At 53.1% G+C, this 279,765-nt stretch overlaps 11 protein-coding genes and 1 long non-coding RNA gene across 29 annotated transcripts in view; 5 read left to right on the top strand and 7 right to left on the bottom strand.

The window, feature by feature from the left end:
* Positions 1 to 31,997, bottom strand: part of LOC131095353 (uncharacterized) — a 32,162-nt gene extending 165 nt beyond the window's left edge. Inside the window, exons 1-8 of one of the 8 annotated variants that reach the window (XR_009115859.1) lie at positions 31,905 to 31,997; positions 31,603 to 31,792; positions 29,253 to 29,299; positions 15,499 to 15,547; positions 9,646 to 9,732; positions 8,924 to 9,252; positions 2,223 to 3,426; positions 1 to 229 (exon numbers count right to left, since the gene is read on the bottom strand). The exon at positions 1 to 229 is cut by the window's left edge and continues 165 nt beyond it. This is a non-coding gene — a long non-coding RNA (uncharacterized LOC131095353). The other 7 variants (XR_009115857.1, XR_009115863.1, XR_009115858.1 and 4 more) reach the window with 7 other exon arrangements.
* Positions 31,998 to 50,085: 18,088 nt separating this feature from the next.
* Positions 50,086 to 56,388, bottom strand: LOC131095110 (uncharacterized). 8 transcript variants are annotated; one of them, XM_058042685.1, is made up of 3 exons: positions 55,048 to 56,388; positions 52,955 to 54,957; positions 50,086 to 52,871 (listed from the first exon to the last, which is right to left on the bottom strand). In XM_058042685.1, the coding sequence occupies exons 2-3, from the start codon at positions 53,221 to 53,223 to the stop codon at positions 52,061 to 52,063; spliced, it is 1,080 nt and encodes a 359-aa protein (XP_057898668.1). In that variant the 5' UTR covers positions 53,224 to 54,957; positions 55,048 to 56,388; the 3' UTR covers positions 50,086 to 52,060. The 8 variants fall into 8 exon arrangements, with proteins under 8 accessions (XP_057898668.1, XP_057898663.1, XP_057898665.1 ...); XM_058042680.1 differs by having other exon boundaries at positions 52,955 to 55,370; positions 55,407 to 56,388; XM_058042682.1 differs by having other exon boundaries at positions 52,955 to 55,351; positions 55,407 to 56,388.
* A 5,265-nt stretch (positions 56,389 to 61,653) lies between these two features.
* On the bottom strand, positions 61,654 to 166,584 carry MEF2D (myocyte enhancer factor 2D). 3 transcript variants are annotated; one of them, XM_058042722.1, is made up of 12 exons: positions 166,505 to 166,584; positions 136,648 to 136,716; positions 113,763 to 114,062; positions 105,348 to 105,551; positions 93,345 to 93,482; positions 87,852 to 88,062; positions 82,173 to 82,229; positions 75,944 to 76,137; positions 73,080 to 73,100; positions 68,748 to 68,877; positions 63,302 to 63,527; positions 61,654 to 62,023 (listed from the first exon to the last, which is right to left on the bottom strand). In XM_058042722.1, exons 3-12 carry the CDS (start codon positions 113,814 to 113,816, stop codon positions 61,693 to 61,695), a joined length of 1,566 nt encoding a protein of 521 aa, XP_057898705.1. In that variant the 5' UTR covers positions 113,817 to 114,062; positions 136,648 to 136,716; positions 166,505 to 166,584; the 3' UTR covers positions 61,654 to 61,692. The 3 variants fall into 3 exon arrangements, with proteins under 3 accessions (XP_057898705.1, XP_057898704.1, XP_057898706.1); XM_058042721.1 differs by lacking the exon at positions 166,505 to 166,584 and adding an exon at positions 166,021 to 166,177; XM_058042723.1 differs by lacking the exons at positions 136,648 to 136,716; positions 166,505 to 166,584 and adding an exon at positions 166,021 to 166,177.
* A 28,104-nt stretch (positions 166,585 to 194,688) lies between these two features.
* Positions 194,689 to 205,814, bottom strand: LOC131095038 (ras GTPase-activating-like protein IQGAP3). Its single transcript, XM_058042631.1, has 21 exons — positions 205,803 to 205,814; positions 205,586 to 205,756; positions 205,022 to 205,105; positions 204,504 to 204,575; positions 203,824 to 203,893; positions 203,290 to 203,498; positions 202,063 to 202,215; positions 201,376 to 201,539; positions 200,362 to 200,586; positions 200,138 to 200,278; positions 199,555 to 199,639; positions 198,518 to 198,750; positions 198,306 to 198,438; positions 197,921 to 198,023; positions 197,634 to 197,775; positions 197,410 to 197,497; positions 196,603 to 196,815; positions 196,336 to 196,502; positions 196,079 to 196,180; positions 195,636 to 195,744; positions 194,689 to 194,802 (listed from the first exon to the last, which is right to left on the bottom strand). Exons 1-21 carry the CDS (start codon positions 205,812 to 205,814, stop codon positions 194,689 to 194,691), a joined length of 2,790 nt encoding a protein of 929 aa, XP_057898614.1.
* A 3,312-nt stretch (positions 205,815 to 209,126) lies between these two features.
* IQGAP3 (IQ motif containing GTPase activating protein 3) lies at positions 209,127 to 231,026 on the bottom strand. The gene is made up of 38 exons (XM_058042720.1): positions 231,002 to 231,026; positions 229,633 to 229,720; positions 229,142 to 229,298; positions 228,404 to 228,481; positions 228,148 to 228,224; positions 227,952 to 228,019; positions 227,593 to 227,706; positions 226,504 to 226,682; positions 225,791 to 225,869; positions 225,367 to 225,530; positions 224,648 to 224,735; positions 224,363 to 224,526; positions 223,411 to 223,571; positions 223,068 to 223,192; positions 222,586 to 222,746; positions 221,723 to 221,813; positions 221,476 to 221,643; positions 221,236 to 221,378; positions 220,049 to 220,219; positions 219,285 to 219,368; positions 218,767 to 218,838; positions 218,096 to 218,165; positions 217,563 to 217,771; positions 216,336 to 216,488; positions 215,672 to 215,835; positions 214,788 to 215,012; positions 214,564 to 214,704; positions 213,983 to 214,067; positions 212,946 to 213,178; positions 212,734 to 212,866; positions 212,349 to 212,451; positions 212,062 to 212,203; positions 211,838 to 211,925; positions 211,042 to 211,254; positions 210,775 to 210,941; positions 210,518 to 210,619; positions 210,075 to 210,183; positions 209,127 to 209,240 (listed from the first exon to the last, which is right to left on the bottom strand). The coding sequence occupies exons 1-38, from the start codon at positions 231,024 to 231,026 to the stop codon at positions 209,127 to 209,129; spliced, it is 4,908 nt and encodes a 1,635-aa protein (XP_057898703.1).
* Positions 231,027 to 231,388: 362 nt separating this feature from the next.
* TTC24 (tetratricopeptide repeat domain 24) lies at positions 231,389 to 236,858 on the top strand. The gene is made up of 12 exons (XM_058042630.1): positions 231,389 to 231,395; positions 232,844 to 233,536; positions 233,609 to 233,821; positions 234,637 to 234,765; positions 234,874 to 234,995; positions 235,077 to 235,178; positions 235,276 to 235,346; positions 235,446 to 235,510; positions 235,617 to 235,749; positions 235,975 to 236,033; positions 236,109 to 236,151; positions 236,768 to 236,858. Exons 1-12 carry the CDS (start codon positions 231,389 to 231,391, stop codon positions 236,856 to 236,858), a joined length of 1,728 nt encoding a protein of 575 aa, XP_057898613.1.
* A 618-nt stretch (positions 236,859 to 237,476) lies between these two features.
* NAXE (NAD(P)HX epimerase) lies at positions 237,477 to 239,533 on the top strand. The gene is made up of 6 exons (XM_058042719.1): positions 237,477 to 237,664; positions 237,885 to 237,993; positions 238,354 to 238,464; positions 238,598 to 238,711; positions 238,797 to 238,944; positions 239,024 to 239,533. Exons 1-6 carry the CDS (start codon positions 237,477 to 237,479, stop codon positions 239,224 to 239,226), a joined length of 873 nt encoding a protein of 290 aa, XP_057898702.1. The 3' UTR covers positions 239,227 to 239,533.
* LOC131095127 (G patch domain-containing protein 4) lies at positions 239,480 to 242,123 on the bottom strand. The gene is made up of 7 exons (XM_058042718.1): positions 241,937 to 242,123; positions 241,389 to 241,462; positions 241,217 to 241,309; positions 240,929 to 241,036; positions 240,734 to 240,834; positions 240,590 to 240,640; positions 239,480 to 240,493 (listed from the first exon to the last, which is right to left on the bottom strand). Exons 1-7 carry the CDS (start codon positions 242,010 to 242,012, stop codon positions 239,815 to 239,817), a joined length of 1,182 nt encoding a protein of 393 aa, XP_057898701.1. The 5' UTR covers positions 242,013 to 242,123; the 3' UTR covers positions 239,480 to 239,814.
* A 3,138-nt stretch (positions 242,124 to 245,261) lies between these two features.
* Positions 245,262 to 258,893, bottom strand: UBQLN4 (ubiquilin 4). Of its 2 annotated transcripts, XM_058042714.1 has the most exons (11): positions 258,735 to 258,893; positions 256,699 to 256,850; positions 254,393 to 254,598; positions 253,234 to 253,496; positions 251,974 to 252,132; positions 251,099 to 251,324; positions 250,613 to 250,752; positions 250,083 to 250,166; positions 249,393 to 249,508; positions 248,648 to 248,825; positions 245,262 to 246,475 (listed from the first exon to the last, which is right to left on the bottom strand). In XM_058042714.1, the coding sequence occupies exons 1-11, from the start codon at positions 258,885 to 258,887 to the stop codon at positions 246,323 to 246,325; spliced, it is 1,830 nt and encodes a 609-aa protein (XP_057898697.1). In that variant the 5' UTR covers positions 258,888 to 258,893; the 3' UTR covers positions 245,262 to 246,322. The 2 variants fall into 2 exon arrangements, with proteins under 2 accessions (XP_057898697.1, XP_057898698.1); XM_058042715.1 differs by lacking the exon at positions 250,083 to 250,166.
* Positions 258,894 to 259,283: 390 nt separating this feature from the next.
* Positions 259,284 to 261,244, top strand: LAMTOR2 (late endosomal/lysosomal adaptor, MAPK and MTOR activator 2). Its single transcript, XM_058042717.1, has 4 exons — positions 259,284 to 259,382; positions 260,410 to 260,572; positions 260,688 to 260,777; positions 261,036 to 261,244. Exons 1-4 carry the CDS (start codon positions 259,315 to 259,317, stop codon positions 261,090 to 261,092), a joined length of 378 nt encoding a protein of 125 aa, XP_057898700.1. The 5' UTR covers positions 259,284 to 259,314; the 3' UTR covers positions 261,093 to 261,244.
* Positions 261,245 to 263,568: 2,324 nt separating this feature from the next.
* On the top strand, positions 263,569 to 267,240 carry RAB25 (RAB25, member RAS oncogene family). Its single transcript, XM_058042716.1, has 5 exons — positions 263,569 to 263,608; positions 264,691 to 264,886; positions 264,997 to 265,190; positions 266,015 to 266,095; positions 267,110 to 267,240. The coding sequence occupies exons 1-5, from the start codon at positions 263,569 to 263,571 to the stop codon at positions 267,238 to 267,240; spliced, it is 642 nt and encodes a 213-aa protein (XP_057898699.1).
* A 1,499-nt stretch (positions 267,241 to 268,739) lies between these two features.
* Positions 268,740 to 279,293, top strand: LOC131095036 (ras-related protein Rab-11A-like). The gene is made up of 6 exons (XM_058042629.1): positions 268,740 to 268,779; positions 275,433 to 275,554; positions 276,675 to 276,748; positions 277,606 to 277,799; positions 278,462 to 278,542; positions 279,154 to 279,293. Exons 1-6 carry the CDS (start codon positions 268,740 to 268,742, stop codon positions 279,291 to 279,293), a joined length of 651 nt encoding a protein of 216 aa, XP_057898612.1.
* Positions 279,294 to 279,765: the final 472 nt, after the last annotated feature.

The following is a 279,765-nucleotide window of genomic DNA, read 5'->3' as shown; positions in this document are numbered from 1 at the left end:
TTAAATTTGCCTAGTAATTAGATTTCGGTGCATGAATATTTTAAAAAAATGTAACAGACAGGCTGTCAAAAAAAAGCACGACAACATCAATTCGATAATTTTTTAGACAGAGACATTCATAAGCAATTAACACAGATTTCCTGGGGTTGGAGACTCTTTTTCTTTCTTTTCTTCTTTTTTTTTTTTTTTTTTTTAATTTTTCCTATTCTTCCAGCCTTATGCTCTTCACCTGAAATTCAAATAAAAATAAAATTACTGTAAACATCAGCTCTTTCTGCCCTTTTTCCCTGTTTGCTAACACGATTTCAGTGCCATTTCCCCCTCGCTTAGCATGCTCCAGCACTCCTCCCCCCGCCTCCCACCCCAGCCTTGCTAAACACGGGCAGGCACAAGGTTGGGTCATCCATCAGACCTCCCCACTCCTGCAGGACCAGATTAAATTAAGGTTGCATGAAGCTTCTGTCTTGATCTTCAGGCATTTCTGCTGAAAACAGTGATTTTGATCACTATTTGCATAATGTACAGTTACGTATTCACCGGCTCCCTAATTATACGATCTGTGTTCGACACCGCTCCCGACGCGGGGAGGCTTGTGCAGGGCATACCAACCACTGCTCCAGCGTTCCTGCTCCTGCTCCAGCTCCAGGTGAGCCCAGGAGGATCCATCCCCTCCCCACAGCTCCTCCCTGCAGGTTGGTGCCACCTGCCAGGGCTGGCACAGCCCTGTTTGCCCTTCCCGCCTTGTTTGTGGTGCCAGTCCCTGCTCTGCAGCTGCCAAAGCTGAGCCATTGTCCTCTCATTCTCACCCTCTGGGGTGCACACGAGGCCCACCAGCCTCTCTTGCTCATCCTGCATGTTTCCAACAGCATCAAAAGGTGGATGGAAAGCAGCACAGTCCCAATTTTCCCCCTTTTTTATGTCCTAAGAACCTCACATGGCAGAAGAAAACGCAGCCAGGGGCTGTTTGCTGAGATGATTCAAGGGCTGAGCTGCTTTGGAGGTGGGAGAAGGACATGGGAGGTTTAGCCCATGCCTGGAACCAGCACAGACCCCAGCCCACACTTCCCACATGGCTGATGCAGCACCCCTGACCCCATGGAGATGCCCAGGAAGGAGCTGGTTGCTCACATCAGCTTCTTGCACTTGCAGAGGGCAAGTTCTCACTTTTTCCTGATATCTTCATTTGGAAACCAGCAACAATTGCAGGGATTTCCATAGAATTGAGGAATGGTTTGGATTGGAAGGGACCTTAAATCTCATCTCATTTATCCCCTGCCATGAGCCCTGTCCAACCTGGCCTTGGACACTCCCAGGGATGGGGCAGCCACAAACTGTTTAATTTCAGACAGAGCTTCCCAAGTTCCTGTGTTTAGCTCTAAATCAGGTCCAACCCCTGAAATATCCAAGACACTGTGCACAGGTCCAGCCCTAATTTCAGTGGAGCCTTTGGGATTCCAGCAGACCTGGTGTTAGGGGTGTGCTCTTACAAGAGCAACATTATTCAGTGAGCCCAACCTGCAGACAGGAAGCCAAAATTACATTTTCAGGTGCTAAAAATCATGATCCAGAGCTAAGAGGTGTGCTGAGTAGACAATAAACAAAACCCCAAACCACAATTATTTGACCTAAACATAGGTGGATGTTTAAAAGCCACGTCTGTGTTATCTTTTTATTCTTGTTATCATCATGATCATCATCTCTGGCAAATTAGGAATTCACAAAACAGCCACACACAAAGAAAATCCTGGACCTCAACTCAGGTCATGCCTTCCTAAAATCTCCTTTGCAAGGTTTTATCGGCAAGAGCAGGGAGTAGAAGCAGTTGGTACAAGCAGCTGAAAGACCAAATCAAAAGCATGTGAGCAGATTAAAGAATCAATCTCTCCGTTTGATGCAGAGGAAATCCCACTAATTATAAAGAAGGGGCTTATTTCCTGGAGTCACTCTGTTTGAAGTCATCAAAACTAGTAATACTTAATTACTCTACTTTATGGAATATATAACATGGAGGCCCTTTGCCACTCGCCAGCCCACTGCTGCCATGGCTGGCGCTGGGTTTCCAGGGGCTGTGGTGATGTTCCTCCTCTACCTGTGCCCTTATTTATTCAAATGAAGCCCTTAACAGCCCTCACGTGAGCCTGCACGGAAGCATTTAAATGTGCTTTAAAGGGAGGTTATAATGAAAAAAAAAAAACCCAGAGTGATTTAGCCCTGTGAGTTACCTGGCTATTACTGAGATGTGTGTGTGCTGCGTGTGTGCCTCCTGCAGAATCAGGTATTGAGGATTAAAGCAGACTGGAGGTATTTGCCTCATCCTAATCCTTGGAAAGGAAAGGGAGCTGACAGGGGTGTGGCTGGAACAGGGCCCTTTGGACCTTGCTGAGGCAGCTTTGAAGGTCCAAGAGCGAGCTGGTTCATGGGCACATCCAGGTGACATCCGTGGATGGGTGGGAAAGCACAGTCAGGTGTCCCGAGGAAATGAAAGGAGGCACAGGATCTTCTCAGAGCTGCTATGAAGAGATCTAAAATGGAGCATTCCCTGATTGTCCTCATCTCTCCAGGGCAAATCTGGTTGGATGTGCTTTGCCCAAGAGCCAACAACCCCCAGTCTCCTCAAACACCATGGCAGAGTTTGAGTTTCTGGGTGATTCACATGGAGGGGAATCACAGATTCCCTTAAAAAGTAGTGATAATCTTATTTTTAAAGGTTGAGAGAAACCTTGGAAAATGTGACCAAGAGGTTCAGGCAGGGAAAGGCAAGTTAAGTTCCTTTTTGCCATTCCTGGTGTGGTCTCAAGCAGATCTGAGTATTCCCAATTGCATCCCTGGCCCTGATGCTGCTCCCAGCACCTGACCCTGCTAGCAAAGACTTTCCTGTAGGGAACAAAACCCCAAAACTCTCTCCCAGGTTACCATGAGGTTCCCTAAGCACAAAACTCTTCTAAAGGCAAACTCCAGGGAGCAAGTGTGGTGAAGAGCTGCCCAATTTCCATGGCTGGAGAGCACCAGAACAACCCAGTATGGATTTGATTTGCTCAGGTCTGGCTGGTCATGAGACTTTTTTCAAATTGCTCTTTTTCCAGCTAAGCTGGTAAATATTGCTGAGGAGGGACAGAGGCACAGCTCTTCCTTCATCAGCACCTGCACACACCCACCTGGGGCCATAGGAGCTGCACAGACACCACCATGAGCAATACCAATACCAATTATTAAATTATTACCAATGGTAATCATGAATCCCCTGCTCCATCCTGGACCTTCTCCCAAATAACAGAGTCCAGCAGGCAGAGCACATGGAGATGTGGAGCCATGAGGCTCTGTTGGAAATTCTGCACATACCATGGCACCAGGAATGTCCCAGGAATGCTGCTTTGGAGTCATGGGGCCTCACAGCCAGGAATTGTGGGTGAAAAGGGTTTGTTTCCCCTAGGACAGAAGGGAAAGAAATCTGCTAAGCCTTGGTTTGACCCGACTGGGAAATGCAACTGGGCTCCAGACTAGCTCAGCTGGCCTGAAAAAAATCCCTTTTAAGATGTCTGAGCCTTGTAGAAGCATAACAAGTCTCTAAAAAACCCTCTGCACAGTCCTACCAGGACCTTCCCTGCTCAGTGGAGAGCAAGAATCCACTTGGAGGGACACAGCTCAGAGCTGTCTTTTCTCTTTTACAGGCTTGGAGGGCATGAATCAAAATATTTTCCTCAGAATTCCAGCATTTCACCCAGTGAGGGTGGTGGGAATAGTTCGAGCAGGACCTGAAATAAAACTCTCACATTTCAGTCCCTCTGCAACTGAGAAACACCCACAACCAGCCTGTAGCTGGTGGTTTTGCCTCATTTCTTCAGCTCTAAGATATCAAAGGAGAAAAAGGATCTGCTGCAAGGCAAATACCCCTATCTTTGCTGGCTGGATAGAGACCAGCCAGGAAGGGACTGTGTTTTATCCAAAGAGGTTTTCTAGGGCTGGACACATCCTCCCCTGTGATCTATCATGGCCCAGGCTGCTCAGACCTGGGATTCAGCCCTGCATCTCCAGCAGTGATGCCCTGCTGCAGGTGGGATCCCTCAGGGCTGCATCCCTCAGGGCTTTGGGAAGGATGGGTTTAACCCCCTGGTCCTGCCCTGTCCTAGGTCAGAGCTTTGAGCTGTTCTAACAGCAGAGCACAAACTAAACTTTGGGAGCTGCTCTGAGACCACAAGCAATGGACTTTTTTCTCGAAAACCTCAAAATGTGAGCTCAGGCAGAGGTGGGTTCTGTGCCTGAAAAATAAAAACACCCACAAGAGCTAAACCTTCCTGTAAGAGAAGGACGAGGGCTGAAATGCTCTGCTCAGAGGGGCGTGTGAGGGGGCCCAGCTCTGCTGCTGGCTGTCCCTGGAGGAAGGGGTGAGTTGGTCCCTGCTGCCATCACAGAGAGAAGACCTCACCACTGTTGCAGGTGAGAGGAGCCTGGACTGCATCTCACAGGGCTCTGGGCAGGATGGGTTTAAACCCCTGGTCCTGCCCTGTCCTAGATCAGAGTTTTGAGCTGTTCTAACAGCAGAGCACAAACTAAACTTTGGGGGCTGCTGCTCTGCACACTGTTCTGTGACCACCAAAAAAGGCAATGGACTTTTTTCTCTAAAACCTCAAAACGTGGGTTCAGGCAGAGGTGGGTTCTGTGCCTGGAAAATAAACACACCCACGAGAGCTAAACCTTCCTGCAAGAGAAGGACGAGGGTTTAAATGCTCTGCTCAGAGGGGCGTGTGAGGGGGCCCAGCTCTGCTGCTGGCTGTCCCTGGAGGAAGGGGTGAGTTGGTCCCCGCTGCCATCACAGAGAGGAGACCTCGCCACAGCCTGGCTGAGGTCTGTTTGTCACTTTTCCTTCATTATTTGCAGTTTGTACACAGGCGTCATTAGGGATTCATTCGGTTTCCCTAGCAGCAGGCATTAGTCTGGCTTCCCTTTCCCCCTTCCCTCGCCAGCGCCCTTTATTTTTAGTGTCTTATTTACAGTTTGACAGAGTAACTGTAACCCTTGCAAGCTACTCCAGCGGCTTTAATCGGGGGAATAATGAGTCCTGTCTGGCGATGAATAGAATTTAGGGGACAGATTGTTCCACACTCGCCCGGTGGGGTAATTTATTTATGTGCGCACTTGTCAGGAGGAGAAAGGGACGGGGGATCTGTATGCACCGAGGACATTGCCGGCGCTGAAAGGGAAGGGAGAATGGAGCCAAACGCCCCAGATCCCACTGCCCACACCCCCCGCCCCCCCGCTCCTCCAACAGCTGAATGCCTCCGGTGGCCGTGAACTTGGATGGGCCCAAAGCCCCATTCCCAGGCCCTCGGCACGTCAGCGGGGCCGCCGGGCTGCGGCAGCGGGCCCGGGGCTCCAGATGGGTCCGGGCGATGCGGGCAGCCCTCCCCGGCTCTGGCCCGCATAGCGGCGGCACGGGGAGCAGCCCCATAGCAACCGTACAGTAGCGGCAGCGCCGCGGGGGGCTGGGAAGAGAGGCAAAGCCCTCGGAAAAATACAGGATGGGTCCAGACAATGGTGCTCTCTCTCTCTCTCTCTCATATCATAAATTACACGGCAGCCACAAAAAAAAAAAAAAAAAAAAAAAAAAAAAAAAAAAAAAAAAAAAAACAGCGGAGGATCTTGCCCTCTTCCCTCGCTCCCACAGCTCGCTGGGCATCCCCGGGCATGGGGACGGCCAGAGGGGAGGTGTGAGGAGCTGCATCTCCCAGCCCACGGCATCCCCTTCGCCCTTTCCCCGTCCCCTCAAAGCACGTTTCCTTTGCTCCACAGCTTTTCTGCTTGCTTTTCTGCTTTTTTGTTTTCAGCGCCAGTCGCCTGTTGCACCACGACGCTGGTCCTTCAGCCAGAAGCAGCTCCTGGTGCAGAAGCAGGAGGGTTTCTCTTTCTGCTTGGAGAGAAAAGTCCCTTTCACTCCCTTTTGATTCTCTCTGTCTCAAGGCTGGGAGTGTTTTGCACCTAGAGCTGTCAGCAGCAAGGTCTCAGCTCAGCAACTTCCAGGAGATGGTTGGAGCTGGACCAGACTGCACCAGAGCCATCCCTGGGCTCCTGGGCAAAGCAGAACTGGGATCCACCAAACTCCAAAGCCACCAAGCCAGGAGCTGGCCCCCATTAGCAGAAAGGATTCACATTGCAGGGACACTAAGAGACAGCACAGGAGTGCAGGGGTCTCTTTGCACCCCCAGAGTAAAAGAGGGGAACCCAGGCTGCTCACCCCCACTCAGACATGGAGGTGCTCAAGTTCCACCTGAGTCCCTTAAACCCCTCCTGCCTGGCCCAGCTCCCGCCTACACTTGGTAACTCACCTTTACAAAATCTCAAAGTTAGTCTAGAATTACATTTGGTAACTCTCCTTTACAAAATCTCAAAGTTAGTCTAGAATTACATTTGGTAACTCACCTTTACAAAACCTCAAAGTTAGTCTAGAATTACATTTGGTAACTTTCCTTTACAAAACCTCAAAGTTAGTCTAGAATTACATTTGGTAACTCACCTTTACAAAACCTCAAAGTTAGTCTAGAATTACATTTGGTAACTCTCCTTCACAAAATCTCAAAGTTAGTCTAGAATTACATTTGGTAACTTTCCTTCACAAAACCTCAAAGTTAGTCTAGAATTACATTTTCTGCCTAAGTGAGGACTCATTTTAAGCAGCCAGTGTGGCATCAGGACACTCCAGCTCTGTCAACACCCTTTTCACACCAGTGTGGCCATTCTGGCTGCAGGGGATTTGCCTTCACTGCCCTGTCAGTAGAGTCAGGAATGAGACTGATTCCCATGATGGTGCAGAGCATCTTGCTGTTCCTGGAGTTTTACCATTTACCAGCATACTGGGAGAGAACTGGGTGATCCACATGGCTCTGAGCCCAAGCAATCACCCAGACACCTCACCCAGCCGGGCTTCCTCTCACAGGTGAGGGGGCTACAAGGGGCTCTGGCTGCCTGACACTTCAACCTGTGGAAGCAGCAGTTAGTGGGCAGTGCAGGGGACTAAACCAGGCAGCAAGCACTGACACCACATCTCCATCCATGGGACAGAGAACCAGCCTTCTCTGCATGTCCACTGGGGTAGAACTCGTGGGATGGTCCTGGCATTTTGTCACCGTGGCCTGAAGCCAAAGGTGATGCTCTGGCTGCTCGGGAGCAAAGGTCTGACCAAGGCCCCTCCAGTCGGAGAGAGCCCTCAGGCAGCACAAGCACCTGAGATGCACCTGGGGGTCTGGCAAGGTGGGGACAGTGTCCCCCAGCCAGGACCTCACCCCAGGGACCCTGCAGCAGCCCCTGGCCCAAGGATCTCCAGCCCAGGAGCTGATTCAGGGCAGACATTCCCCTCGGCAAAGAGGCTGAAACCTCTCCTTGCTCAGCCGAGCTCAAGGCGGGACAAGAGTCCCTAAAACAGGCGAGAAAAGGTCTTTGCAGCAGGAACCTGTGTCTGCCCTGCCGAGTGCCCTGCCGAATGCCCTGCCGGGTGCCCAGCCCAGCCTCGGTCGGGGGCACCCCCTGCCCTGCCCGTCCTGCCGGGGGTGCCGATCCCAGCCAAACCTGCGGCACCACCGCGCCGGGCCCGGGGAGGGGGAACCTCCTCCGGGTACAATGACTGTCTATTCTGCTGATCACAAGCCTAATCCTCTTTGGTTTTTAATTGGCATTTGGGCTAAGCTGATTTAAACCTCTTCACCTTGTTGGGTCCCCCCCTCCCCACTTCTTTCTTTTCTTTTTTTTTTTTTTTCTTCTTTTTTTTTTTTTTTTTTCTGACCAAATAACAACGCTGCCATCACCAAGTCCCCGGCACAATGACAGCTTTGTGCAAGGGCGAGAGGAGAGGAAAGGGAAAGGGAGGGGGAGAAGGGAAATGTGCTGAACACACTCGGAAACAATGCAGAGTTTGTGATTCAGACTTGACCACTGGCAAAGGACCCGCTTCAGCTGCGCCTCCATAATAAACACACTGTCCCTTCCCAGCACCTCTCCCCTGGCCATCAGCTCCTCCTCGGGCCAGCTGCCCACTGCTGTGGGCTCTACCTGCCATGCCCATCCCTCCAGGTGGATCCCTTCCCCACACCCCAGTGTGACCCAGCACATCCCCAGGCTCTCCATCCCTCAAGGTGGATCCTTTCCCCACGCCCCAGTGTGACCCAGCATGGTGGTGCCACATCCCCAGGCTCTCCATGGATCCCTTCCCCACACCCAAGTGTGACCCAGCACATCCCCAGGCTCGCCATCCCTCAAGGTGGATCCTTTCCCCACGCCCCAGTGTGACCCAGCATGGTGGTGCCACATCCCCAGGCTCTCCATGGATCCCTTCCCCATGCCCCAGTGTGACCCAGCATGGTGGTGCCACATCCCCAAGCTCACCATGGATCCCTTCCCCACACCCCAGTGTGACCCAGCACATCCCCAGGCTCACCATCCCTCAAGGTGGATCCTTTCCCCATGCCCCAGCATGATCCAGCACATCCCCAGGCTCACCATCCCTCGAGGTGGATCCCTTCCCCACGCCCCAGTGTGACCCAGCATGGTGGTGCCACATCCCCAGGCTCTCCATGGATCCCTTCCTCACACCCCAGTGTGACCCAGCATGGTGGTGCCACATCCCCAGGCTCTCCATGGATCCCTTCCCCACACCCAAGTGAGACCCAGCATGGTGGTGCCACATCCCCAGGCTCTCCATGGATCCCTTCCCCACACCCAAGTGTGACCCAGCACATCCCCAGGCTCTCCATCCCTCAAGGTGGATCCCTTCCCCATGCCCAAGTGAGACCCAGCATGGTGGTGCCACATCCCCAAGCTCTCCATGGATCCCTTCCCCACACCCCAGTGTGACCCAGCATGGTGGTGCCACATCCCCAGGCTCTCCATGGATCCCTTCCCCACACCCACGTGTGACCCAGCACATCCCCAGGCTTACCAGAGAGTGCCCACAGTGCAGTGGGCAGGGTGGGCATGTCCTGGTGTCCTCTGCACCCTGTGTGTGCCTGCAGTGCTGCTGTGTCCCCACACTGAGGTCTGGTGCTGGTCAGCAGCTCTGGTCAGCCACTGGTGTCCATCAGGATCCACATCATGCTCCAGGCCAGCAGAGCAGGGAGAGGAGGAGGAGGAGGAGGATGAGGTGGGATCAGCCCTTCTGCTGAGGGTCCCTCAGACAAGGTCCTGCTGGCAGCTCCTCGTGGCTTTTGGAGGGTGGGGTTTTCCATATAACCCCCACTCCTGATTCATGTAATTGTGAGACAATCTGAGCTAAAATTAAACACAACAGAAACACCTTTATTATCCTCTTTTCATTTAACAGGAAATCCCCCCTCCCCTGTTTTTTGTTCCTGTAAATGAGACAAACACCTCTCCCAGGGCTTGGGCATTGCCAGTTAACAAACCCACAAAAAAAAATAAAATATGTTAAACACAGAAAAAATCCAGATGTTTGACACTTTGGGCCAAATGGTCAGCAAGGAAGGTGCTGGTGACCACAGAGATTTTGACTCCTCTTTTTCCCCACCATGAGCTCTCACCAGTCCCCAAGCACTTGCCATGGAGACACTCAGCCCATCCCAGCAGCCTGCTGGTACCAGAGCCAGTGTAAGTTTAGGGAAATACTTTTTTTTAAAAATCCAAAATTTTAAAAAATCCCCTTACCAGGATGTTCCCGTGAACTCTCACCAGGGCCAGAGACAACTTGTCAGCCAGAAAATGAGCAGCAGGGAGGGTGAACCCACATCCAGCCTGGCAAGAGAGAGAAAAGAGGATGTTAAATGTCAGACTCATGTTCTCTGGCTGGATTACACCAGGACAGGGAGATTACAGCCACACTTCTCACATGAGAGGGGAATGAGAAAGAGAATTCATCTGGAAAACTCTCAGCATCTTTGAAACTGGACTGGTTTCCTAATTTGAGATGCCTCTGGGGGGCCTCAGCCTTGTAGGGAGCAAGAGGAGCTGGGGTCTGCTCTGGAGCAATTTGAAATGGCTGTTTGAAATGAAATGAAATTTAAAATGAAATGAAATGAAATTCGAAATGAAATGAAATTTGAAATGAAATGAAATTTGAAATTTCTCGTTTCACCATTCCCTGGCCCTGCCAGCTGTGGTGCCAGCCAGCATCTCACTGCGTCGTGTAGAAAAAACCAACTCCAGGTACTCAAAAGCCACAAGCAGGATCAAAACCTCTAAATCTAAGTCAAAAAGACCTCACTTTCTTTATTCTTTCCTTGTCTTCTGGGGAGCTGTGGCAAAGCTCCAGCACTGCTCATCCCTGCTTGAAAATACCAAAAGTAAGCAGCCCTGACCCTTTGGAGTGTCCTTACAGAATTGGTTTATATTTTAATAATATATTAATCTTCACTTTATGTACTTTCCATGTGTATAAACTCTGTGTAGTGGTTTTGGCTGGCTAATTTAAGATTTCTCTGCCTCCAACCATGGCTACTCACAGGCTACACATGGATTTAGATAACCAATGCAGAACTGATGTGGTTTAAACTGAGGAAGAGTCAGAGAAAGAACTTGTTCTGGTGGCCAATAGTCCCATAAATCATCTCTAACACTACAGAAACCAGAGACAATCTGTGGAAATTCAGTGAGTGGCACTGGTGGCAATGCCCAAACCCATCCTCTCCTTCCAGCTCCACTTCCAACACGTTCCTGTGCCCCATCCCAGGGAAAGAACCAGAAAAAAAGGAAAGGAAAAAAAAAAAATCCCCCAGCACAGCCTGAAGTTTATAAATAAAAGCAGTGAGAAGTGGACTAAGTAGGTGCAGCTTAGCCCAAGAGCTAAGAGCCTTAGTGCATTTTTGCAAGTTTTAGGGAAGTATTTCCCATTCCTGACTAAGCACGGTTGGCAGGCGGAGGGGAGCGCGTGGCCCTTCCCAGCTCCAGCTGAAGGGACACAGGAGTGACATTTCCCCTTCCCCAGCCCCTGCCACCCCACAGACCCCACCGGGACCAGATCAGAGCCAAGCCCAGCCCTGTTCCCCACGGGGCTGCCCCAAACCAGGTGTGTCTGGGAGTCCAGCATCAGCCCACAAGCAAAAAAAATGTGATTTGTTTTTCTTCTAGGGATAAATTTTGAGTTGGTTTTAATCTGCTTTCGAAATTCCCGTCACACCAGGGTTAAACTCACTTAGCATATTTAGGCTTTTAAGTTGCCAGGTCTCATGGCAACAGAGGGATGGGGAGAAATTAAAAAGAACAACAAACGCGGCCTCATGGAACACCAAGATTTTCACCTAAACCACACACCCCTTGCAATGGGGCTTCAGATAAAACACCCCAATATATTTCAGGTGCTATGGTAAAATTAATCACTTCCCACTGGTTGTGTGAAGAGATTTTTTCCCCTCTCTGAGATTAACCTTAACTTTGTGCCCATAGATCACTTGGACTAGGTGAAGCTTCTCATGCCTCAGCCCATGGCACACAGGAGGGAATGAAGTCACTCTTGTTTCACATTTATTCTTTCCCCCCTTTCTTAAACAGCCATGAAATGGCTTCAGCCACAGAAAAAAATGAGGCTATTGAATTTTTCTAGTCCAAAAGAAGGAGGAGGGGTAAAAAAAAAGAATTAAACAGCTGTTTTGCTAATGTTATCACAGTACACAAAGAATGAAACATCATCTAGTGCATCTAAGAAAAAATTCGGCAGCCAAGCCTCAAGCCCCACAGGAAGGCACGGAGTGTACTTTGAACAACAATTTTTTAAAAATACGGCAAAAAAAAATATGATAGAGCTGCCTTTGGTGGTGCAAAACCTGAAGACGAGGTGAAAAGAGGCTGATTTTGGGGTGTGGGTTGGCTGGTGGGTTTTGTGGCTGAGACACCCAGTGACGGTGGGAAGAAGGAAATCCCAAATCCCAGTGAGGCCGGGATGAGCCCCTCAGGGCTGAAGGCTGAGATGAGCCCCTCGAGGCCAAAGATCGGGATGAGGCCCTTGAGGCCGAAGGCTCCCTGGCAAGGCCGGGATGAGCCCCTCAGGGCTGAGGGCCGGGATGAGCCCCTCAGGGCTGAAGGGTCCGTGGGAGCCCCTTGAGGCTGAAGAACCTGGGATGAGGCCAGGATGAGCCCCTTGAGGCTGAAGGCCCCACAGTGAGGCTGGGATAAGCCCCTTGAGGTCGAAGACCAGGATGATGCCATCAAGGCCAAAGGCCCCATGGTGAGGCCCAGATAAGCCCCTCAAGACCAAAGGCTCTGTGGCGAGGCTGGGATGAGCCCCTCAGGGCTGAAGGTCAGGATGAGCCCCTTGAGGACAAAGGCTCCATGGAGAGGCCTGGATGAGCCTCTCAGGGCTGAGGGCCGGGATGAGCTCCTCACGGCTGAAGGCTGGGATAAGCCCCTCGAGGCCGAAGACTGGGATGAGCCCCTTGAGGTTGGGATGATCCCCTAGAGGCTGAAGACCGGGATGAGCCCCTTGAGGCTGGGATGATCCCCTAGAGGCCAAAGACCGGGATGAGCCCCTTGAGGCTAAAGGCCCCATGGCAAGGCTGGGATGAGCCTCTCAAGGTTGAAGAGCAGGATGAGCCCCTCAAGGCTGAAGGCCCCACAGCAAGGCCGGGATGAGCCCCTTGAGGCCGAAGACCCCACAGCGAGGCTGGGATGAGCCCCTTGAGGCTGGGATGAGCCCCTTGAGGCCAAAAGCCCCGAGATGAGGCTGGGATGAGCCCCTCGAGGCCGGAATGAGCCCCTCAAGGCTGAAGACCCCACAGCGAAGCTGGGATGAGCCCCTCAAGGCTGAAGACCCCACAGCGAAGCTGGGATGAGCCCCTTGAGGCCGAAGGCTCCATGGCGAAGCCGCAGCACCCGAAGCACTGCAAGCAGTTCTGTCCCATCCCACAGAAGCAGCCGGAACGCGATGGAAGCCGCCGGAACGCTCCCGCCCGCGTGGCTGGGCCCGGCCGAGGGGAATCGGCCATTTTACACAGCAGCTGCCTAAAATGGTGGCTCCCACCTTGCCTTCCCCTCAGCACGCATGCACCCACGGGGAGGGGAGGGCCGGGACCGCAGCCCCCCGCTCGCGAGGGCGCCGGGAACGGGAGCCAAGATGGAATTAGAGGCAGAAATTAAAGGAGGGGAAGGGGGGCAAGCGGGAGAGGATGCGCCTGGCCTCGGCACGGCCTAGGCAGCGATGGCTGCCTTTGTGTCCTGCGGAAGGGAGAAGGGAGGAAGGCCTCGAGGGGGGAAAATGGGGGGAAAGAGGGGAAGGAAAAGAACGTTTGGGTGAGGATGGCGAGGGGCAGGGATGCGCGGGGGTGCGGGGAAAAAAAAATCTTCCGTTCTTTCTTCACCGACCCCCCTTCACCCTCCCCGCAATCCCGCTTTGACTTTTCCCACAGAAGTAGCCAACCTCCAAGAATGCAAATGACATTCATTATGCAAATGCATGCAAATCAGGTTTAACTATCGGAAGAAGGGCTCGGAATTTCTAATGGGTTAACTCTTTCCTGCACGGCCAGGATAACAAGAGCCCTCGTGTCTTCCTTGGGGCTTTGTGCTTCCCCATCCATGGTGGGCACCCCGACCCGCACCCCTCCATGGGCACCGAGATGGGGAGGGTGGAACAAAGCACCAGGAAAATACCAACAACAACAATAAAATAAACCCTACTGGCGTGGGAGCGGCTGGCCCTTCGTTAAACGTTCCAGAAGGAGACAAGACAAAGCAGGCTTAAGCGAGAAATTGGGGGGAAAATGGAAATTAAAATGGGAAAAGAAAACAAAGGGGAAAATATAGGAAAATCACAACAACAACAACAACAAAAAAGGAGAAATAAAATGAAAGGGAAATGAAATATTTAAAAGGAAAATTAAAAGGAAAATTAAAAGGAAAACTAAAGGAAATTTAAAGGAAATTTAAAAGGAAAATAAAGGAAAATAAAGAAAGAGGAAAAATTTAAAATAAATTGAAAAATAAAATTAAATAAATATTAGGTAACAAAATAAAGAAAAGGATAGAAAATAAAAGAAAAGGAAGGGAAGAGAAAGAAGGGGAGCAGGCCGCTCTTGGCAGAAGGTGAAACCCTCCGGTGGTGCAGCAGAAAAGGGTCCTGGCAGCCACAAGGATTTGGCTGCTCACATCGAACCCGCTTGCTGGGCTGGCCTTGGAGCCCCTGGCTCATCTTCTCCTGGGAACAAAGTCACAAAATGCACCAAGATCCCATTCTTCTCCCCTTTTTTTTTTTTTTCCTTCCCAGTGTTTTCATTAAGGAAAAAAATTAAATTACAATTTCCCCCCGTGCTGGGTGAGCCCGTGGTTCTCCGAGGAGAGAGGGAGGGAGGAGCAGAGGGTGGCAGTGGTGGCACTGGGGTCTCAATCCACATCCCTGTGACCTGTCCAGCATCCTGGCATGCCCAGAGTGTGTTCAAAACCTGGGTGGCATCAGTGCCCCACTCCTCCAGAGCTTTGTAAAAATTCTGATTCCTCATCCCTGCCCCAAAGATGGAAGGCCCCAGTGCTGGGAACTGAAACAAGGAAATTCTGGGTAGTGGCCTCATGCTCACTGAATGTTGGGATTGCAGGAATTATGAATATTACAGAGAAATAGATGCATGGCAAAATTCTAAATATTTTATGGCAACATTGTATTGATTCACAATAATAAAGCACTTCAGGATTATTGCTGTGTTTTTGTCCAAGAATTATTTCTTATCTGTTCCAAAACCTCCTGATTTTTCTGTTCTATTCTATACCTCCTTTTACATTTGATTTTTTTTCGCAATCTGCTCAAAATCTCTTGTTATTTGCGCTATAAGATATGAAGTGCAGCAGCAATAATCTGTGCAAGGACAAGAATTTCCCACATTTTAGGGGTTTGGTTTGAGACATTACAAAGATTATTGGTTTAGAGTCACTTTGCTGTGCTCTGAAATGCACGAGTGCAGACACTACTGGTCAGTTATAAAAAAAAAAATAAACCCTTTTATTTCATTAAGCTGGTTCCAGCATAATAAGACCTCTGCAGAGGGTAAAATATACTTGAGGTGTGCACTTTGGCAAACCTCTTTCCTTACTAAAAATAATTTTTTTAAAAATTAAAAATATAAAAAGAATAATATTTTTTTAACCAGTAATTTGGTTTTCTTTATGTTTTCTGGTCTCCAGCCCATTGGAGCAGGAGCCTTGCTTTGCTCCCCTCATCTTGTTTTGACTCCAAACCCCAATTTCCAAGTTCACACATCATTCCAAAAGTGGAATTTGGTGATTTTTCTCTTTTTTAATTAGTTGTTGGAAAGCTTATATAAAAAATAACTAACAAACAAAACCACACACATTAAAAAAATTAAAATATAGAAAAAAAATATTAAAAGGGGCTGGGGGACGCTGGGGGTGCAGCAATGCCCAGGCGTGCCCGGGATCTGCTCATCACTGATAACCAATACTGAATTATCCTGGCATGGGGCTGACAGGACAAACTCCTCAGATGCTGCCTGATGAGCACCCAAATACCCCAAAATTGTCATTTTCTGGCCCAGAAAGGAGTCAGGGTGCATTAACACATACCTGGTGTCGTGGGCATCCCAGGATCTTCAGCAGGACAGACCTCGGGCGGCTGCAGGACACAAAACCAAGGTTGGGTTTAGCACAATGTTGGCAGAAAGCAGCGCAGAAATTGCTGGATTTAAAAACTCCAAGTGGAGTCACGTGAAAATAGGGTTTGGTTCCGTCTCCAAAAGGGATTTTTAAATTTTTGATTGTTTTTTTTTAAATTTAGAATGCCTCCTGTTCATTCAGCTCTCTTTGCCTTCACCTTCCCTCTCTATAAAATTTCACCACTCTTGTCTAAATCTGTTTCAAACCCGTTTGTTCTGGTTTGCCCTCATCCTTGACGCACCTCTTTGGCCCTGGAAAACTCCTGAAGATACCCTTGGGCACAGGGTGAGAAAAGAGCTGCCCTGGGCATTTGCAGCCTCTACATCACCCCATTAAAAATACAATTCTCAATACATTTTAACCCCTTGTTGTTAGAAATCAAAATCCACACAGGGCATGGAATGGACCCTGGCAGCTTCTACAGTAATTTTTTGCATGGAGAGACCTGCAAGATCTCTGAAATAAAGGAAGAAAGGGGGAGGAGAGGTGTCGAGAAATTACAGTGGAAATATATTTATTGAAAATATATTTTGGAAAATCATTTCAAGCAGCTTCTCAACGAGGTGCAGGGGCTGCACATCCCATGGGAAACAAACAACAGGAACAAAGTGATCCCATACAGCCACTTTCTTCCCCATTTCTCCTACCAACAACCTAAAAAGCCATCTTTGCCACATGTCAAGAAGTTTTGTACCTCAAAAGCCATTTTTTCCTCCCAAACCCCACGTTCCCTCCTTGCCAGACGGTGTTTTCTAGGAGAGGCATTTAGCAGTAGGTTTTGCATAGCCACACCATGGGCAAAATTCAGGCTGGAGACGGTCTTTGAAAGAATTCGGTATCGTGAAAAATTACCAAACAAAGCAAGAAAATCTCCTGGACACGTGGAAACACCAAATTCTCGTGATGGGAAAAAAGTGATGCAGGAGATACCAACAGGGAAGATAATCCAGGTATCCCAAACCAAAATTCCCAGTGGAAAAGAACCTTTAAATTCCCAAATTGCTGTGGAAAAACCTCTTGGTTTTCCTACCAAGCAGGATGTTGGGTGTTTTAAAGAGGATAAAGGGTTGGGGCTGTCACAGGTAGAAGAAAGGTCCCTTCCTAATGCCCACACTGCCACTGGTGCTGCCAGGAGCCACCTGGGCATCACCTGGCACCAATTTAAGGCAGAATCCCAACTTTGCAGCACTCCTGTTAAGGCCAAAAGGAAAAGAGGAATTTTGCAGCTGCCACTTCAACTCTCTTGTGATGGCTTGGTGCTCATCTCCTCTCAGGATGCAGCGGGATGTGAAAGCATCCTTGGACCACAAAGGAATTTCCCATGGAATCCTGGAGAAGATTTGGGGTTGGATTATGAGGCTTTAAAAGCTGCAGGAGGCACAGGCTCTCGATACTGTTATTTTTGGAGGCAAGAGCTCTCGATACTGGTATTTTTGGAGGGCTTCTGATACTGTTATTTTTAGCCAGTTTTTAACTCATCTCACCAAGCCCTTTTTTTTTACAGCCAGCTCACCAACCTTCCGGGGCCAGGGTGATTTTTATTTTTATTTTTTTTTTTTGCCAGACTCAATTCTCCAGCGCCAATAGCGCTGAAAAAAAAAAAATCACCCCCCAAAAACCCCACACACCACACAAAAAATCCAATCCCACCACCCCTTTTTTTTTTTTTTTTTTTTCTTATTTTCCCAAAGAACTGGGAGGCGTGAGCACTCGAGAGTCAAATTTGCCCAGGAGCCGCGTTCCCTAAGAAAGCAGAGCTCGTTCTCCTTCCACAAACTCCGCAGCGGCAACAAAAGTCCCTTTCAAGCCCTTCCAGACGCAAGTCCTTCAGCTCAATTAGTCAGGCACACAGAGACACAAAAAAGCCTCCCATTCAGGCTAGTGGCTGGCTGTGGAGGACAAGGGCGAAGAAAGGATCTTTCTCCCACGCTTTCACTGGGTGTCATAACAAGCAGAAAGCCCTCTTAGGGGGGATTATTGGAGATAAGAGTCCGATGGAGGGGCTGGGGCAGCAGCAGCAGGGGAGGAGGGGATGGGGATGGGGTTGGAGGTTGGAGCTCCCAAGGTCGGGTGAGCACGGCAGAGCACTCCGTCAGAAATTGGGGGGGTTTTTGACAAAAAAAAATTACGATATTCCCCCCCCCCCCACCCCAAGCCTGTACACACACACACACGCGCAGAATAATCCCCGTTCTCCATGGCAACCTGCTCCGTGGCCATCCCTCGCACCAGAGGAGGGAGGCAGCCTGCTTTCACTCCAGAATCGCTGCCAGCTTGTCCCCATCCTGTCACAGCCTCGGCCAGGCTGGGCAGAGGGGCTGGACAGGCTCCATCACCTCCAAAAATCAGAGATTTTCTATAGTAAAGAACATCCAGAAACGCACAGCTCCGTGGGAAAGCTCTGCCTGCAAAAGCCGTTCCTGCTCCTGCGCATGGGTGGGTTTGATGTTGGAAAGACCTTTTTTACGTGAAAAAGAAGAAAAACATGTGTGTGCGTTTGTTAGTGGGGTTTTTCGGAGGCAAAACAAAGGGAAAGAAGAGAAAAGAAAATCTCCCAGGACTGGAGTTTGTCTGTAAAATTGTGGGGTGGGGTGGTGGCCCAGGGCCACCCGTCCTCCATGTCCCGAGCCCTCAAACCTGTCCCCAGCCAGAGGGGACAATTGCTGCACCTTCTGGCCAGGCCTCAGCAGGAATAAAACTTCTCTGGATACTGACAGTGCCCTGAAGGATTAACCAACATCCCTGAGCGAATTTTGTGCCTAATTCCCTTGAACAATCCAGGTTATATTGCTAATTCCCCATCCCTTTTCCATTGGCTCTATGCATGGCTGTGGAAGGCCGTGCCCCTCCAGATCTTTTCAAAGATTCCTCTGCCACAAACAGAGTCACAAAATTCAAAGCAAATGCCAGAAAATTTGGGGGTTTTTTCCCTTCTGCCCAGCCCCAAGCCCTGTCAGTTGCTGCTGTGGGATTGTCCCCATCAGAGGAGCAGGTGACAAGAACATCCAAGTTCAGCAACATTTCACAAGGATCAGGGAGGGAATAGAAACTCTCCAGCCCAGGAATGGAAAGGCAAGAAACTCTCTTGGAATACATTATCCCATAATTGTAGGGTTTCAAGCACTTTCCTCCCAAGCAGCTGGTGCCTGCTGGTGCCAGAGGAAGGTTGTTTGGCTCAGACACATTCCTGCCTGCTCCAGCCCGGGAATCCCTAAAACAATCCACTCCTATGAAATCCTGAATAGAAGAAAAGAATAAAATAATAGAATAAAAGCAGAATATTTCACTCAACCAAAACAGAGAGATTTACTAAAAGACAGGGGGGAAGAGGTAGATAAAACAAAGTGGATTCCCTACGGACAACAGTTTCTTCTTCCCAAAGAGCATTCTGTGCTTCCAAAAGCGTGAACACAATCTGAAGGATCCCCTTTCACACAAACTGGTCCAGAAAAGCTTTTGTGGTTTAGTTGGCTTTTTTTGTTTGGTTTTTTTGTTTGTTTGGTTTGGTTTTTTGGGGGTGGTTTTTTTTTTTTTGGTTGTTTTTGGTTTGGGGTTTTTGGGGTTTTTTTGGTTGGTTGGTTTTTGTTGTTTGTTTTGTTTTTTGTTCTGGTTTGTTTTTTTTTTTTCAATAAAAGATGAGGAACCTGCTGAAGGTCAAATTAAACCTGATTTACCTGCCTTGACCTAAACAATGCAAGGCCACAAGATGAGCCAACAGCCCCCTGGAGCCACACAGGGCTCGAAACCAGACCAGTCCACCACCAATGAGTATCATTTTTTCATTTCCAACTTATTCCAAATTAATCAGCACTTTTCCCTCCTTCTGAGACCTGCATTTTCTCCCTACCCCAGAGCAAGCTCTACCTCGTGTTCTCTGCTTGCCTGTAAAAATGCATCACACCAGACCAAGCAGTTAAAGGCAGCAGATGCACCCAACATGGATGTTCCCTCCTCCTGCACCAGCACCCTGCCACTGCTCCTTTTGTCCCTGCTCCAGCAATATTCAAGCCCCCAAAAGTGGAATCACAATTATTTTTACACCCAGCCCGGGCTGTCAAAGTCGAAGCTCCAGCCCTGGCCGCGATGCTGGGTGAGGATTACACAGCTTTAGCTGGACAGTTAGAGATGCCAGGTCTCAGCCTGTCCCAGCTGTAGCAGGATAAATACTGGGGTTACACAGTGAGAAAGAGACTGTGATTTACTGAGAGCCAGATTCAAGAGATTGTGATCCACTGAGAACCAGATTCAAGAGATTGTGATCCCTGAGAACCAGATTCGAGAGACTGTGATCCACTGAGAACCAGTAAGAGACTGTGATCCACTGATAAACAGATTCAAGAGACATTGATCCACTGAGAATTGGTGAACAAGAGATTGTGATCCACTGAGAACCAGATTCAAAAGACCGTGATCCACTGATAACCAGGGAGCAAGAGATTGTGATCCACTGAGAACCAGATTTAAGAGACTGTGATCCACTCAGACCCAGATTCAAGAAACTGTGATCCATTGAGAATCAGATTCAAGAGACTGTGATCCACTGAGAACCAGATTCAAGAGACTGTGATCCACCCAGACCCAAGAAACTGTGATCCATTGAGAATCAGATTCAAGAGACTGTGATCCACTGAGAACCAGTAAGAGACTGTGATTCACTGAGAACCAGATTTAAGAGACTGTGATTCACTGAGAACCAGATTCAAGACTGAGACCCAGATTCAGCACGATTCCCGGTCCAAGACTTCCCCACCAGCCCTGCAGACACACGGACACCCCCAGCCACAATCCCAGCATTCAGGCATCCCTCTCCACAGCTGGCACCCTAAAACAAAGTTTCTCATCTCTTTTCCTGCAAAACCACCCAGGGCCGTGCCAGCCTTGCCCGCGGCCGCCGCCCCTTCCCCAGCTCGGCCAGCGAGAAGCGTCGGGACTCACACGCACACGTCCCTTTCTATATCTATCCATGAAAATCCCTCCGGGCAGTCCGAAATACCCCCCAGGACTATATTTAGCCCCCCCGGCACGCCGGCAGCACAAGGCTGGGCCAGCAAAAGCTGCGATGGGAGCCGCGGCGATGGGAGCGCGGAGCTGCCAGCGCGGGCGGCGAGAACCGAGCTCCGCTTTCACATCCAATCACCCCGGCTGCATCTCAGCCACCTGCCCGCTGGCTCCCGTCTCCTCAGCAGCCTCAGGAGCACAGAGCTCATCATTTTCCTTCGAGCTGTGCCCCCCTCGGGGCACTGCTTCCCTCGGGCGGGGTGCGGGAGAGCCGCCCGGCCCCGTGCGCTGGGCACGCAGCGTTTGGGGATTCAAGAAATCTCCTTTTCTGCCATACAGAAATAGGCACTGGCTAGCCCAAAATCACCCCAGGGCGCTGCAGAGCACCCTGAGAAGTGCCAGACACGATGGGGACAAGGACAAGAGGAGCCTGCCCAGCCTCCTGCGGGCTGAGCTCGGAGCCCAGAGCTCGGGTAATTCCGAGCATCAGCCCAGCCTCCGTTCCCACACACCGCCACTCGCTGAAATTAAAGCAGGGCCTGATCTGATTCCTATGGCGGCTTAGCGCCCACTCAGCCGCTTTATCATAATCCCGACATAAAAATCGCTCCCTTGAAAACGCTCAGGGGTTTGAAGCCCTGATTGTTTGAAGAGGAAAGACTCTGTTCTCAGCACAAAGATGTGCTCCCCTCTCAGCCCCGGACGAGCAGCTGGAGGCTTCCATCAGCATTTCTGAGCCTCTAGGTGCCCGTGGCAGAGCCCTCACGCTTTCCTTGGTACAGAGATGCCCCCAAACCCAGCTGGACCGGCAGCACCCCAAAAAGAGCAGAGCTTTGAGGATTGGTGCTGGGAACAAGTCACCGCTGGCTGCCAGCCCCTGCTGTGAGAGCATCTCTAAAAACCATCCCCTCTCCCTCCAAACCCAGCTGCGACTGCTTGTGGGAAGGAATTCAATCTGTGCATTTTAAAATGAAATAGATACATGCGAATTTCGATGGTATTGGTGGGATTTCTTTGTGGTGGCACTGCCGTGCCACTCCACACCTGCCCAAGCCAGGCTGCATGGGACTGGGCTGGGAGGACAAGGGACACTTCATCTACCAAAGGGCTTGAGCCATCAGGGCCTCCTTTTGTTTTCAGTTTAAAACTGTAAAAGGCCAGCAAAAAAATTCCCTCAATAGGGAAATGTATTTTCCTCAGACGCTATAAAATCATTATTTTTAAAAAAACGTTTTTAAGCTACTTTTCATCATTCTGCGCTGAGAATTTTCAAATACGAAATTTAAGAAATTTAAGAAAGAAAATATACATATTTTATCCATCGCAAAGTAAAAGTTTATATCCACTGGCAGCACCAACCAGCACAAGAATTTCTGCCCTTTTGCCAGTCCCCTGACCCGCAGTACAATGAGAGGGCTTTGGCCTCAGCACCAAACTGCTCTGCTGCATTTCTGCACTGCCAACACAAGCATTAAACCCAAAACCTAAAGGAGATCCACTGAGTGAAATTAATCATTTTCAACAATTATATTTGTATAGGCTCGTTCTCCTCAACAACTCACTGAATCACAGAAAAATCAGTATCGCATTTTTTCTCTCTTTTTCTCCCCGATTCCAAACTGCTGCTAAGCAAGAGAACGATGTGGAGAGCTGATACCTCGCTCCCAAACGAGTGTGTCTCCTATTAATGTCTCCAGCAGTTATGTGGCCAGAAGGGAGAGCAGAGTAGACAGTGCTGAGTGTTAACCAGTCAAATCAGAGTGTCCAAGCAAGCTTAAACGGCCACATGTAAACTGCAATTTGGATCAATGTCACGCAAACACACAGGGCTTACTGCTACAGCACTCCAGGAGTAAATCAGGGAGAAAAAAAAAAAGGGAAAAAAATTTAAAAATCAGCTATTTGCAAGACTATTCCTAAGCTCCTGGAGAAAGCCAGCTCACAGTCACACAGACACTTCCACCACTGGAAATGGTCATTCCCCACAACAAAAACTCAAATTAAAAAGAAATTCTATCCAGCCAAAGAGTGACATGCTCCAACAACACCCAGAAACTGCAGCAAAGCTTGTGGCACCAGAAATCCCCCAGGAACCCATCCAAGGGCTGAGGGGGCTGAACTGGTTCCATTTCCCCTCCAAGCTGGGAGCACAAAGGGATGGGTGATGAACATGGAGGTGCTGTAGCCCCACAGTGTCACCACGTCCCTGAATGGCAGTGGGGGTCACAAGCATCTTAAAGAGAGATTTTTGGAGCTAGGAGTGAGGTGCAAAAGCTCCAGAGAGGCAGCTTGGGCCTGATGGGTTTGAAACCCACCCTCTACATCACCAACCAGCACAGGCACCTCCTGCCCCTGGCTCCAGGCCCTCCACACATGGTTTGCTAAATTCTTGGAGGAGTTTCATCCTTGTCCCAGTTTACATCCCCCCACTCCTGCTCATGCCTTTGTTAGAGCCAAGAGGTGACACCATCCAAAGCAGCCTATGGCAGCGCCGCAGAGCCCGCCATTGGTCGCCCAGGAACACCAAAAGATGCTCCCACAGCAGCACTCCCAGCCCCTGATTGGAGAAAAAGGCTTTTTTCCCCTCCTTGAGGGAGGCCACGGGCCAATGGTGGATGGCACATGGCACCTTCCCAAGGCTCAGCCTGAATAAAAGTCCCTTGTCCCCTTTCACGCCCAGACCTTGGGCCACCGCTCGGCGCCGATATCTCGGACACATCCTGGAGCACCAGCACCCAGGAGTGGTGTGGACACCCAGCAGGACTTCTCCTGGCCTGGGAAAGGAGGAGTGAGGAGAGTTCCGTGCCGAGAGCTTTGTCACCAAAGCCAAGCCAATGTCACCCTGAGGTGCTCAGGCTGTGAGCATCCATGGAGGAGGTTTCCCCTTGGAGGCTTCACTCTTTGGGTGTGAGCATCCATGGAGGAGGTTTCTCCTTCCTTGGAGGGTGATCTCCCTGGGTGTGAGCATCCATGGAGGAGTTCTCCCCTTCCTTGGAGGCTGCTCTCTTTGAGTATGAGCATCCATGGAGGAGGTCTCCCCTTCCTTGGAGGCTGCTCTCCCTGGGTGTGAGCATCCATGGAGGAGGTCTCCCCTTCCTTGGAGGGTGATCTCCCTGGCTGTGAGCATCCATGGAGGAGGCTTCCCCTTCCTTGGAGGCTGCTCTCCCTGGGTGTGAGCATCCATGGAGGAGTTCTCTCCTTCCTTGGAGGCTGCTCTCCCTGGCTGTGAGCATCCATGGAGTTCTCCCCTTCCTTGGAGGCTGCTCTCTTTGGGTATGAGCATCCATGGAGGAGTTCTTCTCTTCCTTGGAGGCTGCTCTCTTTGGGTCTGAGCATCCATGGAGGAGGTCACTCCTTCCTTGGAGGCTGCTCTCCCTGGCTGTGAGCATCCATGGAGTTCTCCCCTTCCTTGGAGGCTGCTCTCTTTGGGTATGAGCATCCATGGAGGAGTTCTTCTCTTCCTTGGAGGCTGCTCTCCCTGGCTGTGAGCATCCATGGAGGAGTTCTCCCCTTCCTTGGAGGCTGCTCTCTTTGGGTATGAGCATCCATGGAGGAGTTCTCCCCTTCCTTGGAGGCTGCTCTCCCTGCCCATGGAGGTCGTTCCCTGTTGTCCTGCCCTCTGCAATGTCCCTCTCTGGCTGGGGACAAACAGCCTGGCCAGGAGAGCAGCACCTCGCTCGCCCCAGGGAGGAGCAGCACGATGGCAAAGGAGAGCAGGGAATCAAACAAGAGCCTGTAAAAACTTCCCTACATCCCTGCCAGCACCAGGAACAATGGCAGAACCTCAGTGGGAAGAAGGAAAGAAGGTTCTCCCTAAGCTTTCCCCAAGCAGATCATCACAGAACTCCACTTAACACACGTGCTAAATTATTCTGAATTAAAGGCCATGGGTGAGGGGGAATAAAATCTTGTTTATTAATTTCAAGCATTCATATGAGCAGGATAAATCTGTCACATCACACCCAGCACCACAGCCCTTCCCTGAAGGAAGGGCCAGGGACAGCTCCTTGTGCCCTTTTGGGTTTTTTAGAGATCCCAACGAGCACACGAGCGAAACGAGCGGGTCCGGCACAGGTCAAAAGTCAGCTCATTTCTACATCTCTCACAAGAGGGTTTGCATAAAGTCACAAAGCTATAATTGCTCCTTTCCAAAATTAGTTCAGGTGCCATCACCCACATTAGCTCTTTATTATTATAAAGTCTTTTTTGGTTTTAGTTTTTTTTTTTCCTCCTTGGAATCACCGTTCCGATATTATTTTATCTTAATCCACCATGAGATCTTTGTGCTCTCCTAAGCAAGATCAAGACACCTTTTCAAATAGGTTGCTGTGATTTGTAGGTGGCACCTCAGGCACCCAGTTTGATTATTAAAAGCAAGTGGGAAGCACCCAGCTCACCTCTTTGACTCAAAATTCCCTTCTAGGGTAGAGCAGATTTAAAAAAATCCCAGTTTCCATAAGGAATAGGTTGATACATAATCCATTAAAGAGGGATAAGAACCAACATCAATTGGCAGAGAAGATAAATTAAGCAAAATCAAGTTCCTCAATTAGTCTCATGTGGTTCCACACACAAGTTATATATATATATATATATATATATATATATATATATATATATATAATCTCCCTTGTAAATCCCCAAATTAGAATCTTGAGTCCATTCAAAGCAACATTCATAAACAAAGGGTTAAAAGAAGAAAGGAAGCATTTGAATAGAGACACAAGGGAAGAAAAACAAAGAAAACTGCAAGAAACCATTTTACAAATCACCATATCCCTCTTTCTAATACTGATATCAAGTTATAGCTGTCAGGGAGGAAAATTTATGTATCTGTATAACAGATAGGGAAGAGGGGGAGGGAAGGTAGAAAAAAGGAAAAAGAATCCAGCACTCGTATTTGCAAAACAACCATTAATAAACATTGCTCTGTTGCTGCTTTATTAAACAGATAATCCAACACAGTAATCTGTATTGATTTATGGATTTTCTGATGCTCTATGACTGGTTATGCAATGAAAGTTCATCCTTGATCTGTAGTCTGGGTCCTGGACTTAACTAATTCATAATCTGATTGGAAGTTTTACTTTGTTAATTCAATTACAGTTAACGGCCGAGGAGAGAGCGGCAACATCTTTGTCTTTCTCAACACAGATGGTTTCTTCACATGCCCAGAACCACTAAACTCTTAAAATCACAGGAGGCAAATAGGTTCTTTTAAAAAAAAAAAAAAAATCCTACCTCAGGTTTTAATTCCAGTCTCTGAAAGTTGTCTTTTCCCCCATTTTTTCCGCCTCTCATTTCCTTTCTCTTCTTTTTTTTTTTTTTTTTTTTTTTTTGGGCTTCTTTTTTTTTTTTTAATATTTTTCTTTTCCTCCTCTTCCTTTTTTTGATGAATTTCCTTTCTTCTCCACATCCTCCTCAGGCGTGTAATGGGGTTATTTTTACTTTCGGTTATCTAGCTTTATGAAGAATCGACACCACTCATACAGCTAGATAACCAAAGATAACAACCAACCCCTGGAGTCTACAGCATCAGCAGGAAAAAGCCAACCTCCTCTTCTCCAGGGGCTCGGGGGGCACGTGGCTTTTAAGGAAGGAACGAGGGGAGGAAAACGAATAAAAAGAGATGCAAATATTAACAGCCAGATCCGGAATATCTTCACAGAGCTCCAGCCCCGGCCCTGCTCCTGCAGCCCGAGCAGCCCAGAGTGCTGAGCATCGCTGGGACAGGCAGGATCAGGCCCCTAGGAAACACAATTTGGAGCAGAATTACAGGAGAACCACGCAAGGGCTGCCTATTTTCTGCCGAGTTTCAATTTGTTTCATTTGCAAACCAAATGATGTTCTGCAGGTGCCGAGAATTAAGCCCACATTATTTTTAATAACTATCAAATTAATGCATTCAAACTGGTAATAATCAAAGCAAATAGAATTTGCACCCACAACTTAAAATATGCGTAAAAGACCAAAAGGACATTTCCCCACCCACAAATGCGTTTGAACGCTCTCTAAACAAAATGACTGCGAGCAAAACCTGCCGGTTAATATAAATAGTAACTTGTGATGCTTTGGATTCAGCCAAGATCTGGGGGAATAGCAAGGAACAAACACAGAAAACACAGAGGAAATGATGAAAGGGATGCAAGGGAGGAAAGAAGGAAGGGAGCGACTCCTGCTCGCGGCTCAGGACCCCGGCCCTGAGCAAGGACCGCGCATCTCGGGCAGGGAGCGGGACCCGCATCCCTCCGTTCGTTCAGGGGGAGAGAGAGAGAGCGCAGCTTTCCCCCGCCAGGGAACCGCATCCCTGGCTTTGCTCTCCCCGCATCCCTGGCTTTGCTCTCCCCGCATCCCCGGCTTTGCTCTCCCCGCATCCCCGGCTTTGCTCTCCCCGCATCCCCGGCTTTGCTCTCCCCGCATCCCCGGCTTTCCTCTCCCCGCATCCCTGGCTTTGCTCTCCCCGCATCCCCGGCTTTGCTCTCCCCGCATCCCTGGCTTTGCTCTCCCCGCATCCTCGGCTTTGCTCTCCCCGCATCCCTCCGTCCTTTCTTCTTTCGCGGGGAACACGCATCCCTCCGTCCTCGCTTCGGGGGCTCCGCTTCCCTCCATCCTTCCTTTCCCCGGGGGCGGCGGGGAACCCTCATTCTCCTTCTCCAGAGTGACCCGCGTCCCTCCACCCTTTCCCTCCTCCGGCGCGGAACGCGCATCCCCCGCACCGTTCCTCCTCTCCAGGGCAGCCCGCATCCCTCCATTCCTCGGGGAAAGGAACCCGCATCCCCCCCTCGCACCCCGCATCGCGTCCCTCCCTTCTCCCCTCCGCTCCATCCCTCCTTCACCTGCGTCCCTCTTTCACCCTTCTCGCTGCGGGGAGCGCGGAGCCCTCGCTCCGCCGAGACCCCGCGGCTCCTCCGCCCCCGCGGAGCGCAGCTCGGGTAGCGCGGGGGGCCTGCCGGCGGCTCGGCCCGGCTCGGCTCGGCCCGGCTCGGCTCGGCTCGGCTCGGCTCGGCCAGGCTCGGCTCGGCCAGGCTCGGCTCGGCCAGGCTCGGCTCGGCTCGGCCAGGCTCGGCTCGGCTCGTACCTGGTGCCCGCAGCCGCTGCCCGCAGCCTCTGCGCCGGGGGGAGCGGCGCGCGGCACTTTTCATTCATGCTTTCACACTCCCGGCCCTCGCCGCGGCCGCTGATTGGCCCGCACCCGCCTGACGTCACCCGCGCCGTTCCCACCCCTCTGCAGCGCTCCCGCTTCATCAATGGGCTGGGGAGGGGCCGCGCGCGACCTGGCACCCCCCCCAAGCTGGCACCCCACAAAGCTGGCACCCCCCAAAGCTGGTACCCCCAAACCGGCACCCCCCCAGCCTGGCATCGTCGCCCGTCACCCCCGCCTGCCCCATCGCGGCCGCCGCCTGCGCCGTTCTGGCCTCTCCCCGCCATCCCCGCGTCCAGCATCGCCCTGAATCGCCAGCATCGCCCTCATCATCATCATCTTCATCGCCACGCTCATGGCCTGCGCTTCACCAGGCTCAGCGCGGCGCTCCTCATCGCCACGGGCATCGCCACCACCCCCAGGGCCACCCGCTCATGGCCACCAGCCCTGGGCAGTGCCAGGTGTCCCCTGCCCCAGCCGTGACCGCCCTGCCAGCACCGATGTCCCCAGGTCGCCACCTCTGTGCCCACCAGAGGCTCAGCCTGCCTGGCTTCCCCTTCTCGGGGAGGCGAACACCACCCAGTGCCAGTGCCAGTGTCGGTGCCAAGGCCTGGCCGCGGTGTGCAGATCCCAAATGGAATCAAATGCTGGTTTACTCCTCTAGTTTTAACCCCACAGTTAATTACCCTTTGATTTCCCTGCTATAATATAGATCCCATTAAAAAAAAAAAAAAAACCAAAACAAAAAGAAAAAAAGCCAAAAACCCCCACCATGATTTTTCCTTGAGCAAGAACAGAGGACTGGGGCTGGTTTTGTTTTGTTTTGTTTTTGTCATTTTCTCTTATAGGTTTCTTTACCTTGGAATTATTTTTTTTTTCCCAGCTGGTTTTTGGGGTCTGTGAGTTTGGCCTGGGAAGTTTCTCATGGCTTTTGTCTCTTTCTGGAGCTCGATTCTGCTGCTCTCACCACCAGCGCAGCCACTCCGACCCGGCAGGGCCCTCTCTCCCAGTTCCCCGCACTGGGAAAATGGGAACCCACTGGTGTGGCCCCAGCATTGGAGTGGAGAAAGGGGGTTGGGGGAATGGAAATTGCCCCAAAATAGCCCCAAAATAGCCCCAAAACAGCCCCAAAACAGCCTCAAAACAGCCCTGGGGCTCTGCTCCTCAGGCTGTTCCACCCCGTGGCCTCCTGCCCGGTTCTCTGCGAGTCCCCCTTTGCACAAAAGGGTTTTTGGGGTGCTGTATTGCACCTTTCCCCCTTTCCCTTCGTCCTTCCAGACTTAGCTGAGAGGGAAAACGCAGATTTCGGGAAGATTTTATGGATGCTCACGGGGTAAGGGAGGGGCTGCAGCACCCATTGGAGGCACCCAGGGTTCCTCCCACCTGCACCCCCATACCCAGATTGCATTCCCCCAATTTCTATCAGGGCAGGGACCCTCCCTGACCCCTCCTGGAGCCGCTCGCCCCCCGGGCTGGGCGCTGCCCGTGGTTTCTTTTCTCCCCTCCGTGGTTCCCCATCACCCACCTGGGCCAGCAGCGGCTTCTCCGAGGGCAGAGGGGGCCGGGGCTCTCCTGGAAAAGAAACCGAAAAGAGGGAAAGGGTTAAAAAAGCAGCGGTGCCCACTGTGCCCATGCAGCCCCCGGGGCCGTGGGACAGCTCGGTGGGGTCCGGCTGGGACCGTTCCCCATCGCCACTGAAATGGGATTTTAGGCACACAAAAATGAAATGGGATTTTAGGCACACAAAAATGAGATGGGATTTTAGGCACACGAAAATGAAATGGGATTTTAGGCACACGAAAATGAGATGAGATTTTAGGCACACAACCGCCTGCTCGCCCCTCTTTTGATTCTCCTCTTTATTAAATTCACATTTTAAAATTCTTAATTTTTATTCCGGTCCCCTTCAGAAATTATAATATTATTTTTTAACCTGCCAAAAAAGAAAAAACACACGACGAATTTTGCGATTTAGCCTGAAAAAGGCTGCAAAGACAGGGATTTCGCTTTCAAATTTGTATTCACCCTGGGATTACCCCGATGACAGTGCATTTTTATTTCTAATTTTATTTAACATCGCGTTAGAACCAACCCGATCTGGGAGGATTTAGGGAAGGGCACGAGCGATTTGCAGGAAATGCTCGCGTGTGTTTTGAGCGTCTTGACAAATAAAAACCTGCTCCGTGCTTTGCTGTCTTTCTGAGGGGAAAAAAAAAAAAACCCAATCCAAACCGCAAGGAAGCAGACGGCGGGATCTCCCTTTGAACGGCAGATTTGAGGATTTCCAGCCTTAAAACTTCCACGCACTTATATAAAAACTTAATTTCCGGGGGCTAAAAACGGGGAGGACCTGAGCTGGTGGGACCGTGGGCATTTTTTGCAGAGCCAGGAGTCCGTGTACGACCCCAAAAATAGCCCCAAAAAAGCCCAAAATAAGCTCGGGTTGATTTTTTTCCCCCGTGCACTCTTTGAGCGCTGCTTCTTCCCCTCGCTGAGGAAAGAATCAAGGACAGGCATGAGGCTTTTAAAGAGCAAAACCAAAGCAACAACAACGACAAAAAAAAAAAAAAAAAAAAAAGGACAACGAGAACTAAAATATAAGTTAAAATAAAAATTAAAATGAAAATGAAGATTAAAGCTTCCTTGGCAGGAAAAAAACAACCAAAATAAACCTCCAAAAAAGCCATGTGGGATTTTGGAATGGAACACCCGGGCCCGCTGCCACCGAGAGGTGAATTTCGGCCGGAGCATCACGTTTGGCTTTAATAACTTCTATAAAAACCCCTAAACCCGTTGAATTTGGGTTCCCTGCACGGCCTGAGGAAGAGGAGCCTTAGCGGGGCCACCCCAGGGCAGGAATTCTCGGCGTTCAGGGCTATTAATGAAGAGGCTCCCACCTTGTTATGATGGGGGGGGGAGAAATTTAAGAAAATTCCACACGGGGAGAAGTTCCCGAGGTGGGGAGGAACCTTTCCCGCTCCGTTCTGCCTCGGAGGATGTGCAGAACCTTCGCTCTGGGCTTATTTCCACTCTCATTTTCATTCATTGGCTTCTTCCAAATTTGGGATCCAGCCCCGCGCATCCCAACCCTCCCCAAATTCCTGCTCGGGGATGGGGGCACCAGGAGCCTTCTGTCCCCTCTCCCCCGGTGTCATTGTCACCTCTGCCCCCTCCCCGAGGCTCAGCCCGACCCCCAGAGCACCCTCGGGCACCCCTATGAGAGCGAGGATTTGGGGGTCCCTCCGAGAGCATCCCCTGGAGCAAAGCACAAAGCGCCGGGGCTTGGAGAGAGCCAGGCCGCTGCCATCCCCTGCCCCGGGCACTCCGCACCCCAAAAACTGGATTTTTTCCAGCCGGGAGGAGGTGGAAGAAGTGAATCCCTCACCCGAAGTGGCTTTGGGTCACTTGCGGGCCGAGAGAAGAGCGAGGATGGACGCGCTCGGCCGCGCCCAAACTTTCTGCGCTCGGGTGCCGGAATGCGGCGGGACGGGAGGAAAGGGAAAAGGGAAAAGGGGAAAAAAGGGGGAAAAAGGGGGGAAAGGGGAAAAAATGGGAAAAAAGGGGGGAAAGGGGAAAAGGGGAAAAGGGGAAAAGGGGAAAAGGGGAAAAGGGGAAAAGGGGAAAAGGGGAAAAGGGAAAAGGGAAGGAAGCTCCCCCTGACCCGGGGATTTAGGAGCAACTCCGACCCCTCATCCCCGACCCCAGGCAGGAGCTGGACCCTCTCCCGGGGCATTTTCCCCGCAGCGCTGCGGCCCCCAGCCCATAATAAAGACTCTTTGAGAGTCCTCTCCCCCCTCCACCCCTCCGTCCCCCCCTTTACTTTTTTTTTTCTTTTTTTTTTTTTTTTCTTTTTTTTTTTATTATGGTTTTCTCACCGAGTCCAATAAATCGCGCGGCTCGTCTGGCCTCAGACGTGTTCAGCAACCCAAGCCCCGCCGCTTTTGTTCCGCCAAGTCTCACATTGTCTGTCCGGCTGCGCGGGGGCTCCGCGGGGGCTCCGCGGGCTGGGTGAGCGATGCTCCCCCTTTTCCTTTTCTCTTGAGTCACCCCGAGTTCTTCACCCACCTGGGGGGGATGCGCTTGATGGGCAGAGAGTCCTGACAGCTTGGAGCGGTGCCCCTCCTTTCAGTGCCCATCAAGCTCCGTGCCCACCGTGCCCACCGTGCCCTGCCCTCACCTGCCCGGCTCTCCCTGGCCGTGCCCCCGTGCCCGGAGCCGCCGCTGGAGCGGAGGAGCGGGGGCCGTGCCCGCCGTACGGATATATAGGAGCGGCCGAGCAGCCTCCACGTAGCCGATACGTAAAGTGTACGTGGGAGAGTTAAAAAAAGTTGGGATGCAAATGCGGGGCCAGCTCCGTGGTGCGAGAGAGAGAGAAGGAGGGGAAGGGGGGGAGTGTTGGCGAGCTCAGAGCCGCGCTATTTCCAAGCTTCCTTAACCTCTGGATGGCTCGGAATCGATCGGCAAAGCGCGGCCAGCCTGGCAATTAGGAGCTCATTAGCATATATGCAAATGTGGCAACCTCGCTCTCTCTCGGCAGCTACGGAGAGAAAAGCGAGGCGGCTTTTGGGGGGTGGGAAAGGGGTGAGGCGTGCGGGGGAAACGGGGATAACGGGGGGGAAAAAAGGTGATCTGAGGGTGTTTGGGTGCGTTTGGAGGAAAGCAAAGAGTGCTTGAGGGGCCCGTGAGCCTGCTCCCAATTAGCTCTTTAATTCCAATTAATATTTTCTCCCTTTGCCATTAACGCAGCGCGGCCCGGCCCCGGTACCGGGAGCCGCTCCCCAAAGGGCGCGGTGCCCTCAGCCCGCCCCGGTAACAAAACCCCGAGAATTGGGAATAAAACACGAGCGGAGGGCCCGAGCCGGGCTCCGAGCGCTCCAGCCCCGGCCCCAGGGAGTGTTTTCAAGGTAACCTCTGAACTTCTTGCGTTTTATTCACAATAAAACCCCACCGCGGAGCGCAGATCCCCGGTTCTGCACCGCGACTTCCCCGCTTTTACAAACAGCGCGGGGTTTTATTTTGGTTTTTTTTTTGTTTGTTTTTTTTTGTTTTTTTTTGTTTTTTTTTTTTTGCTCGATAAGCAGAGATTAGGGGTAAAATCTCCCTGGCATTTCCTGAGTGTTGGTTAAAGCTGGGGGGACACGGCAGCAGCAGCGCAAGGCGAGGATTTTCCCCCGTTTTTCGCCTTTGGCATCCCGCAAAGTTTCCCCCTGCGCGGGGCTTCCCCCTCGATTTGGGAATTATTTCCCTCCTATCACAAATTTGTAATTTGTTTTTAATTGTATTAAAAAAATAACTCCCGTCTCATCTCGAGCTCCGATTTTCTTCCCTACTCAGGATTATTTTCTTTTTCCCCTGAATAAATAACATTTTCTCCCTTTTGCCCGTGGGTTAAACACCCGGATAACGAGAATGACCTCAAAATCAGGAATCAATTCCCGATTTTTTGGTTTCGTTTAAGTGATAAAAATACAGATAAAAACACCCGAAGTGAACAAAACCTCAGCGAGGGATGGGTGGGGGTGGCAGCAGCCCAGCCCCGGGGCACGGAGTTGATAACAGCAATTGAGAGAATTGCGGGCGTCTCTTCCCTTCTTTCTTTCCAGTTTTTCAGATAAAATTTAATTTTATTTTTATTTTAATTTTTTGGGAAAAGCCACTCTCTGCATTTTCCCTTTCCATCTCGGCAGCTGAGCCGCTTTTCCCAGCCCCGTCCGGGTCTCTGCATTCCTCTACCTCATTCCTCTTTAATTCCCGACTCACCAGGATATTTTTAAATTATTTTTTAAACTCTCACCATTATTATTAGATATTATTAGATTTTTAAAATCCATTTATTTACTGCAAATGGCCAGAAACGACGAACATCCTGCGCGGCCGCGGGCGGAGGAGCCGTGACCATTTCTGCCAGTCCCAGATATTATTATTATTATTATTATTATTATTATTATTATTATTATTATTATTATTATTATTATTATTATTATTATTATTATTATTATTATTATTATTATTATTATTATTATTATTTTCAGCCGCCGTTCCTGCAAACCCCCCGTCAGTTTGGAAGCGTGGGCAGCGCCGGATGGAAAGGAAATTCCAAAATATGAAATTCCCTTTCTGTTCCCCCTCTCTTGGCAAATCCGCAGCTACCGAGAGGAGCCGATTTCCCTGCAGAAATCAGAAATTCCCATTTCAGCCCCGAGACCCTCTGGCATCACTTCCCCACCCTCCACCAGATTATGCCTTAAAAAAAAAAAAAAAAAAAAGAAAGAAATGAGAAAAAGAAAAGTGGATTTTTATTTTCCCCCCCCCAAAAAAGTGGATTATTTTTATTTAAAAAAAAAATAATAATAATAAAGTGGATTATTATTTTTTTCCCCTCCTTATCCCAAAGCAGCAATTCAAGAAGGTGCAAAACCTTTGCCTCCCGCCGGGACAGACGGTGATTTTGTGATTTTTGGGACTCAAAGCGCCTCTTTATTTCCTCTGATGGCGAACTTGGAAGAGGAGGGGTTGGAGCAAAGCGGTCGAGCAATTTCTCCCATTTTTTTTCGGAATTTTCTCTCGGCTCCTCCTGCGTGCTCCAGCCCAGGAGCTTTGTGCCCATCTCACTTCGCGTTTATTTTTCCAGTGCCAGGCGCTGCCACCGGGCACCAAAAGCGGCACGAGCGCCGCAAAACGGGAGCTTTAAACTTATTTTTTGCAGGGAATTCCTGCTGGAAGGCAAATCCCGCTGGGTCTCGGATGATTTTAAGGGATTTTCACCGGGATTTTCGGGGAGGGGGAGGCAGCGACCCTCGGGACCCCCACCCCGCACGGAGCCATTGAAAAGGAGCCATTAAAAATGGGAAAAAAACCCTCCAGAAAACCCAAACAAAGGCAAATTCACCCCAAAAAGAGTCGGGTTTGCAGCGCACCAGGGGGACAGGGGAGGGATGCCCCCATAGCTGGGTTATCCCGAGGGGGTTTTGGGTGCCCCGGTGCCCCCCGGGTGTGCCAGGACGGAGCCGGGGAGAGGCCACGAACACCAGAGTGGGGATGGGGGGCACCAATGCAGCAGCAGCACCCCCAAAACTGAGCAGAAGGCGCTGGGATGTGCCTGAACCTGGGCGTGCCCTGTGGGCACCTCGTCCGGGTGTGCCAGGGTGTGCCCTGAGCGCGGCACAGAGGGATTTCCATCCACGCAACAATTCCTGCAGCGAGGGCACTGCAGGGGGAGGCTCTCCGTGCCCCTGAAAATGCAAAATGCCCTCTGAGATGCCCTCTCAAAATGCCCTCTGAAATGTCCTCTGAAAACGCAAAATGCCCACTGAGATGCCCTCTCAAAATGCCCTCTGAAATGCCCTCTGAAAATGCCCTCTGAAAATGCAAAGTGCCCTCTGAGATGCCCTCTAAAAATGCAAAATGCCCTCTGAGATACCTGCTTAAAATGCCCTCTGAAAATGCAAAATGCCCTCTGAAAATGCGTCCTGAAAATGCCCTCTGAAATTCTCTCTGAAATGCCCTCTGAAATTCTCTCTGAAATGCCCTCTGAGAATACAAAATGCCCTCTGAGATGCCCTCTGAAATGCCCTCTGAAATTCTCTCTGAAATGCCCTCTGAGAATAAAAAATGCCCTCTGAGATACCCTCTCAAAATGCCCTCTGAGATGCCCTCTGAAAATGCAAAATGCCCTCTGAAATGCCCTCTGAAAATGCGAAGTGCCCTCTGAGATGCCCTGTAAAAATGCAAAATACCCTCTGAAAATGCGTCCTGAAAATGCCCTCTGAAATTCTCTCTGAAATGCCCTCTGAGAATATAAAATGCCCTCTGAGATGCCCTCTGAAATGCCCTCTGAGAATACAAAATGCCCTCTGAGATGCCCTCTGAAATGCCCTCTGAGAATACAAAATGCCCTCTGAGATGCCCTCTGAAAATGCAAAATGCCCTCTGAAATGCCCTCTCAAAAGTCCTCTCAAAATGCCCTCTGAAAATGCAAAATGCCCTCAGAGATGCCCTCTGAGACGCCCTCTGAAAATGCCTCCTGAAAACACCCTCTGAAATGCCCTCTGAAAATGCCCTCTGAAAATGCAAAATGCCCTCTGAGATGCCCTCTGAAAATGCAAAACGCCCTCTGAAAATGCGTCCTGAAAATGCCCTCTGAAATGCCCTCTGAAATTCTCTCTGAAATGCCCTCTGAGAATATGAAATGCCCTCTGAAATGCCCTCTCAAAAGTCCTCTCAAAATGCCCTCTGAAAATGCAAAATGCCCTCAGAGATGCCCTCTGAAAATTCTCTCTGAAAATGCAAAATGCCCTCTGCGGTGCCCTCTGTGATGCCCTCTGCGGTGCCCTCCTGCAGCCCTGGGTGCTCCCTGCCCTCTCCCCGAGCCCGTGGGGCTTTGGGAACCCTGCAGGACCCCAAAGAGGAGCAGCCTGCAAATCCCTGGTTGGGTTTTTTAAGGAAATTCCCTTTATTTTATTTTTTTTTTTTTGCCTGCCAGCTCAGAGGTGTGGGAAATTCAAAATTCCCCATCCCATTCCCCCCTCCCGGATTTTCCTGGGGATTTTGGACCCAACCAGTTCCTCATTTTCCCGTTTAACCCCAAACGAGCTGAGCTGAAATATCCCATAAATAAAGGGGAGAAGCTCTGTAAGAAAGGCCACATTGGAGTCAAAGAGGATTTTTGGTTTTTGAAGGATTTGCACTGAGGTTGAGTATTTACACTGAGTGCCCACAAACAGGGGGTTTAGACAAGCCGTGGGTTATTTTCTGTACACAATGCCCACACAAAGGGCCCTAAATGTGCGTGGCTGCTGCTCTGGGACTTTCGAACGCAAAATTTTGTTTGCAAAAATCCCAATCACCCCAAAATCTGGGGTACAGCTGCCTGAGCAGGTCACAGCCAGCACTGCCTGGCAGGTTTGGGGCAAGGGGAGAATCTCTGGAGCTGGGAGGGCTCTAAATAAAGAAATAAATTTATTTATTTATAGATATCTTTCTCTTGGTGCCATCCCCATCTCCACGCACGGCATTTTTCTGCCCTCCCTGGGCATTTTTTGCTGCTGCCTGGGCCAGGCTGTGCCAGCGCCTCTCCAGACAAAGAAAATGCCAACAAAAGCTGCATTTGGAAGCAGGTGGGCGCAGGCTGGGGGACAGAGAAGCTCCAAAGCCATGCCCAGGCTGTGCCAGCCTCATTCGGGCAGCTCCTGCCCATCCTCATCCTCTGTCCTGGCTCCATCCTTGACCCCTCAGCCACACAAACCCTTCTGGTCCCGGGGCTGGAAAACCTCGTGGCTCCCTCCTGGCTGTGCCCAGCTTTCCTGCCTCAGGTGGAGGGTTTGGGAATTCAGGAGATTTTCATGGCTTTTTTTGGGATTTTCACCCCAAAGGCTGAGCAGAAGCTCGATGTCATCAAAGGCACCCATGTAACCCAGCAGCTTCAGGGGGAAAAAGGGGTTGAAGCCTGAAAATTTTATGTCAGATTATCTCAGATGTGATGTTATCCTCAGCTTCAGCTCACCTCCAAACCAACAGCAAAAAAAACCCCAAACAAAAACAGGAAAAATCCCACAAACCCCAAACCTAAACTGAATATCAAAATTCATTTTCTGTCCTGGCAGGGAGCTCTGTTTTGTCCTGCTAAAATTGGGTGAAGTGTCCCCCAGAGCAGATACTCGATGCCTTCAAAGGCACCTATGTAACCCAGCAGCTTCAGGGGAAAAGGCCTGAAAATAAGGAAATTTTATATCAGATCATCTCAGATGTGATGTTATCCTCAGCTCCAAACCATCATGAAAAAATCCAAACCAGAAAAAATTCACAAACCCCAAAGCTAAACTAAATACCAAAATTCCTTCTCTATACTGGCAGGGAGTTCTATTTTATCCTGGTAAAATTGGGTGTAATGTCCCCCCAGAGCAGAACCTGGATGCCTTCAAAGACATCTGTGTGACCCAGCAGCTTCAGGGGTAAAGGGGCTTGAAGCCTGAAAATAAGGAAATTTTATATCAGATCATCTCAGATGTGATGTCATCCTCAGCTCAACTCCAAACCAACACAAAAAAAAAAACCAAAAACCAACAAAACCAGGAAAAATCCCACAAACCCCAAACCTAAACCAAATACCAAAATTCCTTCTCTATACTGGCAGGGAGTTCTATTTTATCCTGGTAAATTTGGGTGAAGTGTCCCCCCAGAGCAGAAGCTGGATGCCTTCAAAGGCACCCATGTAACCCAGCAGCTTCGGGGGTAAAGGAGCTTGAAGCCTGAAAATAAGGAAATTTTATATCAGATCATCTCAGATGTGATGTTATCCTAACCTCCAAACCATCATGAAAAAAAAAACCAAACCAGAAAAATTCCACAAACCCCAAACCTAAACTGAACACCAAAATTCCTTTTCTGCACTGGCAGGGAGCTGTGTTTTATCCTGGTAAATTTGGGTGAAATGTCCTCCCAGAGCAGATACTCGATGCCTTCAAAGGCACCCATGTGACCCAGCAGCTTCAGGGGAAAAGGCCTGAAAATAAGGAAATTTTATATCAGATCATCTCAGATGTGATGTTATCCTCAGCTCCAAACCATCATGAAAAAAAAAAACCAAACCAGAAAAAAATCCCACAAACCCCAAACCTAAACTAAACACCAAAATTCCTTCTCTATACTGGCAGGGAGCTGTGTTTTATCCGGGTAAATTTGGGTGAAATGTCCTCCCAGAGCAGATACTCGATGCCTTCAAAGGCACCCATGTAACCCAGCAGCTTCAGGGGTAAAGGGGCTTGAAGCCTAAAAATAAGGAAATTTTATATCAGATCATCTCAGATGTGATGTTATCCTCAGCTCAACTCCAAACCAACACAATAAAAGAAAAAAAAAAAAACCTAAACAATCAAACAGGAAAAATCCCACAAACGCCAAACCTAAACTGAACACCAAAATTCCTTTTCTGCACTGGCAGGGAGCTGTGTTTTGTCCTGCTAAAATTGGGTGAAGTGTCCCCCCAGCACCTACCCCAGCTCAGCTGCCTGCTCCTCCTTGCAGCAGGTGCCTTTTTTCTTTTTTCCCCTGCCTCAAAGGGCTTCGCTCTGGGCAGCCCTTTTGGAGAGCAGCTCTTGTAAGGGATGCCTGGCACGAACACGGCCTGATTACAGCCCAGCTCGTTAAAAAAATGTTCCCTAGGTACTGAAGGGGATAACAAGGATATTTAAACATTCCCAGCGTGCACCTTTAAGCAGCAGAAAATAAGGGAAATTGCCATCGTTTAATTCACTATTGCTCCTTTTGAACTCCCACTGGCTCTGCCTGCAATTGTTCCCCTTCTCAGAGCTGGGAGCTGCAGCACAGCAGCACCAGGGCTGCAGGTCCAGAGGGCTGGGCACAGCAGGACCAGCTTCCCCACATGGCAAAAGGGCTGATGGAGCTGCTTTCCATCGGGTTTTCAAAGATTCCCCCTCAATAAGCCCAGAGCAGGCTCTGGGTTTGAGGCCCAGAGCCCCCAGTTTGTAATTACTCCTCTCTCATATTTTGTGTGTGCCAGGGAGAGGGAGAGGGGTGGAGCAGCGTTTCTTTTTTGTCTGTATCTCTGAGGAAGCTTTTTCCAAAGCGAGAGTGAAAAAAAAAAAAAAATTAAAAAAAATTGAATAAAAAAAATCCACAGCTGGTGTTGGTGGATGAGACGCTCAGCCGTGTTCTGGTAGGGGAAAAAAAAAAAAAGACAAAGTCTAATTTTAGATGTACTGAAATGCTTACAGCATGCATCCCTCCAACTGCCTGGCACGGGCACCAGTGGTTATTTCCACACTGGAAATAAGGAGAGAGCAGGGAGCTGGCATTGGGCACCAGGATCTCCCCAGGTGACCCCAAGGGACGTCCCCTATGGGACCTTCCTGCCCTGGGCACTGCCAGGCATCAATAATTACAGGGCTCCTCTCATTGGGGGTGATTTTCTCACATTTTGGATTCACCAGAACCCCTTTGGGAATGGCTCTATCACCCCAAAAAGGAGATTTGAGAATGTCTCCATCCCCCCAAAAATCCTGTTCACAAAAATCATCTCCATCCCCCCAGTCTCCATTCCCAAAAAGCAGATTTGGGAATGACTCCATCCCCCAAAAAACCCCTTTGTGAATGTCTCCATCCCCCCAAAAAACCCTTTGTGAATGTCTCCATCCCCCCCCAAAAACCCTTTGGGAATGTCTCCATCATCAAAAAATCCCATTCCCAAAAATCGCCTCCATGCCCCCAAATCTCCATCCCCCAAAAATTAGCTTTGGGAATGTCTCCATCACCCAAAAAAAGCAGCTTTGGGAATGTCTCTATCCCCCAAAATTCCCATTCACAAAAATCATCTCCATCCCCCCAAATCTCCATTCCCAAAAAGCAGCTTTGGGAATGTCTCCATCTCCATCCCCCCAAAAAACCCCTTTGGGAATGTCCCTATCCCCCAAAAATCAGTTTTGGGAATGTCCCCATCCACCAAAAATCAGTTTTGGGAATGTCCCCATCCACCAAAAAGCCCCTTCGGGAATGTCTCCATACCCACAAAAAGCAGATTTCAGAATGACTCCATCACCCCAAAAGCTGATTTGGAAATGTCTCTATCCCCCCAATCTCCATTCCCAAAAATCAACTTTGGAAATGTTTCCATCCCCTCAAAAATCAGCTTTGGGAACGTCTCCATCCCCTAAAAATCCCATTCACAGAAATTGTCTCCATCCCATAAAAGAGCAGCTTTGGGAATGTCTCCATGCCCCCCAAAACCCCTTTGGAAATGTCTCCATCCCCCCAAAAAGCAGCTTTGGGAATGTGTCCATCCCCCAAAAATCAGCCTTGGGGGCCCCACAGGTGCAAACCCAAATCATGCTCTGCCAGGCCATTGTTTGACAAGCAGCTCATTGTTTCCACGAGGTTCTTCCCTCAAACCCTGTCACCCCCTCCCCATTTCCCCCATTTCCCCCAAGGTCCCCCTGCCAGCCCCCGGAGCCCCCATCCCATATTTTCCTGGAGATTTTGCACCCAGACCCAACCAATTCCTCATTTCCCCATTTAACCCCAGAAGAGCTGAGCTGAAACACCCCATAAACAGGGGAACAGCTTTAGGGAGAGCCAAACCCCCACGTTCCCACCCCAAACCGTGGCCCAGGGGCGGCACAAAGAGCTCAGAGGGCTCAGGGTTGGCATTTTGCACCCCGACCCAACCAATTCCTCCTTTTCCCATTTAACCCCAGATGGGGTTTATGGGATGTTTTGGGTTTATGGGATGTTTTCTGAGCTGAAACACCCCATAAATAGGGGAGAAGCTTTAGGGAGAGCCAAACCCCCACATTCCCACCCCAAACTGTGGCCCAGGGGTGGCACAAAGAGCTCAGAGGGCTCAGGGCTGGCATTTTGCACCCAGACCCAACCAATTCCTCCTTTTCCCATTTAACCCCAGATGGGGTTTATGGGATGTTTTGGGTTTATGGGATGTTTTCTGAGCTGAAACACCCCATAAACAGGGGAGAAGCTTTAGGGAGAGCCAAATCCCCTCGTTCCCACCCCAAACCGTGGCCCAAGGGGCGGCACAAAGAGCTCCGAGGGCTCAGGGCTGCAGCCCCAGCCCCAGCCCAGCCCCAGGGCAGGGTGAGGGTCTCAGCTTGCCCAGAAAATTCTCCTCCATTCTAGCAAATAACCTTTATGTGCAGGGACTCGCAAAGTTTTGCTTTCTCCCTCCAGGGTTAGGCACAGCAGGAGTGACAGAGAAAGCCAGAGCTTGTAGGAGGTTCCTGGGCACAATAACCTCAGAGGAGTTTAGGTCTAAAGACTAAAAGGCTCTATTTACTTTCACTGACAAGGAACAATCTAAGCAGATGTCCTTTGATGGGATTAGTTATTAATCCTTGAATCATGGGTAAATGGGAAAATGATCCATTATTTTCTGGAAAATCCTTCACTGCTTTAGGTTTCAGGGATGGGGTGGGGGATTGTTAGCTGAAAGGTCTCGACCTGGCTGTTTTGGACATTTTGAAAATGTATTTTTTGCAGTTTGTGCCGTGGAGCGTGACTCTGAAAGAAAATTAAAAATAAAATTAAGAAAAAGGGGTTTGATTCCACTAACAGCTGACAGCAGTGCACTGTATCAGACACACTGTAGTGATGGGCTGGACATTTCTTGGGTAAACACTGGGAGGTTTATAATAATTATTAAAAATAATATAATATAATATAATATAATATAATATAATATAATATAATATAATATAATATAATATAATATAATATAATATAATATAATATAATATAATATAATATAATATAATATAATATAATATAATATAATATAATATAATATAATATAATATAATATAATATAATATAATATAATATAATATAATATATTAAGGTGATGACAATAATGATAATGATAATGATAATGATAATGATAATGATAATGATAATGATAATGATAATAATAAGGATATTCTTCTTATTATTTATCCTTACCTTATTATTATTGTTTATTTTATAATAATAAGGAAATATTATTATTATTATTATTATTATTATTATTACTACTGCTATTATTATTATCACTATTATTATTACTATTATAATTATATATGGATAAGGATAAGAATAAGGATACTTCTAATAATAGTAGTAATTATTATTATTATGTTGATATTAATAATAATACTAAATAATAAAAATAAAATAAAATAAAATAAAATAAAATAAAATAAAATAAAATAAAATAAAATAAAATAAAATAAAATAAAATAAAATAAATAATAAATAAATAAATAAATAAATAAATAAATAAATATTATTATGCCACCTCCAAAAGCCCCTTCTCCAAACAGCTTTGAATGTTTGGATCAGCCTTGGGGCACACAGGAGCTGGAATTGCCCATCCTGAGGGCACACAGAGCTGGGATTGCCCATCCTGAGGGCACACAGAGTGGGAATTGCCCATCCTGAGGGCACACAGAGATGGAATTGCCCATCCTGAGGGGAACAGGAGCTGGGATTGCCCATCCTGAGGGCACACAGAGCTGGAATCGCCCATCCTGAGGGCACACAGAGCTGGGATTGCCCATCCTGAGGGCACACAGAGTGGGAATTGCCCATCCTGAGGGCACACAGAGCTGGAATTGCCCATCCTGAGGGCACACAGGAGCTGGGATTGCCCATCCTGTGGGCACACAGAGCAGGAATTGCCCATCCTGAGGGCACACAGAGCTGGAATTGCCCATCCTGAGGGCACACAGAGCGGGAATTGCCCATCCTGAGGGCACACAGAGCTGGAATTGCCCATCCTGAGGGCACACAGGAGCTGGGATTGCCCATCCTGTGGGCACACAGAGCGGGAATTGCCCATCCTGAGGGCACACAGAGCTGGAATTGCCCATCCTGAGGGGAACAGGAGCTGGGATTGCCCATCCTGAGGGGAACAGGAGTTGGAATTGCCCATCCTGAGGGGAACAGGAGCTGGGATTGCCCATCCTGAGGGGAACAGGAGCTGGAATTGCCCATCCTGAGGGCACACAGAGCTGGGATTGCCCATCCTGAGGGCACACAGAGCGGGAATTGCCCATCCAGAGGGCACACAGAGCGGGAATTGCCCATCCTGAGGGCACACAGAGCTGGGATTGCCCATCCTGAGGGCACACAGAGCGGGAATTGCCCATCCTGAGGGGAACAGGAGCTGGGATTGCCCATCCTGTGGGCACACAGAGTGGGAATTGCCCATCCTGAGGGCACACAGAGCTGGGATTGCCCATCCTGAGGGCACAGAGAGCGGGAATTGCCCATCCAGTGGGGAACAGGAGCTGGAATTGCCCATCCTGAGGGCACACAGGAGCTGGAATTGCCCATCCTGAGGGCACACAGAGCTGGGATTGCCCATCATGAGGGCACATAGAGCTGGAATCGCCCATCCTGAGGGCACACAGAGCTGGGATTGCCCATCCTGTGGGCACACAGAGTGGGAATTGCCCATCCTGAGGGCACACAGAGCTGGAATTGCCCATCCTGAGGGCAAACAGAGCTGGAATCGCCCATCCTGAGGGCACACAGAGCTGGAATTGCCCATCCTGAGGGCACACAGAGCTGGAATTGCCCATCCTGAGGGGAACAGGAGCAGGAATTGCCCATCCTGAGAGCACACAGAGTGGGAATTGCCCATCCTGTGGGCACACAGAGTGGGAATTGCCCATCCTGAGGGCAAACAGAGCGGGAATTGCCCATCCTGAGGGCAAACAGAGCTGGAATTGCCCATCCTGAGGGGAACAGGAGCAGGAATTGCCCATCCTGTGCCTTTCTGGGGTGAACACCATCAGTCCCAGACAGTCACACAGCCCAGCCCTGCCTCCATGCAGGGAAAGCAGGAATAAACTCCCAATGAATAATTTACTCAGCTTTCTTTTGATTTGTTCTGATTGTGCACAGCAGTGCGGGCTCGGAGGGGGAAGCATGTTCTGATTAAAGATTTATACAGGGCCTATAATTTTGTTGTTGTTGCTTAAATCTACTTCAAAGTGTGAGCAGGGTGGGTGTAAAATAAACACTGTGCAGCAGCTGGGAGCTTTTGGAGGGGTGTGAGTGCACACACCAGGGCAAACTGGTGATGCCACAGATGGAAACTTTGTGCTCTGCAAAGGGGCTCTCCCAGGCCTGCTCCTCACATCAAAAAAAATCAAAAACTTATTGAAATTACCTCTATTCCCTCCTACTGCTGAGTGCAGGTTCCTTCTGAGCTGAGACCATACCTCAAAAATTAAAAAATATTATTTGGGGCTTTATTCTTTTACTACCCATTAACTATTCTTTTGCTACTCTTTCACCATTCTTTTACTACTCTTTTTCTATTCTTCTACTGTTCTTTGAGCACACAGGGAATAGTTTGTGGCTGCAGGGAGTGATTAGACCTGGAGTTGGAAGAGGATCTAAACAAAGATCATCCCACAGAAAAATTTCAGCTTCCTCAGTTACTGAACGTTGGAAATGCAGGTGAGAAAAACTCCAAGGCAAAGGATTTTCCCTTTTATTCCTTCCTTTTCCCCTGGCTGCCACATCCCTGGTGAGCAGAGAGCACCTCTGGCACAAAGGGAGAGTGAGACAAAGAGAATCATCCCCCATTGCCAAAAGTGCCTTTGATAAACCAGAATCATCCCCATTGCCAAAAGTGACTTTGATAAACCAGAATCATCTCCAAAAGTGCCTTTGATAAACCAGAATCATCCCCAAAAGTGCCTTTGATAAACCAGAATAATGTCCCATCCCCAAAAGTGCCTTTGATAAACACAAATCATCTCCAAAAGTGTCTTTGATAAACCAGAATCATCCCCAAAAGTGCCTTTGATAAACCAGAATCATCTCCAAAAGTGCCTTTGATGAACCAGAATCATCCCCAATTCCCCAAAAGTGTCTTTGATAAACAAGAATAATTCCCAAAAATGCCTTTGATGGACCCTCAGGGCTGCCATTCCCAGCTCCACCCAGGGAAGAGCCTGAGCTTTTTCCAAGGGGCTCCCACAGCTCCCAGGCTGCTCCTTGGAAAAAGCAGATTGCATCAAAAATGGCATTTTCAGCAAAAATTGAGTATTTTGGGGCTGAATGACAGAGTTGGCACAAAGCCCTGCAAGGAGAAGCCCCTCAGAGCTGGGTGGTTTTGGTCCCACTTTTCAAACTGTCCTTTCCCAGGAGTGGGAAGCCAATCTCAGGGGTTTCTCCATTATTAAATAATATAATAATTGTGAAGAAACATGAATATAATATAATATAATATAATATAATATAATATAATATAATATAATATAATATAATATAATATAATATAATATAATATAATATAATATAATATAATATAATATAATATAATATAATATAATATAATATAATATAATATAATATGATATATAATCTATATCATATAATATATATCATATAACATGACATAGCATTACATTACATTACATTACATCATATTACATTACATTATATTACATTATATTATATTATATTATATTATATTATATTATATTATATTATATTATATTATAATAATATTACATTATAATTATTATAATTATTATAATTAATTATTATAATTACGATAATAAATAATACTATTTATATAATAAATTATAATATTGATGTAATGATGATGATGATGATGATGAGGATGATGATGATGATGATGATGATGATGTTTCTCCATTAGCAGCCTCAAAAGGGAAGGCAGGGCTGGTCCAGGGCTGATCCAGGTCCTGCATCACTCACACAGGCTGGAAATGCTGCAGGCTGCTCAGCAAACACTCAGGGCATGGTTTGGGTTGTGAGGAACAAAATCTCACCTTGTCCCACCCCTTGCCATGGCAGGGACAACTTTCAGTGTCCCAGGTTGCTCCAAGCCCTGTCCAGCCTGGCCTTGAACACTTCCAGGGATGGGCCAGCTTCTCTGGGCACCTGTGCCAGGGCCTGCCCACTCTCACAGCCCAGAATTCCTTCCCAAAATCCCATCCATCCCTGCCCTCTGGCAGTGGGAAGCCATCCCCCCTTGTCCTGTCCTGTGGAAACCCAGGGCACCACTGGGAATGTTCCTCCGTCTGCTCTGGGGTGCCCTGACCCCCAGGGAGCTCTGGCTGTGACCCTCATCCATGGAGAAAGTTTCCTGAAATATTCCTGTGGTATATTTCCAGAATATACCACAATCCACTAAAGTGTGAAATAGATTATAGAGAGTAGTGTGGGTGCATCACTTGGTGAGAAATGGAGGGTTTTGGGGTTTTTAGTATGCACAGGGTGTCATCCTGGGTTTCTTCTTCCTTCTTCTTCATGGGTTTGGGTGGCATTTTGTAATTGGGCAGAAAAGTCCCCATTGGGATCAGTTATTGGGTTAAAAGGGAAAATAATCCAGGTGTCAGCTCTTAATTGGATAGTTTAGTCTTAAAAGACTTCGTTACAAAGATTATTGGCCATTTTGTGCCTTCTAATGAAAAGCTGCAGAAGTCATGGTTGTGAGGCTGTTTTACTGAGAAATAATAAACCCCTGAGTCTGAACATGAACTTCTGCCTGGAGTGCCTTCAATCCAGACCCAGAGAAACTGATATTGTCCCTTCAGGCCCTTGTCCAAAGTCCCGAGCCCCTTTAGGCCCTGGAAGGAGCTCTGAGGTCTCCCTGGAGCCTTTACTTCTCTAAGCTGAGCACCCCCAGCTCTCCCAGCCTGTGCCCAGAGCAGAGGAGCTCCAGAGCCCTCAGATCATCTCTGTGGCCTCCCCTGGGCTCACTGCAGCAGCTCCTTGTCCTCCCTGTGCTGGAGGCAGCTCTGCAGGGCAGGGTCTCAGCAGAGCAGAGGGGCAGAATGCCCCCCTCACACGCTGCCCACGCTGTTGGGGATGTGCCCAGGTCAGTGTTGGCTTTCTGGGCTGCCAATGAATGTGCTCAGTTCATATCAAACACATCTCTGCGGCTTTACTCCTTCCCAAGGAACTCATTCTAGACCGAGGAACTCAGGAATTCATTCCAGACTGAGGAATTCAGGCATTCATTCCAGAGTGAAGAACTCATTGCAGACTGAGGAATTCAGGAACTTGTTCCAGACTGAGGAGCTCAGGAATTCATTCCAGACTGAGGAACCCAAGAATTTATTCCAGATGGAGGAATTAAGAAATTCATTCCAGACTGAGAAATTCAGGAACTCATTCTGGACTGAGGAATTCATTCCAGACTGAGGAACTCAAGAATTCATTCCAGAGTGAGGAACTGAGGCATTCATTCCAGACTCAGAAATTCATTCCACACTGAGGAATTCAGGAACTTGTTCCAGACTGAGGAACTCAGGAATTCATTCCAGAGTGAGGAATTCAGTAATTCATTCCAGACTGAAGAATTCAGGAATGCATTCCAGACTGAGGAATTCATTCCAGACTGAGGAATTCAGGAACTCATTCTGGACTGAGGAATTCGTTCCAGACTGAGGAATTCAGGCATTCATTCCAGACTGAGGAACTCAGGAATTCATTCCAGACTCAGAAATTCATTCCAGACTGAGGAATTCAGGAATTCATTCTGGACTGAGGAATTCATTCCAGACTGAGGAACTCAGGAATTCATTCCAGACTCAGGAATTCAGAAATTCATTCTGGACTGAGGAAGTTGTTCCAGACTGAGGAACTCAGGCATTCATTCCAGAGTGAGGAATTCAAGAATTCATTCTGGACTGAGGAACTCAGGAATTCATTCCAGACTCAGAAATTCATTCCAGACTGAGGAATTCAGGAACTTGTTCCAGACTGAGGAAATCAGGAATTCATTCTGGACTGGGGAATTCATTCCAGACTGAGGAACTCAGGAATTCATTCCAGACTGAGGAATTCATTCCAGACTGAGGAACTCATTCCAGAATGAGGAACTCAAACATTCATTCCAGACTGAGGAATTCAGGAACTTGTTCCAGACTGAGGAACTCAGGAACTCGTTCCAGACTGAGGATCTCCCCAGCATTTGAGACAATGAGCAAAGGAAACATCCCAAACTGACCCGAACCCTCCCACGCCGCATCCCCAAAGCCTCGCACCCCTCGAACTCCATTTCCAGCCTCCCATGCCCCGGTGATTGACAGCTGTCAATCAGCGCCGTGCAGCGCTGCACTCTGCTGCCACCTGGCGGCCGCTGAGGGGAAACGCGCCCGGCCCGACCCCGGGCTAGAATTTGTTAAAGGAAATAAAAACTCGGCCTAGAATTTGTTACAAGAAATAAACTCGGCCTCGAAATTGTTAAGGGAAATAGAAATCCGGCCTTGAATTTGTTGCAGGAAATAAACCCGGCCTAGAATTTGTTAAAGGAAATATACTCTGCCTAGAAATTGTTACAGGAAATAAACCCGGCTTCCAATTCATCAAAAGAAATAAACCTGGCCTAGAGTTTGTTAAAGGAAATAAAAACCTAGTCAAGAATTTGTTAAAGGAAATAAACCTGGCCTAGAACTTGTTACAGGAAATAAATCCGGCCTTGGATTTGTTACCAGAAATAAAAACCTGGGTTTGAATTCATTAAAGGAAATACAAACTCAGCCTAGAACTTGTTAAAGGAAATCAAAACTCGGCTTTGAATTTGTTAACCTGGTTTGAATTTGTTAAAGGAAGTAAACCCGGCTTTGAATTTGGTACATTAAATAAACCCAGCCTAGAATTTTTTAAAGGAAATAAATCCGGCTTCCAATTCATTAAAAGAAATAAACCTGGACTAGAATTTGTTAAAGGAAATAAACCCGGCCTAGAATTTGTTAAAGGAAATAAAAACCCGGCCTAGAACTTGTTACAGGAAATAAACCTGGCCTAGAACTTGTTAAAGGAAATAAACACACGTTTGAATTTGTTAAAGGAAATAACAACCCGGCTTTGAATTTGTTAAAGGAAATAAACCTGGCCTAGAACTTTTTACAGGAAATAAACACGGGTTTGAATTTGTTACTGGAAATAAAAACCCAGGTTTGAATTCGTTAAAGGAAATATAAACCCAGCCTAGAACTTGTTAAAGGAAATAAAAACTCGGCTTTGAATTTGGTACATTAAATAAACCCAGCCTAGAATTTGTTGCAGGAAATAAACCCGGCTTCCAATTCATTAAAAGAAATAAACCTGGCCTAGAATTTGTTAAAGGAAATAAAAACCCAGTCAAGGATTTGTTAAAGGAAATAAAAACCTGGCCTAGAATTTGTTAAAGCAAATAAACCCGGCCTAGAACTTGTAACAGGAAATAAAAACTCATTTTGGAACTTGTTAAAGGAAATAAAAACCTGGGTTTTAATTTGGTACGTGAAATAAACCCGGTTTTGAATTTGTGAAAATAAACAAAGCATCGGGGCTGGATGCTCCAACGCACCCCTGCACCCCTGGATGCTCCTCCCTCCCCTGCACCCCTTTTGCACTGATAAGGTGATTCTTGCACTGATAAGGTGATTCTTGCAGTGATAAGAGGATTCTTGCAGTGATAAGGGGATTCTTGCAGTGATAATGTGATTCTTGCAGTGATGAGGGATTCCTGCAGTGACAAGGTGATTCTTTCAGTGATAATGTGATTCTTGCCGTGATAAGGTGATTTTTGCACTGATAAGGGGATTCTTGCACTGATAAGAACCTGGAGCTGGAGCCCAGGGTGTCACCAACACCTGGAGATGGAGCCCAGGGTGTCACCAGAACCTGAACCTGGAGCCCAGGGTGTCACCAGGACCCTGAGATGGAGCCCAGGATGTCACCAACACCTGGAGATGGAGCCCAGGGTGTCACCAGAACCAGAACCTGGAGCCCAGGGTGTCACCACGATGTCCCCAGTGTCACCCTGCTGCACCCTGCCACACAGAGAGCAGGAAATAAAGAGCCAGAGGCATGGAAAATTATCAGAAACGTGTATTTTTTTTTCTTTTTAATAGTAAACCTCTTTACAACAAATATAGTGAAAGAGTTTCCAAACAAAACTCATAAGAATTTCTCATGGTAATTATTATTATTATTATTATCATCATTTTTTTTAATATATTTTTTTTTCTCCTTATTGTGGAATATACAATAACGCATCACCATACAGCACAAAAAAAGGAATATTGAAAAAACGAAAATCGACGTCTCAACCACGTGCTGCAGTCCCTGGGAAGGAGCCACTGATTGTCAAGGGAGGAGGGAGGGAGGGAATGGGACAGGGCATGGGGGGTTCCCAGCCAGGCCAGACCCCGAGGGTGCAAACACTTCAGAAAAGGTGGAATTAGCTGAAAATCGCGGTTAAAACATCACAAATTCTCGAAATAATCCCTCCCTCCCCTCCCGGGGCCGGTCCCGCTGCTCCTGCCCCGGTGCCCAACCCCTTGACTCGCACACACACCCACACACACCCACACACACGGCTGGAGGAGCATCAGGAAAAAAAAACAGGTTAAAAATATATATATATTTATATATATATATATTATAGATACAGTTTCTCCCTTTTTTTTTTTGTTTGTTTTTTTGTTGTTTTTTTTTTTTTTCCCTTTTAAATTGCTTCTCAAAACAATAAATAGAACTCCTCGGGGGTGGGGAAGTGCACGTCCTGGTTTGTTTCTACCTGTGCAGCACCCTGGGGGGAGGATGCAGAGCTGCCTGTGCTGAGCAGGGACATCCAAGGAACCATCACACAGAGAAGCTGACTGGCGAGGGGCATTTAGGATTTTTTTTTTTTTTTTTTTTATTTAGTGCATTATTTGAAGGTCTATTCTATTTTACAAAAGGTTTTGCGGACAGCCCAGAGTTTGCTAACACCTACGTGCTTAACTGAGCTATGGGGAGCAAAGGGAGGCTGTGGGGGGACAGCAGAGGGAGCAGCAGATGGTCCCCACTTCTCCAGCATCTCTGATTTGCCTGCAAATGCTTGGAAAGGGCCGTGGGGAGGAGGGGAGTGGTGGCCCAAGGTGGCCTTGGGGATGCCAGGAGCCCATGGAGAGCTTGGGGATGTTCCTGCAGCTCTGCAGAAGGGAGGAGCTGGGCCGGTCGCAGGCAGCAGCAGGAAAATCTCCTTCTGAAAACCCATCTGAAGTGAAAAATCCCGCTCTGACCCCCAGCACAATGCTGGGGTGGGTGTGGGAGCTGGGGGGAGACACAGCCACTCACCCCCACCCAGGGATGGGGAGATTGCAAATCCCTCAGTTCCCAGCCAGGGGAATACTGTCAATCCCTCAATTCCCCCAAAAACCTTCCCAGCCTGGGGGATATTGCAAATCTCTCAATTCCCAGTTTGGGGGATATTGTCAATCCCTCAATTCCCCCAAAAATCTTGCCAGCCTGGGGGATATTGCAAATCTCTCAATTCCCAGCCAGGGGAATATTGTCAATCTCTCAGTCCCCAAAAACCTTCCAAACCTGGGATGAGGATATTGTCAATCTCTCAGTTCCCAGCCTGGGGGATATTGCAAATCCTTCATCCAAAAAAACCTTCCCAGCCTGCGGAAAATTATCAATCCCTCCATTCCCCCAAAATTTCCCCAGCCCAGGGGATATTGCGAATAACTCGGTCCCCAAAAACCTTCCCAACCTGGGAATATTGTCAATCCCTCAGTCCCCAAAACCTTCCCAGCCTGGGGGATATTTCAAATCCTTAGTTCCTAAAAACCTTCCCAGCCAGGGGATATTGTCAATCCTTCAGTTCCCAAAATCTTCCCAGCCTGGAAGGTCTTCCACAATCCCTCAGTCCCCAAAAACCTTCCCAGGGATGGGGAAATTGTCAACCCCTCAGTTCCTGCCTCCTTCCCAGCCCGTTTAGAGCTCTTTTGGCACAGCCTGAGCCACACCACCCTCTTCTGGTTTAATCCCAGCACATCCCAAACAGGCAGAGAACGGAGCTCAGGAGGAAGATGCTGGGAAGAACCCGGGGTTTTCCCTGGCTGGGGAGGAGAGGAGAGCTGGAACCACCCTGCTCACTGCTCCAAGGTCCTGATTCCTGCTCAAAGCACGGCAGAGACCCAGAGCATCCCTGCCTAGCTGGGACATCTTCATTAAAAGCACCCCCGGGTGTGCTGAGCTCCCCAGAGCCATGGGGGTGTTGGGAACCCTGGCGAAAAACAGCCCTGGAATGGAATATATCCCAATATCCCACTGCTGGATCCCAATAACCCACTGCCAAATGGCTGCTCCTGGATCTGGGACATGGAAATTTGGGGAAAAGCAGCCCTGGAATGGAATATATCCCAGTATCCCACTGCCAAATGGCTGCTTCTGGATCTGAAATGGAATATATCCCAATATCCCACTGCTGGATCTGGGACATAGAAATTTGGGGAAAAGCAGCCCTGGAATGGAATATATCCCAAGAATCCACTGCCAAACGGCTGCTCCTGGACCTGGAATTGAATATATCCCAATATCCCACTGCTGGATCTGGGACATGGAAATTTGGGGAAAAGCAGCCCTGTAATTGAATATATCCCAATAACCCACTGCCAAATGGCTGCTCCTGGACCTGGAATTGAATATATCCCAATATCCCACTGCTGGATCTGGGACATGGAAATCTGGGGAAAAGCAGCCCTGGAATTGAATATATCCCAATACCCCACTGCTGGATCCCAATATCCCACTCCTGGATCTAGCACATGGAAATTTGGGGAAATTGAATATATCCCAATAACCCACTGCCAAATGGCTGCTCATGGGTCTGGGACATGAAAATTTTGGGGAAAAGCAGCCCTGGAATTGAATATATCCCAATATCCCACTGCCAAATGGCTGCTCCTGGACCTGGAATTGAATATATCCCAATATCCCACTGCTGGATCCCAATATCCCACTGCTGGATCTGGGACATGGAAATTTGGGGAAAAGCAGCCCTGTAATTGAATATATCCCAATAATCCACTGCCAAATGGCTGCTCATGGGTCTGGGACATGGAAATTTTGGGGAAAAGCAGCCCTGGAATGGAATATATCCCAATATCCCACTGCCAAATGGCTGCTCCTGGATCTGGAATTGAATATATCCCAATATCCCACTGCTGGATCTGGGACATGGAAATCTGGGGAAAAGCAGCCCTGGAATTGAATATATCCCAATACCCCACTGCGGATCCCAATATCCCACTCCTGGATCTGGCACATGGAAATTTGGAGAAATTGAATATATCCCAATATCCCAGTGCCAAATGGCTGCTCCTGGACCTGCAACTGAATATATCCCAATATCCCACTGCTGGATCCCAATATCCCACTCCTGGATCTAGCACATGGAAATTTGGGGAAATTGAATATATCCCAATATCCCACTGCCAAATGGCTGCTCATGGGTCTGGGACATGGAAATTTGGGGAGCAGGGACCTCGGGGAAGGGGTGCAGGGGAAGAGCCAAGAGGGTTAAACAAGAAAATCGCTGTACAACTCAGCCATGTCCAAAGTCAGTATTATTACAATATACTCTGACAAAAATATAATCTCATTTCATATCAATACAACAAAAAAAAAAAAAAAAAAGAACAAAACAAAACAAAAAAAAACCCCAAAACCAGTTTTCTGTACTGTTACCATTGCTAACAGATTGAAACTCGCTATTTACAGTTACAGTAGCCAGGTAAAATACTACAGGTGAGAGATCAGAGAGAGGAGGGGCAGAGGGACAGAAGGGAGAGAAAATCACCAGGGAAAAGGGGAAAACAAAGGGGGAAGGCCCTTTTACATCCCAAATGTGGCTTCCTGCTTTGGACAAGGAAGGGTGGTGGATGGAGGTAGTGAAAACATAATACTTGGTTTGTGGGTCTGGTTGGGTTTTTTTGTGGAAAAGAGAAAAAAAAAAAAAAAAAAAAAGAGAGAGAAAAGTGAAGTGAGAGGGAAAAGTGGAATAAAGGATGAACTTGGGAAACCAGAGCAAACCTTCAGCTGAAGCTCACTGTTAGACATAGCCCAGGAGAGGTGGATGGGGATGAATTTTCACCACTTTGGGTGGTGAAAATCCCCAAAACATCCCCAAATTGTGCCCCCAGCTGGAGGGATGGGAGGCAGGATGTGGCAGAGCTGAGGAGGGGCTGGGAAATGCTCCTTCCCCAGCAGATGGATGCTCTCCCCTCTCCCCAGGAGGGCAGAGGGGACCCCCAGAGCACCAAGTGCCCCTCAGCCCAGCCAAGCCTTGTCCCCAGAGCTGGTGACAAACACCCCAATATCCCAATTCACACCCAAAGTGATGGGGGAACGCCTCAGCCAAGCAACACAAGGGGAGAAAAGAGCGTAGGAAGTGAAATTTTCAAGGAAAAGGTGCAGATGGTTTTTTGTGAATTTGCTTTTTCCTTGGTTTGCTGAAATTATTCTGGAGAGGAAGAGGGACGTGAAAAGGGGGAAGGAAAAGGAAATATTTTCTTTCTCTTTGCCTCACTTTCCCCCAGGCCCATCACCACCAGCTCTGGATTTAACACTTCCACTGTCCCCAGACCCCAACCTGGCAGTGGCCTCAGACACCCCACAGCAACAAACCCCTCCCCAAGGGACCCCCAGAGTGTCCCTGCCACAACCACAGCCCCCATGGGGGCTCAGGTGCCTTTGACACCCCCACAGCCACTGCCAGCCTGCCCCAGCACCGAGCTCTTCATTCAAACACCCTGCACAGCCAGGCTGTCCCTGTCCCTGCCCAGCCAGGCTCTCTGCTACCACCAAACAACCCCCTGAGCAGGGGTCACCCTGTGCACGCGCTGAGCACCTGATTCCAGCTGACCATCCCATCCCAGCTGACCACCCAACCCCAGGTGATCTTCCAACCCCAGCTGATTCCAGCTGACCACCCAACTCCAGCTGACCACGCAACCCCTGGTGACCACCTGATTCCAGCTGCCCATCCAACCCCAAATGACCACTCCATCCCAGCTGACCACCCAACTCCAGATGACCATCCAACCCCAGCTGACCATCCACAACTCCAGCTGATTCCAGCTGACCACCCAACTCCAGATGACCATCCAACTCCAGCTGACCATCCAAACCCAGCTGATTCCAGCTGACCATCCAACTCCAGCTTACCACCCAACCCCAGCTGACCATTTGAGCCCAGCTGACCATTTGAGCCCAGCTGACCATCCAACCCCAGATGACCACCCAACTCCAGCTGATCACCTGATCCTGGCTGATCCCAGCTGACCATCCAACCCCAGCTGATTCCAGCTGACCACTCCAACCCCAGCTGACCATTTGAGCCCAGCTGACCATCCAACCCCACCTGACCACCTGATTCCAGCTGACCATCCAACTCCATCTGATTCCAGCTGACCATCCATCCATCCCAGCTGACCACCCAACCACAGCTGACCATTTGAGCCCAGCTGACTATCCAACCCCAGCTGACCACTCCAACTCCAGCTGACCATCTGATTCCAGCTGACCACTCAGCCCCAGCTGACCACTCAGCCCCAGCTGACCACTCAGCCCCAGCTGACCATCCAACCCTAGCTGGCCACTCCACCCTAGGTGACCATCCAACTCCAGCTGACCATTCAACCTCAGCTCACCATCCAATTCAAGCTGACCACTCCATCCCAGCTGACCATCCAACTCAAGCTCACCATCCAACTCAAGCTGACCACCCAACCCCAGCTGACCATCCAACTCCAGCTGACCACTCCATCCCAGCTGACCACCCAACCCCAGCTCACCACCTCCAGAGCCCCCAGAGCAGGCAGGACCACCCCCACAGGTCCATCACCATCCTCACTGCTCCCAGGCACCATTTTAGGCCCCTTTTAGTGCCCTTCCCACTATTTTAGGTGCTCTCCATCATTTAGGGTCCTGCTCCAACCCCAAATCTCCTGCAGGGCTGGGCAGGTGATTCCCACCCCATCCTTCTCCTCCAGCTGCCAGCAGCAGCATCACCTGAGCCACACCCTGGGAACTTCTCCCTTCTTCCTCCCTTCATCCTCCTCCTCCTCTCTGCACACACCTCGGCCATCCCAGCCCACGGCAGAGCTCTGTGCCCCCCGAAGGATGAACCCCACACCGGAACAGACACCCCAAAAACGGGCACAGAGACTCCAAAAATGGGCACAGAGACCCCCAAAAACGGGCACAGACACCCCCAAAATGGGCACAGAGACCCCAAAACCCGGCACAGACACCCCAAAAACGGGCACAGACACCCCAAACCCCAGCTTTGCCAAGCCCTGGGAAAGACCAGCCTCCCCAGGCCGGGGGTCACAGCCCCCCTGTGCCAGCCTCCCCGGCTCAGCCCCCTGGCACCCCTGGCACCCCGCGGGCAGGGGGCCGTGCCGCTGCCCCCACCCCGCCTTACCTGGGCTCAGGTGAGGGCTGGAGCATCCACAGAGAGAGAGTTTTAGAAGGTAAAAGATCAGAAACAGACTTTGGTTAAGTAACCACACGTTTAGAAAGGAATATATCAGTTTGGAAACATCTCAGTGCATACTTCTTATATGAAAATATACACAAATGTATTTCATTCTCCAAAAAAGGAACAATTAAAAACAAAAGCAAACTAGCCCAAACACAATATATTAGCTGTTTTTTTGTTGTTTTTTTTCTTTTTTTCTTGTTGTTGTCATCCTTTAAAATCTTTAACGCTACACTTTGTTCCGGTTACACTTTTTTTGTCTTTTTTTTGGTTTTTTTGTAAATGCTTTTTTTTTTCTTCATGCATTTTACACCTTTATAGCCTTTGAGAATAAATAAGCTCCATTTTGCTTCCACATCTCTAAAAACTGCAGCATTTTAACTATTGTCATTTAAATCGTGCAATTTTTTTTTTTTGCAACACCCCTTTTTAAAAAATGGAAAATATATATATATATATTTTAAAACTAAACCCTATACAACGCAAAAATTCCAAATTAAAAAAAAAAAATTATACACAATTGTAACTGTCAACAGTACAGATGAGCACGAGAAATAAAATTAGATCAGAAACATATTTATAGAAGCACAAAGGAGGGTGTTGGTTTCTTAGATTGTCATTCTTCTCGTTGTCTTTTGAAAATTAGGAGGAGTTTACCAGATACTACAGGCTGGGGGAGGGGGGAAATAAAGGATAATGACCCGGACAAAAAAAAAACAAAAACAATAGAATATAATAATAATAATAATAAAATAACCCCAAGCCCCCAGCAAAGTGAAGACCCCGACAAACAGCCCCCAAACCCTTTCACTGTGATGTGAGGCCAACGGCGTGTCTGACCTGGGCATGCCCACCTCCCCGTGAGCCTGGCACAGCCCAGGGGTGTGGGTGCCAACCCAGAGCTGGACCTGCCCCTGGCACAGCCCAGGGCTGGACCTGCCCCTGGCACCAGGGCTGTACTTGACCCTGGCACAGCCCAGAGTTGTTGGTACCAACCCAGAGCTGTACCTGCCCCTGGCACAGCCCAGGGCTGGACCTGCCCCTGGCACAGCCCACAGCTGTATCTGCCTGTGGCACCAGAGCTATCCTTGCCCCGGCACAGCCCAGAGCTGTTGGTACCAACTCAGAGCTGTACTTGCCCCTGGCACAGCCCAGAGCTGTACCTGCCCATGGCACCAGAGCTGTTCCTGCCCCTGGCACCAGCCCAAAGCCATCTTTGCCCCTGGCACCAGAGCTGTACCTGCCCCTGGCACCAGAGTCATCCTTGCCCTGGGCACAGCCCAGAGCCATAGGCACCAACCCAGAGCTGGACCTGCCCCTGGCATCAGCCCAGGGCTGTACTTGTCCCTGGTACCAGAGCCATCCTTGCCCCTGGTACCAGAGCCATCCTTGCCCCTGGCACCAAAGCCATCTTTGCCCCTGGCACCAGAGCTGTACCTGCCCCTGGCACCAAAGCCATCCTTGCCCCTGGCACCAGAGCCATCCCTGTCCCTGGCACCAGAGCCATTCTTGCCCCTGGCACCAGAGCCATTCTTGCCCGTGGCACCAGCCCAGATCCATCCTTGCCCCTGGCACCAGAGCCATCCTTGTCCCTGGCACCAGAGCCATCCTTGCCCGTGGCACAGCCCAGGGAGAGCCGAGTGCTGCAGCTGCAGATCCAGCTGGGCAGATCTGACCCTGCATGTGCCCATGCCAGCGTTTGTCTCTTGGTTCCATGGTTCCAGCCTCTCAGCTTCATGGCAGAAGTGTGAACTTGGGAGTCAGGGCGTGAAGTCAATGAGCAAAAATGGTTTTTTTTGGTTTTTTCCCCCCTCCTGATGGGCATCGAGAGCTGGGGGGTCTCCACTGCTGCCTCCTCTCTGGGGTCTCTGAGCCAGCTGGGCCCTCCTGCCACGCTGCTCCTGTGGGGTTCCTTGGGTCGAGTTTATTTTTTGTGAAGAAAAACAAAAAAAGAAAATAAAATACAAAAAAAAAAAAACAAAAACGAGAGCGATGAGACGTCATTATCCCGCCTGATTTCCAAAGCAAGGCCGTGCAAAGAGAGCTCGGGTGCGCGTCCAGGTACGTCCGGCGGGGCGGGCGAGGAAGACCACGGTCCACAGCAGCTCTCCTGCTTCCCCAAGGGCTTGGCAGGGATGAGGGAGGGAGGAAGATCAGCTCCTGGTGCTGGCATGGCAGAGGTGAGAGCCCAGCCTGGCTGTGGCTGGGGAGGGGGCACAGGGGGGTTCAATGCACAAAACCCGCCAGGGGTCCTTTCCTCGTCTTGCCCACCCAGAGCACGGAATTCCAAAGTGATGGCTGGAGAAGAAGAAAGCTGTCATTTGTGGCAGGAATTTGGTCTTTGGAGGTGTGGAGGGGAGGGTTTTGTTTGTTGATGTGTCTCCATGCCTTGATCCACGAGCAGGGACGGCGGTGAGGGCGCCCAGAACGCCGGCACTGCTGAGCACCCACCACCCTGAGCCACAAAACCAGCTCCTACTTCTCACCCAGCTCCTGAAGGATTTCCTCTCCTCCAACCACTCCCTTTAGGCAGCCCTGTTCATCCCACAATAATCATCAGCTTTTTTTTTTTTTTTTTTTTTTGGCCTGTTTTTCCAATTAGAAACTTTTTGGTTGGGAAAAGTTTGTTAAAACCCCATAAATTTGGTTTTCGCCCTCATCCTGGGAGGTTTTGATGCCATCTGCCCCATTCCAAGGCTGAGCTGGCTGCTGACACCTGGCAGAGGGATAAAGCCCACCCTGACTCAGCTCCTCTCCCTCTGCTGAACCCCAGGAACCCCCAGCTCCTCCACAGCCCCTCCAAGGCTGGCCAAGCTCCAGCTGGCAAAGGTGGCACCTGGGCAGGTTTGGTGCCAGCTTGGGACTGTCACCTTGGGGTGACAGGGCAGCAGGCTAGGAGGGGACAGCATGAGCACCTGCAGGGACAGAGCCCATCCCTAATGGCAATGCCAGCCAGGAATGGCCCCTTCTCCTCCAAACCCTCCAAGAATGGCCCCTTCTCCTCCAAACCCTCCAGGAACAGCCCCTTCTCCTCCAAATTCTCCAAGAATGGCCCCTTCTCCTCCAAACCCTCCAAGAACGGCCCCTTCTCCTCCAAACCCTCCAGGAACAGCCCCTTCTCCTCCAAACCCTCCAGGAACGGCCCCTTCTCCTCCAAACCCTCCAGGAACGGCCCCTTCTCCTCCAAACCCTCCAAGAATGGCCCCTTCTCCTCCAAACCCTCCAAGAACGGCCCCTTCTCCTCCAAACCCTCCAGCCATGAGCAGGTTGATGCATTTTGGGATCAGGGCACCGACACCCATCCCTGGGAAACTGCCAGAGCAAGTGACAGCATGAGGGATTTTTCCTTTTTCCTTCCGCCAAATCACTGCTCACTGTTGCATTTTGAGGCCCAGAAACCTTCAGGCAAAATCTCATTTTAGGATCATTACTTCAGTTGCATCTTTCAGTAAAAAAAAAAAATAATTTCTTCCCATTTTCCTGATTTAAAGCTTTGGCCCATGTGCAACATTTCTCAAATGTTTTTATGGACGTTGTTTGCTAAAATCCGTAATTTTCTCTCCAAACCAGCACTAAAATCCCTTCTCCACACACCTGCTGTGCCCAGGTGGAGGTGAGGGAAACAGGAACTCCAGTGTTCCAGTGACCCTGTTGAGGAACAGTGGAGTTCCCTCAGGTAGGAAATGGGACTGTCATGCAAATGGGACTAAGCCTTAAAAATCTCCCTCTTCTTCCTCCTGATGCAGTTTTTCCTGAAGCAGGCTGTGGATGTGGCTGCATCCCTGAGCTGCTCTTCACCTCCCTTCCCAGCTTGTGCAGGAAAAGCCTTCTGGAGGAAAACCCTTCTGGAGGAAAAACCTTCTGGAGGAAAACCCTTCTGGAGGAAAACCCTTCTGGAGGAGAACCCTGCTGGAGGAAAAGCCTTCTGAAGGAAAACCCTTCTGGAGGAGAACCCTTCTGGAGGAAAACCCTTCTGGAGGAGAACCCTTCTGAAGGAAAAGTCTTCTGGAGGAGAACCCTTCTGGAGGAAAACCCTTCTGGAGGAGAACCCTTCTGAAGGAAAAGCCTTCTGGAGGAAAACCCTTCTGGAGAAAAACCCTTCTGGAGGAGAACCCTTCTGAAGGAGAACCCTTCTGAAGGAAAAGGCTTATGGAGGAAAACCCTTCTGGAGGAAAACCCTTCTGGAGGAAAACCCTTCTGGAGGAGAACCCTTCTGGAGGAAAACCCTTCTGAAGGAAAAGTCTTCTGGAGGAGAACCCTTCTGAAGTAAAACTCTTCTGGAGGAAAAGCCTTATGGAGGAAAAGCCTTCTGGAGGAAAACCCTTCTGAAGGAAAAGCCTTCTGGAGGAAAACCCTTTTGGAGGAAAAGCCTTCTGAAGGAAAAGTCTTCCAGAGGAGAACCCTTCTGGAGGAGAACCCTTCTGGAGGAAAACCCTTCTGGAGGAAAACCCTTCTGGAGGAAAAGCCTTATGGAGGAAAACCCTTCTGGAGGAGAACCCTTCTGAAGTAAAACTCTTCTGGAGGAAAACCCTTCTGGAGGAGAACCCTTCTGGAGGAAAACCCTTCTGAAGGAAAAGTCTTCTGGAGGAGAACACTTCTGAAGTAAAACTCTTCTGGAGGAAAAGCCTTATGGAGGAAAACCCTTCTGGAGGAAAACCCTTCTGAAGGAAAAGCCTTCTGAAGGAAAAGCCTTCGGCAGGGAAACCCTTCTGGAGAAAAAGCTGTGCCTACCAAAGCCCTTCAAGCTTCCACAGAGCTGCCTCATGTCTGACCTGCCCCTCCCTGTACGGGCAGCCACAGGAATGGCCAGGAAGGTGCATTTTGGGGTGCTCTGTGCCCCATCTCTTCCACAGACCCCATCCTGCTGCAGGTGCTCTGCTTAGGGCTGGGCTCCCACCTCCCAGGGGGGTCCTGCTGGTCCTCAGGGGAGCATCCCTGCGCTTGGTGAGCACACATTCACCCCCCTGCATCCCCCATTCCCCCAGCCCTCGCCCGGATGCCCTGCATGCGTCCCCGCTGCTGTGCTAGTACGAACGCCTACAAAAATCCTAAAGCTATTTCTCAGGCAGTTTATGATAACATCCCCCCCCCAACACCCCCCACACCCCCATCACCCGTTTCACCCTCCCCCTGCCCTTCTGCCAGCCCCTCTGCGGCTCGCTGGTTATGTGACCCAGGTATCCAAGCGCATGCGCTTTACGGAGGGGCTCTCCCCCTCGGGCTCGCCGCTGGCTCGCAGGAGACCCAGCGAGGAGCCAAAATCGGGCCGGGCGGGGTCGTCGCGCTCGCTGCTGCCCTCGTAGGAGCTGGTGTTGCTGCTGAGGCTGTCGACGGGCGAGCGGCCGGTGGGCTCGTGGCGGGGCTGGTGGGGGAAGGTGCTCAGCGGGGTGGCAGTGTTCCGCTCGCGGTTGGGCGACACGGGCTCCGACTTGATGCTGATGTTGGGGTTGGTGTTGACAGTCAACGTGGTGGTGTGGGATAAGTGACTCCCTTGTCTGGGTGGGGGAGAGGGGGGGAAAGGAGGAGGAGGAAGGGGGAGAAAAAGATGGAGGAGGAGATAATGAGAAATTGCTCATTAGTATCTTTTTGGTGGCCTTCTAGCCTCCAGTACACAGAATTCAGAACTGTCACACACTACCATCCATCCATCATCCATCCATCCATCCATCATCCATCCATCCATCCATCATCCATCCATCCATCCATCCATCCATCCATCCATCCATCCATCATCCATCCATCATCCATCCATCCATCCATCCATCATCCATCCATCATCCATCCATCATCCATCCATCCATCCATCCATGGACACCGTCCATCCATCCATCATCCATCATCCATCCATCATCCATCCATCCATCCATCCATCCATCCATCCATCCATCTATCCACCCATCATCCATCCATCCATCCACCCATCATCCATCCATCCATCCATCATCCATCCATCCATCATCCATCCATCATCCATCCATCCATCCATCCATCCATCCATCCATCCATCCATCCATCCATCCATCATCCATGCATCCATCCATCATCCATCCTCCATCCATCCATCCATCCATCCATCCATCCATCCATCCATCCATCCATCATCCATCCATCCATCCATCCATCCATCCATCCATCCATCCATCCATCCATCCCTTCATGGTGGAAATGTGGCTTTGGCTCAATGTTTGGGCAATCATTGATCCTCCCTCTTAAATTCTTGCTTCTCTTTGTCCCACGGTCTCAATGTGATCATGGGCAAGTGGCTTAAATCTTTCTTTTGACTGTGTGTGGGTGCTTTATTCCAGAGTAAAAGCAGATCCACACCAAAAATCCTGCTCTAACGTGCAAGGGCCTGTATTTTCTGCCCTGGAGAAAATCAATCTTTTTGCAATTTTAAAAGCCACTTTCCTCTATTCCAGGCACCTTATCCTGCAATGTCCATCCCATCCAGCCCTACCTGTTCCCAGCTCCCCCCAGGTGAGTGCAGGGATCAACCCCACAGTGGACAGGCAGCAGGATGAGGCTCTGGGAGCATCCCCAAATACCCTGACCCCAGCCAGGGACTCTGGGTCACCCTTAGAGCCACAGGGACAGCACTGCCCAAACCCCACAGCTATGAACAGGCACACAGCTCCTGCCCCCAGGAACCCAGCGTGACCCACCAGCACCTGGCACTGGGAGCCTGGAGAAGACAGAGGGCTCCCCCAGCTCCCTGGGGCTCTACAGATGCAGCACCCCCATGGAACTGCCCATTTCCCTCTGGTGTCACTCACATTAAGTTTCCTAGTGACACCGGGACCAGGTGCTGCTGCTGCGGCTGCTGCTGCGGCTGCTGCTGCTGCTGTTGCTGTTGTTGCTGCTGCTGCTGCTGTTGTTGCTGCTGCTGCTGCTGTTGCTGCTGCTGCTGCTGCTGCCAGGCAGAGATGTTGCCAAGGGACAGCCCTCCAGGTGAGCTGAAGGCTGGCAGCGAGGAGAGCTCAGCGCTCGTCAGCTGATAATCTGCAAGGGAGGAGCCCTGCAGTGAATGGCAGGTCAAAGCTGTCCCCAGAGTGCCCTGAGCACTGAGGGAGGATGGACACACACCAGAGACACAAACACACAGTGTATGGGGTGTGTGTGGTAAAGCACACAGCTCCTGAGCGCATGGCTTGTGCTGGAATCACAGAATCCATCAGGCTGGAAAGACCTCTGAGATCCAGCTCAGTCTATGACCAAACACTCCATCAGCAAAGGGACATTTAAAGGCCATCTAGTCCAACATGCAGGGACATTCTCACTATCCCAGACTGCTCCCTGTTCAACCTGGCCTGGGACACATCCAGCAATGGGGCAGCCAGAGCTTCTGTGGGCAACCTGTGTCAGCACCTCCCCACCCTCAGTGTGAACAATTCCCTCCTCCCATCCAATTCCCTCCTTGGATCCAATTCCCTCCTTATATCCATTTTCCTCTTTCTATCCAATTCCCTCCTTAAATCCAACTCCCTCCTCAAATCCACCTCTCCTCCACCCAGAGGGTGCTGCTGGCAGGAGCTGCCCCTTCCACCTCACCCCCAGTGCCCCTGGCACAGCAGTGCCCACGGTAGCTGTGTCTGGGTACCGCAAGGAAGGGCCATGAACACGTGGGACCCCCCGAGCCCCCTCCAGCCAAATGTACAGAGCCAGACACAGCTCCTGCCCTGCTGAGACAGCAAATCTGGCAGCTGGCACCCACCTGGGCCTGGACACCCTCGCCTGGGCCTGGGCACCCTCACCTAGGCTTGGGCACCCTCACCTGGGCCTGGGCATCCCCACGTGGGGCATCCCCACCTGTACCTGGGGGACCCTCATCCATGCCTGGAGCACCCTCACCTGTACCTGGGGCACCCTCATCCATGCCTGGGGCATCCCCACCTGTACCTGGGGCACCCTCATCCATACCTGGGGCACCCTCATCCGTGCCTGGGGCACCCTCACCTGTACCTGGGGCACCCTCATCCGTACCTGGGGCATCCCCATCTGTGCCTGGGGCACCCTCATCCATACCTGGGGCATCCCCACCTGTGCCTGGGGCATCCCCACCCTTACCTGGAGCACCCTCACCGTACCTGGGGCACCCTCACCTGTACCTGGGCCGTACCTGGGACAGCCCCATGGCATGCGCCGTGTCCCGGGTGGCAGCAGGGGGCGCTCCCTGCCTGCCATGATGACACGGGACTGTCACCGTGACCCCCCTCTCCACGGACACCACGGGACCCCTTCCCCTCATTGTTCCCACCCCATCCACGAGCACCCCGGGACCCTTCCCCACACTGTTCCACCCCCTCCATGGGCACTCTGAGACCCCCTCCCCACATTGTTCCCACCCCCTCCACGGGCACCCCCCACACCCCAGGACCCCCCCTACATTTGCAGGGCAGTGCCTGTCCGCATGCAGAACCCACTGAAAACCCCAATGGGGCACCTCAAACCAGGGTGGGGGGATTTTACAAAGAATGCTGGTGGACAAAGCCATGGAGGGAAGTGCTGCTCCTTGAGGAGATAGTCAGACCTTGGTCAGCCGTGTCAGCCTGACACAGCCACCCAACAAACCCTCCCCACCCCCTCTCCTCCCCCTTCCCAGCTCTAATTTTGGGTGTCTCGTGGTTTCAGCCGTCCCCACCCCAGCAGCACACACAGAGGTGGCTGTGCTGGTGCTGAACTGCTGCCAAATCCCTAGCACACCCCACCCAACACATGCTGGCACTGGGTTCCCTGCTCCACACCCCCCTGCACTGCCTGGTCTGCTTTGGGAGCTCCTGACACTCCTGGCTGCCCCTCAGCCCCCAGCAGGGCTGGAGCTGGAGCTGCCCCAGGTCACAGAGCTGGGGATGGGCAGGTTTGACACCCAGCACAGGAATGGGCACAGAGCTGTGGGCAGAGGCAGCTCAGCACAGCTGCACCAGCCTGGAATGCAGGCAATGCCCACCCAGTGCCCACCCAGCTACCTGGGCAATGCTCCAGGCTGGGAGTTTGTCAGGGCATCTGCAGCATCACAGAATCACTGAATTATCTGGGCTGGAAAGGCTGTCCAGGACCATGGAGTCCAACTGCTCCCCCAGCACTGCCAAGGCCACCACTAAGCCATGTCCCCAAGTCACATCTGGTACAGTCACATCTCACAATCACATCTGTAAAATCCCTCCAGGCAGGGGGACACCACCACTGCCCCAAGGCACTGGGGTTCCAAGGCCTGAACACCTTTTCCTCACAGAAATTTTCCCTAATATCCCACCTAAACCTCCTCTGGGGACGTTTTTCCTTGTCCTGCCCTTTGTCACCCGGGAGCAGAGCCCAGTCCTCTGTCCCCTCCTGTCAGGGAGCTTTGCACAAAGTCCCTCCAAACCTCCTTTTCTCCAGGCTGAGCCCTCTTAGCTCCTTGTGCTCCAGACCCTTCACAAACCTTTTCCACATACAATTTTTCCCTAATATCCCACCTAAACCTCCTCTGGGGACGTTTTTCCTTGTCCTGCCCTTTGTCACCCAGAAGCAGAGCCCAGTCCTCTGTCCCCTCCTGTCAGGGAGTTGTGCACAGTGACAAAGTCCCTCCAAACCTCCTTTTCTCCAGGCTGAGCCCTCTTAGCTCCTTGTGCTCCAGACCCTTCACAAACCTTTTCCACATAGAATTTTTCCCTAATACCCCACCCAAACCTCCCCTGGCACCACCTGGAGTGGTTTCTCCTTGTCCTGCCCTTTGTCACAGGGGAGCAGAGCCCAGTCCTGGCTGTCTCTTCCTGTCAGGGAGTTTTGCACAAAGTCCCTCCAAACCTCCTTTTCTCCAGGCTGAGCCCCCTCAGCTCTTCACAAATGAAGCCAATTCCTGCCCAGCTAACAGAAGTGCCAGCTTCAGAGTTTGTACCCCACAGTGGTGCCCCCACAGCACCTGGGCAGCAACACAGCTCTGCCCACAGTCAGCTGGGAGAAAAAAATAACTACAGAGAGCTGAAATTCAGGCTCCTCTGCTCTGAGCAGGGCACAGGCCTCAATTAAAACCTATTTTGGGGACTCTGGCTGGCTGCTAAACCACATGGTCACACAGGAGAGCAGCCCCATCACACACAGCCAGCATCTCTGGGGCTGCACCTACTCATTAGGACAGGGAGTATCCAACTGCCACTTCTGCCTTCTCCCAGACAAGCAGCTTCTGGACATTTCTTGCCAATTTTTTTTTTTTTTTCTCAGAACAAGTTGCACAGGCAGCCAGCAAGGCCTCAAAGTCTTGCTGGAGGTCTGACAGGTGAGAGATGAGCAATTCTTGTGTCTGGGCACTGTCACTGTTGCCTCAGGCTGCTTTCAATCCAGCACCCCAATCAGATGTGGCTGGGAGCAGGTTGGTTTGCATTCTTCCCAAACTTTTTGAGGGATTTTTTTTGTCATTATTACAACACCCCCTGAGCTCTGAGGGCCTGGGGATGGGTGTAGCTGTAATTAGCAGCATCCACAGCACAGTGCACTGGGCTGCACCAGCCCTATGGCAGTGAGCTCTCACCACTGACACAATGAATTTTGAATTTCCCTTGGTTTGAGTCCTGTGGGAGCCTTGCACCATGTGCTGGCTGCAGTGCAGAGCTGCAGGAGCACCACTGCAGCTGCTGAGGGAGCCCCAGGGGTGTTCTGCAGCAGCACAATTCCCTCTGGGGCTGAGACACCTGAGAGCTCTGCCCTGGCCAGGTCCTGTCCGTCTGTCTGTCTGTGTCAGTGCTCTGGCCTAGCCAGGTCCTGTCTGCCTGTCTGTCTGTCTGTCTGTGTCAATGCTCTGGCCTAGCCAGGTCCTGTCTGTCTGTCTGTCTGTCTGTCTGTGTCAGAGCTCTGCCCTGGCCAGGTCCTGTCTGTCTGTCTGTCTGTCTGTCTGTCTGTCTGTCTGTGTCAGTGCTCTGGCCTAGCCAGGTCCTGTCCGTCTGTCTGTCTGTGTCAGAACTCTGGCCTGGCCAGGTCCTGTCTGTCTGTCTGTGTCAGTGCTCTGGCCTGGCCAGGTCCTGTCTGTCTGTCTGTCTGTCCGTCTGTATCAGAGCTCTGCTCTAGCCAGGTCCTGTCTGTCTGTCTGTCCGTCTGTGTCAGTGCTCTGGCCTAGCCAGGTCCTGTCTGTCTGTCTGCCTGTGTCAGTGCTCTGGCCTGGCCAGGGCCTGTCTGTCTGTCTGTGTCAGTGCTCTGGCCTAGCCAGGTCCCGTCTGTCTGTCTGTCTGTCTGTGTCAGAGCTCTGCCCTGGCCAGGTCCCGTCTGTCTGTCTGTCTGTCTGTGTCAGAGCTCTGCCCTGGACAGGTCCTGTCTGTCTGTCTGTCTGTGTCAGTGCTCTGGCCTAGCCAGGTCCTGTCTGTCTGTCTGTCTGTCTGTGTCAGAGCTCTGCCCTGGCCAGGTCCTGTCTGTCTGTCTGTCTGTATCAGAGCTCTGCTCTAGCCAGGTCCTGTCTGTCTGTCTGTCTGTGTCAGAGCTCTGCCCTGGTCAGGTCCTGCCTGCTTAGAACTCTGCCCTGGCCAGGTCCTACCTGCTTAAAGCTCTGTCCTGGACAGGTCCTGTCTGTCTGTCTGTCTGTCTGTGTCAGAGCTCTGCCCTGGCCAGGTCCTGTCTGTCTGTCTGTCTGTGTCAGAGCACTGTCCTGGCCAGGGCCTGTCTGTCTGTCTGTCTGTGTCAGAGCACTGTCCTGGCCAGGTCCTGTCTGTCTGTGTCAGAGCTCTGCCCTGGCCAGGTCCTGCCTGCTTAGAGCTCTGCCCTGGCACCTGTGTCAGATCTCTGTCCTGGCCATGTCCCACCTGTGTCAGAGCTTTTCTTTGGTATCTGTCACAGCTCTGTCCTGGCTATGTCTCACCTGTGTTAAATCTCTGTCCTGGCCATGCCCTGTTTGTGTCAGAGCTCTGCCCTGGTCAGGTCCTGCCTTAGATCTCTGTCCTGGCCAGGTCCCACCTCTGTCACAGCTCTGCATTGGCCATGTCCTGCTTTAGATCTCTGCCCTGGCCATGTCTCACTTGTGTCAGATCTCTGCCCTGGCCATGTCTCACCTGTGTCAGATCTCTGTCCTGGCCATGTCTCACCTGTGTTAAATCTCTGTCCTGGCCATGTCCTGCTTTAGATCTCTGTCCTAACCATGTCTCACCTGCTTAGATCTCTCCCCTGGCCATGTCCCGCCTTAGATCTCTGTCCTGGCCATGCCCTCTCTGTGTCAGATCCCAGCCCTGGCCATGTCTCACCTGTGTCCTGGCCATGTCTTACCTGTGTTGTAGGCTGTGGGCATGGCAGAGAAGGGCAGCCCCTGTGTCAGCAGGCTCGGAGTGGCCACGGACACGACTGGTGTGGTCAGAGAGTGAGTTGCTTGAGAGACACCCAAGCGCTGTGTGTTTTGCTGTGGGAGCAAACAGGGAGGGAGTTAAAGCTCAGATGGTTGCATTGGGTCATTTTCAGGGGTTGTGGCCCCCCCAAACCCCCTGGGCATGCACTGGGGCTGAGCATGGAGAGCGTGGGACAGGCAGGATTGATCCTCTGGCCATTCCACACTGCAAAAAACAAAGCAAAGTACAAACCACACCAGCTACTGACACTCGTGTGCAGGTCCTGGCTGGGCTTCACCCAGCAGCACCAGCCATGCCCTGAGTGCATGGAGGGGGAAAGCAGCAGGAGGCCTCAGACAATTCCTCACTGCTTCCAGAGTGAGCCTTGGAGTGACAAAGGCACCAAAGCAAAGCAGAACCAGCAGAGTTAACATCTCCCTGCAGCTCTGGTGGCCAGGAACAAGCCCCTGCCTCAAAGGGAAGCTGAGGACACCAAGCATTGGCCTCAGGATTTTAAAGGGACTCTGCAATATCCCTAAACTCCAAGCCCAGTGCTCAGCAGCCTGCTGGCTCAGTGCCCTCACAAGGTTTTGGTGACTCAGGTATTAACAGGTCCACCGTGGAAAAATTCTGCCCTTGCACCAGAGCACCCCAAACTCCCCCCTTGGTTTTCCAGGCAGTTATGTGGGCAGATCTATAGGTCAGATTCAGCCCTGTTTACAAGGCAGATAATCTGGGCTGTCTCTGCTGATCTGGTTTAAATCAGACTCAAGAGGCTTGACTCTAATCCCCAGCACCCAGCACACGTCACCCTGTGAAGACTGGGGCAGTGCCCAGCTTGAACCACGCCTGGCACCAGGGTGGAACTGAGGAACTGAGGGCCCCCAGGCTGGGCACACACTCTGCAGAGCTCCCCCACGGCCAGGGAGACTCTCCTGGGACAAAGCTGGATGCTGGCACCCTGCCCTGGCCACCTGAGAGCACCTGGCTGTGCAGGATTTGCTGCCCCTGCACCCACACAGTGCCCAGCCCCAGGTGCCCCCCGTGGCCTGGGCAAGGAGATTAGCAGGGCTCTGAGTGCTAAAGCTCTGGGGGGCTGCAGGAGAAGGTTTTCCTGGCACACATCCTGCTGGCAGCCAGCCCTGGCCGTGCTGGGGGTTAAGGACATGGCACTGAATGTCTTCACAAAGGCACAGCCCTGTCCCTGTCCCTGTCCCTGTCCTGCATGAGACCAGGGGGATGCAGGGGCCACAGCCCCACACCCCATCCCTTGTGCAGCCCCCACACCCCATCCCCTGTGCAGGGCTCACAGCCCCATCCCCTGTGCAGCCCCCACACCCCATCCCTTGTGCAGCCCCCACAGCCCATCCCTTGTGCAGGGCTCACAGCCCCATCCCACCTGCTCCTCTCTGCAGGACCCACAGCCCCATTCTGCCCCTTTCCAGCCCCCACAGCCCCATATCCCTTCTGCCCCCATTTCCAGTCCCCACAACTCCATCCCTTCTGCCCCCCTTTCCAGTCCCCACAACTCCATCCCTTCTGCCCCTCTCTGCAGCCCCCACACCCCATATCCCTTGTGCCCCCACACCCCATATCCCTTGTGCCCCCACAGTCCCACATCCCTGGTGCCCCAACAGCCCCATTCTGCCCCCCTCTGCAGCCCCCACACCCCCATATCCCCTGTGCTCCTCTCTGCAGCCCCATCCTTTGTGCCCCACTCTGCAGCCCCCACAGCCCATCCCCTGTGCAGCCCCCACACCCCATCCCCTGTGCAGCCCCCACACCCCATCCCCTGTGCAGGGCTCACAGCCCCATCCCACCTGCTCCTCTCTACAGGACCCACAGCCCCATTCTGCCCCTTTCCAGCCCCCACAGCCCATCCCATGTGCCCCTCTCTGCAGCCCCCATACTCCATCCCTTCTGCAGGGCTCACAGCCCCATCCCTTCTGCCCCCCTTTGCAGCTCCCACAGCCCCATTCTGCCCCTCTCTGCAGCCCCATATCCCTTGTGCCCCTCTCTGCAGCCCCCACAGCCCCATCTCCTGTGCCCCCCTTTCCAGCCCCATATCCCTTGTGACCCCACAGCCCCATATCCCTTGTGCCCCCACAGCCCCACATCCCTTGTGCCCCTCTCTGCAGGGCCCTGTGCCATCCCTGTGCCCTGTGTGGCACAGGCACACCAGCAGGGCGGGCTGTGCCAGCCCCAGGAACCTCCCTGACACCCCAAGGTGAGTGTGGGCACTGCTGGCACTACTCCAACCCCCCCATTTTCACCACAACCCATGCAGGGAGGAGGTGAGCAAGCTGCCCCCCACACCGTGCCCACACACAACACTCCCAGCTGGTACCAACCATGCAGCATGCTGCCAGGGCATGCACCCTGCTGGCTCCCAGGGCAGGGATGCAGGGCATGGACCCTGCTGGCCCTGCAGTGGTGGGAGTGTGGACAGAAATGGGGGGGCACCTCTCTGAACCCTGGCAGGGAGGAAAGCAGGCTCAGAGCTGCAGGAGCAGCACTGAGGGTGCCAGGGCTGGGGCTGTGGGCACTGGGGAGGCACTGGAGGGATCCTGACCCATCTTGGAGGGATCCTGACCCATCTCACAGCTGCCTGGGGTGAGGTAGGAGCTGCCATTTGGAGAGAGGATCTGCTGGGCGGGTTGTGCAGTGTGGAGGGAGCAAAGGTTGGAGGAGCAGGGGGGGGATCTGTGGGGCACACAGCCTGCAGCAGTGCCAAGGGGCCTGTGCCACCCTGGCCACATTTCATCACCCTCACTGGCAAACACCTCACTGCTGCCACCTTGATGGGGCAAGTGGCACAAACATCTTTTATGGAAAATCCTTTCCTTAGGAATTTTCCTCCTGAGAAGCTGGGAGGCCTCAGGAACAAAATGTAAACAATGATTATCTGCTGCTGTGGGATGCAACAGGTGCATCTTTGATTAGCCCATGTTAATTGTTTCTAATTAATGGCCAATCACAGTCAGCTGGCTCAGACAGACCATCCAAGCCATAAGCATTTGTTATCATTCCTTATTTTTCTATTCTTAGCCAACCTGCTAATGAAATCCTTTCTTCTATTCTTTTAGTATAGTTTTAATATACTATATATCATAAAATAATAAATCAGCCTTCTGAAACATGGAGTCAGATCCTCCTCTCTTCCCTCATGCTCAGACCTCTGTGAACATGGTCACAGGTGAGGACGTTTTTCACTTCAGGTTAATTCAGCCCAACAATTAAAACTGGAAATGCCACCCCAGTGGATTTCCACCCATGCTCTGCAGTGGGCAGCCAGGGAATGGGCACAGGGATCAGGAGTGAGCAGATGGGGGGTGGGGAAAACGCTGGTGTCCCTCCATTCATGGGGAAACTGAGAGAATGGAGCCAGGGAATGGGCACAGGGATCAGGAGTGAGCAGATGGGGAGTGGGGAAAACGCTGGTGCCCCTCCATTCATGGGGAAACTGAGGCACGGAGATGCTGCAAGGGTTTGGGCACACAAAGAGCTGCAGAATTCGTGCCTGCCATGCCTGGCCCACCCTTGCCCTGGCCAGGAGTGTGTCAGAGCAGCTTCCAGAGGGATACTGGCTTTCTCCTGTGTTTTTGGAGAGCTTTTCCCTGGCTGTGTGCTCTGCATCCTGCAGCAGCTCCTGCCCTTCCCTTGCTGGCCTGACCTGTCTCCCATCTGCCCTGCACCAGAATAGCAACAGAGCAGAGTGAATCCTTGCCACAAACAAGGTGGCATTCACTTTGCTGCCAGGGAGAGGAGGGAAAAAAAAAAGCCATAAAAATAACACAGAAAACTGCCCCGTGCACAAGGGAGGTTTAGGGAGTGGATTTCCACAGGCTTTAAATAATATCTTTAACATGGGAAGAGCCTGATTTACTCCCTGTCTCTCATGTGCTGGCCATGGGCCAGGTCTCCCTGTGCTGCTGGCTCCAGCCAAGCCCCATGGGCAGCTCCAGGGCAGGGACAGTGCCCAGCTCAGCTCCACAGTCCCCAAAGGGACCCTGGCTGACCTCCCCAGGGGGACCAACACAGCAATTTTGGCCTTGGAGGAGAAACAGGCCCTTTGCAGCTCATGCCAGCTCCTTTTCCACAGGGAACTGGGTTTTCCTAAGAGCTGCTTCCCTCTGGATTTATTTTCTGCAGCAGGATCCAAGCTGGTGCCCACATCCCACCACAGCAGCCAGTGCCCACCCCCCTGTGTGTGCCCCACAGAGGGGACAAACAGCACAAGTGTCACCACACCATGCACACCCAGAGGGGAACTCACCAGAGCCAGGTGGTCCTCGGTCTGTGCAGGGGAGAGCAGGGAGAGAACCGAGAGCACTGTTAGCTCACACAGCCCCCCCCCAGCAGCACTGTGCCCACTGGCACCTCACCCTCACCCCCACACGGGTCAGGGTGGGGAATGGGAGAGGGTTTGTGCCATTCATGGGGCACAAACAGCTTAAATGGTGATTGGGAGAGGGTTTGTATCAGCCATGGGGCACACTCGGGTCAGGGGGGTTGATGGGGAGAGGGTTTGTGCCATCCATGGGGCAATGAAGGCCAGGGTGGTGATTGGGAGAGGGTTTGTGCCATCCATGGGGCACACTCGGGTCAGGGGGGTGACTGAGAGAGGGTTTGCACCATCCATGGGGGACAAACTGGTGAGAATGGTGCCTGGGAGAGGGTTTGTACCATCCATGGGGCAGACACAGCTCAAATGGTGATTGGGAGAGGGTTTGTGCCATCCATGGGGCAGACACAGCTCAAATGGCGCCTGGGAGAGGGTTTGTGCCATCCATGGGGCAATGAAGGCCAGGGTGGTGCTTGGGAGAGGGTTTGTACCATCCATGGGGCACACTCGGGTCAGGGGGGTGACTGAGAGAGGGTTTGCACCATCCATGGGGCACAAATAGGTCACAGTGGTGACTGGGAGGGGGTTTGTACCCTTCATGGGGCACAAACAACTCAAAATGGTGATTGAGAGAGGGTTTGTACCTTCCATAGGGCACACGTGGGTCAGGGGGGTGATTGGGAGAGGTTTTGTACCATCCATGGGGCACAAACAGCTCAAAATGGTGATTGAGAGAGGGTTTGTACCTTCCATAGGGCACACGCGGGTCAGGGGGGTGATTGGGAGAGGTTTTGTACCATCCATGGGGCACAAATAACTCAGAGTGGTACCTGGTGTAAGGTCTGTACCAGTCATGGGGCACAAACTGGTGAGAATGGTGCCTGGGAGAGGGTTTGTAGCATCCATGGGGCACACATGGGTCAGGGTGGTGATTGGGAGAGGATTTGTGCCATTCATGGGGCACAAAGAGCTCAAAATGGTGTTTGGGAGAGGGTTTGTGCCAGCCATGGGGCACAAACAGCTTAAATGGTGATTGGGAGAGGGTTTGTGCCAGCCATGGGGCACACATGGGTCAGGGGGGTGATGGAGAGAGGGTTTGCACCATCCATGGGGCACAAAGAGCTCAAAATGGTGTTTGGGAGAGGTTTTGTACCATCCATGGGGCAGACACAGCTCAAATGGTGACTGGGAGAGGGTTTGTGCCACCCATGGGGGACAAATTGGTCAGGGGGGGTGATTGGGAGAGGGTTTGTGCCATTCATGGGGCAATGAAGGTCAGGGTGGTGCTTGGGAGAGGGCACATACGGGTCCAGGGGGTGACTGAGAGAGGGTTTTCACCATCCATGGGGCACAAACAGCTCACAGTGATGCCTGGTATGGGGTTTGCACCACCCATGGGGCACACAGAGCTCACAGGGTGCCTGGTACAGGGTTTGCACCATCCAAGGGGCACACAGAGCTCACAGGGTGCCTGGTACAGGGTTTGCACCATCCATGGGGCACACACAGCTCACATGGTGCTGGTACAGGGTTTGCACCATCCATGGAGCACACAGAGCTCAGATGGTGCCTGGTACAGGGTTTGCACCATCCATGGGGGACACAGAGATCTCACAGTGGTGCTGGTACAGGTTTTGCACCATCCATGGGGCACACACAGCTCAGATGGTGCTGGTACAGGGTTTGTACCAGCCATGGGGCACACAGAGCTCACAGGGTGCCTGGTACAGGTTTTGCACCATCCATGGGGCACACAGAGCTCACATGGTGCTGGTACAGGGTTTGCACCATCCAAGGGGCACACAGAGCTCAGATGGTGCCTGGTACAGGGTTTGTATAATCCATGGGGCACACAGAGCTCACAGGGTGCCTGGTATGGAGTTTGCAATATCTATGAGGCACAAACAGCTCACAGTGGTGCCTGGTACAGGGTTTGCACCATCCATGGGGCACACAGAGATCTCACAGTGGTGCTGGTACAGGTTTTGCACCATCCATGGGGCACACACAGCTCAGATGGTGCTGGTACAGGGTTTGTACCAGCCATGGGGCACACAGAGCTCACAGGGTGCCTGGTACAGGGTTTGCACCATCCATGGGGCACACAGAGCTCAGATGGTGCCTGGTACAGGGTTTGCACCATCCATGGGGCACACAGAGCTCACATGGTGCTGGTACAGGGTTTGCACCATCCAAGGGGCACACACAGCTCAGATGGTGCCTGGTACAGGGTTTGCACCATCCATGGGGCACAAACAGCTCACAGTGATGCCTGGTATGGGGTTTGCACCACCCATGGGGCACACAGAGCTCACAGGGTGCCTGGTACAGGGTTTGCACCATCCAAGGGGCACACAGAGCTCACAGGGTGCCTGGTACAGGGTTTGCACCATCCATGGAGCACACAGAGCTCAGATGGTGCCTGGTACAGGTTTTGCACCATCCATGGGGCACACACAGCTCAGACGGTGCCTGGTACAGGGTTTGCACCATCCATGGGGCACACACAGCTCAGATGGTGCCTGGTACAGGGTTTGCACCATCCAAGGGGCACACACAGCTCAGACGGTGCCTGGTACAGGGTTTGCACCATCCAAGGGGCACACAGAGCTCCCAGTGCTGCTGCTCCAGCATGCTGCAGGCACCAATCCCATCCTTCCCCCTCAGATCTCCCCTCCAGCACGGCCCCATCCAGCATCCAGCTCCCACCACCACAGCCCCTCCCAGCCCCCTGGCAGCCCCTCCCAGCCCCTTGGTGCCCCCTGGCAGCCCCAGCAGCGGCACATGGCACTCACCAGGTGGTGCATCAGCCCCTTGCTGCCCTGCGAGGTGATGACTCGCAGGTCGGGCTTGCGGCTGCTCGGGGCCAGCTGTGCTCCGTGCGCCCCCGGCGGCGGAGGGGACTTGGCCGGGATGATCTTGCCCAGGCTGCTGCCGTTGGACACGGGCAGGAGCCCCGGAGAGGCCCTGGCACTCACGTAGCCGTTCCCTGCAGTGGGGAAAAATGTGTGTTTTACGGTGGGTTTTTCACAAATGGTAAAATAAATATGATGCGTGTTGTGTTAGGAAGTGATGCTGGATTAATTCTCTTAAGTAGTGTGTTGAATAGAGTTTTAGGTTATAAAAATTGTTACAATAGAAACTATGTGGGATACTTTTTGTAAAGAAAGGACTTGCAGCGAGATAGCAGCCACAGGACACCTGAATCTTTCAGAGAAAGAGAATTTATTGCTCCATTATCAGAAGAAATTAACTTCTTCCTGCCTCAAAGGTGCTGTCAGGATTCAGAGGAAGAAGTTGATGATGACCAGACAGAATCCTGTGTTTGAATGGAATTTATGCATCATGTATGAAGTGTATGAATATGCAACAGGCTGTTGTTTTTAAGAGTTAATCCTTTCTTAACATGTGTCCTTCTTCAGGCTCGTGATGCCCAGAAAAAGGTACCAGGACGTCCGTAACTCTTTGTCTCTATTGTCTCATATTGTCCTAATTCAAATTGCCCAAATTATTATTACTCTAATTGTATTACTATTTTCATAACCACTTTATTACTATTCAACTATTAAAATTTTAAAAAGAAGTGATTGGCGTTTTTCACAGGGGGCACAGAGAGGGAGCAGGAGAAGGTTGGTGATGGGGATGGACACACTGCAGCTGTGGGGCTGCACTGGGGCTGCATCAGTGCTCCAGTGTAGGGGAAGATGGAACAGGGAAGCCTTCTAAATATGATTAGCAAAAGATTTTGAGAATATAGAAACTATAAGTGAGATTGAAATGAAAGCAAGTTTTGAGATACCTTGAACAACTAGAAAGTAATGATGTGGCTGAACTGAAGGTGATCCCCTTTTGATGGAACAACACCCTCTGCTTGCAGACAGCTCCAAGGCTCAGAGCAGACCCTACAGCTTGGCAGAAGGGGCCCAAAGAGGAGTTTTTAGGGTTTAAAATGTAACACAGTATGGTAATGTAATGATTCTTACAGGCTGTATGTGAATGCTATAGGATTTGTATCTTGTACTAGATTGGTTAGTGAGAATTAGAATATTCAACACAGAAGAAGATTTATTGTATTGTAATGGGAACCTCGCCCTCTTACCCTTTTTACTCTCTTACCTTTTTTACTCCTTTATTCTCTCACCCTCTCACCCTCTCTACCCCTCTCTTCTCTCAGGCCTGCTCCGAGCTGTGGCTGCAGCTCCCAGCAGGGCCCTGCACCCAGGCCCTGTGCAATAAACCCCAAATCCCAGCAGGGCCCCTGCACCCAGGCCCTGTGCAATAAACCCCAAATCCCAGCAGGGCCCTGCACCCAGGCCCTGTGCAATAAACCCCAAATCCCAGCAGGGCCCTGCACCCAGGCCCTGTGCAATGAACCCCAAATCCCAGCAGGGCCCTGCACCCAGGCCCTTTGCAATAAACCCCAAATCCCAGCAGGGCTCTGCACCCAGGCCCTGTGCAATAAACCCCAAATCCCAGCAGGGCCCTGCACCCAGGCCCTTGGCAATAAACCCCAAATCCCAGCAGGGCCCTGCACCCAGGCCCTGTGCAATAAACCCCAAATCCCAGCAGGGCCCTGCACCCAGGCCCTTTGCATTAAACCCCAAATCCCAGCAGGGCCCTGCACCCAGGCCCTGTGCAATAAACCACAATTTCCAAGCCCTGGCTGCAGAGATCTCTCATCTCCATCCATCCCAACCATCCTACACTCCATGACTGCTCCTTCTTGTGGGAGAGCAGCACCTCAAAATCCCCCCCAAATCCCTCCTGCACCCCAGCAGGTTCACCCCAGGACAGGCAGCAGCCCCTGAGCTCCCCAACCTGCAGGGCCTCCCCTGTGTGTTCCTGCAGGAACACCCAGCAAATCTCAGAGCCTGATGTGCAGCCAGGCTCTTTCCCTGCTCTGCTTGGGCTCCACAGCCCTGCCAAGATGGGTAATTATTGGCAAATTCACTTTTAAGGTCTCTTTATGGTGCTGGGGCAGTGAAAAGGGGCTGTGGCACAGTGAGCACTCAGTTCACTGCTCCCACTGCCCCTTTGAAGATCTGAGGTTCTCTCCTCCTCCTCCTCCTCCTGCTGCCCCACTTAAAGATTTTATGTGCAAAGAGAAAAAAAAAAAAAAAAAAAAAAGAAGAAAGGAAAGGAAGAAAAAAAAAATAAAAAGGAAAAGATTTGATGAACATCAGGAAAGGAATAAATTGGATCAGATTACAGTTCTGATGAGGGCTGGTTTTTTTTTTCATGAATAGGCCCCAAAGATAGAAAGGCGTTCAGCAATCACCAGGATTCAGCCCTCACATTCACGGCACGTTAGACCGGGAAAAATAGGTCGCTGATTGCATTATTAATGACATGCACATCGAGCTGCAGCTGCATTTCACAGGGGCTGCTGCCACCAGCACTGCAGCCAGGGGGGCTCAGCAAAATCCCTGCACCCCTGGGGCTGCCAGGGTGGGCACAGCGGGCACGCGGGGTGGCATTGGGCACAGGGGGTGGTGATGTTCCCCTTGATCCCTCAGATGGCACAGGGGGTGGCAATGATGGCACAGGGGGTGGCACTGATCCCCTTGATCCCACAGATGGCACAGGGGGTGGCAATGCTCTGATCCCACAGATGGCACAGGGGATGGCAATGCTCCCCTTTATTCCACAGATGGCACAAGGGTGGCAATGCTCCCCTCTGATCCCATGGATGGCACAGGGGTGGCAATGCTCTGATCCCACAGATGGCACAGGGGTGGTGACGCTCCCCTGGATCCCACAGATGGCACAGGGGGTGGCAATGATGGCACAGGGGGTGGCACTGATCCCCTTGATCCCACAGATGGCACAGGGGGGTGGCAATGCTCCCCCTGATCCCACAGATGGCACAGGGGGTGGTGATGTTCCCCTTGATCCCATGGATGGCACAGAGGGTGGCAATGATGGCACAGGGGGTGGCAATGATCTCCTGGATCCCACAAATGGCACTGGGCACAGGGGGTGGCAATGCTCTGGTCCCACAGATGGCACAGGGGGTGCCAATGCTCCCCTTGGTCCCCCAGGGGCACTGGCTTTTAGATTTATCAACACCAAACGTGCAGAAATTCCTCAGGTGAGCTGCAGTGCTGGTGGCCATAGAAAAGCCACAAGAAATGTTAAATCCTTTGATTTTCTCCTTCCCAAGTCCATGGAAAAGCCAAAAGAAACGTTGAACTCTGATATTCTCCTCCCCAGATCCATGGAAAAGCCAAAAGAAATGGTAAACTCTTTGATATTTGTCGCAGACATCTTTTATGAAAAATCCTTTCCTTAGGAATTTTCCTCCTGAGAAGCTGGGAGGCCTCAGGAACAAAATGTAAGCAATGGTTATCTGCTGCTGTGGAATTCAACAGGTGGATTTGTAATTAGTCTGATACAGTTGTTTCTAATTAATGGCCAATCACAGCCCATTTGGCTCGGACTCTCTGTCCAAGCCACAAACCTTTGTTATCATTCCTTCTTTTTCTATTCTTAGCCAGCCTTCTGATGAAATCATTTCTTCTATTTTTTTAGTATAGTTTTAATGTAATTTATATCATAAAATAATAAATCAGCCTTCTGAAACATGGAGTCAGATCCTCATCTCTTCCCTCATCCTCAGACCCCTGTGAACACGGTCACAGATATTCTCCTTCCCAAGGCCATGGAAAAGCCAGAAGAAATGTTAAATCCTTTGATATTCTCCTTCCCAAGGCCACGGAAAAGCCAGAAGAAATGTTAAATCCTTTGATATTCTCCTTCCCAAGGCCATGGAAAAGCCAGAAGAAATGTTCAATCCTTTGATATTCTCCTTCCCAAGGCCATGGAAAAGCCAGAAGAAATGTTCAATCCTTTGATATTCTCCTTCCCAAGGCATGGATGCACACGGGGCTCTCGTGCTGACCCTGTTTGAGGATCCAGACTCTCTGGATCACTGTGGGCTGGGGTGGCTCCCTGTGCTGCACTTTAGGTTCCAGTGCTGCCACCACTCACCCCCAAAGATGAGGGGTGGCCTTGGGCTGTCACTGCTGCTGTCACTGCCATGTGCACCCAGCATGGATCCAGCCAGACACAGAAGGGCTGCACTCCCACAGGACCCCCCAGCCAAGGGAAGGAGTCCAAAAGAGGAGCTGTGACCGTGTTCACAGGGGTCTGAGGATGAGGGAAGAGATGAGGATCTGACTCCATGTTTCAGAAGGCTTGATTTGTTATTTTATGATATATATTACATTAAAACTGTACTAAAAGAATAGAAGAAAGGATTTCATCAGAAGGCTGGCTAAGAATAGAAAAAGAAAGAATGATAAAGGCTTGTGGCTTGGACTCTCTGTCTGAGCCAGCTGGGCTGTGATTGGCCATTAATTAGAAACAACTGTGTGAGACTAATTACAAATCTACCTGTTGCATCCCACAGCAGCAGGTAACCATGGCTTACACTTTATTCCTGAGGCCTCTCAGCTTCTCAGAAAAGAAAGAAAGGATTTTTCAGAAAACATGTCAGTGCCAGGAGCCCTCTGGGCAGCCTCTGCATCACCCTGGCGTGAGTTTGAGCAGGGACACCCAGGGTTCAGCATCCCCCACGGGGCAGGGGTGGGTGCTGCATGCCGAGGGTGGCACAGCCAGGGAGTGTGGGCAGGATGCAGGGACACAGCACTGCAGGATCCGGCCAGAGGCACCCGCAGCTGATGACTCAGAGGCAGCAGGTGATCACTGAGTGCTGCAGAGACTGCAAGGGAGGAGGAGGACGAGGAGGAGGAGGAGGAGGAGACGTAGCAGGTATTTGAGACCTGCCAGAGCCACATCCCCTCCCAGAGGCACGAGGGGAGCCCCAGGAAGGGTGCAGGGGTCTGGGGACAGCAGGGCTGTGGGGCTGGCCCTGCTGCTCAGCCCCATTTCCTGCAGTGGCAGCAGGAACGCAGGGAATGCTCGGGTGACGTCAATGCTGACATTCAGGGGCCCTGCCAAGCTCTGCACCCGCAGGGGCTGCTCCGACAGCTGACACGGGGGTGGATGGGGGCCCCAGAGCTGCCTGGGGGCTGGGGCACCATGGCCCCTTCCCTGTGCCCTCCAGGAGCAGCAAAGCTCAGTGCTGAGTGATGGGAGACACTGCCCCACAAAGCACCCTGCAGGTTTTGCTCTGTGAACAAATCCCCCTGGTGCTGCCCAGCACAGGGAAATGGCTGTTCCTGGCACAATCCAGAGTACAGGGATGGGGTTGGGTGGCCACGGTGCTGCAGAACCACAACTGGGCCAACCCCACCCAAAAACCAGTGGGACCTGACTCCAGTTTGGCTTAAACTGGGGCGATGTGGGATTCCACAGTGCTCTGTGCTGCCAGCTGGGCACCTACTGCAAAAAGGGGTGAGGAGTCAGGCTCAGGAGCTTTTGCTTCTGCCCTTGCCCTGGGAGGGATGGCATCTACCCTGCCAAGCCTGGGAGCACTGCCAAGGCCAGTGCTGAGAGCAGCAGCTGCTTCCCAGCACTACCCAGGGCTGGCTCTGCTCTTTGGGCTGTGCCTGCACCAGCAGCGGCCCAACATCCTCAGCCTGCAGATGGCAGAGGCAGATGTGGGCATGGAATTGTTGTTAGTGCATTTTACAGCTGAGGAGCTGAGCCACGAGGCCTGAGCCTCATTAGCACCGTGGCTCTCACAGTGGAAAAGGCCCTTAATGAGCTTCTTTTGCTTGCAGTAAAGTTCCTTTATAAGGCCCAAGCACGAGGAGGAGCTGGGTGTTAATTGATCGTAGAATTGGCTGCAGCAGCAGGAGCTAAACCCAGAGCTACTCAAACCCTGGTTTTTGGGGGTCACCTCCCTGCTCTGCAGCTCTCCCCAGAACCCTGGGTAGATGGAGACTCCTTGGTCACTGAAACCAGCACCCCCACCAAAGGCAGCCTGCAGCTCCACATGCCAACTCCTTGGCAAAACCTTCCCCATGGGCTCAACAGCAAAGCAAAACCCTGTGGGAGGTGTGGGGAAAGCAGGAGGGCCCCGTGGAGCCAGGCAGGGGCTGAAGGCTCCTTACTCACCCACAGGGCTTGGGCAGGCTCCGTTGGTGTTGTTCAGGTCTCCCCCAAGCATCGCCCCTGCAAAGCAAGAGGAGAGATGGCATCAGCAGCAGGGCAGGAACAGGGGGAGCATCCCTGCTTTTGGGGGGCCCAGAGCACGGCGGAGGGAGGCAGAGGAAAGACAAAGTCCTGGGCCAAAGGAGCAGCATTCCTGGTGATCAGGTTGGGAAATGTTATCCAGGCAGATCCGTTTCCTCTGGGAAGGAGCCAAGTGCACGGAGCCTGCTCCAAAGGAGGGAGGCAGCTTGGAAAACACTGCAGCTATTTTATTCCAAGCCCCCCTTTTGGGGGGGACACAGAGCTGGTGCTGCTGGGGGAGAGAGAGAGAGAGAGAGAGAGCCCCAGCAGCATGACAGGAAATAAAATCCCCCCTGTAATGTTCACAGGGATGGAAAACAGCCCACACTGCCAGGACACCACAGTGATCCCCACTCCCAACACTTGCAGCATGAAATTCCCCACCAAACTGGGAAAAACTGGACCTTTCTATTCCCAAAAGGTTCACAGGGTCCCACACTGCCAGGACATCAGAGATCCCCACTCCCATGGCCCCAACACTTGCAGCAAAGTGCTGAAATTCCCCACCAGACTGGGAAAAACTGGACCTTTTTATTCCCAAAAGGTTCAGACTGATGGAAACCATCCCAAACTGCCAGGACAACAGAGAGATCCCAACTTCTATTGCCCCAACACATCCAGCAAAGCACTGAAATCCCCACCAGACTGGGAAAAACGGGACCTTTTTATTCCTAAAAGGTTCATAGGGATGGAAACCATCCCAAATTATCAGGACACCACAGTGATCCCCACTCCCAACACTTGCAGCATGAAATTCCCCACCAAACTGGGAAAAACTGGACATTTTTATTCCTAAAATGGAAACTATCCCAAACTGCCAGGACACCACAGAGATCCCCACTCCCACTGCCCCAACACTTCCAGCAAAGCGCTGAAATTCCCCACCAAACTGGGAAAAAAATGGACATTTTTATTCCCAAAAGGTTCATATCAATGGAAACCATCCCACACTGCCAGGACACCACAGTGATCCCCACTCCCAACAGTTGCAGCATGAAATTCCCCACCAAACTGGGAAAAACTGGACATTTTTATTCCCAAAAGGTTCACAGGGATGGAAACCATCCCAAACTGCCAGGACACCACAGAGATCCCCACTCCCATCGTCCCAACACTTGCAGCAAAGCGCTGAAATCCCCAGCAGACTGGGAAAAACTGGACCTTTTTATTCCCAAAAGGTTCAGACTGATGGAAACCATCCCACACTGCCAGGACACCAGAGAGATCCCAACTTCTATTGCCCCAACACTTCCAGCAAAGCGCTGAAATTCCCACCAAACTGGGAAAAACTGGACATTTTTATTCCCAAAAGGTTCACAGGGATGGAAACCATCCCAGACTGCCAGGACACCACAGAGATCCCAACTCCCATCGTCCCAACACTTGCAGCAAAGCGCTGAAATCCCCACCAGACTGGGAAAAACTGGACATTTTTATTCCTAAAATGGAAACCATCCCAAATTACCAGGACACCACAGTGATCCCCACTCCCAACACTTGCAGCATGAAATTCCCCACCAAACTGGGAAAAACTGGACATTTTTATTCCCAAAAGATTCAGACTGATGGAAAGGAAACCATCTCAAATTACCAGGACACCACAGAGATCCCCACTCCCATCGTCCCAACATTTGCAGCAAAGCGCTGAAATTCCCCACCAAACTGGGAAAAACTGGACTTTTTTATTCCCCAAAAAAACCAGAACGGTTTGCCTCTCCTGGAAGAAGACTCGCTCTTTCTTCTGCCTTGCTCTGAGTTATTTCTGACAGCCCCCGACTCCCCAGCCGGGGCCGCCTGACCGCGGCTGCAGCCGAGAGGCGGCGCGGAGGCTCCGGAGCTGTGACCGCAGTCAAGCCGGAGCCCCGGGCTGGCCAACAGGGGGCTGTGGGTGCCAAACCCCACCTCCGAGCACCGCCCGGCCCTTCCCGAGGCAGATGGAGAAACCTGAGACACCAATCTTGATCCAGGCCCGCGAGCCCCTGGAAGCTGGAGGAGGCTGGGAGGGCTGAGCTGAGGGAAGGAGTTACTCCTCATATGGTCCTAAAAAAATTGTATGGCCTGAGGAAGGGTGGATGAGCCACTAGATGTGATTGCAGCATCTCCCTGAAGGGATGGATGCAAAGCCAGAGGTCCCTGTGCCTCCAAAGTGCCACAGAAGGGACCCCAGCAGGGTTGTGTGGCTGTGCCCTGCTGTGAGACAACACCAGCACCCCAAGCACTGTGCCCATGGTGCCACAGAGGGCTCAGCTCCTTGGGTGAGTGATGCCAACCCAGCCCCAGCCCTGTACACCCCTCCTTGGCTGCCCTTCTCCCACAGCATCCCCGAGCCAGCAGCACTGGAGGGCACCCAGTGCCCTCCCTGTGCATTTGCTTTGGAAACAACACAACCAGCTAAAAGAAAATTTAGGGAAAAAAAAAAGGATTTTTTTCTAACATGCAAGGCCCTGGCTCCTATAAACAGGATTTCTTCCGTGTCCCAGGCACCCCCCTGAAGGATGGGGATGCAAAGCCAGAGCTCCTGTGCCTCCCGTGTGCAACAGAAGGGAATCCACCAAGATTCTGTGGCTGTGCCCTGCTGTGGCACCCCAAGCACTGTGCCCATGGTGCCATAGAGGGCTCAGCTCCTTGGGTGAGTGATGCCAACCCAGCCCCAGCCCTGTACACCCCTCCTTGGCTGCCCTTCTCCCACAGCATCCCCGAGCCAGCAGCACCAGGCACTGTCAGGGCACCCACCCAGCCCTCCCCGTGCATGTGCTCTGGAAACAACACAACCAGCTAAAAAAACATTTAGGGAAAAAAAAAAGGATTTTTTCTAACATGCAAGGCCCTGGCTCCTATAAACAGGATTTCTTCCGTGTCCCAGGCAGGCAGTGAATGAGACACAGATGGCCAGACTTGGAACACCTCTGAGCTCACAACCACAAAATGATCCCCCTGAAAGGAGCAGGGAGAGAGCTGGAAACAGCGAGCCCCCAGAGGGGTCTGCTCCACCAGGAAGCCTCTGCTGCTCTCAGCTGAGGGGCCTCAGAGAGGGCAGGAGATCCCTGCAGCCTCAGCCATGGCTGCCTGTGCCTGAGGAGGGCTCTGCCACCCTGCCTGCAGTGAAATGCTGCTCTCTGGGATCAGTCCTGGAGCAGAATGAATCCTCTCTGCTCTCTGGGACCAGCCCTGGAGCAGAATGAATCCTCTCTGCTCTCTGGGACCAGTCCTGGAGCAGAATGAATCCTCTCTGCTCTCTGGGATCAGTCCTGGAGCAGAATGTCCCCTCTCTGCTCTCTGGGACCAGTCCTGGAGCAGAATGAATCCTCTCTGCTCTCTGGGACCAGTCCTGGAGCAGAATGATCCCTCTCTGCTCTCTGGGACCAGTCCTGGAGCAGAATGTCCCCTCTCCTGCAGCTCTGGGATCACTCCTGGAGCACAATGAATCCTCTCTGCTCTCTGGGATCAGTCCTGGAGCAGAATTTCCCCTCTCTGCTCTCTGGGATCACTCCTGGAGCAGAATTTCCCCTCTCTGCTCTCTGGGACCAGTCCTGGAGCAGAATTTCCCCTCTCCTGCAGCTCTGGGATCACTCCTGGAGCAGAATGAATCCTCTCTGCTCTCTGGGACCAGCCCTGGAGCAGAATTTCCCCTCTCTGCTCTCTGGGACCAGTCCTGGAGCAGAATTTCCCCTCTGCTGCAGCTCTGGGGTCTCATCCTGACACCTGAGTGCTGTGAGGCACCTTGGAGACTGTGGTGAGAGCAGTGAGCAAACAAGCTCTCTCTGCACCACGGTTCCTGCTGCATCCCATTCCTCCTGCTCACCCTGATCCAGCACAAACCTTCTGGAAGCATCTCCCAGCCTTGTCTCCCAACCCATCCTCTTTGCAAAGCTCCCCAGAGCTCTGAAAGCCCCAGGGGCCATAGCTGAGGACCCAATGTCCAGGTGGTCACTGGCACCAGCTCTGCCATTTGCAGCCCGGGTGACTTTTACAGTGACATCCAAAATAGCAGGAATATTATTTATGATCATAAAAGAGAGCCAGGCTGTGGTCACACATTGTCCTTGTCCCCTCTGCCACTGCAGGGTGACAACTGCTCTGCCCCAGCCTGTCCTGTGCCACCCATGGGCTGTCCCTGCTGGAAATGACTGCTCCTCAGATCTGTCAGCACAGCCACATGAGTAATCACCCACAGCCAACTGCAGGCAGCACAGCCCAACTCAGAACAGCCCTTTTTAGGCAGCCAGACCCATGTCACCAGAGTGCCACCAACGAGCTGGGTGCCAGCAGCCACCCCCGAGCCTGGGCATGGTGCCAGGTGAGTCATCCTGCACTGCCCAACCCAACCCAGAGCCTGCAGGGATCCAACCCAGAGCCTGCAGGGATCCAGCTCTCAAAGAGCCCTAGGTAAGGTGGGGAGGCTGCCCTCAGTTTGGGGCACAAACAGGGCATCCATGGCTGGCAGAAGCACACACTGAGGTGCAGCAACACTTCCAGGGTGCTTCTGCCACCCACAGGTGCTGCAATGTGGACCCTGGGCAGGGCATGGAAGCAGCAGGGGTGTCCCCCTCCCTCAGGGGTGCCCCAGACTGGGTGCTGCAAGCCTAGCAGGCAGGAAGGATGAGGAGGTGAGTGTTGGGGAAGATGGAACAGGAAAACTTTATGAATATGATTGTCTGGCAAAAGATTTTGAGAATATAGAAACTATAAGTGAGATTGAAATGAAAGGAAGCTTTGAGATCCCTCAGTTACTGAACACCTGGAAAACAATGGTGTGCTCACTGAAGGTGATCCCCTATTGATGGAACAACACCCTCTGCTTGCAGACAGCTCCAAGGCTCAGAGCAGACCCTACAGCTTGGCAGAAGGGGCCCAAAGAGGAGTTTTTAGGGTTTAAAATGTAACACAGTGTGGGAATGTAATGATTTTTACAGGCTGTATGTGAATGCTATAGGATTTGTATCTTGTACTAGATTGGTTAGTGAGAATTAGAATATTCAGCACAGAAGAAGATTTATTGTATTGTAACAGGAACCTTACCCTCTTACCCCTTTTACTCTCTTACCCCTTTTGCTCTCTTACCCCTTTTGCTCTCTTACACTTTTACTCTCTCACCCTCTCACCCTCTCTACCCCTCTCTTCTCTCAGGCCTGCTCTGAGCTGTGGCTGCAGCTCCCAGCAGGGCCCTGCACCCAGGCCCTTTGCAATGAACCCCAAATCCCAGCAGGGCCCTGCACCCAGGCCCTTTGCAATAAACCCCAAATCCCAGCAGGGCCCTGCACCCAGGCCCTGTGCAATAAACCCCAAATCCCAGCAGGGCCCTGCACCCAGGCCCTTTGCAATAAACCCCAAATCCCAGCAGGGCCCTGCACCCAGGCCCTGTGCAATAAACCCCAAATCCCAGCAGGGCCCTGCACCCAGGCCCTTTGCAATAAACCCCAAATCCCAAAAGGCCCCTGCACCCAGGCCCTTTGCAATAAACCCCAAATTCAAGACCTGGCCTCAGAGATCTCTCATCTCCATCCATCCCAACCATCCAACCCCCGACACTCCCACAGCTGAGGGGCTCACAGCATGGCTCACCTGCACTGGCTGGCCTCTGTGGCAGCCCTGGGGACACGGTGTTCCTCTGCAAGGCTGGCTGCTGTGGGGACAGGAGCCGGGGGTCTGTCAGCGAGGAGGTCACCAGGGACTGGGTGACCAGAGAGCTGCCAGGGTTGCTGAACTGCAGCGAGTTCTGGTTGGTCACCGGCACCGTCACGGGCATGGCGAAGTTCGGAGCGGGCACTGTGGACTGAACAGAGAGCAGGGGGTAAAGGGGAGCCGGGTTCCTGAAGGCCAAGGGGGACAGGCAGGCTCCTCAAACCTGCTCTGCTGTGCTTGAACCCACACTGGCACCTTGCAGGGGATGCACCAGAGCCCATTCCTCACCAGAAGAGTTCCTGCTGCACAGCACAGCTGCTGGCCAAAGGGGGACAGTCAGGCTCCTCAAACCTGCAGTGCTGTGCTCAAACCCACTCTGGCACCTTGCAGGGGATGCCCCAGAGCCCAGCTCCCCACCAGGGAACACCAGGAGGAGTTCCTGGAGCACAGCACAGCTGCTGGCCAAGGAGGGACAGTCAGGCTCCTCAAACCTGCAGTGCTGTGCTCAAACCCACTCTAGCACCTTGCAGGGGATGCACCAGAGCCCAGTTTCCCACCAGGAAGCACAGCACAGCTGCTGGCCAAGGGGGAGAGTCAGGGTCCTCAAATGTGCAGTGCTGACCTACAATGCTGTGCTTGAACCCACTCTGGCACTTTATGGGGATGCCGCAGAGCCCACTCCCCACCAGGGAACACCAGGAAGAGTTCCTGCAGCACAGGAAGTTGGCCAAAGGGGGACAGTCAGGCTCCTCAGACCTGCAGTGCTGTGCTCAAACCCACATTGGCACTCTGGGGGAAATGCACCAGAGCCCAGTTCCCCACCAGGGAACACCAGGAAGAGCAATGGGCCATCCTCCTGGACATACCCAAACAACCGTTGTGGCCTCTTTTTCAGGCTGTATTTATTTACCCCCTGTGTGTTCAGGACAGGCTGGGAGCAGCCCAGAGCATGGTGGTGGGCACCAGCCTGGTGGTCTGCCCCCACCAGCACTGACAGCAGCCCAGCTTGGCACTACCCCTCACCCCAAGCAGGATTCTATTCTCTGTCCCTCAGCCAGCAGGAAGCCAGCAGTGGATCCCCATTCTGGTGGCCAAGCACTTGGTAAAGACTCATTTTGCTCCAGGGAGCCCCTGGGTCACTCTGAGATCCATCCTGTCCCCTCTGGGAGCTGCTGGGAAGGAGGAGCTGACCTCAGGAATGCAGGAGCATCACTAAAGCCCTATCCTTGGCTGCAGGTTGAGGAGCAGCTTCACCTACCAGCGTCCCGTGGGAGCCAGAGCCGCTGTGATTATCCCAGCCGTTTGTCTTATGTCACTGATTTGCTCTTCCTTAACAGGAGCTGGCACCTGCTTAGAGGCTTTAGCACGGGCTTTGCTTAAGTCCCATTTTAATTTGCTCTGGGATGGAGAGGGAGAGTAGCCCAGCACTAAATGGGACTACCACAAAGCCAGAGTGGAACCCCAGTGAGGGAAGAGGGACTTGCGGCCCCTTCTCCTCCAAAAACCTGCTCCTCTATAGCTCCTGCTCCTTAGGTGAGAGAGGGGGATGGCAGGAAGGAGTAGGACAGTGCTCACCCACGCCTGCCTGGCAGGAACTGTCCCCACCTGCCTCCCAAGGGCATCCTGTCCTTCAGAGATATCCCGAGGCTGCAGCCAAGCCGTGAGGGCAGCGGCTCCGAGCCTGCGCCCTCAGCAACTCCTACAGCACCAGGGAGAGCTGGAACACGGAGCCCTCCCTCTGCTCATCCTGCACGGCAGCAGAATCACGGGAAGAGGAGGAGGAGGAGGAGGAGGAAGGTTTCTTGGGCGTTGCACGAACACTGGAGCGGCGTTGTGTAATAAATCACTGCCAACGCGGCCGTGTGCCTTCAGAGCTCCCAGCGAGGGAGAGGAAGAGCTGCAGCTCCTCCACACCACACCATGAGCAGTGCCATAGTGGGGCTGTGAGGGAGAGGAAGAGCTGGCGTTCCTCCACACCACACCATGAGCAGTGCCATGGTGGGGCTGTGAGGGAGAGGAAGAGCTGCAGCTCCTCCACACCACACCATGAGCAGTGCCATGGTGGGGCTGTGAGGGAGAGGAAGAGCTGCAGCTCCTCCACACCATGAGCAGTGCCATGGTGGGGCTGTGAGGGAGAGGAACACCTGGAGCTCCTCCACACCACACCATGAGCAGTGCCATGGTGGGGCTGTGAGGGAGAGGAACAGCTGGAGCTCCTCCACACTACACCATGAGCAGTGCCATGGTGGGGCTGTGAGGGAGAGGAACAGCTGGAGCTCCTCCACACCACACCATGAGCAGTGCCATGGTGGGGCTGTGAGGGAGAGGAAGAGCTGCAGCTCCTCCACACCACACCATGAGCAGTGCCATGGTGGGGCTGTGAGGGAGAGGAAGAGCTGCAGCTCCTCCACACCACACCATGAGCAGTGCCATGGTGGGGCTGTGAGGGAGAGGAAGAGCTGCAGCTCCTCCACACCACACCATGAGCAGTGCCATGGTGGGGCTGTGAGGGAGAGGAAGAGCTGCAGCTCCTCCACACCACACCATGAGCAGTGCCATGGTGGGGCTGTGAGGGAGAGGAACAGCTGGAGCTCCTCCACACCACACCACGAGCAGTGCCATGGTGGGGCTGTGAGGGAGAGGAAGAGCTGGAGCTCCTCCACACCACACCATGAGCAGTGCCATGGTGGGGCTGTGAGGGAGAGGAAGAGCTGGCGTTCCTCCACACCACACCATGAGCAGTGCCATGGTGGGGCTGTGAGGGAGAGGAAGAGCTGGAGCTCCTCCACAACACACCATGAGCAGTGCCATGGTGGAGCTGTGAGGGAGAGGAAGAGCTGCAGCTCCTCCACACCACACCATGAGCAGTGCCATGGTGGGGCTGTGAGGGAGAGGAAGAGCTGCAGCTCCTCCACACCACACCATGAGCAGTGCCATGGTGGGGCTGTGAGGGAGAGGAAGAGCTGCAGCTCCTCCACACCATGAGCAGTGCCATGGTGGGGCTGTGAGGGAGAGGAAGAGTTGCAGCTCCTCCACACCACACCATGAGCAGTGCCACGGTGGGGCTGTGAGGGAGAGGAAGAGCTGCAGCTCCTCCACACCACACCATGAGCAGTGCCATGGTGGAACTGTGAGGGAGAGGAACAGCTGCAGTTCCTCCACACCATGAGCAGTGCCATGGTGGGGCTGTGAGGGAGAGGAAGAGCTGCAGCTCCTCCACACCACACCATGAGCAGTGCCATGGTGGAGCTGTGAGGGAGAGGAAGAGCTGCAGCTCCTCCACACCACACCATGAGCAGTGCCATGGTGGAGCTGTGAAGGAGAGGAAGAGCTGGAACTCCTCCACACCACACCAGGAGCAGTGCCATGGTGGGGCTGTGAGGGAGAGGAAGAGCTGCAGCTCCTCCACACCACAGCATGAGCAGTGCCATGGTGGGGCTGTGAGCTGATGATACAGCAGCCCAGGAGCTGAGCTCTGCCTTAATGCACCTGCAGACAGGTGTGAGGCTGGCACTGCCCCGGCACAATGGCAGCTTGCACATGGCTCCAAAGTCTGGGGGAGAAGATGCACAAATCAGCCAAAATCCACCATTTCTGCTCTTGTTAGAAGGGAGGGCAAACACCAGAGGCAGAAGCCCCACGGGGCCCTTCGTTAGCAGACACAGCTGTCGTTAGGCTGCCCCTCTGGGTTAGTTCTGCTCACACACAAAACCAACCCAGCGTTAAAATGGAAAAGCGTCTCCTTCAACCACACACTCCACCTGCACTGCCCGGCCCCTTGCTGCCAGGGAGGTTTAGTGGGGGAGCCAGATGCTGTGCCCTGATGAGGAGCCACCCAGCACTTGAATGCCACCTGCTGAAAGGACCTCTGGGCACAGATTGTCCCTCTGGATTGGCACGTCTGGATGATGGGAGCCTGCTCAGGGCCCTCCCTTTGCAGCAGACACGTTGTGAGGCTGAGCAGCTCCTGCTCATAACAGTGTTCTGCACTAAGGACAAAGCTCAGGTGGCTTTTCAGCTTATTTTCCACCATGGCAGGTGCTGGGGGGCTGCAGGTCCTGCTGGGGCTCTACTCCCACCCCACACACCCTGGTAGGGTGGGAATCTGCACCTCCTTAGTGAAACCAGGGAGGCTGAGGTAGATCCATGTCCTGACAGAGCTAATCCTGCCCTGAACCCCTCTCCTCCAGAGCTGCAAGAGATCATCACCACCTGCACTTCCCTCCACCTCCTCAGCCCTCCCAGGTCTCAGGGCAGCCTCCCCACCTCCTCCACCCTGAGATCTAGGGGATCAAAATGCAGATTTTGGGATCCTTATCCAAATGCAGATTTTGGGATCCTTGCGAGGCTCGTGGAGCAACACAGCGCTGAGTCAGCAAAACAAACCTCAAAACCTGGAGATTTCACAAGGCCCAGCTCTCAACAAAAGCCAGAATTTTAACTTGTGGGGGCTTGCAAAGCACAGAAGGGCAGATTATTTTGGGTGGGGCTGTGTGTGTGTGTCACTTTTGCTGTGCTGCATCCAGGCCTGGACAGGAGCCTCCCCCCTGCTCCCACAGCATTAATTACTGCTGCAGCAACTCGGGGCTAATCCCCTGAAGAGCCCTTGCCTGCATCAATAGTCTCTGCTCCCGTGAACTAACAACTAATTTGAAACGTGTCCCCCTCCTCCTCCTCCTCCTCCTCCCGTCTCCTGACACAAATCCCTTTCAGCACTGTCCTGATGCCACCCCAGTGCCAGTGACAGCTCTGGGATCACAGGCTAAAACCTCCCTGGATTGCTGCCACAGCCACCAGCTGCCCTGAGGGCTCGGTGGATTTGGGGGGAATTAATGTGGAATAGCCCAAGCTGAGCTTTGCAGGGATGTGAGAGGTCGGCACTTGCTACCAGCTCACATGAACAGACAAAAATCTGATTTTTTTGAGGAAAAGAGGGTGAAAAAGGAGATCCTGACCCAGTAGAGGTGATGAGACAAGCTGAACTGCCTGGCTAGAACCAAGGAGGGTCAGGAATGATTCTCCCAAGGAAGGGCACTCGAGAGCCAGGTGCATTCAGGGCTGCAGGGGCTGCTGGCATCGGCTCCAAAGCAAAGCCATGCAAAATCCAAAATCCACCCCCCCATCACCTGGAGGCACCGGGGAGGGGACCAGGGGGTGCTGCAGGCCACCAGCTACTCACTGCGAGCCGGTAACTCTGCATCATTTTATCAAACTCCTCATCAATCTTTTTATATTTCTCCTCCGTCTGCGGGGTCAGAGCAAACACTTCGTCCCCCTCGGGGCTCTCGCACTCCCTGTGCTTCTTGTTCAGCGCCTGTTACGTGTGGGGGACACGGGGGGAGCAGGGACAGGGCGAGGGGAGGTCGAACAGAAGAGAAACAAAACAGAAAAGAACATACAATGAAGGATTTCCAGCCACGGGCAGGTACTTACACCATATCTCTTGAACAGGATATCCAGATCCTCGCTGCCTTTGCGGTATTTATCCTCCATCAAGGGGCTCTGGTCTATGGAGTCGTCGCCGTCGGGCTCTGGGCTGTCACAGCCGTTAAAACCTTTCTTTCTTAACGTCTGAAAACACAACCGGAACAGTCTGAGATGGGGAACAGGGGCAGCTCCCTGTGGAAACCCAGGGCACCACTGGGAATGTTCCTCTGTCTGCTCTGGGGTGCCCTGACCCCCAGGGAGCTCTGACTGTGACCCTCATCCATGGAGAAAGTTTCCTGAAATATTCCTGTGGTATATTTCCAGAATATACCACAATCCACTCAAGTGTGAAATGGATTATAGAGAGCAGTGTAGGTGCATCATTTGGTGAGAAATTGAAGGTTTTGGGGTTTTTAGTATGCAAGATGGAGTTTTTGGGGGCTTTTAGTATGCTCTGGTCTATGAAGTCGTTGCCGTCGGGCTCTGGGCTGTCACAACCCTTAAAACCTTTCTTTCCTAACGTCTGAAAACACAACCAGAACAGTCTGAGATGGGGAACAGGGGCAGCTCCCTGTGGAAACCCAGGGCACCACTGGGAATGTTCCTCTGTCTGCTCTGGGGTGCCCTGACCCCCAGGGAGCTCTGGCTGTGACCCTCATCCATGGAGAAAGTTTCCTGAAATATTCCTGTGGTATATTTCCAGAATATACCACAATCCACTCAAGTGTGAAATAGATTATAGAGAGTAGTGTGGGTGCATCACTCGGTGAGAAATTGAGGTTTTGGGGTTTTTAGTATGTACAGGGTGTCATCCTGGGTTTCTTCTTCCTTCTTCTTCATGGGTTTGGGTGGCATTTTGTAATTGGGCAGAAAAGTCCCCATTGGGATCAGTTATTGGGTTAAAAGGGAAAATAATCCAGGTGTCAGCTCTTAATTGGATAGTTTAGTCTTAAAAGACCTTGTAACAAAAGATTATTGGCCATTTTGTGCCTTCTAATGAAAAGCTGCCCAACTCATGGTTGTGAGGCTGTTTTACTGATAATAATAAACACCTGAGTGTTAATTTAAACATGAACTGCCATCACAAGTGCCTTCAACCCAGACACAGAGAAACCAACAACTGATACCAGGTACCCCCAAGAACCTCCCCTGGACCAGGACTTGCCCCTGTACAAATCAACAGCATCACCCCAAGATATTGCTGACCTCAATGTGTTTAAAAAATCAGGATACAGCCCCTGGGTTTGATGCCAGGGCGTCTCTAATTTAGGAATTACAACATGGGGAGCAACAGAGAGAAACTTCCTTGTTTGCAAAGGTTCTGTTTATACCAGGACTGAATTTGCCCTGCATGAACTCAGGTTCCCCCAAGAACATCCCCTGGACCAGGATTTGCCCCTGTACAAATCAACAGCATCACCCCAAGATGTTGCTGAGCTCAGTGGGGTTAAAAAATCAGGATACAGCCCCTGGGTTTGATGCCAGGATGTCTCTAATTTAGGAATTACAACATGGGGAGCAACAGAAAGAAAATTCCTTGTTTTGTATACCAGGACTGAATTTGGTCCTGCATGAACTCAGGACCCCCAAGAACCTCCCCTGGCCTGCATGGACCAGGACTGGCTCCTATACAAATCAACAACATCACCCCAAGACATCAGTGACCTCCATGGGGTTAAAAAGTCAGGATACAACCCCTTAGACTTGATGCCAGGGTGTCTCTAATTTAGGAATTACAGCATGGGGAGCAGCAGAGAGAAACTTCCTTGTTTTCAAAGGTTCTGTTTACACCAGGACTGAATTTGGCCCTGCATGAACTCAGGCATCTTTGTCACCTTCAGGTGCCACAACATCACGAAGGGAAGAAAAAAAAACCCTTCATGCTCTTTGCTGTCCTGCAAAAAACAGGGAAAACCTGCTTACAAACAGCTAAATAGGAAAATAAACCCTGAAATTACAGGCAAATTGTCCAATCTGACAGAATTTCCTAACAAAAGCAGACGAGTGGCATTTGCCAAACGCAAAGGTGCCACAGGAAGGGCATCACAGGACAGGGCAGGTGGCATAGTGACAGCTGGGGGTGACACAGGGGGTGATGGTGACAGCACTGGGCAGCAAACCCCACGCCAAGGCTGGGCTCACACACAGGAAAGGTTTGGGCACTGCTGCATCAAGGCAATGAGGTGAGACAAGAGGAGCCCAGTGAGCACAGCGCATAGGGACACCCCAAAGTCCCTCTCTCATCTTCAGCAGCACACTGAGATCCACTTTGAATCCTTCTATTTTCAACACACCAAAAGCAATTAAGGCATTATGATGGAGCCAGCACTTGCCAACTCTTTTTTCTTTTTTTTGCAGGAGTCAAAGATACAGAATTTCCTGGAAGTCTTCATCCCTTTTCATGCCAAATTCAGCAGGGAAAAAGAAAAAAAAAAAAAGCCTTGACAATTCTCTGCCTTCCTAAACAGCAACAAACATCTCAGTTCTGAGGCCAAAGCTTATTTGGGAGTGGCTCTTCAATTACCTGAGAGCTCCAGGAAAGGAAACACAGGGCCTCTGGGGGAAATAAAACTGCAGTGAATAAATCCCACATGGGTTGGGAACACTGCTGGCAGGATCTGCTCAGCACCACAGGTTGGGCTCCGTGGATCCTTTTGCAAGCAATGGGCACCACACCTCAGCCCAGCCTGTTCTGCATCCAGCTGAAGCTTTTCACAATATTTCCCATTAAAATTGCTCCTTCCTGGGCCTTCCCAGCACCACTTTCACCCTCATTTCTGGATTCACAGAGAGGAAATGTTCTTGTTCACATATAGAAAAACTCCACTCACTCCTGACCATGGTGGTGTCTGGTGTCACCAGTAATTCCTGACACTTAATAATTATTAACTAATTACCTAATAATAATGATTATAAATAATTCTTATAGCTAACATTAATATTATACATAATATATTATATTGTATTGCATTATATTGTATTGTATTGTAATATATTATATTATATTGTATTGTAATGTATTATATTGTATTGTATTGTATTATATTGTATTGTAATATATTATATTATATTGTATTGTAATATATTGTATTGTAATATATTATATTATATTGTATTGTAATATATTATATTATATTGTATTGTAATATATTGTATTGTAATATATTATATTATATTATATTATATTATATTATATTATATTATATTATATTATATTATATTATATTATATTATATTATATTATATTATATTATATTATATTATATTATATTATATTATATTATATTATATTATATTATATTATATTATATTATATTATATTGTATTGTAATATATTGTATTGTAATATATTATATTATATTATATTATATTATATTATATTATATTATATTATATTATATTATATTGTATTATATTATATTGTATTATATTGTATTATATTATATTGTATTATATTATATTATATTATATTATATTATATTATATTATATTATATTATATTATATTATATTATATTATATTATATTATATTATATTATATTATATTATATTATATTACATTATATCACATTATATTATATCACATTATATTACGTTATATTATGTTGTATAATATTATATTGTATTACATTATACTACGTTATATTACGTTATATTATATCAATATATTATATTATATTATATTATATTATATTATATTATATTATATTATATTATATTATATTATATTATATTATATTATATTATATTATATTATATTATATTATATTATATTAATAACTTAGTAATTCCTAGTGTCCCTAATTCCTGTCTGTAGAACAAGGCAATGGGAATCAGTCACGGCCATGATCAGGAGATTCCCAGGCCTTTTTCTGCCGTTTCCTCAGGACTTTTCCCTATTAATTTTCTATTTTTGTACGTGTCCTTGTTTGTTCTGAGAATGGCCCAAAAGAGGAAGAGGTGCTGCTGCTGGGGAAGGAACAGCTTTGCTTTTTTTTTTTGTTTGAAACTGCTTTTTGTGGATTTTTTTTTTCCAAAACCTTTTGTTTCGCCGACGCAGCCGAAAGACGGAAAGTTGAGCTTTTCTCAAAAAAAAAAAAAAAAAAAAAAACTTTTTTTTTTTCTTTTTCTCTTTCAGAGGCAAAATGGAAAAAAGTTGTTCCATCAATGGAGCTGGGTTTCCTTCAGGCACTGCAGAAACTCTCTGGTGTCTAACACAGGGACAGGAGCTGGAGCTCTCATTTCTGCTCTCCCATCCCTGCCTGGGGATTGGGAAGGTAATCCCTCCAAAAAAATCAAAATCAAATCAAAATCAAAAAATAAAAATTTAAAAAAAAAAATTTAAAATCAAATCAAAATTTTAATAAATCAAAATTCAAAAAATCAAATCAAAATCAAAATCAAAAAAATCAAATCAAAATAGAATCAAAATCAAATCAAAATCAAATCCAAATAAAAATCAAATCAAAATCGAATCAAAAAAAAATTTAAAATAACATCAAAATTAAAAAATCAAAATCAAATCAAAATCAAAAATCAAATCAAATCAAAACCCAAAAAATCAAAATCAAATCAAAAAATAAAAAAAAAAAAAAAAAAAAAAAAACCAGAAAATTCCTCTCCTCCAGCAACAGCTGTTGGCAGATTCAGAAGATGTGGGGATTCACAGCTATCCCCAAGGACCCCCAAAGAAGGGAACCTCACAATGGGATTTTGCAAGAGGTTTCAGGTTTTAAAAACATCTTTTTTAAAGGGAGGTTTTTAGGCAGCTCCCCGACCCTCAGCTCTGCCTGTATCTGACACCAGAACCAAGCACAGGGATGAGCAAGGGGCTGCCACCAGCAGCCCCAGCATTTTGCCATAATAAATGGCAAAAAAAATTAAAAATAAATTTTAAAATTATAAAATAAAATCTAAAAAAAATTGAAATAAAACACATAAAGTCATCCTGGGGGTTGTTCCTTCCACAAGGGTGTCAAGGAAAGCAGTGGAATGGGTGGATGTGGCTTTGCTCACCTACACCCTGAAATATCTCACAGCATCACCCTTTCATCTCCCCCCAGGTCCTTCTCTAACTCATTTTTGTTTTAGCTAACCAGCTCTGCCTTGGTGTTTTTGCTCTCCCCACAAAAAATCAGCCAGAATTTCATTGTCTCTGAGTTCCTTGCAGGGTGGGTTTGCAGCAGCTGAACTGTGAGGGGCAGCTGTGGTGTCACCATCCCTGCTCCTGCAGGAAACCCACCAGCAGCCCCAGCATTTTGCCATAATAAATGGCAAAAAAAAATTAAAAAAAAAAATTTAAATTATAAAATAAAATCGAAAAAATTAAAATAAAACACATAAAGTCATCCTGGGGGTTGTTCCTTCCACAAGGGTGTCAAGGAAAGCAGTGGAATGGGTGGATGCAGCTTTGCTCACCGACACCCTGAAATATCTCACAGCATCACCCTTTCACCTCCCCCCAGGTCCTTCTCTAACTCATTTTTGTTTTAGCTAACCAGCTCTGCCTTGGTGTTTTTGCTCTCCCCAGAAAAAATCAGCCCGAATTTCACTGTCTCTGAGTTTCTTGCAGGGTGGGTTTGCAGCTGTGGTGTCACCATCCCTGCTCCTGCAGGAAACCCACCAGCAGCCCCAGCATTTTGCCATAATAAATGGCAAAAAAAAAATTAAAAATAAATTTTTAAATTATAAAATAAAATCTAAAAAAATTGAAATAAAACACAAAAAATCATCCTGGGGGTTGTTCCTTCCACAAGGGTGTCAAGGAAAGCAGTGGAATGGGTGGATGCCGCTTTGCTCACCTACACCCTGAAATATCTCACAGCATCACCCCTTCATCTCCCCCCAGGTCCTTCTCTAACTCATTTTTGTTTTAGCTAACCAGCTTTGCCTTGGTGTTTTTGCTCTCCCCACAAAAAATCAGCCAGAATTTCATTGTCTCTGAGTTCCTTGCAGGGTGGGTTTGCAGCAGCTGAGCTGTGAGGGGCAGCTGTGGTGTCACCATCCCTGCTCCTGCAGGAAACCCACCAGCAGCCCCAGCATTTTGCCATAATAAATGGCAAAAAAAATTAAAAATAAATTTTTAAATTATAAAATAAAATCTTAAAAAATTAAAATAAAACACATAAAATCATCCTGGGGGTTGTTCCTTCCACAAGGGTGTCAAGGAAAGCAGTGGAATGGGTGGATGCAGCTTTGCTCACCTACACCCTGAAATATCTCACAGCATCACCCCTTCATCTCCCCCCAGGTCCTTCTCTAGCTCATTTTTGTTTTAGCTAACCAGCTTTGCCTTGGTGTTTTTGCTCTCCCCATCAAAAATCAGCCAGAATTTCACTGTCTCTGATTTCCTTGCAGGGTGGGTTTGCAGCAGCTGAGCTGTGAGGGGCAGCTGTGGTGTCACCATCCCTGCTCCTGCAGGAAACCCACCAGCAGCAGCCCCAGGAAACATCAAAGCAGGAAAAAAAAAAAAAAAATCCTTCCTGCAAACCTGTGAGCTGGGACAGCGACCCTGAGCTGGGATGGTGACCCTGGGGCTGGATTGTGACCCTGTGACACCGTGAGGAGCTGCAGGGAAGGGGATGGGGACAAAGCCCAGGGCTGAGCTCTGCAGCACAGCAAGCACCAGGCTGGAGTGGCAGCAGGACACGAGCCAGGGCAGCGTGCCTTGCAGCAATCTGCTGCTCTCTGAGGCAACAAAATGAGAGCTTGGGGACAACAAAATGCCATTTCCAGCCGTACGGGCGTTGGCTGCTGCTTCTTTTGGGTTTTTTTGCAAAAGAAAAATGAAAATGTGCATCCCACATTTTGAGCTTTTTTGTTGAGATGATGTAAAAGGAAAATAATTCTGCTGGAGCAGGAGTCAAACCCAAAGATTCCTGTGTTTGGGATCTCTGCAAGGTCTTTTAGAAAAGAACTTTCCTTCTCATTCCTCTTCTTTTATTTTGCCAGGGGGAAAAAAACCAGAAGACGCAAAGAGGTTTTCAGGAAACCTTTCTGTCACTGGGCTGCCGCCAGCAGAACACAACAATTTCTCATATGGAAGAGATTTAAAAGCAGTTCCTTTACAGCAGAAAATTTTCAGAGAGAACCAGGGGGAGAATTTCCCATTGCAGAGCCCACCTCGGTCATCACCTGCCCCTCAGATCCCCCCATGCCATCAGGACCCGCTGCACATCCTGCTTTTGCAGCAATATTCTCACTTCCACGAGTGCAGCTCTCAGGGGAGCAGATTTCCAATGTGAAGAGGGGAAGAGAGCAGCAGGAAATGCAGAACATGTGAGAGGAAACCATGCTCAACCAGGATGCAGCCCGCTTCCCTTAGAGGAGGGAGCCCCAACCACTCTGGCCTTTGGGGAAGTCTGGATGAGGATAAGGATGAGAATGAGGATGAAGACATTGACACTGGCAGCTGCCCCTGCATTTCAGCATCCTGCAGAATGTCTGATTTAACACATCCTGAGCAATGACAACCAGGAAAGCGAATCAGGGGGGGAAAATCAGCCCCTCCAGGACACCCAGCCAAGGACAGGGCAGGAACTGCTGGGTGCCTTTAAGTGGCTGTGGAGCATCCTTGGTGCTCGGTGAGCTCTGCCCTGCCCAAGTGCCCTCTGAGGAGCTGGCACGTCAGCCGGGCTGGCAGGAAACGAGAAGCGACAGCGAGCCCCAAAGCCGGCGTGATCCCGGCCGGGCGGGCACGTGGCACCCGGCGTGCCCGGCTGGGGGCTCAGCTGGGCCCCCCCGAGCCAGGAAACCCCCCTCTCTGCAGCAGGGAGATTTGCTCTGACTTAAAAGCCTGCAGGAACCAGGATTTTGTCTGGCGGGGGTTGTGCGGGTGAATCCTGATGGGCACTGCAGAGCCCTGGCGCTGCTGGAACCCACCCTGGCAGCACCCAGCACACCCCTCTGGCCAGACCCCTGCCAGGGGGCTCAGAGACCCTGGCACAGAGCCCAGAATGCCCAAAATGTGGGTTTGATTATGACCCATGGAGCAAATTACCAACCTTAGATGAAGATCTGCAAGCCATGACAAATTAGGTACAATAATAGTGAAGTTATCATGGGGTGGAAAAGCAGATTTTGGGGTTTTTGGTATGGGGGTTCAGGGGGCAGGATGGAGGGAACTGGGCACGCCCAACCTGTCTCCTTCTTCTTCTTGGCCTCCATCTTCTGCTGTGATGGTGGCACTTTTAGATTGGTTTAGAGTAGAAGCTCACTGTCTAACACAGGTGATAGGCATTGGTAAGTTATTGTAAATATTGTACAGGTAGTTTTTTGTACAAAGACATAAAACTGCCCAGGGGGCAGGCAGAGTGCCTGGAACTGTCCTGCTGGATGGACCTCGGCAGGGCAGGAGAAATTTTTTTATAGCAAAGATAAAATAAACAACCTTGAGACCGAGAAATGAAGAGCCCTGACTCCTTCTTCAAGCACCAGGCTGGGAAAAGAGACTTTGGAACATTTCTCAGGGTCACTCTGAGCAGCTAAAGGAATGACTGGGCCCCAAAAGGCAGCTGGGGTGTGGAACCCCTCCTGAGCTAGGGCTGGGTGTGCTCAGCATGGAGCAGCTCTGCCTCTCACTAAATATCCAGGGGAGAAACGCCTCGAAGACATTCCTGTGCCCTCAGTCCCACCCTCAGATGCACCAAAAACCAGGAGATCTCGTGTTTGTTGTTTCAAAGCATAATTTGGACAGAGCAACTCATCCTGCCCTTGAGCTGTGGTACCAGTGCTGCTGGCCCCAGCCTGGCAGTGCTTGCTCTGCTCTGCTCGCTCCCCTTCAAGCAGAAAAACAAAATCAAAAAGTTTCTGGCTCAATTCCTCCAGGTCCTGGCTGCTCCTCATCCTTCCTGAGATGCTGCCAGAGCCACTCATGGCTGAATCCCTCAGCAGGAAAGGCAGGCAGACATCCCAGGGAAGGTGGGTTGATGCAGCAGCCCCTTGAAATCCACTTAAAAATCACATTTGGCGGCAGATTCCCAGCCTGGGTTGTCACAGTCTCTAAATGCTCGATGTGGGGAAGCTTCCAGAATGAGAAGATGCTTTTGGTGAGTCAAGTTCCACTGGGAACCACCAAGAAACAGGAGATAAATTGGATTAGTGTGCAGTGGGGACACAGCTGGGCTGTTGGAACCTGACCTGGGGTGAGGAGAAACAGAAATCAGCCCCAAGAGCAGGAATGGGGGGCACGGGTTCAGAAAACATTAAAGCAGCCCCAACCCTGCTCCCAGACAAGACAAGGATGAGGAAGGGATGCTTGAGCAGCCTCCAAACCTGCAGGTTTTGCTCCACGAGAGCTCTGCCAGCATTCCAAGCCTAGCCCAGCGTGTTTGGGTTTTTTCCTTTGCCATCCACCAATATCCTTCCGCTCCCTCCCGATGTTCCTCTGGCTGGCTTTGGATGCAGATCCAGCTTTTCATGTGGTGCAAACACAACGTTCCTTTGGGTGCCAAGGACTGTGTGTAACTTGTCTGCTTGGGAGTGTTTGCATCTTGGACCATAAGGGAACAGAGAAGGCTGCCCAAAATGTTGATGGTATTTTTAGGCCAAGACAAATCTGTTCGATGCTGCGAGCGCGGCTTGAGCGTCCCGGAGAGGCTGCCAGCATCTGCACAGCAAAAGGGGGCATGACCTGCCTCCAACTGGCCAAAAAGGACATTTTGGAAGCATTTTTAAGGCCCCTAAAAAGCTGTGCTGTGGCAGAAGGGTCTCCAAACCCCCAACTCACAACCCCATGTCGTGAGATGCTCGGCTCAGCCATGGGGTGAAAAGCTCAAATCTCTCAGAAAGACACATTTTACAGAGAATAAAAAAGAAAAAGAAAGCAAGATTTTTGGGGGAAGAGGCAGGCTGGGGTTTTTTTCCCTTCTCCTTCATGAAATCAAAGGCTGAGCACAGTGGCCAAGGGGCACCAAAGGAATTCAGAAGCAGAAGCTCAGTTCCTCCAGCAGTGCAGGCTGTGCTGCTCCACTCTGCCACAATGGCTCTGAGGGGATTAAGTGATGCCCACAATGCCACTAATGACAAGGCCAAGCCCTTCATTTGTCTGTCTGTCCAGGTTTGACGGCAGCTGCCCCCATGCTGAGGTCCCTGCAGCTCCAACTGCCCAGCCACTGTGAGGGACAGCATGTGACCAAGGACCAGGGCACTGCTGGCACTGCCCTGAGAGCCAAATGTGCCCCATGCTCCCTCTGCCAGCATCAGGGACAAGGGCAAAGCTGAGCAGAGAGCCAGTGTGGGCATCTGAGCACCTCCTGCAATGCCAGCAGGCTGGAGGAGAGCAGCCTTGAAGTGGGCACAGTTTGGGCATGATGCCAGTGGCAGAGCTGGGCATGGGTCAGGCTGGTGGTTGGGCCATCCCTGGAGAGCCACAAAACACAAGCCAGACAAGCCTTGAGCAAAGCCACCAAGCCATGAGCTTGGCCATGCTTTGAGCAGGCCCTGGACCATCCTACCTGGTCCATCCCATGAGCTTGGCCATGCTTTGAGCAGGCCCTGGACCATCCCATGAGCTTGGCCATACTTTAAACAGGCCCTGGACCATTCCATGAGCTTGGCCATGCTTTGAGCAGGCCCTGGTCCATCCCATGAGCTTGGCCATGCTTTGAGCAGGCCCTGGACCATCCCATGAGCTTGGCCATGCTTTAAACAGGCCCTGGACCATCCCATGAGCTTGGCCATGCTTTGAGCAGGTCCTGGTCCTTCCCACCTGGACCATCTCATGATCTTGCCCATGCTTTGAGCAGGCCCTGGTCCATCCCATGAGCTTGGCTATGCTTTAAACAGGCCCTGGTCCATCCCATGAGCTTGGCCATGCTTTGAGCAGGCCCTGGACCATCCCATGAGCTTGGCCATGCCTTGAGCAGGCCCTGGTCCATCCCATGAGCTTGGCCATGCCTTAAACAGGCACTGCTCCATCCCATGAGCTTGGCCATGCTTTGAGCAGGCCCTGGACCATCCCATGAGCTTGGCCATGCTTTGAGCAGGCCCTGGTCCATCCCATGAGCTTGGCCATGCTTTGAACAGGCCCTGGACCATCCCATGAGCTTGGCCATGCTTTGAGCAGGTCCTGGTCCATCCCACCTGGTCCATCCCATGAGCTTGGCCATGCTTTGAGCAGGCCCTGGACCATCCCATGAGCTTGGCCATGCTTTGAGCAGGCCCTGGACCATCCCATGATCTTGGCCATGCCTTGAGCAGGCCCTGGACCATCCCATGAGCTTGACCATGCTTTGAGCAGGCCCTGGTCCACCCCATGAGCTTGACCATGCTTTGAGCAGGTCCTGGTCCTTCCCACCTGGACCATCTCATGAGCTTGGCCATGCTTTGAGCAGGTCCTGGTCCTTCCCACCTGGTCCATCCCATGATCATAGCCATGCTTTGAGCAGGCCCTGGACCATCCCAGCTGCTCCATCCCATGATCTTGGCCATGCTTTAAACAGGCCCTGGTCCACCCCATGGGCTTGGCCATGCTTTAAACAGGCCCTGGTCCACCCCATGGGCTTGGCCATGCTTTGAGCAGGCCCTGGACCATCCCATGAGCTTGGCCATGCTTTGAGCAGGTCCTGGTCCATCCCATGAGCTTGGCCATGCCTTGAGCAGACACTGGGCCATCCCACCTGAATTCCCCTGCAATTTGGCCACTGGTGCCCTCCCACAACCCCACTGTGCCTGAGTATCAGGTGGGGGCAATGCCACCAGATGTACCAGGCATTTCAGAACAATGCCACCAGCTGCACCAGGCACTCCAGCAGCAGCCCAAATCCATCTCCTGGTTTGCCTGGATTCCACAGCAAGGTCCCACAGAGCAAACCTGCACCTCAAGCTTCGGGCCATCAGGTCACCACACAGCTGGAGACAACTCTACCACCCAGAACAGAACATTTCCATGGGTTTGCTGAACCCAAACCATTCCAAATCCACCTGAGTGTGGCAGATCTGCTGGCTCCATGCCCTCCCAGCACACAGAGTGGTCCCTGGCCCCACCCTGGGGGCACAGCTGGGCCTCACCTCGATGATGTCGGCGTTGGTCCGGCTCTCGTGGGGCTCGTTGTACTCGGTGTACTTGAGCAGCACCTTGTCCATGTCGGTGCTGGCATACTGGAACAGCTTGTTGGAGTGGTTGAAGATGATGAGGGCGATCTCACAGTCGCACAGCACGCTCAGCTCGTAGGCTTTCTTCATCAGGCCAAACTTGCGCTTGGTGAAGGTCACCTGAAAGCAAGGACAGCCATGGTCAGAGCTGTGACCACCCTGCTCCCAGAGAAAAACAGAATGACCACAGGAGGAAGAGCAAAAGGAAGGGTGTTGGTTTCTCGGCTGTTTAGGTGGCCTGGAAAGGCCCAGGGTGGCCTTGGACAGCCCGGCGCTTCAAAGGACAAGGAGAGACTTCTGATCTTGACTCGGTCTCGGTGTTTATTAATTGTTTATCTAAAAGATTTTCTTTCAGCCCAACAGAGGTCTGCACAGCAAGCCAGCCATGAGCACACTGCAAGCCCCCGGGGAGGTTACTTATCTTTATACCCGAAGTTACGTATACAATATTTATAATTTCTCCCCAATACCTTCTACCCTTATTAACCGGTGCACTTCTAGTAATAACCAATCCCAAAGTGCCACCATCACCACAGAAGATGGAGGCCAAGAAGAAGAAGAAGAAGAACAGGACACGTCCCAATTCCTCCATCTTACTTCTTTAGACCCCCCTGTACAGAAATCCTAAACCCTGTGTCTCACACTCTAATTAACTTATCCCTTGACCATTCACCCAGTGAAATCCTCCCATCCTCATACAGGTGTCGTCTCCTGTGTAGGATCAAAGTCCAGCCACCAGACACTTCTGGCAACATTCCAGGACTCCCGAACCCCCCAAGGGTGGTCTCGGTCACTCTGCACCTCCATCCTGAGGTGCTGAGATCCCACAGAAGGGCAATGCAGAAAGAACGTTCTGTCTCAGTTTCCCCAACTGGACCCAACCCCAAGCTCTCCTCTCTCGCCTCCCTCTTCCCAACGGTTCCCATTGCTGCCTATTTTGGGATCCTCCAAAGGCAGACACTTCACAAAGATGATTATCAGCCTTGGAAATCACATATTGCCAAATCAAGAGAAAATAAATTTCAGCAAAATCCCCAGCAGAGCTGCCATCTGTCCGGGGGCTGCGGGTTTTGAAGTGGAATATTCGAGCCACGGAGATCTTGTCCTCGCTCGCTGCAGCTGCACTGAGAGTGCCCAACCCTGGGGGCCACAGAGCTGGGGCTCAGCACCCCAAAACCGCCCAGGGGTGCTCACTCTCCTGCTCACCAGCCCCCATTATCCCTTATCCAAGGGCACCACGAGCCCCTCTGTGCCAGGGGCTGCCCAGCTGCCACTTCCACCTCGCTGAACCAAAACCTCCCACCTTGCTGTCCCTTTGTGGGACCTCACTGGGGTGTTCTCCTTTCCGTGCCTGCCCAACTGGGGTCCCCTTGAGCTGGAAGCAGAGCAGGAGTGATCCTGGAGGGCTGCCTGGGGCTGGGTGCTGGCTCCAGCAGCAGCTCCAGCTGCAGGGCAGACGTTGGGCTCTGACTCCCAGCCCACGCTCAGCTCTCACCACCACACTGCTAACAGGAGCCAGCTGGGGCAGAGGGAGCTGGTTTGGGGCTCCCTGGCCCTGCTGCAGTGCAGACAGAGCTGCTGAGGGTCCCCCACCCCCAGAACATGCAGCACACTGATGGGGAAGGCACGAGGCTTGGCCAACGCTCTCTCAGCAAATAAAAAACAGAAAAAGAAAATAAGAGGCTGGAGGTCATGGCTTTGTGCTAAGCATTGCTCTGAGGGCAAAGCAGCCTCCAGGGAAGGGCTGCAGACGAGCTGAGATGCCCTGAGGTGCCAAGACCTGCTCCCTCTCCACATGGGAAAGCTCCACTCCACTCTGGGCTTCCACCACAGCATCAATTTTGCAGCTGAGCAGCTTTAATTCACAGAGCTGAGGGAGGGGAGTGAACCCCATCCACAGCCCATGGAGTGACCAGAATGCAGCCCCAGGGTCCTGCAGCCCTCCAGACAAAACCACGCGTGGCAGGAGGGCAGAGCAGGGGCAGCTCTGGGCACACTTGGCAAGGGGAGCTGCTGCCCCTCCCCACCACCTCCCAGAGATAATGAAGCACTAATGAGATTCAGCTCTAATCGCCTCAGCCCCTGCAAAGTGCAGGGCTGGTCCCTGTGCTGCTGCGGCCGCCACGTGCTCTGGGCACTCACATCACAGCAGCACCACCCCAGTGCACTCTGCTCAAATCAAATCACCCTTGGGCAGCTCCCCTCACCAACAGCTCCCCCTCCCCAGCAGCATTCTGCACTTCTCAGCCACCCAAAACCTCTGCTGGGGGCAACTGCCAACACCAGGAGCTGGCAGTGCCACAGGTGGGAGCCGGCTGAGGTTCTGCTCCTGCAGCTGGGGCAGGATGGGCTCTAAAACCAAAACCTGGTACCTCTGTCCCCTTCCCAGCAGGACCTGTCTCTCTGTCCCTTCCCCAGCAGGACCTGTCCCTCTGTCCCTCTGTCCCTTCCCCAGCAGGACCTGTCCCTCTGTCCCCTTCCCCACCAGGACCTGTCCCTCTGTCCTTTCCCCAGCAGGACCTGTCCCTCTGTCCCTTTTTCCCACCAGGACCTGTCCCTCTGTCCCCTCCCCACCAGACCCTGTCCCTCTGTCCCTTTTCCCAGCAGGACTTGTCTCTGTGTCCCTTTTTCCCACCAGGACCTGTCCCTCTGTACTCTCCCTACCAGGACCTGTCTCTCTGTCCCTTTTCTCACCAGGACCTGTCCCTCTGTCCCCTCCCCACCAGGACCTGTCCCTCTGTCCCTGCTGGGGTGGCCTCCAGGCTCTGACTGACCCTCCAAGCAGCTGGAGGAGCTCCAGGAGGAAAACACGAGGGTGTCCACCAAAACAAAGAGCCCAGGGCTGCTCCTGCAGCCACAGTGCCAGGGACACCTGGCCAAACCACACCTTGATGGGTTCAGCCACCAAGACTGGAGGCAATGGGGTGAGGTTGAGATGTGGGGTGCAAACAATGGGGCCTTGAAGAGCAGGGACAAACATGGTTTGGGTTCTTGAGCAGTGAAAAATGTGGGGTGACCTTCCCCAAACAAACCACCAAATTACCCCTCTGGGGATGAGGGGATATTCCCTCTGCAGAAAGCACACCTTGATGGGTTCAGCCAAGACTGGAGGCAATGGGGTGAGGCTGAGATGTGGGGTGCAAACAATGGGGCAGCTCTTGGCCTTGAAGAGCAGGGACAAACATGGTTTGGGTTCTTGAGCAGTGAAGAGTGTGGGGTGACCTTCCCCAAATGAACCAGCAACCTGAGCACACTCAGAACACAAAACACCAAATTACCCCTCTGGGGATGAGGGGATATTCTCTCTGCAGAAACCACACCTTGATGGACACCATGATGGGCTCAGCCAAGACTGGAGGTAATAGGTGAGGCTGAGATGTGGGGTGCAAACAATGGGGCCTTGAAGAGCAGGGACAAACATGGTGTGGGTTCTTGAGCAGTGAAAAGTGTGGGGTGACCTTCCCCAAACCAACCAACAACCTGGGCACAGCTCAGAACACAAACCACCAAATTATCTCTGTAGAGATGAGGGGATATTCCCTCTGCAGAAACCACACCTTGATGGGTTCAGCCACCAAGACTGGAGGCAATGGGGTGAGGTTGAGATGTGGGGTTCAAACAATGGGGCCTTGAAGAGCAGGGATAAACATGGTTTGGGTTCTTGAGCAGTGAAAAGTGTGGGGTCATTTTCCCCAAACCAACCAGCAACCTGAGCACAGCTCAGAACACAAACCACCAAATTACCCCTCCAGAGATGAGGGGATATTCTCTCTGCAGAAACCACACCTTGATGGGTTCAGCCACCAAGACTGGAGGCAATGGGGTGAGGTTGAGATGTGGGGTTCAAACAATGGGGCCTTGAAGAGCAGGGACAAACATGGTTTGGGCTCTTGAGCAGTGAAAAGTTTGGGGTGACCTTCCCCAAATGAACCAGCAACCTGAGCACACTCAGAACACAGAACACCAAATTATCCCTGTAGAGATGAGGGGATATTCCCTCTGCAGACAGGGCCCAAGAGCATCCCTCTCTTGCACAGAAAATCCAAGATTTGCCATTTAGCCAGCACATCACACAACAGCATCACCTACCAGGGCTTTGTGCATCCACTCATGACCTGGGACAGAAACCTCAAACCTGCCCTGACACCGTGCACGAGGCTCATCTCAAAGAATTAACCTTGTAAGTCTAAGAGGGTAATCAAATCTCATGCTCCAGGGCATAAGCCGATCACCAAAGGGGTCAGGAAGGAATTACTGCCCCACACTAGCAGGGGATTTTTTGCCTTTCCCCTGATGTAAACCATATTGGCAGTTGCCAGAGTCAGCAGCCTGGCCCTGAAGGACTGATGGGCTGATCTGTTGTGGCAAATCCTCTGCAGTAATTCCTCTAATGACATTAGTGACTCTTACTTTGCTCCTCTCCTCCCCTGCTCCTGGCTGCTGCTGGAATTCACAGAATCACACACAGTGCTCTGGGTTGGAAAGGATCTAAAAGCTCATCTTGTCCCACCCCAGGTTCTTCCACCATCCCAGGCTGCTCCAAGCCCTGTCCAGCCCGGCCTTGGACACTTCCAGGGATGGGGCAACCACAGCTCCTCTGTGCCAGGGCCTCCCCACCCTCACAGGAAACAATTTTCTCCTGATATCCAATCTAAATCTCCTTCTTTGCAGTTCAAAACCATCCTCCCTTTGTCCTGTCACTCCAGCTCCTTCTCCAAAGTCCCGCTCCAGCTTTCCAGAGCCATTTCAGATCTCCATGGAGCCTTCTCCAGGCTGAACAGCCCCAGCCTGGCCAGAGAGCATCTCCATGGCCTCCTCTGGACCCACCCCAGCACCTCCAGGAGCTCAAGGAGCCACCAGGACATGCCAAGGAGCCACCAGGATATGCAAAGGAGCCACCAGGACATGACAAGGAGACACCAGAATATGCCAAGGAGACACCAGACATGCCAAGGAGCCACCAGGATGTGCCAAGGAACCACCAGGACGTGACAAGAAGACACCAGGATGTGCCAAGGAGACACCAGGGCATGCCAATGAGCCACCCAGCATGGCAAGGAGCCACCAGGACGTGCCAAGGAGACACCAGGACATGCCAAGGAGTCACCCAGGATGTGCCAAGGAGCCACCAGGACATTCCAAGGAGCCACCCAGCATGCCAAGGAGCCACCAGGAGCTCAAGGAGACACCAGGACATGCCAAGGAGCTACCAGGACATGCCAAGGAGCCACCAGGACGTGCCAAGGAGGCATGAGAACATGCCAAGGAGCCACCAGAACATGCCAAGGAGACACCAGGATATGCCAAGGAGCCACCAGGACGTGACAAGGAGACACCAGCACGTGCCAAGGAGCCACACCAGCATGCCAAGGAGCCACCAGGAGCTCAAGGAGACACCAGGACATTCCAAGGAGCTACCAGGGCATGCCAAGGAGCCACCCAGGATGTGCCAAGGAGCCACCAGGCATGCCAAGGAGACACCAGGACATGCCAAGGAGCCACCAGGACATGCCAAGGAGACACCAGGACGTGCCAAGGAGGCATGAGAACATGCCAAGGAGCCACCAGAACATGCCAAGGAGACACCAGGATATGCCAAGGAGCCACCAGGACATGCCAAGGAGGCACCCAGGAATGCCAAGGAGCCACCCCATCATGCCAAGGAGCAACCAGGACATGCCAAGGAGCCACCAGGACATGTAAGGAGCCACCAGGACATGCCAAGGAGCCACCAGGATGTGCCAAGGAGCCACCAGGACGTGCCAAGGTGCCACCCAGCATGCCAAGGAGCCACACCAGCATGCCAAGGAGCAACCAGGACATCCAAGGAGCAACCAGGACATCTAAGGAGCCACCAGGCATGGCAAGGAGCCACCAGGAGCTCAAGGAGACACCAGGACATTCCAAGGAGCCACCAGGACATGGCAAGGAGCCACCAGACATGCCAAGGAGCCACCCAGCATGCCAAGGAGCCACCAGAACATGCCAAGGAGCCACCCAGCATGGCAAGGAGCCACCCAGGAATGCCAAGGAGCCACCAGAACATGCCAAGGAGCCACCCAGCATGCCAAGGAACCACCAGGACGTGCCAAGGTGCCACCCAGCATGCCAAGGAACCACCAGGCATGGCAAGGAGCCACCAGGACGTGCCAAGGTGCCACCCAGCATGCCTGCAGCACTCCTTTATCATGCAATGCCCCATCTTCCTGCATGTCCTTTTCTCCCAAAGAAAGGGAGCAGTGAAAATTGATGGCAGAGCTGTGCTGGTGACCAATTCAGCTGCTGCTCTGCTGCCACCCCATTTGACCAGGCTGGCTGCTGAGAGCAAAGCAGGATGTGCTGCACTGGGCTGGGGAGTGATGCTCCCGTGCTGGGTTTTGGAAGAACCAGCCCAGCCAGGGAAAAGCAGTGTCCCCCAGCCCAGGGAGCTGGGATTTGGGGACATCAGAGAGGCGATGTTGTGGTGTGCTGTAATGTCCCATTTTGGCCTTCCAGGTCATTCCCCCAGGTGTGCCAATACCTCTCTCCCTTCCCCCTCACCCCCATGCTGAGTGAGTCCTGTCAATCAGGCTCAACATTCCAGCAAGGCGTCGTGTGGTTGGTCAAGTTCAAAGGATGCCCCTATGCCCAGGGGTCATTGGCCTGTCTGGGTGTCATCTTCCCCTGAGACCCTGCCCCTCTCACCTGGTTGGTGGCTCACCTGTACCTCCCCTCCCCCTGTCCCTGAGCTTAAAAAGGCAATCAGACCATGCGGCCAAATTCTGTTGGAGCAGTTGCTCACCTTCAGACCTCTGTAACCATGGAATAAACCTCTGCACATTAAACCCTCCAGCAGAATCTTCTTCTTTTTCTCTTCACCATCGCCTGAAGCCATTCCTCCTGAGGTAAACGGGGTTCCTAACAAGCCTGGACTCGTTCAGTGCCCAGCTGCAACCAGCAGCAAGCCAAGGTATCTCTGGGGTGATACACCGCAGTTGCTGCCTTTGGCCCAGCAGCGAGGGTCAGACTGGCCCAGGCACAATCTAACTGGGAATATTGGGAGCCTTTTTCCAATATGGCACTAAACTGGTAATATTGGGAGCCTTTTTCCAATATGGCACTAAAGCCATCACACCCAGCCATGCAGAGCAGCTCCTGCTGCCAAATCCCACCCAGGGCTGTGAGACCTCATCCCTCAGGAACATCCCATCACTCAGCTGTTGCCTCCTTCCTTCCCCCGAGGTCTATCCAGCCATTCCCCTCCAGCATTTCCAATTATTTTCCATTTGTCTGAACAAGGTTTCAGTCACTGCAGATCCCTCACTCCCCTCTGCACCCCATAAAATACACTCCAGATCCTCCAACAACCCCTGAGGCTCTGTTTCCTCCTCAGGATGGATATAAACAGCCCCAGGAGCAACTGGGACATCAGCAGAAATATTTGATGCTCACCCCAGCCCCCACCATCAAGTTATAATGAGGAAAATCGGCCATCTCCCATTGTTTTGCTGAGGAGCAATAAAGTGGTTCATCCAATTCTGTTCTCTGACACTCTTTAAGGATTAGGAATACATCCACATGGGTTTTTTTTACTGGTTTTTTTTCTGTTTTTCTAGAGTGAAAGTGGCAGGAAAGAAGTGTGGCAGCTCATGCTGGACTAAAGGCAGCTTGGATCTGCTGGAGCACAGAAAGCAAAGCCTGGAAGTCCTGTGGTAATGGGAAATACATGGACAGAACCATCCCAGAGCAAACCTGAGCTGGCAAAGTGCTGCTGCTCCAGCACTCCAGTTTAAGGAACATGGAAATTTGGGAATAATCTGCTGGTTTTTGTTTTCCCTCTGAGATACATGAATGCATTCCTGCACACATGCACATGCGTGTCTTGGGCTTGGCTTCAAAAGAGCCCAAGGAAAAAAGCCCTGGAGTCATTTAAGTCTACAATTGAGGAGGGAAAAAAAAAAAAAAAGGGAATAATTTGAGTTGTTTGCGTTCAGCAAAATGGATACTTGTTGTGGCTGTTTTTTATTGGAAAAACCACATGGAAAATGTCAACTGAAATATATTTTCTGCAAGACAAAAATAAATTTAAAAAAAAAAAAAAAAAGGGAGGGGGGAACTAACTAAGTGGAGAAGATACTTTCTTCTGGAAAAGCACTTAGATGGAAACAGCTCCAGGAGCTGCAAGGATAGGAGCAACGCCTGGATCTGCCTGGATCCGGCCTAAATCTCTGCTTATTTTATGGCATGGGAGAAGCACAGCTCTGGTGGCTCAGAGTGGGATGGAAATGGGAAATTTTGGAGCCCCCAAGGGCAGCAGGGTGAGGAGAAGGAGCAGGGACACGCAACACTGACCTGCCGGTTGCGCTCGTCCGTGATCCGCTGGATCTGGATCTTTTTCCTCCCCATCTTCTCGGCAAATCCTCAGCACAGCCGGGACCACTGGGGCTCAGGGAGGGGAGCAGCAACCCCACTTTAGGATGCTTGCATCCAAGAGCCTGGGGGGCTTTTCTCTCAGGCAGAAAACAAACCCCAAAAAAAAAAAAAGCCAAAACAAAAAAAAAAATATTTCGGCGCGGCTCCGTGCTCAGTTCATGGTACCGTCCTGCACAGCCTGATCCAGCGGGGATGAGACGTCAGCAGCTGCTCAGAAACCTGCACAGGGACAGAGACAGGAGTGAGATTCTGATCCCAAACCCCATCCAGCACCCCCTCAGCACCCAAATCCCACCCTCTGCTTCTTTGTCCCCACCCAGCTCAGGGATTTATTTCTCCAAAGAAACCCAAGGATGGAGGCCAGCAACACACAGGACACACGATGCTGGGTGAGGAGGAGGAGGAGGTGGCAGCAGTGAGCCCCTGAATCCCTGCTCCTCTGTGACACTCCAGACTTTTTTTTCTTTCTTTTTTTTTTTTTTCTTTCTCTTAATAAAGTCATAAGCAGTCGAGTGGCTGGTGATTAGCTGGGGCAATTTAAATCCGTCTCCAGTTTCTGCACTAATCTCCAATTTGGAATTTTCAAATGTCTTTATTTGATTGCTTGAAAGGAACCTTATAACCAGGCACAGAAACCTCATTTTTATAGGGGAAGGAGGACTCTGAAGGCAGCTGAGACAGCCTGGCCTTCACTGGGCTCAGCCACAGGGTGTTTCCATGCATCTGGGGGGTGTCCTGTGCCCAAAACTCTTCCCAAAGGGACAAATTCTGCAGCTCTCAGGAGCTCCCACGTTAATCTGCATCCCCCAGCACCAGTCTGGGCACCTCTGGCACAGCCCCCCAGCCCATCTCATGCCATTTCCCAGCACTGTCCCAGAGAGGGGACAAAGAGAGGAACTTCAGTTCATTTTCCACAGGTATGTCTTTCTCCCTGCTCTCTCTGAGCAGCTGGATAACAGCAGTGATAACACTGCATTTAAGGCAAGGTGCCCTGTGCCAAGAGCCAGGCAAAGGGGAAAGCCAGTCCCAAAATAGCTTCCTATCTGCCTCAGCTTGGCAGTCCCCAGCCTTGTCACAAAAAGCATTGAAAAACCCAAAAGCTTTTTCTCCCGAATTCAAAGCAGCAGCCACAGCCAACCTGACCAAGCTGCTCCTGCTCCTCTCCCACCCCAGAGCACCCCCAGACCCTGCTGAAGACCTTGGCCCATCCTTGACCTCCTCACCAGACCATGCTCCAACAAAAAACCCAAATTCTCGCTCCCACACTCAGTTTTGGGGTTCACTGAGTCATGTGAGTCACTTCATCTTTTTCTCTGCTTTTTTTGGGGGGTCAAGTTATTCATTGTGAGTAACTTTATTATTGGTTATTCATCAATTTATTGGTTATTCATCAACCACGTTCTGTGGTTTCAGTGCAGGAGAACAGGGAGTTTAAAAAAAGACTGGATGTGGCACTTGGTGCCATGATCTAGTTGAGGTGTTAGAACATGGGTTGGACTCGATGATCTTAAAGGTCTCTTCCAACCTAGAATTTCTGTGATTCTGTGATTCTGTCAGTCTTTTCCCCATCCTGACATCCACAATTTGCCCTCCAGGGAGGACGAGGTATGAGGAGGCCAGGGAGAAGATCAGAGGGACAAAGGGCAGCAAAACCTGGGGTTTTTTACCCATAAATCCCATCAGTAAGACTCTGTGCAAGGACAGATCTTACAGGGATGGCATTTAATTCCTGAGTCATTATTTACCAAAATAGGTGCACGTTCCCTTCCCAGCAACAAACAGGAGCAACCACCCAGCTGTGAGGAGCACATGGGGAACACTGGGCCAGTGCCACAGGCATCCTTTGGCTGCTGCTCCCCATCCCACCGTGGGAAGGCCCAAAAATACAGATCCCAGAGCATCATCAGTTTTGGGGTATCACCAGCTCTGGAGAATCACCGGTTCTGGAGCATCACCAGCTCCAGAGCATCACCAGTTTTGGGGTATCAACAGTTCTGGGGTATCATCAGTTCTGGAGCATCACCAGTTTTGTGGTATCAACAGTTCTGGGGCATCACCAGTTCCAGAGCATCACCAGTTTTGTGGTATCAACAGTTCTGGGGCATCACCAGTTCCAGAGCATCACCAGTTCTGGGTTCTGGAGCATCACCAGCTCCAGAGCATCACCAGTTTTGTGGTATCAACAGTTCTGGGGCATCACCAGTTCCAGAGCATCACTAGTTCTGGGTTCTGGAGCATCACCAGCTCCAGAGCATCACCAGTTCTGGGTTCTGGAGCATCACCAGCTCCAGAGCATCACCAGTTTTGGGGCATCAACAGTTCTGGAGCATCACCAGCTCCAGAGCATCACCAGTTTTGGGGTATCATCAGTTCTGGAGCATCACCAGTTTCAGAGCATCAACAATTCTGGGGCATCACCAGTTCTGGGTTCTGGAGCATCACCAGTTCTAGGGCATCACCAGTTCTGGGCATCACCAGTTCTGGGTTCTGGAGCATCACCAGTTCTGGGGCATCACCAGTTCTGGGTATCAACAGTTCTGGGCATCACCAGTTTTGGGGTACCACCAATTTTGGGGTATCACCAGTTCCAGAGCATCACCAGTTCTGGGCATCACCAGTTCTGGGCATCACCAGTTCTGGGCATCACCAATTTTGGGGTATCACCGATTTTGGGGTATCACCAGTTCCAGAGCATCACCAGTTCTGGGCATCACCAGTTCTGGGTATCACCAATTCTGGGGCATCACCAGTTCTGGGCATCGCCAGTTCCAGAGGATCACCAGTTTTGGGGCATCACCAGTTCTGGAGCATCACCAGTTCTGGGTATCAACAGTTCTGGGCATCACCAGTTTTGGGGTATCACCAGTTCCAGAGCATCACCAGTTTTGGGGCATCACCAGATCACCAGTTCTGGGCATCACCAGTTCCAGAGCATCACCAGTTCTGGGTATCAACAGTTCTGGGCATCACCAGTTTTGGGGCATCACCAGTTCTGGGCATCACCAGTTCTGGGGCATCACCAGTTCTGGGCATCACCAGTTTTGGGGCATCACCAGTTCTGGGCATCACCAGTTCCAGAGCATCACCACTTCTGGGTATCACCAATTCTGGGGCATCACCAGCTCCAGAGCATCACCAGTTCTGGGCATCACCAGTTCTGGGGCATCACCAGTTCTGGGCATCACCAGTTCTGGGGCATCACCCGTTCTGGAGCATCCCCAGTTCCAGAGCATCACCAGTTTTGGGGTATCACCAGTTTCAGAGCATCACCAGTTCTGGGTATCACCAATTCTATGGCATCACCAGTTTCAGAGCATCACCAGTTCTGGGTATCACCAGTTTCAGAGCATCACCAGTTCTGGGCATCACCAGTTCTGGGCATCACCAGTTCTGGGCATCACCAGTTCTGGGTATCACCAATTCTGGGGCATCACCAGTTCTGGGTATCACCCGTTCTGGAGCATCCCCAGTTCCAGAGCATCACTGCTCCAGCTCACACCATGTGAGTATCCCTCAAAGGTCAGTGATCCAGCAAGAGCCAAAAGGAAAATGAGGATTTCTATGTCACCCACCTGCAGTGTATTTCCCTCACTGTGAACTCACAGCCCAAAGGCTCAGAACCAAGGTGAGGATTTTGCACACACAAAGAAATTTCGGAAGAGGAGGAACTTTTTGTTGGGTTTCCTTTGCTGTTTTTCCCTTCAGAGTCGCCACTTTTCTAAACTGGCTGAAAAATCTTCACCTTCAGCATCTTCAAAACCACAAAGTAGCAACAGCTCCTCAAGCAGACACAGGGCAAGATGCTAATTCTTTCCGTGTGCTGCAGCTCTTGGACAGAGAAATGCTCTGAAAGACAGCAGATTTACTGTCCAAACCAGAGAGGAACTCTCCAGAAGCAACAATAAACACTGCAGAACAACGGGCAGTAAATTTTCAACTGAGTGAAACATATTTTAACACAATTTCGTTGTGGGACTTGTTCACAGGATGCTATGGCAGCCAAGAGCTGCACAGTGCTCAAAGGGATGGGATGTTTGTAGGGATGAGGAGAAAACCCCAGAGCTGCTCATCCCTGCCCTCAGCCCCACACCAGCTGCTGTTTCTTACATGGGATTCCAACCACATTGCTCTCCCCAGCCCACAAACACACCCCAAGTGTTTCAAACCAAATCCCCTTTTTTTTCAGCCACCAAACCAGGTTCCTCCTGCTGCTCTGAGCCCTGACTCTGCATCCTCAGCACCTTGGCTGGATGGGGACCATGGTCCCAGCAGCCTCAGGCTTTGCTCACGCTGCTGGATAAAGTTTTCCACAGGAAAAAAGGTGACTCAACAGGTTTTTGGCTCATCATCATGGGGAGAAAAGGAACTCTTGACCCCTGTGCCCTGCATGAGAAGCAAAACACCCCATGGGGAGGGCAGCCCTTGGTTGGGGTGAGGAGGAGGATGGAAAACAGCACAGAATGTTTGCTGCCCTCCAAATGCACCTGACAAAGGGGGTTTCAAACCCCTCCCTTTTCTCTTCATGGAATTGGGGTTTTGGGGTGAGTTCATCTGGTTTTAGGTTGGGTTTTTTCCCCCCACCTTATTTTTAAACCCAGGTATTTTCAAGTTTCCTGCCCAGGTGGCTCTTTCAGAAAGTCCAACCAACTGGTTTGAGTTTCTGAACAGCAGCTGGAAGAAGAGCAAGAAACCTGGAGAGCACCCTCATCTCTGCTGGCACTGCTGCTGGGGCTCAGCCCCAAGCCAGGAGGATCCCCTGGGGCTCCCTTTCCTTCACCACCACATTGCTCTGGCTCCCTAATTGCCCACCCTGAGGCATCAAGATCAGCCAGGACCCTTCTTTGTGATCAGGTGGGATTTAAGCACCTGAACCCTGCACAGACGAGCACCCACAGTGTCAGGGTCTCTGCTGCTCAGAGTGACCCCGAGAAAAGTTCCAAAGTCTCTTTTCCCAGCCTGGTGCTTGAAGAAGGAGTCAGGGCTCTTCATTTCTCGGTCTCAAGGTTGTTTATTGCATCTTATCTATAAAAAATTTTCTCCTGCCCTGCTGAAGTCCCTCCAGCAGGACAGTTCCAGGCACTCTGCCTGCCCCTGGGGCAGTTTTATGTCTTTATACAAAAAACTACCTGTACAATATTTACAATTACTTCCCAATACCTGTCACCTGTGTTAGACACTGAGCTTCTACTCTAAACCAATCTAAAAGTGCCACCATCACAGCAGAAGATGGAGGCCAAGAAGAAGAAGGAGAAAGGCTGGACATGCCCAGATCTCTCCATCTTGCCTCCTGAACTCCCATTCTGAAAACCCCAAAATCTGCTTTTTCACCCTGTGATAACTTCACTATTATTGTACTTAATTTGTCATGGCTTGCAGATCTTCATCTAAGGTTGCCAATTTGCTCCATGGGTCATAATGAAACCCACAGGGGCATTTTGGGCTCTGTGCCAGGGTCCCTGTGCCCCCTGGCAGGGTCTGGGCTGCTCAAGACAGACAGAGGGATGCCCTGGGTGCTGACACCACAGCACAGGACTGCCACAAGGAGCTGAGCTCCTAAATAACCTCTCACTTCTGGGGTCTGAAATGATTTTATATACAATAACCCCACTCATTAAATCACCTCCTCTGACAGCAGCTTCTTCCTTTCTCCTGAGCCTCCTCTTCCAAGGAAACCATCCCAGCTCCCACACCCTGCCAAGGAGGGCCCAAGGGCATGGAAAAGGAGCTGGAAAAAGCCACCCTGACCCTGTTGCAGTGGCAGGAATCTCAGGCAGGCTCAGGGAACCGAGCATGAGGAGCTCTGGGCTGGAGGAGCTCCCCCCTCCCCGCTCTCAGCTCGCACAAGTGTGACTATCACGGCAATTAGCACACATGCCAATTAACTCCGAGCAGGTGCTGGTTAACTCTGTGCTGAGTAATTCATCCCCGGCTCGCAGTAAATTGCTCCAAATTGGAGAGACAGGCGAGAGAGCAGAGTTAGCATTTTGCAAATGGGGGGGAAGAAAGAAAGGAAGGAAAAGCGCGGAGGAATCTCAGCTGGGAGATGTTTTTACAAAACAAGGGATCTGGGGGGGCTGAATCCCCAAGCTCATGAGCTGAGGACACAGAGGAGCTGAGATCTCTTTCAAGTCTTTATTTCTGGATGATTTTTTTAAACTTCTGATGTGTTTCACCTGCTTCTAAGTGGTTTCACCTTTGCTTCGCACAAGCAGCAGGGGCTCTGCGCTGCTCTGTCACTTTTCCAGCCCCACGTTTCTCTGGGCATAAGCAGGGGACACTGAGAGCCTCACATCCACTTTCTACAGCCATTTGCTATTTTTAATATACTTTTATTGCATCCCTTTTTTAGTTGCTCCTTGCTAAAGTTAGCTGCACACACCTCCCCTTCTCCAAGAGCAAAAAGGAATTCTGCTGCCCTTCCTTAACACCCCCCTTGCAGCGCTGTGTGCTCTCACAGCACAATGTCAGCTGAAAGAAACCAAACCTTGGCCATGCAGCTGCAGAGGCAAGATCAAAAAGATTAATCTGAAAGCTTTAGGAAGATAAATAAAGGCAAATAAACGCATCCTTTCCAAAAAAAAAATGTTATTTTCCTTTGGAGCTCTTTGCTTTTTCCCAGCATGTGGCACCGTGGTCCTCGATGCAGGAACACACAGCAGAGCCAGTGACATGAGGGAGGGCAAAATTGGGATGGGTTGGCAGCAGTTCAAGGGATGTTTTCCTGATCTCCATCCCCAAAACAGGTCCAGGGCAACGAGGACATCCCTGGCTGCAAGGAAACCTGCAAAAGGAGCTTCAAAGGACATCTGAAGGTTGGGAAAAGGAGAAAAACGCCGCCCTGTGAACACACAGCTCATCTTATGGAGGCACACAAAGTCCCAGTTTGGAGGGAGAAATGCAGGTGACAGGCAGGGCAGATGACAGCAGCTGCTCCCCCAGGTACCCAATGCTCTCACTGAGGGACCAACCCACCTTTCACCCAAAATCTGCAGAAAACACATCCCCAAAATGTGTTTTTCCTTAACAGGATCCATCAATTCAAGGTGTGGCTGGGAGTAAAGGGAGGCTCCTCTCTGCCACAGGAACTGAATTCATGGACCCAAGCCCCAAACACGCTTTGGGGGGTGTCAGGTTTATCCACAGACAGAAATGACAGCAATAATCTGTCCCAGTCTTGCAGCTCCTCTGTGGGAAAAAGGCCATGGCAAGGGAGCCCCAGCACGCAGCCAGGTGGGGTACAAGGTGGAACAGAGCTGTAGAATGGTCAGATTCTTAAAGCTCACCTCACCCCACCTCTCTGTCACCCACTCACAGGGACACATTTCTTCCCATCTAACCCTGTCCTTGCTCCATCACTCCAGGTCCTTGTCCCAGGTTCCTCTCCAGCCCTCCTGGAGCCCCTTTCCACAATGGAAGGAGCCCCAAGGTGTCCCCAACCCCCCTGCAGCCCCAGCTGCCCCAGCCTGGCTGCAGAGCAGAGGGGATCCAGCCCTCAGAGCATCTCCATGGTCTGTCCTGGACTCACTCCAGGACATTTGTGCTCTTCCTCCTGAGCTGGAGGCAGCACTGCAGGGCTGTCTCACCAGAGAGGGGCAGAGGGGCACAACCCTGGCCCCTCACGTGCTGTGGGATCTGCTGGGCACATCAGTGGCACTGCCAGCTGGGCCATGTCCATCTCCTTGTCCACGCCAAGTCATCCTGTGTGTCCACTGAGGCAGGAGAGCCCAGGTGAGGAATGCAAACTGAGCTGGCCAGCAGTGGGAGTGGATTACACCACACTGAGCCCCTCACTGTCCCTGCTGGGAGGGGGACAGGGCAGGGGACGAGGAAGAAATGATGTTTGGAGGTGGCAGTGGCGCTTTGGAGGTGGCAGTGGTGCTGTGGAGGTGGCAGTGATGCCCCTGAGGTGGCAGTGGTGCTTTGGGGATGGCAGTGATGCCCCTGAGGTGGCAATGATGTTTTGGGGGTGGCAGTGGTGCTTTGGGGGTGGCAGTGGTGCTTTGGAGGTGGCAGTGATGCCCCTGAGGTGGCAGTGATGCCCCTGAGGTGGCAGTGATGCTTTGGGGGTGGCAGTGGTGCTTTGGAGGTGGCAGTGGTGCTTTGGAGGGGGCAATGGTGCTTTGGAGGTGGCAGTGATGCCCCTGAGGTGGCAGTGGTGCTTTGGGGGTGGCAGTGATGCCCCTGAGGTGGCAATGATGTTTTGGGGGTGGCAGTGGTGCTTTGGAGGTGGCAGTGATGCTCCTGAGGTGGCAATGACACTCCTGAGGTGGCAGTGGTGCTCTGGGGGGGGGGCAGTGATGCCCCTGAGGTGGCAGTGGTGCTCTGGGGGTGGCAGTGATGCCCCTGAGGTGGCAGTGGTGCCCCTGAGGTGGCAGTGGTGCCCCTGAGGTGGCAGTGGTGCTCTGGGGGTGGCAGGAGCAGCTGCTGCATCTCTCCTGCCACAGAGCTGCCGTTTTTCACCAGAAGCAGCTGCATGGGGGGGTGAGGTGGCCCCAGTGCCCCAGCAGCCCCCAGCCCAGCTGAGAGCCTCCACCTGCTGCCAACAGCCCCAAAAGCAGCTGCAAATAAAGAGCAGAAGTCTCTGAGCCTCACCTTGAGGACACCAAGTCCTGCCAAAGAGCAAAGTCACCTCCCCACCCATGGCCAGGGCTGGATCCCATCCCTTCAGGACATGGATTTAGCTCAAGTCACCTCTTGAACCCGCCTGTTTAACTGCAGCTCTTGCCTTCCTGTTTCCTCTCTTGCTGCCTCTTGTGAGCTAATTGTTGTTTTTTTAACATATCCTCCATGCTGACACCAAGGACTTTTAGTTTCCTTCTGTGTGGTTTGTGGATCAGCAGGACTGACTTCCTTCTCCTTTGCAAAGCCCCTTCCCTAAAACCCCCACGGGCAGAGCTCGTGTTAACGCTGCTCTTCCCCTCTGGCAAAGCCCCTGGCACGGTGCTGCTCTGCTGTGCCAGGGCAATGTGGCACCCAGCAGGGATGCAGCACCCTGGCACGGCAGCAAGGGAGGTGCCAGCGAGTCCCCAGCACCCTGAGGGACTCCAAGCCAGCCAGCCTTGCATTGTTTAGCACCTCTTTATCTCCAAACCGAGATAAAAACCGCACAAACACGCTCGAGTCTCCTCCAAAGCTTCTATTCTGGTTTCAGGATGATGCTATCTGGGTTCCTGTGTCGAACCTCCAGATGCAGGCAGGGGGAGGGGGAGAGGAAGGCGCCCCAAACGTGGCTCCAGAGCAAAGCTGCTGCTCAGAAACTGCAGCTGCCTGACCCTGCCCGGGGCCAAACCCCACTGGGCACGCAGGTGCCAGCCCAGGGCTGAGCTGCCAACGCTGCTGCACCCATGGCAGGGCTCAGATTCCCTGGGATGGGCAGCCAAAGCAGCTGCAGGTAGCTCAGGGGAGCAGCAGTGAGGCTGGATGCAGCCAGGCCCCCAAGGAATTGGGAAGACACACACACACACATCTATTCCTGACCCAGATTCAGCATTCTCTGAAGAAAAGCAGATGCCAGGCGTGCAACCAGCTCTGCTGAGCTGTAACAAAACCCCACATGGTGCCAAGGCTGGCACAGGCTGAGGCAAAGCACGGCCCTGGCACTGGAGAAGTGGGGTTTGCTGAGCAAGGGGGGGGTTAAAGAGAGGATTTGGGGGAAATCATTAAACTGGGGGTGATCTTCTCTTCCCCCACATTGGGTGTGCCAGTGTGGAGTCAGAAAATATCAGCACAAGGGTGACAGTCCCAACACCAGCACAAGGGTGACAGTCCCAATATCAGCACAGGGTGACAGTCCCAACATCAGCACAGGGATGTCAGTCCAAACATCAGCACAGGGTGACAGTCCCAACACCAGCACAGGGTGACAGTCAAAACATGAGCACAGGATGACAGTCCCAACATCAGCACAGGGTGACAGTCCCAACACCAGCACAAGGTGACAGTCCCAACATCAGCACAGGGTGACAGTCCCAACACCAGCACAAGGTGACAGTCCCAACATCAGCACAGGGTGACAGTGCCAACATCAGCACAGAGATGACAGTCCCAACACCAGCACAGGGTGACAGTCCCAACACCAGCACAAGGATGGGGATGACAGTCCCAACATCATCAGCACAAGGACTGTAAGAATCCCAAAACAACAACTAAATAAACTATTTAGTGCAATACAACAAAGGATGACAGTCCCAACATCAGCACAGAGATGTCAGTCCAAACATCAGCACAGGGTGACAGTCCCAATATCAGCACAGGGTGACAGTCCCAACATCAGCACAGGGTGACAGTCCCAATATCAGCACAGGGTGACAGTCCCAACATCAGCACAAGGGTGACAGTCCCAACACCAGCACAAGGGTGACAGTCAAAACGTCAGCACAAGGGTGACAGTCCCAACACCAGCACAGGGTGACAGTGCCAACATCAGCACAGGGTGACAGTGCCAACATCAGCACAGGGATGTCAGTCCCAATATCAGCACAGGGTGACAGTCCCAATATCAGCACAGGGTGACAGTCCCAACATCAGCATAGAGATAACAGTCCCAATATCAGCACAAGGGTGACAGTCCCAATATCAGCACAGGGTGACAGTGCCAACACCAGCACAGGGTGACAGTCCCAACATCAGCAGGGTGACAGTGCCAACATCAGCACAGGGTGACAGTCCCAACACCAGCACAGGGTGACAGTGCCAACATCAGCACAAGGGTGACAGTCCCAACACCAGCATAGGGATGTCAGTCCCAACACCAGCACAAGAACTGGAGGCAGCCCCCAAAGCAGGAACGCTGGCGCCCTACAGCCCACATCACAGTTTCATCCCACACCACAGGCAGCCAGGCATGCCAGCACATCCACAGCACACCCCAGACTGGTGACATGCTCTGCACAGGCAGGGTGACAGCCAGGGACCTTCTCTGCACTGCCAGCACAGCCAAAGACAGCAGAGGCTGCAGGGGACACAGGGAAAGGAGGCTGGGCAGGAGCTGCACTGGCAGAGCCACAGCCCTGCCTGGTGCTGTCCAAAAGCCAACCAGGGAGTCCCCAGCCAAGGTAAGGATCCAGTTTCAGGAGGGAAAAGCCTGTGGGACCAGGACAAGCAGGGACTTGCAGCCCCTCACACCACGTGGCTTCCCAGAGAGGCAGCTGATCCCCTCTCCTGGAGATGCTACAGGGTCACTGCTGGGCTTGGAGTTAAACAGCAGGGCTTGGACAGCCCCCTGCTAAAGGACCTTCAGAGCACCCTGAGAACAGCAACCAAAGGCTGATGCAGCTGCCAGATTAAGCCTCATGACCTTGAGCAGTGACCTTGGTGGTGGCATCCTTGCAGCAGAGGTCACCCAGCACCCTGAGGCTGCCTGTGGTGTCATCAGGTGTGCACAACCAGGCTGGGAACCCTGCACGCCCTGAGGGCACCCCAGTATGCACTGAGGGTACCACCTTCCCCAATGGTACCAACTGCATGCACAGGGCAGCCCTGTGCCATCCCTATCCATCCTCAGCTCCTTCTATCCTCACTCCCAGCCACCCTCATCCCCATTTACCCTCATCCCCATTTACCCTCATCCCCATTCACCCTCATCCCCATTTACCCTCATCCCCATTCACCCTCATCCCCATTTACCCTCATCCCCATTTACCCTCCATCCCTATTTACCCTCATCCCCATTTTCCCTCATCCCCATTTACCCTCATCCCCATTCACCCTCATCCCCATTTACCCTCCATCCCCATTTTCCCTCATCCCCATTTACCCTCATCCCCATTTTCCCTCATCCCCATTTTCCCTCATCCCCATTTTCCCTCCATCCCTATTTACCCTCATCCCCATTCACCCTCATCCCCATTTTCCCTCCATCCCCATTCACCCTCATCCCCATTTACCCTCCATCCCCATTTTCCCTCATCCCCATTTACCCTCATCCACATTTACCATCATCCTCATTTACCCTCCATCCCCATTTTCCCTCATCCCCATTTACCCTCCATCCCCATTTACCCTCCATCCCCATTTTCCCTCATCCCCATTTACCCTCATCCCAATTTACCCTCATCCCCATTCACCCTCCATCCCCATTTTCCCTCATCCCCATTTACCCTCATCTCAATTTACCCTCATCCCCATTCACCCTCCATCCCCATTTACCCTCATCCCCATTCACCCTCATCCCCATTTTCCCTCCATCCCCATTCACCCTCATCCCCATTTACCCTCCATCCCCATTTTCCCTCATCCCCATTTACCCTCATCCACATTTACCATCATCCTCATTTACCCTCCATCCCCATTTTCCCTCATCCCCATTTACCCTCCATCCCCATTTACCCTCCATCCCCAACCACTCCTGTTGGGGAAGATGGAACAGGAAAGATTTATAAATGTGATTGTCTGGCAAAAGATTTTGAGAATATAGAAACTATAAGTGAGATTGAAATGAAAGGAACCTTTGAGATCCCTCAGTTACTGAACAACTGGAAAACAATGGTGTGCTCACTGAAAGTGATCCCCTTGTGATGGAACAACACCCTCTGCTTGCAGACAGCTCCAAGGCTCAGAGCAGACCCTACAGCTTGGCAGAAGGGGCCCAAAGAGGAGTTTTTAGGGTTTAAAATGTAACACAGTGTGGGAATGTAATGATTCTTATAGGCTGTATGTAAATGCTATAGGATTTGTATCTTGTACTAGATTGGTTAGTGAGAATTACAATATTCAGCACAGAAGAAGATTTATTGTATTGTAACAGGAACCTCGCTCTCTTACCCCTTTAACTCTCTTACCCCTTTTTACTCTCTTACCTTTTTTACTCCCTTATTCTCTCACCCTCTCACCCTCTCTCCCCCTCTCTTCTCTCAGTCCTGCTCCGAGCTGTGGCTGCAGCTCCCAGCAGGGCCCTGCACCCAGGCCCTGTGCAATAAACCCCAAATCCCAGCAGGGCCCTGCACCCAGGCCCTTTGCAATAAACCCCAAATCCCAGCAGGGCCCTGCACCCAGGCCCTGTGCAATAAACCCCAAATTCCAAAAGGCCCCTGCACCCAGGCCCTTTGCAATAAACCCCAAATCCCAGCAGGGCCCTGCACCCAGGCCCTGTGCAATAAACCCTAAATCCCAGCAGGGCCCTGCACCCAGGCCCTGTGCAATAAACCCCAAATCCCAGCAGGGCCCTGCACCCAGGCCCTGTGCAATAAACCCCAAACTCCACGCCCTGGCTGCAGAGATCTCTCGTCTCCGTCCATCCCGACCGTCCTACTCCCCATTGCTCCTCCACACTCCCATCCCAATCCACTTCACACCCAGGGAGAAGCAGCCAGACCCCCAAATCTGCTCCCCTTCCCCCATATTCTCCATCTCTCACCATCTCCAGAGGCAGAGACTGGGGGGAAATTTTTCCCTCTGCACTGAAGTAGGGTTTTCTAAATGATGGCAAGCAAGAGCCCATTATCCAGCTCTTGTTGCCCACCCCCACGGCTCCCTGCAGGGCATGAAATAACCACCTGCCAGCTCCCCAGAGCCCCTGAGCCGTGGCAATGAGATCTCAGCTTCCCCTGTCACTATTGTCAGGGCAAAATTTAGATACCTGGTAATGAGGAGGTTTAATATGACAGATGAGAGGTTGACTCATTAAAAAAAAAAAAAAAAAAGAGCGAGAAGGAGAGGGAGCTGAATTGGGGGTCGGATGCTGCTCTGTGTAAATCAGGAGCTGAATTCAGGGTTGGATGCTGCTCTGGGTAAATCAGGAGCTGAATTTGGGGTTGGATGCTGCACTCAGTAAATCAGGAGCTGAATTCAGGGCTGGATGCTGCACTGGGTAAATCAGGAGCTGAATTCAGGGTTGGATGCTGCACTGGGTAAATCAGGAGCTGAATTTGGGGTTGGATGCTGCACTCAGTAAATCAGGAGCTGAATTCAGGGTCGGATGCTGCACTCAGTAAATCAGGAGCTGAATTCAGGGTTGGATGCTGCACTCAGTAAATCAGGACCTGAATTCAGGGTTGGATGCTGCACTCAGTAAATCAGGAGCTGAATTTGGGGTGGATGCTGCACTGGGTAAATCAGGAGCTGAATTTGGGGTTGGATGCTGCACTGGGTAAATCAGGAGCTGAATTTGGGTTTGGATGCTGCACTCAGTAAATCAGGAGCTGAATTCAGGGTTGGATGCTGCACTCAGTAAATCAGGAGCTGAATTCAGGGTTGGATGCTGCACTGGGTAAATCAGGAGCTGAATTCAGGGTTGGATGCTGCACTCAGTAAATCAGGAGCTGAATTCAAGGTTTGATGCTGCACTGGGTAAATCAGGAGCTGAATTCAGGGTTGGATGCTGCACTGGGTAAATCAGGAGTGGAATTCAGGGTTGGATGCTGCACTGGGTAAATCAGGAGCTGAATTTGGGGTCGGATGCTGCACTCAGTAAATCAGGAGCTGAATTCAGGGTTGGATGCTGCTCTGTGTAAATCAGAAGCTGAATTCAGGGCTGGATGCTGCACTCAGTAAATCAGGAGCTGAATTCAGGGTTGGATGCTGCACTGGGTAAATCAGGAGCTGAATTCAGGGCTGGATGCTGCACTGGGTAAATCAGGAGCTGAATTCAGGGTTGGATTCTGCACTGGGTAAATCAGGAGCTGAATTCGGGGTTGGATGCTGCACTGGGTAAATCAGGAGTGGAATTCAGGGTTGGATGCTGCACTGGGTAAATCAGGAGCTGAATTTGGGGTTGGATGCTGCACTCAGTAAATCAGGAGCTGAATTCAGGGTTGGATGCTGCTCTGTGTAAATCAGGAGCTGAATTCAGGGTTGGATGCTGCACTGGGTAAATCAGGAGCTGAATTCAGGGTTGGATGCTGCACTGGGTAAATCAGGAGCTGAATTCAGGGTTGGATGCTGCTCTGTGTAAATCAGGAGCTGAATTCAGGGTTGGATGCTGCACTCAGTAAATCAGGAGCTGAATTTGGGGCTGGATGCTGCACTGGGTAAATCAGGAGGCTGTCACAGCTCAGCCTGCACTGGTGGGGTGCAGCAGGAGCTCTGCACCCCAAACCAGTCCCACTCTGGGCCCTCTCACTGGTGCTGGAAAGGGGCTCACAGGCAGGAAAGGGGAGCCATGAAGGGGCTGGACATGGCTGCAGTTTTTGGGGCCATGCAGTTCTGCTTCCCCCTGACTCTGGGGTGTGGGGAGAGCCCAGGAGAAGCTGAAATGTTTCACTCTGAGGGTTTTCCTCTCTCCATGAACCCCAGCAGCACCCCAACATTGCCTCCACCCTCCTTGGCACCCCTATCCTGAGGGTGCACCCATGCCCAGTGCAGCCTCACCATGGGTCACATCACCACCATGGTCACCAAGGACATTGGGGATTTGTCACCAAAAGGGGACAATCACTGCCTCCAGCTCCAGCACAGGGACCCACTGGGGCTCCCAGGGGCAGCTCAGCAGCATCAGGGCAAAGCAAATCCCTCCCAGCTGGGAATTTGGGGGCTCTCCATGAAGGGATTTCCTCCAGCAGCACAGGGGACAAATCTCTCTCCTCCTGGCGGGTTCTCCCCAGGGGAAATCCCATCAACCCCAACTGCTGCTCCAGGCCATCCAGAGAGCAATGGAAACCCTCAACAGCCCCACAGGGCACAGCTGGGAGTGGAACTGTCCCAGAGGAACTCTGCTCTTCCCTCCTGTGTCACTGGGATGGGGACTGGGGAATGTCCTCAGCGCCAGCCTGGCACATCCTCCTGCCCAAGGGCACTGTGACACAAACCATGAAATCCTAGAATGGTTTGGGTTGGGAGGAAACTTAAAACTCATCCCAACCTCTACCCCAGGCTGCTCCAAGCCCTATCCAACCTGGCCTTGGACACTTCCAGGGATCCATGGGCAGCCACAGCTTCTCTGGGCACCTGTGCCAGGGTGCCAGCACCATCACAGGGAAGAATTTCTTCTCAATACCCCATCTATGTTCCCATGCTGGCAGAGGGAAGCCATTCCCCTTTGTCCTGTCATTCCAGGCTCTCATCCCTCCCCACCCAGGTCCAAAGCCCCTCTCCAGCTCTCCTGAAGCCCCTTCAGGTGCTACAAGGGGCTCCAAGGTCTCCCTGGAGCCTTCCAACAGCTCCAGCTCCCTCAGCCTCATCTCCAGCTCATCTCATCTCCATCCCCAGCCCAGACAAATGTTCAGCAACTCTGTGCCCCATCCCCAGCTCTCCTGAAGCCCCTTCAGGTGCTGGAAGGGGCTCTAAGGTCTCCCTGGAGCCTTCTCAACAGCTCCAGCTCTCCCAGCTCATCTCCATCCCCAGCCCAGACACATTTTCAGCCACTCTGTGCCCCATCCCCACCCAGAGCACCCCAGAGCAGCTCTGCAGACCCTGCAAAGCCCAGGGTGGGCTCAGCCTGGGAGCCAGGGCTGCCTGGAGGCCCAAGGTCCCCAGTGCCACCCCAGAACTCAGCCCTGGAGCACAACTCCCAAAGGCTCAGCCCCTTCCCAAAGGCCACCAAGATCTTTCAAACCAACCTCCCACAACCATTTCTTTGTAGGATTTGCACCCCCAAGCACCGGTGAGTAGCAGCCATGGTGCCCAAAGGCTGCTGATTTGATTTAATTTGCATAAACTGCTGATTGCATCCATGCCCAAGGCAACCACCACTTGTGGCAGGCCCCAATGCAGAGGCAGATGTTGCTCCTGCATTGTCCCAAATCAGGGTTTGCACATCTGGAGCTCCTGGGGAGGAAGCACCAGGTTCCCCAGGGGCTGCAGGGTCTAGAATTCATTTGGGGTGCAGAGGAGCTGGTGAAATCAGGAGCCCCCAATGCTGGGAAGGTGATGGTGGTCACCAGAAGGATAAGAAGTAAAAAAGATCTTAATTTGTCCCTGATATGGCAATGCTAATTACTGTGAGGGTGATGCCATAGCAGAGCTCACTAGAAGGAGATTTGGATGGAAAAGATCTGGCCAACAGCAAGAGGAGCAGGCAGGACCACACTCCTGCCTCCATCCCTGTGTGCTCACACTGCACTATCACAGCTCCAAGCTGCCCCTGGCACTTCCAGCCTGGAAACAAAGCCACAAAAATTGTCATCCTGGCCATCTGCCTGTCTCAGAGGTGACATGCCCACCCATCTCTGCACATTCCCCAAACCCATGCTGGTCCAGAGCCCCAGACTCTGCTCAGAGCCACACTACACCAGACACAGTTATTCCATTTAATAAATGAAACAAACCTCACATTGGGGCTGTAAAAGCACCAAAACCAGAGATCAAGGCCCTGGGAATGGGAACCTCTCTGAGGAGGAGCCACCAAAGCCCACCAGGAGGCACAGACCATGGTGTGGCTGCCACTGAGCCCCAAGCCACCTCACTGTGAGCAAACAGGAGGAACTGGGACAAGATGCCACATGGCAAAGACTGGTTTAACTTCCTCTTCTCCTGTGCTGCCTTGAAAACACAGTGCCTGCAACCCAGCCCATAAATCAACCAGCCACCAGCAGCACTCTGCCATCCAGAGCCCAACAGGGCACCACTGGAGCATCCCAGGGTGACACAAACTCCAGGTTCCCTCATCCCCCAGGATGCCCCCTGTGCCACAAAGGCTCTGCCATCAGCTGTACCCACGAGGCAGAGGGGTGAGAACCCAGCCCCAGCTCACCAGGCAGCTCAAATCCACCAGGACAGCTGGCTCTCAGCTGTTGCTGCTCACTCACAGCACACACATTCCTGTCCCAGGCACACAAATCCTGTCCTGCTGCTCCCCCAGCACAGCAGCGAGGCCATCATGAGCTCTGCAGCCCCTACAGACCTGGGTGATGCTTCCCACTGAGACAGATCCATCCAGAGCCCATCCCAGCACACAGGAACAGCATCCTGCCCCAAAAGGGGATTTTTTAAGGCCAAATTCTGGGTTTCAGCAAGGGGGATTTAGGTCCTCAACCAGCAGAGCCCTTCTCTTCAAAAGAGGGATGATGACTGTGGCCAGCCCTGGGCGTGTGGATGTTGCCCACAAGGCCATCCCAGCAGAGCATGGAGGTGACACTCAGGAGAGCAGTGGGAAATGCCAACATTTAGCACCTTCCACAAGCACCATCACATCCTGGTGTGGCACACTCCAAAATCTGTGCTGCAGAATCACTGGCACATGGCCATGGCTCAGGCAAAGGGCTTGTCATGGTTCCCAGCCATGTTATCATGGCAGAAAAGCCATTGGGATGCTCCTGAAGAACACAAGAGATGGACAGGGCAGGTATTGTGAGTGCAGGAATGCCATGGGTAAACACCAGCCACAATCCCTCTTGGAAAAGGGAAAATATTGGGGACGAAAATCAAATACCACAGTTTTTTGTCAAAGGTGGGATGAGAAAAGGTAAGGCACGAATTTGTACAAAGAAATGAAAATATTTAAATCAGTATTTTTGCTGAAGGATGGGGATGTAAAAATGTATCATTGAAGAGTTGCCCAAATGAGGAGGAGGAGGAGGAAAGGGCTCTACAGCTGTTGTTACCTCGGGACCCTGCAGTGCTTCCCAAACAAAGGAAACCACCCTGTGACACAAGGCAAGCAGAGGGGAGAACCCACCTCACCCAGCCAGCAATGGTAAAGGGCAGGGTTCAACCCAAAGCACAGCCAAAGTTTATCCTCCAGCCCCATCCATGAGCATCAGAGCTAGAGCAGCACACGCCTGGGAAGGGAAACACTTCTCCCTCCTCCCTCCCTCCCTCCCTCTTGGGAGGGAAACACTAAAAGCACTTCTGAAAGATCCCCTTCCTACAGGTTCTGCACCTTCATTTTCACAGACATGGATATGAACATTATCAGCATTATTAACAGTTATCGCAAAGCAGCAACGGCATAAAAAACCCTGAAAGAATCAAAAGGAAAAAGATTTTTCTAGGACGAGCCAAGCTCAGCCCTGGTCCCAGCCCCACCACATCCATCCCCACCACATCCAACCCAGCCAGGCTGGGCTCTGGAGCAAAACAAACATTCAGGGAACAGTCAGGGGAGGAGAAGGAGCTGGACAGAGAGCCCCAGTGTGACACCTGGCCTGACACCACGCTGGTACCTGGCTCACCTCCGACGTGCCCGCAGCTCCAGCCCTGGCCGAGAGGACCCAGCAGCAAGCAGGAAGGTGTTAAAAGTGCCCAGGAGGACTTTAACTGAGGAACCACAATAAATAACCTCTGAGTAAACACAGCGGCTGCTCCCCATTCGCCTTCCTGTTTGCTTTCGCAGATCCGGGCTGCGACGTCCACTTCCAGCTGCTGGCCCCGGCCCGTCCCGGCGGAGCTCCCGGCGGAGCCCCGGCACCGGCCCGGCCCTGGACAGGGGGCACGGCCTTCCCAAAGGGATTTATCCCCCGGGACACGCACTGATCCTGCCCCTGAGCCCGTTCCTGCTGCCTCTTCCTTCCTGGTTGATGTTTGTTTTGATTCCTCAAAGAGGAAATCCCAGCTCACCCAGTCCCCCGTCAGGGAGCCATGCTCACCTCTGTGCCTCAGTTTCCCCCTCGCTCCCCTCCCTGCTCAGCCAGCCCTGGAAAAAACAACAACAAAACAAAACAAAAAAAAAGCAACGGGTCCTGATTCCTGCTTTAAGGGCACTTCTGTGCTTTAGCACGAACACAAAGGAGAGGGAAAAAACAACAACTCACAGCGAGAATTTGTGTCAGGAGCAACAAGGGGGTCCGGCGCAAGCCCTCCCCTGGCAGGGCAGCGCCGAGCGCGGAGGCTGACAATAGATAAGGGGCTAAATTCGGCGCTGGGCTCCGGCCCCGGGCTCTGTAAGGCGATCGGGGTGGGGGAGAGAGTGCCGAGCTGTTTATTTGGCTCCAAACTCCGCACCGACACTGCAGCGTCACCCGTGTTTAAAATAGGAAGGAACGAAAAGAAGGAGGGGGGAAAAAAAAAAAAAAAAAAAAAAGAAAAATAAAGAAAGAAATAAAAAGGGAGAAAAGTGCACGCACGCGTTGAACAATAACAACAAAATAATATTTAAAAAATCAAGAGAAAAGGAGTCGGGGGAGGGGGGGGTAATAAAAGGAAACCCAGTTGGGCTGGCGAGCTTTAAAGCGACGCCTGCCTTATAAAAAAAGAAGTTGCTAATTTTAACTCTCCAGTGGAAAGAGTGAGAGGTACTTACAGGAGACAGGGTGGCTGCGTCCTTCTCCGCGGCCGCTGCGCGCTGAGGGCCGGCAGGAAGCGCCGGCCGGAGCCGCCATCCCCGAGCGCTGCCCCGGCCCCGAGCCCCGGCACCCCCAGGCAGCGCGGTGCTCTGAAGGGCACAGGCAGATGCGGAGGCAGCAGGAGGGGCTGCTGGAGCCCGCAGGGGGGAAGGGAGCGGCCGGAGCTTGCCAAAAAGCAGCGGCCGGGCTCGTTTCCTCCGGCAGCCCAAAGCCGGGCCCGGCCCGTGGCGAGCGGGCGCCGCAGGACCCCCGGGAGGCGTGAGGCAGCTGCTGGGTCAGATGACATTTCTGCGCCGACGTTTCTGACCAAGCTGGCTTTTCCCCAAGGGAAAAGGGCTTTGAAGACACGGTTTTATTCCCCCCCCCCTCCTCCCGCCAGTGGTAAAATAGCGGATGAGCTCAGAACCCAAAGCGCAGGGCAGTGCCGTGACCAGAGAAGGCCACCCGGCTCCACGGGGACTGCAAAGGTGACCTCCAACAGCTCAGCCACATTTCAGCTGCGGCAAACACAGCAGGCACCCACTGCCTCACCAAATTCAGTATTTCATATCCAAAAGGGGCAAGAGTGGGGATTTGGTTTCAGTGTGCCCGCTGGCTGGATTTTACAAGCTCTCCCTGGAGATGGGGATCTTGCTTGCAAAAAGATCCCACCAGGTGAGGTGGCACACTCACACCTCCAGGACAGTGGCAGCCTAGAAGTTGTGAACTCCAGTTGCCAATAAACCTCCAAGAGAACACAGCAAGGCCTCAGGCAGCAGAGGAACAGACCTGGTGACCCAAGGGCTCTTCCCAAGCAGCTGGAAATCAGCCTCAGGACGCAAAATCTCACTAGAAGACATCCCTGCATGCAGGGCTGGACACATCATTTACCGAGCGTGGCTGCAGCAAGACCAAGCCACCATCTTCAGGACATGCAAGAGTGGACTCAATTAAGGTCACAGGCCCTAGAAGAGTCCTCTGTCACAGAAGAAGGTTTGCTGGCTGGCCTCAGACGGGGCTGGCCTCAGACAAATGCCTATTGATGGCAGGCAGCGATGCTGCACGTCCAGGACGTGGCTTCACCGGGATTGAATCGCCCGGTGCCGCCGTCACAGCTCCCGAGGCTGGATCAATACTGCTCCTCTAATTGCTCAGCTCCTGTCACTTGCACAGCCGAGGGGACAAGTCCTAAAGCAGTCCCCAGAGATGCTGTTCCAAACGCTCCTCCCTGAGCAGTTCTGCAGTTGCAGCCATCACTGAACTGCTCCTCCTCGCTCAAAACTGTGTGCTGGCAGAACGAGGGCTCTGAGGGAGGACACTGCCAACCCAAACCCCAAGAATTTGTGTGAAACTAGAGAACAAGGAGCTGTTGTCACTGGTCAGAGTTGGGCAGTGATGAGGGGGAGAAGGCAGTGACAGACATCCTGCCACCGCCCACCTGCATCCGGGCTGGGGCACGGAATGTGCCCTGGCCTTGGGGTGTTTGGGAGCCAGGGAGGGTGCTGCCCTCCATGCACACCCCACAGCAGACAGACCCACTGCCCCAACACTCCAGTAATCACTCACCACACCAAAGCACATCCCCCTGAGGTAATACTAGTACTCGTTTGTGCCCAGAGTGGATAAGAGCTGGTCCCACACCAGCCCCCAGAAAGCTCCCAGAGCACTCAGACAGACCCAGCCAAGCCCTCAAACCTTCCTGTGCCCTGGCACACACCAAGCACCACTGAGCCACAGCAGGGCCCTGCTGCTGCACTCCCCTGGCCCAGCCTGGGGAGCTGCTCTTGGTTCCTATCAGCAGATGAAGCCCTTGGTGCTGACCTTGCAGAGGACACAGTGATGCTGCCCCCATCTCCCATCACCAGGCCTCCAAATAAATTACCTGCCCCCTTCTCCAGCACTAAAAGTCATCACAACCCCACAAAACTGCTCGCTAAGCAGTCGTGACAGAGACCCCTCCGCTCAGGAGCTAGGGGTGTATTATTTTTAAAAATCTTTCCTTTTATTGATTTCACTCTCAGGTACAGAAGATGCATTTCATGAAACCATCGAGCCCTCATAAAGCAGCCCGCAGTGGTGTCTGTACCACAACCTCACTGCAGACACAGGAGACACAAACATTTACTGTAAGAGCAATAAACAGGCCAAGAAGGTTGAAAAGGAAGAAACCCTGGACATGAGGCCCTCTCCCAGCAGCACCTTATTTTAGAGGAATGCAAGGGACAAAATAACAGCAGGCTTGGCCACAAGTCTTGTCCACACTGGGAGAAAACAGGGCAGAAAAAAACCCTCCTTTGCACTGACACACAGGGCTGTGTTGCAAAACACCCAGAGAACCCCAAATCAGTGCTGTGGCTACAGAGCTGTGCCAGCTGGGGAAGTGAAGGGGAAGATGGGCACTGGGGAACAGCAGTGGCACCCAGTGCTGGGCACCACCTCCCTGCCCTGCTCTGGGGCTCTGCTGCCCATCCCACACATCAGGGTGTTCCCTGTGCCCTTCCTGCACCAGCCCTCACTGGAGTGGTTGGCACCACTATGGTGCCAAGACCCTTGAGCTGCATCCTCTGTGGGACCTTGTGCAGCTCCCAGCCTGCAGCAGGGGAGACAGAACACAGCCAAGCAAACCCAAAGGGAAGGCAGGAACTCAGAGTTTGGGATTTCCCCCATACCTGCTATGCAGCCTCCTGCATCTTCTGCTCCTGGCAGGGATGAGCTGCAGCCACCGCTCCTCAATCCAACTGCAAAGGCAAAGCAAGAAGCTGTCAGTGTGAGGGGACAGAGGTGGGGACAGAGGCAAGGACAGGACTCCCCACGTGTCCCATCCAAGCACAGATGGAGGGAACAGTGAGGGGAGCCCAGTATCCCCTGCAGACCTGACTGCAGGGTCCCCTCCTGCACTGCCCTGACCCTCAGCATCGCTGCAAGGGCCGTGCAGGCTGGGTGGGACCTGCAGGGATCCAGGGAGCCCTGGGGCTGTGCAATGTGGAAGGCATCTCAGTGAGACCAGAGGGAAAGAAATTAAAAGGAGCTCAGGAATGAAACAAATTATAAACCAAAAATTAACATGAACGAGGGATGTGGCCCAGGCAGACAGTGTGGCCAGCAGAAAATTGCTCAAAGCTGAGGTGAACTTTGTGTTTTCTGGGAAGATTCTCATGCACATCCCAGAGGAAAAAGCAGTGACCAGCTTGCTCAGACTGTCCCAGGGAATGCATGCAGCACATGTGGAGAATCTGCCGTGGCCCAGAAGGAAACTCAGCTCCTAAACTCATCCCACTCACACTGGGAGATGGGAGGAGACCCATGGTGCAAAGCCCAGAGGCTTCAGCTGGCCTTGTGCTGGTCATCTTGTGGTGATCACAGCCATCTGAGACTTGTGCAGAGCCCATCACCAGCACAGCACACTCCCATGAAGGGAACGGCGTCGCAGACATCTTTTATGAAAAATCCTTTCCTTAGCATTTTTTCTCCTGAGAAGCCTCAGGAACAAAATGTAAACATTTATTATATGCTGCTGTGGAATGCAACAGGTGCATCTGGGATTGGTCTCATGTGGTTGTTTCTAATTAATGGCCAATCACAGTCAACTGGCTCGGACAGAGAGTCCAAGACACAAGCCTTTGTTATCATTCTTTGCTATTCTATTCTCAACCAGCCTTCTGAGGAAATCCTTTCTTCTATTCTTTTAGTACAGTTTTAATATAATATATATCATAAAATAATAAATCAAGCCTTCTGAAACATGGAGTCAGATCCTCGTCTCTTCCCTCATGCCCTGTGAACACGGTCACAGAACGGTGCTGAACAAAAGGGAAACTGAGGCACAGCGCTCCCGAGCCGCAGCCTCACCCCCAGCACCTGCAGCAGAGCGAGGAATTGTGCTCAGCTTTCCGGCGTCCTCATCCTCCGCTCCAACCACAAACCAGCCTTCCTCCCCCGGCCTCCTCCCCTCCCACAGCCAGCTCATTTCCTGCCATTACAAAACTCCCCCTGAACAAAGCTGGAGCCGGGAGCGGGGCTGCCCCTTCCTCCCGCCGCAGGAGCCAAGCACGGGGACAGCCCCGAGGTGTGAGCGGCTCTCCAGCCCCAAACCTCCCAGGACTCGGGCTGGAGTCCTGCAAATGTCCAGGCACAGGGATCCCCTCATCAGGACAGACAGACAGTCTGTCCTCCACAACGGGGAGCGGCAGGGACAAGGATGGGGGGGTCCTTGTCCCATTAAGCCCAGACCAAGCTGTCAGCCCCTCACGAGCATTCCTTCATTCCCCTGAACAAAACAGTGTCCTGCAGAGTGACTGACCACTTGGGGACAGGGACAGCCACAGAAGAAGTGCCACGGTGCCACACTGCCAGCCAGGACGAGGGAAGTGCTGTTTAATGCAAAGGGTCTCTCACAGGGTTCCTAAACCTCCTCTTGGTGTCTGACCAGCTCCCACTGGTCTCAGCATGCAGAGCCCTGCAGGGCTGGTGGCAGATCCACATGGGGATTGGGGACCACAGGTTCCCAAACCTCCTCTCAGTGTCCCAGCAGCTCCCACTGATCTCAGCATGCAGAGCCATGAAAGGCTGGTGGCAGAGCCACGTGGGGACCAGGGACCACAGGCCAGGCTGAATCTCCTCTTGGTGTCCCAGGACCTCCAGGTGCTCCCACTGCTCTCAGCACTGCAGATCCTTGCAGGGCTGGTGGCAGAGCCACATGGGGACCAGGGACCACAGGCTCCTAAACCTCCTCTCAGTGTCTGAGCAGCTCCCACTGGTCTCACCACTGCAGAGCCACGAGGGGATCGGGGACCACAGGCTCCTGAACCTCCTCTCAGTGTCTGAGCAGCTCCCACTGGTCTCAGCATGCAGAGCCTTGCAGGGGTGGTGGCAGAGCCACGCAGAGATCAGGGACCAGAGGTTCCTAAACCACCTCCTGGTGTCTGACCAGCTCCCACTGGTCTCAGCATGCAGAGCCATGAGGGGATTGGGGACCAGAGGCTCCTGAACCTCCTCTCAGTGTCTGACCAGCTCCCACTGGTCTCAGCATGCAGAGCCACTCAGACTGGTGGCACAGCCATGTGGGAATCAGGGACCAGAGGTTCCTAAACCACCTCTCACTGTCTGACCAGTTCTCTTTGGTCTCAGCATGCAGAGCCCTGCAGGGCTGGTGGCAGAGCCACGTGGGGACCAGGGACCACAGGCCAGGCTGAGAGGAGGATGTGGCCAAGGCTGGCTCTGCTTTGGGGGGACTGGGGTCAGCTCCACCAGGATGCAGTGGGGGACGTGTGGCCAGGCCAGACCTCAGATGTCTGTACAGAGCTGTTTTCTCTCAGTGGGAGATGCTGCTGGACACACCAGGAACGTCCAGGATGCCCGTGGTGCCATGGGACAGCCAGCACAGCCACACAGTCACCACTCACAGACTCTGGCACTGACACAACTGCCCATGGCTGGTGGTGGGCAGCAGCCACATCTGGCTCCCAGAGCCCACCAGGCCATCAGGACAATGACTTTGGACAACAGCTGATCCCACCCAGCCCTTGGCCGTGCCACAGTCCCCAGATGGTGACAAATAACAGCAGTGCCTTTGCTGACCCAATCTGAGCTGCCCTTGTAGGGCCAAGGTGGGGAACTCCAGGGGGAGCAGGATCGGGTTTGGGGTGTTCAGCCTGCAGATAATCGTGACATCGCAGGGTTGAATGAACAGGGATGAACAGCACACGTGGGGTTACAGTGCTGGGACCCTGACCCTCTCCAGCCTGACAGCTTTAGAGCCGCTTCACCCCCTGCCCAAGCTGCAGAATCCACTGCTCTTTGGACCTTTGGTGGGACTTCCAGCACCAGCAAACCCCAGTGAACCCCCAAGTCCCTCTGACATTGCAGGGTTGCAGCCCAGTGTCACCTGAGACAGGGGTGAACAGCACACATGGGGTGACACTCCTGGGACCCTGACCCTCCCCAGCCTGACAGCTTTAGAGCTGCTTCACCCCCTGCCCAAGCTGCAGAATCCACTGCTCTTTGGACCTTTGGTGGGACTTCAGCACCAGCAAACCCCAGTGAACCCCCAAGCCCCCATTTTGCAACGTTCTGAGCTGGCACAAAGGAGCAAAGCCCCCACTCAGTGGCACTGCCAGCTCCCTCCCTTGCCTGTCCATGCTCGTCCTTTGCCCCTCCAAAAGAGGATCTGGCACTAGTCCCAGAACCTCGGGAGCATTTCAAAAGTGACCATCCGACCTGCACAGGCCCTGCTGAGGGGCTGGGGCTGGGTCAGGCCACTGGCCAGGGCTCACCCCACCACACACGTGCTGTCCAAGCCTTCTCTTTACAAACAGAGAAATGCTGTCCCGGGAAGGGGGAAAGTATTGTGTTTTCAAGCTGTTATTTTATAAGCTGAGGGGAAAATAAACACCTAGGAGAGGGATGGAGGTGGCAAAGGCAAGTGAATTCCTGTTTCTGAGTGAAAAAAGAAGGGGAAAGAAAGGGGAAAGACAATCTTTATGCCCAGCTTTGGGGCAGAAATGCTGAGGTGCTAACACTGCTCCTATTTGAAAACCAAAGCTTTGGTTTCACCAAGTAACCAACCAAAATTCCTGAGGGCAGGAGAAGCAGGGGAACCTCCTGGGATCCCCATTTGTAACTGATGCAGTCGGGCTGGCACAACCTGCCATCAAAGGCAGCAGGGAGCTGCTCCAACCTGCCCATAAAGATCCTGGAGGATTCCCATATACATAGCCCTCTCAAAATACACATATTCCTATATATGTAACACACCAAATATATATATATATATAGATTTGTATTTTTGTATATTTGTGTATATGTATATTTGTATATTATTTGTATAATTTTGTATATTTTGTATTATTTGTGTATATATATATATTTGTATCTGGGGGTTTATCTATACATGTGGGAATATTTATATTTATATTTATATTTATATTTATATTTATATTTATATTTATATTTATATTTTTATTTTTATATATTTATATATATTCTCACATATATAACTCCAAAAAATATATATATTCCCATACCCATAGCCTTCTCAAAATACACATATTCCCATATATGTAACCCACCAAATATATATTTATTTATTTGTATATTATTTGTATTATTTGTATTTTTTATATTTTGTATTATCTGTATTATTTGTATATATATAAATTTGTATTTGGGGATTTATCTATACATGTGGGAATATATATATATATATATATATATATATATTCCCACATATATAACTTCAAAAAATATATATATTCCCATACCCATAGCCCTCTCAAAATACACATATTCCCATATATGTAACCCACCAAATTTTGTATTATTTGTATTTTTCGTATATTTTGTATTATTTCTATTATTTGTATATATATACATTTATATTTGGGGATTTATCTATACATGTGGAAATATTTTTATTTATATATATAAATATATATATATTCATATATATTCCCACATATATAACTCCAAAATATATATATATTCCCATATCCATAGCCTTCTCAAAATACACATATTCCCATATATGTAACCCACCAAATATATATATATTTATTTATTTGTATATTATTTGTATTTTTTTATTGTTTGTATTATCTGTATTATTTGTATATATATAAATTTGTATTTGGGGATTTATCTATACATGTGGGAATATTTTTATTTATATATATAAATATATATATTTATATATATTCCCACATATATAACTCCAAAAAATATATATATTCCTATACCCATAGCCCTCTCAAAATACACATATTCCCATATATGTAACCCACCAAATTTTGTATTATTTGTATTTTTTGTATATTTTGTATTATTTCTATTATTTGTATATATATACATTTGTATTTGGCGGCTGATCTATACATGTGGGGATATTTTTATTTATATATATAAATATATATATAAATGAATAAATAAATAAATATATATATATTTATATATTTTTTTATATATTCCCACATATATAACTCCAAAAAATATATATATTCCCATACACATAGCCCTCTCAAAATACACATAATCCCATATATGTAACCCACCAAATACATACATATATATTCCCACATGTATAGATAAACCCCCCAAATACAAATTCATTCCCATGTATATAAACCCCAAACACAAACAACCCCTGCCTACATCACACCTACACAAAACACCCCAAATAATTAACCATGGGTGTTGTGGTGTGCTGTAATGTCCCATTTTGGCCTTCCAGGTCATTCCCCCAGGTGTGCCTGTACCTCTCTCCATTCCCCCTTGCCCCCATGCTGAGTGAGTCCTGTCAATCAGGCTGAACATTCCAGCAAGGCGTCGTGTGGTTGGTCAAGTTCAAAGGACGCCCCTCAGGCCCAGGGGTCATTGGCCTTTCTGGGTGTCATCTTCCCCTCAGACCCTGCCCCTCTCACCTGGTTGGTGGCTCACCTGTACCTCCCCTCCCCCTGTCCCTGAGCTTAAAAAGGTGATCAGACCATGCGGTCTTGGTTCTGTTGGAGCAGCTCCTCACGTTCAGACCTCTGTAACCATGGAATAAACCTCTGGACATTAAACCCTCCAGCAGAATCCTCTCCTTTTTCTCTTCACCATCGCCTGAAGCCATTCCTCCTGAGGTAAACGGGGTTCCTAACAAGCCTGGACTTGTTCAGTGCCCAGCTGCAACCACCAGCAAGCCAAGGTATCTCTGGGGTGATACACCGCAGTTGCTGCCTTTGGCCCAGCAGTGAGGGTCAGACTGGCCCAGGCACAATCTAACTGGTAATATTGGGAGCCTTTTTCCAATATTTGGCGTCCCTGGGTGGGCTAAGCAACTCTTCAGCCTGAGACGGACCTGCAGTACCTCGGAGAAGCTTCTGGCAGCCGTGCATCCAGCTGAAATGGGCTTTGGTTGCATCGCCCTCAGCTAGAGACTTTGGGAATATTCCCAGAAGAAGTTTCGTGGACTGTTCGGCACTTCTGGAAAGCCCAGCTCCTTTTTCCAATACATGGGGACTCCAAGCACACATCTGGAAAGCCCAGGGGGGATGGACGGGCAGGAGAAGCAGCTCTGGGGCTGGAGGGGCCAAGAGGGAGGCGCAGATTGCGGAGGGGAAGAGCCCTGACCGCAATCTCTCCTTCCCCTTTTTTCACGTTTCCTCTAGCAACGGGCTCGGGGCTGCAAACATTTGGATGCCAAACCCGAACTTCCCCACCTCGGGCTGCCAACGCTGCCCTCTGCTCCTCTGCCAGGTGCTCAGGGACTCCCACCCCAAAGCAGGGAGACCCCAGACCCCATTTCCCAGAGCTGGGCCATGTCGGTCTCAGGGAGTCCCAACAACAGCAAGGAGCAGACATAATGAAATAAAAAAAGAAAGAAAAAGAAAAAAGAAGAAAAAGAAAAAATAAGAAAAATAACTTTCTCCATTTTTCTCCATTTCCCCAGTCCATGAAACTAAAGCATCTCAGCCCCTCAGCCTTCAGTTTGTACCAGCCAATATCTCCAAGGTTTAATTAGACCTGTTGAGCCTTTCCCAGTTGGGTTTCCTCTGGCTTGACCCCAAGAGGTGTGAAGGAACAAATTGGGAGAGATCTCACTCCAAGCAGGAGCATCAGGCAGGACAGGCTGGCAGTTAAACAGTGAGGAGCCCCAGGTGCCAGAATTCCAGGGGCTGGAAAGGGGGACAGGAGGAGGGAATTCATCTCCAGTGGCACAGAGGTGCCCAGCAGGACAGGGCAGAGCTGAGCAGTGCCCAAGAACCATGGCACCAGCCAGCTGTGCCAGGGGCATATGCAGAGCGTGACCACCAGCACTGAGCTACTGCAAACCCCACAGAGGGATGGCATGAAGGCACCCCAGATCCAGGCAGGGTAGGAATTGGTGGGGTTCACTCCCTGCTCCTCCAAACCCCAAAGAGGGATTCCATGAAGGCACCCAGATCCAGGCAGTAGGAATTGTCAGAGCTCACACCCCTCCAAACCCCAAGAAGGGATGCCATGAAGGCACCTCCGGTCCAGGCAGGGTAGGAATTGTTGGGGTTCACCCCTGCTCTTCCAAAAAATGGAGGGATGTCACGAAGGCACCCCAGATTAAGGCAGTAGGAATTGTTGGGGTTCACCCCCTGCTCCTCCAAACCCCACAGAGGAATGGCACAAAGGCACCAAGATCAAGGCAGGGTAGGAATTGTCAGGGCTGTGGAAAGGGGGATAGGAGGAGCAAACTCCTGCTCCTCCAAACCCCACAAAGGGATCCCATGAAGGCACCCCAGATCCAGGAAGGGTAGGAATTATTGGGGTTCAGACCCTGCTCCTCCAAACCCCAGATCAAGACAGGGTAGGAATTGTTGGGGTTCACCCCCTGCTCCTCCAAACCCCACAGAGGGATCCCATGAAGGTACCCCAGATCAAGGCAGGGTAGGAATTGTTGGGGTTCAGACCCTGCTCGTCCAAACCCCAGATCCAGGAAAGGTAGGAATTGTCAGGGCTGTGGAAAGGGGGATAGGAGGAGCAAACTCCTGCTCCTCCAAATACCACAGAGGGATCCCATGAAGGTACCCCAGATCAAGGCAAGGTAGGAATCTGGTGGGCTTCACCCCCTGCTCCTCCAAAAAACCGTGGGATGGCATGAAGGCACCACAGATCAAGGCAGGGTAGGAATTGTCAGGGCTCACACCCTGCTCCTCCAAACCCCAGATGAAGACAAGGTAGGAATTGTTGGGGCTCACCCCCTGCTCCTCCAAACCCCACAGAGACATGGCACGAAGGCACCCCAGATCCAGGCAGGGTAGGAATTGTTTGGGTTCACTCCCTGCTCCTTCAAACCTCACAAAGGGATCCCATGAAGGCACCCCAGGTCCAGGCAGGGTAGGAATTGTTTGGGTTCAGACCCTGCTCCTCCAAACCCCAGATGAAGACAAGGTAGGAATTGTTGGGGTCCACCCCTGCTCCTCCAAACCCCACAGAGGGATCCCATGAAGGTACCCCAGATCAAGGCAGGGTAGGAATCTGGTGGAGTTCACCCCTGCTCTTCCAAAAAACCGTGGGATGGCATGAAGGCACCCCAGATCCAGGCAGGGCAGGAATTGTTGGGGTTCAGACCCTGCTCCTCCAAACCCCAGATCCAGGAAGGGTAGGAATTGTTTGGGTTCAGACTCTGCTCCTCCAAACCCCAGATCCAGGAAGGGTAGGAATTGTTGGGGTTCACCCCCTGCTTCTCCAAAGCCCACAGAGGGATCCCATGAAGGCACCCCAGATTAAGGCAGTAGGAATTGTTGGGGTTCACTCCCTGCTCCTCCAAACCCCACAAAGGGATGCCATGAAGGCACCCCAGATCAAGGCAGGGCAGGAATTGTTGGGGTTCACTCCCTGCTCCTCCAAACCCCAGATCAAGACAGGGTAGGAATTGTCGGGGCTCACCCCCTGCTCCTCCAAACCCCACAGAGGGATCCCATGAATGCACCCCAGATCCAGGCAGGGTAGGAATTGTCGGGGCTCACCCCCTGCTCCTCCAGGTCACCCTGCAGCCCTGGCTTGGGGCAGGGCAGCTGGAGCTGCTCTCCAGGCTCCAGGCAAGGTCCCAGCAACACAGCTGTCACTGCAAGTGTTGCAACAGCGGCTGCTGGCCCTGCAAGGACCACGGGGACATGAGGGGGCGTCGAGGGGGGGGTTGGTGGCACAAGTGCAACCGTTGGAGCCACCGAGTTTCACTCTGGCTGGCTGAGTTCCCCTTGGGCAGCAGAGATGCAGAAGTGAAACCTGCAGCTGTGTGGCCGTGGGGGCGGCCGGAGGTGCAGCAGGGCTGGGGACCCGGAGCAGAGCCACGCACCAGCACACAGTGACCAAAGCTGCTGGGGGACCTGGGCAGGCTGGGGAGCACGGGCACGCTGGGCTTTGCTCTGCCTCACAGCACCCATCTTGTTTCTGCCCTCGCTGCACAGCTGGGCCACATCTGGTGGCAGCAGGAATGCCCTGGGTGGGCTGGTACCCACAGCTGGGCAGGGTCCCTGCTCCAGGAGCCTGTCCAGGGGCTGGCACTGCTGCAGGACAGGGCAATCCCAGCCCACTGGGCAAGTACTGGGCAGCATGGAGTGATCCCAGCAGCAGCAGCAGCACCTCCTAATGCAGGGAAACTGAGGCACAGAGAGGGTACGTGAACCACAGGGCTGAATGCACAACTATCTCCCAAACCCCAATTTCCTCCCCCTGGGCGAGCCACTCACCTCCTCATCCCAACCTGCTGACACAGCAGCACAAGGAAGACCCCAAAACTGACCCCAGAACACCCAGCACCCATCTTGTTTCTGTCCTTGCTGCACAGCTGGGCCACATCTGGCGGGAGCAGGAATGCCCTGGGTGGGCAGGTACCCACAGCTGGGCAGGGTCCCCGCTCCAGGAGCCTGTCCAGGGGCTGGCACTGCTGCAGGACAGGGCAATCCCAGCCCATTGGGCAGCATGGAGTGATCCCAGCAGCAGCACCCCAGCAAGGAAACCGAGGCACAGAGAGGGGACGTGAACCACAAAGCATCTCCCAAACCCCAATTTCCTCCCCCTGAGCAACCCACTCACCTCCTCATCCCAACCTCCTGGCACAGCAGCACAAGGAAACCCCAAAACTGACCCCAGAACCCCCAAGAACATCATGGGGGTCCCTATAAGAGCACAGGGACAGCAAGATGGGGGTGCCCCATACCCCAAGCAGCCAGGGCTTGCCCTCACCCCGGTGACAGTGACAATACTTCAGGCCACATTGCCACCTGCTGGCACCAACCCTGGGGGCTGAGAGCGCTGGCACCTTCCTTGATGGGGACAGCAAGTGGCTCTGTGCTAGGTATCATGTCCAGTGAGGAGAAACCACTCCTCACTTTGCTGAACTCATTTTATCCAACTTCATGGCAGCCTGGGCAAGCCATGCAACCCAAACCCACCCCAGAGGTGCTGAGAGGAGCTGTGGGGGCTCACAGCACCCACACTCTCCTGAAAGTGTGGTTTCAGGAGTGAAAGTGCTGCCCCAGGGCTGCAGGACACTTCACAGCAGCAGGGAGAGCTGCTCCAGACCTGCAGTTCCAGCTCCTGCTGCCATTTCCAAGGCAGAGGTAAAGCAGAGATGGCACCATCGATTCTTTTGCCACCCAGACTCCCTGCAAACCTCTCCTGCGTGCTGCTGCCTCTCCCCAGAGGCCACAGATCCAATTCCCACCTCTCCCTCCTGTCCCATGGGGGGGACAGATCCTCTGCAGCCACCCATGCATCCAACCATTCACGTCTCTCATCCCCACAAACCCCACCCGAGGCACGGGGGAGTGCAAATGCCACCTGCACGCACCGAAAACTCCTCCCTGACACTCTGTGGCCACTGACTAACCCAGCCCCACGTGGGTTACACCTCTCACCTCCCACCTTGGGAAGGATCCTGCATGGGGACAGGTCACCAAAGACCCCACAGGAGCTGCCCCAGGCAGACACAGCACTGGGAACTGGCTCTGGGTGTCTCCACCCTCACTGGTGTCCAGCCCCAGCTCTGGCTCTGTCACACAGGTCCAAACTCCAAGGCCATGGGGTGAGGTGTGGCCAAGCCAGCTGGGGGAGACAATCACCGCCATGGCCTTGCTGTGCCATCACCTGAGCCAGGAACCACCAACCATGGGGGAAATCCTTCATTGCCACAGCCTGGGCAGGTGCTCAGGGCACCACCTGAGGTCACTCAGCCCGGCCTCTCCCCGTGGAAACCAAACAAATGTGATCAAACTTCCAGCCCAACCTCCCTGCTCTGACAGGTGACAGCAGCTCCTAAAACACCTCTGAGCTGCAATATCTGACCTGCTGGGCTGCCAGGTGAGCCCCCAAAATCCCTTCCAACAGCACTGCAAAGGCAGAAGGAGGAGGTGGAGGAAAACCTCCAGCTGCCCCTTGCTGCTGTTCCCCCATTCCAGCCTTTGTAACCTGTTTGTAAGGGCAGCTTGAGGAGGAGAGGGAGGAGAGGGAGGAGAGGGAGGAGAGGGAGGCTGCTGTCAAACACCAGCACTGGGAGGCTCATACTTCATTCTGGGCTGTGCTGTGACCCCTTGGTGTGTCCAGAGTGGGGGCAGCCATGATTTATCCTGTTTTCTTCTCCAACAGCCCCTCCTGCACCCTGCCAGCAGTGCCAGCCATGGGCAGCAGCACCACCAGGGCAGCTGGAAAATCACCTGGCACTGACGTGAGCTGAGGCAGAGGCAGGGCAGCTCGGCCTTGGGGAGCACAAAGTGTGCAGACCCTGACCCCTCACGCACACTCAGAGCCTCGTGGTCGAGCACAGATCTTGGCTGCATCCAGAAAAGCAGGTGGCACATCCTGCTGGAGCAGGGCTGCCTCTGAAAACCCAGCAGGGAAAAACCTGAGCCGGAGGCAAAATCATCCTCGGGGTTACAAATCACCCAGTTCAACCCTCAGCTCCCTTCACATCCTTGGCAAATCTCTACTCCCCAAACTTCAGACCCACTATTTAAAAAAAAAAAATTAAAAATCACACAAAAAAAAAACCCAAAAAACAACCAAAAAAAAAAAAAAAGATTGAAATTATTTCTCCCCAGCGAGGTGCAGAGAAACACACATTCGGTGCCGTCGTCAGCAACTCCTACACCACCCCCCACGTTCACCACTGCAAGGGGGGGGCAGGAGGGGGTTCACAGGCACCTACACTGAAAAAAAAAAAATCAGATTTCTGCCTAATTTGGTTAATCAGCCAAGCGAGCAGCATGGATCCATAGGAGACTGTCCTGCGTTCCCTTCATGGGGCAACAAAATCTCCGCAGCCAGTGCAAGCATCACCTCCCTGTGACAGAACCATGATCCTTGGAAAATTCCAAATCCCAAATGCTGCTCCCAGTTTGAGCATACTGGTAACTGAAAATGCAAAAAAAAAAAAAAAAATTAAATAAAAAATAAAAGAAGGGGTTTATTAAGTCTTGGAATCACCAGAAAAACTCATAGTGCTGTCAAAGGGGATCATGGATCTCAGAATCCTCAGTGATTCTTTCTCTCAAAACCCTTCAGTGGTTAAAGGAAAATTCAGGGGAGGGAAGGGAAGGGAAGGGAAGGGAAGGGAAGGGAAGGGAAGGGAAGGGAAGGGAAGGGAAGGGAAGGGAAGGGAAGGGAAGGGAAGGGAAGGGAAGGGAAGGGAAGGGAAGGGAAGGGAAGGGAAGGGAAGGGAAGGGAAGGGAAGGGAAGGGAAGGGAAGGGAAGGGAAGGGAAGGGAAGGGAAGGGAAGGGAAGGGAAGGGAAGGGAAGGGAAGGGAAGGGAAGGGAAGGGAAGGGAAGGGAAGGGAAAAGGGAAGGGAAACAGCTCACTGGCCCAGAAGCCAATTACAACAAATGGAAAGTGTTTTGCTTTTTAATCTCCTGGTTTTTTTAGCTAATCTCTCCTTCGGAAAGGGACGATTGGCTCAGCAGCAGGATGCTGCCAGGGGGATACAGCACGTGTGGAGTCCCAGCTGGAATGGAAACTCAAGCCCTTGCTCTCCAATCCTGTCCTTCTGGGGTGGATTTATCCTGGTTTTTTCTCAGAACGATTGTACAGGGGCAGAGAAACGACAGCAAAACTTAGGGAAACTTCTGACCAGGGGATTTTGCTGTGTTTCTGTCTCTCTTTTCTGAAGAGGGGAGTTTTCTTTTTTCAAAATACTCTTTTCACTTTGAGTTTTTCACCAGTTTGCACAGGAGGATTTGGAGGTGGGAAAACCCTCCCCAGCTGCTGCAGACCCTTCTGCTTCTGTGGGCTTTGCCCTCCTTGGAAGAAAACCCAAATCCTGCTCCTCACCTGCCCAGAGATTGGGTAATCACAGAATTACAGAATCCTTTTTGTTGGAAAAGACCTTTAAGGTCAAGAAGATGATCCTTTTCCTGCTGCAAAGGAAGTTCCATTCTGGGGAAGTCCATAAAAACGAGAAGTTTTAGAACTGAAAAGGACCACACACACCCAAAACTGAGTTCGTTTCCTTCTCCAGTCCTGGGCAAGACCTCAACAGGATCCAGCAGAAGGGGAAAACCAGTCCAGGAGAAGATAGGACCCTCCTCATCCACCACCACTGGACAGCACAGCAGAGCTGGGAACCAGCTGGAGCCTCCTCACCCAGCCAGACTCTCCCGAGCACGTGGAGAGCCAGAGGAGGGAGGAGGCCCTTGGATGCCATCCCCAGAGCCCATAAATTACAGCAGGGAACAGAATTGCATTTGCCCTATTTCTTATCTGCTTGGAAATTGCGCTGCTTTCCCAGCTGCAAAGGCAGCTCTGTTCCCAAGAATTTCAGCAAAGCCATGACCTCTTTCCAGGATCGTACAGTATATGGTGGCGGGGAGCCAGGGCTAATTATAGGCACAGGAAAAGGGGAGAGAAGGCATTTGGGAAAGCTCTACCTTCCCAGCCACAGGGAGGGAGTGGGGCAGCACAGGCACAGCCAAGCCCCTGACAGGAGCACCCCAAAAGGGCTGCAAAAACCAGGCAAGGAGAGAAAATCCCAGGATTTCACTATCCTCGTTTTCTGGGAAGGTGAGGAAAGATGGAAAGATGATGGAAAGATGAAAGCCAGCATAAATCTTATCTCACAATAGTTCACAATTCCAGGGTGCTCTGGTGGAGAGGGGAAGCCCCTCGGGGGGAGCAGGACAGGTACAGCACCACCCCAGCCCCAGCCAGAACCACTCTGTCAGTCCCACACCTGGAGTCTGAGCAGCAGAATTCCCTGCAGAGACCCCATCTCCAGAAGGTGAACGATGCCACCAGCCCCTCACTGTGCCCCTGTGCCCCAGCCAGAACCACTCTGTCAAATCCAAACCCAGAATCTGAGCAGAATTCCCTGCAGAGACCCCATCTCCAGAAGGTGACGATGCCACCAGCCCCTCACTGTGCCCCTGTGCCCCAGCCAGAACCAGTCTGTCAGATCCAAACCCAGAATCTGAGCAGAATTCCTTGCAGACCCCATCTCCACAAGGTGAACGATGCCACCAGCCCCTCACTGTGCCCCAGCCAGAACCACTCTGTCATTCCCACACCCAGAATCTGAGCAGAATTCCCTGCACAGACCCCATCTCCAGAAGGTGACAATGCCACCAACCCCTCACTGGGCCATTTTGCCCCAGCCAGAACCAGTCTGTCAGATCCAAACCCAGAATCTGAGCAGAATTCCCTGCACAGACCCCATTTCCAGAAGGTGACGATGCCACCAGCCCCTCACTGTGCCCCTGTGCCCCAGCAGAGATATTTAATTCCAACACAGAGATTTTCCCCAATCTGGAGGCAAATAAACCTGCATTAATTTCCACCCCAGCCAAGGCCCTCAGGCAAAGCCACGAGCAGAGTTCATTGTCACTCACTGAGCAATGTCACAGGAGCCACCTCCCTGCCTGGACCCAGTGCAGAAGTGGACAAGGACACGGTGACACATGTGCCCAAGAGACCTCCCAGCAGGGAGGAGGCCGGGCAGCAGAGTACACAACAGGCAGCAACTCTTTTAACCACCAGGCTCCTCTTCAGAGCCACGTTTCTGCACGAAACAAAACCTGGGCAAGGTAAAAATCCCACCCAACGTTTTTCTTTGAGGAAGGAAAAAGAAAAGGCAGGAACCTTCTCGCTGGCCGCAATGGTTTTCATTTTCCACCAAACGAACTCGAGCCCAGCCTCTGGCTGCCGGCAGATCCCCTCCTGCCTGCTCACTGCCTGTGTGCTTGTGGGAATGTGTGGGTGTGTGGGTTTTGTTTTGCTTTCTGCACCGCTCTGCAGACCATCTCCTGCTCTGGGCCAGCGCAGCCTGCACGGCTCAGCCCAGCTCCATCACCCAGCAGGGTGGGCACCCCACTCCTCAGCTACACCCTCCTCCTCCTCCTCCTCCTCCAAGGGCTTCCAGAAACATGGCCTGCAGGGATGCCAGCCCTCAGGGTGCTGCAGAGCTGTTGCCATTGCCAGGCACTCTGAGAAGGTGCCTGTGTGGAGGGGAGGGTGCAAAGCGCTGGCATGGCTGTGCCCTGTGGGACAGGGGACAGCAGCACCAAGCAGGGCACCAGCACAGCCTGCAGTGGGAGAGCAGCTTTTACTGAAGGAAGGAACCTGCCTGCCCGTGCTGGTCCTACTGATGCCCTTTTCTAATGCTCCTGTGGCAGAGGGAAGGGGGATCAGTGCACACCCTGCTCCGGGTGAGACCCTTGGCGTCACCTCCTGCCAGCTTCCAGGGTAACAACCCCAGCTAAAACCCTGCCCTTGGTGCTGCAGGTGCTCCCAGAAACGACCTAAAGCAGCCTGACAGTGGGAGAGCAGCTCTCACTGCAGGAAGGAACCTGCCTGCCCATGCTGGCTCCAACTGATGCCCTTTTCTAACACTCCCAGGGCAGTGCACACCCTGCTCCTGGTGAGACCCTTGGCGTCACCTCCTGCCAGCTTCCAGGGTAACAACCCCAGCTAAAACCCTGCCCTTGGTGCTGCAGGTGCTCCCAGAAACGATCTAAAGACTGACAAAGCCTTGGTGCAAACCAAACCCAGCACTTTCTACGTGACACCCCCCCCTCCCCAGCTCCAACACATCAAGGAATGGATGGGAAGGCAAACAGAAACAGAAACATCCCCACAGCTCACACCAAAAACCAGCACCCAGCACCCAGCCCAGCAGCAGCACAGAGCACAGACACCCATCCCCACAGAGCTGAGCCCACCTGGCTGGTGCTGCTGGCACATCCTGGAGGAGGTTGGGCCAAGGCAGTCCCTTCCCTTCCCTTCCCTTCCCTTCCCACCCAGCTCGGCGGGCGCCGCCACGCACGGCTCAGCCCTAACGGGATAACAAGCTCACAATGAGATCCTAATGAAGGATTAGCGAAATACAGTTTAAAGAGATTAAGGCTGGGTGCAGCACTGAAACTTTTTTATTTAATTTTTTTTGCCTCCTGAGAGCCCAGCAGAGGTGAGACACAGACTAGAGCCAACATGGATGGAGCCTGGCATTCACTGCTGGCTCCGGCGACTCGGGATGGTTTTCGCATCGCGTTCGTGCAAAGAGGGGCCAGGGCTGTAAAAAGGATGGAGGAACACACAAAAAACGGCTCGTGGCGCCTGCAAGCCCTGCCCAAGGCGCTTCACAGCCAGCCAGAGGCTTCCTTCATCTCTCCCCTCCCACATCAGTCCCTTCCCATCTGCATCCCAGCTGCGGCCGATGCTCTCAGTGCCGCTCGTAATGACTGTTGATGTTATCCGCCCAAGCCGGAGCCTTCCAAGGAGCCCCAGGGAAGCAGGTACTCAGCTCTCATTCAGGGAAAGTTATTAATAGTAATTTCTTGGCTCTACACAAACAGAGCAAGAAGTCAGCCCTGGCCTGGGAGAGCTTGGCGTGACTGCCAGCCCCACGTGCTCCGAAAGGTCAGGAGTCTGGTTCGCCCCCAAATCAAACGAGGATGTTTAAAATAGAAGGCAACACATCTGGGGTTGCTTTTTGGCTTGTTTTGACCACTCATATTTTTTTTCTTCAACCACCAACACCGCATATTTTCTCCTCCTGAGAAAGGGCAACGTGACTGTCGCCCCATCACGGGCACCCAAGAGTGGGGATTTGTTCAAGCAGCCCCAAGAGTGCAAAAATGCCCAGGGGGAAATGGGAGAGCAAGGCTGGTGCTGGGGGCAACTGCTCAAACCCACCCCTCATTCCAGCCAAGTCCTCAAAAGCCACACGACAAGAGGGAGGTGGGGAGCTGAGAAACATCCCTGTTGAGAGACTACAAAACAAATCAAATGAAGATGTTTGGAGCAGATCCAGATGTTTATTAGTGACGCACATGGAGGTATAAATAATTATCCGGTAGGAATTTTGTTCACAGGCAGCTCTCCCTTATCTAATCAGATCTCAGTGCGACATGGCCCCGGCCTCCCCCTGCTTAAAAAGTCTTGAGAAAACCAGATGCAAAAGAAAAAAAAAACCTCACTAGGGGCACCAATTTAATCCCATTAATCACTGGATACTGGGAGCAGAGCTGCCAGCACTCAGATCTCATCCAGGCACAGCTTAAGGGAGGATTTTTTTCCTCCAGCAGCAGCACTGGCAGAGGGTCAGATCCTGCACGAGGGTGCAGAGCAGGGCCAGGAGCTGAACCCTCACACCCTGCCCCATGCCCAGCACCAGGCAGGGGTAAAATGGCATCTGTGGGGACAGGAGCCACCGTGGCATTGGCTGGGCCCCTCCACAGCGGCACACAAGGAGCTGCACAAACTCCCTCCTGTAAGAAACCAAAGTGCTTAAAAATATAACTGGCCAACAAACCCCTCCCTTGTCCGGCTGCGTGGTACCGAGCGGCCTCTCCACGCCCGGACACTGCAATTACCTAAAAATAAATGGACCACAAACCTCAAGAGGCCAAATGGCTGAGGGGGATGAGGACAGAAGGGAACGTGCCCCAGCAGCACCGAGCAGCCATGAGCAGCTCTCAGGCACCACCACGAAGCCCAAGCCAAAGGGTTCACATGCAACCAAAAAAAAAACAGGTCGAAAAAAGGCTTTAATTGCTCAAAAAGTACCACCTGAGCTGATTTTTCCTGGCCCTTAGCATCACCTAGCCCACGGGAGGTGCTGGCCCACCATCCCCCCCATCAGCAGCCCCTCACACTGCCAACCCCCCCAGCACTGGAAATGCCAGCATTTCCCATGGTTTTCCAAAAATGTAACCAGCCCAACCCACCAGAGGAGAGGCTGCAGAGGGTTTTGCAGTGGCCAGAGAGGAGCAGTGTTGGAAACTTACTGTAGGAAATTGGCCGCTCGGCTCCAGCTCCTTGTCCCTACTGGTGGGAAAGTCTATAAATCTCTAATAAAGAAAAAAAAAAAAAAATCCCCTCCCATTTTATTCCTTCTCTCTCTCCCCCCCCTTCCAAAGGATTGCGAAACTGAGAGGGCAGCCAGGGCTTGGATTCGCAGCATTTCTGAGTTCCTACAGAGTCTGGGCTCCCTGCCACCAGCAACAGCGGCTCTGGGGGTGTGGAAAAAGGGAGGAAAAAAAAATAAAAAGAAGAAGAGGAGTAAAAAAAAATTATATTTTAAAAAGTCCTGTTTATTTTGGGGGATGAGAGAGAAAGCTTGCAGTGCACAAAGCGGGGTGGAGGGGGAGCAAGGCTCTGGCACTCCTGCAGGCACCACACGGTGGGGAACCCAAAGGGTTTGGTTCAAACACCTCAATATTGGGTGGGAATCCTGAGCTTGCAGAGGATGCTCTTCCCCAGAGTGTACATGGGCAATAAGAAGGCTCATTCAGAGGGAGGCAGCACCCCCCCAGAGCAGCTGGAGCCCCTTGAGGGCACCCATGGGTGCCAGTGGCAGCTCTGCCCTGCCCTGCCCTGACGCGGCCCCGGTGCTGTAAGGGGAATTACTGAAGACAGGCTGGAAGAAAAGCCTGCTCCAGCCATGACCCAGATTCCCCTCCAGCCTGATCCCTCACTGAAGTCATAATCCTTGGAGGGCTTCTGGTCTTTTTTTTTTTTTCTTTTTTTTTTTTTTTTTAAATACATCCCTGAGCGTTGCCATGGTGACGAGGGGGATGCTATAATTTCAGCATTATAGACTTCAGTGCGAGAACAGGAGGGAGAAGGTGGTGGAAATATGGATGAGTTGCACTGGTAATGCATTTTTAGGGAAAAAAAAGAATTAAAAAAAAAAAAAAAAAAAGAAAAGAAGCGAGGCAGCACCTTGGCTTGGGCAGCAGAGGCTGGAGGAGCAGTGCCATGTCACAGCTGAAGGGATGCAGGGGATCATGGAATCATGGAATGCTTTGGGTGGGAAAGGACCATAAAGGTGCCCTCATTCCAACCCTTGCCATGGTCAGGGACACCTTCCACTAGACCAGGTTGCTCCAAGCTTTGTCTAACCTGGCCATGGGGCAACCTCTGCCAGGGCCTTAGCACCCTCAGAGGGAGGAACTTCTTCACCATACCCCACCTAACCCTGCCTTCTGTCAGGGTGAAGCCATCCCCCCTTCTCCAGTCACTCCAGGCCCTTGTCCAAAGTCATCTCCAGCTCTCTTGGAGCCCTTTAGGCACTGGAAAGGACTCTAAAGTTTACCTGGAGCCTTCTCTTCCCTGGCATGGGGACCTGCTCCCGTGCCTCAGCCCCACTTTGGGGCATTGCTGGCACAGCAGCTTCCCTGGGCATGGGCACTCCAGACCCCGCAGAGCTGTGGGGGATGCAGCTGCCACCCTGCCAGGATGCAGCAACAAGTCCTAAATCCCCCCCCCAAAAACCCTTGTGGAACACAAGGTTCCCCTGAGCACAACCACGCTGTTTTGGGGTGCCCTTAGCCCAACCCTCCACAGCTCAGCACGCAGCCAATGCCAAAACTTTGCAGAGAAGCAGCTCCAAAAGAGCTGCCCTCTCTTTTTACCTCTATTTCTACCACCTTTCCTTTCCACATGCAGGTCCCCAAGGTATCCCTGTGCTCCTGCCCAGCTCTCTGTTGGAATAAAACCCAACACTGCCTGTGTTTTTGCAAGGATATGAGACAGCTCTGGGTGTTCTTAAGGTGACACCACCTTGGCTCAGCCCTGGGGCTGATGTCTGTGAGTTTTCAGGCTGGCAGCTGATCTATGACCCCACAGGAAGGATGAACCAGGAACCCAATGGCTTCAGCCCCACGCACACCCCAGGGAGTTCAAGCTCTCCTGTGACACAGAAATAGCAAAACTGTACGAACAGAAGCCCAACCAGTTTTAGCCACGTTTCCACCCCGCTGCCGGGCACTGAACCGGCACCTGCTGTGACGAAAAATTTCCGAAAGACGCACAAATAAAAATAAAACCATACACAAACAGCTCTGCCCAAAGGCAGCCCAACCAACGGCCCATGACCCCATCACAAGAGAGACGGGCTGCCAGGGACTCACGGGGTCCCAAAGGAAGCCACGCTGCCCCTGGGGATGCCAGCTCCACACCACGCACAAGGGGAGGTGACAAAAAGCTCTGGGGTGGTGTGCATGGCACTTGGCACTGCATCCTCTGGCCGTGCAGCCTGCATCCTTCAGCCTTTCTGAGGGGTGGGAGAGGGATCCTGACCACAAAATCCAGGGGGTCAGGGACACTGAGATATCACTGTGGTGCATGGCACTTGGCACTGCATCCTCTGGTCATGCAGGCTGCATCCTTCAGCCTCTCTGAGGGGTGGGAGAGGGATCCTGACCACAAAATCCAGGTGGTCAGGTGCAGCCTGCACCCCTCAGCCTCTCTGAGGGATGGGACAGAGATCCTGACCACAAAATCCAGGTGGTCAGGTGCAGCCTGCACCCCTCAGCCTCTCTGAGGGGTGGGAGAGGGATCCTGACCACAAAATCCAGGTGGTTAGGGGCACTGAGATATCACTGTGGTGCATGGCACTTGGCACTGCATCCTCTGGTCATGCAGGCTGCATCCTTCAGCCTCTCTGAGGGGTGGGAGAGGGATCCTGACCACAAAATCCAGGTGGTCACGGGCACTGAGATATCACTGTGCCTGGGCACAGCTCAGTGAGGATCCTCGCTGGGACAAAAGGATCTCCTGAGCTCTAAAAGCTAAATAAAACCACAGCACATCGCTGCCAAAGTGGGAACTCCAGTGTGGGGTGGCATCCTGTGCTGAGGACCCCCAGCAGGACCCAAGGTGTTTGCTCCTCGCTGCAAAAAATCTTGTATAACCTCAGTGGAAAAAAATATCGTGACTGTTTTGTTTCCGTGCCTGAAGGGGAGCCAAACACCCAAACTACCACCTTCAGCATCTGACCTGTCAGGCCTTGGGCCATCAGGGCGCTTTCAGCAATGCCCCGAGCTCCAAATTTAGCCTCGAAGGTATTTATCTCTGAGAAGCTAAAACCAAAGCTCCATTTGCATAACAAAAAGACCCCGATGCTCGCTGCAAGTGCTGCTGGCAGGGCAGAGGACATGCAAAGCAGCCTCTCTCTCCAAGGTCACCCAGGCAGATGCTGAGCTCACCTCAGTGGCTGGTCCTCTCCGCTGGAAAGGACAAGGCAAGAACATCTCCCCATAAGGGAAACATCTTCCCAACCTTCCCACCTCGTCCAGTCGGAGCAGCTCTCTCCAGCACAAAGGCAGGTGGGAAATCCTGCTCGATAAAGCACACACTCATCTGGCCCTAAAGCTGGAAGACCTGAGGGCAACTACCAGGACTTTTCCAAACTCTCTCCATCTGTGTTGAGAGCTGGGCTCGCCATTTTCCTCTCCTGTGTACCCATGGCTGGCACAAGGCCAGGCAGCTTTGTCCCCTCCAGAGCAGCGCCCATGGGGAAGCAGGAGGAACCCAACCCTTGGCCTTTCTCCAGCAGCTCCCACGACCCCTGGAGCCCCCAGAAGCCCTCAGGATCTCACCCCATGAGACCCCCACCCTTCCCATGGGAGCAGCTCCATGCTCAGCTGTCAGACACCAGGTCAGCACCCGCTGCCACGCCGTGCCCGCGTGCCCGCAGCTCAACCCAGCACGTGTCCCTTTGTTTTGGGACAAAGTCCCTCCAGGAACTGGCACCACCTGACCATCTCCTCCTTATCTCACACCGACTGAATCTCCTCCTGCCCTGCCATCCTCACAGCTCGCTCCAAGCTCATCTGTGCCAAACCCCAGGGCGCCACACCGAGCCCAATAAAGCATCGCTGCGCCCCAGGCCGCCCCAAGAGCCAGATGTTCACCTCTCCCCCCGCGAGGAAATGCCAGCTCTGGGGGGAGAGGATTGATGGAGGAGCAAGAAGCAGCCACCAGCTGCCGCGGGAAGAGGCCTTGGCTGCCTTTCACCACCAGCATCTTGCTCCAACCATTTGTTCTGCTTCTATTTTCGAAAGCGCCGGGGCTCAGCGCTCGGCAGATCCCAGCCTCCCTCCCAGCCTCCCCACCGCCGAGCGAGGCGACAGATTTCTGCTAAGAGGCAGCGCAGGCTCCACTCCCCATCTTGGCAGCATCCAGGCAGGACTGGGGGATATTTTTGAGCGAGCGAGCGAGCCGAGAGGTGCGAGTTTTCCCGGCGGCTCGATGCCGGCGCGTGGGAAGGAACGGCCGCGGAGTCAGGGAAGGTTGAGGATGGAGCCGTGATGGATCCCTGTGCTTCAAAACCTGGAGTTGGGGAGTCAAATCCTCCTCAGTCGTGCAAAGGCACATGTCCAGTGGTATGTGGAGCTCTCTGGGAAAGCACCACCCAAGGGGTGAGGTTGGAGATAAGGCCTGGATTTGGCTGCATCCCAACCCCCCGAGCCCTTCCCAGAGCCCTCACAGAGGAGATCTGTCCATGTGATCCCAAGTGCTGCTCCTCACTGGAAAACTTGATGGAAAACTGCCCCACATCCACATAAACGCTGCCTTCACCCAACTCTTCCACATCCAGTTAGTGAAATAAATTTGCTGCTACCACAGGGCAGAGCTATGTCTCCAGGGAACCTGTGGTTTATCCCCTGGGATAAACCCTAGGGTTGGAATGAGAGGATTTTTCAGGTCCCTTCCCACCTCAACCATTCCATGAGCCTGTGATAACTGTGCCTAGAGGCACCTCCTCACCTCCATGACCTCCCCAGTGGTGCCGGCACCACAGACACTTGGTGACACACACAAACACTTTGCTTTTCCCCAAGATTCTTCCAGCAAGTTCTGAACCACTCCAAGCACCACATGTCCGACAGGGCCAGGAATTCCCAGCAGCAGGAGGGTGCTTGTGGCACAACCAGGCTGCAGCAACACCAGGATTTTCACAAACTGAGGGATTTTCAGCCATCCATCATCAAACCGAGCAGCTCCAGGTGCCCACCCACCCAGAGGAGGTGACACGGGTGCCACAGGACACTGCACCCCAGGGATGGACACCATTCCCAGCCACTGGAATTTGGACAAAGTGGCTGCTCCTCCCAGGGCTGGCAGCTCGCTCAGATGCCAGCAAGAAGCCTGGGTGCGTACCAGCTCCACGGGGACATTTATCATGATATTTATACAAAGCACAACAGCTCAACCCTCACCTGTAGTTACACGAGCACACAGCCACTCTGCCTCTGTATTTTGGGTGAAAAACACACATTTCTGGCTGTCCCAGAAGATCCTTCCCTATGGATGCCACCATGGACCAAGAGCACCCATGCCTGGAGCCTGATCCCTGCCATTCCCTGCCCCAGCTCCTCAGCACAGTAATTTATCTCCTGCTCCCAGCACTGAGCACAGCAGCTGCAGGGCAGGACAGTCCTGGTGACTGCCTGTGCAAAATAAAAAAAAAAGCCTGGTCAGTCAAAATAATTTGTCCACATTCTTTATTGTAATTTTTTTCTTCCCTGCCAGTGGAAACTCCTGCTCCGGCACCATGTCTCAAGGTTACTGCTAGGGGTGGGGGAGGATTTCAGGTTTTACAACTGAAAAATTCCAGACAGAAACCCAGAAATGTTGCCAGTCTTTTAGTGAACAGAAGTTCTTTATCCAATTAATTTATTTAACTTTTTTTTTTTTTTTTTTACACTTGATGCAGCAGGTTTAAGCAAACTCCTGCCCCTCAGATTTTAAATTCTCACTGATGCCATGAACATTTCCAATTCTCAATTTCCTTTTTAAGGAAAACCAAACCAGATGAATCTGACCCCACATATTTTCTCCACCTGGGAGACGACATGGGATGTGTTCCGGGCTATGGCGCCCAGCAATTTTTCCCTGAAGCCTTCCAAAAATCGGAAAGGAAAAAATTTTGAAGAGTAAAAAGAAAAATTTCATCTTCAAAATAAGAAGAGAAAAAAAAGATGCTTTCGAAAAGGATGGAGGAAAGTCACTTTGTTCCAAAAGGCACTTCCATTTGAAAAAGAAGATGAAAACTTCCAAGCAGGGCTATTTATAACCACTGCCTATATCCATCAATAAAACCTTGCACCTGAAGCTCCACCACATCCTCCAGAGCAGGCACCCCCAGGCCCACAGCCCCAGCACCCCCGGGGCCATGAGCTGCAGGATCCATCACACAGTAGATGCTGATAATCCCCCTAGGCAGAAGGAGGAGACAGGAGAAGGAGAAATCCCACTAGAAATCCTAAGAAGATCCCTTGGCAACCCCGGGGTGGGCTTGGGTCAAGGACCTGGCCACACAGGCAGGTATCACTTCCCAAATCTCATTACTACTTTATGGGGATGGAAATAAAAAAAAAAAGGTTAAAAAAAATAATTTGGGAGCCATGGATTTGTCCTGCCTCCTTCCAAAAAAACAAAAAAAAGGCTGATGCAACAGCAGTGCTGCAGTGGGAGGTCACCCTTCCCCACAGCCCCAAGCACCCAGCCAGGGGGGCTGCAGGGCTGGAAGCGGTTTGGGGTTTGTGCCGGACGCTTGCAGCAAGCTGTTTGAAGCTCTGGAGAGAGAAACCATTCCTCCTCCTCCTCCTCTTCCTCCCTGGCCAGAAATAGGTCATTTAATTACCCCCTTCCCAAGCCCAGGCAGCACTGACTCAGGACAGGAGGTGGGAGAGCTTCCACCCCGCGCCAGCAGCAGCCCGAAGCCACCGTGCTGGGCTCTGACCTTGAGCCGTGGTGCCAGCAGCACTGGGCTGACAGGGCACAGCTAGCACAGATGGCTCAGCTCCCCACCTCTGCATTCCAGCTCCTGCTGGCCACTCACAGCCAGGAGGGTCAGCCTGGGGTGCTGCTCCACACACAGCCCCCAGCAGGGCCATTGCTGCCTCCAGGAAAACCAAGGGCTGGCGGCAATCTGGGAAATCCTACGTGTCCTGCTCAGCCCCTGGCTGCTTTGGGATGGGTGGGAAGGTCTGGTGCCTTCCTCACACTGGTCTGGGACAAGGACAGCGAAGGCACAAGGGCGAGAGGCCACCGTGGTCTTGGTGGAGCTGACCGAGCATCACTGGTGGCGTGGTCACCACGGTGGCTCCTGGGTGGTGGCACATCCCAGCACAGGCACCATCCTGCCCTTCCAGCTCGTCCTCACCGTGCACCAGGACACTGTGGCAGCCCAAGAGCAGCACCACACACCTGCTCTGCTGGGGAATGGAGGGGCACAGAGATATTTGAAGTCCCACTGGGCAACATGGCGTTATCCAGCACTGGGAACAGGCCCCAGCAGCTGCTCCAGCATTCCAGCAGTCAGCCACAATAGGACATGTCACCACCAGCAGAGTGGTGACACAGATCCCCACCACTACTGCATGCAGCTCATGTCATTGCCCCCTTTTCTATAGGGGAAGGTGCTCACCTAGAGCTAAGAAGCAGCCTGGGAATCGTGGAGCAGCTGCTGTGTCCCTCCAGCCTTGTTGTGACCCACACAAAAACAGGCCAAGTTTCCCCAAAAAATATTCTCATGCAGCCCAGAGACCCAAGTCCCCCATCTTCTGCACCCTCATGTAAGAGAAAGCAAACCTAGACCTCACCCCCCCAAAGTAAATCACTCCAAACTGGAGTATTTATCAAACCTTTGCTCTCCACGTGGGCACTTTTTTAGGATATTTTAAAGGATGAGGGCTCTTGTCTGTTTTGCAAGCAGCGGGGAGCTACAGCAGGGAGACACCAAGAGTGAGGAGAAAGGAAAAATTAAAGAAGAACCACAAGCAAAGCAAAGTGGAGTGCAAGATGCAAAGCGACAGATCCGGGGAGGCAGAGCTGCTGGCAGGCAGACGGCGAGATCCATCTTGAAAGCAAAAGCAAACTGCTGCTCACACAGGCAGAGGGAAAAACCTAGAGGTCTTCAGCACCGCCTGAGCTCTGATCAAACAAAGTGATTAACAAATCTCAGCTTTTTATTGAAAGCTTCTATCTAATTAGAGGAAAAAAGGAAAGGAAAAAAACAAAATTAAAGCCCCGAGAGTCACAGTGAGTGGTGAAGTCCCAGACAGCGCTGGGGGAGGTGAGGGGGTGATGCACCCCACAGTCCTGCTGGCACAAGGAGAGGGCAAGCACAGCCAAGGGCACCCAGTGCCACACGTTGCCGTGCCTCCCCAGCCTTCCTCCTCCTCCTGCCTTCCTCCTCCTCACTCACTCTCTGCTCACCACGGCGGGCTCAGCAGCAGAGCTGAACCTTCCCGCGAGCAGCACTGTCATCTACAATAGAGTCACCTCTGAACCCGGCACGGCTCAGCCGCCAGGAACTGCCAAAATAGCGATAAAAATAAAGAAAGAGCCCCCTGGCCTGAGGAGTTCACCCTCGGAACAGATGGGACGGCGGCGGGGTGAGGCAGGGGGATATTTTTAGCTCTGCTTGCAGATGGGGAAGTCCGGGACAGCACCGACACGGCCGCCCCACCGCCGCCTGTGCAGCTCACCGTGCCTTGGGTCACCTCCATGTGCGCTGCCGGGTATTAACGGGATTTAATGGGATGCTGCCTGCTCACTTCCTGAGCCTCAGGCACCACCTTCCAGGCCAGCTCACACCATCACAGCTCCATACGGCACCCCAGCAGCGCTGCTGGGGCACCCAGTGGGGCAGGGGTGGTCCAGGGGAGCGGAGTGGATGTCAGCAACCCACCCACACCGCGCTGCCTCTTTCCCCTTCACTCCCAAAAAGGCCACGTCCCTGCAATCCATCACAGAGGAGATGCCACGCAGCACCCACGGCGGGTCCCTCCCAGCACGCTCCAGGCGATGCCAACCTGACCCTGGTTTCCAAGCATTCTGGCTTGGAAAAAAAAAAGAGGGAAAAGCAATTTCTGCCCCTCATCACAGACTCTTTTTCAGGTTCAAACGACTCGCCCAGGGTGTTAGACGCAGAGCCCTCCACACCTAGCTGAAGCCCTCCTGCTCCTTCGGGATGTGCCAAGCAGCATCTCCCCCTGTCCTCACACCCATCCTTCCCTGGTGAGCCAGGGCCTGCACCAGCAGTGTCACCTCCCTGCCAGGCAGCTCCCAGCACACACAGCACACAGCAGCTGGGTCCCGCTCCCGTACTTTTCGTCCGACACTTTCAGCTTTGTTCTCCCTCTCACAAAGCCGCCGTGAGGCTGCCCTGGCAGCACGAAGGGACCTTGAAGTGGATGCAGTTTATGACCATATTTAGGCTCCTTTATGTTGCCAGAGTCACAGTAAAGGGCTGCAGCATTAAATGAGACTCAGACCCCACTTGTTTCACTTGGCAGCCTGGGAAAAATCCACCCCGGGTGACTCCAGCACCGTCCATGCCTCCGCCCTGCCCGCTCGGGGACAGCACAAAATAGCAACAGCCCTTCCCAGCTCCGCAGTTGCACATCCCAAGAGGAGCCAGCAGCCCCATACCAGTGAGGAGGGGGGAATTAAACACACCAACCACCTCCCTCGTTCCGAGAGCACCACCAAAGCGCGGGGAAGCAAAGGGACGTGCCCAAGGTCACCTATTGCCAAAGAGTGCTGAGAGCCCCCCAGCAGGACTGAGCACACACTGGGACGTGACCGCTCAGCACGAGGAGCCCCCGAGCCGCTTTGTGCTGGGGGAGAGCCCGGGCAGGAGTGGAAACCCCCGAGCCACCTGACACGGGAGCTGATGTCCCTTCAACAGGAGCTCGTTAAATCCCTGCTGTGGCAGAGGCACCGGCGAAACCCGAGCGGCGGCCCCCACTGCTGCTGCTGCTGCGGGGACATGGGCCACCTGCTCAGAGCCAGCACAAGTGCAGATGCCTCAGCTCGACAACTGCAGGGGCTGAAGGGCAAGGTGGGAGTGGAAAGGAGGATCCATGAGGCCCATCCACAGGTCTGTGACCTTCAGGAGCCCGTTCCAGTGATCCTGAGCGCAGGGCGAGCAGCTTGCTTTGGAGCTCCAAAGAGACAGGGGCAGCTCAGCGCTCCCATGCCAGGGCCACCTGCACTGAATCAGCTCAGGGAAGGAAAGAACATAATGAGAATAACCCTTACCTACACCCAAAACCTGCACCCCTGGCCTGATGAGCGTCCCTGTCACACTGAGGCCGGCACAGCCTCTTCTCCATCAGCAGCAGGACTTCGAGCTGGGACAGAGGTTTGAGAACACCCACCTTAGCAAAGCAATACCAGCCCAAAAACCCATACACAGCCACGCACTGCGGGAGAAGGGGCTTTGGAGGGACAGGATCAGGCCTTTCCCGAGGAGGGGGCAGGCAGAAGCGCTGAGCTGAAGTGCCAGGGGAATTTGCAGCAGCACAGGTGTCCCTGTCCCTGCCCAGACCCCTGCCCATAGCAAGGGGGAGTCACAACCCAAAACCGCGTGGCAGCTCCGACACTTGTGGAGGATTAGGAGGGGACAACCCAGCTGGTGGCCACGCAGAGCTGGGGGTACCATGGGGTACCACGGTGCAGGGGTAAGAGCTGCGTGTGTGGCACAGCTGATGATGCTGCTCTTGGGCGTGAGGAGAGAAAAGGCAAATAAATAAAAGAATAAAAACCAACGACAAAGCCGAAGGGGTTTGGGAGCCGCAGGGAAGGGATAAGCTGCGGTCGCACGGGCGTCACAGACGCCGGAGAGCCGCAGATGCCGGGCGCCCTGTCAGCCAGCGCATCCCCGCTCAGCACCGCCGGTCCCTCCGGCCAGGGAAGCGCTCGGCACCGCGGGGAGGCCGCGGCAGCAGCGGTGACGCGGTTCGGCCCCACACGACACCGTGCTCCGGCCGCTGAGGGATGGAGCCGAGGCGCTGAGCCCCCCCCGGACAAACAAGCCCAGCTGTCGGCTCCGGAGCCGGCGCACGGCCAAGGCATGGACGCTCCAGGACTCGATTTACCCAAAATCTGCTCTTGCCAATCAAACCGCAGCCCCCAGCGGCACCCGGAGCCGAGCCGGCGGGTCCCCCCGCAGCCCCCATGTCATCACCCCATGTCCTGCCACGGAGGGCACCCCCCAAGCCCGAAATCCGCCGGGCCCTGCTTCTCCCTGCGTCCCGCCAGGCCGCAGCGGGTCCCGCTCGGGGTGGGCGCAGTGTCGCGGGTGGGTTCGTGCTCTGTCGCCACGGGGGTCCCACGGGGACACTGCCCAGCGCCCCGCAGCGGGGTGGGCACCCCCAGCGCTGCCCCTACCGCACCGGCAGCACCCAGCGGGACCATCCCCGTGTGCCGCACCCGGCACCCGCATCCCCTCCGTGTCCCGTATCCCCCTCGGTGTCCCGCACCCCCTCCGCGTCCCGCGTCCCTCCGCGTCCCGCGCCGCCCTCACCTGTCCCCGCAGCGCCCAGGCCGAGCCGCCACCTCTTCCCCTTCCTCCCGCTCCCTCCTTCACCTCTGCACCATTTTGGTGACGGTTTGTTTTGAAGCCGAGGGGGGAGGAGGAGGGAGGAGGGGGGCGCGGGGGAAGGATGTGCCGCTGCCGCCGCCGCCGCCGCCGCCGCTGCTGCTCCCGCCCCCGCCCATCCCCGCGCCTCGGGGCGGCTCCGTGCGGCTCCGGGGGTCGGGGGGGGGTCCCTCGGCTCCGTTCCCCCCACCCCGAACACCGCCGGGCTGAGCGGGGCTCCGCGCCCCCCCAAGGCCGCCCGGGGAAGGAGGCGGGGGGGGGGGGGGTGCTGTTCTCGGAAGTAAACGCCAGAAATCGCGAAACGTGAAAAGAAATCCAAAATAATTAAAAATAACAATTAGAAGGAGGAGAAGGGGGGGAAAGGAAAAAAAGCCGACGGCGAAGAAGCGCGAGAGCGGGAGGGACCCACCTGAGCGGGGCGCGGACCGGCCGCTGCCGGGGCTGCGGCGGAGCCGGCGGGGAGCGACCATGGCCGGGCCCGGCCCAGCGTCAGGGGCGGCGGCGGCGGCGCGGGCGGCCAATGGCCGCGGCGGGGGGGAGCGAGCGGGGCCGGGGGGGACGGGGTGGGACCGGGGCCAAGGGGGGCTGAGCCGGGCACGGGGAGCCGAGGCCTAGCGGGGCCGGGCCGGGCCGAGCCAGGCCCGACGGTGCGCTGAGCCGGGCACGGGCAATGGCAGCCGGCGGCGGGGTGTGCTGGGCCCGGAGCTCCCCTCGGCCGCCCTCAGGGGCTGGCCGGGTCCCACTCGTGTTCCCCGGGCTGGGCAGGAGTGTCCGGCCGAGCCCCGCGGCCACAGTGGTTGCCCCGGGGTGATGAGGGCACGGTGGGCTCTGCCCGGCTCCCATGGGGGATTGGGCTCAGGACAGCCGGTCATTGGGGTCCATGTGTCCCTAAAGCTGCACAGGTGCCATCAGCTGCCCCAGAAGGTGCCAGCTGTGCTGCCAGCGTGCTGAGTACAGCACTCAGACACAGTGCAAGGTCCCAGTTGTGTGTCTGGCACGGAGCCCTCGTGGGTACGATGCTGTCCCCCAGCTCCTAAAGTAGCTGCAAGCCAGATAAACTGCTCTGTGCTACCCACAAGAAACCCAACAAGTCAAACAGTCTCCCCCCTCTCTGCCAGCACAGTTTGGGGCTGTGAATTTGGGCAGGAACCTGTTTTTTAGCGGGTTGGGTAACTAGTTCTGTTCCTGTCTCGCCACCATGTCCAGTGCTGCGTATCCACAGCCTCAGAGCAGGGTCCCTGGTGGGCACAAGCATCCTTGTGGCTGGGGGGATGCAGACCACCCAGCTACACCCCAGGTCTGCACTGGTGGGAGCTGGAGATCCCGCTGGATGAGCTCTCCCACCGCTGGGAATGCTGGAGCAGTGCCATATGGCAGGGCTGGGGGTCAGCATGGGGCACAAGCTGTCCTTTCCCAGGCATGGCGGGCTGGGCAGGCTCCCACGTGCCACACGAAGCAGTAAAAATAAAAATCAGGCTGGTGGGGGCTGCTTCTGGCAGAAAAACACTGGTGCCAGGGGTCAGAGCCTCCCACAGCAGATGTTTCATGGGTTCCCCTGACTGGCAGAAGGCAGCCCACCGTCCATACTGGTGACACGGAGCCAGCACGAGTCTGGTGCAGCTCCAGTGCTCCGTAAAAACACGGAGCGATGGCTCTGTCACATACAAAGCCACTGTCCCAGCTCAAGGGGGCAGTGACAGGGATGTCCCGGCCCTGCTGGGTCACATTCAGCTGGAGCACTGAGAATATAAGTGTTCCTAGTGTCACAGGGGAGCTGCCAGGCATGGGATGCTTTCACCCAGATGGTGCCCGTAGCCATTAATGCAGCAGCACATGGTCCTCGTGCACTGGGCACTGCACAAGCCCAGAACACCCAATTTCCTCCCCAAAGGCCTGGGGTGGGCTGGGATGGGCTGGGCTGTGCTCCCATCACAGCTGTTGGTCAGGGCTGGCTCTGCCCTGAGCCCCATCCCAGGCCAGGAGGGCAGGGAGAAGCTCCCCCATGCCAGTGACTCAGCTGAGGGGGGTGTTTTGCAACACGCTGGGTGTGGGAGGCTCCTGGTGTGTGGAAAGTAGGCGGCAAATTATCCAAATGATCCGAGGTGTGTGCTGAGCTCAGGGCCTGGTGGGCACGGAGCAGCACTGGGGTGATGGACCCACACCCCGAACTGGGGCAGGGGGTCCCACTCCAGGGCTGTCAGTGCGTGCTGGTGACTCTGGGATCAGCTTCCCCTGGGTCTGGTGCCTTCCTCAACGCTGCTCTGGGACAAGGACAGCAACGGGACAAGGGTGAGAGGCCACCGTGGTCTCTAGAGAGAGGCCGGATCTGACCCAGCATCACTGGTGGCATGGCCACCCCTGTGACTCAGTGACACAGTTTCCTGCTGGCTCCTTCTCCCATCTCAATATGTATTTCTAGTGGACTTTTCAATGTGTTTGGCTTTTTGGGGCTGTTTGTTGTCAGTTAGTTATTTTATTATATTTATTGTTAGAAATAAGGCTATTTTTAGGACGCTGTTGGTTTAGATAGAGATGGGATTACTCATCTCACCAAGAGCTGTTTGCAGTCTCTCCTCAAGGATTCTCTGGGGTTTGTTTTCCAATCAACTGAGATCATGTATCCAAAGATATAAAAAATAAAAATAGTCAGAATAACATGCAGCAGCCGCGCTCTGGTGCCTCTCCGTGAGTTACAGGATGAAAACGAGGGAAGGATCCAACCCAGGATATTTATGAGACAAAGACGAGAACATTACTATGAACCTCAAAGTATTTTGGAAAGTCAGTTTGAGCTGCTTTTTTTTTTTCTTTTTTTTTCTTTTTTTTCTTTTTTTTTTTTTTTTGTCTCTTGGGAACCAAATGCTGAGTAACTCCCTTCCCACACCAGGCTGCTGCTTTGTACAGCTGGTGTGCAGCCTCTTGACAGTGGAAACTGCTTTCCCTTGCCCTATGCCAGCAGGAAGGAGGCAGGACTCCTGGGTCCTCCAAGATATGCAGCCACCTACACCCTCAGGCTATTAAAACAAAAACAAACAAAAAAAGAATGCACCCAAAAACCTAAAGTGGGAAAGATATTTGTTCCTCTCCTGCACAGAGCTCAGGGAGGGGAGCGGGGTGAGGGGCTGGGGGCAAAGCCAAGAGGCCCAGAGCAGAGTCTTGTACTGCAGAGCAGCATCTGAAGCCTCTTTGCCACGACTTTTTGTCTCTCTCTGAGCGTTCCTCCCTCTGAACCAAGTGGGAGCAGAGTTCCATGCGAGTTTTGGGGAGACCAGTGCAGCTCTTAAAGACTGGGGTTGAACACAGGGAGGAATCACGGTTTGTGGCTCATCTCATCCCTCCCTGCAGTGGAAGTGCTGCTCCAGCTTGTCCCTGGCAGTGCCAGGGCCATGGGTATGCAGAGCTGGAAGCTCTGGAAGAGCTTTGAAGGCTCTGGAAGAGGGAGGGGGATGGGGGTCCTGCCGTGCCACATCAGCTGGACCCTGGCCCAGGGTGGGGGTGATGCCCTTGGGGTGATGCCCCACAGCCCATCTCGGGATGGGGAGAGGAGCAGAGCCGGGCACACAGGGGCACTCATGGGGTCATTGCCAGCTCCCAAACCCAGGGACAGCTCGGTGACCACCAGGGTCCCTGCCACCCCTGTTTCTGGGCTACCTGTGACCAGAGTCATTCTCAGCTCCCAAACCCAGGGACAGCTCGGTGACCACCAGGGTCTCTGCCACCCCCATTCCTTGGCCACCCATGACTGGGGTCATTCCCAGCTCCCAAACCCAGGGACAGCCCCAGTGACCACCAGGGTCTCTGCCACCCCTGTTCCTGCCCCACCCATGATCGGGGTCATTCCCAGATTCCCACCTCGAGCTCAGGGACAGTCCCGGTGACCACCAGTGTCTCTGCCACCCCTGTTCCTTGGCCACCCATGACCGGGGTCATTCCCAGCTCCCAAGCCCAGGGACAGCCCCAGTGGCCACCAGTGTCTCTGCCACCCCCGTTCCTGGGGCACCCATAACCGGGGTCATTCCCAGCTCCCCAGCGATAGCCCCAGTGACCACCAGTGTCTCTGCCACCCCCATTCCGGGCCCACCCGTGCCCTCCTGCCTGCGCTGGGCTGGCACGCCCAGGGCACAGCCCGGCACGGTCGCTGCGTGCCCGAGCCGCGCGGGGACAAGAGTGGCACACGTGTGGTGACAATGCGGGGGGGGGGGAGGCAGCAGCGGGCAGGGAGAAAGCGTCGCCTTCACGTGGCCCCTGGGGGGGCTTGGGCAAGGCAGGAGGATTATTGCCCTGGCAGCCGGCCCTGCTGCCAGCCGTGCCGGGCACGGGGTGGGCAGGATGGCACCGAGTGCCGCCGATGCTCCGGGGCGATGCTCCGGGCTGCGTGCGGGGGTCCCTCCTGCCCCGGCCGTGCACCCCCCGCCCCTGCCAGCGCTGCCTTCCTCCCTGCCCCCCCCTTCCTCTCCAAGTCTAAATTCTCCCACAGCGTCCATTGACGTCCTGCCTGCGTCACCGTCTCCAGCACAACCAGACAGCACGTGGGAGAGGCAGGTTAAAGCGGCAGGGCCCTGGGAGGGCTCCAGCTGCGCGCCCCCGGCAGCGGGGCCGCCTGGGGAGGGGCTGCCCCGGGCCCCCCACCCGAACGGGACCCGCTCCCGGAGCCGCCGGGCGCTGCTTCCTGGGCAAACCAGCGCGGGCTGGGGCAGCATGAGGATTTTTGTCACCCCTCACAAGGGTTGCACAGGACCGTGAACATTTTGCATCCTCCCCGCCGTGCTCCCGACCCACCCCAAATGGGGACGGGCGGCTCTGTTGGAGGGGAAGGCAGCTTGCATTGGCTCCCAAAGGCAGAGCCAGGCTCGCAGTGGTTTTTCCCCCGGCTGCCGGGCCCCCAGCCAGTCCCTGTGCCTGCACATCTGGGCTTTGCCTCTGCCCGAGTTACGGTGCGGCTGCTGGGGGCTGGGAGCGGGGGAAGAGCCCCGGCTCTGCCCGGCCGTGGGATGCAGCGAGCTGTGCGAGGGCTCAGCTGCGGCTGCAGTGACTTTTCCAAGGGCTCAGCTGCGGGCTGCAGTGACTTTTCCAAGGGCTCAGCTACCTGCCCTGCAACCCGCTCATCATTTCTGTCCCGGGACATTGCCTGGCAGCCGCAGCACTGCAGGAGGTGTCAGGGTGGGCAGGAGAACACGCCGCCACCCCTGAGCCCGGCCCTGCTTCCTCGCTGTGTCCACGCTGCCACACGGGGGGCTATTTTTGTCCCTTCCCTTCTATTTATTGTGCTGGAGCCGTGTGCGGTTGGAGAAGGCTGTGCTGTTTGCTTTGTGATTGCTTCCTTCCCGCCCATAACCTTTTGCCTTAAAACGGGATTCGCCCTGATCCTGGACCCAAGGCCGGGAAGCCTGGGCATTGTGCCATGGGCGCTGGCACTGCGAGGCTCCTGGGGGACACAGATTCCTGGCTCTGACCCTGGGTTTTGATGCAAAGCTGAGAGCAAACACGCTGCCCTTCGGCTCCCCGCGGAGCAGCCCTGAATCTCCTCCCCTCCAGCAGTGCCGCCCGGGCTGTGGAATGCTCAGCTCAGACAGATGGGTGAGTGGGAGCCATCGTGGTGAGCCCTCAAACGGGAGAGGGGGGAAAATTAAAATAACTCATGTTGCAGAATGCAGCCACCCTAAGTGAGGGCCGCCCCTTGCAGGCAACAGGCAGAGCATCCCCGGGCCAGCAGCACACTCACTGGGACCATCCTCATCCTCAGTGGCACACTCAGGGCGCAGGTACCAGTCCTGAGCTTGGCTGCCTTGGCTGCTGCCTTTGGAGAACACCTGATAAATTCAAGGGGGTGGGGGAGGACCCCACTGCCTTGGCCTGGCCACTGGTCAGGATTATTTATCAACAACCCCGACACACTTATCTGCTACTGATGGGGATCCTTCACCCTGCTGCAGGGTGTGGGATCTGCTCACCAGGGCTGACACTGTGGGGTAACCACCAGGGCCAAACCCTGCTGAGAAGGACTTGGAGCTGTTGGGAACGAGAAGCTCGATGTGACCTGGCAGCCAACACAAGCAATGCTGTCCCACCTCTGTGGGGCTCATCCCACATTGTGAGCAGCACCCAAAGGGGGGGATTCTGCTCCTCTGCTGGGCTCTGGTGAGACCCCACCTGCAGAGCTGCCTCCAGCTCTGGGGCCCTCAGCACAGGAAGGACATGGAGCTGCTGGAGCGAGTCCAGAGGATGAGATGTTAGAAGGAAATTCTTCTCTGTGGAGGTCGATGAGGCTCTGGCACAGGTTACCCAGAGAAGCTGTGGCTGCCCATCCCTGGAAGTGTTCAAGGTCAGCATGGAGGGGCTTGGAGCAATCTGGGATAGTAGGAGCGGGGTGGAACGAGATGAGCTTTAAGGACCCTTCCAGACCTGTAACTCTGTGATTCTGCAGGCAGCAAACCCAGCTGGGCTTTAGCTCTGCCCAAGCTGGCAGCAGCTTTGCTGGTCTGTATTGGACCTTCCCAGCTGGGGCAGCAGCAGTTCCTGGGGCAGAGCAGGCACAGCAGAACCTCCCATCTCTGCTATGGGGGGTTATCAGCTAGGTAAGTGGAGGCTTAAGCCCTGCACAATGCTTATCAGCTAATGGAGACTTTGGAGCAATTCTAAATTCACTTGATCTCTCCTTTTTCTTCCCAGCATGAAATGCAGCCCGGTTCTGGTGCAGGCAGCCAGCGGGTAGAGCTCCAGAAGCTCCCCAAGCGAGTGTATCTCCTCTGTGTGTAGGAGTAGCTGCTGACTGGGAGCAGCACAATTTCCAAGAACTCCCAAAAGTTACAAGCCTTCACATCTTGCTGAATCAGTGCGAGATCCAGAGCAGCTCCACGCTCAGCAGCTCAGAGAGAGAGAGCAAAGCTCCGGGTTTCTGCAGCCACAGCCTCAGTGCTGAACACGAGCACCTCATCCCCTCCTCCTCCTCCAGATGCTCTCTGTGATTCCTGCACGCACACCTGGCCCTAATGAAAGGGCTCAGCACCTCCCCATCGCCCAGCCAGTTAAACCAGCACAAACTGAGCCCATCGCACACAAAAAGCCTCTCCCGGGTGAGTTCTTATCGCCTGTGAGTCAGGGCAGCCTCTGTGGCTGCTGTGGGTCTGACCCCTCCTTGGCACGGAGGGGACCTGCACAGCACAGGGAGCCTGGATCCCTCCTGGGCCTGGAGCTGTGCACAGGGAAGGGAAGGGAGCCTGGATCCCCCCTGGCTGGATCCCTCCTGGCCCCGGGGCTCTGCACAGGGAAGGGAAGGGAGAATGGATCACTCCTGGCTGGATCCCTCCTGGCCCCAGGGCTCTGCACAGGGAAGGGAAGGGAGGTTGGATCCCTCCTGGCCCCGGGGCTCTGAAGGAAGGCTGGATCCCTTCTGGCTGGATCCCCCTGGCTGGAATTCTCCTGTCCCCAAAGCTGTGCACTGGGGAGGGAGCCTGGATCCCTCCTGGCTGGATCCCTCCTGTCCCCAGGGCCCTGCACAGCCCAGGGAAGGGATCCTGGATCTCCCCCCTGTCTCTGGAGCCCTGCACAGCCCCAGGAACGGATCCTGGATCCCTCCTGGCTGGATCTCTCCTGGCTGAATCCCTGCTGTCCCTGAAGCTCTGCACAGCCCCAGGAATAGATCCTGGATCCCTCCTGTCCTCGGGGCCCTGCACAGCCCCAGGAATGGATCCTGGCTCCCTCCTGTCTCTGGAGCCCTGCACGGGGAAGAGAAGGGATCCTGGATCTCCCCCCTGTCCCCAGGGTTCTCCACAGCCCCGGGAATGGATCCTGGATCCCTCCTGTCCCTGGAGCTCTGCACAGGGAAGAGAAGGGATCCTGGATCTCCCCCCTGTCCCCAGGGCCCTGAACAGCCCCGGGAATGGATCCTGGATCTCCCCCCTGTCCCCAGGGTTCTCCACAGCCCCAGGAATGGATCCTGGATCTCCTCCCTGTCCCCAGGGTTCTCCACAGCCCCGGGAATGGATCCTGGATCTCCCCACTGTCCCTGGAGCTCTGCACAGCCCAGGGAAGGGATCCTGGCTCCCTCCTGTCCCTGGAGCCCTGCACGGGGAAGAGAAGGGATCCTGGATCTCCCCCCTGTCCCCAGGGTTCTCCACAGCCCCGGGAATGGATCCTGGATCCCTCCTGTCCCTGGAGCTCTGCACAGGGAAGGGAAGGGATCCTGGATCTCCCCTGGCTGAATCCCTCCTGGCTGGATCCCCCCTGTCCCCGGGGCCCTGCAGAGCCCCGGGAATGGATCCTGGATCTCCCCCTGTCCCCAGCGCCCTGCACAGCCCCGGGGATGGATCCTGGCTCTCTCTGGGCACCGTGACCCCGCTGAGGCTGCGGCCAGCCTGCCCTCGCTGCTGCTCACTTGATCCCGTCTCCTCCCCGCCTAATCCCGCTCCCCTCCCGCTCTCCTCTGCTCCACTTTAATGCCGGAGCTGGCCGGCAGCCACTCGGCTCCGAGGACGAGGACGCCTTTTTCCTGGTTATGCAACGCGCGGCTGAGCTGTTTGCCTTTCTCCGGGAGGAGTTCGGGAGGCCGGGCTGGCTGCCCTGTCCGGCAATGGGCAGGGCCCGGGATGCCCAAATGGGGATGGAGAAGCTGCAGGCTGGACCCCCTCTGTCTGCCCCAGGGGCTGTTGTCTGTTCCTAATGCATTCCCCTTCTCCTTTTCCCGGGTATCCTCCAAGGTTCGGCCCTGCTCCCTTTCCACATGGCCTCTCCATGCTGCAGGAAGAGCTTTCTTCAAGCTCACAGTGTGCCTGGAACAGCATCCCAGTGAATCCTGCCACAGATCCCAGTGAGCCCTGACAGAGATCCCAGTGAATCCTGACAGAGATCCCAGTGAATCCTCACACAGATCCCAGTGAATCCTGCCACAGATCCCAGTGAATCCTGCCAGAGATCCCAGTGAATCCTGCCAGAGATCCCAATGTCTCCTGCCACAGATCCCAGTGAATCCTGCCACAGATCCCAGTGAATCCTGACACAGATCCCAGTGAATCCTGACATGGATCCCAGTGAATCCTGCCACAGATCCCAGTGGATCCTGACACAGATCCCAGTGAATCCTGACATGGATCCCAGTGAATCCTCACACAGATCCCAGTGAATCCTGCCAGAGATCCCAGTGAATCCTGCCACAGGTCCCAGTGAATCCTCACACAGATCCCAGTGAATCCTGCCAGAGATCCCAGTGAATCCTGCCACAGATCCCAGTGAGCCCTGCCACAGATCCCAGTGAGCCTTGCCAGAGATCCCAGTGAATCCTGACACAGATCCCAGTGAATCCTGACACGGATCCCAGTGAATCCTGACACAGATCCCAGTGAATCCTGACACAGATCCTGCCACAGATCCCAGTGAATCCTGCCACAGATCCTGCCACAGATCCCAATGAATCCTGCATCCCAGTGAGCTCTGCCAAAGCATTCCAGTGAATCCTGCCACAGATCCTGTGATCCCTGCCACAGCATCCTTGTGAACCCTACCACAGATCCCAGTGAACCCTGCATCCCACTGAATCCTACATCCCAGTGAGCCCTGCCACAGATCCCAGCGAGCCTTGCCAGAGATCCCAGTGAATCCTGACACAGATCCCAGTGAATCCTGCATCCCAGTGAGCCCTGCCACAGATCCCAGCATCCTAACTAACCCTGCCATGGCATCCTGGCTGTCCCTGGCACACCATCCTGGCTATCCGTGGCACAGCATCTTGGCTAATTCTGCCATCCCAGTTGGCCCCTGCCAGCTCCCAGCTGGGATCATCACCTACCTTCAGTGTGGCAGTGCCAAGTCACACTGCAGTGCCATTTCAGTGTGGCAGTGCCATGTCACAGTGTGGCAGCGCCATTTCACCCTGCTCGGTGTGGCAGTGACATTTCGGAGTGTGGCAGTGCCATGTTGTGGGATCTCAGCACCTCAGGACTGATGTGCAGAGAGGCCGAGACCACCCTTGGGGGGCTCGGGAGTCCTGGAATGTTGCCAGAAGTGTCTGGTGGCTGGACTTTGATCCTGCACAGGAGACAACACCTGTATGAGGATGGGAGGATTTCACTGGGTAAATGGTGAAGGGATAAGTTAATTAGAGTGTGAGACACAGGGTTTAGAATTTCAGTACAGGGGGGTCTAGAGAAGTAAGATGGAGGAATTGGGGCGTGTCCTGTTCTTCTTCTTCTTCTTCTTGGCCTCCATCTTCTGTGGTGATGGTGGCACTTTGGGATTGGTAATTACTAAAGGTGTACTGGTCAATAAGGGTGAAAGGTATTGGGGAAAATAGGTAAATATTGTATACGTAATTTTGAGTATAAAGATAAGGTACCACCCCAAGGGCTCTCAGTGTGCTCATGGCTGGCTGCTGTGCAGACCTCTGTCGGGCCGAGAGAAAATCTTTTAGGTAAAAACTAATAAACACTGAAGACCGAGAAAAAACCTGAAGCCTCTTCTCGTCCTTTGGAGCGCGGGCTGCCCAAGGCCATCCCGAGCCTTCCCGGGTCATTAAAACAGCTGAGAAACCGACACCATGTCACACTGCAGTGCCATTTCAGTGTGGCAGTGCCATTTCAGTGTGGCAGTGCCGTGTCACAGTGTGGCAGTGCCATTTCACCCTGCTCAGTGTGGCAGTGACATTTCGGAGTGTGGCAGTGCCATGTCACACTGCAGTGCCACGGTGCTGCTGGCACTGAGTCTCATTTTGACTCCCCACATGACTCAGAGCACTGTGAGCCCCTCCCAGGACCACCAGGCTCAGCCCCAAATTCAGCACCCCCAGTTCAGGGCCTCCCCTCACTGCCCTTCCCTGCAGCCAAGGCTCCAGCAGCCCCTTCCAAGGCAGGGCTTTATCTGCTCCAGCACAGCCCCACTTCAGTGCTGGGAGCTTTGGAGATAAGCAAGAGCTCAGGAGAGTGCAGATTTAAGGCTCCAGCTGTCACTTCCAGCGATGCTGTTCCTGGGCTGCCACTCACAGCGGCATCTGCACCACGTGCTGGGTGGGAGCAGCCCAATTTCCAAGAACCAGCTGTGCCACCAGCTTGTTTTGGGGTAGATTTAGGGTGCCCAGGGTGGGCAAGATGCTTCCAGCCATGGGTGTAGGTGCCAGGCCTTCCTTGCTGCAGCTGCTGTGCCCTTCCAAAAGCCAGCATGGCATAAAAAGCTGCCAAAAAAAAAAAAACAAACTCTTCTAGGGAATGAACCATCCCCAAATCTGGCTGCTTTGGAAGGAGAGGTCCCAGCCACCTTCCCCTGGGCTCCTGACATCCTGCAACCTCCCTGCACCCCTCAGGAACCCATTGAGCCTGGGGTGGGAGGGAGTTTGGGACACTGAGGACACTTTCTTCCCTGCTCTCCCCTTCCATTCTTCTGCCACATATAATAGATATTGGGGCTATTTTTAGGCCTTGCTTGTTTAATTATTGAGAAAGGTTTTCAAGGATCTCTTGAAGGCAAGGAAAGAAGGCCCTGGAGCACTCACTGGGTTTCCCTTCCTGAAGCTCAGGGCAGAGAGCAGGGATGGAGCAGCTGCAGCTGCCCTTGGGCACAGGAACCTGAGGGTGGCTCCAGCCTGGAGGGTGGATGGAAAAATGGATGAAGGGATGGATGGATGGATGGATGGATGGATGGATGGATGGATGGATGGATGGATGGATGGATGGATGATGGATGGATGGATGGATGCAGGGATGGATGCAGGGATGGATGCAGGGATGGATGCAGGATGGATGCAGGGATGGATGCAGGGATGGATGCAGGGATAAATGCAGGGATGGATGCAGGATGGATGCAGGATGGATGCAGGATGGATGCAGGGATGGATGCAGGGATAAATGCAGGGATAAATGCAGGGATGGATGCAGGATGGATGCAGGATGGATGCAGGATGGATGCAGGGATGGATGCAGGGATAAATGCAGGGATAAATGCAGGGATGGATGCAGGATGGATGCAGGGATGGATTCAGGGATAAATGCAGGGATGGATGCAGGATGGATGGATGGATGCAGGGATGGATGCAGGGATGGATGCAGGGATGGATGCAGGGATAAATGCAGGGAGGGATGCAGGGCTTTGGAACCACTGGGTGACCATGAGCAGAGAGGCTCCAGACCCAAAACAAAGGACAAACCCCATTCCCAAACCAACACCTGCCTGGCACAAGGGGCTGTGTCAGAGCTGGGAAATGCTGGTTCCCAGCTCACAAAATCCAGTGCAATCCCAGCACCAGCTTCCACTAGGAATGAATGTGGCCCAGAACACACAATTTTTATTTTTAACTGAGCGGACACTTTTCTTGCTGTAAAATGACCTTATTCTCAGCTTGCCAAGCAGAATTGCAATGGCAGGATTTTTTTTTTAAACCATTTCCTTTCGTGTTTCCACTTACAAAAAGCCAGAGAATGGCCTTTATTTGAGATTAAAGGGGTTTGGTCAACTTGAAATCCGCAGAGATTTCAGCAAAATGGTTTATAATGAAGCAGGAGCCAAATCCTCAACTGGTGTCCTTTGCCCTGGCTTCAGCAGCTTCAGCTTTCCAAAACCTCTTTGTACCTGTCAGCAACCTGGCCCAGGACTTCAAGGGAAACATTGATTTACCTCAGCTGCCAGGCTTAGCCAGCTGGGATTCACTTCCCCCAGCTGGGGATATCCAGGGTATCTGTGATGTGTCCAGCTTTCCCAAGGAATATATGTGTGTACAGAAAGTGTTTGATCTGTTCATCCTCCCCCTCTCAATCCTGTTAGGGACAAAGGTAAAAATATTAATTTTAATAGTGCAGATGCAGGGGTGCTACTTATTATTGCATGATCAATAATTATCCTCCAGGACAGACCCTGGGGTAAATCTGTATCCCGACCCTGGGGTAAATCTGTATCCCAAACATCAGGAATGGCCCAACAGAAGTGGTTCAAACCCCCCCAAAGCCACCTCTGCCACATCCCCCACCTGCATCTTGGGGTGGTCACCAAGTGATGCCACCGTGCCAGGATGCTGCAAGGAGTGCCCTGAAGGAATTGCTGCACTCAGGTGGGATGGAGCCAGCTCTGGGCTGGGGATCTCATGGCAGAGCCAGGGTATCTGTGATGTGTCCAGCTTTCCCAAGGAATATATGTGTGTACAGAAAGTGTTTGATCTGTTCATCCTCCCCCTCTCAATCCTATTAGGTACAAAAGTAAAAATATTAATTTTAATAGTGCAGATGCAGGGGTGCTACTTATTATTGCATGATCAATAATTATCCTCCAGGAGAGACCCTGGGGTAAATCTGTATCCCAAACATCAGGAATGGCCCAACAGAAGTGGTTCAAACCCCCTCAAAGCCACCTCTGCCACATTCCTCACCTGCATCTTGGGGTGGTCACCAAGTGATGCCACCGTGCCAGGATGCTGCAAGGAGTGCCCTGAAGGAATTGCTGCGCTCAGAGCAGGTGGGATGGAGCCAGCTCTGGGCTGGGGACCTCGTGGCACAGCCAGGCTGCTCTGGCAGCACAGGCAAGGGGGGCAAGTTGTCATCCCCTGCTCCTTAACACCCTGACAAGCTTATAACTATTTCATTTGTTACACTGCGAACCTTTTTAAATTAATGAGCAGAAGGTTGTCACGGTTGCCGTGGCGACGACACGTTGCCGGGGCAACGGCAGCGATGCAGAGCCCGAGGAGTGGAATCAGGGGTCAGGCTGACGATGGAGCCAGGATGCGCGGGGGCTGTGGGAAGAGGCAGCCAGCCCCAGCCCCCAGAGCAGCCCTCAGAGGTGGGGAAGGCACCACTGCGTCCCTGGCACTGCCCGCAGCCCTCGGGGTGTGCCCGGTGCCAGCCCGGCTCCCGTGCGTGGCACAGCTCACAGAGCCCAGCCCGTGGGTTCAGCACTGCCCCCTGCAACTTTCCCATCCCTCTGGCTCTCTCTGGTTCCTCCACCACAGAACCAATCCCATGGGTTCAGCACTGCCCTCTGCAACTTTCCCATCCCTCTGGCTCTCTGGGTCTCTGGTTCCTCCAGCAGAGAACCAATCCCATGGGTTCATCACTCCCTTCTCCAGCTTTCCCAGCCCCTCTGGCTCTCTCTGGGTCTCTGGTCCTTCCCTCTGAACACAGAGCCCAGCTCATGGTTTCATCACTCCCTTCTCCAACTTTCCCATCCCCTCTGGCTCTCTCTGGGTCTCTCCCTCCACCAGTGAACACAGAACCCAGCCCATGGGTTCAGCACTGCCCTCTGCAACTTTCCCATCCCCTCTGGGTCTCTCCTTCCACCAGTGAACACAGAACCCAGCCCATGGGTTCATCACTCCCTTCTCCAACTTTCCCATCCCCTCTGGCTGTCTCTGGGTCTCTGGTCCTTCTCTCCACCAGAGAACCAATCCCATGGGTTCAGCACTACCCTCTGCAACTTTCCCATCTTCTCTGTCTCTCTCTGGGTCTCTGGTCCCTCTCTCCACTAGAGAAGCAATCCCGTGGGTTCAGCACTCCCTTCTCCAACTTTCCCATCCCTTTGGGTCTCTGGTTCCTCCCTCTGAACACAGAACTCATCCCATGAGTTCAGCACTCCCTTCTGCAACTTTCCCATCCCCTCTGGCTCTCTGGTCCTTCCCTCTGAACACAGAACTCATCCCATGGGTTCATCACTCCCTTCTCCAACCTCTCCATTCCCTCTGGCTCTCTCTGGGTCTCTGATTCCTCCTCCCACCACCCAAACCAAGGGTGGCTCAGGCAGAACTGACAAAAATCGTGGGGTAAAAACTGCACCTCCTGCACACCTCTCCCAAAGGGACATCAGGACATGTCCCAAAGGGACATCAGGACATGTCCCAAATGGACATGAGGACACCAAGGTGGTTTTCAGGTGGTTTGAAATCAACTGCCTTGCTCTTTCCGGCAGCCAGGGGTGGAGGCAGCTCATGTCACTGTTTCAGCCCTACCCCAGCTTGTCTCCAGCTGTGTGAAATCCAGAGGTTTTCCAGCCACAAAACTCTTTAAGAGCGTTTATTTCCCCCCACACCAGCGCCAGGTTAGAAAAGGGAGGGAAGGGAGAGGGAAACCAAACAGATCTGCAGGGAAACTCCCCAAAATTCCAGCAGGAAAATGACTTTGCAAGATCTCTGGGCACTGGAACCTTGGGCTTCTCCTCCTAAGTGCAAGCAGAAGGATGGATGGGACAAGGGGCAGCATTTTTAAACTAAAAGAGGTCGATTGAAGTTTGATCGAAGGAAGAAGTGTTTGACAATGAGGGTGGTGCAGCTGCTCTATCCCTGGAAGTGCCCAAGGCCAGGTTGGACAGGGCTTGGAGCAGCCTGGGAGTGTGGAATGAGAGGAGCTTTAAGAGCCTTCCAAGCCAAACTATTCCATGATTTTATGAGTTTATGGCCTCCAGTCCCTGTCACTCCCCAGCAGCCCCACACACCCAGTTCTGCAGAGCTGCCCTGGCCATGGGGCATCCACACCTGGGGGAGAGATTTTACACCAAATTCTGTGAGCCAGAGCGGAGTTTGGGAAGATTTACCCCTGAAAGAATTTTTCTACCAAGGTTGTTGACATAGAAACCAAGAAAGAAAGAAGGAGCACTTTGTTTGTCTTTCCTGACCAATGAGCAAATGTAAACTTAGGAGTTTTGTCAGAATTTATAAAAAGAATTGATAAAATTTATTCTATTTGTGTTTAATAGAATAAAACCAGGTTTGAAGCCTTCTGGAAATGGAAGTGTGGCTCTGAACCCCCCTGGAATGGAGCAGAGAAATGGGGAGAAGCCTGAAGGAGGCTCTGAACCCCCTGGAATGGGGCAGAGAAATGGGGAGAAGCCTGAAGGAGGCTCTGAACCCCCTGGAATGGGGCAGAGCAATGGGGAGAAGCCTGAAGGAGGCTCTGAACCCCCTGGAATGGGGCAGAGAAATGGGGAGAAGCCTGAAGGAGGCTCTGAACCCCCTGGAATGAGGCAGAACAATGGGGGGCAGCCTGAAGGAGGCTCTGAACCCCCTGGAATGAGGCAGAGCAATGGGGAGAAGCCTGAAGGAGGCTCTGAACCCCCTGGAATGGGGCAGAGAAATGGGGAGAAGCCTGAAGGAGGCTCTGAACCCCTGGAATGGGGCAGAGGAGTGGGGAGAAGCCTGAAGGAGGCTCTGAACCCTTGGAATGGGGCAGAGAAGTGGGGAGAGCCTGAAGGAGGCTCTGAACCCCCCCTGGAATGAGGATGAGCAATGGGGGGAAGCCTGAAGGAGGCTCTGAACCCCCTGGAATGAGGCAGAACAAGGGGGGGCAGCCTGAAGGGCTGGGACAAAGGGAGTGGGTGCAGGATGGGGGCTGACACCTCCCCAGCACAGGTGTGGTGCTCGTCCCATCAACACCCCAGGGTGTGAGCAGGACAAAAATGGGGTGGGGAAGGCAGATTGTGGGGCTGGGGATTCCTCTGCCTCCTGGAAAGGGAGGTGTGGGCTCATCCCAGAGGCACCTGCACAGAGCAGCAGCTCTGCTCCTCACTGACCTGCCCAAGGTCCCCAGAGCATCCTGCAGCTCCAGAGGGGTTTTCAGTGGCCTTTTCAAGGTCCAGACACGTCCTGGTGGAAAAATGGGGGGCTGCTATGGACCCCAACCACCAGCACCCTTTCCAGCCCTGACAGAGTCACTGCAGAACACAAAATACAGATTTGTAATACATTTACTGCTACTTATTTAGCTGAAAACTCCTACTATAGTGAGGTTTCACATGCATTATAATATATTTTAATGTAGTACATGTATGTTTGTGTACACAAGATTTATATGTATATGTAGATATCTATATATAAATAGAAATATATCTATATTTTATATAGATAAATATATTAATAAATATATAAATATATAAATATACATTTATATATGTATATTTATATATATACATATATATACACATTTATACATATGTATACATATATAATATACAATATATATCACATATATATAAATATATAAAACTATATATATTAATATATATGTATATATGTGTATATATACATATATATGTATATATTATATATATTATATTATATATAATATATTATATTATATATAATTTATGTTATTTGATTTATTATATATAATTTATATAATATATAATATATAGTATATCATATATTATATATTATATACAATATATATATTATATATTATATAATATATATTATGTTATATATTATATTTTATATATTGTATATTATATATTTTATATTATACAATATAATATAACATAATATACAATATATAATATAGTATAATATAATGTAATGTAATATAATATAATATAATATAATATAATATAATATAATATAATATAATATAATATAATATAATATAATACATGTATATATAAAAATATATGTATATATAGGTATACATATAATATATATGTATATATATAGACATATATATACACATATGTATGTGTGTATATATTTTTTATATATATATATATATATATATACACATTGAAAACCTCCCCAAAACAATCTCAAATGCATTTTCCTATCCAGATTTTGGAGGCAGCTTGGTGCTGGGCTGCTGGCAAGAGGGGTGAGCACTGACTCTTCACCCTGTGCGTCTCCTGCTGCATTCCTCAGCCTGATTCTTTGTGCTGAGCTTTCCCCAGCACACGTGAGCAGTGCTGTACCACAGCTCTTCCAGCTCTGCTGCCTGTCAGGGAACTGTCTAAATATTTCTATTTTCCCCAAATACATTTTTTCATCAGAATTGGAAAGGGGGAAAAAAATTAAAAAGCCATGAAAACACTGAAATCCACAATAGGGCTTGAACAAAAGCAGTGTCTGAGCATTGGGAGGAGGACACACCTATGGGCCCAGGGATGGATCCCTCTCGGGTTGTGTTGATAATTGCTGCCCTGAGATGTGCAGGATGTCTCTGCTTCGTCCTGTGCAACTGAAGAACAAGTCTGGACTGTTCACTTTTTGGTCTTGAGGTTGTTTATTAATTCTTATCTACAAAATTTTCTTTGTGCCCAGCCAAGATCTGCTCAGCAAGGCAGCCACAGGCACTCTTTGAGTTGTCCTTTTATACTACAAACTATGTATAACATATTTACACTTAATACCCAATTATCACTATTATTCCCAAACACCTATGTTAGACAGTGCACTTCTATTCTAAATATAACAAATTTACAATCAATTTCCAATACCTATCACCTATGTTAGATAGTGAGCTTCTACTCTAAATATAACATATTTACAATTACTTCCCAATACTTATCACCTATGTTAGACAGTGCACCTCTGCTCTAAACAAATCCCAAAGTGCCAACATCACAGCATAAAATGGAGAACAAGAAGAAGAAAAAGAAGAAGAAGAAGAAAGGCTGGACATGCCCAGATTCCTCCATCTTGTCCCTGTAACCAAAAATCCTAAAATCTACTTTTTCACCCTGTGATCATTTTGCTATTACACCATTCAAACCTGTGTGACTTTCACATCCTTATACAAAGCTGGTAACTTGCTCCAAGGGTCAAAATCAAACCCCCAGGTGCTCTGGGCTGTGTGCCAGGGTCTCTGAGCCCCCTGATGGGGTCCTGGGCAAGTCTGGACACCCAGAGGGATGCACTGAGTTCTGACAGATCCCCATGCCTCTGGGGCTTTGCTGGGCTCTGGTGCTCTGCAAATCCCCTTTTCCATGCTGTGCTGGAGGAGGAGAAGCACATGGAGTGCCAGGGGACAGCTGGCTGTGCTATCTCCTGAGGATATCCAAGGAGCAGGGACCAGAGTGGAGCCTGGCCCTGCCTGTGTCCCAGATAATGCTGTCAAGCCACAGAAAGCAGGCTCGTCCCAGCCAGCTCAGCAGAGGCCAAGGGGTGAAGGAGATATGTCAGAGGCACCCTCCTGCTGGGAAAAGCAGGGCTGGGATGCCCAGGAGGGATGAGTGTCCATGAGAGCTGCCCTGGATGGCCCCAGCACTGCTCTCTGTCACTCAGCAGCAGCTCTGGTGGAAAGCACTCAGCTAAATGCGAAAATAAATAATTAAAAGAAGAAATTTCAAATGTGAAAACCCCTCCATGACCCCCACAGGTGCTTGGTTTAACCTGGGGTTGTTTCCCATTGCCCTTGGCTGCTGCTGAGGTGCCTCAGTGCCTCTCCAGCCACTCCCCAGCAATGCTGCCACATTTCCTGGGGGCTGCAAGACCCTGCTTCCCTTTCCAAAAGGGTCATTTCCAGAGGCCAAACTATGCCCTGGCAGCCAAACCACAGCTTCCCCTTCCCACAGCATCAGAGTCAGCATCATGTGCCTCAGCGATGCCGCTCTGCAGGGATGGAAGAAAGGAAAATGGCAAACAAGGAAGGGGAAAGGAGCCTGACCTCACTGAACCCTGCCACTCCAAGCCAGGGCCAGCCTCAGAGAGGAAAGGACCAGCAAAATCTGCTCCAGCAGCCGTCAAGGCTAATTAAGGAGCGAATGAAGCCATTCCCAAAGGATCCAGCACTCTCCAGCTGCTGCTGCTGCTGACCTGCAACCTTGGTGACCATGGTCACCCCTCCCAGGGCAGCTCAGCACCCCAAAACCTGGGTGAAGCTCCCTGCTGTGGTCACCCCAGGCTCACTCAGGGGTTCCTGGGTGCCCCAGGGCACATCCCATGCCAGCCCATGCTCATCCCTGGTCACGCTGCCACCCTGCAGCTCCCTCTGTCCTGAGCTCAAAGTCACCCGTGCACAAAGGCTCTGCTGGCTCTCAACTTTGCTGGGCACGAGGGACTAATCCAGTTTTACAGATTAAGGAAGGATCCTGCCACGTGCTGGGCTGGAAACGGTGCCCAGCTCCCTTCCCTGCTCCCACCCACGGCCATTCCAGCCTGGTTTATTCTGTTTTACCCTGGTTTACTCTGTTTTACCCTGGTTTATTCTGTTTTACCCTGGTTTATTCTGTTTTACTGTGGTTTATTGTTCTACCTTGGTTTATTCTGTTTTACCCTAGTTTACTCTGGTTTATCCTGGTTTACTCTGTTTTACTCTGGTTTATTCTGTTTTACCCTGATTTACTGTTTTACCCTGGTTTACTCTGTTTTACCCTGGTTTATTCTGTTTTACCCTGATTTACTGTTTTACCCTGGTTTACTCTGTTTTACTCTGGTTTATTCTGTTTTACCCTGATTTACTGTTTTACCCTGGTTTACTCTGTTTTATCCTGGTTTACTCTGGTTCACCCAGGTTTATTCTGTTTCACCCTGGTTTACTCTGTTTTACTCTGGTTTATTCTGTTTTACCCTGGTTTATTCTGTTTTACCGTGGTTTATTGTTTTACCTTGGTTTATTCTGTTTCACCCTGGTTTACTCTGTTTTACTCTGGTTTATTCTGTTTTACCCAGGTTTATTCTGTTTCACCCTGGTTTACTCTGTTTTACTCTGGTTTACTCTGGTTTACCCAGATTTATTCTGTTTTACCCTGGTTTATTCTGTTTTACCGTGGTTTATTGTTTTACCCTGGTTTATTCTGTTTCTTAGCTCTGATTCCCAGATTTTGGCCCTCCCGGGGCAGGGCTCAGTTTCCCCACCCACCTCTGCTCCTTAATCCTCCTCATCCTCATTTCTGCCTCGGAGAGCCCTTATCTAAGGGCCCTTATCTGAGTCAGGGGCAGAGAAAACTCAGCATCTCCCACCCCAATCTCTTTCACAGTCTATTTTCTTCCTGCCCAGAGTTGATTTCCCTCACCTAATTGCCCAGAAAGCTCTTTTCCCTTCCTCTAATCAGTCTGGAGCAGACTTTCTCCAGATAATTGTGCTGAGACCTGATCACCCTTCTCATCTCCATCTCTCCAATACTCCCATTTCTTCACTAAACTCATCTGCTGGAGCTGCATTCCTTGGTCTAATTATTTCTAGGCTCCGTTGAGTTACTTAATTGCTAATTCGTCTGGCACCCAGGATCTGGAAACTCCCAGAGCATCTGAGACAGGGCGCAGGGCTGAGTTATGCTGCTATCCCTGCCTTCCCAGTGTATGAAATTGCTCCAGGTGTGTGGCAGTGTGGGTTCAGAGCAAAAACTGCTGGAAAAAAAATTAAAAATGACTTTTTAATTTTAATTTTTTTTTTTTTTTTTGTAATTGATTTGCTCAGCTTGCCCAGAGAAGCTGTGAGTGCCCCATCCTGGGAGTGTTCAGGGCCAGGTTGGGATAATGGGATCCACTGGGATCCCAGTGGAAGCTGTCCCTGCCCATGGAAGGGCATTGGAGGTAGATGAATTCTTAGGTCTCTTCCAAGCCGACCCACTCCGTGATTCTGAGATTCTGTGCAATGCAGAACTCCCTGCTCCTCTCTGGTGATGCTGCACTGCATCCCACAAGCCACAACCAACAACAAACCCATCTTCAGGCCAGGTGTAATTCACTGAGGCCAAAATGAAACACACCAATCTCATCCTGTAGCCCTTGAAGCTCCAGCTGGGACCATTTTCCCTCTTTCCACCCCTTCCCTGCCCCACACTCAGAGCTGTTGTGGTTGTTTGCACTGGCCCCACTTCCCCATCCCCATTATCACTCCTTTTTCCCAGGCTAATTGATGCGCTGTTTTGTTTCCTTATCAAATTACTCTCAGCCTCTGATGCTCCTTTAATCAATGCCCAGCCCTATCAGTTCCAGGGGCTGCTGGGAGCCCTCCTCTTGCAGCCACCTCTGTGTCTTAATCGCCTGGGGACTTCACCTAATTGGTGTAAAACCTGATTTCTTTCTCTAATCGCTCCCAGGCCCTGATTCACTTATCTAATTGCTCCAAAGCCCAGGCCTTGCACACCTCTCCCACCCTGCCTTGTTCCCTCCCCTGCAGCTCTCTTGGCTCCCTAATCCCTCTGTTTTTAAACTGTTTAAATAATCCAGCCAAGATTGGGCACCCTGGCTCTGCTCCCCTGACCCAGTCTCTTTTCTTCCTGCCCAGAGCTGATTTTCCTCACCTAATCCAGAAATCTCTGACTCCCCCAAGCCCTTTCCCCCACCTTCCACCCACCCCACAAGGCTCAGAGCCACCATGGAGGGGTTCCTTTGGGAAGAAGGGTGTCCCCATCAGTCAGGGTGTGGTGGCACCTCGGTGACAAAGGCCCCCATGTCACCCCCCCCTGCCCTCCAGGAATGTCCCCTTTCTGCTGGGACAGGGTGCACCAGCTCAACCAGTTCCCCCTCTGCTGCACCCACTGGGCTGGGCACAGGGAGGGGACAGCCTGGGACAAGGGGAATGTGAGCCCTGGGCCTGGCTGCTGGCAGGGAGGGGGTCAGGATGCTGCTCCCCTGGTGGCTCCTGCAGGGACAGAGCTGTCCCCAAGCCCTCTCCTCCCTCCCTCCTTCTCTGCCCTGTGAGTCACGTCCGCTGATTCAGGGGAGAGAAGCTGAGAGGGGAAAACATCCAGCAGTGCCAGCCTGGAGGGAAACCAAGGCTGAGGACAGGGTGGCAGGAGCAGAGGGGAGATTGATCTCATTTTCCCTGAAGTTTCATGGAAAGTGAATCCCATCCCTGGGTGCTCACGGATATCTCTCACCAAACCCGGGAATTTTGGGGGCGCCCAAACCCTGGCGCCCTGCTGCTCTCCCTGCAGACCCCAGACCCTCCCTGAGCGTGGCTCTGGCCCTTTGTGGGCAGCACTTTCAGCCCCAGGGCTCATTCTTTCCCCTGGAGCATCCGGCCTGAGCAAAAGCTTCCCCTTCTCGCGGCTCAGCCCACGCTGGCTCAGCAGCACAAGGTCGCTCCTGCCTTGGCAGCAGCTGCTCAGGGTGACTCACGCTGGCTCCAGCTTCTGTGGAGAGGTTTTTTTTTGGGGCTGGAAAACGCTGCCCTCCCCTCACCTCCCCATGCTGGGATATGTGGATTCAAGCCCAGCTCCAGCTTCTTCAGTTTTCCTTTGCACCCAGAGATGCTGAAAGCAAAGAAATTGGGAATTGGGATGAGAGAGATGATTTTTGCTCTTGCCTTTTCAAAGAGAAAACAGCAAATCTCTGCACTTTTGGATTTTCCATCGGAGTTAAAGTTGTGTTTGCCCCCACCCCAGACAGCCCCAGGTGCCACCAAAGCCCCCCCTGCTCCAAGGATGGGAGGATGCAGGGGGAGCAGCACACACCCAGCCCTTTCCTGGGTCCCTGGCCTGCACGGAGCACGTTCCCAGAGCCCAGCAGTGGGAATTTGTGTTTATTTGCATTATAACAATGACCCCAGGACTTGGAGGAGGATGAGTCAGCTTCCAGTTTTCAGGGCAGGATTCCTCATCAGGCCTCTCTGTTAAAAAAAAAAAATCACCATTTGGAGATGCAGCAATTAAACAATCCAATTAAACCGGCACTTCTGACCAGTGAAAGGCTGAAACCTTTTAGTGCCAGGCAGAGCCCCAAAACCACTGAAATCTCTCCCCAAACCCCAGGCTCTGCAGGCTCTGGGGGGATGGCAATGCCCACAGCCCCGAGGAGCCCCTGCACTCATCCCTGCAGCCCCCAAAGGGTTAACCCTCATCTCTGGAGCTGCTCAGAGCATTGCTGGCTCCCAGGGGCACAGCCCTCACCCAGCCCTGATTTTAGGCCAAATCCCTCTCTGGGATTTCAGCATTCCCATATTCCAATGCATTCCAATATTCCAACAGCCCTGTATTCCTGTGTCCAATATTCCAACATTCCCATATCCTAACAGTCCTGTATTCCTATATTGCAGTATTCCTATATTTCAATAATCCTGTGTTTCAATATTCCTAGATTTCAATATTCCTAGATTTCAATATTCCTACAGCCCTGTTTTCCTAAATTCCAACATTCCTAAATTTCAGCATTCCTGTATTCCAATATATCCCAATATATCCCAACATATTCCAACAGCCTTGTATTCCTATGTTCAATATTCCAACCAGAATATTGAGCCAGAACCCACCCCAGACCATGGGATGGGAACCAGAACCCACTCCAGGGTCTGGGATGTGAACCCACACCCATCCCAGACCATGGGATGAGAATCAGAACCCACCCCAGGGTCTGGGATGGGAACCAGAACCCAACCAGAACCCACCCCAGACCATGGGATGTGAACCAGAGCCCACCCCAGGCTCTCAGATGTGAACCAATGCCCACCCCAGGCCATGGGATGTGAACCAGAACCCACCCCAGGCTCTCAGATGTGAACCAATGCCCACCCCAGGCCATGGGATGTGAACCAGAACCCAACCAGAACATGGGATGTGAACCCACACCCACCCCTGGCTCTGAGATGGGAACCAGAACCCACCCCAGGCTCTGGGATGTGAACCAGAACCCACCCCAGGCCTGGGATGTGAACCAGAACCCAACCAGAACCCACCCCAGGCTCTGGGATGTGACCCCACACCCACCCCAGACCATGGGATGTGAACCAGAACCCACCCCAGACCATGGGATGTGGACCAGAACCCAACCAGAACCCACCCCAGACCATGGGATGTGAACCAGAGCCCACCCCAGACCATGGGATGTGAACCAGAGCCCACCCCAGGCTCTCAGATGTGAACCCACACCCACCCCAGGCCTGTGAACCAGAACCCACACCCCCCCCAGGCTCACCAGCAGTGCAGGAGCTGAGCTGGGCCCCAGATGTGACCCCACAAATGCCCTGCCCGGCCTCACCCAGCAGCCCATGCCCAGCTCCTCACCATGCTGTGCTGGTACCCACCGTGCTGCAGCCTGGCATCCCTTGCCAGCGTTGCCACAGCAACCACAGAAACACAACAAACACCAACAACACACAGCAGACAGTCGGCAAACATTCCCCTCTTATTTTCTCCCTGCTTTGCTTTGTGCTTTTTCCCCCTCTCTCACACAAGGAAGCTGCTGCCATCAGAAGGGAACAGCAGAGTTATCCCTCAGAGCAGCCTGTGCCAACTGTGGGGCAGAAGCCCTGGGCACTCTGGGGTTTGTAGGGACACCCTGGGGTTTATAGGGACATTCTGGAGTTTGTAGGGACACTCTGGGCTGCAGGACTCCAACCAAACCAGCCTGGTGAGATGTGAAAGGCTGAATGCCTTTGCTGTACCCAAATTTCCTCTCCCTCTCACACATCTCTCCACATGCACCTACTTACACACACAGAGTTTTCTTAACCCTCCCTCTGTCACAGACACATTTTATGGAAAATCCTTTCTTTAGGATTTTTCCTCCTGAGGAGCTGGGAGGCCTCAGGAACAAAATGTAAACATTGATTATCTGCTGCTGTGGAATGCAACAGGTGCATCTGGGATTGGTCTCATGTGGTTGTTTCTAATTAATGGCCAATCACAGTCAGCTGGCTCAGACTCTGTCTGAGACACAAACCTTTGTTATCATTCCTTCTTTTTCTGTTCTTAGCCAGCCTTCTGATGAAATCCTTACTTCTATTCTTTTAGTATAGTTTTAGTGTAATATATATCATAAAATAATAAATCAAGCCTTCTGAAACATGGAGTCAGATCTTCATCTCTTCCGTCATCCTAAGACCCCTGTGAACACCATCACACTCCCTCATTCCTTTTCTTTTTTTAACTTTAATTTTTTTTTTTCCAAAGTCCCCCCATCTGGCAGCTCCTTTGTGCTCCTGGAGGCAATTCTGGCAGTGAGTGAGGAGGGAGCAGGAGCAAGGCTGGAGTTGGTGAGGGACCTGGGGAGGTGGCACCTTCAGCACTGCCCTGGGGACGCTCTATTACAAGCTGGGTGTGCAAGGGGGTTAATGCACGCACAGTGATGCCCTTTGGGGGCATTAATGCAAGCACAGTGATGCCCTGTGCCATGCAGGGAGTGCTGGTGGTGCCTGGGTGCTGCACAGGGTGTGCTGGGGCTGACCCAGGTGAAACAAAACCTCCCTGTGCCCACAGAGGGACAGGACACAGGGAATGGCTTCCCACTGCCATCAGGCAGGGTTAGATGGGATTTTGGTAGGAAATTCTTCCCTTTGAGGGTGGGGAGGCCCTGGCACAGGTGCCCAGAGCAGCTGTGGCATCCTTGGGAGTGTCCAAGGCCAGGTTGGATGGGGTTTGGAGCACCCTGGGATGGTGGGAGGTGTCCCTGCCCTTGGCAGGGGTGGCACTGGATGGGCTTGAAGGTCCCTTTGAACCCAACCATTGTGGGATTCTCTGGTATGAAACACAAACCCCAGAGGGAGCCAAATTTTCTCCTTTTTCCCCAATAACCACCTCAGGACGGTGTCAGCTTGGGGCAGGAGCTGCTTTTCCTCCACAGATCCCTTTCTGTGCCCCGGGGCTCAGCAGGGGCAGTGCTGGAGCTCCCGCACCTCCAACCCTCAGCCCTGGGATTGCCCTGGGGGATCCATCCTTGGAGCTGGGGCCACCCTGAGCCTCTGCAGCCACCCGGAGCCCTCACAGGGCTGTGCTCACCCAGCGCCGAGCGCTTCTCTCCCCAGCTTGCAATGACATCTAGTGGAGCTCAGCCAGCCAGGCCTCCTCCAGCACTCCCAGCGATTCGTTTTCCCCTCCCAGCTCCTCTCCAAAGCGTGTGGGCAGCAGGCAAGAGGTGGCACCCCTGATTCTGAGTCATGGCTGGCCACAGCACGACTCCCAGGAGCCAAAAAGCAAAAAAAAAAAAAAAAAAAATCACTTTTTCCACAGCAACACCGAGTCCCCTGCAGCCCATGCTGCAACTGTGCTTAGTGAATAGCTGGGATTGGTGTTATGAGGTGGAGTTCTTTACCTCAGGGTTCCCCTCCAGCCCCAAAGCACCCCAAAAAAGGGGTTTCAACGTGCCAAATGCTGCTGGTGCAAAGCCAGTGGCTGCTTGGCTGCTGGGGGAGGAGGCTGGCAGCAGCAAACCACAGCCAGAGACATGCTGGATCCTCCTCTAAAGGCAAGCAGGGAAAAAAAATAAACAAATATGGTAAGCAGAAGATAAAAACCCATGTGGTAATGGGAATTGTGCAGCAGCAACTTTCCCCAGGATCCTGTCCCTGCAGATGGTGCAGCATCCAACAGGTTAATGGCAGCCTGGTCCTATTTTAAACACAGCAAAGTGCTGCAGCTTGATCCCACTTCATTCCTGTAGAGATATAATCATAGTCTTTAGGAGACATAATCATAGTATTTATTTAAGAATTAAGTGTGCCTGAAAGTGGCCTAAATTCCCTTCGGTGCAAGAGCTGAGCTGGTGCCTCAGCACCTGAGTCTGCACTGCTGGGAGCGGCTGCTCCCTGGCCAGGAGCTGCAGGAAATGTCAGCAGCCTCAAACACCCTGGGAAACAAAGGGAGAGGAGCACAGGGAAACGATCATCCAGAGAAATCCTGCATTTCCTGACACATCTTTATTTTTACTTCTGATACGTCTTTATTTACATCTTTACAAGTAGAGGCAGCACAGCAGCAATCCAGCATGGATAGGGATAGAATAAGCACAGTTTGAGGCATTTTTATGAGAGGAGGGAAAATAAAACACATAAAAACCTCACAAACAAACATGACTTTCCAAAGACAAGACAGAGCTTGGATGTCAATAGATCAGGTACCCCTGAGCTGCCCCAAGGTCCCATGGCAGTTATTGAGCAGGGAGGGAGATTCCAATTCCCCAAAAAACTTCCTCTGCAGAGCAGCTTTGGGAATCCAGCATGGATAGGGATAGAATAAGCACAGTTTGAGGCATTTTTATGAGAGGAGGGAAAATAAAACACATAAAAACCTCACAAACAAACATGACTTTCCAAAGACAAGACAGAGCTTGGATGTCAATAGATCAGGTACCCCTGAGCTGCCCCAAGGTCCCACAGCAGTTACTGAGCAGGGAGGGAGACCTATGGCATTTTATAAACCAACGCTTCACGTGTGTAAACCTCTGCATAAAATTAAAATTTTTCTATTGCACCTCAATGTACCAGAGAAGAGCTCACAGGTGGCTCCACAAGCAGTTACTGCCTCTCTGTTCTGGCTTCTCATTAACCCTCCATATAAAAACTGATTCTGCCGTTTCCCAAGCCTTAGTGTGAGGAAGAAATATATTTATATAAGAAATATATATATCTATATTTATATATATATCTATCCATATATATATGTATATAGATTTGGATATATAGATATATATATTTCTTATATATTTCTATATTCATGTATAAATATAGATATGGATAGATATCCATATCTATCCATATCTATATTTATATATATGTATCCATACATATATATATATTTATATATATATATATATATTATATTTATATATATATATATATATATAGATATATAGATATATAGATATATATATATATCGATAGATAGATAGATAGATAGATAGATTAGATATATAGATAAATAAGATACCTTTATTATATCAGTAGAAGCTGTGTAGTGTCCAGAAATACAGAGTGGGCAGCTGGCTGTTGGCAACACAGGAATTAAACAGCCAAAACACCCAGATTAAATAGACTTTAAAAGCTGCAAAAGCTTTGGCAGTGCATCCTCCTGCAGGGAGGTTGGGCACTGGTTCAGTACCAAGCTCAGGGTGCCCAGGGCTGGGGCTGGGCCCTGAGTTCCCCAGCCAGGCACTGAAGCCATGCAGGAAAGCTCCATGGCCAGCAGCAGCTCCCCTGCCCTGGCACCACCAACCCTGAGGTCTCTTTGGCAGGTTTTTATTGCCCCCCCTTCCCTCCAGCCCCACCCTTGACCCTGTCACTTCTTGAAGAACTTCTTGTTGAGGAGGAAGATGAGCAGGTTGACGTTGACCTTGGCCTTGTGGAACATCTTCATGACCGCCACACCCTCGTACTGCAGCTGCAGCAGGTCCTGTGGGAGAGGAGGGGACTGGCACTGGCACTGTGCCCTGCCAGGGAAGCCCTGCTGGGTGCCCAGCCCTGGCACAGGGAGCTGGGCTTGTATCAGAACCCAGGAAACTCCTCTGGCTGCCCTGGAGGGCTCCAGACCCTGCCAGAGGGCCCAGAGACCTTAGCACGAAGCCAAAGATCTCTGTGCCTTTGATTTTAACCCATGGAGAAAATTACCAACTTCATGTGAAGATTTACAAGCCACAAGAGTTTAAGTAGAATGATAGTTTGTCTGTCACAGGGTGAAAAAGTAAAACTTTGGGGTTTTTAGAATGGGGGTTCAGAAGCCAAGATGGAGGGGTTTGGGTATGCCTTGTCCTTCTTTCTTCTTCTTGGCCTCCATCTTCTGGGTGATGAGGGCACTTTAGGATTGGTTTAGAGTAGAAACTCACTGTCTAACAAGGTGATAGGTATTGGAATATCATTGTGAATAATGTACAGATAGTTTTTAGTATAAAAAGTTAACACCGCCCTGAGGGCAGTCAGTGTGCTACAACCTGACCTGCCAGACAGACCTCAGCAGGTCAGGAAAAGAATGTTAGAGATAACAGAGAATAAACAACCTTGAAAACCACAGCCAAAGAATCCTGACTCCTTCTTCAGTCTCAGGGCTGGGAAAATGAGACTTTCTGACACCTTGGGGTCATCTCAACCACATAAACCCCAAAAGGGCAGGGCTCCACACGGGCTCCAAGTCCCCACAAGAGCTGCAGGTGTGGGGACAGCAGCCAGCCCCACACACCCTGGCTGTCCCCATCCCTGTGAGCCCCAGGAGCTGCAGGACAGGTTTCCCACCTGGTAGTGCAGCTGGAAGTCCTCCATGTCGATCCCCATGAATTTGGCTTTCACCTGGAACTTCCCTGATTCCTCACAGGGGATGATGTCAAAAACCACGTTCTTGAGCCTGAGAAGACAGAGCCACTCACTGCCAAAAGCTTTAACACAGCCAGGGAGCAGCTCACCCACCCAGTGCATCAGCACAGCAGCCAGACCAGACACCACTGCAAATCCCAACTTTCCTACACAAAACTTGTCCCACATAGCAGGACAACAGTGGCCCACGTGCATCCTCCTCCTCCTCAGTTATTTTCCTCTACCTGCCCAAATTTTCATAGAATCACGGAATATCCTGAATCAGAAGGGACCCACAAGGATCTCTGAGTGCATTAAGTCCAGCTCCTGGCCCTGCACTGAATAACCCCAAGCAGGAGCTCCTCCCCTGGGGCAGGGTCACTCACTGGCTGGGTGGCAGGTCCTGGATCTCCAGCAGCACCCCCTTCTCCCACAGCTGGGCTGCTGTGTAGTGCAGAGATGGCAGCTTCTTGCTCTTCCCACTGCCCCTGGAAGAGAAGGGAGCACATGCTGAGAGCTCACCTCTGGCCATCTGTGACCCCTTGGATCCCCAACATCTCCAGGACTCCCAACAACCAGAGAGCAATGAAAACAAACAACATTTTTCTTTAAAAAATTACTGATGTTTGGTAAGGAACCTCACTTGTTGCTGGCTGCCAAGTTGTCAAGGCAGGTCTTGATGTACTGATTGTAGTAATCAATTTGCTCCTCATAAAACAGTGTCTTGGCATCCAGGCCCTCCAGGGTGTGCCTCAGCTTCAGGAGCTCCCCGCGCCGCTGCTGCCGGTGCCGCCGCTGGTTCCGGATGTCCTGCAGGAAACAGCAGCGCCAGAAAACCAATGTTTGTCACGAGGAGCTTTACCAGAGCAGCACCTCTGGGGGTTTAGGGGTGATTCCCAGCTCAGCACACCTTGGCCAGCTCATCAATGAGCTCCTGGTAGTGGCTGGCAGAGTGCACCAGCCCCAGGCTCTCCAAGCGCCGCAGGTTGCGGATGACCTTGCGCTTCTTCTCCTCCATGGAGAGCTGGCTGTTGGCAGCCAGGCAGGGGTGGTGCTTCAGCTGGGCAGAGGACTGGGCATCCCACAGAGCTCGCTGGCACACCAGGTGCTCATGGGCAGCTTCCTAAAGATGAGAAAGGGTCAGCCTGGAACACAGCTGGAATGGGGTACAGAGATGGAACGAGCGAACTGTGCGGGATTCACATTCTCTGAACCTGAGAGAAGCAGAGAAGAGAATGACCAAAACAATTCTTATCTCATTTGCTGTGCCTGTGCTGTGCCAAAGTGGAATGCAATATGGAGATGGTTTACCCAAAGTGATGGTGTTTTGTTTTCTTGACCAATCTCTGCAAACTGTGTCCTGACAGTCACACGATTTTGTGCAGTTGAGTGCTTGTGCAGTTTCAGCTTAGATATAGTGCAGAATAATATAGTATAATTAAGCAATTAATTAGCCTTCTGATATCATGGAGTCAGATTAATAATTTCTCCCTGCCACAGGAGTCACCTTGAATTTACCATAGAACTCCTCCACCCACACTTTGATGTGGCCCAGAACAGGTGATTTTTCTGAAAACCAGAGTCCAGGCACTGCTGGATCACAAGAGCAGTGGCCAAACCTCTGAGAGGAGCAGGGCAGCTTTTTGCTGAGAACTTTTTCACCCTTTGCCCACCAAGTTTTTCAGTTCATCCCTAGCAGCAGCCTCACACATCCCACCTCATGCTCTGAGGCTGGTGTCCACAAGATGTCTGGGAGGGAATCTCCTGCTTGGCACTGGATCAAATCCACCAGCATCTGCTTGGTGCTAGAGACCAGAGGGAGATGTGAGGAATCTGCTCCAGACCATCACCCTCCACCCAATATTCAGTTGCCTCCCAAGGGTTTTTTGCCCTCCTTGAGCATCCCAGTACCCTCCTGATGCCCCCAGAGCCCATCCTCACCTCAGCAGCAGGCTCCTCGTGTCACTCTCCTCGCTGCTGGCCACTGGCACCAGCTTGTTGGTGAGGGTGAGGGAGATTTCTGTTCTGCTGAGCTGGGAGAGCTGCTCAGCACTGCTGTCTGCCAGGCTGCCAACACTGTCCCCTGTGAGGGCACAGAGAGCCCTGCTAGCTTTGTTGGGATCTAGAGGGTTGGCTTTCCATGCCCAAAGCAATCCAGCTCAAGCTTTGTGCAAGGAAAGGGTGCCCACGTCCACCCTCCTCCCATCAGATCCCAGAATCCAACCTACCAAGCAGGGACTGGACTGTAGGGAGCTCATCAAGATCCTCCAGGAGCTCGTGCAGGGGGTCACTGGGGTGCGATGTGATGGAGTCCTGGTGCTCCAGCAGGAGCTGGACGTGCAAGGGATGAATCAGTGGCAAAGGAGGATGCAAATGGAGAGTGAGGGAGGGCCACCATTCACACCCAAGAGGGGATGGAGAAGATCTGAGGTTTGTAAAAGGACAAACCTGCAGAATCTAGGTTATTTCCTTGCTTAGAAGAGAAAAAAAGGTCAGATAGAGAGAAGCTGTGCCAGGGGTGGAATACAGAAGAAGAATGGAAGGAAACCCAGCAGAAAGCCCAGGGGGTGGGAGCAGAGGAAACAGAGCTTGCCCTGAGCTTTATGCCCTGACCTTGTGCGTGTTGATGAGCTCCCCCACAGTGATGTAGATGACTGGTTTGGCCACTGCCACCATCTCTGAGTACTCATCCACGTCAAACCTCTCCTCAGGCTCAGGGACACAGCAGGCAGCAGAGATGAACCTCCTGCAGGGACAGACCCCTTTGCTCAGCCCCATAACCCTACCACGGGCTCCAAGCCACCCTCCCACCCCATGCCCACCACCTGAACTTGCTGTGGGTGTGCTCCAGGTACTGGTTGAGCCCGCAGAGGTGGGCACTGTCCCCCTGGAAGGCCTTGTGGGCAGCGGCGTGCTGCAGCACCTTGGCGATGGCGCCCAGGCTGCGGCGCTGCTCGGGGCGCAGGGCCACCCCTGCTGACATGTCCACGATGTCAAAGCCATCAGGGGCCACCACTGCTGGGTTCATGAAGCGGTAGTAGAGCAGGTTCCCCACGATCTAGGATGGAGACAGGCTGGGGAGCATTTGGGTTAAGGCCCAAGGAGGTGACACCTCAGCAGGGAAGTGTCGCAGACATCTTTTTATGAAAAATCCTTTCCTTAGGATTTTTTCTCTTGAGAGGCTGAGAGGCTTCAAGAATAAAATGTAAACAATGGTTATCTGCTGCTGTGGAATGCAACAGGTGCATCTGTGATTGGTCTCATCTGGTTGTTTCTAATTAATGGCCAGTCACAGTCAGCTGGCTCGGACAGAGAGCCCAAGCCACAAACCTTTGTTATCATTTTTTGCTATTCTATTCTTAGCCAGCCTTCTGATGAGAACCTTTTCTTCTATTCTTTTAGTATAGTTTTATTGTAATATATATCATAAAATAATAAATCAAGCCTTCTGAAACATGGAGTCAGATCCTCGTCTCTTCCCCAGTCCAAAAACTTCCCATCACAGGGAAGGACGTTTCATCCTTGGTTAGGGCCCAAGGAGGTGACACCCCAGCAGGGAAGGAGGTTTCATCCTTGGTTAGGGCCCAAGGAGGTGACACCCCAGCAGGGAAGGATGTTTCATCCTTGGTTAGGGCCCAAGGAGGTGACACCCCAGCAGGGAAGGATGTTTCATCCTTGCTCTGCATGGTAGGACCCTCCTGAAAGAGATGGCAGTGCAGGGAAAAGCCCACCCTTGGCATTTCCTTAGTGGCTCAAGGAAAATGTTGACTTGGAGGTGTTTTTAAGTCAAGAGGACCTTTGGTGGCCTTTCATGTACAGCTGAGCCCCACCAAACCATGCAGGTGCCCCGGTCCCACGGTACCTTATCAACCTCCTCTGCTGAGGCCTTGGGGAATTTCTCCACCAAGGACATCCTCAGGATTTTGGCCATGTAGCGCATCCCATAGCTGAGGAGAGGTAGGGAGAGGACCATCAGCATGTGAGTCCACCCCGATAACCCAGTCCTACCACCCATCATCCAGGAAGCAGCAAACCACCAGCTGGGTGGTCTCCTCCTGCCTTTCCCTGCTTTGGGGTGATGGAGAAGCCCACAGGTAGGATTGGCAGCTACAGCACCCCTCAGTTCCTTCCCCCCACCCTGCTGCCAATCCAGGCATCTCTCTGGAGGAGGCCTTCATCCTCTGAGATCACCACAAAGCTGGCATGCATCTCAATGTCAGCACTAAACTGCCCAGAAACAGCAGAAAAACAAGAAACAAGCCAGCCCACGAGGTGCTGCTGATATTTGGGGTTCCCCTTGCTGACAGTGCAGTAACTCAGTCCTACAGTAGCAAAGGGGCCAGGAAGCCCCCCCATAATCCAACCTCCTTTCTAAGGCCTTGCTGGAGACACCTGAGAGCCCAGAGCACTCCTGGGGTGGGCACAGAAACCATGGGGATACTCACGGGATCTTGTCCACAGAAGAGGTGATGGCAGAGACAAACTTGTCTGTTACTGCCAGGAGATTGCGGATGGAAATGTCCAACCTCCTTTGGACCTCGGGGTGGCTGAGAGCCTGCTCAGGGCTCACCTCATAGGGCAGCTTGCTGTGAAGGGAGCACAGGACCCCATCACCATCTCAATGCTCACACCTTGTGGCCCAGCCAAGCCTTCTTCCCCAGGCTCTGACCTTCTGTGCCCACTCTGCGACTCAGTCTGGTTGATCCAGGCCTTGTAGATGTCCACGGGGTCAGTGTTGATGCTGAGGGTCCTGTCCTGCAGCACCTCCTGCACGGGGCCAGCCAGGATGTGCCTCAGGGCGCTCTGCCCAGGCAGGTTGCGGTAGAAGCCGACCAGCAGCCGGATCACCGTGGCATTGCCCGTCAGGATGTCATGAACATGGTCCACCTTGGACCTGGGGACAGAGGGGATGAGGGGATGGAGCAGGGTTTGGGTGTACTCCAAGCAGGAGGCAGCAGAGACAACAGCATCCAAGCTGGTGCAGTTCAGCCTTTCCCTGGGCAGGACACCCACCTGATCTCCTCCTGCCTTTCATTATTCCCACAGCAGGACACACACCTGATCTCCTCCTGCCTTTCCCACAGCAGGACACAAACCTGATCTCCTCCTGCCTTTCCCACAGCAGGACACACACCTGATCTCCTCCTGCCTTTCCCTGGGCAGGACACCCACCTGATCTCCTCCTGCCTTTCCATGCTCCCTGGGACACCCACCTGGTCTCCTCCTGCCTTTCCTAGAGCAGGACACCCACCTGATCTCCTCCTGCCTTTCCCTGCTCCCTGGGCAGGACACCCACCTGATCTCCTCCTGCCTTTCATTATTCCCACAGCAGGACACACACCTGATCTCCTCGTGCCTTTCCTAGAGCAGGACACACACCTGATCTCCTCCTGCCTTTCCCACAGCAGGACACACACCTGATCTCCTCCTGCCTTTCCCACAGCAGGACACCCACCTGATCTCCTCCTGCCTTTCCCACAGCAGGACACCCACCTGATCTCCTCCTGCCTTTCCCACAGCAGGACACCCACCTGATCTCCTCCTGCCTTTCCCACAGCAGGACACCCACCTGATCTCCTCCTGCCTTTCCCACAGCAGGACACCCACCTGATCTCCTCCTGCCTTTCTCTGGGCAGGACACCCACCTGATCTCCTCCTGCCTTTCCCACAACAGGACACCCACCTGATCTCCTCCTGCAGTGCCACTTTGAAGAGCTGCAGCAGCAGATAAGCCTCCCGTGGGCTGGAAGCGTAGTTGTAAAGAGTAAAGATCACCGACTCCATGAATTTGGTGGATTTGTTCTGGGGCATCTGGAAGATCAGCCTGGCCAAGTACACTGGCTGTGTCTGCAGGGAGGAGGGACACCAAGCTGGCTCAGGTGGGGTAGCCAAGGGCCAGGTCCCTGCGCTGCCCCCCAAGCTGTGGGGGACAGAGCAGAGCCCCCCAGTGTAGCCAGGATATTTTCTGAAAAATCCTTTCCTTAGGATTTTTTTCTCCTGAGGAGAATATCCTGAGAGGCCTCAGGAACAAAATGTAAACATTGGTTATCTGCTGCTGTGGAATGCAACAGGTGCAGCTGGGATTGGTCTCATGTGGTTGTTTCTAATTAATGCCAATCACAGTCCAGCTATCCAGACTGTCTCAGTCAGTCACAAACCTTTGTTATCATTCTTTTTCTATTCTTAGCCAGCCTCCTGATGAAATCCTTTCTTCTATTCTTTTAGTATAGTTTTAATATAATATATATCATAGTTTTAATATAATATATATCATAAAATAATAAATCAAGCCTTCTGAAACACAGAGTCAGATCCTCATCTCTTCCCTCATCCTCAGACCCCTGTGAACACCACCACACCCCAGCCCCACCTGCAGCAGGTAGAAGAGGTGCTGATAGGCCTCCAGCTTCTGCCTCTTCTCCTTGCTGAGTGTCTTGAGGCCCTTCTGCTTGTCCATGGACATCATCTCTGAGAGCTGCTCCTTGTTCTTCTTGGTCAGCTTCTTGCAGTGGGACACCACCTCCTGTGGTGGGGGCAGAGAAGCACTGGGGTCTGCCTGAGGCTCTGGAATTCTGACCAGTTTCTGGGACAGCCAGAGGCACCCTAGTGTGGAGGGACAGAATGTAGGAGAGCAGGGCAGAAGGCAATCTCAGCCCTGAGTGAGAACACAGGAAATTCCTCTGGCTGCCCTGGATGGCTCAAACCCCTGCCAGGGGGCTCAGAGACCTTGGCACAGAGCCCAAAACCCCTGTGCCTTTGCTCTTGACATGTGGAAAAAAATACCAACCTTATATGAAGAATTACAAGTCAAGATTGTTTAAGCAGACTAATAGTTTATCACAGGGTGAAAAATAGATTTTTGGGGTTTTCAGAATGGGGGCTCAGGAGGCAAGATGGAGAAATATCAGTGTGTCCAGTCCTTCTCTTTCTTCTTCTTAGCCTCCATCTTCTGCTGTGATGGTGGCACTTTTGGATTGGTTTAAGGTAGAAACTCACTGTCTATCATGGCTGATAGGTATTGGGAAGTTATGGTAAGTAACGTAAACATAGTTTTTAGTATAAAAAGATAACACCAGTGTGCCTCTGTCTGACCTGCTGAACAGACCTCAGTGGGTCAGAGAAAGAATTTTATAGATAAGAAATAATAAACAACCTTGAGAACGAGAACAAAAGAATCCTGACTCCTTCTTTGACTACCAGGCTGGGAAAAGAGACTTGTACACAGAGTCACTGTGGCCAGCAGAGATTCTGAGACCTGAGGAGTTGCAGCTGTACCAGTCAGCAAAGATTAGGAACAGGCCTGCCCTTAATAGTCCACAGCTGTGTCCAAGAAGAAGAAGAGTGCTACAGAAGAGTGGGTTAGCAGGTAGAGAAGGGAGTTGGAGTTCCTTGGTTGTGATGTGAGGAAGAAGGAGTCAGTGCTGCAAGGAGCTGCCCATGAGAAATCACCATGGAACTTTTGGAATAAAATGACAACACCCTAGTGCTCCCCAACCCCTCCAACTGCTTAAAAAGTGAAGCAGAGACAAGCCCAAGCTGCAATGCCATGGAGGGCAGGCTGGCTTGAGGCAGCCAAGTCCTCCCCCTCTCTCTGTACCTGCAGAGTGATCCTGTTCTTGACCAGCAGCCCAATCTTGATGTCCATGAGGTCCAGGTCGCTCTCCAGCTGCCGGCTGGCACGGATCCTCTTCACCACCTCCTCCTGCAGCCTCAGCACCTCTGACTCCTCCCAGAAGTCGTGCTGGCTCTGCTCCAGCAGGTGGATGAAGCGCCGGACGATGCTCAAGGGTGGGCTCTTGGTGTGGACTGCAGCAATGCCCAGTAAGGCCATGAATAATTCCCCCCACCACAGACCCTCAGACACCCCATCCTCCTCCCCAAAAAGCATCTCCTTGCAGCACCAGGGCACGGGAACAGCACACAGCCACACTGCAAAAACCTCCAGGAAGTTTTGGGGGCAGAGGGGGCAGCACCAGAGTTGATGATCAAGGACCATCAAGGCTCTGCCATGCTGTCCTTGCCAAGGGGCCACCAGCAGCCCTGCTCATAACTGCTTCCCTCTTTTGGAGGCAGAGTACCCTTCCCAATTAGCCATCACACTCAGAGCAGCAATGAGCAGGCACACACTTACCCAGCAGCCTGTAATCCCCACGGGCCTTGTTGGCTCGCACAAAAGCCTGGATTTTAACTACAGCTTTAATCTGCCAAGACAAACAAGGGGATGGGAGGTGTTTTTCCATGGTGTCCCTAACACACATGGGGAGTGAAGGAGTGCTGGGCAAGCACATTGCTGCCTGGTCCCACTGCCAGGAATGTATTGAGGCCTGGGATGAGGGTCTCGACAAAACAGGAGAGATTGTGGGATTCTGCCCTTCTCAGTGGTCATTCCCCTCCACTCACTGTATATCAGAAGCTGCAGCAACTCCAGGAGTGCAGCTTCACTTCCTACAGCTGACACCCTCTCCTTTTCTCCCCCAAAAATTCCTTCCCCTTTTAATGGACATCTTGAAGTCATTGTTGCTTTTTGATGGAACCGGAGTGGTTTTGCTCTCCTCACACTTCACAAAACCTGAGAGTTTGGCTTCCAGACCCACCAGGTACCTATTCCTTCCCATCTGTCCCCCCTGCCAGGATGAATCAGTTCTTCCAGCTGCACTGAGAGCACTCGGGGACAGGGATCCAACTGCTCCAGATCATCCCCCTACATCCACACCAACAGAGTTCCAGGAGCTGCTTGACTCCATCCCATCCCATCCCATCCCATCCCATCCCATCCCATCCCATCCCACCCCACCCCATCCCATCCCTTACATTCTGCCTGAAATAACGCAGCCTCTCCTGGTACTTCCTCCGTGCCTGCCACATCCTCACAGCTGCCTGGATCTGGGAGAGATGTTCAAACATTTGGATTCTGGATCATGAGAACTTCCAGGGGAGGTTTAGGTTGGATATTAAGGATAAATTCTTCATAGAAGGGGTGGTCAGGCATTGGCACAGGCTGCCCAGCAATGTGGTGGGTTCACCATCCTGCGAGGGATTTAACACCCACAGGGATGTGGCACTTGAGGACACGGTTAGTGGTGGCCTTGGCAGTGCTGAGATGGACTCAGTGATCTTCAAGGGCTTTTCCAGCCCCAGTGAGCCCATGGTAACTATTCTATTGTATGATTTTTTCTCCCCTGTCCACTCACACACTGCCCTGGCCCAGCTGCCACAATCCCCCCTGGCTCCTCTGCACTGGGCAGGGGTAGATGCCACCCTCACAAGCTGAACAAGCAGGTGACAATGCCCAACATGAGAACAAAGGCTGAAGAAAGAATCCTTCAAACCTTGATTGCAGCCTCTGTGTTGGATTTCAGGTAGTGCAGCCTGTGCAGGTAAGCTCTGCGCTGCCTGTACCCCCTCCAGCAAGCCTGGGCACAAGAAGACACCTGAGTGAGGTCACTGTGACTCCACTGGTTTTTCAGGGAGCACATGAAGAAAGAGAATAACACAGCACGGGGAAAGAGAAAACCAGCAGCCACTGTGAGAGGAACAAGCCCCTCACTGCTCTCTGCAGCACCTCAGGGGTCCTGGCAGTAAAACCAGAGAGCAGCATGCACTGACCCCTCTCTACACCAGGTAGAGACACCTGGGTGAGGTCACTGTGACTCCATTGGTTTTTCAGGGAGCACATGAGAAAAGAGAATAACACAGCAAGGGCAAAGAGGAAACCAGCAGCCACTGTGAGAGGAACAAGCCCCTCACTGCTCTCTGCAGGGCCTCAGGGGTCCTGGCAGTAAAACCAGAGAGCAGCAAGCGCTGACCCCTCCCAGGGCTGCGAGGTGCTGCGAGCAGCTGCCCCTGGTTTGTGTGGCTGTGCTGAGAGCAGGCACAGGCCCTGGCTGTGTCACCTGGATCCTGATGGCAGCTGGCCTCTGCTCCTGCAGGACGTGGCGCCGTGCCGCGAGCTGGCGCCGCACCAGGAACCCGCGCAGCCGCGCCTGCAGCTTCACCACCAGCGCCACCCGGGATGCCCACAGGCGCTCCCGCTCGTGGGCCAGCGTCACTCGGGTGATGACGGACTGCAAGGACACCAGGCAGCACCAGCTCAGTGCCAGCGCTGCCCACCTGTAGCCACATTTTCTGAAAAATCCTTTCCTTAGGATTCTTCCTCCTGAGAGGCCTCAGGAACAAAATGTAAACAATGGTTATCTGCTGGCTGTGGAATGCAACAGGGGGATCTGTGATTGGTCTCATGTGGTTGTTTCTAATTAATGGCCAATCACAGCCCAGTTGTCTCAGTCAGTCACGAGCCTTTGTTATCATTCTTTTTCTATTCTTAGCCAGCCTTCTGATGAAATCCTTTCTTCTATTCTCTTAGTATAGTTTTAGTATATTATATATCATAAAATAATAAATCAAGCCTTCTGAAACATGGAGTCAACATTCTCATCTCTTCCCTCATCCTAAGACCCCTGTGAACACCATCACACTCCCTCATTCCTTTTCTTTTTTTAACTTTAATTTTTTTTTTTTCCAAAGTCCCCCCATCTGGCAGCTCCTTTGTGCTCCTGGAGGCAATTCTGGCAGTGAGTGAGGAGGGAGCAGGAGCAAGGCTGGAGTTGGTGAGGGATCTGGGGAGGTGGCACCTTCAGCACAGACCTGGGGATGCTCTATTACAGCTGGGTGTGCAAGGGGGTTAATGCAAGCACAGTGATGCCCTTTGGGGGCATTAATGCAAGCACAGTGATGCCCTGTGCCATGCAGGGAGTGCTGGTGGTGCCTGGGTGCTGCACAGGATGTGCTGGGGCTGGTCCAGGTGAAACAAAACCTCCCTGTGCCCACAGAGGGACAGGACACAGGGAATGGCTTCCTACTGCCAGCTGGCAGGGTTAGATGGGATTTTGGTAGGAAATTCTTCCCTGTGAGGGTGGGGAGGCCCTGGCACAGGTGCCCAGAGCAGCTGTGGCATCCTTGGGAGTGTCCAAGGCCAGGTTGGATGGGGTTTGGAGCACCCTGGGATGGTGGGAGGTGTCCCTGCCCTTGGCAGGGGTGGCACTGGATGGGCTTGAAGGTCCCTTTGAACCAAACCATTGTGGGATTCTCTGGTATGAAACACAAACCCCAGAGGGAGCCAAATTTTCTCCTTTTTCCCCAATAACCACCTCAGGATGGCGTCAGCTTGGGGCAGGAGCTGCTTTTCCTCCACAGATCCCTTTCTGTGCCCCGGGGCTCAGCAGGGGCAGTGCTGGAGCTCCCGCACCTCCAACCCTCAGCCCTGGGGGATCCATCCTTGGAGCTGGGGCCACCCTGAGCCTCTGCAGCCACCCGGAGCCCTCACAGGGCTGTGCTCACCCAGCGCCGAGCGCTTCTCTCCCCAGCTTGCAATGACATCTAGTGGAGCTCAGCCAGCCAGGCCTCCTCCAGCACTCCCAGCGATTCGTTTTCCCCTCCCAGCTCCTCTCCAAAGCGTGTGGGCAGCAGGCAAGAGGTGGCACCCTGATTCTGAGTCATGGCTGGCCACAGCACGACTCCCAGGAGCCAAAAAGCAAAAAAAAAAATAAAAATCACTTTTTCCACAGCAACACCGAGTCCCCTGCAGCCCATGCTGCAACTGTGCTTAGTGAATAGCTGGGATTGGTGTTATGAGGTGGAGTTCTTTACCTCAGGGTTCCCCTCCAGCCCCAAAGCACCCCAAAAAAGGGGTTTCAACGTGCCAAATGCTGCTGGTGCAAAGCCAGTGGCTGCTTGGCTGCTGGGGGAGGAGGCTGGCAGCAGCAAACCACAGCCAGAGACATGCTGGATCCTCCTCTAAAGGCAAGCAGGGAAAAAAAATAAACAAATATGGTAAGCAGGAGATAAAAACCCATGTGGTAATGGGAATTGTGCAGCAGCAACTTTCCCCAGGATCCTGTCCCTGCAGATGGTGCAGCATCCAACAGGTTAATGGCAGCCTGGTCCTATTTTAAACACAGCAAAGTGCTGCAGCTTGATCCCACTTCATTCCTGTAGAGATATAATCATAGTCTTTAGGAGACATAATCATAGTATTTATTTAAGAATTAAGTGTGCCTGAAAGTGGCCTAAATTCCCTTCGGTGCAAGAGCTGAGCTGGTGCCTCAGCACCTGAGTCTGCACTGCTGGGAGCGGCTGCTCCCTGGCCAGGAGCTGCAGGAAATGTCAGCAGCCTCAAACACCCTGGGAAACAAAGGGAGAGGAGCACAGGGAAACGATCATCCAGAGAAATCCTGCATTTCCTGACACATCTTTATTTTTACTTCTGATACGTCTTTATTTACATCTTTACAAGTAGAGGCAGCACAGCAGCAAGCCAGCGTGGATGGGGACAGAATAAGCACAGTTTGAGGCATTTTTATGAGAGGAGGGAAAATAAAACACATAAAAACCTCACAAACACCACTTTCCAAAGACAAGAGAGAGCTTGGATGTCAATAGATCAGGTACCCCTGAGCTGCCCCAAGGTCCCATGGCAGTTATTGAGCAGGGAGGGAGATTCCAATTCCCAAAAAAACTTCCTCTGCAGAGCAGCTTTAGGAATCCAGCATGGATAGGGATAGAATAAGCACAGTTTGAGGCTTTTCCATGAGAGAAGGGAAAATAAAACACATAAAATCCTCACAAACATCACTTTCCAAAGACAAAACAGAGCTTGGATGTCAATAGATCAGGTACCCCTGAGCTGCCCCAAGGTCCCATGGCAGTTATTGAGCAGAGAGGGAGATTCCAATTCCCAAAAAAACTTCCTCTGCAGAGCAGCCTTAGTGTGAGGAAGAAATATATTTATATAAGAAATATATATATCTATATTTATATATATATATATATCCATATCTATATGTATATAGATTTGGATATATAGATATATATATATTTCTTATATATTTCTATATTCATATATAAATATAGATATGGATAGATACCCATATCTATCCATATCTATATTTATATATATGTATCCATACATATAGATATGGATACATATATATAAATATAGATAGATATATATATATCAATAGATAGATAGATAGATAGATAGATAGATAGATAGATAGATAGATTAGATATATAGATAAATAAGATACCTTTATTATATCAGTAGAAGCTGTGTAGTGTCCAGAAATACAGAGTGGGCAGCTGGCTGTTGGCAACACAGGAATTAAACAGCCAAAACACCCAGATTAAATAGATTTTAAAAGCTGCAAAAGCTTTGGCAGTGCATCCTCCTGCAGGGAGGTTGGGCACTGGTTCAGTACCAAGCTCAGGGTGCCCAGGGCTGGGGCTGGGCCCTGAGTTCCCCAGCCAGGCACTGAAGCCATGCAGGAAAGCTCCATGGCCAGCAGCAGCTCCCCTGCCCTGGCACCACCAACCCTGAGGTCTCTTTGGCAGGTTTTTATTGCCCCCCCCTTCCCTCCAGCCCCACCCCTGACCCTGTCACTTCTTGAAGAACTTCTTGTTGAGGAGGAAGATGAGCAGGTTGACGTTGACCTTGGCCTTGTGGAACATCTTCATGACCGCCACACCCTCGTACTGCAGCTGCAGCAGGTCCTGTGGGAGAGGAGGGGACTGGCACTGGCACTGTGCCCTGCCAGGGAAGCCCTGCTGGGTGCCCAGCCCTGGCACAGGGAGCTGGGTTTGTGTCAGAACCCAGGAAGCTCCTCTGGCTGCCCTGGAGGGCTCCAGACCCTGCCAGAGGGCCCAGAGACCTTAGCACGAAGCCAAAGACCTCTGTGCCTTTGATTTTAACCCATGGAGAAAATTACCAACTTTATGTGAAGATTTACAAGCCAGAAGAGTTTAAGTAGAATGATAGTTTGTCTGTCACAGGGTGAAAAAGTAAAACTTTGGGGTTTTTAGAATGGGGGTTCAGAAGCCAAGATGGAGGGGTTTGGGTGTGCCTTGTCCTTCTTTCTTCTTCTTGGCCTCCATCTTCTGGGTGATGAGGGCACTTTAGGATTGGTTTAGAGTAGAAACTCACTGTCTAACATGGTGATAGGTATTGGAATATCATTGTGAATAATGTACAGATAGTTTTTAGTATAAAAAGTTAACACCACCCTGAGGGCAGTCAGTGTGCCACAACCTGACCTGCCAGACAGACCTCAGCAGATCAGGAAAAGAATGTTAGAGATAACAGAGAATAAACAACCTTGAAAACCACAGCCAAAGAATCCTGACTCCTTCTTCAGTCTGAGGGCTGGGAAAATGAGACTTTCTGACACCTTGGTGGTCATCTCAACCACATAAACCCCAAGAGGGCAGGGCTCCACACGGGCTCCAAGTCCCCACAAGAGCTGCAGGTGTGGGGACAGCAGCCAGCCCCACATACCCTGGCTGTCCCCATCCCTGTGAGCCCCAGGAGCTGCAGGACAGGTTTCCCACCTGGTAGTGCAGCTGGAAGTCCTCCATGTCGATCCCCATGAATTTGGCTTTCACCTGGAACTTCCCTGATTCCTCACAGGGGATGATGTCAAAAACCACGTTCTTGAGCCTGAGAAGACAGAGCCACTCACTGCCAAAAGCTTTAACACAGCCAGGGAGCAGCTCACCCACCCAGTGCATCAGCACAGCAGCCAGACCAGACACCACTGCAAATCCCAACTTTCCTACACAAAACTTGTCCCACATAGCAGGACAACAGTGGCCCACGTGCATCCTCCTCCTCCTCAGTTATTTTCCTCTACCTGCCCAAATTTTCATAGAATCACGGAATAGCCTGAATCAGAAGGGACCCACAAGGATCTCTGAGTGCATTAAGTCCAGCTCCTGGCCCTGCACTGAATAACCCCAAGCAGGAGCTCCTCCCCTGGGGCAGGGTCACTCACTGGCTGGGTGGCAGGTCCTGGATCTCCAGCAGCACCCCCTTCTCCCACAGCTGGGCTGCTGTGTAGTGCAGAGATGGCAGCTTCTTGCTCTTCCCACTGCCCCTGGAAGAGAAGGGAGCACATGCTGAGAGCTCACCTCTGGCCATCTGTGACCCCTTGGATCCCCAACATCTCCAGGACTCCCAACAACCAGAGAGCAATGAAAACGAACAACATTTTTCTTTAAAAAATTACTGATGTTTGGTAAGGAACCTCACTTGTTGCTGGCTGCCAAGTTGTCAAGGCAAGTCTTGATGTACTGATTGTAGTAATCAATTTGCTCCTCATAAAACAGAGTCTTGGCATCGAGGCCCTCCAGGGTGTGCCTCAGCTTCAGGAGCTCCCCGCGCCGCTGCTGCCGGTGCCGCCGCTGGTTCCGGATGTCCTGCAGGAAACAGCAGCGCCAGAAAACCAATGTTTGTCACGAGGAGCTTTACCAGAGCAGCACCTCTGGGGGTTTAGGGGTGATTCCCAGCTCAGCACACCTTGGCCAGCTCATCAATGAGCTCCTGGTAGTGGCTGGCAGAGTGCACCAGCCCCAGGCTCTCCAAGCGCCGCAGGTTGCGGATGACCTTGCGCTTCTTCTCCTCCATGGAGAGCTGGCTGTTGGCAGCCAGGCAGGGGTGGTGCTTCAGCTGGGCAGAGGACTGGGCATCCCACAGAGCTCGCTGGCACACCAGGTGCTCATGGGCAGCTTCCTAAAGATGAGAAAGGGTCAGCCTGGAACACAGCTGGAATGGGGTACAGAGATGGAACGAGCGAACTGTGCGGGATTCACATTCTCTGAACCCGAGAGAAGCAGAGAAAAGAATGACCAAAACAATTCTTATCTCATTTGCTGTGCCAAAGTGGAATGCAATATGGAGATGGTTTACCCAAAGTGATGGTGTTTTGTTTTCTTGACCAATCTCTGCAAACTGTGTCCTGACAGTCACACGATTTTGTGCAGTTGAGTGCTTGTGCAGTTTCAGCTTAGATATAGTGCAGAATAATATAGTATAATTAAGTAATTAATTAGCCTTCTGATATCATGGAGTCAGATTAATCATTTCTCCCTGCCACAGGAGTCACCTTGAATTTACCATAGAACTCCTCCACCCACACTTTGATGTGGCCCAGAACAGGTGATTTTTCTGAAAACCAGAGTCCAGGCACTGCTGGATCACAAGAGCAGTGGCCAAACCTCTGAGAGGAGCAGGGCAGCTTTTTGCTGAGAACTTTCTCACCCTTTGCCCACCAAGTTTTTCAGTTCATCCCTAGCAGCAGCTTCACACATCCCACCTCATGCTCTGAGGCTGGTGTCCACAAGATGTCTGGGAGGGAATCTCCTGCTTGGCACTGGATCAAATCCACCAGCATCTGCTTGGTGCTAGAGACCAGAGGGAGATGTGAGGAATCTGCTCCAGACCATCACCCTCCACCCAATATTCAGTTGCCTCCCAAGGGTTTTTTGCCCTCCTTGAGCATCCCAGTACCCTCCTGATGCCCCCAGAGCCCATCCTCACCTCAGCAGCAGGCTCCTCGTGTCGCTCTCCTCGCTGCTGGCCACTGGCACCAGCTTGTTGGTGAGGGTGAGGGAGATCTCTGTTCTGCTGAGCTGGGAGAGCTGCTCAGCACTGCTGTCTGCCAGGCTGCCAACACTGTCCCCTGTGAGGGCACAGAGAGCCCTGCTAGCTTTGTTGGGATCTAGAGGGTTGGCTTCCCATGCCCAAAGCAATCCAGCTCAAGCTTTGTGCAAGGAAAGGGTGCCCACGTCCACCCTCCTCCCATCAGATCCCAGAATCCGACCTACCAAGCAGGGACTGGACTGTAGGGAGCTCATCAAGATCCTCCAGGAGCTCGTGCAGGGGGTCACTGGGGTGTGATGTGATGGAGTCCTGGTGCTCCAGCAGGAGCTGGACGTGCAAGGGATGAATCAGTGGCAAAGGAGGATGCAAATGGAGAGTGAGGGAGGGCCACCATTCACACCCAAGAGGGGATGGAGAAGATCTGAGGTTTGTAAAAGGACAAACCTGCAGAATCTAGGTTATTTCCTTGCTTAGAAGAGAAAAAAAGGTCAGATAGAGAGAAGCTGTGCCAGGGGTGGAATACAGAAGAAGAATGGGAGGAAACCCAGCAGAAAGCCCAGGGGGTAGGAGCAGAGGAAACAGAACTTGCCCTGAGCTTTTTGCCCTGACCTTGTGCGTGTTGATGAGCTCCCCCACGGTGATGTAGATGACTGGTTTGGCCACCGCCACCATCTCTGAGTACTCATCCACGTCAAACCTCTCCTCAGGCTCAGGGACACAGCAGGCAGCAGAGATGAACCTCCTGCAGGGACAGACCCCTTTGCTCAGCCCCATAACCCTACCACGGGCTCCAAGCCACCCTCCCACCCCATGCCCACCACCTGAACTTGCTGTGGGTGTGCTCCAGGTACTGGTTGAGCGCGCAGAGGTGGGCACTGTCCCCCTGGAAGGCCTTGTGGGCAGCGGCGTGCTGCAACACCTTGGCGATGGCGCCCAGGCTGCGGCGCTGCTCGGGGCGCAGGGCCACCCCTGCTGACATGTCCACGATGTCAAAGCCATCAGGGGCCACCACTGCTGGGTTCATGAAGCGGTAGTAGAGCAGGTTCCCCACGATCTAGGATGGAGACAGGCTGGGGAGCATTTGGGTTAAGGCCCAAGGAGGTGACACCTCAGCAGGGAAGTGTCGCAGACATCTTTTATGAAAAATCCTTTCCTTAGGATTTTTTCTCTTGAGAAGCTGAGAGGCTTCAAGAACAAAATGTAAATAATTATTATCTGCTGCTGTGGAATGCAACAGGTGCATCTGTGATTGGTCTCATGTGGTTGTTTCTAATTAATGGCCAATCACAGCCCAGCTGGCTCGGACAGAGAGCCCAAGCCACAAACCTTTGTTATCATTTTTTGCTATTCTATTCTTAGCCAGCCTTCTGATGAGAACCTTTTCTTCTACTCTTTTAGTATAGTTTTATTGTAATATATATCAAAAAATAATAAATCAAGCCTTCTGAAACATGGAGTCAGATCCTCGTCTCTTCCCCAGTCCGAAAACTTCCAATCACAGGGAAGGACGTTTCATCCTTGGTTAGGGCCCAAGGAGGTGACACCCCAGCAGGGAAGGATGTTTCATCCTTGGTTAGGGCCCAAGGAGGTGACACCTCAGCAGGGAAGGATGTTTCATCCTTGGTTAGGGCCCAAGGAGGTGACACCCCAGCAGGGAAGGAGGTTTCATCCTTGCTCTGCATGGTAGGACCCTCCTGAAAGAGATGGCAGTGCAGGGAAAAGCCCACCCTTGGCATTTCCTTAGTGGCTCAAGGAAAATGTTGACTTGGAGGTGTTTTTAAGTCAAGACGACCTTTGGTGGCCTTTCATGTACAGCTGAGCCCCACCAAACCATGCAGGTGCCCCAGTCCCACGGTACCTTATCAACCTCCTCTGCTGAGGCCTTGGGGAATTTCTCCACCAAGGACATCCTCAGGATTTTGGCCATGTAGCGCATCCCATAGCTGAGGAGAGGTAGGGAGAGGACCATCAGCATGTGAGTCCACCCCGATGACCCAGTCCTACCACCCATCATCCAGGAAGCAGCAAACCACCAGCTGGGTGGTCTCCTCCTGCCTTTCCCTGCTTTGGGGTGATGGAGAAGCCCACAGGTAGGATTGGCAGCTACAGCACCCCTCAGTTCCTTCCCCCCACCCTGCTGCCAATCCAGGCATCTCTGGAGGAGGCCTTCATCCTCTGAGATCACCACAAAGCTGGCATGCATCTCAATGTCAGCACTAAACTGCCCAGAAACAGCAGAAAAACAAGAAACAAGCCAGCCCACGAGGTGCTGCTGATATTTGGGGTTCCCCTTGCTGACAGTGCAGTAACTCAGTCCTACAGTAGCAAAGGGGCCAGGAAGCCCCCCCATAATCCAACCTCCTCTCTAAGGCCTTGCTGGAGACACCTGAGAGCCCAGAGCACTCCTGGGGTGGGCACAGAAACCATGGGGATACTCACGGGATCTTGTCCACAGAAGAGGTGATGGCAGAGACAAACTTGTCTGTTACTGCCAGGAGATTGCGGATGGAAATGTCCAACCTCCTTTGGACCTCGGGGTGGCTGAGAGCCTGCTCAGGGCTCACCTCATAGGGCAGTTTGCTGTGAAGGGAGCACAGGACCCCATCACCATCTCAATGCCCACACCCTGTGGCCCAGCCAAGCCTTCTTCCCCAGGCTCTGACCTTCTGTGCCCACTCTGCGACTCAGTCTGGTTGATCCAGGCCTTGTAGATGTCCACGGGGTCAGTGTTGATGCTGAGGGTCCTGTCCTGCAGCACCTCCTGCACGGGGCCAGCCAGGATGTGCCTCAGGGCGCTCTGCCCAGGCAGGTTGCGGTAGAAGCCGACCAGCAGCCGGATCACCGTGGCATTGCCCGTCAGGATGTCATGAACGTGGTCCACCTTGGACCTGGGGACAGAGGGGATGAGGGGATGGAGCAGGGTTTGGGTGTACTCCAAGCAGGAGGCAGCAGAGACAAAAGCATCCAAGCTGGTGCAGTTCAGCCTTTCCCTGGGCAGGACACCCACCTGATCTCCTCCTGCCTTTCATTATTCCCACAGCAGGACACACACCTGATCTCCTCCTGCCTTTCCCACAGCAGGACACCCACCTGGTCTCCTCCTGCCTTTCATCATTCCCACAGCAGGACACACACCTGATCTCCTCCTGCCTTTCCCTGTTCCCACAGCAGGACACCCACCTGATCTCCTCCTGCCTTTCCCTGCTCCCTGGGCAGGATACACACCTGATCTCCTGCCTTTCCCACAGCAGGACACCCACTTGATCTCCTCCTGCCTTTCCCTGGGCAGGACACCCACCTGATCTCCTCCTGCCTTTCCTAGAGCAGGACACCCACCTGATCTCCTCCTGCCTTTCATTATTCCCACAGCAGGACACCCACCTGATCTCCTCCTGCCTTTCCCACAGCAGGACACCCACCTGATCTCCTCCTGCCTTTCCCTGCTCCCTGGGCAGGACACCCACCTGATCTCCTCCTGCCTTTCCCTGCTCCCTGGGCAGGACACCCACCTGATCTCCTCCTGCCTTTCCCACAACAGGACACCCACCTGATCTCCTCCTGCAGTGCCACTTTGAAGAGCTGCAGCAGCAGATAAGCCTCCCGTGGGCTGGAAGCGTAGTTGTAAAGAGTAAAGATCACCGACTCCATGAATTTGGTGGATTTGTTCTGGGGCATCTGGAAGATCAGCCTGGCCAAGTACACTGGCTGTGTCTGCAGGGAGGAGGGACACCAAGCTGGCTCAGGTGGGGTAGCCAAGGGCCAGGTCCCTGCGCTGCCCCCCGAGCTGTGGGGGACAGAGCAGAGCCCCCCAGTGTAGCCAGGATATTTTCTGAAAAATCCTTTCCTTAGGATTTTTTTCTCCTGAGGAGAATATCCTGAGAGGCCTCAGGAACAAAATGTAAACAATGGTTATCTGCTGCTGTGGAATGCAACAGGTGCATCTGGGATTGGTCTCATGTGGTTGTTTCTAATTAATGCCAATCACAGTCCAGCTATCCAGACTGTCTCAGTCAGTCACAAACCTTTGTTATCATTCTTTTTCTATTCTTAGCCAGCCTCCTGATGAAATCCTTACTTCTATTCTTTTAGTATAGTTTTAATATAATACATATCATAAAATAATAAATCAAGCCTTCTGAAACATGGAGTCAGATCCTCATCTCTTCCCTCATCCTCAGACCCCTGTGAACACCACCACACCCCAGCCCCACCTGCAGCAGGTAGAAGAGGTGCTGATAGGCCTCCAGCTTCTGCCTCTTCTCCTTGCTGAGTGTCTTGAGGCCCTTCTGCTTGTCCATGGACATCATCTCTGAGAGCTGCTCCTTGTTCTTCTTGGTCAGCTTCTTGCAGTGAGACACCACCTCCTGTGGTGGGGGCAGAGAAGCACTGGGGTCTGCCTGAGGCTCTGGAATTCTGACCAGTTTCTGGGACAGCCAGAGGCACCCTAGTGTGGAGGGACAGAATGTAGGAGAGTAGTGCAGAAGGCAATCTCAGCCCTGAGTAAGAACACAGGAAATTCCTCTGGCTGCCCTGGATGGCTCAAAGCCCTGCCAGGGGGCTCAGAGACCTTGGCACAGAGCCCAAAACCCCTGTGCCTTTGATCTTGAAATGTGGAAAAAAATACCAACCTTATATGAAGAATTACAAGTCAAGATTGTTTAAGTAGACTAATAGTTTATCACAGGGTGAAAAATAGATTTTTGGGGTTTTTAGAATGGGGGCTCAGGAGGCAAGATGGAGAAATCTCAGTGTGTCCAGTCCTTCTCTTTCTTCTTCTTAGCCTCCATCTTCTGCTGTGATGGTGGCACTTTTGGATTGGTTTAAGGTAGAAACTCACTGTCTATCATGGGTGATAGGTATTGGGAGGTTATGGTAAGTAATGTACACATAGTTTTTAGTATAAAAAGATAACACCAGTGTGCCTCTGTCTGACCTGCTGAACAGACCTCAGTGGGTCAGAGAAAGAATTTTATAGATAAGAAATAATAAACAACCTTGAGAACGAGAACAAAAGAATCCTGACTCCTTCTTTGACTACCAGGCTGGGAAAAGAGACTTGTACACAGAGTCACTGTGGCCAGCAGAGATTCTGAGACCTGAGGAGTTGCAGCTGTACCAGTCAGCAAAGATTAGGAACAGGCCTGCCCTTAATAGTCCACAGCTGTGTCCAAGAAGAAGAAGAGTGCTACAGAAGAGTGGGTTAGCAGGTAGAGAAGGGAGTTGGAGTTCCTTGGTTGTGATGTGAGGAAGAAGGAGTCAGTGCTGCAAGGAGCTGCCCATGAGAAATCACCATGGAACTTTTGGAATAAGATGACAACACCTTAGTGCTCCCCAACCCCTCCAACTGCTTAAAAAGTGAAGCAGAGACAAGCCCAAGCTGCAATGCCATGGAGGGCAGGCTGGCTTGAGGCAGCCAAGTCCTCCCCCTCTCTCTGTACCTGCAGAGTGATCCTGTTCTTGACCAGCAGCCCAATCTTGATGTCCATGAGGTCCAGGTCGCTCTCCAGCTGCCGGCTGGCACGGATCCTCTTCACCACCTCCTCCTGCAGCCTCAGCACCTCTGACTCCTCCCAGAAGTCGTGCTGGCTCTGCTCCAGCAGGTGGATGAAGCGCCGGACGATGCTCAAGGGTGGGCTCTTGGTGTGGACTGCAGCAATGCCCAGTAAGGCCATGAATAATTCCCCCCACCACAGACCCTCAGACACCCCATCCTCCTCCCCAAAAAGCATCTCCTTGCAGCACCAGGCCACGGGAACAGCACACAGCCACACTGCAAAAACCTCCAGGAAGTTTTGGGGGCAGAGGGGCAGCACCAGAGCTGATGATCAAGGACCATCAAGGCTCTGCCATGCTGTCCTTGCCAAGGGGCCACCAGCAGCCCTGCTCATAACTGCTTCCCTCTTTTGGAGGCAGAGTCCCCTTCCCAATTAGCCATCACACTCAGAGCAGCAATGAGCAGGCACACACTTACCCAGCAGCCTGTAATCCCCACGGGCCTTGTTGGCTCGCACAAAAGCCTGGATTTTAACTACAGCTTTAATCTGCCAAGACAAACAAGGGGATGGGAGGTGTTTTTCCATGGTGTCCCTAACACACATGGGGAGTGAAGGAGTGCTGGGCAAGCACATTGCTGCCTGGTCCCACTGCCAGGAATGTATTGAGGCCTGGGATGAGGGTCTCGACAAAACAGGAGAGATTGTGGGATTCTGCCCTTCTCAGTGGTCATTCCCCTCCACTCACTGTATATCAGAAGCTGCAGCAACTCCAGGAGTGCAGCTTCACTTCCTACAGCTGACACCCTCCCCTTTTCTCCCCCCAAAAATTCCTTCCCCTTTTAATGGACATCTTGAAGTCATTGTTGCTTTTTGGTGGAACTGGAGTGGTTTTGCTCTCCTCACACTTCACAAAACCTGAGAGTTTGGCTTCCAGACCCACCAGGTACCTATTCCTTCCCATCTGTCCCCCCTGCCAGGATGAATCAGTTCTTCCAGCTGCACTGAGAGCACTCGGGGACAGGGATCCAACTGCTCCAGATCATCCCCCTCCATCCACACCAACAGAGTTCCAGGAGCTGCTTGACTCCATCCCATCCTATCCCATCCCATCCCATCCCATCCCATCCCATCCCACCCCATCCCTTACATTCTGCCTGAAATAACGCAGCCTCTCCTGGTACTTCCTCCGTGCCTGCCACATCCTCACAGCTGCCTGGATCTGGGAGAGATGTTCAAACATTTGGATTCTGGATCATGAGAACTTCCAGGGGACGTTTAGGTTGGATATTAAGGATAAATTCTTCATAGAAGGGGTGGTCAGGCATTGGCACAGGCTGCCCAGCAATGTGGTGGGTTCACCATCCTGTGAGGGATTTAACACCCATAGGGATGTGGCACTTGAGGACACAGTTAGTGGTGGCCTTGGCAGTGCTGAGATGGACTCAGTGATCTTCAAGGGCTTTTCCAGCCCCAGTGAGCCCATGGTAACTATTCTATTGTATGATTTTTTCTCCCCTGTCCACTCACACACTGCCCTGGCCCAGCTGCCACAATCCCCCCTGGCTCCTCTGCGCTGGGCAGGGGTAGATGCCACCCTCACAAGCTGAACGAGCAGGTGACAATGCCCAACATGAGAACAAAGGCTGAAGAAAGAATCCTCCAAACCTTGATTGCAGCCTCCGTGTTGGATTTCAGGTAGTGCAGCCTGTGCAGGTAAGCTCTGCGCTGCCTGTGCCCCCTCCAGCAAGCCTGGGCACAAGAAGACACCTGAGTGAGGTCACTGTGACTCCACTGGTTTTTGAGGGAGCACATGAGAAAAGAGAATAACACAGCATGGGGAAAGAGAAAACCAGCAGCCACTGTGAGAGGAACAAGCCCCTCACTGCTCCCTGCAGCACCTCAGGGGTCCTGGCAGAAAAACCAGAGAGCAGCAAGCACTGACCCCTCTCTACACCAGGTAGAGACACCTGGGTGAGGTCACTGTGACTGCATTTGTTTTTCAGGGAGGATATGAAGAAAGAGAATAACACAGCACGGGGAAAGAGAAAACCAGCAGCCACTGTGAGAGGAACAAGCCCCTCACTGCTCCCTGCAGCACTTCAGGGGTCCTGGCAGTAAAACCAGAGAGCAGCAAGCACTGGCCCCTCTGTACACCAGGTAGAGAGACCTGGGTGAGGTCACTGTGACTGCATTGGTTTTTGAGGGAGCACATGAGAAAAGAGAATAACACAGCAAGGGCAAAGAGGAAACCAGTAGCCACTGTGAGAGGAACAAGCCCCTCACTGCTCTCTGCAGGGCCTCAGGGGTCCTGGCAGTAAAACCAGAGAGCAGCAAGCACTGACCCCTCCCAGGGCTGCAAGGTGCTGCGAGCGGCTGCCCCTGGTTTGTGTGGCTGTGCTGGGAGCAGGCACAGGCCCTGGCTGTGTCACCTGGATCCTGATGGCAGCTGGCCTCTGCTCCTGCAGGACGTGGCGCCGTGCCGCGAGCTGGCGCCGCACCAGGAACCCGCGCAGCCGCGCCTGCAGCTTCACCACCAGCGCCACCCGGGATGCCCACAGGCGCTCCTGCTCGTGGGCCAGCGTCACTCGGGCGATGACGGACTGCAAGGACACCAGGCAGCACCAGCTCAGTGCCAGCGCTGCCCACCTGTAGCCATATTTTCTGAAAAATCCTTTCCTTAGGGTTTTTCCTCCTGAGAGGCCTCAGGAACAAAATGTAAACAATGGTTATCTGCTGGCTGTGGAATGCAACAGGGGGATCTGTGATTGGTCTCATGTGGTTGTTTCTAATTAATGGCCAATCACAGCCCAGCTGTCTCAGTCAGTCACGAGCCTTTGTTATCATTCTTTTTCTATTCTTAGCCAGCCTTCTGATGAAATCCTTTCTTCTATTCTTTTAGTATAGTTTTAGTATAATATATATCATAAAATAATAAATCAAGCCTTCTGAAACATGGAGTTAACATTCTCATCGCTTCCCTCATCCTCAGACCCCTGTGAACACCGTCACACTCCCTCATTCCTTTTCCTTTTTTAACTTCAATTTTTTTTTCCCCTAAGTCCACCCATCTGGCAGCTCCTTTGTGCTCCTGGAGGCAATTCTGGCAGTGAGTGAGGAGGGAGCAGGAGCAAGACTGGAGTTGCTGAGGGACCTGGGGAGGTGGCACCTTCAGCACAGCCCTGGGGATGCTCTATTACAGCTGGGTGTGCAAGGGGGTTAATGCAAGCACAGTGATGCCCTTTGGGGGCATTAATGCAAGCACAGTGATGCCCTGTGCCATGCAGGGAGTGCTGGTGGTGCCTGGGTGCTGGACAGGATGTGCTGGGGCTGGTCCAGGTGAAACAAAACCTTCCTGTGCCCACAGAGGGACAGACACAGGGAATGGCTTCCTACTGCCAGCTGGCAGGGTTAGATGGGATTTTGGTAGGAAATTCTTCCTGTGAGGGTGGGGAGGCCCTGGCACAGGTGCCCAGAGCAGCTGTGGCATCCTTGGAAGTGTCCAAGGCCAGGTTGGATGGGGTTTGGAGCACCCTGGGATGGTGGAACATGTCATCTCTTCCCTCATCCTAAGACCCCTGCAAACACCATCACACCCACCCAGCCCATCCTGCCATACCTGCATCTCCTCCCTGCTCAGGTGTGTGGTGTAGAAGCTGCCATGGCGTGGGCACTGCCAGCTGCCCTCCAAGGTCTGCAGGTTCAGGTAGAACTCGGCCCCATCCAGCAGCCTGTGCCTGACCCAGCATGGCTTTGTGCTCCCTGCATGCCAGGATGGATGGGAGCTGCTGCAGGGTGCTGCTCCCCCAGAACACCCTGAGCAGGGGTAGGGGAGGTTTTGCAGCCCCCAGGGTTTTACCTGCTGGTCCCTTGGTGGCCATCAGAGCCGCCAGCTGCTCCTGGTAGGGTTCAGCACAGGCACTCACCACCCCATGCAGGGCCACGTCAGGGTTGCACAGCACCCTCAGTGTCTGTGATGCCTTCCCTTCCTTGATGGCCTGGTTGATGGCAGCTATGCCCAGAGCCACTGTGGGAGCAGAGGGGCTCTCATCAGCCCCTTCTTGTCCCCCAGCCTCCAGCAGCACCCACATGGGGAGAGCACTCACTCCTCCTGGCTGCCGCTGTGTCCTGGTTGGCCTGGCAGACCCCTTCCTGGATTTCTTCCCAGCAAAGAGCAGCTCCACTGTCCTGGGTGGCCTGGGAGATGGGGGAGATGGGCTCTGGTGAGCTGGGCACCTCCTTCTTTGAAAGTAATAATAATAATAATAATAATAATAATAATAATAATAATAATAATAATAATAATAATAATAATAATAATAATAATAATAATAATAATAATAGTAATATAGTAATATCGTAATATAAATATATAATAAAATAATTTTATAATGATAATAATTAAATGAAATATGATAAAATATAATATAATAATGTAATTGTAACTAATAAATAAATATAATAATAATAAATATCTTGATATTTTATAATCTATAAATATAATAGTTAAATAACAATAATAATAAAAGTAATAATAAATTAATAAAATAAAATGTATTTATGTAATCTAATAACTATAATAATAACTAATATATAAATATAATAATAATAGATAATAAAATAATATTACAATGATAATAATAAAATGAAATAAGATAAAATATAATATAATAGTGTAATATAATAATGTAATGATAATATTTACAACTAATAAATAAATATAAAAATTAATATATCTATTATAATCTACAATAATAATATTATATCTATAATAATATTATAATCTATAATAATAATAGTAATAATGATAGTAATAGTAGTAGTAGTAGTAATAATAATAATAGCAATAACAATAATATCAATAACCCCCGGGGGGGGTTATTTCACAGTCTTGTGACCAAGGCACGGTCCCAGGGGTTTGCCATGCTGCCATGGAGGGTCCCCACAGCTGATGACCCCCCCCCCACACCTGGATTTTCTGCCTCCGTGCCCGGGCCAGGACGCTGTGGTAGCGCGGGGCGGTGGGGAGGGCGACGTCGGGCAGGGCTGGCACCAGCAATAGCGCTGCCAGTGTCACCTCAGGGTCCTCCTGCAGCAGCGCCTCGTTCAGCAGCCGGAGCGCACGGACACCTGCGGGCAGGGAAGGGAGGAGACGCCTTCCAACCCCTCGGATCTCCGCTTTCAACCCCTCTGATCTCCGCCTTTCAACCCCTCGGATCTCCGCCTTTCAACCCCTCTGATCTCCGCCTTTCAACCCCTCGGATCTCCGCCTTTCAGCCCCTCCGATCTCCGCCTTTCAGCCCCTCCGATCTCCAGGCACCAAGGGAATCACAGCCCAGGGTGGTGTGAGATTCTCCGGTGTCTTAACTGGGGATGGAATCCCAGTGCAACCTCCCTCCGAGGATATCTGCCACCCCCTGCATGCCCAAACTCTGTGTGGGCAGCACTCACGGTCGGTTTCATCCTGCACTGATGAGTTGGTGTTGTTGATGCTGTCCTGAATGTCGTTCCAGCTCAGGAACTCGGCTCCTGCTTTCCTCGATTGGACTTTCAGCTGCAGCAAGTCGTCAAAGTACCTGCAGGAGAGAAACAAGGCAATGACCTGAAGCATTCCAAGCAGGGCTCAGTGCATTCCAAGCAGGGCTCAGTGCACTCTGAGCAGATCCTTCAGAGGGGAGAGGCAAGGCACAGGATAGGGAGGCTGCTGGAATAAGCCACAAAAAGCCCAGGCACCGTGACCAGCCCTTTCCACAAGATTTCTTCACCCCAGCCCCTAACAGAGAGCCCAACTCACCGCTGTGCATTTGCATCCTCAACTCCTGAGAGGCCCAGGGCAGGGCTGACCAGGCTGCTCCAGAGCCTGTTGGGGTTCCTGGCATCCAGGGCTTGGTTAACCAGTGCCACAGCTGAGAGCATCTCCACAGCCACAAACAGCTCCTCCTGTGCCAACTCGCCCTGCACAGAGCAGGCAGAGACACTGAACCCACATAACCTCCTCCTCCTCCAGGCCCAGCTTCCCCAGGGGAGCAGCAGCAAAGGAAGCACCCCAGACCCAGCAAGGGACAACCCTACCCATTGTCCAGGGCACCCATGGCCCATCCCTGGGTGTCACAGACATCTTTTATGAAAAATCCTTTCCTTAGGGTTTTTCCTACTGAGAAGCTGGGACGCCTCAGGAACAAAATGTGAACAATGGTTATCTGCTGCTGTGGAATGCAACAGGTGCATCTGTGATTGGTCTCATGTGGTTGTTTCTAATTAATGGCCAAACACAGTCAGCTGGCTCGGACAGAGAGTCTGAGCCACAAGCCTTTGTTATCATTCTTTCTTTTTCTATTCTTAGCCAGCCTTCTGATGAAATCCTTTCCTCTGTTCTTTTAGTATAGTTTTAATGTAATATATATCATAAAACAATAAATCAAGCCTGCTGAAACATGGAGCCAGATCCTTGTCTCTTCCCTCACCCTCAGACCCCTGTGAACACGGTCACACCTGGGGTGTCTCACCCGTGGGTGCTGCCTCTGCAGCAGGGCCAGCTGCTGCTGGTACAGGGGTGCAGCAGGGCTGTGCACATCAGGCAGCTGGGCTGCAGGGTCCAGCAGAGCTTCCAAAGCTTTTCCACCTCCTCCTCCCTCCAGGCCCAGCTTCCCCAGGGGAGCAGCAGCAAAGGAAGCACCCCAGACCCAGCAAGGGACGACCCTACCCATTGTCCAGGGCACCCGTGGCCTATCCCTGGGGTGTCTCACCCGTGGGTGCTGCCTCTGCAGCAGGGCCAGCTGCTGCTGGTACAGGGGTGCAGCAGTGCTGTGCACATCAGGCAGCTGGGCTGCAGGGTCCAGCAGAGCTTCCAAGGTTTTGGCTGGCGTCCCTTGGCGGACAGCAGCGTTGATGCGGCCGACGGCCTGCAGCACTGAGGGACACACAGGGGGCTGGCACAGGGGGGCTGTGCCCTGCCTCAGGGCCAGGCTGCCAGCATGCCCAGCAGCTCCTGGGCAGCAGAAGCTGCAGTAAGAGTTCACCCAGGCACTCACTGGCTCGCTCCTTCTCGCCCCTCCGGTTTGCTGTGAGGATCCCTGCCTGCACCTCCTCCTGCTCCAGCAGCTCCAGGTAGCCCAGCTCCTGCAGCAGGCAGAGAGGGCTGTCAGCTCTCACAGCTCACCATGCTTGTGCTCACAGAGCAGCCGTGCCCAGACCCCTGGCAGAAAGCTGCCAACTCCCCAGCCCAGGTGTCGCAGACATCTTTTCGTTAAAAATCCTCCCTTAGGATTTTTTCTCCCTGAGAAGCTGAGAGGCCCCAGCGACAAAATGTAAACAAGGTAAGGTTATCTCATGCTGTGGAATGCAACAGGTGCATCTGTGATTGGTCTCATGTGGTTGTTTCTAATTAATGGCCAATCACAGCCCAGCTGACTCAGACAGAGAGTCTGAGGCAGCTGCCTTTGTTACCATTCTTTTTTTTTTCTATTCTTAGCTTAGCTAGCCCTCTGAGATGAAACTTTTCCTTCTATTCTTTTAGTGTAGTTTTAATGTAATATATATCATAAAATAATAAATCAAGCCTCTATAACAGAGTCAAATCTACATCTCTTCCCTCATCCTAAGGCCCCTGTGACCACCGTCACACCCAGGGCCCTCCCTCTTCCTGGGGAGCATGGGCTGCCCCCCCAGCACCAGCACCCTGCACCCCAGGTCCTGCCAGCCCCTGCCAGTGCTCCTGCCAGCTCCTACCAGTGCTCCTGCCAGCCCCTACCAGTGCCTTCTCCTCCCTGTCCGTGCTGAGCTGCTCCAGGTAGAGCTCGAGGTTGTCCCGCTGGACGCAGCGCAGGGCCAGGCTGGGCTCCTGCAGTGCACAGTGCAGTGCCAGCACATCCTGTCTCTCCAGGGCATTGTCCACCTCTTCCAGGGCTCCACGCACTGCAAGAGGCCAGTTCACCCCAGAGGTGAGCAGGTAAATCATCCCACAGGGCTGCAAGGCAGCTATGGCTAAAGCCTGCATACCCATCATTTTAATTTCTCCTTGGAAATGCACACCCAGCCCTTCTCCCCACTAGGTCTGAGGCTGGCCCGAGCAGACTTCTTTCTGCTATGCCCACCACTCTCCCCATGCCCAGGGCTACCATGGTCCCACCATAAGCCCTGGGGAACCCCCAGAGGGAAGGCCCAGCTTTGCTCACCATTCACTTTGTTGATGTTGCCTTGGATTTCAGCCTGGGTCAGACACCAGTCGTAGACGTCCTCTCCTTCAGGGATCACCTGTGGGCACTGGACAGGGACTCCCCAGCTTGAGCTTTCTGCCCAAGCACACCCCACCATGCACAGTGGGGTCCCCTGCAGATGCCTGGGCTCATTTCCCAACCCCAGCCCCTGGGTGAACTTGTCACAGACATCTTTTATGAAAAATCCTTTCTTTAGGATTTTTGTCCCGAGGAGCTGAGAGGCCTCCAGAACAAAATGTAAACAATGGTTATCCTGCTGCTGTGGAATGCAACAGGTGCATCTGCGATTGGTCTCATGTGGTTGTTTCTAATTAATGGCCAATCAGTCAGCCTTTGTTATCATTCTTTCTTTTCCTATTCTTAGCCAGCCTTCTGATGAAATCCTTCTATTCTTCTAGTATAGTTTAAATATAATATATATCATAAAATAACAAATCAAGCCTTCTGAAACATGGAGTCAGATCCTCATCTCTTCCCTCATCCTCAGACCCCTGTGGACACTGTCACATGAACCAGCCCCCAAAGAGGAAACATCTCCTGCTGAGATGATTCTGCTCAGCACAAGGGCTCCCAGGCTGTGTTTCAGCCAAGGGACCCCTCCACCTCCCCATCAGCAAAGGGGCTGCTCCTCTCCCATCCAGCCCAGAGCCCCCTGCGCCCTCCTCACTCACCCTGTTCCTGGCACTGCTGCCCTTCTCCAGCTTGGCCTGGTGCAGCACCTCCTGGTAGGCACCTGCCAGCTCCTGGCGCAGGCCCACCAGCATGGCGTGGGGGTTCTGCAGGGTCTCCATGGTCTGGGCCACCACCCCTCGCTCCACCGCCTCATTGATGGCCAGCACAGCAGCGTGGACTGCAGGTGGGGCAGGGAGGGACACAGAGGGTGAGATGGGACACGGGCAGGAGGGACCATCTGCTTTATCCCTGCACGCAGTGGGACAAGACATTCCACAGGCAATGGTGGGAAGCCACCCTTTCTGGGACCCAGCTGGAGCTCCCAGCACCTGGGAAGTCTCACAGCAAGCCAGGGAATGCAGAACCCCAGCTGCTGCTGCTGCTGCCCAGCAATGGCTGTGCCAGCATCTGCAGCCTTGTGCCAGGCTCAAAGAGAACAACCAGGTGCATCCCAGACCACCATCACCTCCCAGGGCACCCCTTCCCAGTTTGCTGGCCCCAAATTTGGCATTCAGTTTGTCACAGTCATATTTTTCTGGAAAAATCCCCTTGCCCAGGATTCTTCTCCTGGGAAGCTGAGAAGCCTCAGAGAAAAAGGAAAACAACATTATCTCATTTGCTTCTCCTGTGTTTTGCTGCTTTGGAATGTGTTTGGAGATTGTTTATCCAACAGGTGCTTGTTGCATTGGTTTCATGTGAATTGTTTTGACTTAATGACCAATTAAGGTCAAGCTGTGTCAGGACTCTGGAAGGAGCCATGAGTTTTCATTATTATCTTTTAGCCTTCTGTAAGTATCCTTTCTGTATTCTTTAGTATAGTTTAGTATAGTATATATTTTTAATAGATATATTTTTATATGTATATATAATATATTTTTATATATTTATATATATATTAAAAATACTTTTTAGCTTTTGAAAATACAATACAATATAGTATCATAAAACACTAAATTAGCTTTCTAAGAACACGGAGTCAGAGTCATCATTCTTTCCTTTGTCTGCGCACCCCAAAAATAGAAGATTTGGTAGCTGAGCCAAAATCCTGCTACAGGCTGACACCCTGCTCCCCACCAGGCACCCATCACCTGCTGCTTCATCCACAGAGAGCTCGTTGGCCAGAATGCCTCCAATCTTGCTGAAGGCAGGCAGCTGCAGCCCATACTTCTCCAGCTCCCGCTTCATGTTGTTGATCTCCTCCTCTGGAGCAGAGCAGACGCAGCACAGCTCAGCACCAGCCCCACAGCCCAGTGCTGGAGCAGGGGCAGCCAGCAGAGCCCCCACTCCCCTGCCAGACCAAGAGGGGTGCAGAAAGCCCCCACACTGGGGTGAGCATCCCTGAGGCAGCTTTGGCAAAAGGCATCCAAGGCTTTCACTCCACGGGACCCCAGAGCACTGGTGGCAAACCCCCCTTGGCAAGTCCCAGCCCAGGTGTCCCTGCACATACCTGTGAAGTTCACTTTCCCATACAAGTCCTGGATCAGAGGAGCCAGCCCCAGCTTGAAGAGGTAGAAGCTGAAATACAAACCCACACGGTGACATCCCCTCCTGACGCTTCTGTGTCACCTGAGGCTGACAGGTGACACCACCAAAGGGCTGATGAGCATGAACACACTCCATGAGAGCCAGGCCAGGGCACCCACCTGAGTGCATGGATGCAGTAGACCACCCGGGGCATGTTCTTCTTGTCATAGATGTCAGTGGTCTCTGGGTGGAAGATCTGCCAGCAAGACAGAGACACATCAGGGACAATGGCAGAGAGACAGTCCCCAGGGTTGGCTGGTGTCAAAGAGTGGGGGCAAAGACAAAGCCCCCCTGCCATATCAGCACACCCCAGTAGTGGCACAAGGCAAAGGCCAGTGTGCCCCTAGGCTGGGGAGAGCAGAGGGGAGGCGTTACCGAGGGAAGCCCCACGTGGCTCATGGCATCACGCCAGTGGTTGATGTTATCCGTGTGCCGAAAGTGCAGCCCAGCTGTCTGGAAGAGAGGAGCTGAGGTCAGGCTGAACCCCACTTTCCCCATCCCTGGGGTCCCCCTTGCCCCCAGAGCAACCCAGCCAAGGCAGGAGCTCAAAGGCAGAGGCAATGCCTGTGATCCCCAGGGACCCCATTGCAGCCCCCCTTAGAGAGCAGTCCCTCAGTGACTGCTGTCTGACGCAGACATCTTTTATGAAAAATCCTTTCTTTAAGATTTTTTCCTCCTGAGTAGCTGAGAGGCTTCAGGAACAAAATGTAAACAATGATTATCTGCTGCTGTGGAATGCAACAGGTGCATCTGGGATTGGCCCATGTTGGATGTTTGTAATTAATGGCCAATCACAGTCAGCTGGCTCAGACAGAGAGCTGAGCCACAAACCTTTGTTATCATTCCTTCTTGTTCTATTCTTAGCCAGCCTTCTGACGAAATCCTTTCTTCTATTCTTTTAGTATAGTTCTAATGTAATATATATTATAAAATAATAAATCAGCCTTCTGAAACATGGAGTCAGATCCTCATCTCTTCCCTCATCCTAAGACCCCTGTGAACACGGTCACAGCTGTCAGCAAGTCCCTCCTCACTCTGCACTCACCAGAGAGGGAAAGGTTTGGGGCTACACCCCAAGGGCTACCACACCTTCCTCTGGTGCCACAGCCTTACCTTGTACCGTGTCTGCTCAGGGTCGTAGATCTTCTTCAGTGGCACAACAGCAGGGGCAAAGCAGTGGCCCAGCTTGGCCAGGAGGACCCCGTTGCGCAGGGTCTCCTCCAGCTCCGTGGGTGGAGGCAGCTCCTCACCCAGACAGGCTTCCATCCAGCTGCCAGGGCAGGGACAGGGCATGGCAGAGACCCCCAGAGAAAAGCACCCAAACGACATCACCCCCAACTCCATTCCAATAAATCCCCCCTGGCAGGGGAGCTCAGCCCTCAGGCTTTTGCTGCTGGGTGGTTTTTAGTTTGGGTGGAGGGCTGAGCGTCCCCCCACAAAAAACCACAACCCCCCAACCAGCTTTGAGGAGCCATAAAGCCACAGGGTCCAAGCAGCATTCTGCAGCACTATGGGCATTCCCCACCCACTCCCCCTGTCCCTCCCCTTACCACCCCTTTTCCCCCCAAAATGTGAGCTCAAGGATGTCCCCAATGCAGCCCCACCGCTTGGCTTCCTCCAGGTGACACAGGTACTGGTAGGCAACGTTCTGCCTCCTCTGTTCGTCCATCTCATCGGCAGTCAGGCGCTCACCTGGGCACAAAGGAGGTCTCCCATCAGAGCCCCCTGCGCAGGGAGGCTTTTTGAAGCCCCCATGGCCACTGAAACAAGATTTGGGAAAGGGAGCCAGGCTTTGGGTGCAGTAGCTTCCCATAGCCGTCGTGGGAGTGGCACCAATGTCACAGTTCTGGCAGTGGAAGGAAAGTTTCCAATTTCCCTTTTTCACAAATAACGGCCATCAGAGCTAGCTCTGGAGTGGGGGAGGGCACAGAGCAAGCATTCAGGGGAGCACAGCTACAGGTTTGGGGCCCTTTTACCCTGCTGCTGGTGCTGGAGGCACCCATGACTTCTGGGGGGCACCTGGCTGCCTCCCAACAAACCATCCCTCAAAATACATCCCCTCCAGTTTGTCCCCAGGGGCCTGGCACCTTGCCACCAACATCCCTCTACCCACACGCAGACCTGTCTGTTCCCCCTGAACCCCCTGCACCCCTAAATCCGACTGCTCCCCCATCCTTCTGCACAGCCAGAGCCCCTGTCCCCATGTGCACCCCACAGCTGGCCCCACATCCCCCTGCCTCCCCAGCCTTACCTGTCCCCCCACATCCCCCTGCACCCCAAATCCGCCTGTTCCCCCATCCCCTGCCCCCCCAGCCTTACCTGTCCCCTCACACTCCCCTGCACCCCAAACCCGCATGTTCCACCCATCCCCTGTCCCCCTGCCTTACCTGTCCCCACATCCCACTGCCCCCCAGCCCTACCTGTCCCCTCACACTCCCCTGCACCCCAGACCTATCTGTCCCCACATTCCCTTGCCCCCCAGCCTTACCTGTCCCCTCACACTCCCCTGCACCCCAAACCCGCATGTTCCACCCATCCCCTGTCCCCCTGCCTTACCTGTCCCCACATCCCACTGCCCCCCAGCCCTACCTGTCCCCTCACACTCCCCTGCACCCCAGACCTATCTGTCCCCACATTCCCTTGCCCCCCAGCCCTACCTGTCCCCTCACACTCCCCTGCACCCCAAACCTATCTGTTCCCCCATTCCCCTGCCCCTCCAGCCTCACCTGTCCCCTTCTCATTCCCCTGCCCCCTCCAGCCTTACCTGTCCCCACATCCCCCTGCCCCGCCAGCCTTACCTGTCCCCTCACACTCCCCTGCACCCCAAACCCGCCTGTTCCCCCATCCCTTGTCCCCCCAGCCTGACCCGTACCCCAGACTCGTCCCCTCCCGTCCCCTGCACCCCGGACATTCCCGCTGCCTTCATCCTTGTGCCTCTCAGCCCCTCGGTGCCCCCCGGTGCCGGTCACTCACAGCGCCCCGGCCCCGCTCCCTCCATGGCCGCGGCGGCTCCGGTGGCTCCGCCCGAGGTTTGAATCTCCCGCCGCCCACGTGGCTCCGCGCGGGGCCTGCCGGGCAGCGGGACACCGGGACACCGGAACACCGGAACATCGGTACACCGGGGAACGGCGGCACCGGCACACCGGGAGCCCGAACCCCGGGAAAGCGGGACACGGGGACCGCGGGACCCCGGGGAACGGCGGCACTGGGACCCAGCCACAGCGGGGCACCGGTGTCGCCCTGATTTTTTTAAGATTTTTCCAAGCCTTCTGATGTTTACATTCTTGTAAGGAACTTTCTCACAGACTTTCTGTAAATAACTCATTGTTTTGCATTCTTTTATGGAGGAGGAGAAATGCGATGGACTGTTGGTTTGTTCAGTGTCATTGGAGGGGTGGCACTGTCACCCTCCAACCCACTGTCGCTTTTAGAAACCTATAAATGTTGGAGTCAGAAATTTAAAAATCCCTTTTTGCCTTGAAAAGAGCAGCGTGTCCAAGTAGTTTCTAATTAATGGCCGATCACAGTCCAGCTGTCCAGACTGTCTCAGTCAGTCACAGGATTTTGTTATTATTCTTTTTCTATTCTTAGCTAGCTTTCTGATGAAATCCTTTATTCTTTTGGTATAGTCTTAATATTGTATATATATCATAAAATAATAAATCAAGCCTTCTGAAACATGGAGTCAGATTCTCGTCTCTTCCCTGGTCTTGGGACCCCTGTGAACACCACCACAGTCCACCACACAGTTTTCCCATCCCTCCATCCCTCACAGGGCTCACACTGGCACTGCTGCACCGAGTTGCCATGGCACTGCACAGCACGCTGGTGACAGGGCTGAAACTGGAGCCAGCGGGGCCATTGTGGGATGTGCTTTCCCCGGAACAGGCCTGGCTTTGTCCCAGCCTGTGCCACCGCCTGCCACGCTCCTGTCTCAGAACTGTGACCTGCTCCAGGCACCTTTCCAGGCAGCCCAAGCTGGGAGGTGCCTCAGACATCCTCCATCCCTGCAGCAGAGGGCCCTGGCTGGTGGCAGCAATGCAGCTGCGGCACCGGGGATGCCTCATCTCTCTGCTCCCTGCTCTCGGCACCCTTTGCACCTGAAGAGAAAACAGTAAGTGAGTGCAACCCGTTATCCTGCCTCCCAAAAAGGGACGCCAGCAACATCCCACTCCATGCTGTGGTGTCCCTCCTCCTCCTCCCCCAGTGACCTCTTTCCTTTCTCATGGCTACCAAGGTTTGTGGGGTCCTCCATGGAAAGGCCTTTTTTTCTTCCTGGAACTTAATAGCAAACAGGCTACAAGCCATCCCTAATGTTCATAAATAACATACAATAATGCTGCTCGTTTGAAGTGCTGGACCGTGCTGGCTTGGCTGCCTAAGCACCTCTCTCTCTTGCAGGCAGGCTGCTGCCCCTGCCCATGGATTTGGAAGAGGCTGCTGAGCCTGAAGTGCAGCCCACAATCCCCACATACCCCACAGCCCCCACACACCCCACTGTCCCTTCTGATCCCACACACCCCATTGCCCCCTCTGTCCTCACAGCCCCCACACACCCTACTGCCTCCTCTGCCCCCTCTTCCCCTACTCACCCCACTGCCCCCACACACTCTACACTCCCCTCTGTCCCCACAGCCCCTACACACCCCTCTGCCCCCTCTGTCCCCACACACCCCATTGCCCCCTCTGTCCCTACTGCCCCCACACACCCCACTGTCCCCACTGCCCTCACACACCGCACTGTCCCCTCTGACCCCACAGCCCCCACACACCCCTCTTCCCCCACACACCCCACTGGCCCCACCACCCCCGCAGCCCCCTCCAGCTGCAAGAAGAGCCAGAAGAAGAAGAAGAAGGCCAGGGCAGCCGCTCAGGAGGGAGGGGATGAGGCGGCAGGGCGGGTGGCTGCCATCGAGGCCCTCACACGGGCCGGACACCGGGCGCTGGCCCTGGGCGCGGTGCGGGAGGCACTGGGGTGCTTCAGGAAAGCCCTGCTCCTCTCCAGGGACACAGCGAGCCCCCAGCTCCACAGGGCTTGTGCCTTCAACCTGGGGGCTGCCTACGTGGAGACTGGGAAGCCCAAAAAGGGCTTTGAGTTCCTCCTCCAGTCCCAGCCCTCAGAGGCGGAGAGCGGGGACTACTCGGGGAGCCTTTATTTCAGCGTCGGGGCGGCTCACGAAGGGCTCCAGGATTTTCCAAAGGCTCTGGAGTGTTTTGAGCAAGTCCCCGGGCACGCCGGTGCTGCTCAGGCTGGCAGCCGAGCGGGGACCTGCGTGCAGATGGGCTGCTGCTACCTGGGCATGCGGGAGCCGGCGCGGGCCGCGCGGTGCTTCCTGGACGCGGCGCAGGCCTACGCGGCGGCGGAGAGCCCCGGGGCCGCGGCCGTGGCTCTGAGCAGGGCGAGCGGCTCCATGCTGCAGAGCCGGCGGTTCCGGGCCGCGGACATCGCCGGCGTCCTCGCCCGGTGTCGCTCGCTCTGCGAATCCATCCCCGACCCGGCCCTGCGAGGTAACGCCGCGCCCTCCCCTCTCATGGCCCTGCGCGGCAGCTCCCACGCCTGCTTTTCCTCTCTGCCCTCAGGGAAACTCTACAGCGACATCGGGCTCGGCTACTCGCAGCTGCACATCTTCTCCCTGGCTGCCGAGAGCTTCGAGCGGGCGCTGGGGCTGTGCGGCGGGGAGCGGGACCGGCAGCGGGAGGCGGCGCTGCTGCAGAACCTGGGCGCGGCCCTCAACGCCCTGCGCAGCTTCGGCACCGCGCTGGGCTGGCACCGGCGAGCGGCCGCGCTGCACGGTACCTCACACACACCGGTACATGGCACTGGTACCGCGCACCAGTACTTCACACACACCGGTACCTCATACCCGTACCTGGCACCGGTACCCCACACCAGTACCTCACACCGGTACCTGGCACTGGTACCTCACACACACCGGTAACTGGCACCGGTACCTCGCCCCGGTACCATACACCTGTACCCCACACCAGTACCCCACACCAGTACCTCACACCGGTACCTGGCACTGGTACCTCACACACACCGGTAACTGGCACCGGTACCTCACCCCGGTACCGTACACCTGTACCCCACACCGGTACCCCACACCAGTACCTCACACCGGTACCTCACACCAGTACCTCACACCTGTACCCCACACCTGTACCCCACACCTGTACCCCACACCGGTACCCCACACCAGTACCTCACACCGGTACCTCACATCAGTACCTCACACCTGTACCCCACACCAGTACCTCACACCGGTACCTCACACCAGTACCTCACACCTGTACCCCACACCTGTACCCCACACCTGTACCCCACACCTATACCTCACACCAGTACCCCATACTGGTACCTCACATCAGTACCTCACACCTGTACCCCACACCGGTACCTCACACCTATACCTCACACCAGTACCCCACACCAGTACCCCATACTGGTACCTCACATCAGTACCTCACATCAGTACCTCACACCAGTACCCCACACCGGTACCCCATACCAGTACCTCACACCAGTACCCCACATCGGTACCTCACACCACCATCCCTGCCCTTGGCTGTGCCAGACGGGCCAGCTCAGCATGGAGTTCCCATTCCAGGTGCTCTGGGGAACCGCAGGGCTCAGGGGCAGAGCTTTGGGAACCTGGCGTTCGCCTGCAGCCAGCTGGGGAAGCACGGGGATGCTGCCGAGAGCTACCTGCACGCCCTGCAGGCCTTCAGGGACTCGGGTGAGGGCAGGCACATCCCACAGCCCAGCAGGCTCAGGCTGGGCAATGCTGCCTGCTGGGGATCTCAGCTGAGCTGTGCAGGGATTAACGCAGCCCTTTGCCTCCCAGGGGACTTGCAGGGGCAGTGGCAAGCGTGCGAGGGGCTGGGTGCAGCGTGCTTGCACCTGGGAGACCCCCAGAAAGCCATCGGGCACTATCAGGAGGCCCTGGTTTTGCTTTCCCGCTGTCAGGTAAGGCATGATGGGGCACTGGCCTCAGCCCAGGGGCACACACACTTAGCCCATCACACATATGGGTTCTCTCCATCACAGGACAGCCCCAGAGCTGCCCACAAACGGGTGGTGCACAAGCTCACAGATGCCATCCAGCACCGACTCCACCTCAGCCACCTCTCCTACCCCAACCCAGGCCTGGTGAGCATCAGCCAGGGCATGGCACGCTCTGCAGGGCTGGGAACTGGGACCCCAGGAGGGCTTTGCTGGGCACATTAACACATGTTCATCCCATCAGGAGCCCAGCCACCTGCGGTTTTGCTCCACGCTGCCCCGTGCCAGTAGGACACAGCTCCAGGGGAGCAAGGTGTGAGTAGCAAAGCTGCCATCCTCTCTCTCTCTCCTTCCTCTGGAATGAGTTTCCAGATCATCCAGGAGAAAAGCCTTCCTTCACTCCATGTCCTTCAGGGGGAAAGCCCAGGCTGAGGACAAGCTGTACTGGTGTACACCAGGAGCACATCCCAGGTATTCAGGTGAGAGGCTGCAAATTAAACGTGGGGTTGAGCCATCAGGCAAATCCTGGTGGAGCTGAGACTTTGGCACAGTCTGATACTGTGTTCTTGTCTGTTTGTCCTGGAGGCACAAGAGTGGCCCTGACTGGTGGTCTCACACTGGAGCCTTGCAACCCAAGTGGCCTCCTGGGCACCTCTGGGGAGGATGATGATGGTCCCAGCTCAGCTCCAGGGTATCACAGTGAGCCCCAGGCTAACAGGTGGGTGGGCAAGGGGGAGGCACCTCAGTACAGCCCCTGGCACCTAAATACCTCTGCAGCATAGGGGACCTCTCCTGTTTAACGGTGAAAATCCAGAGATTTTTAAAGATACATAATTCTGGGAGTGTGTTTGGGGTCATTCCAGCTGGATCCTGGGGGGGATCCAGCCATGATGTGACAGGGGAGCTGTCCAGAAGCCCCACATGAGGTTCACTTGTCTCTCAGCACGAGGACCACCAGCCCCCTGCCCCCGGCCAAGCTGTCCCATGCCAGCCTCCAGCTCCGTAAGTACCACAGACCACCAGAACATCAATCCTGCAGTGAGCCCAGGCCTGAGGGTCTCACACTGCATCCCACAGGGCACCAAAACCACCAAACCCTCCATCAGAGGCCTCCAGAGAGGTAGGTGATGCCTTGGGGGAGTGGGCAAGGGAGGCTTGGGTTCCAGAGAGGAGGGTTCATGAGTGGAACCTCATGGACCCAGCAGAGCTGTTTCTTGGAATGGACACGATCCCAAGCTGGGGATTTTGGTACCTCATAGCCAACACCAAAACCGTGCCCTATGGATGGGGTAGCAGATCTGAGGGTGGTTTCCAGTCCCCTGGTATGAACCTCTTGCCCATTCCTGCCTTCCAGGGCTTAAAGAGGCTCCAAAAGAGCTGGAGAGGGACTTTGGACAAGGGCCTGGAGGAACAGGATAAGGGGGAATGGCTTCCCACTGCCAGAGGGCAGGGTTAGATGGGATATTGGGAAGGAATTCTTCCCTGTGAGGGTGGGGAGGCCCTGGCACAGAGAAGCTGTGCCTGCCTCATCCCTGGAAGCGTTCCAGGCAAGGTTGGACAGGGATTGCAGCAACCTGAGACAATGGAAGGTGTCCCTGCCCATGGCAGGGGGTGGGATGAGATGGGCTTTAAGATCCCTTCCCACGCAAACCAGTCAGTGACTCCGTGATTTGATTATTCCATCTTGCATCCTGCTGGACACCCTCACTCCCTGTAACACCTCCGTGACCTTGCAGGCGTGACAATGACCCCGCTGCCGGCTGCTGGTCCCGCCGGGGATCCCGCACGGGCACCAGGACTCTGTCCCTCGTCTGCAGCCTCGTGTGACCGGGAGGACACCGGGGAAACGCCGCTTCTCGGGGGGCTGTGCAGGCCCAAACCGGAGGGAGAGTGGGCCGTTCAGCCAACACGGTTCTGACCCCGCTCCGTTTCTGCCATCCTTTGTATGTCACGGGGAGGAAAGGAAGGGGCTAGGGCATCGCGGAGAGCCGGCGGGGGCCGGGAGGAACGGCGGAGAGCCGGCAGGGGCTGGGGAACGAGACGGCGGGGCTGGGGGATCGCGGAGAGCCGGCAGGGACTGAAGGGACCTGGAGAGCCGGCGGGGCTGGGGGGTCGCGGAGAGACGGTGAGGCCTGCAGAGACCCGGAGAACCGGCGGGGGCTGGGGGAACGGCGGAGAGCCGGCAAGGACTGAAGGGACCCGGAGTGCCGACGGGGCTGGGGGAACCGCGGAGTCCCGGCGGGGCCTGCAGGAAGCGCGGTCCCTCCGCAGCTCCTCCCCGGGCCGTGAAGGGCGCTCCGCCCCGGGGCGGCCCCGCGCCTGCTCCGTGGAGCTCCGGCCGTACTGGGCTGTACAGGGCCGTGTCCGCTCCGGTGCTGTCCGGGGCTGTATCGGGCCGTGTCCGCTCCGGTGCCGTCCGGGGCTGTACCGGGCCGTGCCCGCCGCATGCCGAGCCCGCGGGCGCTGCTGGGCCTGGGGCTGCTGGTGGCGGCGGCGCGGGCGGGCGGGCGGTGCGGGGAGCGCGGCTGGAGCTGGGGTTTGGGCTGGAACCGGGAGCGGTGCCGGTGCCTGCCCCGCCGCGCCATGCACGTCCCCAGCCCGGGGGCCGGCCCGAAGGGGCTCCGCTTCCTCGGGTAGGAGGAGGGAGGGAGGCGGGAGGGCAGGCGGGCGGGCCCCGGGGGCACCGGGCCGGGGTACGGGCGGGCTGAGGAGGGGTCGGGGATGGGGTGCGGGTGTACACGGGGGGCTCGGCTCTGTGTGTCCCCCCCGGTCATGCAAAGTCGAGGGGATCACAGCCCCCAGGCTGGGCCTGGCCGGGTTTTGGGGTACCAGCGGTGCCGTGTCCCACCCTAGGCAGGAGGAGGCCCAGGCTATCGACCAGGAGCTCTTCACTGAGTACAAGTTCAGCGTGGATCAGCTGATGGAGCTGGCGGGGCTGAGCTGTGCCACTGCCATTGCCAAGGTGGGGGTCCTGGGGGGCAGAAGGGGGTCCTGCTGTGGTGGGCTCAGCTGTGCCACTGCCAGGATGGGTGCCCAGGAGGTGGGTGGAGGTCCTGGGAGAGAGTTCCAGCACTACAGGCTGAGTGCTATCCCCACCACCAAACTGGAGGCCCTGGGAGCCAAGGGAGGGTCCTGAAGGTTCTAGCGTTGTGTACCAAGCTGTGCCACCACCAAGGTGGGCACCAGGGAGGCAGATGGTGATCCTGGGAATCATCCCAGCCCCATGGGCATGCCAGTCCCAAGCTGGGGGTCTTGCAAATCCTGGCTCCATGGTGTGGGCCCACTTCCCCATCATAACCCTGTGCCTCTTGTCCCCCATCAGGCCTACCCACCCAGCTCCTTCACCACAAGCCAGCCTGCTGTGCTGGTGGTCTGCGGGCCAGGGAACAACGGCGGTGATGGGCTGGTCTGTGCCAGGCACCTGAAGATGTTTGTGAGTCTTGCACAGGATCCCCATGAGGGTGCTGGTCCTGTGCACCCCTGTACCTGTGGGCTCCAGGGTCCCACTCCTCTGGCTGCTGCTGGTGCCAGAGTGGGATTAGTTCAGGTTCCTTCTGCCCTTGCAGGGTTACCAGCCAACTGTGTATTACCCCAAGCGCTCCAGCAAGCCCCTCTTTGAAGGTTTGACCACCCAGTGCAACAAGATGGATATTCCCTTCCTCCCCGAGTTCCCAGCTGAGGTGAGGAGCAGCCACCAGCTTGGCAGCACCTGCTCCTGGAGCTGTGGCCAGGACTGCTCCTCACCTGCCACCATCCCCACCGCAGGCTGAGTTCATTGACGAGCTCTACGGCCTGGTGGTGGATGCCATTTTCGGCTTCAGCTTCACGGGAGCGGTGCGGGAGCCCTTTGGCAGCATCCTGAGCACTCTGGAGCGTGTCACGGTGCCCATTGCCAGCATCGACATCCCCTCAGGTGAGTTGTGGCTGCAGCTGCTGCAGGAAGGTGCCAGCCAGGGTGCTCCCAGCTCCAGCATGGCCGTGGCTCGTTGCAGGCTGGGATGTGGAGAAGGGGAAGGCAGACGGCCTCCAGCCCGACATGCTCATCTCCCTGACGGCGCCCAAGAAGGCAGCGATGCATTTCACAGGCCGGTACCACTTCCTTGGGGGCAGGTTTGTGCCCCCTGCCCTCCAGGAGAAATACAGCCTGAACCTGCCGGAGTACCCTGGCACAGACTGCGTCCTGCAGCTCACCTAGAGCTGGCCCAGAGGGGCTGGGGGCCAGGCTCAGCTTCAGCACTGCACACCGGGGCCAAATTCTGCCCAAGCCTCTGCCAGGAGGGTGCTCAGCACCTCACTGGGCTCTGGTGTGAGCCTGCAGGATGGAAAAGCCCAGCAGGTGGGAGTGGTGAGGGGCTGCTCTCTTTGGGGCTGCTGCCTAAGGCAAGTGCTGCAGGTGTAAGGTGATCTGGGGTTCTGCCACTCACGGCACCACTCACGCTTTGGGGTAATCTGATCACAATAAAGATTTATTCATGCCCTTGAAAAAATACTTTAGTACTCTGCAGGGCGTGTCCTTGTGTCCTTCCGTGACAGACCCATGGCAAATGGGTCCCTGCCCCAGGGCCTGGGGGGAAGGAACCAGGGTCACTCCTGAAGGTTCAGGTGGTGAAGTAAAGCTTGATCCAGCTCCAGACCAACTTGTCCTAGCTCAGCATCCCCAGGCAGCTGGGTCACAGTGCTGGGCTCCATCTGGAACGAGCTCAGAGCAGCCCATGGCACCCACCAGCACCAGGATCAGGACCCTTACAGCCAGGTGGGACTGCGTGGCAGCCATGTCACTTGCTCACTCTGGCTCCCTCTTCCTCTTCTTCTTCCTCTTCTTTGTAGGGCTGTGTCCCAAGTTTGGCTCATCTGTCTCTTGTAGAGGTACATCTGTTTCAGCTGGCTCTTCTTCGTCCTCCTCTTCCTGCTTCTTCTTCTTCCTCTTCTTTGTAGGGCTGTGTCCCAAGTTTGGCTCATCTGTCTCTGTTTCAGCTGGCTCTTCTTTGTCCTCCTCTTGCTGCTTCTTCTTCTTTTTCTTCTTTTTCCTCTTTGCAGCCTTCCCATCTTCTTCCACCACCTCTTCTTCTGTGCTTAGCTCTGGCTTCTTCCTCCTCTTCATGACCTTCCCCTCCTCTGCTGATACCTCTTCTCCACATGGCTCCGTGATCACTTTCTTCTTCTTCTTCCTCATGACCTCCTCCTCTCCTGTCACCTCCTCTTCTCTGCTTGGCCCCTGCTTCTTTTTCTTCTTCTTCACAACCTTTTCTTCTTCCAACACCTCCTCCTGTTCTGTGTTTGATTCCTGGCTCTGTGGCACCTCAGCTCCATCCCTGGACCGTTTCCTTTTCTTCTTTTTGCCCTGGCTGCTCTCTGGGGGCTCCTGCTGCTGCTCCCGTTGCCGGTACGTGGCCAGGAAGGCTCGTTCCTGCTCCTCCAGGCGTGCCAGCTTGGCACTCATGGTCAGGCCGTGCCGGGCACCCCTGCAATGACCACAGGCAGTGAGGTTCCCCAGCAGGGAAGGTGTTCCCCAGCCCGGGCTGCGAGGAGGGGGCAGCCCTGACCCCCCAGGCACTCACTTGTGTGCTGTGCGGCCCCCGCACGCCTGCACCAGCTCCTCGTCCGTCAGCCTGGGGACGCAGACAGGACCTGTCACCTCAGCATCTGTGGGCAACACAGCTCCTCCTTTCAGGCCTCGTCCCTCCCCGTGAGCCCAGCCTCACCTCCTGACCGAAGAGAGGTCCAGCTTCTCCTCCTCCTCCTCCTGACTGCTCTCAGAGCTGGCTGGCACCGACTCCACCCCACAGGCTGTGAGCGTGGCTGACTGCAGCACAGACACAGAGGGACTGTGAGAAAGGGGGACAAGGAAAATGGGGTTCTGGGGGCCACAGCAGCCCAAAGCTCCTGGGGACAGTCACCTTCACAAAGCGGCCGTACAGCAGGCTCCCGCTGCTGCCAGCCTTGCGTGGCTTCTTATTGCTGATGCTGCCTCCCTGCTCAGAAAGTGCCTTCACAGAGATGCCATCCTGGGAGAGAAAAGGCAAAGGCTTGGTTGGAAATGATCTGTCCAAGCTGCACCTTTCCACCACCACAGCCCCTGTGCAAGGTGCTGCTTCCTGACAGGGCCTGGGGATACGGTGGCACTACAGGAGTCACCAAATAACCTAAACACCCTCCAACCCTGCCTTCAACCCCATCCCTCCAACCTGCCCGGCCTCCACAGCGATGTTGGCAGCCGCCTTGTTGAAGACGTGGTCCCACCAGTGGAAGGTGAAGGGTTCTGCCGCGTCGTGTCCCACCTGCGGGGTGCAGAGAGCTGCCGGAATGGCTGCACCGGGCAGCGGCACCGGGCGGGGCAGGGCGGGCATCGGGACTCACCCCGGCCGTGTCGCATTTCACCTTCACCCGAATGGCCTCGGCCATGCCGTCCTCCCGCCGGCCCAGCCCCTGCCCTGCACACAAAGCAGCGTCACCCCTGCACGGCCCGGGACACGGGGGACACCGGGGGCTGCAGGAGCCCGAGGGTGGGGAGAGGTCCAGACCGGGTCCTGCAGGGAGCAGGGGGTGGGCTCTGGGACCATTGGGCTCTGGGGTGGGGACAGAGGGACCGCCGGGGTCTGCAGGGTCTCGGGACTTGGGGGGCCATTGGGGCTGGGGTGGGGATCGGGGGGCTGCAGGGTCCCGGGAGAACACTGGGGTCTGGGGTGGGGACCGGGGGCTGCAGGGTCCCGGGGCTCTGGGAACGGGACTGGGAGGGTCCCGGGGCTCGGGGGTAGCTGGGGCCTGGAGGGAGCTGGGAAGATGGGGCTTGGGGGGCACTGGGGACAGGGAGCTTTGGGGGGGATCGGAGTCTGGGGGAGCCGGGGGCGCTCAGGGGTCCCAGGGCAGGGCGGGACGGGACAGGCCGGACCGCGGTGCGGCCCCACCTCGCCGCCAGCCGTGCCGCCTCAGCTGGGTCTCGGCGAACAGCATCCCGCGGCCCGGCGGCTCCGCGGCGCTCATGGCCCGGGGGGTCCGGGGAATCCCGGAGGGAGTTCCGGTGTGTCCTGGTGTGCCCCGGTGCGTCCCGGGGAGGGTCCCGGTGTGGGTCCCGGCGTGTCCCGATGGGTCCTGGTGTGGGTCCCGGTGTGGGTCCCGGTGCGTCCCGGCACCGCCGCACGAGGCCGGGGCGGAGTCACGGCCGCGCCGCCCGGGAAGGGCTGTGCGCATGCGCGAGGGGCGGGGCGGAGATGCGTCGAGAGTGGGGCGGGGCACGGGGACAGGGGGACAGAGGGACAGGGGGACAGGGGGACACCCGGACATGGAGACAGGGATAGGAACAGGGGGATAGGGATGGGGATATGGGGACAGGGATAAGGACAGGGACATGGGGATAGGGACAGGGGGACACAAGGACACAGGGACAGGGATATGGGGACAGGAGGACACATGGACATAGGGCCATGGGGATGGGGGCGCACAGACATGGGGACAGGGATAGGGACAAGGGAACATACGGACATGGCAACAGGGCATGGGGATGGGGATGGGGGTGCACGGATACAGGGATAGGGATATGGGGACAGGGGGACACAGACACAGGGACATGGGGACAGGGATAGGGATATGGGGATGGGGGGACACGGGGTCATAGCGGACATGGCGACATGGGGCATGAACATGGAGGTGTGGGGTACACAGGGATGGGGACTCACGGACACGGGGACACACACACGGGTGTGCACACATGAACAAAACCACGCACACGCGTGTGCGCACACACCCGTACCCACAGCTGCAGCCGTGTCACACACAGGAACGTGGGCACACAGGCACATGCACACACACACAGAGCTGACCTGTACACAGACAGACAGACAGACACACAGAGGTGACCTGTACACAGACAGACACACACACACACACAGACATTTTTGAGGTTTGATTTTGAAGTGTTGCACCGGGACATTGTGGGGAAAGGCTGTGGATCCCCTCCAGGAAAAGGGGGAGGAATGAAGCACAAATACATCCTTGACAGCAGAAATCTCTCCCAATCAATCGGCTGGATTTACCTCTGCCTGCTGCAGAAATTGCTTCGCTCATTATACTTTAAAATAATTAATTCTATTTATCAGAGGAAAATGAGAGGGAACAGTCAGTGGGAACACCTTGGGGCAGTTCCTTGGGGAAGGAGAGATATGGGAGCGAGAAAGTGCAGTGGTTCCTTTGGAAGTGGGCCTTTGAACAGCACATTACCAGAGATTAGGGAAAGCTCTGGAGGGGATTAAGAGGCTCAAAGGCTCCTTCCCACCAGCCTTCAAAGCTCCTTTTCCTCCAGAGTTTGGGAAGGATCTGCACCCTGTGGGTACCAAAGATCAGACCCAGCTGCATCCACCTCCCAGCCCCGTCCCAGTGATCCCAGGCTCGCTGTCCCACCCCTGAGGAGGCTGCAGGCCCAGGAGGGTTTGAGAATCCCAGAAAGGTTTGGGATCCCAGAAAGGTTTGGGATCCCAACTCTCCTTCCTGCACAGAGCAGAGCAGCAAAGCCCCTGGGAGCAGCGTGGGACGGGCAGCTCTGCTGGGGGAGGTGGCACTGGATGGGCACCAGAGTCTCTGTTTCTATGTCTGGGCTGGCAGCAGGGCAGGATGATCCCAAAGTGGTGCAAGAGCAGATGCTACAATGTGGAGAGACAGGAAAAATCTGTTTTCCCACTTAACCAAGGACTGGACAGCCTTTGAGGGCTCATCGTGGCCTTTCAGGAGTTAAAGAGAACTTGTTACAATGATGGACAAACTCTTTTTATATGGACAGATAATGATGACCCAAGGGGAAATGGTTTTAAACCAAAAGAGGGAATATTTACGCTGGATATTGGGAAGGAATTGTTCCCTGTGAGGGTGGGGAGGCCCTGGCACAGAGCAGCTGTGGCTGCCCCATCCCTGGCAGTGCCCAAGGCCAGGTTGGGCAGGGCTTGGAGAAACCTGGGATGGTGGAAGGTGTCCCCACGGCAGGGTGTGGGGTGAGATGAGCTATGAGGGCTCTTCCCACCCAAACCTTTCTGGGCTTCTCAGACTCCTGTGCATTCCCCTCAGTGCTTCACAGCACACACTGCAGCAGGGTTCTCCCACCATGCAGGGACTTATTCCAGCCAGCTCTGGAGTCACCAACCTGCTCCAGGCCTCCAAGGCCCTGTTCCAGCACACACACACAGCTCCCTTGCACTGTGTCACTGACACCACCATGTCACACCTTGCTGACACACTGAGGGGGTGCAAGGATCACTTCTGCCTGGCCAGAAACACTGCTGGGACTAATTTTGCTCCTCAGGGATTCAAACTCACTCAGGGCTATATCCCCCCTTCCCTGCTTGCTCCATCCATCCATCCATCCATCCATCCATCCATCCATCCATCCATCCATCCATCCATCCATCCATCCATCCATCCATCCATCCATCCATCCATCCATCCATCCATCCATCCATCCATCCATCCATCCATCCATCCATCCATCCCTTACAAGAGCTGGCTCGTGCAGGTTTCAGTGCCACCAAGAGACCCTGAAGAGGTCCCAAGGCTCCCACGGGCACTCTCAGGAGCCTGTTTTGAGCTGAAAAGAGGCCAATCAGGAACATTTGGGAAAAGCTTTAACCCTTCCAGTGCCAGTTGGGACCTCCAGCCCCATCCCTACACAGTTCTGTGCAAACTTCCCACGTCTGAGGAGAGGCTGCACAAAGCACAGCACACATTTGTGCACAGCCTCCAGAAGAGGCTGAAGCTGCTTTCTAAATCCTCCTCCAAGGGATTGCAGCTTCATTAGGATGCACACACAGAGGCAGGAGTGTTTCCAGCCCCGTGTTTTCTCCACCAGCAGCACCACCTACACTCTCAGCAACACCAACACAACATCCATGGATGATCCCAGTTCCAGCTGGGTGCAAGCAGGTTTTACAGGTATGCAGCAAACCTCCTGTTCCCTCTCTGCCCAATCCTCCCACACTGAAAGAAACTCTCAAATAACACCGACTCCCAGCTCTTAACAGCTGCTAATTGCCAATTCTGATTCAAAGGGAGCTTCCAACCCGGCACTTTAGGGCCAGTGCTGCATTCCTGAAGTGTCCGAGGTTTCCTGGCCAGGAGGGAGGGGGTGATTCCCCCGTGCCTGCACTGAGCTGAGCTCGGGGGAACAGGACAGCACAGATTCATCCCAAGTGACTGGGAAGTGGCCCAGCTGAGCCAAAGGCAGGCAAGGATGAGACAGGGATGCAGGGAGACAGATGGTTGTGCGCATTTATTTTCCTTTTGATAAAAATGGTGTATGCAAATTACACAGCCATGGAGGCTCCTGGGAAATACCACCCTGCTGGTCCTGGGGAGGCTCTTGGACAGTCTGAGCATTCAAACACACCAGAATGGAAGGGGGGTGGAGGATGGATCTAAACTGGGAGGAACATGAACTTCCAACATTTTCCAGTGAAGCGAAAAGACCGTTAGCTTATTTTTCCATTTCCTTTTTAGTTTTTTCACACTTGTACAAATGAACCCACTGAGCACAGGAGTGGATGCCCCTGGACACCTCTGACCAGGAGCCACACGACTTGGGCAGAACCAAACACCTTCCAAACACCTTGCTCTGCACAGCACCTTCAACTCAAGCTCAAGAACAGCACACCTGGTCACTGCACACCCCTGGGCTCCATTACACCACCCCCAAGATGTAAAGAGGCCACACTTCAAATGCAGGTTTCTCACCCATTAACCCTCTACCAGGAGATTGGAGGCACCTGTGAGTGAGGGACATGGGCTCGGTTCATCCCAGGAAACATTAAGACAAATGACATCAGAAATTCTCAGGTAATTTCAATTTTTTCTTTTGATCCATTCCCAATAAGACACTGAGAGAAATAACCAATCCCCAAACTTGGCTCAATTTTTTTAAATATTTGCCTGAAAGGAGGGCTAGGGGAAGGAATCATGTACAGTTAAAATCAAGCTACTCAAAACACAATCATTCAGGTAAGTAACTAGAAGTATCGCCTCTACCATCTAGAGAGAGAGAGAAGAGTGTCTGAGACAGGGCATATTTAGGAAAAAATACACATCTGAAGTCTCTGTGGCCACGATGAGAACTGGAATCCACATACAAGCCAGTTAAAGAGCATTTCAACATGAAATCTTAACTTAGTAGGAAGGTCAGGGTTAAGCTGTATCTTTTTGTTTTTAAATACATGGACAGCTGTCAGATATGAAAATGATGGCGGGCTTTCCGGAAAGATCCCCTGTGCATGTGTATGGATGCATGTGCTGACGTCTGTGGGGCAGCAGGGCAGAGCTTAGGAAGGCTGGGAGCCCAGCAGTCTCTCGATTGCTGCGTTGATGTCCCCGCCGGTGGCGATGAGCGCCTGCAGGTTGGCCTCGCGGTTGATGAAGCCCATGGCATTGAGCTGCTCCAGCTGCTGTTGGAATCGCACTTCGGGACTCTGCGCCTGCGGGGGGGAAGGACACGGAGCCTGGGGTTAGAGAGCCCTCAGAGCACACTCAGAGCACACTCAGAGCACACTCAGAGCCTGGGGTTAGAGAGAACACACAGAGCACACTCAGAGCACACACACAGAGCCTGGAGTTAGAGAGCAAAGAGCCTGGAGTCACAGAGCACACACAGAGCCTGGAGTCACAGAGCACACACAGAGCCTGGAGTTAGAGAGCACTCAGAGCACACTCAGCGCACACTCAGAGCACACTCAGAGCCTGGAGTTAGAGAGCAAAGAGCCTGGGGTTAGAGAGCACTCAGAGCACACTCAGAGCACACTCAGAGCCTGGAGTTAGAGAGAACACACAGAGCACACACACAGAGCCTGGAGTTAGAGAGCAAAGAGCCTGGGGTCAGAGAGCACTCAGAGCACACTCAGAGCACACTCAGAGCCTGGAGTTAGAGAGCAAAGAGCCTGCAGTTAGAGAGAACACACAGAGCACACACAGAGCACACACACAGAGCCTGGAGTCACAGAGCACACAGATCCCACACAGAGCACACACAGAGCCTGGAGTCAGAGAGAACACACAGAGCACACACAGAGTACACTCAGAGCCTGGGGTTAGAGAGCACTCAGAGCACACTCAGAGCACACTCAGAGCCTGGAGTTAGAGAGAACACACAGAGTACACTCAGAGCACACACACAGAGCCTGGAGTTAGAGAGCAAAGAGCCTGGAGTTAGAGAGAACACAGAGCACACTCAGAGTACACTCAGAGCACACAGAGCCTGGGGTTAGAGAGCACTCAGAGCACACTCAGAGCACACTCAGAGCCTGGAGTTAGACAGAACACACAGAGCACACACAGAGTACACTCAGAGCACACACACAGAGCCTGGAGTTAGAGAGAACACAGAGAACACACAGAGCCTGGGGTTAGAGAGCACTCAGAGCACACTCAGAGCACACTCAGAGCACACTCAGAGCACACAGAGCCTGGAGTTAGAGAGCAAAGAGCCCGGAGTTAGAGAGAACACAGAGAACACACAGAGCACACACAGAGCTTGGAGTTAGAGAGAACACACAGAGCACACAGAGTCTGGGGTCAGAGAGAACACACAGAGCACACACAGAGCACACTCAGAGCACACTCAGAGCCTGGAGTTAGAGAGCAAAGAGCCTGGAGTTAGAGAGAACACACAGAGCACACTCAGAGCCTGGGGTCAGAGAGAACAGGGAGCCTGGAGTCACAGAGCACACTCAGAGCCTGGAGTTAGAGAGCACTCAGAGCACACAGAGCCTGGGGTCAGGGAGAACACACAGAGCACACACACAGAGCCTGGAGTTAGAGAGCAAAGAGCCTGGAGTCACAGAGCACACTCAGAGCCTGGAGTCAGAGAGAACACACAGAGCACACACAGAGCACACACACAGAGCCTGGGGTTAGAGAGCAAAGAGCCTGGAGTCAGAAAGAACACACAGAGCACACTCAGAGCACACATGGACACTGCAGTAACAGAGCACACACAGAGCCTGGAGTCAGAGAGAACACACAGAGCACACTCAGAGCACACATGGACACTGCAGTAACAGAGCACACACAGAGCCTGGAGTCAGAGAGAACACACAGAGTACACACAGAGCACACAGAGCCTGGAGTCAGAGAGCACACACAGAGCACACACAGAGCTTGTGGTCAGAGAGAACACACCGAGCACACACAGAGCACACTCAGAGCCTGGAGTCACAGAGCACACACAGAGCCCAGAGCACACACAGAGCCTGGAGTTAGAGAGCACACACAGAGCACACACAGAGCCTGGAGTCAGAGCACACACAGCATCCCAACACAGGCACTGCCAGCAGCCTGTGCAGGAACCCCAAACTCAGCTTCAGGGCTGTGTAGGGACAGTCTCCATGTCCCCTTAGGATGTGGCACAGCAGCCACACCAGAGTCAGTCCTGGTTTAGCACCAACAGTGGCAGCAGTGCAGGCAGAAGGACCCCAGCATGCCGAGCTTAAACCTCTTAAAGAGTTCAACACCCCAAAGAGTCAGCCAGACCCCAACACCAAACCTGGCCTAGAGCACCACAGCCACAAGAGACTGTTGGGGACCACATGCCCTGAGTGGGGTGAGGTGGGCACCCCCCTGGAGCCATGCCAGCACCCCCAGGTGTTACGTACTTGAGAGCTTCCTCCGGCCAGCAGCTGGATCATCTGCTGCATGAGCTGCTGCTGAGGGTTCCCACCCCCAGCTGGAGAGGCACTGGCCGGCGTCGAAGCAGAGGGAACGGGGTTCTCCGGGATTGTGCTTCCTCCTGTGGAGGACGGGGGCATCCGGGGCATGCCGAAGGAGCCAAGGCTGCAGAGGAAGGCAGGGCATGCTCAGGGTGACACTGGCACTGGGCACCCCCCAGAGTGGGGCAGCCAGCAGGAACAACCCTCACTGAAGGCCCTGCCACAGGGCAGCTCTGCAAACTGAACCAGCTGCACCCATGTTGTGGTCACAGCTGGCACTGGGAGTGAGCAGAAGCCTCTAGAGAACTGTTGTGACAGTAAGCAGAGAGCTCAGAGAGCCAGTAGATCAGCCTGCCCCAGCACACCCACCCAGCCTTGTGTCTGTGTCTGTCCATCTCACACTGTTCTCCAGAGATAAAACTCTTGAGTTCAGTCAACATTAAACGCAGCAGACAAAGGATGGGGGAAGGACCAAGTGCATTCCAAACCTTTTCTCCAAAAACAACGGGTCAAGGATTTCCCAGGGAAGGACGAGCGAGCAGCAAGTGCTAATGAGCTCGCTCAGAGGGGCCTGCAGGCACAGCCCAGCACACCATGACAGACTGCCCTAAGCAGATCTCCTGGATGAGTGCAGAGCCAGCTCTGCCTGCTGGGGCTGGGCACAGCAGTTCTGCTCTGGAGCACTCCATACCTTGGCACTAATCCGGGCGCCTCCGTCTGCAGCGTCTGGAGCCCCTGCTGGATCTGGAGCAGGGCCTGCATGGCGCGGGGGTTGGTGAGGATGGACAGCGAGTCCGGGTTCTGCATCTGGGGAGCAAGGCAGAGACACACACGGTACCAACCAGTGAGAGCTCAGGCAGCCAGAGCTCCAGCACTGCCACACCTGGGCTGGCACCAAGCTGTGCCTCCTGCCCACAGCCAGGGCTGCCCGTCGTGTCTGGATCCTCCTCTGAGGCTCCAGACTGCAGGGCTCGCCTGCAGGGACACTCACAGAGCTCACAGCACGTTCCTAAATGAACTGGGTGAGTCACATTAGAACTGGGGACACAGCTGGATTCTGATTTACCTGAGAACCAGCTGCTCTAGCACAATTAGCTGTGTCATTTTTGTAAACTCAACACAGGGGTTCCAAGTAGCTTAACAAGCCTAATCTGGAGTCCACCTTTGAATAATTCAGAGGAGTTAAAATTCAGATCACCTTTTCTAACCAAGTTCTTCCTCTTTGTCTCCCCTGTGCAACCCCTTCCTTGCTCAGCCCAGCCTCCCAAGCCCACATGCTTCCTCCTAGTGCACTGAACCAAGATCCTGCCTGTGCCACAGTGGGGGAGAAGCTCTGGAGCCAGGGGCTGAGGGCAGCACAGGGCCAGCCAGAGGCCTTTACCTGCTGCAAGAAGACAGGGAGCTGAAGGCGGAGCTGTTCTTGAAGCTGTGGATTCCCAGCAAAGAGGGGGACATTTACCATGATCTAGCAAGAGACAGCACATGTAGGTAGGGTCAGAGGGTTGCTGCCACTTGCTGTTAAACCCTATGCAACTAAGCCATGAAGAACAGGTTACTCCTGGGGCCCCTGACTCCCTCCCTGGGCTTTCAACATGCTGCCCTGCTATGGGGGATCAAAATGGGACAGCTCAAATCCTGACAGCAGTGTTGAACAGGGGCCACTTGGCCACAGGCAAAGAGAAGGGCCATTCCCATGTCCCTCTGAGAGCCACCTCTTGTGTCAGGGGCTCTGCAAAACACACAGGGCTCAGAGCTGGGGCTGCCTTCTGGCTATTGAGAAATACAACCAGACTGTGTATTCACTCTGCTCCAGGGTCTGCAGGAGGAACCAGTCTGACCCCAGAGCAGACTGACACCTCACACTGAGCTCATGGCCTGCCTGGCAACAGCAGACACCTGCAACACTTTTACCTGTGCTGCAAAGTCTGGGTTCTGGGCAAGAGTTTGCATCATGCTCCGCATGTAAGGGGCAGAGATCATATTCTGCATCAACTGAGGGTTTTCAGAAATCTGCTGCAGGAGTCCTTGCATCTCTGGGCTGTTGAACATGCCTGCAAGGGGAAGGGAAGACAAAGGAAAACATCTGATGAGCCTGAGCACCACTGCATTGCCTGAAACACAATGTGACAGGTGACAGCACTGCCTGTACTCCATCCCCTATCCAGCAGCAAACAGGGCTGTGGACAGCCATGGCAGTGCTCTGCTGGCCATTATCCTGCTCCTGAGAGCTTCAGGGACAGCACAGTTCCCAAAGGAACCATCCAACAAGTGCATCAGAATAATTCATTGGTGGATAACAGCCACAGACAGGGCTCAAATGCCAGAGGAACCAGCCCTCCAAGGAAGCCTGGGTGACCTGCTCAGCCAGCAGCACCCTGCAGCTCCCCCCTTACGTACCAGCACCGATGCTGGCAGCATTCAGCCCAAAGGGGTTGGACACAGTTGGGGTGCCCTGGGTGCTTGCTGAGCCCGTGCTCCCTTCACTGCTGGGTGCCTGACTCTGGGAAGCAGGGGGTGTGGGGCTCCAGGGGTTTGGCAATGGCTCTCTGTTCTCCGTCCGCAAAGGCTGAGAGCTCGAGCTGTCAGAATTCCCCGTCAAGGAAGAGAAAGGATTGCTGCCAAACTAGAGAAAAAAAAAAAAAAAAAAAAAAGAAACAGATGGAATCAGTTAGTCCCAGCAGACCAACCCCAGCACTGAGCGAGCCAGGGAACAGCAGATCATATTCAGCCAAGTCCAGAATTTGCTAAACATGTGCCATGATCCGCCTCCTGAGAAATCTGCAATCCACAACACACCTCACTCACAAAAAGACCAGGCTCAGGAGTGGCCACAGCCTCAGATTCAGCTCCCAAATGCAGGGCTTCAAAATGCCCTTGTAAAAGCAGCACCCGGACACAGCAGCAGGTATTGCTGGACTGGAGCATGCCTGCACAGCCCTCTGCAGCCAGGCCTGTGCTCCCTCCTCCTGCACTACCAGCCAGCTGGATCTGAGCCAGCTCCACACTGAAGGCGTCAGGCTCCAGCTAATCCAGGGAGCAGAGGGCTGGGCTAACAGTGACAGGGCCTGCCTATCAGTCAGGCTGCTGGGGGACTGCAGGAGCCAGAGCAGGTCTCTCCTCTGACACCCCAACCCACATCACAAGAGGCACTGCACCATGTTGTCCAGCCAGTGCCTGCCTGGAGTAGAGCCACGCTGTAGGACAACTGCCCCACCAGCAGAGGGGACAGAGAAAGACCCCCTAAAGAGCCCCTTGCCACACTACAGCCGTACCTGCTCCCTGGCTGCACTGAACATGGGCTCCTGGATGTCCGTGTACATCCGGCGCAGGGCGTTGTATCCTCCTGGAATGCTCTCGAGGTTACTCAAAGCACGGTCCTGGTTCCGCATCATCTCCTGCATCATGGCAGGGTTCCGAGCCAACTCCATCGTCTGCCACAAGGAGGAGAAGGGGGAAAGCTCAAGCTCCTCTCCCAGGAGAGAGAGGGGATAATTAAACCCAATTCACAGGCAGAGAGCAGAGAGATCATTTATACAAGTAGAGAGACCAGGGATCCAGGCTCCTCCCCAGCCCTGCTCAGCTCTCCTCCTTCTCAGCCTCAGTTCAGCTTGATGAAATTGTTCTGTTCCTAAGCAGCATCAGGACATCCAACACCCATATGTTCCCACTCACACTGCATGGACTACATACAACAACTGGGAAGATGGATCCTTCCACCCTCTCCAGACTTTTGATGGGTCTCCCCTGCACAAAAAAATATCCAGGTCTCATTTAAAGAACTGCTCAAGTACAGATTATTCACAACTTAGTCCTGCAGCTCTGGAATTTCATGTATGGCCAGCACAGCTGAAAGCAGAATGACTGAGAAGCAGATGGAAATGAGGCCTGTTCAGCACAATCCTCTTCACAAGCCTCCCCAGTAAACAGCAGAGTCCTGTTAATGACTATTAACATTAATGACTATTAACACCCAGATTCTCACTGATCCCTTAGGATTCCCTTCCAATGAACCTTTGGTCTTCCAGCCAGCCAGTTCTCTTGGACATGGGTCCTCTCTGCTCAGGGAAAAATGAGACCTCTCTGGGATCCCAGCCTACACTAATGCTCCCCACTGATACAGGTAGTGAAACATTCACTGAACAGCTCTGGAGTCTCTACATAATCTGTCAAAAGAACTAGAGAGAAACTAAGAGCTTTTGCAGTAGCTTCACTTCTCCAGCACTGTTTTTACTCCCATTCCTGAATCACACCACAGGAGCCTTGCTAGGAAAATCCCAAAATCCCTTTTTTCCCCAATACACCATGGATTCAATAACTCTGAAAGGAAGAAAAGAGTTGCAAGGATGTGGGTTGAGCATTTAGTATTCACATAACTCAAGACCACCATCTGTTTGTGGGGAGCTCACAGCAGGAAGGAAGAGATCTCCAAAACCACTGCTCTGCCATTCCCACTCCTCCTCTGCAGTGCAGACACTGATGTTGGTCCACAAAGACTCTCCTCAACACTCTTCCTGAGCCCTGGTGTGACTCACCTGCCTCATGAGCTCTGGGTTATTGAGCATGTGGCTTATCTCTGGATTTCGCTCCATGAGCTGCTGCATCTGGGGATTGGCCATGATCATCTGCCTCATGAGGTCAGGGTTAGACATCATGTTCTGCACCAAGGGATTCTCCATGATCTGGGAAAGCATCTCTGGGTTGGACATCAGCTGCCGCTGCATCTGCTGCTGGAGCTCCATGAAGTTGGCAGAGCCCATGCCAAGGTTGCCCAGCCCAGTGATGCCACCGAAGCCAGCTGGAGAGGGAACAACACAGGGGAAGAGAGGCATGAGTCAGGAACTGGCAGAGAGGACATGTTGCAGACATTTTTTCACAGAAATCCTTTCTTTCGGATTTCTGTATTTTCTGGGAAGCTGAGGGTCCCCAGAAAGAGAATGTAAACAATTGTTATCAGCTGCTGTGAAATGCAATGGGATGCACCTTGACTGGCTCATGTTTCCATGTTTATAATTAAAGGCCAATCACAAGTGCAAGCTGGGGACAGAGTCCCTGGACACAACTTTGTTATAGATTCTTTCTTTCTTGCTATTCTTACCTAGCAGCCTCTGCAAACTTCTCTCTTTATTTCTATTAGTATAGTTATAATGTATTATATATCATCTATCAATAAATCCAGCCTTCTGATCAAGAAACAAGATTCCCGTCCATCTCTCATCCAGCCTGGGCAGCTGTGCCTGCAGGGCACGTGTGCCTCTGTGGCACTTCTCAGAGCCTGAGGAGGTGACAGAAAACCCAGGTACTAACACAAATTCACTGGGAAAGTAATTCCTTTCATCAGCAACTTTTCCTAGAACTCTTGCAGGTTTGCTAGAACCAGTATCCATTTCTGATGGGTTCTTCCAACACAGACACATACATTTAACGGTAAAGCACCACTCAGGTCGCTGTAATAAGGACAGGCACAGCACTGCCTCCCCACAAATCCAGGGGTACCCTGTGTTCCTACAGCAGCCAGCTCTGAGTAAGGACACCCCTACACACACACACTTCACCAAGTGGCATTACCCTGAGCAGGGACAGAGGTGTGCCATGGGAGTGACTCAGCAAAACCCATGGCAACAACAGGGGCTAAGAACCCCAACTCCTTGGTCTAACCCCAGAAAATTCTTCCTCCTCCCAGTGCCCACTTACACAGGATGGATGCAGCACTGTTGGGGCCTCCATCTCCAGGCCCTCCCACGCTCCCTGAGCCGCTGCTCCGTCTGCTGCCGCTCCCTGCGTCCGGGACAGCACTGCTGGATGTGGAGGGCTGAGATGGGGCAGCAGGAGAAGAAGGGCTTGCATTGGGGGCAGAAGCAGCATTGGGGGCTGAAGCAGCAGATGTTGAATCTTGGACCCTGTAAAGGATAGAAGGTATTAAACTGCTGGTACTGGGGAAAGGCAAGGGGAGTGCTCTGTGGGGACACGGGGTGTGCACCCCACAATGAGCAGGCTCCCAGCCCAGCTTCCAGCCCGTGTCTGCCTGCACTGCTGCACAGCTGTGCTCCCAGATGCCTTCCATCTGCTGGGATCTGCCTCCCTTCTGAAGCACTGCAGCCCCTGACATGTCCTGGCCCACGCAGAGCTCCTGGACGGGTCTTACCCTGAGTTGTCTCCAGCTCTTCCTTAAATCCCACTGAACTATTTACTGCAGCCATATCCTTGAGCAAGGAGTGTGCTCCAAACAGCAAAATCCTTCTGCTGCTCCCACAGAAACCACAGCAGGTTACAGCAGGGCTAGTGCATGGGGTAAACAACAATGTTCACTTCTGAATATTCCTATCAGTGCTTCTGGGGCAAAAAGAAGCATCAGCATTGCTGTACAAAGAGGGAAACTGAGGCACGAGGCAGCCAGCACCTGTCTCACAAAGCCATGGAATGTTTCTGGCCAGCTTGGCTCCAAATTCTCAGCTCTGCCACTGGCTGCACGTCGATGCAAGGCTCCTGCTCCAACACAATTGTCTGGAGCTTCTTTAAACCCACCCACACAGACACTGTGCTGTAAGCCACCATGCAGCAGGTGCTGGACATCAGCTTTGCTGAATGCACCAACTCAGGTTAGTACCTTCTTACCACAGTTATCCTCAAGAGTGCGTTACAGGAATTTGGAAGAGAACATTTAAAGATTTTCTGAAGCCCCTGCAGTCACAACAGTGAGCCCTGGACTAGTGTTGAAGAGCTTTCATTAAATTAGACCACAAAATTCACTTTACCCACCTCAATAATGCTGTTATGCCTCTGACAATAATACCAATGATCTCCTGATTTTTTTTCCCCAAACCAATAATTATTCATTTTCTCTATCTCCCTTTCTTTTTTCACTCTTCTAGAACATGAAAAATCAAACCTGGAGGTCCCTGTCCACTGTCCAGACAGACCTGACTACTGCTGAAAACCTGTGGCCACTGAGGGAGGCAAAGAGTGGGGAAACAAAGCAAATGGGAAGCTGAGTAAGAAAGGAAGAAGGAAGCCAGAGAAAGGGCACTTGGTTCCTCTGTAATGTCTTCAGTAAGGACTTTTCTAGAACTATTAGCAGGAGAAAAATGAGCAGCCCAGGACAGCTCTGATTCCCTCTTTGAAATGATTTACCAATACCACATTTATAGTGGAGACAGCAGAAACAGCATTGGGCTCTCAGGCTACCTGGAGAGGCAGAATCCAAGGAGAGGCTGCAGAACCTGGCAGCAAACCTCCTTGTGCTTGTGAAAAAAACAAGTGGAATAAAAAAAAATGGGGAGAAAACTCATCTTGATTAATGCAGCTCCTCCAGGGGACAGCAGAACTGCACAGAGACACAGCCCTGAGAGCTGGGGCTCACTGTGGCCAGAGCCTGAGGCATGGCTGTGAAGGTCCTTCAAGATCAATGAAATGTGGCTGCAACTAAAGCACAGCAGCTGTTCCCAAAGCCCTTCCATGCCCAGCACCCCTCTGGAAAGTGCTGGGAAGAGCTAAACCTGCAGGAGCCTGAGGTCAGCCCTGTGTCCTGCCCTCACTCTGAGGTCTGTGGTGCTCCTGAGCCACATCCTGAGCACAGGGAAGTGCCCAGGTGCACCCACGTGAGTGAACCCCACAGTGCCCTGTGCCTGCCCCAGCCTGGGCAGCTGTGCCTGCAGGGCACGTGTGCCTCTGTGGCACCTCTCAGAGCCTGAGGAGGTGACAGAAAACCCAGGTACTAACACAAATCCACTGGGAAAGTAATTCCTTTCATCAGCAACTTTTCCTAGAACTCTTGCAGGTTTGCTAGAACCAGTATCCATTTCTGATGGGTTCTTCCAACACAGACACACACATTTAATGGTAAAGTACCAGCCCCTCCAGGTACCTGCCATACACCATCACAGCTGTGTCATCCATGGACAGTTTAGGGACAAACCCCACTGCTGGGGCAGGGAAAAATCATCACAATCAGTAATTCCCACCCCTATTTGAGCCCAGCCTCCCCAAGACCAAGCTCTTACTTCTGCGGAGTCTTAATGACCAAGTGAACAGTGAGCCCATCTTTGATCCCATGTTGATTCAACGTGTCTCCATCCTTCAGGATCTTCCCAGCAAAGATCAGAACCAGCTGATCCTGTTTGGCTTTAAACCGTCTAGAAATCTCTTCTTTGAACTGAAAAACAAACAGCATTTTTCAGGCAAAGGATTGGTACCAGGAACACAAAGCTCCAGGGCTCATGTGTAGTCTAGGAAGAGCCCAAGGAGCCCATGAAGGTACCACACATTCACCAGGTGCTGATGATGTCTGAGGTGTTAATGAAAACCAAACCAAAGCAAAGACAAGCTCTGAAATCACAAATTATGGAGTAAATCTCATAAAAAACAGAGCCATTCCCTCAGAAGAGGCTGAAGGCTTCCAAAGCCAGACCAATTTGCTTCAGGCCTAACCCAAACACATCTTTTATGCTGAATGACTGAACTGGTTTCATCTGCTCATTTGAGTTTTTTTTTTTTTTTCTAAGGGAAGCCAAACTCTGATTTAATACAGGACAGAGCTCTATGGAAAAGGCAATAATCCTTTATCAGCCAATGGAAATAAACTAGGTCTTCTCCGATTCCTATTTCTGCAACTGAATTCCCTGTGAGCACGCCACGGAGCATGGACACCTCATCCTTACTGTGTGCTGGGATTTACACCTGCAAGCAAGACTCTCACTGCTGGCCCTGCCAGGGCATCCCCAGATTGAGTTGGAGGAAATAAAGCCTTGCACTTGGAAAACACAAACTAAAGGGAATTCAGAGGGGAAGGCCAGGATGGAGAGTGAAACACACGCTGGTTCCAGAGGGGAAGGGAATTTGACGAAAACACAAAACTAAAGGGAATTCAGAGGGGAAGGCCAGGGCGGAGAGTGAAACACATGCTGGTTCCAGAGCTCTCAGCCTTCACAACTCTAAAACCAAGGTTGGGCACAGCACAGCCCTGGCCCCAGATCACCCTGTCTGTTCTCTCCCCACACCCCCTTACCAAGGGATTCTTTCCCGAGGGAAAGGATCAGGAGGGCCACACGTGCACAGCTCCTGCCCACAGCATGAACTGCTGCCCAGAGCTCCCTGCCAGGCCCTTCACACGCCGACCTCGTGCCCTACGCCCGAGCGAAGCGCCAGCCAGCCCAATGCAGAGCCCATGACACCTTGTCCCAGTGGGCATCGCCGCTTCCTCAACGCCAGGACCGGCCCTAGAGCCCGCCCCTGCCAATGGCAGCCTTGGCTAAGCGCAGTTCTCGGCAATCCCGGCCCTCTCCCGCTGCCTAGCAGGTGCACAACACCCCCCAGCCCACTCGATGTTTCCTTTCCTCCACCTCATCCAACGCTGGCCCCAAACATCTGCCCGGCTCCTCGCCTGGAGAATTTCCCTCCAGAGAAGTGCAGATGCACGCCAGGACCCCTAGATATCCCCCCGGCAGCCCCCCACGCTCTGCTCACAACCCCAGCACCTTTCCCACCCCTCCGCCCAGGGAACGCTCTCCCCCGCAGCCCAGCCCAGCCCAGCCCAGCCCACGGGCCGAGCCCCCAGACCCCACCCGGTCCTTCCCACTGCCACCGCCCCCAAAGCCGCTCTCCGAGCCCCTCAGTTATTGTGGTTCCCACACCTACGACCCCTCCCACAGGTGAGCCCCCCAAACCACCTCCAGAGCCCTCCAAAGGCCTCCAGCACCTGCCCTCCTTCGGATCTCCCCGCTCCCTCCCACCCTGGCTCCAGCAAGGCCCAACGGCCGGGGCTGCCCCGGAAAGCCCCCGAACGCAGCCCCAGCCCTGATCCGGCTCTCCAAGCGGCCTCCCGGACCCTCTGACCGCCCCCCAGCCCACAGCACCCTTCCCCCGCTCCTCAGGCGCGCCCGAAATTCCTCCCCGGCCCCGAAACTCAGGTTCCTTCCCAAAATTCCTTCACGGCACCCCCGGATCCCTCAGCCCCCGCGGAGCAGCCGCCCCCGCCCCTCAGCACCCGCGGCAGCGCCCCCCAGGCCTCTCCGCCTCCCCGGCCTGCCGCCGCCCCCACCTCGCGCACGGAGGCGCCATCCGCGATGACGATCTCCTCCTTGTCCTTGGGGGTCTTCACGGTTACGCGGATGAGCGCCCCGCCGGGCCCCGCCGGGCCCTCCCCGCCAGACCCGGGGCCGGGGCCGCCGCCGCCGCCACTCGGCTCCGCCATCTTCGCCGCCCGCCGCCAGCCCGGGCCACCGCCACCACAGAGAGCCGGGAGCGGCGCCACAGCACCGCCCGGGGCCGGGACAGCGCCTCCCGGCGGCGCGGAGGAACAGCGGCAGCGCGGGGCGCGGAGGCGGAACGGGAGCGGAAAGAGGCGGCCGGAGCCTGGGTAGGGGGCGCCGCCCGCCGGTGCCCCCACCGACCTCCCCTTTCACCGACCCCATCCCCGCTTCCCGCGGTCGCCGAGGCCCCGCGCCTGCCCCGCGCTCCCTTCTGCTGCCGAGGCCCCTCTGGAGTCCCGGTGCCCACGGGGCCAGCGGCGGGGCAGGGCGGGACTACAACCCCCAGAATGCTGCGGGCCCGGCGCGGCCCCGTGACGGCGCGGCCCGGCGCGGCCGCACCCCCGCCCCGCGGTGCCGGCGGCGGCGGCCATGCTGCGGCCCAAGGCCCTGACGCAGGTGCTCAGCCAGGCCAACACCGGCGGCGTCCAGAGCACGCTGTGAGTGCGGGGGGCCGGGTGGGGGGAGCCTTTCACCGAGCGGGCACCGCGGGCAGCGAGCGCTCCGTGATGCGGGGTGACGCCCCTGAGGGGAGATGCTTTCCCTGCCCGGGAATGGTTCCCTCGTACCGACCCCGGTGGATACTGCCGCTGTCCGTGCCCCAGGGGATGCTGCCCCTGCCCGGAGATGCTGCCTGCCCCAGGGGATGCTGCCCCTGTCCCTGCCCCAGACCCTAACCGTGCTCCTGTTCATGTCCCTGAAGCTGCCTCGGCCGTGCCGCCCCTGTCCCTGCACCGGGGAATGCTCCCTATTCCTGTCCTGGGAATGCTGTCCGTACCCAAGGATGCTGCCTGCTTTTCCCCAGCCCTTGCCCCCGCCTGCTAATGCTCCTTTCCCTTGCCCCTGCCCAGGGATGCTCCTGCCCCTGTCCCTGCACTGGAGGATGCTCCTGCCCCTGCCCTGGGAATGCTGCCCCTGCCCAAGGATGCTGCCTGCTTTTCCCCTGCCTCTGCCCAGGGATGTTCCTTGCCCCTGCCCAGGGATGCTGCCTGTCCCTGCCCAGCGTTGCTCCTTGCCTTGCTCCTGCCCCTGCCCAGGGATGCTCGCTGTCCCTGCCTGGGAAAGGTGAGAGGCCCTTCCAGGAGTGAGCTTGAGACTGAGACCACACACCCTGCATGGAGCTGGGCTGCAGATGGTGCTGGCACTGTGCACAGTGTGTGGGGCTCCTGGTGCCTGGTGCACAGTGCAAGGGCCACACACAGAGCTGGGGCTGTGCACAGTGTTTGTCCCCCAGGCTCATGCCCAGCCTGTGGCAGGTCCTGCTGCTTCACCAGACAGATCCTGCACTGCCCTGCTCGGGCCTGGGGACACTGCAGAACTTTCTGGCTTTGAAGCCCCCAAACCCCTGCGGAGTGGGAGTGTGTTGGGAGCAGTGCTTGGGACTGGGTGGGAGGGTTTGTTCTTCCCCTGGTGCTGAAAGTGTTCTGCTGTTAGAGGCATCAGTTTGCCCTGCTGTGTCCTTGCCAGGCTGCTGAACAACGAGGGCTCCTTGCTTGCCTACTCTGGCTATGGGGACACTGATGCCAGGGTCACTGCAGCCATCGCCAGCAACATCTGGGTGGCCTACGACAAAAACGGGCACCAGGCCTTCAATGAGGACAACCTGAAATTCATCCTCATGGACTGCATGGTATGTGGGGCTGGAGCCCGCCCTGCCCTCCCTGGGGCCGTGCCCGTGGTGCCAGGGCCCTGCTGGGGCTCCAGGCCGAGCTGGGGTGCCATGGGTGCTGTTTCTCCCCGGGCAGGAGGGGCGAGTGGCCATCACACGGGTGGCAAACCTGCTGCTCTGCATGTACGCCAAGGAGACGGTCGGGTTTGGGATGCTGAAAGCCAAGGTAAGGGCTGGGGAGGCTGCAGGGCTGCATCCCTGCTCTGGTGTGGGGAGGAGCTGTTGAACAGCATTGGGGTGGAAGGGCTGGAGGAAGCTGCCTGGGACCCTCTGCACCTTGCAGAGACTCCTCTGTCTCCCTTCCCCCCGGTGACACCTTTTTAAGGTTCTAAACTGAAATATAAATTACAATAAACAAGCGAGCAGTGGGCACATGTGTTTCAGAACCCACCTGAGCGTGTCTCATGCCATTCTCTGCTTGCAGGCACAGGCACTGGTCCAGTACCTGGAGGAGCCACTCACACAGGTGGCTGCATCGTGAGCAGGCAGTGGAGAGCTCTGACAGCATCACCATCACCACCGTGGGTTGGGCATGAGAGGCCCCACGGGCATCCCAGAGCTCCAGTGTGGTCTGAACAATAATGTGGCAGGAATCCAGAATCTGGGGTGAATAAAGTGTGTTTGATGCTTGTGTCCACTGTGTCTGTTGTTGGGGGAGCTGAGGGGTTACACAGCCAGACTGGGCTGTCTTGGTTTCAAAAGGAATTCAAACAATTCCTTGTTTGCTAAGGAATGCAGGAGCTTCTTCTGAAATGGAAAATGTAAACCACATTTCCCACATTTTTTCCAAATTGCTATAAATTTTAAATTAAGGGGCTCTCAGGCAAAAATATGGGAGCAGGGAATAACAGTTCTCTTTAATAGGGAAGAAAATAAAAAGAACACAGTAAACTAAAACGACACTGCCAGAGTCAGAACACCACCTGACACCCTGTTGGTCAGGGTGTTGGCAGTAGTCCCATTGGAAATGTGGCTGCAGCCCTCCTGCAGTGCCAGGTGTGGTTCTGTTGGAGCAGGGATCCTGTAGAAAAGGTGTAGTCTTCCTCTAAAGATCCAGGGGAAGAGAGCAGCTGTTCCTCTGGGGAAATCCAGTAGAGAAAAGCCATGCTGGTATCCCAGAATCTCCACTTTATATCGGGGTGGAATGCTTGGCTCTTCCCTCTGGGCTCACATCTCACACTGGGATGCTGTAGTTCTTATCAGTCATGCAGTGATATTCAATAGCCTGTTATCAGCAGATGTCTCCCCAGGTGTGGAAGAGATAAGGAACACTGCCCGCCTAACAGAAGACAACTGCCACACAGATGGGAAATAGAATACAATTAGTTTGACAATCCAGGACAGTGGTCAGTGTTTGGGAGGTGCCCATCGCCCTGGGGAAAGACTAGAGGTTGTTGTCAAAGGAGGGGGGTTCCGACAGAGCCGAGCCCCGGCACAGCCCTGCAGGTCACCCTGGGCTAGCTGGGGGTGCTGGGGGCTCCTTCCCATCCCTATTTCCCTGCCTTTCACACGATGGCAGCAGAGGCGAGGGAACATCCGGAGCGGCTGGAGCCGGGCTGGGCGGGGGCACAGCTCCTGGCACAGCTGCCCTCGCTGCCATGCCATCCCTACCCCACAGTGCCCCGCTGTGCCTTTGCTGCCATCGCTGCCCGCGATGCCATCGCCCCCGTCCGCTCCCCGTGCTGCCCTCTCGGCCGTGCCACCCTCCCCGTGCTGCCCCCCGTGTCCTGCCCTCGCACCCTCCCTGTCACTACAGGACACGACACGGCGCGCACGCACTGCTGTTCTCAAGGCAAAAAAAGGGACGTTTATTTTCTGACTCCAACATTTACAGATTTCCAAAAGCGACAGTGGATTGGAGGGTGACAGTGCCACCTCTCCAACGACACCGGACAACGCAACAGTCCGTCAAATTTCTCCTCCTCCACAAAAGAATGCAAAACAATGAGTTACTCACAGGAAGTGAGAAAGTTCGTTACAAGAATGTAAACATCAGAAGGCTTGGAAAAATCTTAAAAAATCAGGGCGACACCCTCCCTGCCGCGCTGCCCGTGATGCCCTCTGTGTCCTGTGCGGGCTGCCCGTGGGCATCCTCCGTGCCCACGGTGCCCGTGCTGTTGGTACTGCCCTCTGTGCCCACGCTGTCGGTGCTGCCCTGGCACCCTCCGTGCCCACACTGTCCGTGCTGTCGGTGCTGCCCGTGATGCCCTCCGTGCCCACGGTGTTGGTGCTGCCCTGGCACCCTCCATGCTCACGCTGCCCGTGCTGTCGGTGCTGCCCGTGATGCCCTCCGTGCCCATGGTGTTGGTGCTGCCCTGGCACCCTCCATGCCCACGCTGACCGTGCTGCCCGTGATGCCCTCCGTGCCCACGCTGTCGGTGCTGCCCTGGCACCCTCCACGCTCACGCTGCCCGTGCTGTCGGTGCTGCCCGTGATGCCCTCCGTGCCCATGGTGTTGGTGTTGCCCTGGCACCCTCCACGCTCACGCTGCCCGTGCTGTCGGTGCTGCCCGTGATGCCCTCCGTGCCCATGGTATTGGTGCTGCCCTGGCACCCTCCATGCCCACGCTGCCCGTGCTGTCGGTGCTGCCCGTGCTGTCGGTGCTGCCCTCGCCGCCCCAGCCTGCCCGCACTCGGATCGGTCCCTGGCTCCTCCTCCCGCCGCCCCGTGACCGTCCCAGGGGTGACATTACCTGCCCAACCTGCGCTGCGACACCCGGTCCCACCCCTTGAGTCAAGCGGCCGCGCTGTCGCCAGCTCGGCCTCTCCCTGCCCGCTGTCCCGGACCCTCCGCTGCCCCGGACCCCCCTCTCGCTCCCGGCACAGAGGAAGCTCCGGTGGCTCCGTGCGCTCCCTCGGTGCCTCCGCCCCGCCCGGTGCTCGGGGCTCGGCAGCGGGAAGGAGGAAAGGCAAAGGCAGGGCGGCCCTGCAGGGCGGGCGGGCGGCGGCCGGGGCGACATGGGCAGCGCCGAGGAGGATTATAACTTTGTCTTCAAGGGTGAGTCCTGCTCTCGGTGTGATCCCACTTCCCCAAAAGGAGGGGAGCAGAAATCCAGGGGCTGCGGGGAGGGAACGTGGGTGCCCTTTCCCCAAGGGTGGCTGTGCCCTGAGCTGGCACCGTGTTGATGATTCCCTGCAGCTGTGGTGGGCACCGGGAGCTACGGAGGGGGCAGGCAGTGAGGCCAGCCAGGGCTGGTGAGCAGCAGAAAGGTCCACAGGGACGCGGGGAGATCCACACTCACCCCAAGGCTGAAGGTGTGCAGTGCCAGGCAAATTGCTGTTATGGGATAGGGCGGGTGTGGAAACTGGGGCTGAGTGTGTGAGACAAATGCCATGAGAGCCTGTAACCCCTGAGAGCAGTGGGCATTGAAATGCCATTTCCTGCAGCGACCTGGGCAGTGGCACATGCTGAGGACATGGGGGTCAGAGCTGAGCTGCAGAAATGGGGGCACAGCCTCACACCTCCCATGCTGAGCTCCTTGGGCCCACCTGGTCACTGCCAGGTGCTGGTGGCTGGACTCTGCTTGGGCTCAGTGCCCCCTTTGGGCAAGTGGGCACAGACAGGGTCTGGTGTGCCACCCGTCCTGGGTGCCCACTGCAGCAGGGTGACCCAGGGCTCACCAACATCCTCTGCAGCCCTGCTCCTGCTGCCCAGCAGCCATGACCCCCCTGACCAGCACTAGGGAGCACAGCTGGGCTCCCACGGGGACCCTGTTTGCTGAAGGAGTGACCCCATCAGGGGTTAAACCCACACAGCTGCCCAGGCTGGGGCACCCAACAAAGCGAGCAATGCCTGTGCAACCAGTGCTGGTAGCTGGGGCAGCACAGTGAGATTGATTTCCTTCCTTCCTTCCTTCCTTCCTTCCTTCCTTCCTTCCTTCCTTCCTTCCTTCCTTCCTTCCTTCCTTCCTTCCTTCCTTCCTTCCTTCCTTCCTTCCTTCCTTCCTTCCTTCCTTCCTTCCTTCCTTCCTTCCTTCCTTCCTTCCTTCCTTCCTTCCTTCCTTCCTTCCTTCCTTCCTTCCTTCCTTCCTTCCTTCCTTCTCCTTCTCCTTCTCCTTCTCCTTCTCCTTCCCCCCACAGTTGTGCTGATTGGTGAGTCAGGGGTGGGCAAGACAAACCTGCTGTCTCGTTTCACCCGCAACGAGTTCAACCACGACAGCCGCACCACCATCGGCGTGGAGTTCTCCACGCGCACCATCCTGGTGGGAGACGCCGCGGTCAAGGCTCAGATCTGGGACACGGCGGGGCTGGAGCGCTACCGCGCCATCACCTCCGCGTAAGGACCTCAGAGCCGGCCCTGCTGGGGCTTGGCTGCAGCCCAACGGGTGACAATGGGTGCTGGGGGAGGGATCTGGAGCAGGGAATGATGGTGGGGGTCTCTCACAGGTATTACCGGGGGGCTGTGGGTGCTCTGGTGGTGTTTGATATCACCAAGCACCAGACGTACGACGTGGTGGATCGCTGGCTGAAGGAGCTCTACGACCACGCTGAGGCCAGCATCGTTGTCATGCTGGTGGGGAACAAGACCGACCTCGCACAGGCTCGAGAGGTGCCCATGGAGGAGGCCAAAATGTTTGCAGGTACAGGCTGGAACTCCCCCGCAGGGCTGGGGGCTTGAGAACCTCCCCAACAGTGTGGACCTGCACCTCTAAAGGTGCTCCAGATTGGAGCCATGGCACCTGAACACCTCTAAAGGTGCTCCAAATTGGAGTCATGGGGCTGAACACCTCTAAAGGTGCTCCAGGTTGGAGCCATGGGGCTGAACACCTCTAAAGGTGCTCCAGATTGGAGCCATGGCACCTGAACGCCTCTAAAGGTGCTCCAGATTGGAGCCATGGCACCTGAACGCCTCTAAAGGTGCTCCAGATTGTAGCCATGGGGCTGAACACCTCGAAAGGCGCTCCAGGTTGGAGCCATGGCACCTGAACACCTCTAAAGGTGCTCCAGATTGGAGCCATGGGGCTGAACACCTCCAAAGGTGCTCCAGATTGGAGCCATGGCACCTGAACATCTCTAAAGGTGCTCCAGGTTGGAGCCATGGTACCTGAACACCTCCAAAGGTGCTCCAGATTGGAGCCATGGCACCTGAACACCTCTAAAGGTGCTCCAGATTGGAGTCATGGGGCTGAACACCTCTAAAGGTGCTCCAGATTGGAGCCATGGCACCTGAACACCTCTAAAGGTGCTCCAAATTGGAGTCATGGCACCTGAACACCTCTAAAAGTGCTCCAGATTGGAGCCATGGCACCTGAACACCTCTAAAGGTGCTCCAGATTGGAGCCATGGCACCTGAACACCTCCAAAGGTGCTCCAGATTGGAGCCATGGCACCTGAACACCTCCAAAGGTGCTCCAGGTTGGAGCCATGGGGTCAGCATCATCTCAGGGGTCTCCTCTCCTTGCAGACAACAACGGGCTGCTGTTTGTGGAGACCTCGGCGCTGGACTCCACCAATGTTGAGGAAGCATTCGAGACCATCCTGAAGGGTACAGGCGCTGCTGCTGTGCTGCAGCAGGTCCCAGGGGGTGCAGGGCTGGGCAGATGATGTGCAGCACTTCTCTCCCTGCTCCACTTGAGCTATTTGGGGCTATTTTCATGAGGTCTTTTGGTGTTGCCTCTCTGTCTGCTTTGGTTTTCAGCCTTTGGTGCTGGGCGTTTCACTCCCCACACCCGAAGCTTTGTTCTCACGGCCCCTGGGCGTCCCTGAAGCCCCAGGAGCTGCTTCTCCCCCATAATCTCCAGTCTCCTTCCTGTTGTCCTGGGCTCATGACTTGGTGTCTCCAGCATCCTGCCAAACCGGCTGGGGGGACCTGGGGGGCCAAGGATGGAGTCCAAGAGCAGCTCTCCAGGAATGCAGCATCCAGGCAGTGAGGTGTGCTGTGCCATGCAGTGCTGTCCCATGCCATGCAGTGCTGTTCCATGCCATGCTGAGCCGTGCCAAGCCATGCAGTGCTGTTCCATGCCATGCCATGCTGAGCCAGCCTGGCCCAGTGAGCTGCCAGCCCCAGCACAGGGTGAAGCACTAATCCCAGGTTGGGCAAGAGGAAATGGCCCAAGCACAGGGTGTTCCCCAAGCGCTGCAGGGAATGCAGGCCCTGTCCCTTGTTGTCTTTATCTTATTGCAAAAGTTCCATGCATCCTCAGTGATTGCTCATGGGCAGCTCCTCACAGCCCTGCCAGCAAACTCCAGCTGTCTTCTCGACCATCTAACCTACTCTTTTATAGCACTCATCCTTATCGTGGCCTATTAAGAGCAGGCCTGTTCCTAACCTTTGGTAATTAGCACAGCTCCGACTCCTCCGAGATGAGGATGAGATTCCCTTCTGCACTATTTCTTACGTTCTATCCCTCACCCCTTGTCACCCCTGTGCTGTGCAGAGGCGAAGGGGAGCCACCAGCACACCCAGCAGTGGGGGCTGCAGGCTTGAAGCTGTCCCTGCATCCCCAGGGGGCTTTGCCTGACACACAGACCCCCCTCCCCAGCACTTCTTCTTTTGCAGAAATCTTCCACAAAGTGCAGAAGCAGAAGCAGAGGAGCAGCCAGAGCAACACGGTGTCACTTGCCAGTGAGAGCCCTGCGAGCACAGCCCCAGCACAGGCAGAGAGGCGCCCGTGCTGCGTGGCCCTCTGAGCACCCCAGCACGTCCCCAGGGACCCCCACAAGCCCGGGACACACCAGTGGCCCCCAGCACCAGCTGGTGCCACCCTGCCCGCAGTGCCACCCCTGTCCTGGTGCAGTGGGGTCCAGCAGCCTGGACAGGGAGGGGTTAAATTGTGCCATAAACAGCGAGAAGCCGCAGTTCCAGGAGCTCTGTTGCATTTTTGCTGGGCCCTGATTAGCATCACCATTGTCACCAATTGTTTCAGCCCTTCTGGACCTGCAGGGCAAAATGACCAGGACACCCTCTGGGGAAGGAGCCAGGAGGTTCTGGGCAGGATCGTGCCAGCAACAGGAGCATCTCTGATCACCTGTGGCTCCTGTAGGGCCACCCTGTGCCCTGCACGGAGATGAGGCTGCCCTGCAGGTGTCTGTCCCACCAGGGACTGCTCTGGGGTGTGAAGTGGCAGCGCTCAGCCCTTGGCTGTCCCGGCAGGGCCCGGTGCCACGGGGCAGGGAGCAGCTCCGTGTCCAGCAGGGGCGTGACACAATCATTAAAGGACTTGTGAAATGCAGGTTTACTGAGCTGGAATTCCTGCGTGTTTGCGCTCCACGCCCTGGGGCTCCCCACCTTCATAATGTGCTGAATGAAGATCGTGGCCTCCAAAGCTGCCCGGCTGGATGCCAAGGCTCCCCTGTGCCCCCTCCTACCCCGATGCCATGGCCCCTGTGCCCCCTCCTACCCCGATGCCAAGGCTCCCCTGTGCCCCCTCCTACCCCGATGCCATGGCCCCTGTGCCCCCTCCTACCCCGATGCCAAGGCTCCCCTGTGCCCCCCTACCCCGATGCCATGGCCCCTGTGCCCCCTCCTACCCCGATGCCAAGGCTCCCCTGTGCCCCCTCCCACCCCGATGCCATGGCCCCTGTGCCCCCTCCTACCCCGATGCCATGGCCCCTGTGCCCTCCCACCCTAAAGCTGGGCTCATCCTGTGCCCCCTCTCCCACACTAAAGCCGTGCCCCCTGTGCCCCTTCCCACCCTAAAGCCATGCCCCCTCTCCCACCCTAAAGCCGTGCCCCCCGTGCCCCTTCCCACCCTAAACCCGTGCCGCCCGTGCCCCCTCCCCACGCAGCCTTTCCCAGTTTAGCTCCCCCGTTTGATCTTTATCAGTTCAGACAATGACGCAGCCTCTGCCGGCTATCTGAAACCCCTCGGAACGGGGATAATTCCCGCTGGATCCTCGTGTTTTCACTGGATTTCCCTTTGCACCAGCCCCGCTCCGTGTCACACGCGGGCTCTGCGCGGGGCGCGCTGTCCCCATCAGGAGCGCACACAGGCGCTGCCGTGTCCCTGCCCCCTCACCTGGCCCAGGTGAGCGCACCTGAGTGTGACGGGCAGCCCTGGCCGCCAATGGGCGCGGAGCAGGAAAGGCTGTGGCCACCAATGGGTGCCTGGGGACAGCCCCTGGCCGGGCTGGGAAGGGCCGGAAATCCCAGTTGGCCCAGTGGGAGCGGGGCTGTGGAGCTGGGAGAGATGCGGGGCAAGGACGATGAGTACGATTATCTCTTCAAAGGTGGGTCTGCTGCCCCTGCCCGCCGTGCCCGTGCCAGCTCTGAGCCCGCTGCGGGCACCCCTGGTGTGGGGCGGGAGCTGGGGCTGGGATAGAACACTGAGCCCCCAGTTCATGGGATGGGGAACTGGGGCTTGGACTGGGATAGAGCACTGAGCCCCCCGTTCATGGTGGGGGCTTGTACTGGGGTAGAGCACTCAGCTCCCAGTTCATGGGATGGGGAACTGGGGCTTGGACTGGGATAGAACACTCAGCTCCCAGTTCATGGTGGGGGCTTGGACTGGGATAGAACACTCAGCTCACAGTTCATGGGATGGGGGGCTTGGACTGGGATGGAACACTCAGCTCCCAGTTCATGGGATGGAGAACTGGGGCTTGGACTGGGATGGAACACTCAGCTCCCAGTTTATGGTGGGGGCTTGGACTGGGATGGAGCACTCAGCTCCCAGTTCATGGTGGGGGCTTGGACTGGGATAGAACACTCAATTCCCAGTCCAGGGGATGGGGAACTAACTGGGGCTTGTACTGGGATAGAGCACTCAGCTCCCAGTTCACGTTGGGGGCTTGGACTGGGATAGAACACTCAATTCCCAGTTCACAGGACGGGAGGGGGGGCTTGCTGTGGTGTCTCACTGTGCTGTGCAGGAGGGTGGGTGCTGCTGAGGCTGAGGTGGTCAGAGGGTTTGCTAGAGCTGCTCCTGTGGTTTGATGCTCATCACAGCTGCTCTTGGCTCCTGAGCAGGGGGCTGCAGCCCCAGCCCGAGTGTGCAGTGCCCTGGAGGGTGGCTGTGGCCAGGACAGGGTGGCTGTGACCACAGCAGGGTGGCTGTGGAAGGGTGGCCAGGGCAGGGTGGCTGTGACCATGGCAGGGTGGCTGTGACCGTGGTTGTGACTGTGGCCAGGACAGGGTGACTGTGACCATGGCAGGGTGGCCGTGACTGTGACCATGGCAGGATGGCTGTGACCATGGCAGGGTGCTGGGGAGGGCTGCTCCGTGGGACTCTGTGGGTGCTGTGTCAGGCCCTGAGCACCCATGGGTGCTCTGCTCTGCGGCGCTGGGTGAAGGGAGCCCAGCTGAGAGCTGAGTGATCTCCCCCAGGAGAGGAAGCCCTGCTGCTCCCCAGCATCCAGGGACCCTTCCTGGTGCTGGTCATGCTCTGACCTCTCTGCTGTGCCCAGGAAGGGTGGGGGACAGGGACAGGCTCTTGGAGACATGACATTGGCATTTCTGCCCAGTACCCCCATCCCTGTGCATGCCATGCACTCTGCTGTGGCCAAAGCAGTGCTGGGGAAGCAAAGGGACATCCTGGCAATGCCACAGCTGCCTCCTGAGCTGTAAAATCCAGGCTGTGAGCTCACCTGTGAGTCAGCCTACCCACTCAGGCCTGCCTGCAAGGCCCTGAGTAATTCCAGCCAGCACAGGACGTAATTCCAGCCAGCCACGCTCTGGTAGCCCCTGGCTCCCTGCACACCTCCCCTGGCTGCTGCCCAGGAAAATCCTCCTGCCTGGAGTCACTCTGGCACCTGAGATGGGGGAAACTCTGATGCTGAGTGGTGGTGCCTGCAGTGGGGTGCCCAGGCAGGAGCTCCTCCAGCTGCTTTATTCTGCATTTCCCACCCGGTGCTGTGCCAGCTGCGTGGCTCCGAGGGGCCTTCAGCTCATGGTCCTTGTATGTCTGTCCATCCCCTGTTGTTCTTCCCCTGGGAGCAGCTCACCACAGGCTCTTCATCCCCTCCTGGCTCTCAGGGTGTCCCATCCCACTGATACCTCTGCTGTGTGTGACCAGGTCTGAGGATGAGGGAAGAGACGAGGATCTGACTCCATGTTTCAGAAGGCTTGATTGATTATTTTATGATATATATTACATTAAAACTATACTAAAAGAATAGAAGAAAGGATTTCATCAGAAGGCTGGCTAAGAATAGAAAAAGAAAGAATGAATAACAAAAGCTTGTGGCTCAGACTCTCTGTCCGAGCCAGCTGACTGTGATTGGCCATTAATTAGAAACAACCACATGAGACCAATCCCAGATCCACCTGTTGCATTCCACAGCAGCAGATAACCATTGTTTACATTTTGTTCCTGAGGCCTCCCAGCTTCTCAGGAGGAAAAACCCTAAGGAAAGGATTTTTCATAAAATGTGTCTGTGACAGCCATGTCTGTGAAACGGGACAAAACCCCCCTGTTCTGACTTATGGGTTCTGCATCATCAGCGTGCATCCTGGGAATCTGCTATCCCCATGTTCTCAATTTTGACCTCTCCCACCAAAAACTTGGTCAATCTGGAGGTTGTCCTGGCCAGCAGCTCACAGGTGAGGAGGTCCCAGGTGCTTTGGGGTTTCCTCCTTTCTGAGTCGAGCTTGAAGCGACTTGGCTTGGCAGAGGTCAGGTTGTCTGCTCAGGAATTTTTTCTCTGATGGTGTGCCTCTTCCCAGGCTGGGATTCAGCTTCTGGTGTTCAGTGGTCTGAGCTCATCAGCCCGAGCCCAGCCCAGCTGCCCACCCAGGAGTGCCAGGATCTCAGGGTTTATGTGGTTGAGAAGACCCCGAGGTATCAGAAAGTCTCTTTTTCCCAGCCCCGAGATCGAAGAAGGAGTCAGGATTCTTCTGTTCTGGTTTTCAATGTTGTTTATTCTCTGTTATTTCTAACATTCTTTTTCTGACCTGCTATGGCCTGTCCAGCAGGTCAGTTCGTGGCACATAGACCACCTTGAGGCAGTGTTATCTTTTTATACTGAAAACTATGTGTACATTATTCACAGTAACTTCCCGATACCTATCACTTATGTTAGACAGTGAGTTTCTACCTTAAACCAATCCAAAAGTGCCACCATCACAGCAGAAGATGGAGGCCAAGAAGAAGAAAGAAGAAGGACAAGGCACACCCAAACCCCTCCATCTTGGCTTCTGAAGCCCCACTCTAAAAACCCCAAAGTTTAATTTTTTCACCCTGTGACAAACTGTCATTATGCTTAAACTCTTGTGGCTTGTAAATCTTCACATAAAGTTGGCGATTTTCTCCATGGGTTAAAATGAAAGGTGCAGGGGTCTGTGGCTTTGTGCCAAGGTCTCTGAGTCCCCAGCAAGGGGCTGGAGCCCTCCAGGGAACCCAGAGGAGTTTCCTGGGTTCTGACCATGGTGGTCTCTGGAGTCCTTAAAAGAACAGGAGAACTCAGTTTTCGATGCCAGGGCAGCTCATCCCTTCCAAAGCTGGAGCAAAGTCAAAGGGAAATGCAATGTTCAGGGCCTTGGATTAGTGCTCCCAGGGTGCAGCAGCTCTCCCCCATGAGAAAAGGGAGATTCTCACAGCTGGAAGCAGCATCATCCCCAGTTCCACTGAGGTGGGAGCATCAGCAAAGCACAATGCACACCCCAGCTGTGCAGTGTCCCCTCCTGTGCTGCTGCAGGGGCTCAGGGTGGCTGAGGAGCAGCTCTGGCCGTGGCTGCTCCTCACACCCTTCCCTGGGGCCCTGTGAGGAGCTCCAGGCTGTTTCCATCCCTGCAGTGAGGACAGAAAGTGCCAAATGCTTTTGTGCCTGGCTTAGGGGGTGCTGCTGCAGCTCCTGGAGCCATTCAGGCTCAGGGACAGGGGGCTCATCACCCCCACAGGCTGCAGCACCCACCCTGCACCCCTGGCGTGCCCAAAGCCCTCTGGAGCCTGCCCTGGGGCATGGTGGCACTGCCAGGATGGGCACTGTGGCAGTTGGGCTGGGGAAGCAGCAATTTCCTGTTGGTGAAAAACCAAGCTCGCATCAAAACTTCGGAGCTGGGAAAGTGCTAACGAACCTGGCCTGCATTTCCTGCTGCTTGTGCAGGGCAGTCCAGGCTGCCATGGTGCTCTCAGACCTCCCTGCAGTGGCAGCAGCTGAGAATTCTCCCCAGCAGCTGGGAAAAGGGTGAGGGATGTGACTGTGTTCACAGGGGTCTGAGGATGAGGGAAGAGATGAGGATCTGACTCCGTGTTTCAGAAGGCTTGATTGATTATTTTATGATATAAATTATATTAAAACTGTACTAAAAGAATAGAAGGAAGGATTTCATCAGAAGGGTGGCTAAGAATAGAAAAAGAAGGAATGAATAACAGAGTCTGAGCCAGCTGGGCTGTGATTGGCCATTAATTAGAAACAACCACATGAGACCAATCCCAGATGCACCTGTTGCATTCCACAGCAGCAGATAACCATTGCTTACATTTTGTTCCTGAGGCCTCCCAGCTTCTCAGGAGGAAAAATCCTAAGGAAAGGATTTTTCCTGAGAGATGTCTGTGACACGGGGGAGATTCTGCCCCTCTCCTCCACTTTGGTGGGGTCTCCCAGCACAGGAAAGGTGTGGAGCTCCTTGAAGAAGTTGAGGAGGTCACAGAGATGCTCCAAGGGCTGAGCCAGGCTGGGGGAGCTGGGGATATTCAGCCTGCAGGGAATATTCAGCTCTGGAAATACCTCAGAGCCCCTTCCAGTGCCAAAGGGGCTCCAACAGAGCTGGAGAGGGACTTTGGATGAGGGATGGAGTGACAGGACAATCGGGAATGGCTTCCCACTGCCAAAAGGTAGGGTTGGGTGGGATACTGGGAGGGAATTCTTGGCTGTGAGGGTGGTGAGGCCCTGGCACAGAGAAGCTGTGCCTGCCTCATCCCTGGAAATGTTCTAGGCCAGGCTGGACAGGGCTTGGAGCAACCTGGGATAGTGAACCAAGGGGTGGGACAAGATGAGCTTTACAGTCCCACCCACCCCAAGCACTCTGTGATGCAGTGGAGGAGCTGCCCTTGGCTCCTTCACTGGCTGTCCTGAGCTCTTCCAGCTTCCCCCAGTGATCCCACAGAGCTGCTGGGTTTCCTGCTGGGTTTCCTGGCACCAGCCTGAGGGTTTTGTCAGCTGCACTGGTGTAGGAGGCTTTGCACCGTGCAGGGGAGCCACATCTACGAGCTGGAGCTGAGGGAAGGAGTCATCCAGGCCATGGGGTTGCTGCTTCCCCAGCCCAGCTGCCACAGTGCCACCATGCCCCAGGGCAGGCTCCAGAGGGCTTTGGGCACGCCAGGGGTGCAGGGTGGGTGCTGCAGCCTGTGGGGGTGATGAGCCCCCTGTCCCTGAGCCTGAATGGCTCCAGGAGCTGCAGCAGCACCCCCTAAGCCAGGCACAAAAGCATTTGGCACTTTGTGTCCTCACTGCAGGGATGGAAACAGCCTGGAGCTCCTCACAGGGCCCCAGGGAAGGGTGTGAGGAGCAGCCATGGCCAGAGCTGCTCCTCAGCCGCCCTGAGCCCCTGCAGCAGCACAGGAGGGGACACTGCACAGCTGGGATGTGCATTGTGCTTTGCTGATGCTCCCACCTCAGTGGAACTGGGGATGATGCTGCTTCCAGCTGTGAGAATCTCTCTTTTCTCACGGGGGAGAGCTGCTGCACCCTGGGAGCACTAATCCAAGCCCCTGAACATTGCATTTCCCTTTGACTTTGCTCCAGCTTTGGAAGGGATGAGCTGCCCTGGCATTGAAAACTGAGTTCTCCTGTTCTTTTCAGGACTCCAGAGACCACCATGGTCAGAACCCAGGAAACTCCTCGGGGTTCCCTGGAGGGCTCCAGCCCCTTGCTGGGGGCTCAGAGACCTTGGCACAAAGCCACAGGACCCCTGCACCTTTCATTTTAACCCATGGAGAAAATCGCCAACTTTATATGAGGATTTACAAGTCGTGAGAGTTTATGAAGAATGATAGTTAGTTTGTCACAGGGTGAAAATGTAGGATTTTGGGGTTTTTTGGAATGGGGGCTTCAGAAGCCAAGATGGAGGGATTTGGGAGTGCCCTCCTGTCCCATGAACTGGGAATTGAGTTGGGAACTGGGGAGATGTGTCCCACAGCTGGGTGAAGTGTCTGAGTGCACCTGGGCAATGAGCAGGATAGGCAGTGAAGGAATTAAAAAATAACTTAAAAATTAAAACCAAAACCTGTTGAGTCATAAACTCAACAAACTAGACTGGGGAGGTGTGTGATAAAGCTCCTCCAGAGCCTGTTTCACCAGGTTTTACAGGAACCAAGCCTGATCTGGGACAGGCACAAAGTGCATTTAACCCACACCCAGGAACTTCCCAGCTCATGGACTGCAGCAGAGGAGGAGGAGGATGCTTCCTTTCCAACCATGTCTAAAAGTCCTGCAGAGTGCCCTCAGGGCTGGAGGGCACTCAGGGTTGGCAAGAGGAGCCCCAGCTCTGCCTGGCTCTCCCTGCACACTCCTGGCCCTGCTTTTCTGCCCATTTTGGGTACATCAGTGCAGATCATCAGTGCTTTCCCATCCCCCATGGGGAGGGAAGGGGGAAAGGAGGGGACAGTTCGGCGTTCCTTTAGTTAAATTTTATAACAATGGTTTTTCAGGCCATAGATCTCGGAGAGAGGAATTTATGATAGAATTTGTTTTATTTTTAGGGTTGGCTTTTGTTTTAGGGGGGTTGCATCCAACCCCTCCACTTCTGGTAACTTCCCAGTGCTGTCAGGGATTTTCTCAAGGGGATTTACAGGCAGCAGTGACGCTGCTGGGAGGGATGGAGGCAGCTCCTCCTGCATGAGATGGAGATGTGGGGACAGATGGGGGATTCCCATCCCTGCCAGGCTGTGCGATGTGGGTTCCCCTTGCCTGGCAGAGCTGACCCTGTGTTTGTGCCCACCCAGTTGTGCTCATCGGGGACTCAGGGGTGGGCAAGAGCAACCTGCTGTCCCGCTTCACCCGCAACGAGTTCAACCTGGAGAGCAAGAGCACCATCGGGGTGGAGTTTGCCACCAGGAGCATCCAGGTGTGTGGTGGTGTTTGTGTTTGCAGGTGTCCTGCGATGAGGGAAGAGATGAGAATGTTGACTCCATGTTCCAGAAGGCTTGATTTATTATATATATTGATTTATTGATATGTAAATTTACTGACATGTATTGATTTATGTGTATATATATAGTGTATAATATAATATACCCACACTATAAATATAAATATAAACATATAAATATTCTAGATAAATATAACTATATTATATTTATATAAATATATATTTATATAAATCATATAAATATCATATAATAGATAACATTTATATAGTATATACAATATTTTATACATTATATTATGCATCATATTTATATAATATGTATATTTCTAATATAAATATCACATTATAAATATTATATAAATATTATAGATAAATGTGTATTTATTTCTAATATATTTCTATTTAAATATATATAAGTATATTTTTATATATATTTAAATATGTATTTTATATATATTTTTATATATAAGTATATATTTATATATATAAGTGTATATATAACTATATATATTTATATATAGTTATATATATAACTATATTATGTTATATTATATTATATTATATTATATTATATTATATTATATTTAATGTTATATTTAATGTTATATTTAATATATTATATTAAAACTATACTAAAAGAATAGAAGAAAGGATTTCATCAGAAGGCTAGCTAAGAATAGAAGAAGAAGAAATAACAAAGGTTTGTGTCTGACTGAGACAGTGCAAACAGCTGGACTGTGATTGGCCATTTATTAGAAACAACCACATGAGACCAATCACAGATGCACCTGTTGCATGGTCAGGTTCAGGGGGCAGTGCTTGGAGTGATGGGTGGTTTGCTAGAGGGGAGTTTATTGATACAAATGACAGAGGTTTGGGTTGGATAATTAAAGAGAAAGTGAGTCATGAAATGTGCATGGGGCTGGTGTTTAGTTGAGGCATATCATTAAACAGGGGGGAAACGATCTTTCTTTAGCTTAAAAGGCTAATAGCAGCAGATAATCATTGTTTGCATTTTGTTCCTGAGGCCTCTCAGCTTCTCAGGAGAAAAAAATCCTAAGGAAAGGATTTTTAATAAAACATATCTGTGACCTAGGTGGACAACAAGACAGTGAAGGCTCAGATCTGGGACACGGCCGGGCAGGAGCGTTACCGCGCCATCACCTCCGCGTGAGTCTCCTTCTTCCAGCTTGGAGCCCTTGTCTGGGGCCCTGCTGTGACCCTGTCCCCTCCCTGTGCCCCCCTGTCCCCAGGTGTGACCCTGCTCACAGGGGTCCCACGATGAGGGAAGAGATGAGCATCTGACTCCATGTTTCAGAAGGCTTGATTTCTTATTTTATAATATATATTATACTAAAACTATACTAAAAGATTAGAAGAATTCATCAGAAGCTAGCTAAGAATAGAAAAAGAAACAATGATAACAAAAGCTTGTGTCTCAGACAGAGAGTCCGAGCCAGCTGGCTTGATTGGCCATTAATTAGAAACAACCACATGAGACCAATCACAGATGCACCTGTTGCATTCCACAGCAGCAGATAATCATTGTTTGCATTTTGTTCTTGAAGCCTCTTGTGGGAATCCACAAAATTAGAGGGTTTTGGGAAAGCTGCAAAAGGCAGGCCTCAGAGACAGCAGAACTGTGGTTAGAGCTAAGCAGCAGCCATGAGATTGGTCAGCAGAAAAATTATTTAAACTGTAGAAAAGCAAGGACAAATAGAACAATGGCCTGTGTATTAACTCAATATGCTTTTGCTTTGTGTGATTGGTCGAGAAGCTTATAAAGTAAGTTGTAACATTAAGTTCTTTGTCTGCTGCCTAAGATGTGAGCTGCTGGCCTCTTCCCATTGCCATAACCATGCAATGAGACTGATGCTGGAAAATAAAACAGCTCAAGGCACGTTCCACAGCAGCCCACATCCCATTTGTGATTTGTAAATAGCCCCCTGCCAGCCACACCTCTCAGCTTCTCAAGAGGAACAATCCTAAGGAAAGGATTTTTGATAAGAGATGTGTGTGACCCCCAGGTACTACCGAGGGGCAGTGGGGGCCCTGCTGGTCTATGACATTGCCAAGTACCTGACGTACGAGAACGCCGAGCGCTGGCTCAAGGAGCTGCAGGACCACGCCGATGCCAACATTGTCATCATGCTGGTGGGCAACAAGAGTGACCTGAGGCACCTGAGGGCTGTGCCCACCGACGAGGCCAGGAGCTTTGCAGGTATCTTCGTGTTGTCGTTACACTGCAAGGGTTCCATATTGCCAGAGTTTCGCACCTCCTTCATGTTTCTCGTGGGCAGCTCCTCTAGTGACTCTTCCTTGTCCTCACAGCAGCCAGCTGAGTCCAGTTTCCCTCCACCAACCAATTCACTCTGTTATAACACTCTTCTTATTGGCTACGGGTGTGGCCTGTTAAAATCAGGCCTGCTCCTGATTTTAATAATTATTAATAATAATAATAATAATAATAATAATTAACCCAACTGCAACTCTTTAGGGGGCCAGATTATTTTCTATACTACCTTTATTACGTATATTCTATCCCCCTACATCTTCCCCCATCCTGTGCAGCCCCTCCTTGTGACCCCTCCCCTCCCAGCAAAGGGAAAAGCTGTGGCTCTTCCATGGAAAGAGATGGGAGCAGGGGCTGGGGGGTCTCTGGCCTTTGAGAAGCCCCAAGGAGGGGACAGGGGACACCAGGGATTTGGGGGTGAGGGCAGGGATGATGTGCACATGGTCCTTCTGCACAGCTCCCTGTGTGGGAGCCAGGGTCAGCACTGGGGACCCCCTCAAGGCCCCCCTGGCATAGTTTGGTCTTTCCCTGCTCCATTCCCACCTGGCTGGAGATCCTGGCGCCCACCTGAGCTCACGCTGTTCTTGCAGAGAAGCATGGGCTGTCCTTCCTTGAGACATCCGCTCTGGATTCCACCAACGTGGAGACGGCTTTCCACAACATCCTCTCGGGTAAGGGGCACCCAGGAAAGGCAGGGACAGGAGTGTGGAGATGGCTTTGGACGTTGTGGCCTCTCAGGACAACCCCTGGGAGCCTGGGTGGGCTCTGGCTTGGAATCCTGCTGCCCTTCTTGGGGAGAGGTGGGCAGCTGTGTGTTTGTGGAGGGTGTGATGGTGTTCACAGGGGGATCTGAGGATGAGGGAAGAGATGAGGGTCTGACTCCACGTTTCAGGAGGCTTGATTTATTATTTTATGATATATATTATATTAAAACTATACTAAAAGAATAGAAGAAAGGATTTCATTAGAAGGCCAGCTAAGACTAGAATAAGAAGGAATTATAACAAAGACTTGTGGCTCAGACGGTCTGTCTGAGGCAGCTAACTGTGATTGGCCATTAATTAGAAACAATTAACATGGGCCAATCACAGATCCACCTGTTGCATTCCACAGCAGCAGATAATCATTGTTTACATTTTGTTCCTGAGGCCTCCCAGCTTCTCAGGAGGAAAAATCTTAAGGAAGGGATTTTCCATAAAAGATGTCTGTGACAGGAGGGAGCAGATCCCCCACTGAAATACTTATTTAAAGAACATTTTCCCTTCCCCTCTCTCTCTGGCAGAGATCTACCACATCGTGTCGCAGAGGCAGATCACAGGACAGCCAGAGTCCGAGTTTGGCCCCTCCACCTCCATCGAGCCCATCCAGGTGCTGCCCACGCAGCAGGAGGCCAGGCAGGCACCGTGCTGCCAGAACATCTGAGCCCCTGGGCTGCCCCCACCGTGCCCCCCAGCTCCTGGTGGCATCCCCAGCCTGCAGCTCTGGGCAGGGCAGTGAGCTCTGCCTGCTGCTTGTGCACCGTCCCCCTGCTCTTGTGCTGCTCTGCCCGTGTTTGTGTAGGACCGACAAAAACAGGGGGGAGGCAAAGCAGGAGGGTGTCCCCCCTCTCCCCATGCCATCCCCTGTGTCCCTGCTCCCTTCAGCCCTGCAGGCACACTCACTGGGTGGCACTGAGCAAGTCTGAACGTGCTGAGTCCCTGTTTGGTGACACCCTGGGTGTGGAGGGGACACTGGGTGCCTCCTTCTCCTGCCTGCTGAGGCCAGCAGTGATGTGTCCTGTGGTGCCCAGCCCTGTCTCTTCATCCCTGAGAGCTGGGAGTGCCTCTGGGGCCATCCAGGGAGGGCTGTGGGGGTGCCTCTGTGTTTCTGTGTGACCCCAGCCAAGGGAAAAGCT

This window comes from Melospiza georgiana, chromosome 33 (genome assembly GCF_028018845.1).
Source record: "Melospiza georgiana isolate bMelGeo1 chromosome 33, bMelGeo1.pri, whole genome shotgun sequence".
Taxonomy (NCBI): Eukaryota; Metazoa; Chordata; class Aves; order Passeriformes; family Passerellidae; genus Melospiza; species Melospiza georgiana.
Note: the sequence above shows the minus strand (reverse complement) of the source record. Positions and strands in the feature narration are given on the sequence as shown.

Excerpts from the sequence above, each read along its gene's own strand:
- LOC131095110 (XM_058042685.1), bottom strand. The coding sequence starts at position 53,223 with ATGTCCCAGATCCAGCAGTGGGATATTGGGATATATTCAATTCCAGAT. Across the intron at positions 52,872-52,954 it reads TGGGATATATTCAATTCCAG|ACCCATGAGCAGCCATTTGG; the intron begins GTCCAGGAGCAG and ends TTCATGTCCCAG.
- MEF2D (XM_058042722.1), bottom strand. The coding sequence starts at position 113,816 with ATGGGGAGGAAAAAGATCCAGATCCAGCGGATCACGGACGAGCGCAAC. Across the intron at positions 68,878-73,079 it reads CCGAGGACCACCTGGCTCTG|CAAAACACACAGCGCTTGGG; the intron begins GTGAGTTCCCCT and ends TTGCTCCCACAG. Across the intron at positions 63,528-68,747 it reads GCCCACAGCCTACAACACAG|ATTATCAGCTGACGAGCGCT; the intron begins GTAAGACATGGC and ends CCTCCCTTGCAG.
- LOC131095038 (XM_058042631.1), bottom strand. Across the intron at positions 198,024-198,305 it reads AGCTCATCAACACGCACAAG|CTCCTGCTGGAGCACCAGGA; the intron begins GTCAGGGCATAA and ends TTGCACGTCCAG. Across the intron at positions 195,745-196,078 it reads CAGGACCTGCCACCCAGCCA|GCTCAAGAACGTGGTTTTTG; the intron begins GTGAGTGACCCT and ends CTGTCTTCTCAG.
- IQGAP3 (XM_058042720.1), bottom strand. The coding sequence starts at position 231,026 with ATGGAGGGAGCGGGGCCGGGGCGCT. Across the intron at positions 228,020-228,147 it reads TACTGCATCCATGCACTCAG|CTTCTACCTCTTCAAGCTGG; the intron begins GTGGGTGCCCTG and ends TTTGTATTTCAG. Across the intron at positions 214,068-214,563 it reads TCTTCTGTGGACAAGATCCC|CTATGGGATGCGCTACATGG; the intron begins GTGAGTATCCCC and ends ACCTCTCCTCAG.
- TTC24 (XM_058042630.1), top strand. Across the intron at positions 234,766-234,873 it reads GCAGGCCTTCAGGGACTCGG|GGGACTTGCAGGGGCAGTGG; the intron begins GTGAGGGCAGGC and ends TTTGCCTCCCAG. Across the intron at positions 235,511-235,616 it reads AGCACATCCCAGGTATTCAG|GCACAAGAGTGGCCCTGACT; the intron begins GTGAGAGGCTGC and ends TTTGTCCTGGAG.
- NAXE (XM_058042719.1), top strand. The coding sequence starts at position 237,477 with ATGCCGAGCCCGCGGGCGCTGCTGGGCCTGGGGCTGCTGGTGGCGGCG. Across the intron at positions 238,712-238,796 it reads TCCCCGAGTTCCCAGCTGAG|GCTGAGTTCATTGACGAGCT; the intron begins GTGAGGAGCAGC and ends TCCCCACCGCAG. Across the intron at positions 238,945-239,023 it reads CAGCATCGACATCCCCTCAG|GCTGGGATGTGGAGAAGGGG; the intron begins GTGAGTTGTGGC and ends GGCTCGTTGCAG.
- LOC131095127 (XM_058042718.1), bottom strand. The coding sequence starts at position 242,012 with ATGAGCGCCGCGGAGCCGCCGGGCCGCGGGATGCTGTTCGCCGAGACC. Across the intron at positions 241,463-241,936 it reads GCGGCACGGCTGGCGGCGAG|GGCAGGGGCTGGGCCGGCGG; the intron begins GTGGGGCCGCAC and ends CTTTGTGTGCAG. Across the intron at positions 240,494-240,589 it reads GGGGGCCGCACAGCACACAA|GGGTGCCCGGCACGGCCTGA; the intron begins GTGAGTGCCTGG and ends TGGTCATTGCAG.
- UBQLN4 (XM_058042714.1), bottom strand. The coding sequence starts at position 258,887 with ATGGCGGAGCCGAGTGGCGGCGGCGGCGGCCCCGGCCCCGGGTCTGGC. Across the intron at positions 253,497-254,392 it reads CAGTGCTGCATCCATCCTGT|CTGGCTTCGGTGGCATCACT; the intron begins GTAAGTGGGCAC and ends TTCCCTCTCCAG. Across the intron at positions 249,509-250,082 it reads TCCCTGTCTTCTTGCAGCAG|ATGCAGAACCCGGACTCGCT; the intron begins GTAAAGGCCTCT and ends CTTGCTCCCCAG.
- LAMTOR2 (XM_058042717.1), top strand. The coding sequence starts at position 259,315 with ATGCTGCGGCCCAAGGCCCTGACGCAGGTGCTCAGCCAGGCCAACACC. Across the intron at positions 259,383-260,409 it reads GGCGGCGTCCAGAGCACGCT|GCTGCTGAACAACGAGGGCT; the intron begins GTGAGTGCGGGG and ends TGTCCTTGCCAG. Across the intron at positions 260,573-260,687 it reads TCATCCTCATGGACTGCATG|GAGGGGCGAGTGGCCATCAC; the intron begins GTATGTGGGGCT and ends CTCCCCGGGCAG.
- RAB25 (XM_058042716.1), top strand. The coding sequence starts at position 263,569 with ATGGGCAGCGCCGAGGAGGATTATAACTTTGTCTTCAAGG. Across the intron at positions 263,609-264,690 it reads TTATAACTTTGTCTTCAAGG|TTGTGCTGATTGGTGAGTCA; the intron begins GTGAGTCCTGCT and ends TTCCCCCCACAG. Across the intron at positions 266,096-267,109 it reads ATTCGAGACCATCCTGAAGG|AAATCTTCCACAAAGTGCAG; the intron begins GTACAGGCGCTG and ends CTTCTTTTGCAG.
- LOC131095036 (XM_058042629.1), top strand. The coding sequence starts at position 268,740 with ATGCGGGGCAAGGACGATGAGTACGATTATCTCTTCAAAG. Across the intron at positions 268,780-275,432 it reads GTACGATTATCTCTTCAAAG|TTGTGCTCATCGGGGACTCA; the intron begins GTGGGTCTGCTG and ends GTGCCCACCCAG. Across the intron at positions 277,800-278,461 it reads CGAGGCCAGGAGCTTTGCAG|AGAAGCATGGGCTGTCCTTC; the intron begins GTATCTTCGTGT and ends CTGTTCTTGCAG.